General features: G+C 47.6%; 57 pseudogenes; 22 read left to right on the top strand and 35 right to left on the bottom strand.

Annotated features, from left to right (window-relative positions):
- Nucleotides 1-13,298: 13,298 nt before the first annotated feature.
- LOC143946358 (5S ribosomal RNA) lies at nucleotides 13,299-13,417 on the bottom strand (annotated as a pseudogene).
- Nucleotides 13,418-13,740: 323 nt separating this feature from the next.
- LOC143949069 (5S ribosomal RNA) lies at nucleotides 13,741-13,859 on the bottom strand (annotated as a pseudogene).
- A 3,545-nt stretch (nucleotides 13,860-17,404) lies between these two features.
- Nucleotides 17,405-17,523, bottom strand: LOC143948850 (5S ribosomal RNA; annotated as a pseudogene).
- Nucleotides 17,524-18,216: 693 nt separating this feature from the next.
- LOC143949493 (5S ribosomal RNA) lies at nucleotides 18,217-18,335 on the bottom strand (annotated as a pseudogene).
- A 12,753-nt stretch (nucleotides 18,336-31,088) lies between these two features.
- LOC143949137 (5S ribosomal RNA) lies at nucleotides 31,089-31,208 on the bottom strand (annotated as a pseudogene).
- Nucleotides 31,209-31,303: 95 nt separating this feature from the next.
- Nucleotides 31,304-31,422, bottom strand: LOC143948971 (5S ribosomal RNA; annotated as a pseudogene).
- Nucleotides 31,423-35,362: 3,940 nt separating this feature from the next.
- Nucleotides 35,363-35,481, bottom strand: LOC143949789 (5S ribosomal RNA; annotated as a pseudogene).
- Nucleotides 35,482-38,423: 2,942 nt separating this feature from the next.
- Nucleotides 38,424-38,542, bottom strand: LOC143948416 (5S ribosomal RNA; annotated as a pseudogene).
- Nucleotides 38,543-38,863: 321 nt separating this feature from the next.
- LOC143946967 (5S ribosomal RNA) lies at nucleotides 38,864-38,982 on the bottom strand (annotated as a pseudogene).
- A 320-nt stretch (nucleotides 38,983-39,302) lies between these two features.
- LOC143949225 (5S ribosomal RNA) lies at nucleotides 39,303-39,421 on the bottom strand (annotated as a pseudogene).
- A 322-nt stretch (nucleotides 39,422-39,743) lies between these two features.
- Nucleotides 39,744-39,862, bottom strand: LOC143947984 (5S ribosomal RNA; annotated as a pseudogene).
- Nucleotides 39,863-50,014: 10,152 nt separating this feature from the next.
- On the bottom strand, nucleotides 50,015-50,133 carry LOC143947612 (5S ribosomal RNA; annotated as a pseudogene).
- A 3,397-nt stretch (nucleotides 50,134-53,530) lies between these two features.
- On the bottom strand, nucleotides 53,531-53,649 carry LOC143949728 (5S ribosomal RNA; annotated as a pseudogene).
- A 616-nt stretch (nucleotides 53,650-54,265) lies between these two features.
- Nucleotides 54,266-54,384, bottom strand: LOC143949557 (5S ribosomal RNA; annotated as a pseudogene).
- A 14,562-nt stretch (nucleotides 54,385-68,946) lies between these two features.
- Nucleotides 68,947-69,066, bottom strand: LOC143949769 (5S ribosomal RNA; annotated as a pseudogene).
- Nucleotides 69,067-69,161: 95 nt separating this feature from the next.
- LOC143948970 (5S ribosomal RNA) lies at nucleotides 69,162-69,280 on the bottom strand (annotated as a pseudogene).
- Nucleotides 69,281-75,073: 5,793 nt separating this feature from the next.
- Nucleotides 75,074-75,192, bottom strand: LOC143949914 (5S ribosomal RNA; annotated as a pseudogene).
- A 3,719-nt stretch (nucleotides 75,193-78,911) lies between these two features.
- Nucleotides 78,912-79,030, bottom strand: LOC143949212 (5S ribosomal RNA; annotated as a pseudogene).
- A 101-nt stretch (nucleotides 79,031-79,131) lies between these two features.
- On the bottom strand, nucleotides 79,132-79,250 carry LOC143948749 (5S ribosomal RNA; annotated as a pseudogene).
- A 321-nt stretch (nucleotides 79,251-79,571) lies between these two features.
- Nucleotides 79,572-79,690, bottom strand: LOC143946583 (5S ribosomal RNA; annotated as a pseudogene).
- Nucleotides 79,691-81,462: 1,772 nt separating this feature from the next.
- On the top strand, nucleotides 81,463-81,581 carry LOC143949649 (5S ribosomal RNA; annotated as a pseudogene).
- Nucleotides 81,582-85,517: 3,936 nt separating this feature from the next.
- LOC143949469 (5S ribosomal RNA) lies at nucleotides 85,518-85,636 on the top strand (annotated as a pseudogene).
- Nucleotides 85,637-99,497: 13,861 nt separating this feature from the next.
- LOC143948849 (5S ribosomal RNA) lies at nucleotides 99,498-99,616 on the top strand (annotated as a pseudogene).
- A 3,544-nt stretch (nucleotides 99,617-103,160) lies between these two features.
- Nucleotides 103,161-103,279, top strand: LOC143947951 (5S ribosomal RNA; annotated as a pseudogene).
- Nucleotides 103,280-103,600: 321 nt separating this feature from the next.
- On the top strand, nucleotides 103,601-103,719 carry LOC143949232 (5S ribosomal RNA; annotated as a pseudogene).
- A 101-nt stretch (nucleotides 103,720-103,820) lies between these two features.
- Nucleotides 103,821-103,939, top strand: LOC143946482 (5S ribosomal RNA; annotated as a pseudogene).
- Nucleotides 103,940-106,688: 2,749 nt separating this feature from the next.
- LOC143948335 (5S ribosomal RNA) lies at nucleotides 106,689-106,807 on the top strand (annotated as a pseudogene).
- Nucleotides 106,808-110,735: 3,928 nt separating this feature from the next.
- Nucleotides 110,736-110,854, top strand: LOC143949604 (5S ribosomal RNA; annotated as a pseudogene).
- A 95-nt stretch (nucleotides 110,855-110,949) lies between these two features.
- LOC143949823 (5S ribosomal RNA) lies at nucleotides 110,950-111,069 on the top strand (annotated as a pseudogene).
- A 14,812-nt stretch (nucleotides 111,070-125,881) lies between these two features.
- LOC143949265 (5S ribosomal RNA) lies at nucleotides 125,882-126,000 on the top strand (annotated as a pseudogene).
- A 694-nt stretch (nucleotides 126,001-126,694) lies between these two features.
- LOC143948888 (5S ribosomal RNA) lies at nucleotides 126,695-126,813 on the top strand (annotated as a pseudogene).
- A 3,273-nt stretch (nucleotides 126,814-130,086) lies between these two features.
- Nucleotides 130,087-130,205, top strand: LOC143947950 (5S ribosomal RNA; annotated as a pseudogene).
- Nucleotides 130,206-130,527: 322 nt separating this feature from the next.
- LOC143946832 (5S ribosomal RNA) lies at nucleotides 130,528-130,646 on the top strand (annotated as a pseudogene).
- A 12,059-nt stretch (nucleotides 130,647-142,705) lies between these two features.
- On the bottom strand, nucleotides 142,706-142,824 carry LOC143949211 (5S ribosomal RNA; annotated as a pseudogene).
- A 101-nt stretch (nucleotides 142,825-142,925) lies between these two features.
- LOC143948747 (5S ribosomal RNA) lies at nucleotides 142,926-143,044 on the bottom strand (annotated as a pseudogene).
- A 320-nt stretch (nucleotides 143,045-143,364) lies between these two features.
- LOC143946582 (5S ribosomal RNA) lies at nucleotides 143,365-143,483 on the bottom strand (annotated as a pseudogene).
- A 4,339-nt stretch (nucleotides 143,484-147,822) lies between these two features.
- Nucleotides 147,823-147,941, bottom strand: LOC143949209 (5S ribosomal RNA; annotated as a pseudogene).
- Nucleotides 147,942-148,042: 101 nt separating this feature from the next.
- LOC143949715 (5S ribosomal RNA) lies at nucleotides 148,043-148,161 on the bottom strand (annotated as a pseudogene).
- A 320-nt stretch (nucleotides 148,162-148,481) lies between these two features.
- LOC143946580 (5S ribosomal RNA) lies at nucleotides 148,482-148,600 on the bottom strand (annotated as a pseudogene).
- A 1,742-nt stretch (nucleotides 148,601-150,342) lies between these two features.
- Nucleotides 150,343-150,461, top strand: LOC143949648 (5S ribosomal RNA; annotated as a pseudogene).
- Nucleotides 150,462-154,395: 3,934 nt separating this feature from the next.
- LOC143949701 (5S ribosomal RNA) lies at nucleotides 154,396-154,514 on the top strand (annotated as a pseudogene).
- A 95-nt stretch (nucleotides 154,515-154,609) lies between these two features.
- Nucleotides 154,610-154,729, top strand: LOC143949894 (5S ribosomal RNA; annotated as a pseudogene).
- A 13,754-nt stretch (nucleotides 154,730-168,483) lies between these two features.
- On the top strand, nucleotides 168,484-168,602 carry LOC143949556 (5S ribosomal RNA; annotated as a pseudogene).
- Nucleotides 168,603-169,268: 666 nt separating this feature from the next.
- On the top strand, nucleotides 169,269-169,387 carry LOC143949085 (5S ribosomal RNA; annotated as a pseudogene).
- A 3,541-nt stretch (nucleotides 169,388-172,928) lies between these two features.
- Nucleotides 172,929-173,047, top strand: LOC143947949 (5S ribosomal RNA; annotated as a pseudogene).
- Nucleotides 173,048-173,369: 322 nt separating this feature from the next.
- On the top strand, nucleotides 173,370-173,488 carry LOC143946357 (5S ribosomal RNA; annotated as a pseudogene).
- Nucleotides 173,489-185,939: 12,451 nt separating this feature from the next.
- Nucleotides 185,940-186,058, top strand: LOC143947948 (5S ribosomal RNA; annotated as a pseudogene).
- Nucleotides 186,059-186,161: 103 nt separating this feature from the next.
- Nucleotides 186,162-186,280, top strand: LOC143949019 (5S ribosomal RNA; annotated as a pseudogene).
- A 9,833-nt stretch (nucleotides 186,281-196,113) lies between these two features.
- On the bottom strand, nucleotides 196,114-196,233 carry LOC143949135 (5S ribosomal RNA; annotated as a pseudogene).
- An 11,445-nt stretch (nucleotides 196,234-207,678) lies between these two features.
- LOC143947200 (5S ribosomal RNA) lies at nucleotides 207,679-207,797 on the bottom strand (annotated as a pseudogene).
- Nucleotides 207,798-208,120: 323 nt separating this feature from the next.
- LOC143948350 (5S ribosomal RNA) lies at nucleotides 208,121-208,239 on the bottom strand (annotated as a pseudogene).
- Nucleotides 208,240-211,686: 3,447 nt separating this feature from the next.
- Nucleotides 211,687-211,805, bottom strand: LOC143950079 (5S ribosomal RNA; annotated as a pseudogene).
- Nucleotides 211,806-212,499: 694 nt separating this feature from the next.
- On the bottom strand, nucleotides 212,500-212,618 carry LOC143949555 (5S ribosomal RNA; annotated as a pseudogene).
- A 16,368-nt stretch (nucleotides 212,619-228,986) lies between these two features.
- LOC143947249 (5S ribosomal RNA) lies at nucleotides 228,987-229,105 on the bottom strand (annotated as a pseudogene).
- Nucleotides 229,106-231,847: 2,742 nt separating this feature from the next.
- Nucleotides 231,848-231,966, bottom strand: LOC143945616 (5S ribosomal RNA; annotated as a pseudogene).
- Nucleotides 231,967-232,067: 101 nt separating this feature from the next.
- LOC143949495 (5S ribosomal RNA) lies at nucleotides 232,068-232,186 on the bottom strand (annotated as a pseudogene).
- A 322-nt stretch (nucleotides 232,187-232,508) lies between these two features.
- Nucleotides 232,509-232,627, bottom strand: LOC143948639 (5S ribosomal RNA; annotated as a pseudogene).
- Between the last annotated feature and the right edge of the window lie 2,049 nt (nucleotides 232,628-234,676).

Below are 234,676 nucleotides of genomic sequence, written 5' to 3'. Positions count from 1 at the left end.
AGTAGAACCATCTGTTCCCATGCTCCTCCATTTTATCCCTCATTGTGGCAGTCAGGTCTGCCATTCGTTCAATATCATTTACCCTTGCGAACCACTGGGTCACCATTGGAGCAGATTGCTCTTTCCACTGACTTGGGATGCAGGCCCTAGCTGCATTGAGGAGATGTTTAAGTAAGGACTTATGATAACGCTTTCTCGACATAGGAGTTAGATTGAGAAGAACTGCTGCGGGATCATTGGCTAAGGAAATGTCTGTGAACTTGTGGATGAGTCTCAGGACAGGCTGCCCGAATGTTTGTAATTTAGGGCATTCCCTGAAAATGTGGAGAATGGTGCCAATCTGTTGCCCACAGCGACAGCAGCGGTCAGATTGACCGGGGAATATTTTGGCCAACACCACCGGTGTACGATACCAGCGTGTGATCAGCTTATATGAGATCTCCTGATATTTACTGCAGAGTGACGACTTATGGGCGAAAAAGAGTATTCTGTCCTTCTGTGGTTTGGAGAATGTAGTTTGTTAGTCCCTTTTCCATTTAGCTAGGAAGGGTGGATCCGTGGAGGATTGTGCGTCTGTCAGGATTTGGTAGGACCTAGAGAGGGAACCACGAATTGGGCCATCATCCAGGCAAAGTTCCTCGAAGGGGTGGAATTGGCTAGAGAAGAACGAATGGTTAGGTAGTGATCTGAGGAAATGGATTAGCTGTCTAGCTCTCCAGCTATCCAATGCAACAGGTACTTGCTCTAGCAGTATGGTCCCCATGGGAATCAAGCCCGTGGGTCCAAGAAATAGGGCTGCTCTCAGAAGCCCTTTCGGGGCTTGCCTGGTAAAGGCCTGGTCAGACAGGCCCAGAGGGAATCTAGGATGTCCAATAATTGGGGTCATAGGAGAAGGGAAGTTAGTCAGGTGGGAAAGATGAAAAAAACTATCCATCTCGGCGAGCGAGGGGCCAATTAACGGGTGAGTAGTCACACAGGGCTCCAATGGCCTCCCCGCCCAAGGCAGACCAGCCAGTGGAACCCGCGCCTTCTCCTGCTCTAGCTTGACCCATAGCTTCAGTTCCCCATGCCGGTGTCTTATCACATATGGTCCCCCATCGGATAGTGTCCGCTGTGTACTGCGCATGCGCAGTACACAGCAACACAGATTCCGAAAATTGCCGAGCATGAACGGCGCCTGCGCACTGAGTCCAGGTTCTATCCCCACTATCCAAGTGGACATAGAGTAAGAATATAAAAGAGCCGAGCGCAGCGAGGCCGAGCCCGAAGCGTGGCGAGCGAAGCTCGCCTGCGAGGGGCCCTCTAATATTCACAACCCTATGTCCGCTTGGATGGTGGGGCTACCACCTCCACTCACCGCGCAGGCGCCGTTCAGCTTCGGAGATTTTCCGAAGCTTCGTCTGCTCCGTACTGCGCATGCGCAGTACGGTGCGGACACTATATCATGGCCGGACAGTATATGGCAGAACACCGGCACCAGTCAACCACCGGTGTCATGTGCGTTGCTGTGTAATATAGAGCAGGGTCCGGGCAGCCAATACCTCCCCGCAATTTCGGTCGCAATAGCATTGCCCTACCAATACGCATATGTTTCCCGCGCCAGAGGAACTTGATAAAGATTGAGCGAACCGCATGAAAGAAAGTCTGGGGTATTTTGATAGGTAAGGCTTGTAGTAGATAGAGAAGTCGTGGCATCGCGTTCATCTTCAACACATTACAGCGTCAGAACCATGACAGAGCTAGTGGGTCCCATCTTTTAAGGTCCGCTGTAAGCCCATAGGCTTCTTTTTATGTTGTTGGCTTTGACCTGTTTTTTTTGCTTGTTTCTCAAGGCGACCATCTTGGCGTTTGTCAAGAGGGTTGGGCGTGTCTTGAAGAGAACGCTTACGGCCACATCAACCTGAAAGCACCCAATGTCGTCTGATTTCAGAGGCTAAGCAGCGTCAGGCCTGGTTAGTACCTGGATGGGAGACTCCCTGGGAAGACCAGGTGCCATAGAAGGATCTGGTCTGGTTAGTGTCTTTTTTTTTTTTTTATTCTTTATTTACGGATTGCAGGTAATACAGAGACAAACTGTAAAAGACATAGATCCCTCAGTTTTCCAGGTTAACAAAAATACATAGTTAATACTTCGTGGGGGACCGGGGGAAACCTAACAACTTATGTCAGCAGCAGCCCCAGCCGTGGCTAGGCCACCACATTATCCCACTCTAATGATCTGGCACCCTAGTGTCTACTTATAAACCAGGGCAGTCCGCGGGGGGATCCCCCTCAAGGCCCAGACTGAGGGGCCTCTAACATCGGTCACCTTCATTCTATTGGTCAAAGAGCTCAGCCGGGACCACCCCGAGGGCCGCCAACCCCTGGCTGGGAAATCGAGGGAACAAAACGAAAAGATCCTTGCAATCACCATGTATTTTAATTATACTTGGGAGTTAGGGGGTAGGGAAAGAGGGGGGAGCAAATGGGCAGGAGAAGGGGATGGGGTAGAAAGAATGAAAGTTATAGGGGGCTAACAGTGCTACGAGGCAGACGGGGGAGAGAGTGAACCAGGGTGGTATACGAGAAGGGAGAGAAAGAAAGAGGACTCCGATGGGTTCCCACGGCCGGACCCTTCCCTCTATACACGTGCCAGAGCCTACAGATAGGATCTGTATGCGTCGGAAAACCTGAACAGGCTCCAAGACAACCAACAAGCAGTGTGCTCTTCCTCCCTGTCGCCTAACGCTGATGTGAGCTGTTCCATACGGTAGATGTCGCAAACTCTTGCAAACCAGTGAGACACCAGTGGAGCGGCCTGCTGTTTCCACATGCTAGGTATACATGCCCTGGCCCCACTCAGAAGATGTTTTAAGAGAGATTTATGGTACTTCTTGCTCGAGAGTGGGGTCAGATTGAGGAAGATCGTAGCTGGGTTGTTCTGGAGATCAATAGCCGTGAGGTCATAAATGATATTGAGAACCTGACTCCAGAAATGGGCCAGTTGAGGGCATTCCCAGAAGATACGTAGTAACGTGCCGGCTTGTTCACCGCATCGCCAGCACAAAGGGCTGTGACCGGGAAACATAGTCGCCAGGACAGTGGGGGTCCTGTACCATCGGGTCAAAATTTTATAAGCTATTTCCTGGTATTTACTACATAGGGATGACTTGTGCGCAAAAAGAAGCGCGCGGTCCTTCTGGTCTGGCGAGAGCCGGACATGCAGATCTCGCTCCCATTTTTCCACGAACACCAGGTTACCCTGGGAGAGTTGGTCCAGTAGGATGCGATATGACAGGGAAAGAGACCTTCGGGTCGGTCCCTCTCCTGAGAATACCTCCTCAAACGATGTTAGGGGTCTGCGGAATTCGCCACTGTTTGGCAAAGATTTCAAGAAGTGGGAGAGTTGGGAAAGCTTCCACTGTCCCAGGGCCGTGGTTGCTAACGCCTCGTACATAGTGGAGACCGCTGTCCACGTCCTAGGGCCAAGAAAAGAAGAGGCCCGCACAAGGTCCCAGTCAGGTTCGAGGCGGAAAGACTTTTCCGTCATGCCGGGTTCAAAGCGTGGGTGTCCAATAATAGGAGTCATGGGCGAAGGGAAACTGGGCACGCCCGTCAGGGTAAAATATCTGTCTAGCTCTTGTAACGTTGGCTTAATGTGTGGGTGTGCCCGCGTCGCTCCCGACCAGCCCGGTCCACTCCAGGGCAAACCCTCAAGTGGAAATGGTACGGATTCATGCTCCAGACGAACCCACAGCTTATCCTTCAGGTGTCTGCACCAGTCAACTACTCTGTTCATGTGCACCGCCGTATAGTACCATGCCGGATCTGGGAGGCCAATCCCTCCCTTGTCTTTTGGTCTGAGCAGTAATGTTCGGCTGAGTCTTGGAGGCCTGCCCTGCCATACGTATCGAATAAAGATGGAGCGCATGGCTTTAAAAAATGATTGGGGGATTTTTATCGGTAAGGCTTGTAATAGGTACAAGAGTCTGGGCATTACATTCATTTTGAGCACATTGCATCTCCCAAACCAAGAGGTCGCCAACTTTGACCACCTCTCTAGATCTACGGCAAATTTTTTTAGAAGCGGCTGGAAATTCAATTGGAAAATCAGATGTGGGTCCGGGGGAACCTTGGTACCCAGATATTGTATAGCCCCAGTTGCCCAACGAAAGGGAAAATTAGTGCTTAGACTCGTCTGGGCATTGGTAGACAGGGAGACGTTGAGTGCTTCCGATTTCTGTAAGTTAATTTTAAAATTTGACAGGGTGCCATATCGTCTTATTTCCGCTAAGAGATTCGGCAATGTAATGTGAGGCTCTGAGACATAGAACAAGAGGTCATCTGCAAAGGCTGCGACCTTATGGTGGTGTGAGGGGGTGTCCAGTCCCTTGATGTCTATGTTCTGCCTGATGTGGTGCAGCAAGGGTTCAAGCGATAGGACAAACAAAAGGGGGGACAACGGGCATCCCTGCCTCGTTCCATTGCCAATAGTGAAACGCGACGAGGCAAACCCATTGACCCTAACCATCGCCGTCGGTGACGAGTAAAGAGCTGTAACCCATGAAAGCATGGGGGGGTACACCCAGGCTTCGCAGGGTGGCTAGCAAAAAAGGCCAGCTCACCCTGTCAAACGCTTTTTCTGTGTCCACAGAGAGCAACATAATCGGTAGTTTAAGGCGTCTGGCGCGTTCTATAACATTGATTGTCCTGGTAGTGTTGTCTCGGGCTTCCCTGTTACGAATAAACCCCACCTGATCCAGAGGTATCAGGCGTTGGAGAATGGGCACCAACCGCTCCGCCAGTATCTTAGTGAAGAGCTTAAGGTCGCTGTTTAATAAGGAGATGGGCCTGTAGTTCGCACAGAGAAGCGGATCCTTCTCCGGCTTGGGTATGACCGAGATGCTTGCCTGCAACAGCTCCGGTGGAAAGGTCTGGCCCTCCAATAGGGCGTTAAAAGCTGACACAAACGGCGTGGACAACAGGGAGAGGAAGGCCTTATAATAAGGGACCGTAAACCCATCTGGGCCTGGTGCCTTGCCCTTGGGTGAGTCTCTTAACGCTGCCGACAATTCCTCCGGGGAGATAGGTTGCGAGAGAAGCTCTATCTCTTCCTGTGTAAGCGACGGGAGGTTTGCCGAAGCTAGGTACTCATCAATGGCTGCTGTGCCGGCCTGGAGGGCATCTCCTGAGTCCCGGGGGTGCAAGTTATAAAGGGCTTCATAGAAAGATCGGAAACACTCCGCTATCTCCCGTGAATCATGAAGCTTGGCACCCGAAGGGGAGGTTATGGTTGGAATGAAGGACGCGTTGCGTTGGGCACGCAGGGAGTTCGCTAGGGACCTACTACACTTGTCTCCATATTCATAATACGTCCTGCGGACCCACATGAGTCTGGTTCTAGCCTGAAAGAGAGAGAAATCTCTGATTTGTTCTCTAAGATCTCTCACCTTCAGCGCAGCAGTCGGCTGGGATTTGTGTCGTTGTTCACACGCATGCAACTTGGCAATACGTTTGGAGAGAGCCTCAGTTTTGGCCACTTTGAGTCTATGACCATGTTTAATAAGAATGCCCCTAATGTAGCATTTATGAGCCGCCCATAACATGAGGGGGTTGGAAACAGAATCACGGTTATGATCAAAGTAACTTTCTAATTCCCTAAGCAGGTCTGCGTGGGTCTCAGGGTCCTTCAGGAGAGACTCGTTCAGTCTCCACCAGGACTGACCACGCGACTCCTGTTGTAGCTTCAGCATAAAAGAAATCGGGGCATGGTCAGACAGGGCTATGTGGCCTATCTGAGTGTCTGTGACCGCCGGGATAGCATTGTGGGTCGACTAAAAACATATCTATACGTGAGTAAGAACCATGAGCGGTGGAAAAGAACGTATAGTCCCTATCCTGTGGGTGAAGCGTACGCCACACATCGATCAGTCGGTGGGAGTGTAGCAGGTCTCTTATGTGTGAACGCGTTCTCGCAGAAATCGCAGAGGTGCCCGATGATGAGTCTCTGCGGGGGTCCAAGGTGAGGTTAAAGTCCCCCCCAACGATCAAAGTACCCTCCGAGAATGCAGCCAGGGCATCCAAGCATGCTTCTAAGGCCGGCAGCTGGTCCACATTCGGCATGTATAGGTTGGCAAGAGTAAAAGTTTGCGAGTGGAGAGTTCCCTTAATGAAGAGATATCTCCCTTCACTATCGGCTTGGACAGCTAACAGGCGCCACGGCAAGTTTTTAGCAAGAAGAACACACACTCCTCTCGATTTGGAAGTAGGGGACGTGCTGTGGTGGGCCAGGGGGAAGTACTTACTATAAAGCCGTGGTATTTGGTCTGTCCTGAAATGGGTCTCCTGGAGGAAAACTATTTGGGGCTTCATCCGCCACAATTCTGTTAGGCAGCTGGACCTTTTTTCAGGTACATTCAGCCCTTTCACATTCCAGGAAACCAGCTTCAGGGCCATGACGGCAGTGGTACCCGGCCGGCGGTCCCCACCAGAGTCAGTAGTAGATATAGAGTTCAAGCACAGAGGAAGAGGAGGAGAAAAAGGAAAAGCAGTAACGAAGCGGAGAAGGTCCGGAGTTAGTAGGGAGGAGGAGGGTAGGAGGGGTGGGGATAGATCGGGGAATTGCTAAAGCTCCTATCGGAGAGAACCTGCCGGTTAGGGCAGAGGAGCCTAGTGGGGGAAGAGGTAAGGCACTGCAGAGGGAGGAACTCGTCGGTGCAGTACCCCTCCAGCATCCCATGGTCCATGCAGTCGCAATCGGGCGTGCACGGAGCTTCTTTGGCATCTTAACTACGACATCAAACGCATTATAGAACATCACTGCAGCAGGTATCGGGCAGTTAACAACAGTAGAACAGTGCATAATTAGACCAACATATTAAACTTTTCAACACAGAGTATAGATAAATTTATACCACCCAGGCACCCGCCCCTCCCCCCCCCCCCCAAAAAAAATGGAAAAAGGGGGGGGGAGAGGGGGAGGGAGCGGGAACGCCGCCCAGGGGCACCCGGGGGGCACCACCAGGCAGTCCAAAAACACAAAGAGCGCCGAGACTAGGGCACCTGTAGATAAACAGTAACATGAATGGTGAACAGTACCGCCAATGACTCAGGGCTTCGTCCAGGAAGCGCAGTGTCCAACTCTGTTCTTCCAATGTCCTTCCTCTCCCCTAGCGGGGGCACTGGGAACAATGGCCCGTGGCATGGTAAACAACACAAAGCTGGATACTCCAGCCGTCTATGTTGGTAGAGAAAAAGAAAACAAAAAAAAAGGGTATAACACAGGAATAACGGAAAATTACTGTACTCTCTCAGGGTTCACGATCTTGGGGGGCCTGCGATCTCTGATGTTGGGATCGACGGTGGCGTCTCACTCTCTGTGGCCTGGTTGAGGGGTTGTTCGTCGGGGCCACTGCTCCCTGGGGGACAACAGGAGCCAACCAGTCGGGGACCTGAACCGAGGGAAGGCCCAAAGCCTCCAGAAAGGACGGGACCTCCGAAGGGTGTCGTAGCGCAAGGGGCCTCCCATTTTTGCGCACTATAAGGTGAAACGGATGGCCCCACTTGTATGGAATCCTCCGTTCAGTTAGGTGTTCCAGAAGGGGTCGCAGACAGCGTCTCATCTGGAAGGTCTTGCGGGATACATCTGGCAGAAGGGTGACTTGGGCCCCGTCAAAATCAATGCTGCCTTTGTGCCACGATGCTTGCAGGACATCCTCCCTAACTGAGTAATTGTGGAGACAGCATAAAACGTCACGTGGCCGGTTCTCTGTGGGGCTCCTGGGGCCCAGGGTCCTGTGGACTCTATCAATGGCTATTACTGTGTCAGCAGCGCAGTCCAGACAGGCGTTAAATATAGCTGTAACTGTGGCTTTGAGGTCTGCCTGGCCAGTGGCTTCGGGCAAGTCTCTGATCCTGATGTTGCATCTGCGGTTGCGATTCTCAAGGTCATCCACTAGGAGTTGCAACTGTGCCACTCTGTCAGCAAGGGTATCATGTGCGGCTTGCAGGCCAGAAACATCAGTGGTCAGGGAGGTCACATCCGATGCCAGGGTGGTCACCCGCTCGTTCGTAGCCGACACGTCACGTTTGACCCCTGCGATTTCATGTCGCAAGGTCGTTTCAATCCTGGCTGCCATACAGCTAAAGTCTGCTTTAGTGGGAAGGTTTTGGAGTAAAGCTAGGATGGCCTTGTCCCCCAATAATGCTGGTGCTGGTGGCAGCGGTGGGTCCCCCTGTGTGTCTGAGGCGAGAGCAGCCTGGCCATTCGGTCCTGGGATGAGGCTTCCACTGCGGGAGGGTCTCTGGGACAGTTGGGAGTTGTGAGGGAACCAGGGTGGCAGGCCGCTATGGTCCGGGCTGTCAAGCGAGGCCATGGACAGTGAGCGGGGGAGACACGGGGACAAGTCACTAGGCGGGGAGAACGGGGGCATGTCGTGTCCCTGCATAGCAGTCTGCTCACCTTCCCTCTGTGCCGCGTGTCCTGGAGCGCCGGAGGCCGCGGGCGCCATCTTGGCTGGATCCGGCGTGGAGGCCGGAGGCTGCAGCGGGACCAAGTACCTGTCCATGGCAGCAGCGGCGGACCCCGCTCGGCTGGCTGTGTTCCGCCGAAGCGCGGAGATGTCGGCGATGCCGAAATATGCGACCAAACTGTGGTAAAGGGGTGCGGAGGGGTCACGGACCGGGAGCTCCGGAAAAGAGCGTCCTCACTCCTTCATGCCTAGGCCACGCCCCCCCTGGTTAGTGTCTTGATTGGGAGATCGCCTGGGAATACTGGATGCCGTAGGCTTCTTTTTATGTTGTTGGCTTTGACCTGTTTTTTTTAGCTTGTTTCCCAAGGTGACCATCTTGGCCTTTGTCAAGAGGCTTCAGAGTGCCCAAAGAGAGTGCCTACGGCCAAATCCCCTATATAGTATCTTATATATAATAACTAAAAATATTATTTATTATTATAGATATAGATATATAGTATAGTGATTTGGCCGTAGGCACTCTCTTTGGGCACTCTGAAGCCTCTTGACAAAGGCCAAGATGGTCACCTTGGGAAACAAGCTAAAAAAAACAGGTCAAAGCCAACAACATAAAAAGAAGCCTACGGCATCCAGTATTCCCAGGCGATCTCCCAATCAAGACACTAACCAGACCAGATCCTTCTATGGCACCTGGTCTTCCCAAGGAGTCTCCCATCCAGGTACTAACCAGGCCTGACGCTGCTTAGCCTCTGAAATCAGACGAGATCGGGTTCTTTCAGGTTGATGTGGCCGTAAGCGTTCTCTTCAAGACACGCCCAACCCTCTTGACAAACGCCAAGATGCTCACCTTGAGAAACAAGCAAAAAAAAACAGGTCAAAGCCAACAACATAAAAAGAAGCCTATGGGCTTACAGCGGACCTTAAAAGATGGGACCCACTAGCTCTGTCATGGTTCGGACGCTGTAATGTGTTGAAGATGAACGCGATGCCACGACTTCTGTATCTACTACAAGCCTTACCTATCAAAATACCCCAGACTTTCTTTCATGCGGTTCACTCAATCTTTATCAAGTTCCTCTGGCGCGGAAAACATATGCGTATTGGTAGGGCAATGCTATTGCGACCGAAATTGCGGGGAGGTATTGGCTTCCCGGACCCTGCTCTATATTACACAGCGATGCACATGACACCGGTGGTTGACTGGTGCCGGTGTTCTGCCATATACTGTCCGGCCATGATATAGTGTCCGCGCCGTACTGCGCATGCGCAGTACGGAGCAGACGAAGCTTCGGAAAATCTCCGAAGCTGAACGGCGCCTGCGCGGTGAGTGGAGGTGGTAGCCCCACCATCCAAGCGGACATAGGGTTGTGAATATTAGAGGGCCCCTCGCAGGCGAGCTTCGCTCGCCACGCTTCGGGCTCGGCCTCGCTGCGCTCGGCTCTTTTATATTCTTACTCTGTGTCCACTTGGATAGTGGGGATAGAACCTGGACTCGACATCTACAGTATGGAACAGCTCACATCAGCGTTAGGCGACAGGGAGGAAGAGCACACTGCTCGTTGGTTGTCTTGGAGCCTGTTCAGGTTTTCCGACGCATACAGATCCTATCTGTAGGCTCTGGCACGTGTATAGAGGGAAGGGTCCGGCCATGGGAACCCATCGGAGTCCTCTTTCTTTCTCTCCCTTCTCGTATACCACCCTGGTTCACTCTCTCCCCCGTCTGCCTCGTAGCACTGTTAGCCCCCTATAACTTTCATTCTTTCTACCCCCATCCCCTTCTCCTGCCCATTTGCTCCCCCCTCTTTCCCTACCCCCTAACTCCCAAGTATAATTAAAATACATGGTGATTGCAAGGATCTTTTCGTTTTGTTCCCTCGATTTCCCAGCCAGGGGTTGGCGGCCCTCGGGGTGGTCCCGGCTGAGCTCTTTGACCAATAGAATGAAGGTGACCGATGTTAGAGGCCCCTCAGTCTGGGCCTTGAGGGGGATCGCCCCGGGGACTGCCCTGGTTTATAAGTAGACACTGGGGTGCCAGATCATTAGAGTGGGATAATGTGGTGGCCTAGCCACGGCTGGGGCTGCTGCTGACATAGGTTGTTAGGTTTCCCCCGGTCCCCCACGAAGTATTAACTATGTATTTTTGTTAACCTGGAAAACTGAGGGATCTATGTCTTTTACAGTTTGTCTCTGTATTACCTGCAATCCATAAATAAAGAATAAAAAAAAAAAAAGACACTAACCAGACCAGATCCTTCTATGGCACCTGGTCTTCCCAGGGAGTCTCCCATCCAGGTACTAACCAGGCCTGACGCTGCTTAGCCTCTGAAATCAGACGACATCGGGTGCTTTCAGGTTGATGTGGCCGTAAGCGTTCTCTTTAAGACACGCCCAACCCTCTTGACAAACGCCAAGATGGTCGCCTTGAGAAACAAGCAAAAAAAACAGGTCAAAGCCAACAACATAAAAAGAAGCCTATGGGCTTACAGCGGACCTTAAAAGATGGGACCCACTAGCTCTGTCATGGTTCGGACGCTGTAATGTGTTGAAGATGAACGCGATGCCACGACTTCTGTATCTACTACAAGCCTTACCTATCAAAATACCCCAGACTTTCTTTCATGCGGTTCGCTCAATCTTTATCAAGTTCCTCTGGTGCGGAAAACATATGCGTATTGGTAGGGCAATGCTATTGCGACCGAAATTGCGGGGAGGTATTGGCTTCCCGGACCCTGCTCTATATTACACAGCGACGCACATGACACCGGTGGTTGACTGGTGCCGGTGTTCTGCCATATACTGTCCGGCCATGATATAGTGTCCGCGCCGTACTGCGCATGCGCAGTACGGAGCAGACGAAGCTTCGGAAAATTTCCGAAGCTGAACGGCGCCTGCGCGGTGAGTGGAGGTGGTAGCCCCACCATCCAAGCGGACATAGGGTTGTGAATATTAGAGGGTCCCTCGCAGGCGAGCTTTGCTCGCCACGCTTCGGGCTCGGCCTCGCTGCGCTCGGCTCTTTTATATTCTTACTCTATGTCCACTTGGATAGCGGGGATAGAACCTGGACTCGGTGTGCAGGCGCCGTTCATGCTCGGCAATTTTCGGAATCTGTGTTGCTGTGTACTGCGCATGCGCAGTACACAGCGGACACTATCCGATGGGGAACCATATGTGATAAGACACCGGCATGGGGAACTGAAGCTATGGGTCAAGCTAGAGCAGGAGATGGCGCGGGTTCCACTGGCTGGTCTGCCTTGGGCGGGGAGGCCATTGGAGCCCTGTGTGACTACTCACCCGTTAATTGGCCCCTCGCTCGCCGAGATGGATAGTTTTTTTCACCTTTCCCACCTGACTAACTTCCCTTCTCCTATGACCCCAATTATTGGACATCCTAGATTCCCTCCGGGCCTGTCTGACCAGGCCTTTACCAGGCAAGCCCCGAAAGGGCTTCTGAGAGCAGCCCTATTTCTTGGACCCACAGGCTTGATTCCCACGGGGACCATACTGCTAGAGCAAGTACCTGTTGCATTGGATAGCTGGAGAGCTAGACAGCTAATCCATTTCCTCGGACCACTACCTAACCATTCGTTCTTCTCTAGACAATTCCACCCCTTCGAGGAACTTTGCCTGGATGATGGCCCAATTCGTGGTTCCCTCTCTAGGTCCTACCAAATCCTGACAGACGCACAATCCTCCACGGATCCACCCTTCCTAGCTAAATGGAAAAGGGACTTACAAACTACATTCTCCAAACCACAGAAGGACAGAATACTCTTTTTCGCCCATAAGTCGTCACTCTGCAGTAAATATCAGGAGATCTCATATAAGCTGATCACACGCTTGTATCGTACACCGGTGGTGTTGGCCAAAATATTCCCCGGTCAATCTGACCGCTGCTGTCACTGTGGGCAACAGACTGGCACCATTCTCCACATTTTCTGGGAATGCCCTAAATTACAAACATTCTGGCAGCCTGTCCTGAGACTCATCCACAAGTTCGCAGACATTTCCTTAGCCAATGATCCCGCAGCAGTTCTTCTCAATCTAACTCCTATGTCGAGAAAGCGTTATCATAAGTCCTTACTTAAACATCTCCTCAATGCAGCTAGGGCCTGCATCCCAAGTCAGTGGAAAGAGCAATCTGCTCCAATGGTGACCCAGTGGTTCGCAAGGGTAAATGATATTGAACGAATGGAAGACCTGACTGCCACAATGAGGGATAAAACGGAGGAGCATGGGAACAGATGGTTCTACTGGACCCAGTTTCGCTTTTCGGAAGAATACCTCCGCGAGACATAGTAAGCTCATGGTGATCGTTGGAGATCGCTGTTCCAAACGTTGGACAGCTGATGAGCTGGTGAGCCGAGGGCGTCTCTTGCTCCCTGGGAGGGGACCCCATCCTATCCACTCTACCCACGACACCCCCTTACCCCTTCTTTTCCTTTTCTGCCATTTCCTTCCCCAATCTTCTCTTTCCCCTTCTCCCTCCTTTCAGTTCTACTATTTCCCTTCTTAACTCAAAAAAGGGAAAAGAAAATGGTATGTTCCGACCCCATTTGACTACTACACAATACTCTTCCCCTATCTATGGATATCTAAACTCTTCGAGGGTAGCAGGGCTAGTATCAATAATATTTTAAGTGGTAGAGGATCCCAACGAGATGGAGCTTTAATCTCATCTTGATATGACCGCAAAGCTGTACACATGCTATTCTCCTCAGACTTCTTACCATTGGCTCTGATATCCATGCAATATGATCATTTGATTGTAACTATTTGTATCACACATTCTGTGAAGTTGCCTTTACATTGTATGTCGCATACTACTAAATAAAAAATAAAAAAAACAGAAGCCTATGGCACCTGGTATTCCCAGGCGGTCTCCCATCCAGGTACTAACCAGGCCCGACACTGTTTAGCATCCGAGATCAGACGAGATTGGGCGCTTTCAGGGTGATGGGGCCATAGGTGATCTCTTCGGGCACTCTCAACCCTCTTGACAAATGCCAAGATGGTCACCTTGGGAAACAAGTGAAAAAAAAAAACAGGTCAATGTCAACAACATAAAAAGAAGAATACGGCACCTGGTATTCCAACGCCATCTCCCATCCAGGTACTAACTAGGCCCAACCCTTCTTAGCCTCAGAGAAGAGAAGAGATAGGGCTCTTTCAGGGTGATGCTGCTGTAAGCGATCTCTTTGGGCACTCTCAACCCTCTTGACAAATGCCAAGATGGTCACCTTGGGAAACAAGAAAAAAAAAAAAACGAATCAACGCCAACAACATAAAAAGAAGCCTACAATAACTGGTAATCCCAGGTGGTCTCCCATCCAGGTACTAACCAGGCCAGACTCTTCTTAGCCTCCAAGATCAGACGAGATTGGGTGCTTTCAGAGTGATGTGGCCATAGGCAATCTCTTCAGGCACTCTCAACCCTCTTGACAAACACCAAGATGGTCACTTTGGGAAATAAGCGAAAAAAAAAACAGGTCAACGCCAACAACATAAAAAGAAGTCTACGACACCTGGTATTCCCAGGCGGTCTCCCATCCAGGTACTAACAAGGCCCGACTCTATTAGCCTCCAACATCAAACGAGATCGGGTGCTTTCAGGGTGATGTGCCCGTAGGCAATCTCTTCAGGCACTTTCAACCCTCTTGACAAACGCCAAGATGGTCACCTTGGGAAACAAGCAAAAAAATATAAATAAGTCGGAAGCTAGAGACAATACGGCCCGAGTCCTCAATTTAATCCATGCGGCGCATTAACAGGGAAGGCCCTTGCTTATGTTGTCAACGGACGCGGAGAAGGACTTTGACAGGGTGGCCTGGCACTTTATGCAGGCCACCCTGGAACATATAGGTCTTGGCCCCAACATGATGAGCTGGGTAATGTCGCTTTACTCCACGCCGTCGGCAGCGGTACGGGTGACCGAGGGGTGCTCGGACTCTTTCCCCATCACTAATGGGACGAGGCAGGGGTGCCCTCTGTCTCCCCTAATTTTAATTCTGACACTGGAACCACTTATGTGTCACGTTCGGAATGACCCGAATATTACTGGCATATCCAAACCCTCGGCACACCACAAAATTGCGGCGTACGCTGACGATCTAATTTTTTCCGTCTCCAATCCACACATTTTGCTTCCCAAAATACTTGCGTCTCTACAGCGACACGGCAGCCTATCAAACTATAAAAACAATTGCGCCAAGTCGGCTGTATTGAATATATCGGTCCCGGATGGTGAGGCCAAGAGGCTCCGGTCCGCTTTTCCATTCTACTGGGCTGAAAAATCTATACGTTAACTGGGCGTTGACATCGCAGCGGATTTAGCGCAATTGTACCTGCTTAATTTTGTCCCTCTCCTGGATAGACTGAAATCTGATTTGGGAAACTGGCATGCTTTAACACTGACCTGGTTCGGGCGCTGTAATGCATTCAAAATGATGGCTCTCCCTCGGATCTTATACATGTTCCAGACATTACCGATCTGGTTACCCCCAATTTTTTTCAGACAACTGCAGGTGCTGCTCCGGGACTTTATTTGAGCGCGCAAACCGCCCAGAGCCCGGTTGCAATTGCTTGCCAGACCAAAGGACAAGGGGGGTCTGGGTCTCCCAGATCTCAGACAATACTACAGAGTGACTCTGCTAGCGAGAGTCATTGATTGGCATTGTAATGGCCCACACAAGCAGTGGGTGGAGATGGAGATTGAGGATGGATCCATTCCCCTATTGACCTCCCCGTGGCTCCTGTCCTCCCTACCAAAAGACCTCAGAGGTCACCCCGTAGTGGGAGCTACATTGGCTGTTGTGCGGAGGTTGTTCCGCTGCACACACATTGCTCCCCTGCCATCACCAATGACTCCGGTTATAGGTAATCCAGACTTCCCACCGGGATTTACCAACAAGAAACTGCGACAGTTGACAGTGGTGGGGAAACAGCGTCTGGGAGAGGTGTGGCCCACGGGAGGGCTCCCGACCACGCAAACTGACGTCGAGCTTTCTGACCCTCCGCTTGACTTGTTTAGTGCTTATCAACTTCGTCCCTTTCTTCTGGCCATACAAAGGGCCCCCTAAACTCCTAGAGACCTGACACCCTATAAATCCATCTGTCACAAAAGGGAACCTGTGCGACACACCCTCTCCCTCCTGTACAACCTATTGAGTAGTCAGGAGGAGGAGTCGACCCCCACCATTTATCCACAAATGGGAGAGGGACTTAGGCATCACATTTACCCCACAACAGATAGGGAAGATCCTGACCTTAGTACATAAAGCTTCCATCGCAAACCAATATCAAGATACAAGATAGTCTCACGCTGGTATAGAGTCCCATACCTTCTGAATAAAATGGATAGATCGATCCCGGATGTTTGTTGGAGGTGAAATTCAGATATGGGGACCATGGGACACCTTTTCTGGGCATGCCCGACCTTGAGGAACTTTTGGGTTCCCAGTAGCGTGCCTTCTACACTTGACCGAACAGCCTGTTCGAAAATACAAAAAAACCCTCACAATGCAACTCCTGAATGCCGCCCGGGCCTGCATTCCCGCACTGTGGAGGCAGCCTCAGCCCCCATCCAAGGTGCTGTGGTATTCCAAAGTCAATCATATTCTCCGGATGGAAGAATTGACCGCCACCCTTCACAACACTGAAGAGGCATTTAGTGTTACATGGAGGCCCTGGAGGTATTTTACTGGTACTCGAGACTACATTCGGGAGGTGAGCAGTGCCCCCATCCCAGAAAACGACTGAACATCTAACGTTTACCTACGTAGGCCATGTCTGCCCTGGGTGGCATTCCCCCCCTCCCTTTTTGTCTTTATTTTTCTTTTTTTCCCCGCCGATATCCCCCCACCTCCTCTCTCTCCGTCTTTGCACTCTCTTCTTCCCCCGTCCTCCCTTTTGATTATGCCTTGTCTCCTTACTAGCCTTTGGGACCCAGAAGAGCCCCAGGGTTCTGGACACGACCGGCTCATATTTTACTCTGGTTCACATAGGTCATGATAAGCTGGCTCGCTGTGGTCCCAGTTGCTCTCCATGATTACATTTGTCCGAACAGGGCTGCATTAGTTATACTGTACTACATGTCCGAGGTGGGGTTTCTCTATTTTCTGCATGAAACTGTAGGACTCCCCTCTGAGAACCCAGAGTTATTTGGCTGCCTATTTTTTGTTAGCATGTAATTGTGACCCTGGGTCATGCTGTATGGTTGACTGTTATATTTATGTTGTTCTACTTAATAAAAGAATAAAAAAAAAAAAAAAAAATAAGTCAATGCCAACAGCTTAAACCTAAAGCCTATGGCATCGAGAAATCCCAGGCGGTCTCCCATCTAGGTACTAACCATGTCCCAACCCTGCTTAGCCTCTGAGATCAAATGCACGCTCAACCCTCTTGACAAACGCCAAGATGGTCACCTTGGGAAACAAACAAAAAAAACAAGTCAACGCCAACAACATAAAAAGAAGCCTGCGGCATCTGGAAAACCCAGGCGGTCTCCCATCCAGGTACAAACCAGGCCCAACCCTGCTTAGCCTCTGAGACCAAACGAGATTGGGCGCTTTCAGGGTGTTGTGCCCGTAAGCAATTTCTTTGTGCACTCTCAACCCTCTTGACAAATGCCAAGATGGTCACCTTGGGAAACAAGGGAAAAAAAACAGGTCAAAGCCAACAACATAAAAAGAATCCTACGGTATCCGGTATTCCCAGGCGATCTCCCAATCAAGACACTAACCAGACCAGATCCTTCTATGTCACCTGGTCTTCCCAGGCAGTCTCCCATCCAGGTACTAACCAGGCCTGATGCTGCTAAGCCTCTGAAATCAGATGAGATCGGGTGCTTTCAGGGTGATGTGGCCGTAAGTGTTCTCTTCAAGACACGCCCAACCCTCTTGACAAACGCCAAGATGGTCGCCTTGAGAAACAAGTTCAAAGCCAACAACAAAAAAAGAAACCTATGGCACCTGGTATTTCCAGGCGGTCTCCCATCCAGGTACTAACCAGGCCCGACACTGTTTAGCCTCTGAGATCAGATGAGATTGGGCACTTTCAGGGTGATGGGGCCGTAGGTGATCTCTTTGGGCACTCTCAACCCTCTTGTTAAGCGCCAAGATGGTCAGCTTGGGAAACAAGCGAAAATAAACAGGTAAACGCCAACAACATAAAAAGAAGCCTACGGCACCTGGTATTCACAGATAGTCTCCCATACAGGTATTAACCAGACCGTACACTGCTAGGTCTCCGAGATCAATGAGATTGTGCGCTTTCAGGGTGATGTGGCCATATGTGTTCTATTTAGACACTCTCAACCCTCTTGACAAATACCAAGATGGTTATCTTGGGAAACAAGTGAAAAAAAAAGGTCAACGCCAACAACATAGACCCTGGCGGTCTCCCATCTGACCCAGACCCTGCTTAGCCTCTGAGATTTGGCGCTTTCAGGGTGATGTGACCTCAGACGAACGCTTTGGGACATACTCAAAACTCTTGACTGATGCTAAAATGGTCACCTTGGGAAACAAGCGAAAGAAAAACAGGTCAAAGCCAACAATATAAAAAGATTCCTACGGCACCTTTAATTAGGTACTATCCAGGCCGGACCCTGCTTAGCCTCTGAGATCAGATGAGATTGGGCGCTTTCAGGGGGATGTGGCCGTAGGAGATTTCTTTGGGCTCTCTCAGCCCTCTTGACAAATGCCAAGATGATCACCTTGGGAAACAAGCGGAAAAAAAAAACCATGTCAACGCCAACAACATAAAAAGAATCCTACGGCACCTGGTATTCCCAGTTGGTCTCCCATCCAGTTACTAATCAGGCCCGACAATGCTTAGCCTCCGAGATCAGACAAGATCAGGCACTTTCAAGGTGATGGGGCCATAGGTGATCTCTTCGGGCACTCTCAACCATCTTGACAAACGCCAACATGGTCATCTTGGGAAACAAGCGAAAAAAACCAAGTCATTGCCAACATTGGAGGCTAAGCAGGGTTGAGCAATCAGTTTCCTTGCCTGAAATAGGCATCTCAGAACTGCCATCTGGCTACTTCCCGGGTTTCCAACTCCTTCAACTAATCCCAGGAGACAATACTTCGCCTCCATCCTGGTGGAGGTTCCAACCACCCGATCAATGGTTCCTGTCACCTCTGTCCAGTAGCGGATCAACTTCGGGCATCTCCAAAACATGTGCATCATGTCTCCCCCCATGTTCCCGCACCGGGGGCAACTTGCGTCCGGCCGTTCGGCCAAACTGAAAAAGTTTACGAGGAGCATAATAGGTTCTATATAATAAGAACAGATGTGACATCCTCTGTGAGGAGAGCCACAATTCACCACAGGCAGGATTCCTGTGGCCAATTATAGCTCAGGGGGGTTTAGTACACACCCCACACTATATAAGGCCGCCAGCACGGCGGCCTTGTATAGTGTGTTGCGGTGGTCAGGGAAAGAGGACGATAGGCAGGGACAGTGTCTTTACTGCTTGGGAACCTAGCACTGTTACAGTGGGTGTTATGTGCCTCCTGCACAGTACACACCTGAAGCTACCCTTTATTACTGGTGTTCAATTTCTGCAATACATGCATCTGCAGTGCAGAAGTTAGAGTCGGTGTTGTGTGCCTCCTGCACAGTATACACCTTATTGCTGGTGTTCTGTTTCTGTAATACAGGAACCTAGCACTGTTACAGTGCTAGGGTGTACAGAGAAGCTGGTATATATAGAAGACTACAGCATACAGAAGAAAGGCTAGTGAATACAGAATACAGGTTTCGTGTATGTAGATAGGCTTGAGTATACAGAGATGCTAGAGTAAACAGTGAGGCTGGGGTACACAGAGAGGCTAGTTTAAAGACAAATACAAAGATGTTAGTGTATATAGAGAGGTTAGTGTATAGAGAGAGTCGAGTGTATACAGAAAGGACAGTGCATATAGAGAAGCTAGTGTATACAGAAAGGGTATACATGAAAGCTGACATTCTATACAGAAGACTGGGTAGTGTATACAGAGAGCCTAGTGGGTACAGAAGACAGGCTGGTGTTATTCTAGCTAGTTTTTACAGTCTAGTGTATACAGAAGACAGGCTGTGGTATACAGAGAGTTTAGTGTATTCAGAGAGTCTAGTGTATACAGTCGGCGAGTGTATACATAAGACTGGCTAGTTTACACAGTGTTTACAGAGATGCAAGGGTGTACAGAGAAGCTGGTATATATAGAAGACTACAGCATACAGAAGAAAGGCTAGTTAATACACAATACAGATGACTCGTGTATGTAGATAGGCTTGAGTATACAGAGATGCTAGAGTAAACAGTGAGGCTGGGGTACACAGAGAGGCTAATTTAAAGAGAGGCTAGTATATACAAAGATGTTAGTGTATATAGAGAGGTTAATGTATAGAGAGGGTCGAGAGTATACAGAAAGGACAGTGCATATAGAGAAACTAGTGTATACAGAAGACAGGCTTGGGTATACATCAAAGCTGACAGTGTATACAGAAGACTGGGTAGTGCATACAGAGAGTCTATTGGGTAAAGAAGACAGGCTGGTGTATTCTAGCTAGTTTTTACAGTCTAATGTATACAGAAGACAGGCTGTGGTATACTTGAGGGTTTAGTGTATTCAGAGAGTCTAGTGTACAGAGATGCAAGGGTGTACAGAGAAGCGAGAAGCTAGTATATATAAGGCTAGTGAATACAGGCTAGTGAATACAGAATACAGACTCGTGTATGCAGATAGGCTTGAGTATACAGAGATGCTAGAGTAAACAATGAGGCTGGGGTACACAGAGAGGCTAATTTAAAGAGAGGCTAGTATATACAAAGATGTACGGCACCTGGTATTCACAGATAGTCTCCCATACACGTTTAGTGTATTACAGAGATGCAAGGGTGTACAGAGAAGCTAGTATATATAGAAGACTACAGCATACAGAAGAAAGGCTAGCGAATACAGAATAAAGGCTGGCTTCTACGGAGAGGCTACCACTACGGAGATGCAGAACACTATCTAGGGTGTATAGAGAGGCTAGATTATACAGAGAGGCTAGTGCATAGAGTGAAGCTATTGTATATATAGAAGCCTGGTTAGTGTATACAGAGAAGCTAGTGTGTACAGAAGAAAGGCTAGACAGGCTATAAAGAGAGACAAGTTTTTACAGAAGACAGTTTGGGGTATACAGAGATGCTAGTTTATACAGAGGATACAGAAGACAGAAGACGGGCTAGTGTATTCAGAACATAGGCTAGTGTATATCGAAGACAGGCTATTGTATGCAGAAGACCGGCTAGTGTAAACATACTGGTGTATATAGAGAGGCTAGTGAATTTAGAGGGTAGGCTAAGTGATAACAGAAGACAATCTGGGCTATACAGAGACATCTCATCATTTCATCTAGCTCACATCTCTAATGGAGTTTGTCTCATTGCCATGTTATGCCTTTTCATTCTTATGCTAAATATAGATCACTACACGATTTTAATCATCCACATCAAGCATGCAATAAAACTATCATACATCAAAATAAACCATGTACGCTCTTGCTCTATTTTGCATATTTGTACCGGGACTGTGAGTATGTGACAGTCCTGACACACCATCCTGACTTATTTTTCTTTATTTCTTATTAGAAATGGAGAGTACTATCTCAAAATCCGCTTAAATCTATTCACTTCCATGAGTTCTACCGCTAATTGTACCTTAATGCAAAATGTTCACAAAACCATCCATTTGCTACCAGACATGCTGCACATACTAAGAGTAATGTAACCATCGCTCTCTAACGATGTAAACAGTTTTATTGCTTTTCTGATATTGACCGAGTATCTCTGACATTAACTGAGTATCTCTCTGCACTATGATCTTATTAATAATAATAATAATAATAATAATAGGATTGTGTAATGCAAAGATCAACTAGTCTAATATAAGCTTTCTCATTGGTACCGGCATATCCTTTAAATTTAGACTAACGCAACTATTTCTCGGCCATTTTCAAGCTAAGCTTTCAATCTCTTACCATTGAACAGCGATACTTCCTCCCTACAATATAAAGCCATTTAAATGTCCTATTGGTCGTCTATATTATACAACTCTCTGAAAAGCCTATATGTAGAGAATAAAACTAGTCTTACATCTTAATAAAACAGTTTTATTACTCAACCAGTATCAGCTGTCATGTACTGTATTACTTCTTTTTCTCCACCTTATCTGTCACAGTTAAAACACAGTGACAAAACATTTCTTTTTACCGCAGCAAAATGTGAGAAAAGCAGTGTAAGCCGTCTTTCTGCCATATGCAACCATCTCTCGCTACCTCTATGCAATGGGATTCTCTTTCCAGTGGAAACGGAAAACAGTCAGTGTAAGCCGTCTTCGTGCGTAACAAAATTAATGGAACGATTTACACGTTAGAATTTGCAAGCTACGTCAATTTACTGTTAAATAGAGTACCTTTGCATTTATCCCTTGACTTTGCTACTATCCCTTGATCCCTTTTGTGTATTCACTTTATCTCGACCTATATATACTGCCTCAATATTTTCCTAATTTGTTTTGCTATACTTATTATTATTATATTATAGAGATTACTAACTCTAAATCTTTGTAAACCTAACCATAGTTATAATGTCTACAGCTAATTTTACGTTAAAGCAAAATTCACACAAAACCATCTTTTTAAAACCTTTTACACACTGCACATTAAGATTAATCCAACCATCTCTCGCTACCTCTATGCAATAGGTTTCTCTTTCCAGTGGAAACGGAAAACAGTCAGTGTAAGCCGTCTTCGTGCGCCGCAAAATTAATGGAACGATTTACACGTTGGAATTTGCAAGCTACGTCAATTTACTGTTAAATAGAGTACCTTTGCATTTATCCCTTGACTTTGCTACTATCCCTTGATCTTTTGTGTATTCACTATATCTCGACCTATACATACTGCCTCAAAATTTTCCTAATTTGTTTTGCTATACTTATTATTATTATTTTATAGAGATTACTATCTCTAAATCATTGTAACAAGTTATAATGTCTACAGCTAAATTTACGTTAAATCAAAAGTCACACAAAACCATCTTTTTAAAACCTTTTACACAGTGCACATTAAGATTAATCTCTCGCTACCTCTATGCAATAGGATTCTCTTTCTGACTCTATTTTGTTTATTACTTCTTCTCCACATTAACTGTCACACTGATAACCATTTGTAACACATAACACTTGCAACACATTTTTTAACAGCGGCAAAATGTGAGAAAAGCAGTGGGACGGTTTACTTGATTGAGAAGTGGTTGCAGTAGCAAAGCATAGCAATACAGTTTGATTACATTAATAACACATAATGCAACTATTTTACATTCATTTTACATTCACATCATGCATACATCCTAATGTAAGCTGTCTATCACTATTAATGTTCATGGTTACTGATACATTATGCCGATGACCAGTGGAAACGGAAAACAGTCAGTGTAAGCCGTCTTCGTGCGTAACATAATTAATGGAACGATTTACACGTTGGAATTTTCAAGCTACGTCAATTTACTCTTAAATACCCTTTAGCTGCTTAGCTCACAACTTTGCTGTATGTAGCCGCGTTTACATGTAAATAACCAATGGGGATTGACATTTCATGTCCATCTCACATCTCTAATGCAATTTGTCTCTTTGCCATGTCATACTTTGCCAGTTATTATACTTTCTCATCCGATAGAAACCTAGTCGTTGCTGATATTTCATGATTACAGCAATCATCTCATCGAATTGCTATTCCGACATTTTGCCTTGGTATTACTTTGCAACGCTCTATTGAACAATGTAAAGGTAAGCTAGATATTTTGTGTATTTCCACTTAAACTCTACCTGTATATACTGTCTCAATATTATCCTTTCTAATTTTGCTAAATTAGATTATAGAGTTTGCTATGTCTAAATCCAGGTTACCTACTCACCTTTATTACGTATACTGCTAATTTTAGGATAATACAAAACCATCTTATTGCTTCTTTACACGCTGCACATATTAAGAGTAATGCAATGCTACCGTGAACAGTTTAATTGCTCGTCTCACATTTAGCTGGTATCTCTCTGCTATAGGAAACTGATTTTGTACTAGAACGATCACTCATCTAATATCAGTCCACTCAGTGCTACCGGAATAACTTTTACATTTAGAGTAATGAAATGATTTCTCAGTCATTTTGGAGCTACTGCAACTAACGCTTCCGATCTCATTTCGACTGCAATACTTAATCTCTGCTATTGCAGAATATTTAGCTGCTGACACGTAATGAACTTGATTGATAAAAACCTACACACGTTGTTGCTGTTATTTCGTGTATTTCCACTTAAACCCGTTATAGTTATTTTGCTATATTTATTACTAGTATAAACAGATTACTATCTCTAAATCCTGGTAAACCAGCTCACACTAAACCATCTAATTTCTACCTTACACGCAGCACATATTAACATATTAACATTTAGCCGGTATAGTGAAATAGTAAACGAAATGTGTAGATCACTCATCTAATATCGTCTTTTCAGTGCTACCGGAACAACTTTTAAATTTAGAGTAATGCAACGATTTCTCAGTTTTATGAAGCTACTGCAACTAACGCTTTGGATCTCTTTCCTGATAAATTACGCTCTGCAATATTAAGCCATGTAAATTGTCCTATTGGTCTGCTAACAATGCTATGTATAATAATACAAATCTTTTAAAAGCAATATCGTCTCACTGTAATACTTACACTCTGCATAATATATATGAATAATGCGAATAATGCTAATAATAAAGTCGTCTAAAACTCGGCTATAAGTAGAGAATAAAACTATCTTAGATCAAAATAAACCATGTACTGCCAAACCAATAACGGACAATTACTTAACGTCTATCAGTCAATGACTTAACAAAATAAACTTTAGCACTCTTTTGCTCTATTTTGAATAGTTGTAGTTCTCCACATTAACTGTCACATTGATATCACCACTGACAACACACCACTTTTTAACAGCACCAAAATATGAAAAAAACACTTTATATGTTTCAAAAGTAGTTGCATTAGCAAAAAATAAAGTCCTGTCTTCTTTACACGCTAGCTTTTCTGTATACATTAATCTCTCTGTGTACACCAGCCATTCAATATAGACTAGCCTCTCTGTCTTCTGTATACAGGTGCCCGTAATCTATATACACTAGCCTGCCTTCTTTTTACAATAGTCTCGGTGTCCCAGCCTCTCTGCATACACTAGCCTCACTGAATTCCCCAGACTGTCTTCTGTATACACAAGCCTATCTGTAAAAAAAAAATAGCCGGTCTTCTGCATACTCTAGCCTCTCTGTGTAACACAGTCTCTCTCTGGATTACCTAGCCTACATCTCTGCATACCCAGGACCTTCCTCTGTATAATCTAGCCTATCTGTATACACTAGCCTGTCTTTTGTACAAATTAGCTTCTCTGTAGCCTGTCTTCTGTATACACGAGCCTCACTGTCTACTCTTGGTTGTCTTTTGTATACACTAGCATCTCTTTATACATTAGCTCTCTGTATACCCAAGCCTCTCTGTATACACTAGTCCACCGGTATACACTAGCAAGTCTGCATACACTAGCCTCTCTTTGTAACTCAACTTCTCTCTCTGTATACCTTAGCCTCCATCTCTGCATACCCAGGACGTTCTTCTCTATAATCTAGCCTATGTGTATACACTAGCCGGTCTTCTGTATACACTAGTCCGCCTGTATACACTAGCAAGTATGCATACTCTAGCCTCTCTCTCTGTATACCCTAGCCTCCATCTCTGCATACCCAGGACGTTCTTCTGTATAATCTAGCCTATCTGTATACACTAGCCTCTCTTTTGTACACATTAGCCTCTCTGTATAAACTAGCCGGTCCTCTGTATACACTAGTCCGTCTGTATACACTAGCAAGTCTGTGTAACCAAGCCTCTCCCTCTGCATACCCTAGCCTCCATCTCTTGCATAAACCAGGACCTTCTTCTGTATAATCTAGCCTATCTGTATAAACTAGCCTGTCTTTTGTACACATTAACCTCTCTGTATAAACTAGCCGGTCCTCTGTATACACTAGTCCGTCGATATACACTAGCATCTCTTTATACATTAGCTCTCTGTATACCCAAGCCTCTCTGTATACACTAGTCCACCGGTATACACTAGCAAGTCTGCATACACTAGCCTCTCTTTGTAACCCAACTTCTCTCTCTGCATACCCAGGACGTTCTTCTCTATAATCTAGCCTATTTGTATACACTAGCCTGTCTTTTGTACACATTAGCCTCTCTGTATAAACTAGCCGATCCTCTGTATACACTAGTCCATCTGTATACACTAGCAAGTATGCGTACTCTAGCGTCTCTCTCTGTATACCTTAGCCTCCATCTCTGCATACCCAGGACGTTCTTCTGTATAATCTAGCCTATCTGTATACACTAGCCATCCATCTCTGCATACCCAGGACGTTCTTCTCTATAATCTAGCCTATTTGTATACACTAGCCTGTCTTTTGTACACATTTGCCTCTCTGTATAAACTAACCGGTCTTCTGTATACACTAGTCCGCCTGTATACACTAGCAAGTATGCATACTCTAGCCTCTCTCTCTGTATACCCTAGCAAGTCTGCATACTCCTGCCTCTCTGTGTAACCCAGCCTCACTCTCTCTCTGTATACCCTAGCCTTCATCTCTGCATACCCAGGACGTTCTTTTGTATAATCTAGCCTATCTGTATAAACTAGCCTGTCTTTTGTACACATTAGCCTCTCTGTATAAACTAGCCGGTCTACTGTATACACTAGTCCATCTGTATACACTAGCAAGTCTGCATACTCCTGCCTCTCTGTGTAACACAGTCTCTCTCTCTGTATACCCTAGCCTCCATCTCTGCATACCCAGGACGTTCTTCTGTATAATCTAGCCTGTGTTTTGTACACTTTGCCTCTCTGTATAAACTAGCCGGTCTTCTGCATACACGAGTCTCTCTGTATAACCTTGGATGTCTTTTGTATACACTAGCTGCTCTTTATACATTAGCTCTCTGTATACCCAAGCCTCTCTCCTCTCTGTATACAGAGGACCGACTAATGTGTACAGATAGGCTAGATTATACAGAAGAACGTCCTGGGTATGCAGAGCGCTCAGCTTCAAGGTATGGCCAACGCGAGTAATATGAGGGACACTCCTCACCCCCGCCCCCACCTACCAGATCTGACTTTCATCCCCTTGCCCTCTCTGCCCCGGTCATCTGGTGGCAGTTTTATGCACTCCCTGGCCCCCACCCATTCATAATCCTTACCGACCTTTCTTTCCGCTGCTCACAGAAACACACTGGATGACTTGTCTAATTAACCAACTTGTACAAGACACCGCTATCCTCCTGTCTGACACCGGTCCCCCTTGGAGGCTTTACCCCTCACTGTTTGGGTAGTCCCTGCCTCTCCCTGGATGCTCCACATATACCACAACGACATTGTCAGAGGGGCACCACTTGACAGGACACGGGGCTGTCATGCCGGTGGCATCTCCCATTGGAGGAAGGGATGATGGCCCCAACCCCTTGGCAGCAGGTTCTTTCATATACAGACCAGGGCGGCTCATCTTCCCTTCTGGAGTCTTGACCTTAGATGGGGGATTTGCACTTTGGGGGGTCTGAGTGATACCTAATGCGCTGTACTGGAAGGGCTTGACATTCCCGCATATGTGTCCCCTCCCCCTGGATGCGCCCCTTGTCCCCCCCTCTGGCTCCCACCTACTCTTTGCCGACATTGCCTTCTGCAGCTTTCGGGGACCCTGGATGACTTATCTATTGAGCCTATTGGTACGAGACACTGCTTCCCTCCAGGGTGACTCTGGACCCCCCTGGAGGATTTACCCCTTACTGTTTGGGCAGTCCCAGCCTCCCTCTGGATGCTCTACACAGCCCCCGATGGCGATGCAGGAGAGACACTAATTGGCGGGCCCCAGGACTGCTGCTCGGGTGAAGTCTCCCATTGGATGGAGGGATGGTGGCCCCAGCCCCTTGCCTGCCGGATTTTCCATGCACCGACCAGGGCTGCTTCTCTTTCATCTTGATGTGGTGACCATGGAGGGGAGGAGTTGAAATTTATGGGGTCCGGGTGTTTGCTGGTGGGAGTGCGCTAAAGGACTTGACATTTCTGCATGTTTGTCCCCTCTCCCCTGTTTCCCTCCTCCCTTCCCCCCCTTCCCATCCTTCCCTTCCCTCCTTTCCCTCCCCCTTTCCCCCTTCCACTCCCCATTTCCCCCCTTCCACTCCCCCTTCCCTGCCCCTTTTCCCCCGGGGCGTGGACGGGGGAGAGGGGGTAAGGAGAGGACAATCTGCCAAAGGGAGAAATGCATTTGTTCGGGGACTGCATGTACTTTAGGGGTATGGGACGGGGTGTGGTGGATCCCATTCTGTGATGCCTTTTCTGTTGTGACGGACTCCCTCGTGCATGCCTACGTTTAGGGCGAGCCGAGGAGACCCCTCAGTGCTAACAGTTATATGCTCTACCTCTGTTTTGGTTATACTATTGTTTTTTGTTTCTTTGATGTTACTGATTGTCTTTTATTTGCATACCGGTATCAGACGTGACATTTACAACTGCCGGGACTGGGGGGACTAGGATTCGGGGGCTCCCTCTCCAACCTGTCTACCCAATTACCCAAGTAGGACAGCGCGTTAAACCCAGTGTACATCTGGTAAGCGCTATAGCATAATTGTGCTGTTTTAGTATACCCTTCCTGTACTGTACTGTACAAATGCAGAAAAATCTTAGCCAGGTCGGTAAAGGAGTTGAAATCTGGCTCTTACATACCACAGTTGATAGATGAGAATGGCCAGAGGGCCTCTACCCCAACCCAAATAGTCGAAGTCTTTGAAAAATGTTACTCTGATCTCTACAACCTGCCCGATTCAGGGTCTGGACAGGACAATATAGACAGATATGTAACCGGTTCTGGTCTACCAACCCTCTCATCGGAATCACGGGAGTACTTGGAGGACCCGATCACACTGGAAGAAGTCCAGACGGCCGTGGGACCTCCGAAGGTGGGTAAGGCTCCGGGCCCTGACGGATATACCGCACAATACTTTAAGACCTTCCTCCCTATTCTCGGCCCGCGCTTGGTGAATTTATTTAATACTCTGAGCTCGAATGGGGATTTTCCTGAGGATACCCTTAGAGCCCACATCTCGTTGATACCTAAGGAGGGCAAAGACCCGGGCCTATGTGGGAGCTACAGACCCATTTCCCTCCAAAATTCGGTCCTAAAACTATTCTCTAACTCCTCGCCACGTGATTGGCACATCACTTGTAGTCCCTTATACATATTGACCAGTTAGGTTTTATTCCCACCAGGGAAGATAGGGACAACACCACTAAGGTGCTTACCCTGATCCATAAAGCAAAGTCATCTGGGACCCCTTGTCTTTTCATGAGTACTGATGCCGAGAAGGCTTTTGATCGGGTCAAATGGACATTAATGTTCTCGGTCCTTCGCCATATAGGTCTGAGTGAACGGATGCTGGCATGGATAAGTAAGATATACTCACGTACTTACATTCCACCGGACATCGCACGTACGTTTATGTTGAACTTCCCCCCACCCCTTGTCACTAAGATCCGCAGTTTGCTTCACGGGTGGCATTCTGGCCTCCATTCCTGGTTCAGCAGATGCAATCTCATTAAAATGAACATACTCCCTAAATTTACTTATCTTTTCCAAGCTCTCCCGATCCAGATTCCAGTCCTGTTTTTTAAGCAAGCTCAATCCTTGCTCACTCAATTTAACTGGGCCCACAAAAATCCCAGACTTAAGCGGTCACAGCTGACATTGTCTAAACAACAGGGAGGGTTGGTTCTCCCTAACTTGCGACACTACTACCTGGCCTCCCATCTGGGGCGTGTATTGGACTGGAATCGAAACAAACTTTCTAAGCTCACTCCCGAATTCCGCTAAGAAGCGCCATGTGGTGCTATAAGTATTTACCCACAGAATTTATGTCACATCTCACTATAGGGGCTTAGTTGAAAGTCAGTCACCTGATCGCTACCCAAAACACACTCACGTCTTTGACTTCCCCCCTATTCCCTATACGTGGCCATCCAACCTTTGAACTGTGGACCCACTTAGAAATTCCAACCTAGTCAATGCGTCTAAATTCATCATTGATGGAAAATGGCCTTCTTTCTCAACCCTAACAGATCCGACAGGGCTTTTCCAACTGCCTTTTTGGAGAGCAGCGCAACGACATCATTTTCTCCATTCCATCCCCAATCCTCAAACGTTCGCCCGCCCTCAGACGGAGTTTGAGACTCTATGCAGGAGCGAAGGCCCTTTGGCCCACATTCTCTCTCAAACAGATTACCCACACTTAACCTGTCTGGCCAACTGGGAAAAGGACCTTAATTGCTAATTTTCCCCAGCACAGAGACAACGCATTATCACTTTGGCTCTCAAAATGTCGCTGTGCACGAAGATACAGGAGACGAATTTTAAACTTCTCACCAGGTGGTATTTGACCCCATCAAAGCTGCAGAAATGTTTCCCCTCTTCCTCGAACATATGCTGGAGGTGTGGAGAAGAAGAGGGCACGTTGCTGCACATTTTTTGGTCCTGCCTCAGTTTGGTTGACTTCTGCACAGAGATCCGATGCATGACACAAAAATTCACAGACTTCTCCATCCAGGAAGAGGCTGCATTCTTTCTCTTGCACCATTCACAGATTCCCATTAAGAAGTACAAAAAAATCTATTTTACGGCATTTGATAAATGCGGCGAAATCCTGCATCCCTCTCTATTGGAAAAAATGTTCCCCCCCTTTCATTACTCACTGGCTTAGGAAAATAGAGGACATTAAAAAAAATGGAGGACTTGATCCTCACATCACAAGGTAAACAAGAATTTTTTAAACAAACCTGAGACATCTGGAATACCTTTATATTCTCGCTGGAAGGATGTCGCCTGCTATCGCCTTAGTGCTCTGAGCTTTCCTTGACTGGCCCCTTGGACAGTGGCTGCCATCGTGTCTCGTCCCCTCTTCTCCTTTTCTGATGTTTCAATCCTTCTCTTTTCGGCCTTCCTCCCCTATCTCTCACCCCCTCCACCCCCTCTCTCTTTTGGAAAGAGTGGAAAATTGGGAATGACGGCCCCACACCCCCCTCTGGATGGATTATGCCGGAGGGACCTGGGGTTTGTGTGACCCTGGATCTTGGTACAGTACTTTATCCGTGCCTCGAATCATTGTGATTGATGGAAGGCAGACTCACAGTTGCGAATATACCTGTATCAAGTATTGTTCAGCTGCTTTTTGCTCTGTATTTCTCTGTTGCATTATGTACTCGGGGGACCGTCTTCCCCTATTTGGAGAAAAAATTATATTTGAAAAAAAAAGAAGCCTACGACACCTGGTATTCCCAGGCGGTCTCCCATCCAGGCATTAACCAGGCTGGACCCTGCTTAGCCTCCAAGATCACATGAGATGGAACAGATTCAGGGTAATGTGGCCGTAGCCAATATCTTCAGGCACTCTCAACTCTCTTGACAAACACCAAGATGGTCACCTTGGAAACAAGCAGAAAAAAATAGGTCAATGGCCACAACATAAAAAGAAGCCTACGGCATCTGGAAATCCCAGGCGGTCTCCCATCCAGGTACTAAACTGGTCCCAACCCTGCTTAGCCTCTGAGATCAGATGAGATTGGGCTCTTTCAGGGTGGTGTGGCCGTAGGAGATTTCTTCAGGCACTCTCAACCTTGACTAACGCCAATATGGTCACCTTGGGAAACAAACAAAAAAATCAAGTCAACGCCAACAACATGAGAAGAAGTCTACAGCACCTAGTATTCCCAGGTGGTCTCCCATCCAGGTATTAACAAGGCCCGACCCTGTTTAGTCTCTGAGATCAGACGAGATCTGGTGCTTTCAGGGTTATGTGGCCATAGGCGAGCTCTTCAAGCACTCTCAACCCTCTTGACAAACACCAAGATGGTCACCTTGGTAAACAAAAAAAAAAAAACAAGTCAACGCCAACAACATAAAAATAAGCCTCCAGCACCTAGTATTCCCAGTTGGTCTCCAATCCAGGTACTAGCAAGGCCCAACCCTGTTTAGCCTCTGAGATCAGAGGAGATCGGGCGCTTTCAGGCTTATGTGCCCATAGGCAATCTCTTTGGGCACTCTCAACCCTCTTGACAAATGCCAAGATAGTCACCTTGGGAAACAAGCGAAAAAAAAAACAGGTCAATGTCAACAACATAAAAAGAAGACTACGGCACCTGGTATTCCAAAGCCATCTCCCATCCAGGGACTAACTAGGCCCAACCCTTCTTAGCCTCAGAGATGAGAAGAGATAGGGCTCTTTCAGGGTGATGCTGCTGTAAGCGAACTCTTTGGGCACTCTCAACCCTCTTGACAAATGCCCAGATGGTCACCTTGGGAAACAAGCGAAAAAAAACAAAAACGAATCAAGGCCAACAACATAAAAAGAAGCCTACAATAACTGGTATTCCCAGGTGGTCTCCCATCCAGGTACTAACCAGGCCTGACTCTTCTTAGCCTCCAAGATCAGACGAGATTGGGTGCTTTCAGAGTGCTCGGACTCTTTCCCCATCACTAATGGGACGAGGCAGGGGTGCCCTCTGTCTCCCCTAATTTTTATTCTGACACTGGAACCACTTATGTGTCACGTTCGGAATGACCCGAATATTACTGGCATATCCAAACCCTCGGCACACCACAAAATTGCGGCGTACGCTGACAATCTAATTTCTTTCGTCTTCAATCCACACATATCGCTTCCCAATATACTCGCGACTCTCCAGCGATACGGCAGCCTATCAAACTATAAAATCAATTGCACCTTTGTCTGTATTGAATATATCGGTCCCGGATGGTGAGGCCAAGAGGCTACGCTCCGCTTTTCCATTCTACTGAGCTGAAAAATCTATACGTTACCTGGGCGTTGACATCGCAGCGGATTTGGCGCAATTGTACCCGCTTAATTTTGTCCCTCTCCTGAATAGACTGAAATCTGATTTGGGAAACTGGCATGCTTTAACACTGACCTGGTTCAGGCGCTGTAATGCATTCAAAATGACGGCCCTCCCGCGGATTTTATACTTGTTCCAGACATTACCGATCCGGTTACCCCCAATTTTTTTCAGACAACTGCAGGTGCTGCTCCGGGACTTTATTTGGCCGCGCAAACCGCCCAGAGCCCGTTTGCAATTGCTTGCCAGACCAAAGGACAAGGGGGGTCTGGGTCTCCCAGATCTGAGACAATACTACAGAGTGACTCTGCTAGCGAGAGTCGTTGATTGGCATTGTAATGGCCAACACAAGCAGTGGGTGGAGATGGAGATTGAGGATGGATCCATTCCCCTATTGACCTCCCCGTGGCTCCTGTCCTCCCTACCAAAAGACCTCAGAGGTCACTCCGTAGTGGGAGCTACGTTGGCTGTTGTGCGGAGGTTGTTACGCTGCACACACATTGCTCCCCTGCCGTCACCAATGACTCCGGTTATAGGTAATCCAGACTTCCCACCGGGATTTACCAACAAGAAACTGCAACAGTTGACAGTGGTGGGGAAACAGCGTCTGGGAGAGGTGTGGCCCTCGGGAGGGCTCCCGACCACGCAATCTGTCGCCAAGCTTTCTGACCCTCTGCTTGACTTGTTTAGTGCTTATCAACTTCATCACTTTCTTCTGGCCATACAAAGGGCCCCCTACACTCCTAGAGACCTGACGCCCTATGAATCCATCTGTCACAAAAAGGAACCTGTGCGACACACCCTCTCCCTCCTGTACAACCTATTAAGTAGTCAGGAGGAGGAGTCGACCCCCACCATTTATCCACAAATGGGAGAGGGACTTTGGCATCACATTTACCCCACAATAGATAGGAAAGATCCTGACATTAGTACATAAAGCTTCCATCGCAAACCAATATCAAGAATCAGGATACAAGATAGTCTCACGCTGGTATAGAGTCCCATACCTTCTGAATAAAATGAATAGATCGATCCCGGATGTTTGTTGGAGGTGCAATTCAGATACGGGGACCATGGGACACATTTTCTGGGCATGCCCAGCCTTGAGGAACTTTTGGGTGGAGGTGACCGAGACGATAAAAACTCTCAGAAATGTAGATATCGCAGACAACCCAGCAGCCTGCCTTCTACACTTGACCGAACAGCCTGTTCGAAAATACAAAAAAACACTCCCGATGCAACTACTGAATGCCGCCCGGGCCTGCATTCCCACACTGTGGAGGCAGCCTCAGCCCCCCATCCAAGGTGCTGTGGTATTCCAAAGTCAATCATATTCTCCGGATGGAAGAATTGACCGCCACCCTTCACAACACTGAAGAGGCATTTAGTGTTACATGGAGGCCCTGGAGGTATTTTTCTGGTACTTGAGACTACATTCGGGAGGTGAGCAGCGCCCCTGTCCCAGAAAAAGACTGAACATCTAACGTTTACCTACGTAGGCCATGTCTGCCCTGGGTGGCACCCCCCCCCTCCCTTTTTGTCTTTATTTTTCTATTTTTCCCCGCCGCCACCCCCCCCCTCCTCTCTCTCCGTCTTTGCACTCTCTTCTTCCCCCGTCCTCCCTTTTGACTATGCCTTGTCTCCTTACTAGCCTTTGGGACCCAGAAGAGCCCCAGGGTTCTGGACACGACCGGCTCATATTTTACTCTGGTTCACATAGGTCATGATAAGCTGGCTCGCTGTGGTCCCAGTTGCTCTCCATGATTACATTTGTCCGAACAGGGCTGCATTAGTTATACTGTACTACATGTCCGAGGTGGGGTTTCTCTCTTTTCTGCATGAAACTCTAGGACTCCCCTCTGAGAACCTGAGTTATCTGGCTGCCTATTTTTTGTTACCATGTAATTGTGACCCTGGGTCATGCTGTATGGTTGACTCTTATATTTATGTTGTTCTACTTATACTTAATAAAAGAATAAAACAAAACAAAAAAAAATAAGTCAATGCCAACAACTTAAAAAAAGCCTATGGCATCGAAAAATCCCAGGCGTTCTCCCATCCAGGTACTAACCAAGTCCCAACCCTGCTTAGCCTCTGAGATCAAATGAGATTTGGCTCTTTCAGGGTGATGCAGCCATAGTAGATTTTTTCAGGCACGCTCAACCCTCTTGACAAACGCCAAGATGGTCACCTTGGGAAACAAACAAAAAAAAACAAGTCAACGCCAACAACATAAAAAGAAGCCTACCGCACCTAGTATTTCCAGACGGTCTCCCATCCAGGTATTAACAAGGCGCGACCCTTTCTAGCCTCTGAGATCAGCGGAGATTGGGCGCTTTCAGGGTGATGTGCCCATAGGCAATCTCTTTGGGCACTCTCATCCCTCTTGAAAAATGCCAAGATAGTCACCCTGGGAAACAAGCGAAAAAAAACAGGTCAACGCCAACAACATAGAAAGAAGACTACGGCACCTAGTATTCCAAGGCCGTCTCCCATTCAAGTACTAACTAGGCCCAACCCTTCTTAGCCTCTGAGATCAGAAGAGATAGGGTGCTTTCAGGGTGATGCGGCTGTAAGCGATCTCTTTAGGCACTCTCAACCCTCTTGACAAATGCCAAGATGATCACTTTGGGAAACAAGCGAAAAAAACAGGTCAACACCAACAACATAAAAATAAGCCTGCGGCATCTGGAAAACCCAGGCAGTCTCCCATCCAGGTACAAACCAGGCCCAACCCTGCTTAGCCTCTGAGACCAAACGAGATTGGGCGCTTTCAGGGTGTTGTGCTCGTAGGCAATTTCTTTGTGCACTCTCAACCCTCTGGACACATGCCAAGATGGTCACCTTGGGAAACAAGGGAAAATAAAACAGGTCAACGCCGAAAACATAATGAGAAGCCTACGGCACCTGGTATTCCCAAGCTGTCTCCCATCCAGGTACTAACCAGGCCCATTGCTGCTTAGCCTCAGAGATCAGATGAGATTGGACTCTTTCAGGGTGATTTGGCCGTAGGCACTCTCTTTGGGCACTCTGAAGCCTCTTGACAAAGGCCAAGATGGTCACCTTGGGAAACAAGTTAAAAAAAACAGGTCAAAGCCAACAACATAAAAAGAAGCCTACGGCATCCAGTATTCCCAGGCGATCTCCCAATCAAGACACTAACCAGACCAGATCCTTCTATGGCACCTGGTCTTCCCAGGCAGTCTCCCATCCAGGTACAAACCAGGCCTGACGCTGCTTAGCCTCTGAAATCAGACAAGATCGGGTGCTTTCAGGTTGATGTGGCCGTAAGCATTCTCTTCAAGACACGCCCAACCCTCTTGACAAACGCCAAGATGGTCGCCTTGAGAAACAAGCAAAAAAAACAGGTCAAAGCCAACAACATAAAAAGAAGCCTATGGGCTTACAGCGGACCCTAAGAGATGGGACCCACTAGCTCTGTCATGGTTCGGACGCTGTAATATGAACGCAATGCCACGACATCTGTATCTACTACAAGCCTTACCTATCAAAATACCCCAGACTTTCTTTCATGCGGTTCGCTCAATCTTTATCAAGTTCCTCTGGCGCGGAAAACATATGCGTATTGGTAGGGCAATGCTGTTGCGACCGAAATTGCGGGGAGGTATTGGCTTCCCGGACCCTGCTCTATATTACACAGCGACGCACATGACACCGGTGGTTGACTGGTGCTGGTGTTCTGCCATATACTGTCCGGCCATGATATAGTGTCTGCGCCATACTGCGCATGCCCAGTACGGAGCAGACGAAGCTTCGGAAAATCTCCGAAGCCGAACGGTAGCCCCACCATCCAAGCGGACATAGGGTTGTGAATATTAGAGGGCCCCTCGCAGGCGAGCTTCGCTCGCCACGCTTCGGGCTCGGCCTCACTGCGCTCGGCTCTTTTATATTCTTACTCTATGTCCACTTGGATAGTGGGGATAGAACCTGGACTCAGTGCGCAGGCGCCGTTCATGCTCGGCAATTTTCGGAATCTGTGTTGCTGTGTACTGCGCATGCGCAGCACACAGCGGACACTATCCGATGGGGGACCATATGTGATAAGACACCGGCATGGGGAACTGAAGCTAAGGGTCAAGCTAGAGCAGGAGATGGTGCGGGTTCCACTGACTGGTCTGCCTTGGGCGGGGAGGCCATTGGAGCCCTGTGTGACTACTCACCCGTTAATTGGCCCCTCGCTCGCCGAGATGGATAGTTTTTTTCACCTTTCCCACCTGACTAACTTTCCTTCTCCTATGACCCCAATTATTGGACATCCTAGATTCCCTCCGGGCCTGTCTGACCAGGCCTTTACCAGGCAAGCCCCCCGAAAGGGCTTCTGAGAGCAGCCCTATTTCTTGGACCCACGGGCTTGATTCCCATGGGGACCATACTGCTAGAGCAAGTACCTGTTGCATTGGATAGCTGGAGAGCTAGACAGCTAATCCATTTCCTCGGATCACTACCTAACCATTCGTTCTTCTCTAGACAATTCCACCCCTTCGAGGAACTTTGCCTGGATGATGGCCCAGTTCGTGGTTTCCTCTCTAGGTCCTACCAAATCCTGACAGACGCACAATCCTCCACGGATCCACCCTTCCTAGCTAAATGGAAAAGGGACTTACAAACTACATTCTCCAAACCACAGAAGGACAGAATACTCTTTTTCGCCTATAAGTCGTCACTCTGCAGTAAATATCAGGAGATCTCATATAAGCTGATCACACGCTGGTATCGTACACCGGTGGTGTTGGCCAAAATATTCCCCGGTCAATCTGACCGCTGCTGTCGCTGTGGGCAACAGGCTGGCACCATTCTCCACATTTTCTGGGAATGCCCTAAATTACAAACATTCTGGCAGCCTGTGCTGAGACTCATCCACAAGTTCACAGACATTTCCTTAGCCAATGATCCCACAGCAGTTCTTCTCAATCTAACTCCTATGTCGAGAAAGCGTTATCATTAGTCCTTACTTAAACATCTCCTCAATGCAGCTAGGGCCTGTATCCCAAGTCAGTGGAAAGAGCAATCTGCTCCAATGGTGACCCAGTGGTTCGCAAGGGTAAATGATATTGAACGAATGGAAGACCTGACTGCCACAATGAGGGATAAAACGGAGGAGCATGGGAACAGATGGTTCTACTGGACCCAGTTTTCGCTTTTCGGAAGAATACCTCCGCGAGACATAGTAAGCTCATGGTGATCGTTGGAGATCGCTGTTCCAAACGTTGGACAGCTGATGAGCTGGTGAGCCGAGGGTGTCTCTTGCTCCCTGGGAGGGGACCCCATCCTATCCACTCTACCCACGACACCCCCTTACCCCTTCTTTTCCTTTTCTGCCATTTCCTTCCCCAATCTTCTCTTTCCCCTTCTCCCTCCTTTCAGTTCTACTATTTCCCTTCTTAACTCAAAAAAGGGAAAAGAAAATGGTATGTTCCGACCCCATTTGACTACTACACAATACTCTTCCCCTATCTATGGATATTTAAACTCTTCGAGGATAGCAGGGCTAGTATCAATAATATTTTAAGTGGTAGAGGATCCCAACGAGATGGAGCTTTAATCTCATCTTGATATGACCGCAAAGCTGTACACATGCTATTCTCCTCTGACTTCTTACCATTGGCTCTGATATCCATGCAATATGATCGTTTGTTTGTAACTATTTGTATCACACATTCTGTGAAGTTGCCTTTGCATTGTATGTTGCATACTACTAAATAAAAAAAAAAAAAAAAGAAGCCTATGGCACCTGGTATTCCCAGGCAGTCTCCCATCCAGGTACTGTTTAGCGTACTGTTTAGCATCCGAGATCAGACGAGATTGGGTGCTTTCAGGGTGATGGGGCCATAGGTAATCTCTTCGGGCACTCTCAACCCTCTTGACATACGCCAAGATGGTCACCTTGGGAAACAAGTGAAAAAAAAAACAGGTCAAGGCCAACAACATAAAAAGAAGCCTACAGCACCTAGTATTCCCAGGTGGTCTCCAATCCAGGTACTAGCAAGGCCCAACCCTGTTTAGCTTCTGAGATCAGAGGAGATCGGGTGCTTTCAGGGTTATGTGCCCATAGGCAATCTCTTTGGGCATTCTCAACCCTCTTGACAAATGCCAAGATAGTCACCTTGAGATACAAGCGATAAAAAACAGGTCAATGTCAACAACATAAAAAGAAGAATACGGCACCTGGTATTCCAACGCCATCTCCCATCCAGGTACTAACTAGGCCCAACCCTTCTTAGCCTCAGAGAAGAGAAGAGATAGGGCTCTTTCAGGGTGATGCTGCTGTAAGCGATCTCTTTGGGCACTCTCAACCCTCTTGACAAATGCCAAGATGGTCACCTTGGGAAACAAGCAAAAAAAAAAAAACGAATCAACGCCAACAACATAAAAAGAAGCCTACAATAACTGGTATTCCCTGGTGGTCTCCCATCCAGGTACTAACCAGGCCCGACTCTTCTTAGCCTCCAAGATCAGACGAGATTGGGTGCTTTCAGAGTGATGTGGCCATAGGCAAACTCTTCAGGCACTCTCAACCCTCTTGACAAACACCAAGATGGTCACTTTGGGAAACAAGCGAAAAAAAAACAGGTCAACGCCAACAACATAAAAAGAAGTCTACGACACCTGGTATTCCCAGGCGGTTTCCCATCCAGGTACTAACAAGGCCCGACTCTTCTTAGGCTCCAACATCAAACGAGATCGGGTGCTTTCAGGGTGATGTGCCCGTAGGCAATCTCTTCAGGCACTTTCAACCCTCTTGACAAAAGCCAAGATGGTCACCTTGGGAAACAAGTGGAAAAAAAAACAGGTCAAGGCCAACAACATAAAAGGAAGCCTACAGCACCTAGTATTCCCAGGTGGTCTCCAATCCAGGTACTAGCAAGGCCCAACCCTGTTTACCTTCTGAGATCAGAGGAGATCGGGCGCTTTCAGGGTTATGTGCCCATAGGCAATCTCTTTGGGCATTCTCAACCCTCTTGACAAATGCCAAGATAGTCACCTTGAGACACAAGCGAAAAAAAACAGGTCAATTTCAACAACATAAAAAGAAGAATACGGTACCTGGTATTCCAACGCCATCTCCCATCCAGGTACCCACTAGGCCCAACCCTTCTTAGCCTCAGAGAAGAGAAGAGATAGGGCTCTTTCAGGGTGATGCTGCTGTAAGTGATCTCTTTGGGCACTCTCAACCCTCTTGTCAAATGCCAAGATGGTCACCTTGGGAAACAAGAAAAAAAAAAAAAAACGAATCAACGCCAACAACATAAAAAGAAGCCTACAATAACTGGTATTCCCAGGTGGTCTCCCATCCAGGTACTAACCAGGCCCGACTCTTCTTAGCCTCCAAGATCAGACGCGATTGGGTGCTTTCAGAGTGATGTGGCCATGGGCAATCTCTTCAGGCACTCTCAACCCATCTTGGCCTTTGTCAAGAGGCTTCAGAGTGCCCAAAGAGAGTGCCTACGGCCAAATCACTATACTATATATCTATATCTATAATAATAAAAAATATTTTTAGTTATTATATATAAGATACTATATAGGTGATTTGGCCGTAGGCACTCTCTTTGGGCACTCTGAAGCCTCTTGACAAAGGCCAAGATGGTCACCTTGGGAAACAAGCTAAAAAAAACAGGTCAAAGCCAACAACATAAAAAGAAGCCTACGGCATCCAGTATTCCCAGGCGATCTCCCAATCAAGACACTAACCAGGGTGGGCGTGACCTAGGCATGAAGGAGTGAGGACGCTCTTTTCCGGAGCTCCCGGTCCGTGACCCCTCCACACCCCTTTACCACAGTCTGGTCGCATATTTCGGCATCGCCGACATCCCCGCGCTTCGGCGGAACACAGCCAGCCGAGCGGGGTCCGCCGCTGCTGCCATGGACAGGTACTTGGTCCCGCTGCAGCCTCCGGCCTCCACGCCGGATCCAGCCAAGATGGCGCCCGCGGCCTCCGGCGCTCCAGGACACGCGGTACAGAGGGAAGGTGAGCAGACTGCTATGCAGGGACACGACATGCCCCCGTTCTCCCCGCCTAGTGACTTGTCCCCGTGTCTCCCCCGCTCACTGTCCATGGCCTCGCTTGACAGCCCGGACCATAGCGGCCTGCCACCCTGGTTCCCTCACAACTCCCAACTGTCCCAGAGACCCTCCCGCAGTGGAAGCCTCATCCCAGGACCGAATGGCCGGGCTGCTCTTACCTCAGACACACAGGGGGACCCACCGCTGCCACCAGCACCGGCATTATTGGGGGACAAGGCCATCCTAGCTTTACTCCAAAACCTTCCCACTAAAGCAGACTTTAGCTGTATGGCAGCCAGGATTGAAACGACCTTGCGACATGAAATCGCAGGGGTCAAACGTGACGTGTCGGCTACGAACGAGCGGGTGACCACCCTGGCATCGGATGTGACCTCCCTGACCACTGATGTTTCTGGCCTGCAAACCGCACATGATACCCTTGCTGAAAGAGTCACACAGTTGCAACTCCTAGTGGATGACCTTGAGAATCGCAACCGCAGACGCAACATCAGGATCAGAGACTTGCCCGAAGCCGCTGGCCAGGCAGACCTCAAAGCCACAGTTACAGCTATATTTAACGCCTGTCTGGACCGCGCTGCTGACACAGTAATAGCCATTGATAGAGTCCACAGGACCCTGGGCCCCAGGAGCCCCACAGAGAACCGGCCACGTGACGTTTTATGCTGTCTCCACAATTACTCAGTTAGGGAGGATGTCCTGCAAGCGGCGTGGCGCAAAGGCAGCATTGATTTTGACGGGGCCCAAGTCACCCTTCTGCCAGATGTATCCCGCAAGACCCTCCAGATGAGACGCTGTCTGCGACCCCTTCTGGAACACCTAACTGAACGGAGGATTCCATACAAGTGGGGCCATCCGTTTCACCTTATAGTGCGCAAAAATGGGAGGCCCCTTGCGCTACGACACCCTTCGGAGGTCCCGTCCTTTCTGGAGGCTTTGGGCCTGCCCTCGGTTCAGGTCCCCGACTGGTTGGCTCCTGTTGTCCCCCAGGGAGCAGTGGCCCCGACGAACAACCCCTCAACCAGGCAACAGAGAGTGAGACGCCACCGTCGATCCCAACATCAGAGATCGCAGGCCCCTCAAGATCGTGAACCCTGAGAGAGTACAGTAATTTTCCGTTATTCCTGTGTTATACCCTTTTTTTTTTGTTTTCTTTTTCTCTACCAACATAGACGGCTGGAGTATCCAGCTTTGTGTTGTTTACCATGCCACGGGCCATTGTTCCCAGCGCCCCAGCTAGGGGAGAGGAAGGACATTGGAAGAACAGAGTTGGACACTGCGCTTCCTGGACGAAGCCCTGAGTTATTGGCGGTACTGTTCACCATTCTCGTTACTGTTTATCTACAGGTGCCCTAGTCTCGGCGCTCTTTGTGTTTTTGGACTGCCTGGTGGTGCCCCCGGGTGCCCCTGGGCGGCGTTCCTGCTCCCTCCCCCTCTCCTCCTCCCCCCCCCCCTTTTTTTCCTTTTTTTTTTTTTCTGGGGGGGGGGGAGGGGTGGGTGCCTGGGTGGTATAAAGTTATCTATACTCTGTGTTGAAAAGTTTAATATGTTGGTCTAATTATGCACTGTTCTACTGTTGTTAACTGCCCGATACCTGCTGCAGTGATGTTCTATAATGCGTTTGATGTCGTAGTTAAGATGCCAAAGAAGCTCCGTGCACGCCCGATTGCGACTGCATGGACCATGGGATGCTGGAGGGGTACTGCACCGACGAGTTCCTCCCTCTGCAGTGCCTTACCTCTTCCCCCACTAGGCCCCTCTGCCCTAACCGGCAGGTTCTCTCCGATAGGAGCTTTAGCAATTCCCCGATCTATCCCCACCCCTCCTACCCTCCTCCTCCCTACTAACTCCGGACCTTCTCCGCTTCGTTACTGCTTTTCCTTTTTCTCCTCCTCTTCCTCTGTGCTTGAACTCTATATCTACTACTGACTCTGGTGGGGACCGCCGGCCGGGTACCACTGCCGTCATGGCCCTGAAGCTGGTTTCCTGTAATGTGAAAGGGCTGAATGTACCTGAAAAAAGGTCCAGCTGCCTAACAGAATTGTGGCGGATGAAGCCCCAAATAGTTTTCCTCCAGGAGACCCATTTCAGGACAGACCAAATACCACGGCTTTATAGTAAGCACTTCCCCCTGGCCCACCACAGCACGTCCCCTACTTCCAAATCGAGAGGAGTGTGTGTTCTTCTTGCTAAAAACTTGCCGTGGCGCCTGTTAGCTGTCCAAGCCGATAGTGAAGGGAGATATCTCTTCATTAAGGGAACTCTCCACTCGCAAACTTTTACTCTTGCCAACCTATACATGCCAAATGTGGACCAGCTGCCGGCCTTAGAAGCATCCTTGGATGCCCTGGCTGCATTCTCAGAGGGTACTTTGATCATTGGGGGGGACTTTAACCTCACCTTGGACCCCCGCAGAGACTCATCATCGGGCACCTTTGCGATTTCTGCGAGAACGCGTTCACACATAAGAGACCTGCTACACTCCCACCGACTGATCGATGTGTGGCGTACGCTTCACCCACAGGATAGGGACTATACGTTCTTTTCCACCGCTCGTGGTTCTTACTCACGTATAGATATGTTTTTAGTCGCCCACAATGCTATCCCGGCGGTCACAGACGCTCAGATAGGCCACATAGCCCTGTCTGACCATGCCCCGATTTCTTTGATGCTGAAGCTACAACAGGAGTCGCGTGGTCAGTCCTGGTGGAGACTGAACGAGTCTCTCCTGAAGGACCCTGAGACCCACGCAGACCTGCTTAGGGAATTAGAAAGTTACTTTGATCATAACCGTGATTCTGTTTCCAACCCCCTCATGTTATGGGCGGCTCATAAATGCTACATTAGGGGCATTCTTATTAAACATGGTCATAGACTCAAAGTGGCCAAAACTGAGGCTCTCTCCAAACTTATTGCCAAGTTGCATGCGTGTGAACAACGACACAAATCCCAGCTGACTGCTGCGCTGGAGGTGGAGGTGAGAGATCTTAGAGAACAAATCAGAGATTTCTCTCTCTTTCAGGCTAGAACCAGACTCATGTGGGTCCGCAGGACGTATTATGAATATGGAGTCAAGTGTAGTAGGTCCCTAGCGAACTCCCTGCGTGCCCAACGCAACGCGTCCTTCATTCCAACCATAACCTCCCCTTCGGGTGCCAAGCTTCATGATTCACGGGAGATAGCGGAGTGTTTCCGATCTTTCTATGAAGCCCTTTATAACTTGCACCCCCGGGACTCAGGAGACGCCCTCCAGGCCGGCACAGCGGCCATTGACGAGTACCTAGCTTCGGCAAACCTCCCGTCGCTGGTTCCCCCGGACCCACATCTGATTTTCCAATTGAATTTCCAGCCGCTTCTAAAAAATGTTGCCGTAGATCTAGAGAGGTGGTCAAAGTTGGCGACCTCTTGGTTTGGGAGATGCAATGTGCTCAAAATGAATGTAATGCCCAGACTCTTGTATCTATTACAAGCCTTACCGATAAAAATCCCCCAATCATTTTTTAAAGCCATGCGCTCCATCTTTATTCGATACGTATGGCAGGGCAGGCCTCCAAGACTCAGCCGAACATTACTGCTCAGACCAAAAGACAAGGGAGGGATTGGCCTCCCAGATCCGGCATGGTAATATACGGCGGTGCACATGAACAGAGTAGTTGACTGGTGCAGACACCTGAAGGATAAGCTGTGGGTTCGTCTGGAGCGTGAATCCGTACCATTTCCACTTGAGGGTTTGCCCTGGAGTGGACCGGGCTGGTCGGGAGCGACGTGGGCACACCCACTCATTGAGCCAACGTTACAAGAGCTAGACAGATATTTTACCCTGACGGGCGTGCCCAGTTTCCCTTCGCCCATGACTCCTATTATTGGACACCCACGCTTTGAACCCGGCATGACGGAAAAGTCTTTCCGCCTCGACCCTGACCGGGACCTTGTGCGGGCCTCTTCTTTTCTTGGCCCTAGGACGTGGACAGCGGTCTCCACTATGTACGAGGCGTTAGCAACCACGGCCCTGGGACAGTGGAAGCTTGCCCAACTCTCCCACTTCTTGAAATCTTTGCCAAACAGTGGCGAATTCCGCAGACCCCTAACATCGTTTGAGGAGGTATGCTCAGGAGAGGAACCGACCCGAGGGTCTCTTTCCCTGTCATATCGCATCCTACTGGACCAACTCTCCCAGGGTAACCTGGTGTTCGTGGAAAAATGGGAGCGAGACCTGCATGTCCGGCTCTCGCCAGACCAGAAGAACCGCGTGCTTCTTTTTGCGCACAAGTCATCCCTATGTAGTAAATACCAGGAAATAGCTTATAAAATTTTGACCCGATGGTACAGGACCCCCACTGTCCTGGCGGCTATGTTTCCCGGTCACAGCCCTTTGTGCTGGAGATGCGGTGAACAAGCCGGCACGTTACTACATATCTTCTGGGAATGCCCTCAACTGGCCCATTTCTGGAGACAGGTTCTCAATATCATTTTTGACCTCACGGCTATTGATCTCCAGAACAACGCAGCTGCGATCTTCCTCAATCTGACCCCACTCTCGAGCAAGAAGTACCATAAATCTCTCTTAAAACATCTTCTGAGTGGGGCCAAGGCATGTATACCTAGCATGTGGAAACAGCAGGCCGCTCCACTGGTGTCTCACTGGTTTGCAAGAGTTTGCGACATCTACCGTATGGAACAGCTCACATCAGCGTTAGGCGACAGGGAGGAAGAGCACACTGCTCGTTGGTTGTCTTGGAGCCTGTTCAGGTTTTCCGATGCATACAGATCCTATCTGTAGGCTCTGGCACGTGTATAGAGGGAAGGGTCCGGTCGCGGGAACCCATCGGAGTCCTCTTTCTTTCTCTCCCTTCTCGTATACCACCCTGGTTCACTCTCTCCCCCGTCTGCCTCGTAGCACTGTTAGCCCCCTATAACTTTCATTCTTTCTACCCCCATACCCTTCTCCTGCCCATTTGCTCCCCCCTCTTTCCCTACCCCCTAACTCCCAAGTATAATTAAAATACATGGTGATTGCAAGGATCTTTTCGTTTTGTTCCCTCGATTTCCCAGCCAGGGGTTGGCGGCCCTCGGGGTGGTCCCGGCTGAGCTCTTTGACCAGTAGAATGAAGGTGACCGATGTTAGAGGCCCCTCAGTTTGGGCCTTGAGGGGGATCGCCCCGGGGACTGCCCTGGTTTATAAGTAGACACTGGGGTGCCAGATCATTAGAGTGGGATAATGTGGTGGCCTAGCCACGGCTGGGGCTGCTGCTGACATAAGTTGTTAGGTTTCCCCCGGTCCCCCACAAAGTATTAACTATGTATTTTTGTTAACCTGGAAAACTGAGGGATCCAGTTTGTCTCTGTATTACCTGCAATCCGTAAATAAAGAATTAAAAAAAAAAAAGAGTCACTAACCAGACCAGATCCTTCTATGGCACCTGGTCTTCCCAGGGAGTCTCCCATCCAGGTACTAACCAGGCCTGATGCTGCTTAGCCTCTGAAATCAGACAACATCGGGTGCTTTCAGGTTGATGTGGCCGTAAGCGTTCTCTTCAAGACACGCCCAACCCTCTTGACAAACGCCAAGATGGTCGCCTTGAGAAACAAGCAAAAAAAACAGGTCAAAGCCAACAACATAAAAAGAAGCCTATGGGCTTACAGCGGACCTTAAAAGATGGGACCCACTAGCTCTGTCATGGTTCGGACGCTGTAATGTGTTGAAGATGAACACGATGCCACGACTTCTGTATCTACTACAAGCCTTACCTATCAAAATACCCCAGACTTTCTTTCATGCGGTTCGCTCAATCTTTATCAAGTTCCTCTGGCGCGGAAAACATATGCGTATTGGTAGGGCAATGCTATTGCGACCGAAATTGCGGGGAGGTATTGGCTTCCCGGACCCTGCTCTATATTACACAGCGACGCACATGACACCGGTGGTTGACTGGTGCCGGTGTTCTGCCATATACTGTCCGGTCATGATATAGTGTCCGCGCCGTACTGCGCATGCACAGTACGGAGCAGACGAAGCTTCGGAAAATCTCCAAAGCTGAACGCCGCCTGCGCGGTGAGTGGAGGTGGTAGCCCCACCATCCAAGCGGACATAGGGTTGTGAATATTAGAGGGTTCCTTGCAGGCGAGCTTCGCTCGCCACGCTTCGGGCTTTGCCTCGCTGCGCTCGGCTCTTTTATATTCTTACTCTATGTCCACTTGGATAGTGGGGATAGAACCTGGACTCAGTGCGCAGGCGCCGTTCATGCTCGGCAATTTTCGGAATGCGCAGTACACAGCGGACACTATCCGATGGGGGACCATATGTGATAAGACACCGGCATGGGGAACTGAAGCTATGGGTCAAGCTAGAGCAGGAGATGGCGCGGGTTCCACTGGCTGGTCTGCCTTGGGCGGGGAGGCCATTGGAGCCCTGTGTGACTACTCACCCGTTAATTGGCCCCTCGCTCGCCGAGATGGATAGTTTTTTTCACCTTTCCCACCTGACTAACTTCCCTTCTCCTATGACCCCAATTATTGGACATCCTAGATTCCCTCCGGGCCTGTCTGACCAGGCCTTTACCAGGCAAGCCCCGAAAGGGCTTCTGAGAGCAGCCCTATTTCTTGGACCCACGGGCTTGATTCCCATGGGGACCATACTGCTAGAGCAAGTACCTGTTGCATTGGATAGCTGGAGAGCTAGACAGCTAATCCATTTCCTCGGATCACTACCTAACCATTCGTTCTTCTCTAGACAATTCCACCCCTTCGAGGAACTTTGCCTGGATGATGGCCCAGTTCGTGGTTCCCTCTCTAGGTCCTACCAAATCCTGACAGACGCACAATCCTCCACGGATCCACCCTTCCTAGCTAAATGGAAAAGGGACTTACAAACTACATTCTCCAAACCACAGAAGGACAGAATACTCTTTTTCGCCCAAAAGTCGTCACTCTGCAGTAAATGTCAGGAGATCTCATATAAGCTGATCACACGCTGGTATCGTACACCGGTGGTGTTGGCCAAAATATTCCCCGGTCATCCCGAACCCCTTGGCTCACTCTAGATCGCTGACGGTATTTGAGGAGTACTTCTCTGGCACAGACCCTATCCCCCGACTTCTTTCTCAAATGTATGGGCTCTTAAACACGCCGCCGCCAACGCACCAGATCTCCAGTCTTGCGAAATGGGAGAGGGACTTGGGCTACACCTTCACGCCCGCACAGATTACGCGGGTTTTACGGTTTACCCTAAAGTCCTCAATATGCACCAAAACACAGGAGTTGAATTATAAAATCCTCACAAGATGGTACCTGACCCCTAGCCGCCTCCACCTTGTTTTCCCGGACACGCCCGCACATTGCTGGCGCTGCGGGGAAGACCGGGGTACGCTCCTACATGTTTTTTGGTCCTGTCCCAGGCTCTTGGACTTTTGGACTGCAGTCCGCAATATTGTCCAGAAGTTCACGGAATGGCAAGTCCCAAATGATCCAGCCTTCTTCCTCTTACATTTATCGGACTTGCCCCCTAAGAGATATGCGCGGTCAGTCTTGCGCCATCTTACCAACGCGGCCAAATCTTGTATTCCTCTGCTCTGGAAACAGCAAACTCCCCCTTCCGTAGCCATGTGGTTGAGGAGGGTGGAAGAAATTAACAAAATGGAAGATTTGATACTGACTGCTCAAGATAGGCAGGAAGTTTACCGGAAAACGTGGTCACTCTGGAATGTGTTTGTGTACTCGACAGAAGGTAGAGCCCTTTTGGGGCACTAAGGGGAGTCGGGGGGACTGACAAACATTCGGGCGGGGGACTCCGAGTTTCCTCCGTTTCCCTTTCCTAATCTTTTCCTTCCCCCTCCTTCCCCCATCCTCCCTTTCCTTAAATTCTTCACCCCCTCTTTTCATTAGCTCTTTCTTCTACACCATTCCCCCCCATCCTCTTCTGCTTTTCTCATCTTCCCCCCCTCTTTTCTTTTTCTTATGTTTATACACCGTTGCAAACTGTTCCCTTATGCATGCGACCTACTGATTACCTACAGTGGCTGCGAGTTCGGCCTCTAGATCTAGACCTTGAGTTATTCACTGTACTTGGTATATTTGTGGACCCCCTTGCCAGTTTTGGCAGAGGGGGGACTCCTACTGAGGTCGATCCCATATGACGGTGTATTAAGTAGTTGATAGTCGCATTTCCTGTTACTATGCTGCACACTATGGAGGCTGCGACCTTCACTGTCTTTATTGTCACTTTTTGTTCCTCTTTTTTTTTCCCCTGGGGGATCTACCCCATGTATGTGAAAACCTTGAATAAACTTATATTTGCAAAAAAAAATATTCCCCGGTCAATCTGACCGCTGCTGTCGCTGTGGACCAAATGTGGCCCCATTCTCCACATTTTCTGGGAAAGCCCTAAATTACAAACATTCTGGCAGCCTGTCCTGAGACTCATCCACAAGTTCACAGACATTTCCTTAGCCAATGATCCCGCAGCAGTTCTTCTCAATCTAACTCCTATGTCGAGAAAGCGTTATCATAAGTCCTTACTTAAACATCTCCTCAATGCAGCTAGGGCCTGCATCCCAAGTCAGTGGAAAGAGCAATCTGCTCCAATGGTGACCCAGTGGTTCGCAAGGGTAAATGATATTGAACGAATGGAAGACCTGACTGCCACAATGAGGGATAAAACGGAGGAGCATGGGAACAGATGGTTCTACTGGACCCAGTTTCGCTTTTCGGAAGAATACCTCCGCGAGACATAGTAAGCTCATGGTGATCGTTGGAGATCGCTGTTCCAAACGTTGGACAGCTGATGAGCTGGTGAGCCGAGGGCGTCTCTTGCTCCCTGGGAGGGGACCCCATCCTATCCACTCTACCCACGACACCCCCTTACCCCTTCTTTTCCTTTTCTGCCATTTCCTTCCCCAATCTTCTCTTTCCCCTTCTCCCTCCTTTCAGTTCTACTATTTCCCTTCTTAACTCAAAAAAGGGAAAAGAAAATGGTATGTTCCGACCCCATTTGACTACTACACAATACATTTCCCCTATCTATGGATATCTAAACTCTTCGAGGGTAGCAGGGCTAGTATCAATAATATTTTAAGTGGTAGAGGATCCCAACGAGATGGAGCTTTAATCTCATCTTGATATGACCGCAAAGCTGTACACGTGCTATTTTCCTCAGACGTCTTACCATTGGCTCTGATATCCATGCAATATGATCATTTGTTTGTAACTATTTGTATCACACATTCTGTGAAGTTGCCTTTGCATTGTATGTCGCATACTACTAAATAAAAAAACAAAAAAAACAGAAGCCTATGGCACCTGGTATTCCCAGGCTGTCTCCCATCCAGGTACTAACCAGGCCCGACACTGTTTAGCATCCGAGATCAGACGAGATTGGGCTCTTTCAGGGTGATGCTGCTGTAAGCGATCTCTTTGGGCACTCTCAACCCTCTTGACAAATGCCAAGATGGTCACCTTGGGAAACAAGCAGAAAAAAGAAAACGAATCAACGCCAACAACATAAAAAGAAGCCTACAATAACTGGTAATCCCAGGTGGTCTCCCATCCAGGTACTAACCAGGCCCGACTCTTCTTAGCCTCCAAGATCAGATGAGATTGGGTGCTTTCAGAGTGATGTGGCCATAGGCAATCTCTTCAGGCACTCTCAACCCTCTTGACAAACACCAAGATGGTCACTTTGGGAAATAAGCGAAAAAAAAACAGGTCAACGCCAACAACATAAAAAGAAGTCTACGACACCTGGTATTCCCAGGCGGTCTCCCATCCAGGTACTAACAAGGCCCGACTCTATTAGCCTCCAACATCAAACGAGATCGGGTGCTTTCAGGGTGATGTGCCCGTAGGCAATCTCTTCAGGCACTTTCAACCCTCTTGACAAACGCCAAGATGGTCACCTTGGCACTTTATGCAGGCCACCCTGGAACATATAGGTCTTGGCCCCAACATGATGAGCTGGGTAATGTCGCTTTACTCCACGCCATCGGCAGCGGTACGGGTGACCGAGTGGTGCTCGGACTCTTTCCCCATCACTAATGGGACGAGGCAGGGGTGGTCTCTGTCTCCCCTAATTTTAATTCTGACACTGGAACCACTTATGTGTCACGTTTGGAATGACCCGAATATTACTGGCATATCCAAACCCTCGGCACACCACAAAATTGCGGCGTACGCTGACGATCTAATTTTTTCCGTCTCCAATCCACACATTTTGCTTCCCAAAATACTTGCGTCTCTACAGCGACACGGCAGCCTATCAAACTATAAAAACAATTGCGCCAAGTCGGCTGTATTGAATATATCGGTCCCGGATGGTGAGGCCAAGAGGCTCCGCACCTCTTTTCCATTCTACTGGGCTGAAAAATCTATACGTTAACATCGCAGCGGATTTAGCGCAATTGTACCTGCTTAATTTTGTTCCTCTCCTGGATAGACTGAAATCTGATTTGGGAAACTGGCATGGTTTAACACTGACCTGGTTCGGGCGCTGTAATGCATTCAAAATGATGGCCCTCCCTCGGATCTTATACATGTTCCAGACATTACCGATCCGGTTACCCCCAATTTTTTTCAGACGACTGCAGGTGCTGCTCCGGGACTTTATTTGGGCGCGCAAACTGCCCAAAGCCCGTTTGCAATTGCTTGCCAGACCAAAGGACAAGGGGGGTCTGGGTGTCCCAGATCTCAGACAATACTACAGAGTGACTCTGCTAGAGAGAGTCGTTGATTGGCATTGTAATGGCCCACACAAGCAGTGGGTGGAGATGGAGATTGAGGATGGATCCATTCCCCTATTGACCTCCCCGTGGCTCCTGTCCTCCCTACCAAAAGACCTCAGAGGTCACCCCGTAGTGGGAGCTAGGTTGGCTGTTGTGCGGAGGTTGTTCCGCTGCACACACATTGCTCCCCTGCCATCACCAATGACTCCGGTTATAGGTAATCCAGACTTCCCACCGGGATTTACCAACAAGAAACTGCGACAGTTGACAGTGGTGGGGAAACAGCATCTGGGAGAGGTGTGGCCCACGGGAGGGCTCCCGACCACGCAAACTGTCGCCGAGCTTTCTGACCCTCCGCTTGACTTGTTTAGTGCTTATAAACTTTGTCACTTTCTTCTGGCCATACAAAGGGCCCCCTACACTCCTAGAGACCTGACACCCTATGAATCCATCTGTCACAAAAGGGAACCTGTGCGACACACCCTCTCCCTCCTGTACAAACTATTGAGTAGTCAGGAGGAGGAGTCGACCCCCACCATTTATCCACAAATGGGAGAGGGACTTAGGCATCACATTTACCCCACAACAGATAGGGAAGATCCTGACCTTAGTACATAAAGCTTCCATCGCAAACCAATATCAAGATACAAGATAGTCTCACGCTGGTATAGAGTCCCATACCTTCTGAATAAAATGGATAGATCGATCCCGGATGTTTGTTGGAGGTGAAATTCAGATATGGGGACCATGGGACACCTTTTCTGGGCATGCCCGACCTTGAGGAACTTTTGGGTTCCCAGTAGCGTGCCTTCTACACTTGACCGAACAGCCTGTTCGAAAATACAAAAAAACCCTCACAATGCAACTCCTGAATGCCGCCCGGGCCTGCATTCCCGCACTGTGGAGGCAGCCTCAGCCCCCATCCAAGGTGCTGTGGTATTCCAAAGTCAATCATATTCTCCGGATGGAAGAATTGACCGCCACCCTTCACAACACTGAAGAGGCATTTAGTGTTACATGGAGGCCCTGGAGGTATTTCACTGGTACTCGAGACTACATTCGGGAGGTGAGCAGTGCCTCCGTCCCAGAAAATGACTGAACATCTAACGTTTACCTACGTAGGCCATGTCTGCCCTGGGTGGCATTCCCCCCCTCCCTTTTTGTCTTTATTTTTCTTTTTTTCCCCGTCGCCATCCCCCCACCTCCTCTCTCTCCGTCTTTGCACTCTCTTCTTCCCCCGTCCTCCCTTTTGACTATGCCTTGTCTCCTTACTAGCCTTCGGGACCCAGAAGAACCCCAGGGTTCTGGACATGACCGGCTCATATTTTACTCTAGTTCACGTAGGTCATGATAAGCTGGCTCGCTGTGGTCCCAGTTGTTCTCCATGATTACATTTGTCCGAACGGAGCTGCACTAGTTATACTGTACTACATGTCGGAGGTGGGGTTTCTCTATTTTCTGCATGAAACTGTAGGACTCCCCTCTGAGAACCCAGAAATATTTGGCTGCCTATTTTTTGTTAGCATGTAATTGTGACCCTGGGTCATGCTGTATGGTTGACTGTTATATTTATGTTGTTCTACTTAATAAAAGAATAATAAAAAAAAAAAAATAAGTCAATGCCAACAACTTAAAACTAAAGCCTATGGCATCGAGAAATCCCAGGCGGTCTCCCATCCAGGTACTAACCATGTCCCAACCCTGCTTAGCCTCTGAGATCAAATGCACGCTCAACCCTCTTGACAAACGCCAAGATGGCCACTTTGGGAAACAAACAAAAAAAACAAGTCAACGCCAACAACATAAAAAGAAGCCTGCGGCATCTGGAAAACCCAGGAGGTCTCTCATCCAGGTACAAACCAGGCCCAACCCTGCTTAGCCTCTGAGACCAAACGAGATTGGGCGCTTTCAGGGTGTTGTGCCCGTAGGCAATTTCTTTGTGCACTCTCAACCCTCTTGACAAATGCCAAGATGGTCACCTTGGGAAACAAGGGAAAAAAAACAGGTCAAAGCCAACAACATAAAAAGAATCCTACGGCATCCGGAATTCCCAGGCGATCTCCCAATCAAGACACTAACCAGGCCAGATCCTTCTATGTCACCTGGTCTTCCCAGGCAGTCTCCCGTCCAGGTACTAACCAGGCCTGATGCTGCTAAGCCTCTGAAATCAGACAAGATCGGGTGCTTTTAGGGTGATGTGGCCGTAAGCGTTCTCTTCAAGACACGCCCAACCCTCTTGACAAACGCCAAGATGGTCGCCTTGAGAAACAAGCGAAAAAAACAGTTCAAAGCCAACAACAAAAAAAGAAGCCTATGGCACCTGGTATTTCCAGGCAGTCTCCCATCCAGGTACTAACCAGGCCCGACACTGTTTAGCCTCTGAGATCAGATGAGATTGGGCGCTTTCAGGGTGATGGGGCCGTAGATGATCTCTTTGGGCACTCTCAACCCTCTTGTTGGGCACCTGGTATTCACAGATGGTCTCCCATACAGGTATTAACCAGGCCGTACACTGCTAGGCCTCCGAGATCAGATGAGATTGTGCGCTTTCAGGGTGATGTGGCCATAGGTGTTCTATTTAGACACTCTCAACCCTCTTGACAAATACCAAGATGGTTATCTTGGGAAACAAGTGAAAAAAAAAAGGTCAACGCCAACAACATAGACCCTGCCGGTCTCCCATCTGACCCAGACCCTGCTTAGCCTCTGAGATCGGGCGCTTTCAGGGTGATGTGACCTCAGGCGAACGCTTTGGGACATACTCAAAACTCTTGACTGATGCTAAAATGGTCACCTTGGGAAACAAGCGAAAGAAAAACAGGTCAAAGCCAACAATATAAAAAGATTCCTACGGCACCTTTAATACTATCTAGGCCGGACCCTGCTTAGCCTCTGAGATCAGATGAGATCGGGCGCTTTCAGGGGGATGTGGCCGTAGGAGATTTCTTTGGGCTCTCTCAGCCCTCTTGACAAATGCCAAGATGATCACCTTGGGAAACAAGCAGAAAAAAAACCCCATGTCAACGCCAACAACATAAAAAGAATCCTACGGCACCTGGTATTCCCAGTTGGTCTCCCATCCAGTTACTAATCAGGCCCGACAATGCTTAGCCTCCGAGATCAGACAAGATCAGGCACTTTCAAGGTGATGGGGCCATAGGCGATCTCTTCGGGCACTCTCAACCATCTTGACAAACGCCAACATGGTCATCTTGGGAAACAAGCGAAAAAAACCAAGTCATTGCCAACATTGGAGGCTAAGCAGGGTTGAGCAATCAGTTTCCTTGCCTGAAATAGGCATCTCAGAACTGCCATCTGGCTACTTCCCGGGTTTCCAACTCCTTCAACTAATCCCAGGAGACAATACTTCGCCTCCATCCTGGTGGAGGTTCCAACCACCCGATCAATGGTTCCTGTCACCTCTGTCCAGTAGCGGATCAACTTCGGGCATCTCCAAAACATGTGCATCATGTCTCCCCCCATGTTCCCGCACCGGGGGCAACTTGCGTCCAGCCGTTCGGCCAAACTGAAAAAGTTTACGAGGAGCATAATAGGTTCTATATAATAAGAACAGATGTGACATCCTGTGTGAGGAGAGCCACAATTCACCACAGGCAGGATTCCTGTGGCCAATTATAGCTCAGGGGGGTTTAGTACACACCCCACACTATATAAGGCCGCCAGCACGGCGGCCTTGTATAGTGTGTTGCGGTGGTCAGGGAAAGAGGATGATAGGCAGGGACAGTGTCTTTACTGCTTGGGAACCTAGCACTGTTACAGTGGGTGTTATGTGCCTCCTGCACAGTACACACCTGAAGCTACCCTTTATTACTGGTGTTCAATTTCTGCAATACATGCATCTGCAGTGCAGAAGTTAGAGTCGGTGTTGTGTGCCTCCTGCACAGTATACACCTTATTGCTGGTGTTCTGTTTCTGTAATACAGGAACCTAGCACTGTTACAGTGCTAGGGTGTACAGAGAAGCTGGTATACATAGAAGACTACAGCATACAGAAGAAAGGCTAGTGAATACAGAATACAGGTTTCGTGTATGTAGATAGGCTTGAGTATACAGAGATGCTAGAGTAAACAGTGAGGCTGGGGTACACAGAGAGGCTAGTTTAAAGACAAATACAAAGATGTTAGTGTATATAGAGAGGTTAGTGTATAGAGAGAGTCGAGTGTATACAGAAAGGACAGTGCATATAGAGAAGCTAGTGTATACAGAAAGGGTATACATGAAAGCTGACATTCTATACAGAAGACTGGGTAGTGTATACAGAGAGTCTAGTGGGTACAGAAGACAGGCTGGTGTATTCTAGCTAGATTTTACAGTCTAGTGTATACAGAAGACAGGCTGTGGTATACAGAGAGTTTAGTGTATTCAGAGAGTCTAGTGTATACATAAGACTGGCTAGTTTACACAGTGTTTTACAGAGATGCAAGGGTGTACAGAGAAGCTGGTATATATAGAAGACTACAGCATACAGAAGAAAGGCTAGTTAATACACAATACAGAAGACTCGTGATAGGCTTGAGTATACAGAGATGCTAGAGTAAACAGTGAGGCTGGGGTACACAGAGAGGCTAATTTAAAGAGAGATATACAAAGATGTTAGTGTATATAGAGAGGTTAATGTATAGAGAGGGTCGAGAGTATACAGTAAGGACAGTGCATATAGAGAAAATAGTGTATACAGAAGACAGGCTTGGGTATACATCAAATCTGACAGTGTATACAGAAGACTGGGTAGTGCATACAGAGAGTCTATTGGGTAAAGAAGACAGGCTGGTGTATTCTAGCTAGTTTTTACAGTCTAATGTATACAGAAGACAGGCTGTGGTATACTGAGGGTTTAGTGTATTCAGAGAGTCTAGTGTACAGAGATGCAAGGGTGTACAGAGAAGCGAGAAGCTAGTATATATAAGGCTAGTGAATACAGGCTAGTGAATACAGAATACAGACTCGTGTACGCAGATAGGCTTGAGTATACAGAGATGCTAGAGTAAACAATGAGGCTGGGGTACACAGAGAGGCTAATTTAAAGAGAGGCTAGTATATACAAAGATGTTAGTGTATATAGAGAGGTTAGTGTATAGAGAGAGTCGAGTGTATACAGATAGGACAGTGCATATAGAGAGACTAGTGTATACAGAAGACAGGCTTGGGTATACATCCAAGCTGACAGTGTATACAGAAGACTGGGTAGTGTATACAGAGATTCTAGTGGGTACAGAAGACAGGCTGGTGTATTCTAGCTAGTGTTTACAGTCTAGTGTATACAGAAGACAGGCTGTGGTATACAGAGGGTTTAGTGTATTACAGAGATGCAAGGGTGTACAGAGAAGCTAGTATATATAGAAGACTACAGCATACAGAAGAAAGGCTAGTGAATACAGAATAAAGGCTGGCTTCTACGGAGAGGCTACCACTACGGAGATGCAGAACACTATCTAGGGTATATAGAGAGGCTAGATTATACAGAGAGGCTAGTGCATAGAGTGAAGCTATTGTATATAGAAGCCTGGTTAGTGTATACAGAGAAGCTAGTGTGTACAGAAGAAAGGCTAGACAGGTTATAAAGAGAGACAAGTTTTTACAGAAGACAGTTTGGGGTATACAGAGATGCTAGTTTATACAGAGAGACTAATGTATACAGAAGACGGGCTAGTGTATTCAGAACATAGGCTAGTGTATATCGAAGACAGGCTATTGTATGCAGAAGACCGGCTAGTGTAAACATGCTGGTGTATATAGAGAAGGCTAGTGAATTTAGAGGGTATGCTAAGTGATAACAGAAGACAATCTGGGCTATACAGAGACATTTCATCATTTCATCTAGCTCACATCTCTAATGGAGTTTGTCTCATTGCCATGTTATGCCTTTTCATTCTTATGCTAAATATAGATCACTACACGATTTTAATCATCCACATCAAGCATGCAATAAAACTATCATACATCAAAATAAACCATGTACTCTTTTGCTCTATTTTGCATATTTGTAACGGGACTGTGAGTATGTGACAGTCCTGACACACCATCCTGACTTATTTTTCTATATTTCTTATTAGAAATGGAGAGTACTATCTCAAAATCCGCTTAAATCTATTCACTTCGATGAGTTCTACCGCTAATTGTACCTTAATGCAAAATGTTCACAAAACCATCCATTTGCTACCAGACATGCTGCACATACTAAGAGTAATGTAAATATCGCTCTCTAACGATGTAAACAGTTTTATTGCTTTTCTGACATTGACCGAGTATCTCTGACATTAACTGAGTATCTCTCTGCACTTGGATCTTAATAATAATAATAATAATAATAATAATAATAGGATTGTGTAATGCAAACATCAACTAGTCTAATATAAGCTTTCTCATTGGTACCGGCATATCCTTTAAATTTAGACTAACGCAACTATTTCTCGGCCATTTTCAAGCTAAGCTTTCAATCTCTTACCTTTGAACAGCGATACTTCCTCCCTACAATATTAAGCCATTTAAATGTCCTATTGGTCGCCTATATTATACAACTCTCTGAAAACCCTATATGTAGAGAATAAAACTAGTCTTACATCTAAATAAAACAGTTTTATTGCTCAACCAAGTATCATCTGTCATGACAAATAAAGTTTCCACTGTTTGACTCTATTTTCTGTATTACTTCTTTTTCTCCACCTTATCTGTCACAGTTGAAACACAGTGACAAAACATTTCTTTTTACCGCAGCAAAATGTGAGAAAAGCAGTGTAAGCCGTCCTTCTGCCATATGCAACCATCTCTCGCTACCTCTATGCAATAGGATTCTCTTTCCAGTGGAAACGGAAAACAGTCAGTGTAAGCCGTCTTCTTGAGCATCAAAATTAATGGAACGATTTACACGTTGGAATTTGCAAGCTACGTCAATTTACTGTTAAATAGAGTACCTTTGCATTTATCCCTTGACTTTGCTACTATCCCTTGATCCCTTTTGTGTATTCACTATATCTCGACTATACATACTGCCTCAAAATTTTCCTAATTTGTTTTGCTATACTTATAATTATTATTTTATAGAGATTACTATCTCTAAATCATTGTAACAAATTATAATGTCTACAGCTAATTTTACGTTAAAGCAAAAGTCACACAAAACCATCTTTTTAAAACCTTTTACACACTGCACATTAAGATTAATGCAACCATCTCTCGCTACCTCTATGCAATAGGATTCTCTTTCTGACTCTATTTTGTGTATTACTTTTTCTCCACATTAACTGTCACACTGATAACCATTTGTAACACATAACACTTGCAACACATTTTTTAACAGCGGCAAAAAGTGAGAAAAGCAGTGGGACTTGATTGAGAAGTGGTTGCAGTAGCAAAGCATAGCAATACAGTTTGATTACATTAATAACACATAATGCAACTATTTTACATTCATTTTACATTCACATCATGCATACATCCTAATGTAAGCTGTCTATCACTATTAATGTTCATGGTTACTGATACATTATGCCGATGACCAATGGAAACGGAAAACAGTCAGTGTAAGCCGTCTTCGTGTGTAACATATTTAATGGAACGATTTACACGTTGGAATTTTCAAGCTACGTCAATTTACTCTTAAATACCCTTTAGCTGCTTAGCTCACACTTTGCTGTATGTAGCCGCGTTTACATGTAAGTAACCAATGGGGATTGACATTTCATGTCCATCTCACATCTCTAATGCAATTTGTCTCTTTGCCATGTCATACTTTGCCAGTTATTATACTTTCTCATCCGATAGAAACCTAGTCGTTGCTGATATTTCATGATTACAGCAATCATCTCATCTAATTGCTATTCCGACAATTCTGCCTTGGTATTACTTTGCAACGCTCTATTGAACAATGTAAAGGTAAGCTAGATATTTTGTGTATTTCCAGTTAAACTCGACCTGTATATACTGTCTCAATATTATCTTTTCTAATTTTGCTAAATTAGATTATAGAGTTTGCTATGTCTAAATCCAGGTTACCTACTCACCTTTATTACGTATACTGCTAATTTTAGGATAATACAAAACCATCTTATTGCTTCTTTACACGCTGCACATATTAAGAGTAATGCAAAGCTACCGTGAACAGTTTAATTGCTCGTCTCACATTTAGCTGGTATCTCTCTGCTATAGGAAACTGAATTTGTACTAGAACGATCACTCATCTAATATCAGTCCACTCAGTGCTACCGGGATAACTTTTACATTTAGAGTAATGAAATGATTTCTCAGTCATTTTGGAGCTACTGCAACTAACGCTTCCGATCTCATTTCGACTGCAATACTTAATCTCTGCTATTGCAGAATATTTAGCTGCTTAGCTCACACCTTGCTGTACGTAGCCCTTGAGATTGGCATTTCAACTCTAATTCATATTCACATTTCTAATGCAGTTTGTCTTTTTGCCATGCCATCCTCTGTTAGTTATTATGCTTTCTCATCCTTGTGCTCCAATATTGGGGTATATTCACTACATGATTAAAGACACGTAATGAACTTGATTGATAAAAACCTACACACGTTGTTGCTGTTATTTCGTGTATTTCCACTTAAACCCGTTATAGTTATTTTGCTATATTTATTACTAGTAAAAACAGATTACTATCTCTAAATCCTGGTAAACCAGCTCACACTAAACCATCAAATTTCTACCTTACACACAGCACATATTAACATATTAACATTTAGCCGGTATAGTGAAATAGTAAACGAAATGTGTAGATCACTCATCTAATATCGTCTTTTCAGTGCTGCCGGAACATATTTTAAATTTAGAGTAATGCAACGATTTCTCAGTTTTATGAAGCTACTGCAACTAACGCTTTGAATCTCTTTCCTGATAAATTACGCTCTGCAATATTAAGCCATGTAAATTGTCCTATTGGTCTGCTAACAATGCTATGTATAATAATACAAATCTTTTAAAAGCAATATCGTCTCACTGCAATACTTACACTCTGCATAATATATATGAATAATGCGAATAATGCTAATAATAAAGTCGTCTAAAACTCGGCTATAAGTAGAGAATAAAACTATCTTACATCAAAATAAACCATGTACTGTCTATCAGTCAATGACTTAACAAAATAAACTTAGCACTCTTTTGCTCTATTTTGAATAGTTGTAGTTCTCCACATTAACTGTCACATTGATATCACCACTGACAATACACCACTTTTTAACAGCACCAAAATATGAAAAAAGCACTTTATATGTTTCAAAAGTAGTTGCATTAGCAAAAAATAAAGTCCTGTCTTCTTTACACGCTAGCTTTTCTGTATACATTAATCTCTCTGTGTACACCAGCCACTCAATATAGACTAGCCTCTCTGTCTTCTGTATACAGGTGCCCGTAATCTATATACACTAGCCTGCCTTCTTTTTACAATAGTCTCGGTGTCCCAGCCTCTCTGCATACACTAGCCTCACTGAATTCCCCAGACTGTGTTCTGTATACACAAGCCTATCTGTAAAAAAAAATAGCCGTTCTTCTGCATACTCTAGCCTCTCTGTGTAACACAGTCTCTCTCTGGATTCCCTAGCCTACATCTCTGCATACCCAGGACCTTCCTCTGTATAATCTAGCCTATCTGTATACACTAGCCTGTCTTTTGTACAAATTAGCTTCTCTGTAGCCGGTCTTCTGTATACACGATCCTCACTGTCTACTCTTGGTTGTCTTTTGTAAACACTAGCATCTCTTTATACATATACATATACAGCTCTCTGTATACCCAAGCCTCTCTGTATACACTAGTCCACCGGTATACACTAGCAAGTCTGCCTACACTATCCTCTCTTTGTAACTCAACTTCTCTCTCTGTGTACCTTAGCTTCCATCTCTGCATACCCAGGACGTTCTTCTCTATAATCTAGCCTATGTGTATACACTAGCCGGTCTTCTGTAGACATAAGCCTCCCTGTATAAACTAGCTGGTCTACTGTATACACTAGTCCGTCTGTATACACTAGCAAGCTTGCATACACTAGCCTCTCTGTGTAACCCAGCCTCCATCTCTGCATACCCAGGACGTTCTTCTCTATAATCTAGCCTATTTGTATACACTAGCCTGTCTTTTGTACACATTAGCCTCTCTGTATAAACTAGCCGGTCCTCTGTATACACTAGTCCATCTGTATACACTAGCAAGTATGCGTACTCTAGCCTCTCTCTCTGTATAACTTAGCCTCCATCTCTGCATACCCAGGACGTTCTTCTGTATAATCTAGCCTATCTGTATAATCTAGCCTATCTGTATACACTAGCCATCCATCTCTGCATACCCAGGACGTTCTTCTGTATAATCTAGCCTATCTGTATAAACTAGCCTGTCTTTTGTACACATTAACCTCTCTGTATAAACTAGCCGGTCCTCTGTATATACTAGTCCGTCTGTATACACTAGCAAGTCTGTGTAACCAAGCCTCTCTCTCTGCATACCCTAGCCTCCATCTTTTGCATAAACCAGGACCTTCTTCTGCATAATCTAGCCTATCTGTATACACTAGCCTGTCTTTTGTACACATTAGCCTCTCTGTGTAAACTAGCCGGTCTACTGTATACACTAGTCCATCTGTATACACTAGCAAGTCTGCATACTCCTGCCTCTCTGTGTAACCCAGCCTCGCTCTCTCTCTCTGTATACCCTAGCCTCCATCTCTGCATACCAAGGACGTTCTTCTGTATAATCTAGCCTATCTGTATAAACTAGCCTGTCTTTTGTACACATTAACCTCTCTGTATAAACTAGCCGGTCCTCTGTATACACTAGTCCGTCGGTATACACTAGCATCTCTTTATACATTAGCTCTCTGTATACCCAAGCCTCTCTGTATACACTAGTGCACCGGTATACACTAGCAAGTCTGCCTACACTAGCCTCTCTTTGTAACCCAACTGCTCTCTCTGCATACCCAGGACGTTCTTCTCTATAATCTAGCCTATCTGTATAATCTAGCCTATCTGTATACACTAGCCATCCATCTCTGCATACCCAGGACGTTCTTCTCTATAATCTAGCCTATTTGTATACACTAGCCTGTCTTTTGTACACATTTGCCTCTCTGTATAAACTAACCGGTCTTCTGTATTACACTAGTCTCCCTGTATACACTAGCAAGTATGCATACTCTAGCCTCTCTCTCTGTATACCCTAGCAAGTCTGCATACTCCTGCCTCTCTGTGTAACCCAGCCTCACTCTCTCTCTGTATACCCTAGCCTCCATCTCTGCATACCCAGGACGTTCTTTTGTATAATCTAGCCTATCTGTATAAACTAGCCTGTCTTTTGTACACATTAGCCTCTCTATATAAACTAGCCGGTCCTCTGTATACACTAGTCCGTCTGTATACATTAGCAAGTCTGTGTAACCAAGCCTCTCTCTCTGCATACCCTAGCCTTCATCTCTTGCATAACCAGGACCTTCTTATGTATAATCTAGCCTACATGTATACACTAGCCTGTCTTTTGTACACATTAGCCTCTCTGTATAAACTAGCCGGTCTACTGTATACACTAGTCCATCTGTATACACTAGCAAGTCTGCATACTCCTGCCTCTCTGTGTAACACAGTCTCTCTCTCTGTATACCCTAGCCTCCATCTCTGCATAACCATGACGTTCTTCTGTATAATCTAGCCTGTGTTTTGTACACTTTAGCCTCTCTGTATAAACTAGCCGGTCTTCTGCATACACGAGTCTCTCTTTATACCCTTGGATGTCTTTTGTATACACTAGCTGCTCTTTATACATTAGCTCTCTGTATACCCAAGCCTCTCTATACACTAGTCCGTCTGTATACACTAGCAAGTCTGCATACACCAGCCTCTCTGTGTAACCCAGCCTCTCTCTCTGCATACCCAAGATGTTCTTCTCTATAATCTAGCCTATTTGTATACACTAGCCTGTCTTTTGCACACATTAGCCTCCCTATATAAACTAGCCGGTCTTCTGTATACACTAGTCCGTCTGTATACACTAGCAAGTATGCATACTCTAGCCTCTCTCTCTGTATACCCTAGCCTCCATCTCTGCATACCCAGGACGTTCTTCTGTATAATCTAGTTTATCTGTATACACTAGTGTATACAGACAGACTAGTGTATACAGAGGACCGACTAATGTGTACAAAAGACAGGCTAATGTATACAGATAGGCTAGATTATACAGAAGAACGTCCTGGGTATGCAGAGCGCTCAGCTTCAAGGTATGGCCAACGTGAGTAATATGAGGGACACTCCTCACCCCCGCCCCCACCTACCAGATCTGAGTTTCATCCCCTTGCCCTCTCTGCCCCGGTCATCTGGTGGCAGTTTTATGCACTCCCTGGCCCCCACCCATTCATAATCCTTACCGACCTTTCTTTCCGCTGCTCACAGGAACAAACTGGATGACTTGTCTAATTAACCAACTTGTACAAGACACAGCTATCCTCCTGTCTGACACCGGTCCCCCTTGGAGGCTTTACCCCTCACTGTTTGGGTGGTCCCTGCCTCTCCCTGGATGCTCCACATATACCACAACGACATTGTCAGAGGGGCACCACTTGACAGGACACAGGGCTTTCATTCCGGTGGCATCTCCCATTGGAGGAAGGGATGATGGCCCCAACCCCTTGGCAGCAGGTTCTTTCATGTACAGACCAGGGCGGCTCATCTTCCCTTCTGGAGTCTTGACCTTAGATGGGGGAGTTGCACTTTGGGGGGTCTGAGTGATACCTAATGCGCTGTACTGGAAGGGCTTGACATTCCCGCATATGTGTCCCCTCCCCCTGGATGTGCCCCTTGTCCCCCCCTCTGGCTCCCACCTACTCTTTGCCGACATTGCCTTCTGCAGCTTTCGGGGACCCTGGATGACTTATTTATTGAGCCTATTGGTACGAGACACTGCTTCCCTCCAGGGTGACTCTGGACCCCCCTGGAGGATTTACCCCTTACTGTTTGGGCGGTCCCAGCCTCCCTCTGGATGCTCTACACAGCCCCCAATGGCGATGCAGGAGAGACACTAATTGGCGGGCCCTAGGACTGCTGCTCGGGTGAAGTCTCCCATTGGATGGAGGGATGGTGGCCCCAGCCCCTTGCCTGCCGGATTTTCCATGCACCGACCAGGGCTGCTCCTCTTTCATCTTGATGTGGTGACCATGGAGGGGAGGAGTTGAAATTTATGGGGTCCGGGTGTTTGCTGGTGGGAGTGCGCTAAAGGACTTGACATTTCTGCATGTTTGTCCCCTCTCCCCTGTTTCCCCCCTCCCTTCCCCCCCTTCCCACCCTTCCCTTCCCTCCTTTCCCTCCCCCTTTCCCCCTTCCACTCCCCCTTTCCCCCCTTCCACTCCCCCTTTCCCCCCTTCCCTGCCCCTTTTCCCCCCGGGGCGTGGACAGGGGAGAGGGGGTAAGGAGAGGACAATCTGCCAAAGGGAGAAATGCATTTGTTCGGGGACTGCATGTACTTTAGGGGTATGGGATGGGGGGTGGTGGATCCCATTCTGTGATGCCTTTTCTGTTGTGACGGGCTCCCTCGTGCATGCCTATGTTTAGGGCGAGCCGAGGAGACCCCTCAGTGCTGACAGTTATATGCTCTACCTCTGTTTTGGTTATACTATTGTTTTTTGTTTCTTTGATGTTACTGATTGTCTTTTATTTGCATAGCGGTATCAGACGTGACATTTACCACTGCCGGGACTGGGGGGACTAGGATTCGGGGGCTCCCTCTCCGACCTGTCTACCCAATAACCCAAGTAGGACAGCGCTTTAAACCCAGTGTACATCTGGTAAGCGCTATAGCATAATTGTGCTGTTTTAGTATACCCTTCCTGTACTGTTGAGTGCGGACAACCCTTAATTTCCCTCTCCCCCTGGGGTTGGGGTGCCCGGCCTCTTTTTCCCTTTACCTTTCCTTCCATTTGCCCTTCCTTTCTCCCCCTTAGTTCCCGCCATGCATTACCTACCCAAAACCTACCTTGGTTCAACTTTCTTTGCTTTTCTCTGACGTCCCCCTCCCCCTCCCCGAGGAGCGATGGGAGACTCAGTCAAGGTCACCTCTCTAAACGTTAAGGGACTGAACTCCCCTGAAAAACGGTGGATCCTCCTGGGAAAACTGAACACATCCTGTACTGATGTGGCCTTTATACAAGAAACACATTTTAAAAATACTAGCCTCCCCTTTCTATGGTCGAGATCCTTCCCTAAGGTCTACCACTCTACTAACCCCTCCTCTCCATTCTGATCTCTAGCAGGCTCCCCTGGGTTCTCCAGGATTCTCTGGTGGACCCTGGGGGCCAATATCTTTTTCTTAGGGGCCACATTGGAGAGCGCCTTTTTACATTTGCCACTGTGTACGCTCCCAATGATCACCAAGACACGTTCCTCAGAACTACCCTGCACAGATTATGTGACTTTCGGGAGGGCCAATTGATATTAGGTGGGGACTTTAATGTCCCCTTTCGCCATCGGTTGACACTTCTGCCTCTTGCTCCTCGCTCCCTACCCCTCACCTAGGTCTCTATTCTGGCACCTTAATGAGAGCCTCATCCAGATACCGGAAGTTTTAGCAGATGTGACCAGGGAATTGAACCTTTATTTCCAAGAAAACTAAAGCAGGACTGTGACCCGGGGATAATTTGGGAGGCTCACAAGTCAGTACTCCGCAGGGTACTTATCAGGAACAGCTTGCTAATCTGTTTCGTGAACTTGCCTCTGTGGAAGCGAAACATAAACATACCCCCTTACGGACCTTAGAGATTGAATTGGGGACACTCCATACCCATATTGCTGTCCTTCTCCATTATAAAGCGAAAGCGGCACTCCAGTTCTGTCGTAAACTGACGTAGGAGTCAGAGGACAAATGCAGAAAAATCTTAGCCAGGTCGGTAAAGGAGTTGAAATCTTGCTCTTACATACCACAGTTGATAGATGAGAATGGCCAGAGGGCCTCTACCCCAACCCAAATAGTTGAAGTCTTTGAAAAATGTTACTCTGATCTCTACAACCTGCCCGATTCAGGGTCTGGACAGGACAATATAGACAGATATGTAACCGGTTCTGGTCTACCAACCCTCTCATCGGAATCACGGGAGTACTTGGAGGACCCGATCACACTGGAAGAAGTCCAGACGGCCGTGGGACCTCCGAAGGTGGGTAAGGCTCCGGGCCCTGACGGATATACCGCACAATACTTTAAGACCTTCCTCCCTATTCTCGGCCCGCGCTTGGTGAATTTATTTAATACTCTGAGCTCAAATGGGGATTTTCCTGAGGATACCCTTAGAGCCCACATCTCGTTGATACCTAAGGAGGGCAAAGACCCGGGCCTATGTGGGAGCTACAGACCCATTTCCCTCCAAAATTCGGTCCTAAAACTATTCTCTAACTCCTCGCCACGTGATTGGCACATCACTTGTAGTCCCTTATACATATTGACCAGTTAGGTTTTATTCCCACCAGGGAAGATAAGGACAACACCACTAAGGTGCTTACCCTGATCCGTAAAGCAAAGTCATCTGGGACCCCTTGTCTTTTCATGAGTACTGATGTCGAGAAGGCTTTTGATCGGGTCAAATGGACATTAATGTTCTCGGTCCTTTGCCATATAGGTCTGAGTGAACGGATGCTGGCATGGATAAGTAAGATATACTCACGTACTTACATTCCACCGGACATCGCGCGTACGTTTATGTTGAACTTCCCCCCACCCCTTGTCACTAAGATCCGCAGTTTGCTTCACGGGTGGCATTCTGGCCTCCATTCCTGGTTCAGCAGATGCAATCTCATTAAAATGAACATACTCCCTAAATTTACTTATCTTTTCCAAGCTCTCCCGATCCAGATTCCAGTCCTGTTTTTTAAGCAAGCTCAATCCTTGCTCACTCAATTTAACTGGGCCCACAAAAATCCCAGACTTAAGCGGTCACAGCTGACATTGTCTAAACAACAGGGAGGGTTGGTTCTCCCTAACTTGCGACGCTACTACCTGGCCTCCCATCTGGGCCGTGTATTGGACTGGAATCGAAACAAACTTTCTAAGCTCACTCCCGAATTCCGCTAAGAAGCGCCATGTAGTGCTATAAGTATTTACCCACAGAATTTATGTCACATCCCACTATAGGGGCTTAGTTGAAAGTCAGTCACCTGATCGCTACCCAAAACACACTCACGTCTTTGACTTCCCCCCTATTCCCTATACGTGGCCATCCAACCTTTGAACTGGGGACCCACTTAGAAATTCCAACCTAGACAATGCGTCTAAATTCGTCATTGATGGAAAATGGCCTTCTTTCTCAATCCTAACAGATCCGACAGGGCTTTTCCAACTGCCTTTTTGGAGAGCGGCGCAACGACATCATTTTCTCCATTCCATCCCCAATCCTCAAACGTTCGCCCGCCCTCAGACGGAGTTTGAGACTCTATGCAGGAGCGAAGGCCCTTTGGCCCACATTCTCTCTCAAACAGATTACCCACACTTAACCTGTCTGTCCAACTGGGAAAAGGACCTTAATTGCTAATTTTCCCCAGCACAGAGACAACGCATTATCACTTTGGCTCTCAAAATGTCGCTGTGCACGAAGATACAGGAGACGAATTTTAAACTTCTCACCAGGTGGTATTTGACACCATCAAAGCTGCAGAAATGTTTCTCCTCTTCCTCGAACATATGCTGGAGGTGTGGAGAAGAAGAGGGCACGTTGCTGCACATTTTTTGGTCCTGCCTCAGCTTGGTGGACTTCTGGACAGAGATCCGATGCATAACACAAAAATTCACAGACTTCTCCATCCAGGAGGAGGCTGCATTCTTTCTCTTGCACCATTCACAGATTCCCATTAAGAAGTACAAAAAAATCTATTTTACGTCATGTGATAAATGCGGCGAAATCCTGCATCCCTCTCTATTGGAAAAAATGTTCCCCCCCTTTCATTACTCACTGGCTTAAGAAAATAGAGGACATTAAAAAAAATGGAGGACTTGATCCTCACATCACAAGGTATACAAGAATTTTTTAAACAAACCTGAGACATCTGGAATACCTTTATATTCTCACTGGAAGGATGTCGCCTGCTATCGCCTTAGTGCTCTGAGCTTTCCTTGACTGGCCCCTTGGACAGTGGCTGCCATCGTGTCTCGTCCCCTCTTCTCCTTTTCTGATCTTTCAACCCTTCTCTTTTCTGCCTTCCTCCCCTATCTCTCACCCCCTCCACCCCCTCTCTCTTTTGGAAAGAGTGGAAAATTGGGAATGACGGCCCCACACCCCCCTCTGGATGGATTATGCCGGAGGGACCTGGGGGTTTGTGTGACCCTGGATCTTGGTACAGTACTTGCCTCGAATCATTGTGATTGATGGAAGGCAGACTCACAGTTGCGAATATACCTGTATCAAGTATTGTTCAGCTGCTTTTTGCTCTGTATTTCTCTGTTGCATTATGTACTCGGGGGACCGTCTTCCCCTATTTGGAGAAAAAATTATATTTGAAAAAAAAAAGAAGCCTACGACACCTGGTATTCCCAGGCGGTTTCCCATCCAGGCATTAACCAGGCCTGACCCTGCTTAGCCTCCAAGATCAGACGAGATGGAACAGATTCAGGGCGATGTGGCCGTAGCCGATATCTTCAGGCACTCTCAACTCTCTTGACAAACACCAAGATGGTCACCTTGGAAACAAGCGGAAAAAAATAGGTCAACGGCCACAACATAAAAAGAAGCCTACGGCATCTGGAAATCCCAGGCGGTCTCCCATCCAGGTACTAAACTGGTCCCAACCCTGCTTAGCCTCTGAGATCAGATGAGATTGGGCTCTTTTAGGGTGGTGTGGCCGTAGGAGATTTCTTCAGGCACTCTCAACCTTGACTAACGCCAATATGGTCACCTTGGGAAACAAACAAAAAAATCAAGTCAACGCCAACAACATGAGAAGAAGTCTACAGCACCTAGTATTCCCAGGTGGTCTCCCATCCAGGTATTAACAAGGCCCGACCCTGTTTAGTCTCTGAGATCAGACGAGATCTGGTGCTTTCAGGGTTATGTGGCCATAGGCGAGCTCTTCAAGCACTCTCAACCCTCTTGACAAACACCAAGATGGTCACCTTGGTAAACAAACAAAAAAAAAAAAACAAGTCAACGCCAACAACATAAAAATAAGCCTTCAGCACCTAGTATTCCCAGGTGGTCTCCAATCCAGGTACTAGCAAGGCCCGACCCTGTTTAGCCTCTGAGATCAGAGGAGATCGGGCGCTTTCAGGCTTATGTGCCCATAGGCAATCTCTTTGGGCACTCTCAACCCTCTTGACAAATGCCAAGATGGTCACCTTGGGAAACAAGCGAAAAAAAAACAAAACGAATCAAGGCCAACAACATAAAAAGAAGCCTACAATAACTGGTATTCCCAGGTGGTCTCCCATCCAGGTACTAACCAGGCCTGACTCTTCTTAGCCTCCAAGATCAGACGAGATTGGGTGCTTTCAGAGTGCTCGGACTCTTTCCCCATCACTAATGGGACGAGGCAGGGGTGCCCTCTGTCTCCCCTAATTTTTATTCTGACACTGGAACCACTTATGTGTCACGTTCGGAATGACCCGAATATTACTGGCATATCCAAACCCTCGGCACACCACAAAATTGCGGCGTACGCTGACGATCTAATTTTTTTCGTCTCCAATCCACACATTTCGCTTCCCAATATACTCGTGGCTCTCCGGCGATACGGCAGCCTATCAAACTATAAAATCAATTGCACCATCGGCTGTATTGAATATATCGGTCCCGGATGGTGAGGCCAAGAGGCTATGCTCCGCTTTTCCATTCTACTGAGCTGAAAAATCTATACGTTACCTGGGCGTTGACATCGCAGCGGATTTGGTGCAATTGTACCCGCTTAATTTTCTTCCTCTCCTGAATAGACTGAAATCTGATTTGGGAAACTGGCATGATTTAACACTGACCTGGTTCGGGCGCTGTAATGCATTCAAAATGACGGCCCTCCCGCGGATCTTATACTTGTTCCAGACATTATCGATCCGGTTACCCCCAATCTTTTTCAGACATCTGCAGGTGCTGCTCCGGGACTTTATTTGGGCGCGCAAACCGCCCAGAGCCCGTTTGCAATTGCTTGCCAGACCAAAGGACAAGGGGGGTCTGGGTCTCCCAGATCTGAGACAATACAACAGAGCGACTCTGCTAGCGAGAGTCGTTGATTGGCATTGTAATGGCCCACACAAGCAGTGGGTGGAGATGGAGATTGAGGATGGATCCATTCCCCTATTGACCTCCCCGTGGCTCCTGTCCTCCCTACCAAAAGACCTCAGAGATCACCCCGTAGTGGGAGCTACGTTGGCTGTTGTGCGGAGGTTGTTCCGCTGCACACACATTGCTCCCCTGCCGTCACCAATGACTCCGGTTATAGGTAATCCAGACTTCCCACCGGGATTTACCAACAAGAAACTGCGACAGTTGACAGTGGTGGGGAAACAGCGTCTGGGAGAGGTGTGGTCCTCGGGAGGGCTCCCGACCACGCAAACTGTCGCCGAGCTTTCTGACCCTCCGCTTGACTTGTTTAATGCTTATCAACTTCGTCACTTTCTTCTGGCCATACAAAGGGCCCCCTACACTCCTAGAGACCTGACGCCCTATGAATCCATCTGTCACAAAAAGGAACCTGTGCAACACACCCTCTCCCTCCTGTACAACCTATTAAGTAGTCAGGAGGAGGAGTCGACCCCACCATTTATCCACAAATGGGAGATTGCATTTGGCATCACATTTACCCCACAACAGATAGGGAAGATCCTGACATTAGTACATAAAGCTTCCATCGCAAACCAATATCAAGAATCAGGATACAAGATAGTCTCACGCTGGTATAGAGTCCCATACCTTCTGAATAAAATGAATAGATCGATTCCGGATGTTTGTTGGAGGTGCAATTCAGATACGGGGACCATGGGACACATTTTCTGGGCATGCCCGGCCTTGAGGAACTTTTGGGTGGAGGTGACCGGGACAATAAAAACAGCCTGTTCGAAAATACAAAAAAACCCTCACGATGCAACTCCTGAACGCCGCCCGGGCCTGCATTCCCACACTGTGGAGGCAGCCTCAGCCCCCATCCAAGGTGCTGTGGTATTCCAAAGTCAATCATATTCTCCGGATGGAAGAATTGACCGCCACCCTTCACAACACTGAAGAGGCATTTAGTGTTACATGGAGGCCCTGGAGGTATTTTACTGGTACTTGAGACTACATTTGGGAGGTGAGCAGCGCCCCTGTCCCAGAAAACGACTGAACATCTAACGTTTACCTACGTAGGCCAAGTCTGCCCTGGGTGGCATTCCCCCCCTTCCCTTTTTGTCTTTATTTTTCTTTTTTTCCCTGCCGCCATCCCCCCCCCTCTTCTCTCTCCGTCTTTGCACTCTCTTCTTCCCCCGTCCTCCCTTTTGACTATGCCTTGTCTCCTTACTAGCCTTTGGGACCCAGAAGAACCCCAGGGTTATGGACACGACCGGCTCATATTTTACTCTGGTTCACGTAGGTCATGATAAGCTGGCTCGCTGTGGTCCCAGTTGTTCTCCATGATTACATTTGTCCGAACGGAGCTGCATTAGTTATACTGTACTACATGTCGGAGGTGGGGTTTCTCTCTTTTCTGCATGAAACTCTAGGACTCCCCTCTGAGAACCCAGAGTTATTTGGCTGCCTATTTTTTGTTACCATGTAATTGTGACTCTGGGTCATGCTGTATGGTTGACTGTTATATTTATGTTGTTCTACTTATACTTAATAAAAGAATAAAACAAAAAAAAAAAAAATAAGTCAATGCCAACAACTTAAAAAAAAAGCCTATGGCATCGAGAAATCCCAGGCGGTCTCCCATCCCGGTACTAACCAGGTCCCAACCCTGCTTAGCCTCTGAGACAGGGCTGGTGCAAGGATCGTTGACACCCTAGGCGAAAACCTAATTTTGCCACCCCCCCCCGGCTGCGCCCATGACTCCACCTTACCCTGCCCTTGCTACACATGACCTATCTGACCCCTACACTGACCCCCTGACACATAAACTAATCCACCTGACTCCTACTTCCTGCACTACTCACATCACATTGACCCCTACACTGACCCACCTGATAATTACACCGACCCACCTGGCACCTACACCAACCCACCTGGCACCTACACTGCCAATTACACTGACCATCATGCTGACACCTACACTGACCATCACGCTGACACCTACACTGACCATCACGCTGACACCTACAGTGACCATCACGCTGACACCTACCCTGAAAACACATACCCTGAAAACACATACCCTGAAAACACATACCCTGAAAACACATACCCTGACACATAAAATGGCACTGACGCATACACTGACGCATACACTGACATGACACATACACTGACACGACACATACACTGACACATTACACTGACACGACACATACACTGACACGACACATCACACTGGCATGACACATACAGTGGCATGACACATACACTGACACATCACACTGGCATGACACATACACAGACACATCACACTGGCATGACACAGTCACATCACACTGACATGACACATACACTGACATGACACATACACAGACACATCACACTGACATGACACATACACTGACACATCACACTGACATGACACATACACTGACACGACACATACACTGACACATTACACTGACACGACACATACACTGACACGACACATCACACTGGCATGACACATACAGTGGCATGACACATACACTGACACATCACACTGGCATGACACATACACAGACACATCACACTGGCATGACACATACACAGTCACATCACACTGACATGACACATACACTGACATGACACATACACAGACACATCACACTGACATGACACATACACTGACACATCACACTGACATGACACATACACTGACACATTACACTGACATGACACATACACTGACATGACACATACACTGACACATCACACTGGCATGACACATACACAGACACATCACAATGACATGACACATACACAGACACATCACACTGACATGACACATACACAGACACATTACACTGACATGACACATACACTGACACATTACACTGACATGACACATACACTGACACGACACATACACTGACACATCACACTGGCATGACACATACACTGACACATTACACTGACATGACACATACACTGACACATTACACTGACATGACACATACACAGACACATCACACTGACATGACACATACACAGACACATCACACTGACATGACACATACACAGACACATCACACTGACATGACACATACACAGACACATCACACTGGCATGACACATACACAGACACATCACACTGACATGACACATACACAGACACATCACACTGACATGACACATACACAGACACACCACACTGGCATGACACTGACACACATCACACTGACCTACCTGACTCCTACTTCCTGCATTACTCACACACAAACCCCCTCCATACAGCTCAATGGATCCATCCTCCTCCTTACCTCTGCTCTTTGATGCTGCCTTCAGCGACCATCATCCCACCGGGCCTCTCCGACTCCTCCGCACTGCCAGCGCCATCCATCCGCTCCGCCGGGGCCACACCAGCGCCATCCATCCGCTCCGCCTCCATCATATCCCCGCCGGGACCAGGCCAGCGCCGTCAACCCCGCTCCATGATGTCCCCGCCGGGCAGGAGGTCAGCTGACCGACCTCTCGAAGCTCCCATCTCCGCCGAGCCCCGCCCCTCCGCTGCACTCACACAGACACACAGCGCAGCTCCAGAGGGACAGGCTGGAGCAAAGGAGTCCCGGAGCGGCGCTGTGAGATGAGTACGGTGGGGCGCTCAGCGGGAAACATGGGGGATTGGTGGCGCCGGTGGAACACCACAGGGGGGGCGAGAGAGCAGAAGAGGAGCTCACACTGGGCAGAGGCCGTAGTTGCGCCCTAGGTGGTAGTGCGCCCTAGGCGGCTGCCTACTTCGCCTAGTGGTAGCGCCGGCCCTGCTCTGAGATCAAATGAGATTTGGCTCTTTCAGGGTGATGCAGCCATAGTAGATTTTTTCAGGCACGCTCAACCGTCTTGACAAATGCCAAGATGGTCACCTTAGGAAACAAACAAAAAAAACAAGTCAACACCAACAACATAAAAAGAAGCCTACCGCACCTAGTATTTCCAGGCGGTCTCCCATCCAGGTATTAACAAGGCGCGACCCTTTCTAGCCTCTGAGATCAGCAGAGATTGGGCGCTTTCAGGGGGATGTGCCCATAGGCAATCTCTTTGGGCACTCTCATCCCTCTTGAAAAATGCCAAGATAGTCACCCTGGGAAACAAGCGAAAAAAAACAGGTCAACGCCAACAACATAAAAAGAAGAATACGGCACCTGGTATTCCAAGGCCGTCTCCCATTCAAGTACTAACTAGGCCCAACCCTTCTTAGCCTCTGAGATCAGAAGAGATAGGGTGCTTTCAGGGTGATGTGGCTGTAAGCGATCTCTTTAGGCACTCTCAACCCTCTTGACAAATGCCAAGATGATCCCTTTGGGAAACAAGCGAAAAAAACAGGTCAACACCAACAACATAAAAAGAAGCCTGCGGCATCTGGAAAACCCAGGCGGTCTCCCATCCAGGTACAAACCAGGCCCAACCCTGCTTAGCCTCTGAGACCAAACGAGATTGGGCGCTTTCAGGGTGTTGTGCCCATAGGCAATTTCTTTGTGCACTCTCAACCCTCTTGACACATGCCAAGATGGTCACCTTGGGAAACAAGGGAAAAAAAACAGGTCAACGCGACAACATAATGAGAAGCCTACGGCACCTGGTATTCCCAAGCTTTCTCCCATCCAGGTACTAACCAGGCCCATCGCTGCTTAGCCTCCGAGATCAGATGAGATTAGGCTCTTTCAGGGTGATTTGGCTGTAGGCACTCTCTTTGGGCACTCTGAAGCCTCTTGACAAAGGCCAAGATGGTCACCTTGGGAAACAAGCTAAAAAAAACAGGTCAAAGCCAACAACATAAAAAGAAGCCTACGGCATCCAGTATTCCCAGGCGATCTCCCAATCAAGACACTAACCAGACCAGATCCTTCTATGGCACCTGGTCTTCCCAGGCAGTCTCCCATCCAGGTACTAACCAGGCCTGACGCTGCTTAGCCTCTGAAATCAGACGAGATCGGGTGCTTTCAGGTTGATGTGGCCGTAAGCGTTCTCTTCAAGACACGCCTAACCCTCTTGACAAACGCCAAGATGGTCGCCTTGAGAACAACAGACAAAGCCAACAACATAAAAGGAAGCCTATGGGCTTACAGCGGACCTTAAAAGATGGGACCCACTAGCTCTGTCATGTTTCGGACGCTGTAATGTGTTGAAGATGAACGCGTTGCCACGACTTCTGTATCTACTACAAGCCTTACCTATCAAAATACCCCAGACTTTCTTTCATTCGGTTCGCTCAATCTTTATCAAGTTCCTCTGGCGCGGAAAACATATGCGTATTGGTAGGGCAATGCTATTGCGACCGAAATTGCGGGGAGGTATTGGCTTCCCGGACCCTGCTCTATATTACACAGCGAGGCACATGACACCGGTGGTTGACTGGTGCCGGTGTTCTGCCATATACTGTCCGGCCATGATATAGTGTCCGCTGTGTACTCCGAAGCTGAACGGCTCCTGCGCGGTGAGTGGAGGTGGTAGCCCCACCATCCAAGCGGACATAGGGTTGTGAATATTAGCCACTTCCCGACCAGCGCACGACGATGTACGTCGACAGCATGGCACGGGCAGGCATATTGGCGTACATGTACGTCCAATATTCGTTGCCGCCGTGCCATCGGGAGCGCGCCGCCGGCGGCGCGCTCCCGCGCTGGTCGGGACCCCCGTGAGTCCGGTCGCGGGACCCGCGGACTCGATCGCCGCGGGCATCCCCGCGATCGTCTCACGGAGCCGCGGAAGTGAGGAAATGCTGTATAAACAACATTTTCTCATTCTGCCTAGCAACTAGTGACGCTGATCTCTGCTCCATGTGATTGGAGCAGAGATCAGTGTACACTAAATGAAAGCCCAACCCCCCCACAGTTAGTAACACTCCCCTAGGAACACTTAACCCCTACACTGCCACCCACTGGTTAACCCTTTCACTGCCAGTGTCATTTACACAGGAATCACTGCATTTATATAGCAGTGATTACTGTATAAATGACAATGGTCCCAAAAATGTGTCAAAAATGTCCGATGGGTCCCCGACAATGTCGCAGTCACAATAAAAATCGCAGATCGCCGCCATTACTAGTAAAAATAAAATAATTAAAAATTATTAATAAAAATGCTATAAAACTATCCCTATTTTGTAAACGCTATAACTTTTGCGCAAACCAATCAATAATCGCTTATTGCGATTTTTTTTACCAAAAATATGTAGACGAATACGTATTGGCCTAAATTGAGGGAAAAAAATGTTTTTTTATATATTTTTGGGGGATATTTATTATAACAAAAGGTAAAAAAATAATGTGTTTTTTTCAAAATTGTCGCTCTATTTTTGTTTATAGCGCAAAAAATAAAAACCGCAGGGGTGATCAAATACCACCAAAAGAAAGCTCTATTTGTGGGAAAAAAAGGACGTTAATTTTGTTTGAGAGCCATGTCGCACGACCGCGCAATTGTCAGTTAAAGCGACGCAGTGCCGAATCGCAAAAAGTGGTCTGGTCTTTGACCAGCAAATTGGTCCGGTCTGAAAGTGGTTAGAGGGCCCCTCGCAGGCGAGCTTCGCTCGCCACGCTTCGGGCTTGGCTTCGCTGCGCTCGGCTCTTTTATATTCTTACTCTATGTCCACTTGGATAGTGGGGATAGAACCTGTACTCAGTGCGCAGGTGCCGTTCATGCTCGCAATTTTTGGAATCTGTGTTGCTGTGTACTGCGCATGCGCAGTACACAGCGGACACTATCCGATGGGGGACCATATGTGATAAGACACCGGCATGGGGAACTGAAGCTATGGGTCAAGCTAGAGCAGGAGATGGCGCGGGTTCCACTGGCTGGTCTGCCTTGGGCGGGGAGGCCATTGGAGCCCTGTGTGACTACTCACCCATTAATTGGCCCCTCGCTCGCCGAGATGGATAGTTTTTTTTACCTTTCCCACCTGACTAACTTCCCTTCTCCTATGACCCCAATTATTGGACATCCTAGATTCCCTCCGGGCCTGTCTGACCAGGCCTTTACCAGGCAAGCCCCGAAAGGGCTTCTGAGAGCAGCCCTATTTCTTGGACCCACGGGCTTGATTCCCATGGGAACCATACTGCTAACGCAAGTACCTGTTGCATTGGATAGCTGGAGAGCTAGACAGCTAATCCATTTCCTCGGATCACTACCTAACCATTCGTTCTTCTCTAGACAATTCCACCCCTTCAAGGAACTTTGCCTGGATGATGGCCCAATTCATGGTTCCCTCTCTAGGTCCTACCTAGTCCTGACAGATGCACAATCCTCCACGGATCCACCCTTCCTAGCTAAATGGAAAAGGGACTTACAAACTACATTCTCCAAACCACAGAAGGACAGAATACTCTTTTTCGCCCATAAGTCGTCACTCTGCAGTAAATATCAGGAGATCTCATATAAGCTGATCACATGCTGGTATCGTACACCGGTGGTGTTGGCCAAAATATTCCCCGGTCAATCTGACCGCTGCTGTCGCTGTGGGCAACAGGCTGGCACCATTCTCCACATTTTCTGGGAATGCCCTAAATTACAAACATTCGGGCAGCCTGTCCTGAGACTCATCCACAAGTTCACAGACATTTCCTTAGCCAATGATCCCGCAGCAGTTCTTCTCAATCTAACTCCTATGTCGATAAAGCGTTATCATAAGTCCTTACTTAAACATCTCCTCAAGGCAGCTAGGGCCTGCATCCCAAGTCAGTGGAAAGAGCAATCTGCTCCAATGGTGACCCAGTGGTTCGCAAGGGTTAATGATATTGAATGAATGGAAGACCTGACTGCCACAATGAGGGATAAAACGGAGGAGCATGGGAACAGATGGTTCTACTGGACCCAGTTTCGCTTTTCGGAAGAATACCTCCGCGAGACATAGTAAGCTCATGGTGATCGTTGGAGATCGCTGTTACAAACGTTGGACAGCTGATGAGCTGGTGAGCCGAGGGCGTCTCTTGCTCCCTGGGAGGGGACCCCATCCTATCCACTCTACCCACGACACCCCCTTACCCCTTCTTTTCCTTTTCTGCCATTTCCTTCCCCAATCTTCTCTTTCCCCTTCTCCCTCCTTTCAGTTCTACTATTTCCCTTCTTAACTCAAAAAAGGGAAAAGAAAATGGTATGTTCCGACCCCATTTGACTACTACACAATACTCTTCCTCTATCTATGGATATCTAAACTCTTCGAAGGTAGCAGGGCTAGTATCAATAATATTTTAAGTGGTAGAGGATCCCAACGAGATGGAGCTTTAATCTCATCTTGATATGACCGCAAAGCTGTACACGTGCTATTCTCCTCGGACTTCTTACCATTGGCTCTGATATCCATGCAATATGATCGTTTGTTTGTAACTATTTGTATCACACATTCTGTGAAGTTGCCTTTGCATTGTATGTCGCATACTACTAAATAAAAAAAAAAAAAAAAAAAAAAAAGCCTATGGCATCTGGTATTTCCAGGCGGTCTCCCATCCAGGTACTAACCAGGCCCGACACTGTTTAGCATCCGAGATCAGACGAGATTGGGCGCTTTCAGGGTGATGGGGCCGTAGGTGATCTCTTTGGGTACTCTCAACCCTCTTGACAAACGCCAAGATGGTCACCTTGGGAAACAAGTGAAAAAAAAACCAGGTCAAGGCCAACAACATAAAAAGAAGCCTACAGCACCTAGTATTCCCAGGTGGTCTCCAATCCAGGTACTAGCAAGGCCCAACCCTGTTTAGCTTCTGAGATCAGAGGAGATCGGGCGCTTTCAGGGTTATGTGCCCATAGGCAATCTCTTTGGGCATTCTCAACCCTCTTGACAAATGCCAAGATAGTCACCTTGAGATACAAGCGAAAAAAAACAGGTCAATGTCAACAACATAAAAAGAAGAATACGGCACCTGGTATTCCAACGCCATCTCCCATCCAGGTACTAACTAGGCCCAACCCTTCTTAGCCTCAGAGAAGAGAAGAGATAGGGCTCTTTCAGGGTGATGCTGCTGTAAGCGATCTCTTTGGGCACTCTCATCCCTCTTGACAAATGCCAAGATGGTCACCTTGGAAAACAAGCAAAAAAAAAAAAACGAATCAACGCCAACAACATAAAAAGAAGCCTACAATAACTGGTATTCCCAGGTGGTCTCCCATCCAGGTACTAACCAGGCCCGACTCTTCTTAGCCTCCAAGGTCAGACGAGATTGGGTGCTTTCAGAGTGATGTGGCCATAGGCAATCTCTTCAGGCACTCTCAACCCTCTTGACAAACACCAAGATGGTCACTTTGGGAAACAAGCGGAAAAAAAACAGGTCAACGCCAACAACATAAAAAGAAGTCTACGACACCTGGAATTCCCAGGCGGTCTCCCCTCCAGGTACTAACAAGGCCTGACTCTTCTTAGCTTCCAACATCAAACGTGATCGGGTGCTTTCAGGGTGATGTGCCTGTAGGCAATCTCTTCAGGCACTTTCAACCCTCTTGACAAACGCCAAGATGGTCACCTTGGGAAACAAGCAAAAAAATAAAAATAAGTCGGAAGCTAGAGACAATACGGCCCGAGTCCTCAATTTAATCCATGCGGCGCATGTACAGGAAAGGCCCTTGCTTATGTTGTCAACGGACGTGGAGAAGGCCTTTGACAGGGTGGCCTGGCACTTTATGCAGGCCACCCTGAAACATATAGGTCCAATATATATATATATATCCAATGCAACAGGTACTTGCTCTAGCAGTATGGTCCCCATGGGAATCAAGCCCGTGGGTCCAAGAAATAGGGCTTCTCTCAGAAGCCCTTTCGGGGCTTGCCTGGTAAAGGCCTGGTCAGACAGGCCCGGAGGGAATCTAGGATGTCCAATAATTGGGGTCATAGGAGAAGGGAAGTTAGTCAGGTGGGAAAGGTGAAAAAAACTATCCATCTCGGCGAGCGAGGGGCCAATTAACGGGTGAGTAGTCACACAGGGCTCCAATGGCCTCCCCGCCCAAGGCAGACCAGCCAGTGGAACCCGCACCATCTCCTGCTCTAGCTTGACCCATAGCTTCAGTTCCCCATGCCGGTGTCTTATCACATATGGTCCCCCATCGGATAGTGTCCGCTGTGTACTGCGCATGCGCAGCGAGGCCAAGCCCGAAGCGTGGCGAGCGAAGCTCGCCTGCGAGGGGCCCTCTAATATTCACAACCCTATGTCCACTTGGATGGTGGGGCTACCACCTCCACTCACCGCGCATGAAAATCTCCGAAGCTTCGTCTGCTCCGTACTGCGCATGCGCAGTACGGCGCAGACACTATATCATGGCCGGACAGTATATGGCAGAACACCGGCACCAGTCAACACCGGTGTCATGTGCGTCGCTGTGTAATAAAGAGCAGGGTCCGGGAAGCCAATACCTCCCCGCAATTTCGGTCGCAATAGCATTGCCCTACCAATACGCATATGTTTTCCACGCCAGAGGAACTTGATAAAGATTGAGCGAACCGCATGAAAGAAAGTCTGGGGTATTTTGATAGGTAAGGCTTGTAGTAGATACAGAAGTCGTGGCAACGCGTTCATCTTCAACACATTACAGCGTCCGAACTATGACAGAGCTAGTGGGTCCCATCTTTTAGGGTCCACTGTAAGCCCATAGGCTTCTTTTTATGTTGTTGGCTTTGACCTGTTTTTTTTGCTTGTTTCTCAAGGCGACCATCTTGCCGTTTGTCAAGAGGGTTGGGCGTGTCTTGAAGAGAACGCTTACGGCCACATCAACCTGAAAGCACCCGATCTCGTCTGATTTCAGAGGCTAAGCAGCGTCAGGCCTGGTTAGTACCTGGATGGGAGACTGCCTGGGAAGACCAGGTGCCATAGAAGGATCTGGTCTGGTTAGTGTCTTGATTGGGAGATCGCCTGGGAATACTGGATGCCGTAGGCTTCTTTTTATGTTGTTGGCTTTGACCTGTTTTTTTTAGCTTGTTTCCCAAGGTGACCATCTTGGCCTTTGTCAAGAGGCTTCAGAGTGCCCAAAGAGAGTGCCTACGGCCAAATCACCCTGAAAGAGCCCAATCTCATCTGATCTCGAAGGCTAAGCAGCGATGGGCCTGGTTAGTTCCTGGATGGGAGACAGCTTGGGAATACCAGGTGCCATAGGCTTCTCATTATGTTGTCGGCGTTGACCTGTTTTATTTTCCCTTGTTTCCCAAGGTGACCATCTTGGCATGTGTCAAGAGGGTTGAGAGTGCACAAAGAAATTGCCTACGAGCACAACAACCTGAAAGCGCCCAATCTCGCTTGGTCTCAGAGGCTAAGCAGGGTTGGGCCTGGTTTGTACCTGGATGGGAGACCGCCTGGGTTTTCCAGATGCCGCAGGCTTCTTTTTATGTTGTTGGTGACCTGTTTTTTTCGCTTGTTTCCCAAAGTGATCATCTTGCCATTTGTCAAGAGGGTTGAGAGTGCCCAAAGAGATCGCTTACAGCCACATCACCCTGAAAGCACCCTATCTCTTCTGATCTCAGAGGCTAAGAAGGGTTGGGCCTAGTTAGTACTTGAATGGGAGACGGCCTTGGAATACCAGGTGCCGTATTCTTCTTTTTATGTTGTTGGCGTTGACCTGTTTTTTTTCGCTTGTTTCCCAGGGTTTTGGCATTTTTCAAGAGGGATGAGAGTGCCCAAAGAGATTGCCTATGGACACATCACCCTGAAAGCGCCCAATCTCCGCTGATCTCAGAGGCTAGAAAGGGACGCGCCTTGTTAATACCTGGATGGGAGACCGCGTGGAAATACTAGGTGCGGTAGGCTTCTTTTTATGTTGTTGGCATTGACTTGTTTTTTTTGTTTGTTTCCCAAGGTGACCATCTTGGCGTTTGTCAAGAGGGTTGAGCGTGCCTGAAAAAATCTACTATGGCTGCATCACCCTGAAAGAGCCAAATCTCATTTGATCTCAGAGGCTAAGCAGGTTTGGGACCTGGTTAGTACGTGGATGGGAGACCGCCTGAGATTTCTCGATGCCATAGGCTTTTTTTTTAAGTTGTTGGCATTGACTTATTTTTTATTTTTTGTTTTATTCTTTTACTAAGTATAAGTAGAACAACACAAATGTAACAGTCAACCATACAGCATGACCCAGGGTCACAATTACATGGTAACAAAAAATAGGCAGCCAAATAACTCTGGGTTCTCAGAGGGGAGTCCTAGAGTTTCATGCAGAAAAGAGAGAAACCCCACCTCCGACATGTAGTACAGTATAACTAATGCAGCTCCGTTCGGACAAATGTAATCATGGAGAACAACTGGGACCACAGCGAGCCAGCTTATCATGACCTACGTGAACCAGAGTAAAATATGAGCCGGTCGTGTCCAGAACCCTGGGGTTCTTCTGGGTCCCAAAGGCTAGTAAGGAGACAAGGCATAGTCAAAAGGGAGGACGGGGGAAGAAGAGAGTGCAAAGACGGAGAGAGAGGAGGGGGGGGATGGCGGCTGGGAAAAATAGAAAAATAAAGACAAAAAATGAGGGGGGGGGGAATGCCACCCAGGGCAGACATGGCCTACGTAGGTAAACGTTAAATGTTCAGTCGTTTTCTGGGACAGGGGCGCTGCTCACCTCCCGAATGTAGTCTCAAGTACCAGTAAAATACCTCCAGGGCCTCCATGTAACACTAAATGCCTCTTCAGTGTTGTGAAGGGTGGCGGTCAATTCTTCCATCCGGAGAATATGATTGACTTTGGAATACCACAGCACCTTGGATGGGGGCTGAGGCTGCCTCCACAGTGTGGGAAAGCAGACCCGGGCGGCGTTCAGGAGTTGCATCGTGAGGGTTTTTTTGTATTTTCGAACAGGCTGTTCGGTCAAGTGTAGAAGGCACGCTGCTGGGTTGTCTGCGATATCTACATTTCTGAGAGTTTTTATCGTCCCGGTCACCTCCACCCAAAAGTTCCTCAAGGCCGGGCATGCCCAGAAAATGTGTCCCATGGTCCCCGTATCTGAATTGCACCTCCAACAAACATCCGGGATCGATCTATTCATTTTATTCAGAAGGTATGGGACTCTATACCAGCGTGAGACTATCTTGTATCCTGATTCTTGATATTGGTTTGCGATGGAAGCTTTATGTACTAATGTCAGGATCTTCCCTATCTGTTGTGGGGTAAATGTGTTGCCAAATGCAATCTCCCATTTGTGGATAAATGGTGGGGTCGACTCTTCCTCCTGACTACTTAATATGTTGTACAGGAGGGAGAGGGTGTGTCGCACAGGTTCCTTTTTGTGACAGATGACTCATAGGGCGTCAGGTCTCTAGGAGTGTAGGGGGCCCTTTGTATGGCCAGAAGAAAGTGACGAAGTTGATAAGCATTAAACAATTCAAGCGGAGGGTCAGAAAGCTCGGCGACAGTTTGCGTGGTCGGGAGCCCTCCCCGAGGGCCACACCTCTCCCAGACGCTGTTTCCCCACCACTGTCAACTGTCTCAGTTTATTGTTGGTAAATCCCGGTGGGAAGTCTGGATTACCTATAACCGGAGTCATTGGTGACGGCAGGGGAGCAATGTGTGTGCAGCGGAACAACCTCCGCACAACAGCCAACGTAGCTCCCACTACGGGGTGATCTCTGAGGTCTTTTGGTAGGGAGGACAGGAGCCACGGGGAGGTCAATAGGGGAATGGATCCATCCTCAATCTCCATCTCCACCCACTGCTTGTGTGGGCCATTACAATGCCAATCAACGACTCTCGCTAGCAGAGTCGCTCTGTTGTATTGTCTCAGATCTGGGAGACCCAGACCCCCCTTGTCCTTTGGTCTGGCAAGCAATTGCAAACGGGCTCTGGGCGGTTTGCGTGCCCAAATAAAGTCCCGGAGCAGCAGCTGCAGTTGTCTGAAAAAAATTGGGGGTAACCGGATCGGTAATGTCTGAAACAAGTATAAGATCCGCGGGAGGGCCGTCATTTTGAATGCATTACAGCGCCCGAACCGGGTCAGTGTTAAAGCATGCCAGTTTCCCAAATCAGATTTCAGTCTATTCAGGAGAGGGACAAAATTAAGCGGGTACAATTGCGCCAAATCCGCTGCGATGTCAACGCCCAGGTAACGTATAGATTTTTCAGCTCAGTAGAATGGAAAAGCGGAGCGTAGCCTCCTGGCCTCACCATCCGGGACCGATATATTCAATACAGCCGACGGTGCAATTGATTTTATAGTTTGATAGGCTGCCGTATCGCCGGAGAGCCGCGAGTATATTGGGAAGCGAAATGTGTGGATTGGAGACGAAAAAAATTAGATCGTCAGCGCATGCCGCAATTTTGTGGTGTGCCGAGGGTTTGGATATGCCAGTAATATTCGGGTCATTCCGAACGTGACACATAAGTGGTTCCAGTGTCAGAATAAAAATTAGGGGAGACAGAGTACACCCCTGCCTCGTCCCATTAGTGATGGGGAAAGAGTCCGAGCACTCTGAAAGCACCCAATCTCATCTGATCTTGGAGGCTAAGAAGAGTCAGGCCTGGTTAGTACCTGGATGGGAGACCACCTGGGAATACCAGTTATTGTAGGCTTCTTTTTATGTTGTTGGCCTTGATTCGTTTTGTTTTTTTTTCGCTTGTTTCCCAAGGTGACCATCTTGGCATTTGTCAAGAGGGTTGAGAGTGCCCAAAGAGTTCGCTTACAGCAGCATCACCCTGAAAGAGCCCTATCTCTTCGCATCTCTGAGGCTAAGAAGGGTTGGGCCTAGTTAGTCCCTGGATGGGAGATGGCTTTGGAATACCAGGTGCCGTAGTCTTCTTTTTATGTTGTTGACATTGACCTTTTTTTTTTCCGCTTGTTTCCCAAGGTGACTATCTTGGCATTTGTCAAGAGGGTTGAGAGTGCCCAAAGAGATTGCCTATGGGCACATAAGCCTGAAAGCGCCCGATCTCCTCTGATCTCAGAGGCTAAACAGGGTCGGGCCTTGCTAGTACCTGGATTGGAGACCACCTGGGAATACTAGGTGCTGAAGGCTTATTTTTATGTTGTTGGCGTTGACTTGTTTTTTTTTTTTTGTTTGTTTACCAAGGTGACCATCTTGGTGTTTGTCAAGAGGGTTGAGAGTGCTTGAAGAGCTCGCCTATGGCCACATAACCCTGAAAGCAACAGATCTCATCTGATCTCAGAGACTAAACAGGGTCGGGCCTTGTTAATACCTGGATGGGAGACCACCTGGGAATACTAGGTGCTGTAGACTTCTTCTCATGTTGTTGGCGTTGACTTGATTTTTTTGTTTGTTTCCCAAGGTGACCATATTGGCGTTAGTCAAGGTTGAGAGTGCCTGAAGAAATCTCCTACGGCCACACCACCCTAAAAGAGCCCAATCTCTATCTGATCTCAGAGGCTAAGCAGGGTTGGGACCAGTTTAGTACCTGGATGGGAGACCGCCTGGGATTTCCAGATGCCGTAGGCATCTTTTTATGTTGTGGCCATTGACCTATTTTTTTCCGCTTGTTTCCAAGGTGACCATCTTGGTGTTTGTCAAGAGAGTTGAGAGTGCCTGAAGATATCGGCTACGGCCACATCACCCTGAATCTGTTCCATCTCGTCTGATCTTGGAGGCTAAGCAGACCAGCAGGCCTGGTTAATGCCTGTATGGGAAACCGCCTGGGAATACCAGGTGTCGTAGGCTTCTTTTTTTTTTCAAATATAATTTTTTCTCCAAATAGGGGAAGACGGTCCCCCGAGTACATAATGCAACAGAGAAATACAGAGCAAAAAGCAGCTGAACAATACTTGATACAGGTATATTCGCAACTGTGAGTCTGCCTTCCATCAATCACAATGATTCGAGGCACGGATAAAGTACTGTACCAAGATCCAGGGTCACACAAACCCCCAGGTCCCTCCGGCATAATCCATCCAGAGGGGGGTGTGGGGCCGTCATTCCCAATTTTCCACTATTTCCAAAAGAGAGAGGGGGTGGAGGGGGTGAGAGATAGGGGAGGTAGGCAGAAAAGAGAAGGGTTGAAAGATCAGAAAAGGAGAAGAGGGGACGAGACACGATGGCAGCCACTGTCCAAGGGGCCAGTCAAGGAAAGCTCAGAGCACTAAGGCGATAGCAGGCGACATCCTTCCAGCAAGAATATAAAGGTATTCCAGATGTCTCAGGTTTTTTTTAAAAATTCTTGTATACCTTGTGATGTGAGGATCAAGTCCTCCATTTTTTTTAATGTCCTCTATTTTCCTAAGCCAGTGGGTAATGAAAGGGGGGGAACATTTTTTCCAATAGAGAGGGATGCAGGATTTCGCCGCATTTATCACATGCCGTAAAATAGATTTTTTTGTACTTCTTAAAGGGGAGGGCCACCCTGAAAAACAAAAAAATGTTAAAAATTACAAAAAATCTAAAAAAAAAAAAATGAAAAAAAATTTTTTTTTTTACTTACCAGAAATGCCTGTTGCTAGGCACTTTCTCCTAATCTTCCTCTTCCTCCTCCGCGGAGATCTTCTGTCTTCTGTCTTCGTCGCGGCGTCTTCTGGGTAATGAGTCGCGCTGTGTTCTGGGAACTGTGTGTTCCAGAACACAGCGCGTCCCATTCAGAAAGCGCTGTGGGACTCGCGCATGCGCAGTAGCTGCGGGACTCGCGCATGCGCAGTAGGAAACGGGCAGTGAAGCCATAAGGCTCCGCTGCCTGTTTCCCTTACAAGGGATGGCGGCGCCGGGACCCGAGAGCCGAGGGACGGGTCGGCCTCGGGCGGCCGACATCGCGGGCGCCCTGGACAGGTGAGTGTGTTTATTAAGTCAGCAGCTGCAGTGTTTGCAGCTGCTGACTTTTTTTTTTTTTTTTTTTATAACCGGCCCTCCACTTTAATGGGAATCTGTGAATGGTGCAAGAGAAAGAATGCAGCCTCTTCCTGGATGGAGAAGTCTGTGAATTTTTGTGTTATGCATCGGATCTCTGTCCAGAAGTCCACCAAGCTGAGGCAGGACCAAAAAATGTGCAGCAACGTGCCCTCTTCTTCTCCACACCTCCAGCATATGTTCGAGGAAGAGGAGAAACATTTCTGCAGCTTTGATGGTGTCAAATACCACCTGGTGAGAAGTTTAAAATTCGTCTCCTGTATCTTCGTGCACAGCGACATTTTGAGAGCCAAAGTGATAATGCGTTGTCTCTGTGCTGGGGAAAATTAGCAATTAAGGTCCTTTTCCCAGTTGGACAGACAGGTTAAGTGTGGGTAATCTGTTTGAGAGAGAATGTGGGCCAAAGGGCCTTCGCTCCTGCATAGAGTCTCAAACTCCGACTGAGGGCGGGCGAACGTTTGAGGATTGGGGATGGAATGGAGAAAATGATGTAGTTGCGCCGCTCTCCAAAAAGGCAGTTGGAAAAGCCCTGTCGGATCTGTTAGGGTTGAGAAAGAAGGCCATTTTCCATCAATGACGAATTTAGACGCATTGTCTAGGTTGGAATTTCTAAGTGGGTCCCCAGTTCAAAGGTTGGATGGCCACGTATAGGGAATAGGGGGGAAGTCAAAGACGTGAGTGTGTTTTGGGTAGCGATCAGGTGACTGACTTTCAACTAAGCCCCTATAGTGGGATGTGACATAAATTCTGTGGGGGAATACTTATAGCACCACATGGCGCTTCTTAGCGAAATTCGGGAGTGAGCTTAGAAAGTTTGTTTCGATTCCAGTCCAATACATGCCCCAGATGGGAGGCCAGGTAGTAGCGTCGCAAGTTAGGGAGAACAAACCCTCCCTGTTGTTTAGACAATGTCAGCTGTGACCGCTTAAGTCTGGGATTTTTGTGGGCCCAGTTAAATTGAGTGAGCAAGGATTGAGCTTGCTTAAAAAACAGGACTGGAATCTGGATCGGGAGAGCTTGGAAAAGATAAGTAAATTTAGGGAGTATGTTCATTTTAATGAGATTGCATCTGCTGAACCAGGAATGGAGGCCAGAATGCCACCCGTGAAGCAAACTGCGGATCTTAGTGACAAGGGGTGGGGGGAAGTTCAACATAAACGTACGCGCGATGTCCGGTGGAATGTAAGTACGTGAGTATATCTTACTTATCCATGCCAGCATCCGTTCACTCAGACCTATATGGCGAAGGACCGAGAACATTAATGTCCATTTGACCCGATCAAAAGCCTTCTCGGCATCAGTACTCATGAAAAGACAAGGGGTCCCAGATGACTTTGCTTTACGGATCAGGGTAAGCACCTTAGTGGTGTTGTCCCTATCTTCCCTGGTGGGAATAAAACCTAACTGGTCAATATGTATAAGGGACTACAAGTGATGTGCCAATCACGTGGCGAGGAGTTAGAGAATAGTTTTAGGACCGAATTTTGGAGGGAAATGGGTCTGTAGCTCCCACATAGGCCTGGGTCCTTGCCCTCCTTAGTTATCAACGAGATGTGGGCTCTAAGGGTATCCTCAGGAAAATAAATTCACCAAGCGCAGGCCGAGAATAGGGAGGAAGGTCTTAAAGTATTGTGCGGTATATCCGTCAGGGCCCGGAGCCTTACCCACCTTCGGAGGTCCCACGGCCGTCTGGACTTCTTCCAGTGTGATCGGGTCCTCCAAGTACTCCCGTGATTCCGATGAGAGGGTTGGTAGACCAGAACCGGTTACATATCTGTCTATATTGTCCTGTCCAGACCCTGAATCGGGCAGGTTGTAGAGATCAGAGTAACATTTTTCAAAGACTTCGACTATTTGGGTTGGGGTAGAGGCCCTCTGGCCATTCTCATCTATCAACTGTGGTATGTAAGAGCCAGATTTCAACTCCTTTACCGACCTGGCTAAGATTTTTCTGCATTTGTACAGTACAGTACAGGAAGGGTATACTAAAACAGCACAAATATGCTATAGCGCTTACCAGATGTACACTGGGATTAACGCGCTGTCCTACTTGGGTAATTGGGTAGACAGGTTGGAGAGGGAGCCCCCGAATCCTAGTCCCCCCAGTCCCGGCAGTGGTAAATGTCACGTCTGATACCGGTATGCAAATAAAAGACAATCAGTAACATCAAAGAAACAAAAAACAATAGTATAACCAAAACAGAGGCAGAGCATATAACTGTTAGCACTGAGGGGTCTCCTCGGCTCGCCCTAAACGTAGGCATGCACGAGGGAGTCCGTCACAACAGAAAAGGCATCACAGAATGGGATCCACCACCCCCCGTCCCATACCCCTAAAGTACATGCAGTCCCCGAACAAATGCATTTCTCCCTTTGGCAGATTGTCCTCTCCTAACCCCCTCTCCCCCGTCCACGCCCCGGGGGGAAAAGGGGCAGGGAAGGGGGGAAAGGGGGAGTGGAAGGGGGGACATGGGGAGTGGAAGGGGGAAAGGGGGAGGGAAAGGAGGGAAGGGAAGGATGGGAAGGGGGGGAAGGGAGGGGGGAAACAGGGGAGAGGGGACAAACATGCAGAAATGTCAAGTCCTTTAGCGCACTCCCACCAGCAAACACCCAGACCCCATAAATTTCAACTCCTCCCCTCCATGGTCACCACATCAAGATGAAAGAGAAGCAGCCCTGGTCGGTGCATGGAAAATCCGGCAGGCAAGGGGCTGGGGCCACCATCCCTCCATCCAATGGGAGACTTCACCCGAGCAGCAGTCCTGGGGCCCGCCAATTAGTGTCTCTCCTGCATCGCCATCGGGGGCTGTGTAGAGCATCCGGAGGGAGGCTGGGACTGCCCAAACAGTAAGGGGTAAATCCTCCAGGGGGGTCCAGAGTCACCCTGGAGGGAAGCAGTGTCTCATACCAATAGGCTCAATAAATAAGTCATCCAGGGTCCCCGAAAGCTGCAGAAGGCAATGTCGGCAAAGAGTAGGTGGGAGCCAGAGGGGGGGACAAGGGGCGCATCCAGGGGGAGGGGACACATATGCGGGAATGTCAAGCCCTTCCAGTACAGCGCATTAGGTATCACTCAGACCCCCCAAAGTGCAAATCCCCCATCTAAGGTCAAGACTCCAGAAGGGAAGATGAGCCGCCCTGGTCTGTATATGAAAGAACCTGCTGCCAAGGGGTTGGGGTCATCATCCCTTCCTCCAATGGGAGATGCCACCGGCATGACAGCCCCGTGTCCTGTCAAGTGGTGCCCCTCTGACAATGTCGTTGTGGTATATGTGGAGCATCCAGGGAGAGGCAGGGACTACCCAAACAGTGAGGGGTAAAGCCTCCAAGGGGGACCGGTGTCAGACAGGAGGATAGCGGTGTCTTGTACAAGTTGGTTAATTAGACAAGTCATCCAGTGTGTTTCTGTGAGCAGCGGAAAGAAAGGTCGGTAAGGATTATGAATGGGTGGGGGCCAGGGAGTGCATAAAACTGCCACCAGATGACCGGGGCAGAGAGGGCAAGGGGATGAAAGTCAGATCTGGTAGGTGGGGGCGGGGGTGAGGAGTGTCCCTCATATTACTCGCGTTGGCCATACCTTGAAGCTGAGCGCTCTGCATACCCAGGACGTTCTTCTGTATAATCTAGCCTATCTGTACACATTAGTCGGTCCTCTGTATACAGAGAGGAGAGAGGCTTCGGTATACAGAGAGCTAATGTATAAAGAGCAGCTAGTGTATACAAAAGACATCCAAGGTTATACAGAGAGACTCGTGTATGCAGAAGACCGGCTAGTTTATACAGAGAGGCAAAGTGTACAAAACACAGGCTAGATTATACAGAAGAACGTCCTGGGTATGCATAGATGGAGGCTAGGGTATACAGAGAGAGAGACTGTGTTACACAGAGAGGCAGGAGTATGCAGACTTGCTAGTGTATACAGATGGACTAGTGTATACAGTAGACCGGCTAGTTTATACAGAGAGGCTAATGTGTACAAAAGACAGGCTAGTTTATACAGATAGGCTAGATTATACAAAAGAACGTCCTGGGTATGCAGAGATGAAGGCTAGGGTATACAGAGAGAGAGTGAGGCTGGGTTACACAGAGAGGCAGGAGTATGCAGACTTGCTAGGGTATACAGAGAGAGAGGCTAGAGTATGCATACTTGCTAGTGTATACAGGCGGACTAGTGTATACAGAAGACCGGTTAGTTTATACAGAGAGGTAAATGTGTACAAAAGACAGGCTAGTGTATACAAATAGGCTAGATTATAGAGAAGAACGTCCTGGGTATGCAGAGATGGATGGCTAGTGTATACGGATAGGCTAGATTATACAGAAGAACGTCCTGGGTATGCAGAGAGAGAAGTTGGGTTACAAAGAGAGGCTAGTGTATGCAGACTTGCTAGTGTATACCAGTGGACTAGTGTATACAGAGAGGCTTGGGTATACAGAGAGCTAATGTATAAAGAGATGCTAGTGTATATCGACGGACTAGTGTATACAGAGGACCGGCTAGTTTATACAGAGAGGTTAATGTGTACAAAAGACAGGCTAGTTTATACAGATAGGCTAGATTATACAGAAGAAGGTCCTGGTTTATGCAAGAGATGGAGGCTAGGGTATGCAGAGAGAGAGGCTTGGTTACACAGACTTGCTAGTGTATACAGACGGACTAGTGTATACAGAGGACCGGCTAGTTTATACAGAGAGGCTAATGTGTACAAAAGAGAGGCTAGTGTATACAGATAGGCTAGATTATACAGAAGAACGTCCTGGGTATGCAGAGATGGAGGCTAGGGTATACAGAGAGAGAGGCTAGAGTATGCATACTTGCTAGTGTATACAGGCGGACTAGTGTATACAGAAGACCGGTTAGTTTATACAGAGAGGCTAATGTCTACAGAAGACCGGCTAGTGTATACACATAGGCTAGATTATAGAGAAGAACGTCCTGGGTATGCAGAGATGGAGGCTAAGGTATACAGAGAGAGAAGTTGAGTTACAAAGAGAGGCTAGTGTATGCAAACTTGCTAGTGTATACCGGTGGACTAGTGTATACAGAGAGGCTTGGGTATACAGAGAGCTAATGTATAAAGAGATGCTAGTGTATACAAAAGACAACCAAGAGTAGACAGTGAGGCTCGTGTATACAGAAGACAGGCTACAGAGAAGCTAATTTGTACAAAAGACAGGCTAGTGTATACAGATAGCCTAGATTATACAGAGGAAGGTCCTGGGTATGCAGAGATGTAGGCTAGGGAATCCAGAGAGAGACTGTGTTACACAGAGAGGCTAGAGTATGCAGAGAAGACCGGCTATTTTTTTTTTACAGATAGGCTTGTGTATACAGAAGACAGTCTGGGGAATTCAGTGAGGCTAGTGTATGCAGAGAGGCTGGGACACCGAGACTATTGTAAAAAGAAGGCAGGCTAGTGTATATAGATTACGGGCACCTGTATACAGAAGACAGAGAGGCTAGTCTATATAGAGTGGCTGGTGTACACAGAGAGATTAATGTATACAGAAAAGCTAGCGTGTAAAGAAGACAGGACTTTATTTTTTGCTAATGCAACTACTTTTGAAACATATAAAGTGCTTTTTTCATATTTTGGTGCTGTTAAAAAGTGGTGTGTTGTCAGTGGTGATATCAATGTGACAGTTAATGTGGAGAACTACAACTATTCAAAATAGAGCAAAAGAGTGCTAAAGTTTATTTTGTTAAGTCATTGACTGATAGACGTTAAGTAATTGTCCGTTATTGGTTTGGCAGTACATGGTTTATTTTGATCTAAGATAGTTTTATTCTCTACTTATAGCCGAGTTTTAGACGACTTTATTATTAGCATTATTCGCATTATTCATATATATTATGCAGAGTGTAAGTATTACAGTGAGACGATATTGCTTTTAAAAGATTTGTATTATTATACATAGATTGTTAGCAGACCAATAGGACAATTTACATGGCTTAATATTGCAGAGCGTAATTTATCAGGAAAGAGATCCAAAGCGTTAGTTGCAGTAGCTTCATAAAACTGAGAAATCGTTGCATTACTCTAAATTTAAAAGTTGTTCCGGTAGCACTGAAAAGACGATATTAGATGAGTGATCTACACATTTCGTTTACTATTTCACTATACCGGCTAAATGTTAATATGTTAATATGTGCTGCGTGTAAGGTAGAAATTGGATGGTTTAGTGTGAGCTGGTTTACCAGGATTTAGAGATAGTAATAACTGGCAAAGTATGACAATGGCAAAGAGACAAATTGCATTAGAGATGTGAGATAGACATGAAATGTCATTCCCCATTGGTTATTTACATGTGACCATTAATACAGTTAAGGCGGCTACATACAGCAAAGTGTAAGCTAAGCAGCTAAATATTACTTAATATTGCAGAGATTAAGTATTGCAGTTTAAAAGAGATCGGAAGCGTTTGTTGCAGTAGCTCCAAAATGACTGAGAAATCATTTCATTACTCTAAATGTAAACGTTATCCCGGTAGCACTGAGTGGACTGATATTAGATGAGTGATCGTTGTGGTACAAATTCAGTTTCCTATAGCAGAGAGATACCAGCTAAATGTGAGAAGAGCAATTAAACTGTTCACATTGTATTACTCTTAATATGTGCAGCGTGTAAAGAAGCAATAAGATGGTTTTGTATTATCCTAAAATTAGCAGTATACGTAATAAAGGTAACCTGGATTTAGTGTTGAAAATATTTTTATTAAGACATGTCAAATAAAAAAAAACAATAAACAGTAACCATCATGAGGCATATGCAGACAGAAACAGTAACTGAGGTACAATTACAGGAGACCGGCTAACGACAAACGGCCACGGCCGGGGTAACCTGGATTTAGACATAGCAAACTCTATAATCTAATTTAGCAAAATTAGAAAGGATAATATTGAGACAGTATATAGTGGTCGAGTTTAAGTGGAAATACACAAAATATCTAGCTTACCTTTGCATTGTTCAATAGAGCGTTGCAAAGTAATACCAAGGCAGAATGTCGGAATAGCAATTAGATGAGATAATTGCTGTAATCATGAAATATCAGCAACGACTAGGTTTCTATCGGGTGAGAAAGTATGATAACTGGCAAAGTATGACATGGCAAAGAGACAAATTGCATTAGAGATGTGAGATGGACATGAAATGTCAATCCCCATTGGTTACTTACATGTAAATGCGGCTACATACAGCAAAGTGTGAGCTAAGCAGCTAAAGGGTATTTAAGAGTAAACTGACATAGCTTGAAAATTCCAACGTGTAAATCGTTCCATTAATTATGTTACGCACGAAGACGGCTTACACTGACTGTTTTCCGTTTCCACTGGTCATCGGCATAATGTATCAGTAACCATGAACATTAATAGTGATAGACAGCTTACATTAGGATGTATGCATGATGTGAATGTAAAATGAATGTAAAATAGTTGCATTATGTGTTATTAATGTAATCAAACTGTATTGCTATGCTTTGCTACTGCAACCACTTCTCAATCAAGTAAACCGTCCCACTGCTTTTCTCACATTTTGCCGCTGTTAAAAAATGTGTTGCAAGTGTTATGTGTTACAAATGGTTATCAGTGTGACAGTTAATGTGGAGAAGAAGTAATAAACAAAATAGAGTCAGAAAGAGAATCCTATTGCATAGAGGTAGCGAGAGATTAATCTTAATGTGCAGTGTGTAAAAGGTTTTAAAAAGATGGTTTTGTGTGACTTTTGATTTAACGTAAATTTAGCTGTAGACATTATAACTTGTTACAATGATTTAGAGATAGTAATCTCTATAAAATAATAATAATAAGTATAGCAAAACAAATTAGGAAAATTTTGAGGCAGTCGAGATATAGTGAATACACAAAAGATCAAGGGATAGTAGCAAAGTCAAGGGATAAATGCAAAGGTACTCTATTTAACAGTAAATTGACGTAGCTTGCAAATTCTAACGTGTAAATCGTTCCATTAATTTTGTTACGCACGAAGACGGCTTACACTGACTGTTTTCCGTTTCCACTGGAAAGAGAATCCCATTGCATAGAGGTAGCGAGAGATGGTTGCATATGGCAGAAAGACGGCTTACACTGCTTTTCTCACATTTTGCTGCGGTAAAAAGAAATGTTTTGTCACTGTGTTTTAACTGTGACAGATAAGGTGGAGAAAAAGAAGTAATACAGTACATGACAGCTGATACTGGTTGAGTAATAAAACTGTTTTATTAAGATGTAAGACTAGTTTTATTCTCTACATATAGGCTTTTCAGAGAGTTGTATAATATAGACGACCAATAGGACATTTAAATGGCTTAATATTGTAGGGAGGAAGTATCGCTGTTCAATGGTAAGAGATTGAAAGCTTAGCTTGAAAATGGCCGAGAAATAGTTGCGTTAGTCTAAATTTAAAGGATATGCCGGTACCAATGAGAAAGCTTATATTAGACTAGTTGATCTTTGCATTACACAATCCTATTATTATTATTATTATTATTAATAATAAGATCATAGTGCAGAGAGATACTCAGTTAATGTCAGAGATACTCGGTCAATATCAGAAAAGCAATAAAACTGTTTACATCGTTAGAGAGCGATGGTTACATTACTCTTAGTATGTGCAGCATGTCTGGTAGCAAATGGATGGTTTTGTGAACATTTTGCATTAAGGTACAATTAGCGGTAGAACTCATGGAAGTGAATAGATTTAAGCGGATTTTGAGATAGTACTCTCCATTTCTAATAAGAAATAAAGAAAAATAAGTCAGGATGGTGTGTCAGGACTGTCACATACTCACAGTCCCGGTACAAATATGCAAAATAGAGAAAAAGCGTACATGGTTTATTTTGATGTATGATAGTTTTATTGCATGCTTGATGTGGATGATTAAAATCGTGTAGTGATCTATATTTAGCATAAGAATGAAAAGGCATAACATGGCAATGAGACAAACTCCATTAGAGATGTGAGCTAGATGAAATGATGAGATGTCTCTGTATAGCCCAGATTGTCTTCTGTTATCACTTAGCCTACCCTCTAAATTCACTAGCCTCTCTATATACACCAGTATGTTTACACTAGCCGGTCTTCTGCATACAATAGCCTGTCTTCGATATACACTAGCCTATGTTCTGAATACACTAGCCCGTCTTCTGTCTTCTGTATCCTCTGTATAAACTAGCATCTCTGTATACCCCAAACTGTCTTCTGTAAAAACTTGTCTCTCTTTATAGCCTGTCTAGCCTTTCTTCTGTACACACTAGCTTCTCTGTATACACTAACCAGGCTTCTATATATACAATAGCTTCACTCTATGCACTAGTATCTCTGTATAATCTAGCCTCTCTATACACCCTAGATAGTGTTCTGCATCTCCGTAGTGGTAGCCTCTCCGTAGAAGCCAGCCTTTATTCTGTATTCGCTAGCCTTTCTTCTGTATGCTGTAGTCTTCTATATATACTAGCTTCTCTGTACACCCTTGCATCTCTGTAATACACTAAACGTGTATGGGAGACTATCTGTGAATACCAGGTGCCGTACATCTTTGTATATACTAGCCTCTCTTTAAATTAGCCTCTCTGTGTACCCCAGCCTCATTGTTTACTCTAGCATCTCTGTATACTCAAGCCTATCTGCATACACGAGTCTGTATTCTGTATTCACTAGCCTGTATTCACTAGCCTTATATATACTAGCTTCTCGCTTCTCTGTACACCCTTGCATCTCTGTACACTAGACTCTCTGAATACACTAAACCCTCAAGTATACCACAGCCTGTCTTCTGTATACATTAGACTGTAAAAACTAGCTAGAATACACCAGCCTGTCTTCTTTACCCAATAGACTCTCTGTATGCACTGCCCAGTCTTCTGTATACACTGTCAGCTTTGATGTATACCCAAGCCTTTCTTCTGTATACACTAGTTTCTCTATATGCACTGTCCTTTCTGTATACTCTCGACCCTCTCTATACATTAACCTCTCTATATACACTAACATCTTTGTATATACTAGCCTCTCTTTAAATTAGCCTCTCTGTGTACCCCAGCCTCACTGTTTACTCTAGCATCTCTGTATACTCAAGCCTATCTACATACACGAGTCATCTGTATTGTGTTTTAACTAGCCTTTCTTCTGTATGCTGTAGTCTTCTATATATACCAGCTTCTCTGTACACCCTTGCATCTCTGTAAACACTGTGTAAACTAGCCAGTCTTATGTATACACTCGCCGACTGTATACACTAGACTCTCTGAATACACTAAACTCTCTGTATACCACAGCCTGTCTTCTGTATACACTAGACTGTAAAAACTAGCTAGAATACACCAGCCTGTCTTCTGTACCCACTAGGCTCTCTGTATACACTACCCAGTCTTCTGTATAGAATGTCAGCTTTCATGTATACCCTTTCTGTATACACTAGCTTCTCTATATGCACTGTCCTTTCTGTATACACTCGACTCTCTCTATACACTAACCTCTCTATATACACTAACATCTTTGTATTTGTCTTTAAACTAGCCTTTCTGTGTACCCCAGCCTCACTGTTTACTCTAGCATCTCTGTATACTCAAGCCTATCTACATACACGAAACCTGTATTCTGTATTCACTAGCCTTTCTTCTGTATGCTGTAGTCTTCTATATATACCAGCTTCTCTGTACACCCTAGCACTGTAACAGTGCTAGGTTCCTGTATTACAGAAACAGAACACCAGCAATAAGGTGTATACTGTGCAGGAGGCACACAACACCGACTCTAACTTCTGCACTGCAGATGCATGTATTGCAGAAATTGAACACCAGTAATAAAGGGTAGCTTCACGTGTGTACTGTGCAGGAGGCACATAACACCCACTGTAACAGTGCTAGGTTCCCAAGCAGTAAAGACACTGTCCCTGCCTATCGTCCTCTTTCCCTGACCACCGCAACACACTATACAAGGCCGCCGTGCTGGCGGCCTTATATAGTGTGGGGTGTGTACTAAACCCCCCTGAGCTATAATTGGCCACAGGAATCCTGCCTGTGGTGAATTGTGGCTCTCCTCACAGAGGATGTCACATCTGTTCTTATTATATAGAACCTATTATGCTCCTCGTAAACTTTTTCAGTTTGGCCGAACGGCCGGACGCAAGTTGCCCCCGGTGCGGGAACATGGGGGGAGACATGATGCACATGTTTTGGAGATGCCCGAAGTTGATCCGCTACTGGACAGAGGTGACAGGAACCATTGATCGGGTGGTTGGAACCTCCACCAGGATGGAGGCGAAGTATTGTCTCCTGGGATTAGTTGAAGGAGTTGGAAACCCGGGAAGTAGCCAGATGGCAGTTCTGAGATGCCTATTTCAGGCAAGGAAACTGATTGCTCAACCCTGCTTAGCCTCCAATGTTGGCAATGACTTGTTTTTTTTCGCTTGTTTCCCAAGATGACCATGTTGGCGTTTGTCAAGATGGTTGAGAGTGCCCGAAGAAAGTGCCTGATCTTGTCTGATCTCGGAGGCTAAGCATTGTCGGGCCTGATTAGTAACTGGATGGGAGACCAACTGGGAATACCAGATGCCGTAGGATTCTTTTTATGTTGTTGGCGTAGACATGTTTTTTTTTTTCCGCTTGTTTCTCAAGGTGATCATCTTGGCATTTGTCAAGAGGGCTGAGAGAGCCCAAAGAAATCTCCTACGGCCACATCCCCCTGAAAGCGCCCAATCTCATCTGATCTCAGAGGCTAAGCAGGGTCCGGCCTGGATAGTACCTAATTAAAGGTGCCGTAGGAATCTTTTTATATTGTTGGCTTTGACCTGTTTTTCTTTCGCTTGTTTCCCAAGGTGACCATTTTAGCATCAGTCAAGAGTTTTGAGTATGTCCCAAAGCGTTCGTCTGAGGTCACATCACCCTGAAAGCGCCAAATCTCAGAGGCTAAGCAGGGTCTGGGTCAGATGGGAGACCGCCAGGGTCTATGTTGTTGGCGTTGACCTTTTTTTTTCACTTGTTTCCCAAGATAACCATCTTGGTATTTGTCAAGAGGGTTGAGAGTGTCTAAATAGAACACATATGGCCACATCACCCTGAAAGCGCACAATCTCATTGATCTCGGAGACCTAGCAGTGTACGGCCTGGTTAATACCTGTATGGGAGACTATCTGTGAATACCAGGTGCCGTAGGCTTCTTTTTATGTTGTTGGCGTTTACCTGTTTATTTTCGCTTGTTTCCCAAGGTGACCATCTTGGCGCTTAACAAGAGGGTTGAGAGTGCCCAAAGAGATCACCTACGGCCCCATCACCCTGAAAGTGCCCAATCTCATCTGATCTCAGAGGCTAAACAGTGTCGGGCCTGGTTAGTACCTGGATGGGAGACCGCCTGGAAATACCAGGTGCCATAGGTTTCTTTTTTTGTTGTTGGCTTTGAACTTGTTTCTCAAGGCGACCATCTTGGCGTTTGTCAAGAGGGTTGGGCGTGTCTTGAAGAGAACACTTACGGCCACATCACCCTGAAAGCACCCGATCTCATCTGATTTCAGAGGCTTAGCAGCATCAGGCCTGGTTAGTACCTGGATGGGAGACTGCCTGGGAAGACCAGGTGACATAGAAGGATCTGGTCTGGTTAGTGTCTTGATTGGGAGATCGCCTGGGAATACCGGATACCGTAGGATTCTTTTTATGTTGTTGGCTTTGACCTGTTTTTTTTCCCTTGTTTCCCAAGGTGACCATCTTGGCATTTGTCAAGAAGGTTGAGAGTGCACAAAGAAATTGCTTACGGGCACAACACCCTGAAAGCGCCCAATCTCGTTTGGTCTCAGAGGCTAAGCAGGGTTGGGCCTGGTTTGTACCTGGATGGGAGACCGCCTGGGTTTTCCAGATGCCGCAGGCTTCTTTTTATGTTGTTGGCGTTGACTTGTTTTTTTTGTTTGTTTCCCAAGGTGACCATCTTGGCGTTTGTCAAGAGGGTTGAGCGTGCATTTGATCTCAGAGGCTAAGCAGGGTTGGGACATGGTTAGTACCTGGATGGGAGACCGCCTGGGATTTCTCGATGCCATAGGCTTTAGGTTTAAGCTGTTGGCATTGACTTATTTTTTTAATTTTTTTTATTCTTTTATTAAGTAGAACAGCATAAATATAACAGTCAACCATACAGCATGACCCAGGGTCACAATTACATGCTAACAAAAAATAGGCAGCCAAATAACTCTGGGTTCTCAGAGGGGAGTCCTACAGTTTCATGCAGAAAATAGAGAAACCCCACCTCGGACATGTAGTACAGTATAACTAATGCAGCCCTGTTCGGACAAATGTAATCATGGAGAGCAACTGGGACCACAGCGAGCCAGCTTATCATGACCTATGTGAACCAGAGTAAAATATGAGCCGGTCGTGTCCAGAACCCTGGGGCTCTTCTGGGTCCCAAAGGCTAGTAAGGAGACAAGGCATAGTCAAAAGGGAGGACGGGGGAAGAAGAGAGTGCAAAGACGGAGAGAGAGGAGGTGGGGGGATATCGGCGGGGAAAAAAAGAAAAATAAAGACAAAAAGGGAGGGGGGGGAATGCCACCCAGGGCAGACATGGCCTACGTAGGTAAACGTTAGATGTTCAGTCGTTTTCTGGGACGGGGGCACTGCTCACCTCCCGAATGTAGTCTCGAGTACCAGTAAAATACCTCCAGGGCCTCCATGTAACACTAAATGCCTCTTCAGTGTTGTGAAGGGTGGCGGTCAATTCTTCCATCCGGAGAATATGATTGACTTTGGAATACCACAGCACCTTGGATGGGGGCTGAGGCTGCCTCCACAGTGCGGGAATGCAGGCCCGGGCGGCATTCAGGAGTTGCATTGTGAGGGTTTTTTTGTATTTTCGAACAGGCTGTTCGGTCAAGTGTAGAAGGCACGCTCCTGGGAACCCAAAAGTTCCTCAAGGTCGGACATGCCCAGAAAAGGTGTCCCATGGTCCCCATATCTGAATTTCACCTCCAACAAACATCCGGGATTGATCTATCCATTTTATTCAGAAGGTATGGGACTCTATACCAGCGTGAGACTATCTTGTATCTTGATATTGGTTTGCGATGGAAGCTTTATGTACTAAGGTCAGGATCTTCCCTATCTGTTGTGGGGTAAATGTGATGCCTAAGTCCCTCTCCCATTTGTGGATAAATGGTGGGGTCGACTCCTCCTCCTGACTACTCAATAGGTTGTACAGGAGGGAGAGGGTGTGTCGCACAGGTTCCCTTTTGTGACAGATGGATTTATAGGGTGTCAGGTCTCTAGGAGTTTAGGGGGCCCTTTGTATGGCCAGAAGAAAGGGACGAAGTTGATAAGCACTAAACAAGTCAAGCGGAGGGTCAGAAAGCTCAGCGTCAGTTTGCATGGTCGGGAGCCCTCCCGTGGGCCACACCTCTCCCAGACGCTGTTTCCCCACCACTGTCAACTGTCGCAGTTTCTTGTTGGTAAATCCCGGTGGGAAGTCTGGATTACCTATAACCGGAGTCATTGGTGATGGCAGGGGAGCAATGTGTGTGCAGCGGAACAACCTCCGCACAACAGCCAACGTAGCTCCCACTACGGGGTGACCTCTGAGGTCTTTTGGTAGGGAGGACAGGAGCCACGGGGAGGTCAATAGGGGAATGGATCCATCCTCAATCTCCATCTCCACCCACTGCTTGTGTGGGCCATTACAATGCCAATCAACGACTCTCGCTAGCAGAGTCACTCTGTAGTATTGTCTGAGATCTGGGAGACCCAGACCCCCCTTGTCCTTTGGTCTGGCAAGCAATTGCAAACGGGCTCTGGGCGGTTTGCGCGCTCAAATAAAGTCCCGGAGCAGCACCTGCAGTTGTCTGAAAAAAATTGGGGGTAACCAGATCGGTAATGTCTGGAACATGTATAAGATCCGAGGGAGGGCCATCATTTTGAATGCATTAAAGCGCCCGAACCAGGTCAGTGTTAAAGCATGCCAGTTTCCCAAATCAGATTTCAGTCTATCCAGGAGAGGGACAAAATTAAGCAGGTACAATTGCGCTAAATCCGCTGCGATGTCAACGCCCAGTTAACGTATAGATTTTTCAGCCCAGTAGAATGGAAAAGCGGACCGGAGCCTCTTGGCCTCACCATCCGGGACCGATATATTCAATACAGCCGACTTGGCGCAATTGTTTTTATAGTTTGATAGGCTGCCGTGTCGCTGTAGAGACGCAAGTATTTTGGGAAGCAAAATGTGTGGATTGGAGACGGAAAAAATTAGATCGTCAGCGTACGCCGCAATTTTGTGGTGTGCCGAGGGTTTGGATATGCCAGTAATATTCGGGTCATTCCGAACGTGACACATAAGTGGTTCCAGTGTCAGAATTAAAATTAGGGGAGACAGAGGGCACCCCTGCCTCGTCCCATTAGTGATGGGGAAAGAGTCCGAGCACCCCTCGGTCACCCGTACCGCTGCCGACGGCGTGGAGTAAAGCGACATTACCCAGCTCATCATGTTGGGGCCAAGACCTATATGTTCCAGGGTGGCCTGCATAAAGTGCCAGGCCACCCTGTCAAAGTCCTTCTCCGCGTCCGTTGACAACATAAGCAAGGGCCTTCCCTGTTAATGCGCCGCATGGATTAAATTGAGGACTCGGGCCGTATTGTCTCTAGCTTCCGACTTATTTATATTTTTTTGCTTGTTTCCCAAGGTGACCATCTTGGCGTTTGTCAAGAGGGTTGAAAGTGCCTGAAGAGATTGCCTACGGGCACATCACCCTGAAAGCACCCGATCTCGTTTGATGTTGGAGGCTAATAGAGTCGGGCCTTGTTAGTACCTGGATGGGAGACCGCCTGGGAATACCAGGTGTCGTAGACTTTTTTTTATGTTGTTGGCGTTGACCTGTTTTTTTTTTCGCTTATTTCCCAAAGTGACCATCTTGGTGTTTGTCAAGAGGGTTGAGAGTGCCTGAAGAGATTGCCTATGGCCACATCACTCTGAAAGCACCCAATCTCGTCTGATCTTGGAGGCTAAGAAGAGTCGGGCCTGGTTAGTACCTGGATGGGAGACCACCTGGGATTACCAGTTATTGTAGGCTTCTTTTTATGTTGTTGGCGTTGATTCGTTTTCTTTTTTTTGCTTGTTTCCCAAGGTGACCATCTTGGCATTTGTCAAGAGGGTTGAGAGTGCCCAAAGAAATCGCTTACAGCAGCATCACCCTGAAAGAGCCCTATCTCTTCTCTTTTCTGAGGCTAAGAAGGGTTGGGCCTAGTTAGTACCTGGATGGGAGATGGCGTTGGAATACCAGGTGCCGTATTCTTCTTTTTATGTTGTTGACATTGACCTGTTTTTTATCGCTTGTATCTCAAGGTGACTATCTTGGCATTTGTCAAGAGGGTTGAGAATGCCCAAAGAGATTGCCTATGGGCACATAACCCTGAAAGCACCCGATCTCCTGTGATCTCAGAAGCTAATCAGGGTTGGGCCTTGCTAGTACCTGGATTGGAGACCACCTGGGAATACTAGGTGCTGTAGGCTTCTTTTTATGTTGTTGGCCTTGACCTGTTTTTTTTTTCACTTGTTTCCCAAGGTGACCATCTTGGCGTATGTCAAGAGGGTTGAGAGTGCCCGAAGAGATTACCTACGGCCCCATCACCCTGAAAGCACCCAATCTCGTCTGATCTCGGATGCTAAACAGTGTCGGGCCTGGTTAGTACCTGGATGGGAGACCGCCTGGGAATACCAGGTGCCATAGGCTTCTTTTTTTTATTTTTTTTTATTTAGTAGTATGCAACATACAATGCAAAGGCAACTTCACAGAATGTGTGATACAAATAGTTACAAACAAACGATCATATTGCATGGATATCAGAGCCAATGGTAAGAAGTCCGAGGAGAATAGCATGTGTACAGCTTTGCGGTCATATCAAGATGAGATTAAAGCTCCATCTCGTTGGGATCCTCTACCACGTAAAATATTATTGATACTAGCCCTGCTATCCTCGAAGAGTTTAGATATCCATAGATAGGGGAAGAGTATTGTGTAGTAGTCAAATGGGGTCGGAACATACCATTTTCTTTTCCCTTTTTTGAGTTAAGAAGGGAAATAGTAGAACTGAAAGGAGGGAGAAGGGGAAAGAGAAGATTGGGGAAGGAAATGGCAGAAAAGGAAAAGAAGGGGTAAGGGGGTGTCGTGGGTAGAGTGGATAGGATGGGGTCCCCTCCCAGGGAGCAAGAGACGCCCTCGGCTCACCAGCTCATCAGCTGTCCAACATTTGGAACAGCGATCTCCAACGATCACCATGAGCTTACTATGTCTCGCGGAGGTATTCTTCCGAAAAGCGAAACTGGGTCCAGTAGAACCATCTGTTCCCATGCTCCTCCGTTTTATCCCTCATTGTGGCAGTCAGGTCTTCCATTCGTTCAATATCATTTACCCTTGCGAACCACTGGGTCACCATTGGAGCAGATTGCTCTTTCCACTGACTTGGGATACAGGCCCTAGCTGCATTGAGGAGATGTTTAAGTAAGGACTTATGATAACGCTTTCTCGACATAGGAGTTAGATTGAGAAGAACTGCTGTGGGATCATTGGCTAAGGAAATGTCTGTGAACTTGTGGATGAGTCTCAGGACAGGCTGCCAGAATGTTTGTAATTTAGGGCATTCCCAGAAAATGTGGAGAATGGTGCCAGCCTGTTGCCCGCAGCGACAGCAGCGGTCAGATTGACCAGGGAATATTTTGGCCAACACCACCGGTGTACGATACCAGCGTGTGATCAGCTTATATGAGATCTCCTGATATTTACTGCAGAGTGACGACTTATGGGCGAAAAAGAGTATTCTGTCCTTCTGTGGTTTGGAGAATGTAGTTTGTAAGTCCCTTTTCCATTTAGCTAGGAAGGGTGGATCCGTGGAGGATTGTGCGTCTGTCAGGATTTGGTAGGACCTAGAGAGGAAACCACGAACTGGGCCATCATCCAGGCAAAGTTCCTCGAAGGGGTGGAATTGTCTAGAGAAGAACGAATGGTTAGGTAGTGATCAGAGGAAATGGATTAGCTGTCTAGCTCTCCAGCTATCCAATGCAACAGGTACTTGCTCTAGCAGTATGGTCCCCATGGGAATCAAGCCCGTGGGTCCAAGAAATAGGGCTGCTCTCAGAAGCCCTTTCGGGGCTTGCCTGGTAAAGGCCTGGTCAGACAGGCCCGGAGGGAATCTAGGATGTCCAATAATTGGGGTCATAGGAGAAGGGAAGTTAGTCAGGTGGGAAAGGTGAAAAAAACTATCCATCTCGGCGAGCGAGGGGCCAATTAACGGGTGAGTAGTCACACAGGGCTCCAATGGCCTCCCCGCCCAAGGCAGACCAGTCAGTGGAACCCGCACCATCTCCTGCTCTAGCTTGACCCATAGCTTCAGTTCCCCATGCCGGTGTCCTATCACATATGGTCCCCCATCGGATAGTGTCCGCTGTGTGCTGCGCATGCGCAGTACACAGCAACACAGATTCCGAAAATTGCCGAGCATGAACGGCGCCTGCGCACTGAGTCCAGTTTCTATCCCCACTATCCAAGTGGACATAGAGTAAGAATATAAAAGAGCCGAGCGCAGCGAGGCCGAGCCCGAAGCGTGGCGAGCTAAGCTCGCCTGCGAGGGGCCCTCTAATATTCACAACCCTATGTCCGCTTGGATGGTGGGGCTACCACCTCCACTCACCGCGCAGGCGCCGTTCGGCTTCGGAGATTTTCCGAAGCTTCGTCTGCTCCGTACTGCGCATGCGCAGTACGGCGCAGACACTTTATCATGGCCGGACAGTATATGGCAGAACACCAGCACCAGTCAACCACCGGTGTCATGTGCGTCGCTGTGTAATATAGAGCAGGGTCCGGGAAGCCAATACCTCCCCGCAATTTCGGTCGCAACAGCATTGCCCTACCAATACGCATATGTTTTCCGCGCCAGAGGAACTTGATAAAGGTTGAGCGAACCGCATGAAAGAAAGTCTTTGGTATTTTGATAGGTAAGGCTTGTAGTAGATACAGAAGTCGTGGCATTGCGTTCATATTACAGCGTCCGAACCATGACAGAGCTAGTGGGTCCCATCTCTTAGGGTCCGCTGTAAGCCCATAGGCTTCTTTTTATGTTGTTGGCTTTGACCTGTTTTTTTTGCTTGTTTCTCAAGGCGACCATCTTGGCGTTTGTCAAGAGGGTTGGGTGTGTCTTGAAGAGAATGCTTACGGCCACATCAACCTGAAAGCACCCGATCTCGTCTGATTTCAGAGGCTAAGCAGCGTCAGGCCTGGTTTGTACCTGGATGGGAGACTGCCTGGGAAGACCAGGTGCCATAGAAGGTTCTGGTCTGGTTAGTGTCTTGATTGGGAGATCGCCTGGGAATACTGGATGCCGTAGGCTTCTTTTTATGTTGTTGGCTTTGACCTGTTTTTTTTAGCTTGTTTCCCAAGGTGACCATCTTGGCCTTTGTCAAGAGGCTTCAGAGTGCCCAAAGAGAGTGCCTACGGCCAAATCACCCTGAAAGAGCCCAATCTCATCTGATCTCGGAGGCTAAGCAGCAATGGGCCTGGTTAGTACCTGGATGGGAGACAGCTTGGGAATTCCAGGTGCCGTAGGCTTCTCATTATGTTGTCGGCGTTGACCTGTTTTATTTTCCCTTGTTTCCCAAGGTGACCATCTTGGCATGTGTCAAGAGGGTTGAGAGTGCACAAAGAAATTGCCTACGAGCACAACACCCTGAAAGCGCCTAATCTCGTTTGGTCTCAGAAGCTAAGCAGGGTTGGGCCTGGTTTGTACCTGGATGGGAGACCGCCTGGGTTTTCTAGATGCCGCAGGCTTATTTTTATGTTGTTGGTGTTGACCTGTTTTTTTCGCTTGTTTCCCAAAGTGATCATCTTGGCATTTGTCAAGAGGGTTGAGAGTGCCTAAAGAGATCGCTTACAGCCGCATCACCCTGAAAGCACCCTATCTCTTCTGATCTCAGAGGCTAAGAAGGGTTGGGCCTAGTTAGTACTTGAATGGGAGACGGCACTAGGTGCCGTAGTCTTCTTTTTATGTTGTTGGCGTTGACCTGTTTTTTTTCGCTTGTTTCCCAGGGTGACTATCTTGGCATTTTTCAAGAGGGATGAGAGTGCTCAAAGAGATTGCCTATGGGCACATCACCTTGAAAGCGCCCAATCTCCGCTGATCTCAGAGGCTAGAAAGGGTCGCGCCTTGTTAATACCTGGATGGGAGACCGTCTGGAAATACTAGGTGCGGTAGGCTTCTTTTTATGTTGTTGGCGTTGACTTGTTTTTTTTTGTTTGTTTCCCAAGGTGACCATCTTGGCGTTTGTCAAGAGGGTTGAGCGTGCCTGAAAAAATCTACTATGGCTGCATCATCCTGAAAGAGCCAAATCTCATTTGATCTCAGAGGCTAAGCAGGGTTGGGACCTGGTTAGTACCTGGATGGGAGAACGCCTGGGATTTCTCGATGCCATAGTCTTTTTTTAAGTTGTTGGCATTGACTTATTTTTATTTTTTTTGTTTTATTCTTTTATTAAGTATAAGTAGAACAACATAAATATAACAGTCAACCATACAGCATGACCCAGGGTCACAATTACATGGTAACAAAAAATAGGCAGCCAAATAACTCTGGGTTCTCAGAGGGGAGTCCTAGAGTTTCATGCAGAAATGAGAGAAACCCCACCTCGGACATGTAGTACAGTATAACTAATGCAGCCCTGTTCGGACAAATGTAATCATGGAGAGCAACTGGGACCACAGCGAGCCAGCTTATCATGACCTATGTGAACCAGAGTAAAATATGAGCCGGTCGTGTCCAGAACCCTGGGGCTCTTCTGGGTCCCAAAGGCTAGTAAGGAGACAAGGCATAGTCAAAAGGGAGGACGGGGGAAGAAGAGAGTGCAAAGACGGAGAGAGAGGAGGGGGGGGGATGGCGGCGGGGAAAAATAGAAAAATAAAGACGAAAAGGGAGGGGGGGGGGATGCCACCGAGGGCAGACATGGCCTACGTAGGTAAACGTTAGATGTTCAGTCTTTTTCTGGGACAGGGGCGCTGCTCACCTCCCGAATGTAGTCTCAAGTACCAGAAAAATACCTCCAGGGCCTCCATGTAACACTAAATGCCTCTTCAGTGTTGTGAAGGGTGGCGGTCAATTCTTCCATCCGAAGAATATGATTGACTTTGGAATACCACAGCACTTTGGATGGGGGGCTGAGGCTGCCTCCACAGTGTGGGAATGCAGGCCCGGGCGGCGTTCAGGAGTTGCATCGGGAGGGTTTTTTTGTATTTTCGAACAGGCTGTTCGGTCAAGTGTAGAAGGCACGCTGCTGGGTTGTCTGCGATATCTACATTTCTGAGAGTTTTTATCGTCTCGGTCACCTCCACCCAAAAGTTCCTCAAGGCCAGGCATGCCCAGAAAATGTGTCCCATGGTCCCCGTATCTGAATTGCACCTCCAACAAACATCCGGGATCGATCTATTCATTTTATTCAGAAGGTATGGGACTCTATACCAGCGTGAGACTATCTTGTATCCTGATTCTTGATATTGGTTTGCGATGGAAGCTTTATGTACTAATGTCAGGATCTTGCCTATCTGTTGTGGGGTAAATGTGATGCCAATGTCCCTCTCCCATTTGTGGATAAATGGTGGGGTCGACTCCTCCTCCTGACTACTTAATAGGTTGTACAGGAGGTAGAGGGTGTGTCGCACAGGTTCCTTTTTGTGACAGATGGATTCATAGGGTGTCAGGTCTCTAGGAGTGTAGGGGGCCCTTTGTATGGCCAGAAGAAAGTGATGAAGTTGATAAGCACTAAACAAGTCAAGCGGAGGGTCAGAAAGCTTGGCGACAGTTTGCGTGGTCGGGAGCCCTCCCGAGGGCCACACCTCTCCCAGACGCTGTTTCCCCACCACTGTCAACTGTCGCAGTTTCTTGTTGGTAAATCCCGGTGGGAAGTCTGGATTACCTATAACCGGAGTCATTGGTGACGGCAGGGGAGCAATGTGTGTGCAGCGGAACAACCTCCGCACAACAGCCAACGTAGCTCCCACTACGGGGTGATCTCTGAGGTCTTTTGGTAGGGAGGACAGGAGCCACGGGGAGGTCAATAGGGGAATGGATCCATCCTCAATCTCCATCTCCACCCACTGCTTGTGTGGGCCATTACAATGCCAATCAACGACTCTCGCTAGCAGAGTCACTCTGTAGTATTGTCTCAGATCTGGGAGACCCAGACCCCCCTTGTCCTTTGGTCTGGCAAGCAATTGCAAACAGGCTCTGGGCGGTTTGCGCGGCCAAATAAAGTCCCGGAGCAGCACCTGCAGTTGTCTGAAAAAAATTGGGGGTAACCGGATCGGTAATGTCTGGAACAAGTATAAAATCCGCGGGAGGGCCGTCATTTTGAATGCATTACAGCGCCTGAACCAGGTCAGTGTTAAAGCATGCCAGTTTCCCAAATCAGATTTCAGTCTATTCAGGAGAGGGACAAAATTAAGCGGGTACAATTGCGCCAAATCCGCTGCGATGTCAACGCCCAGGTAACGTATAGATTTTTCAGCTCAGTAGAATGGAAAAGCGGAGCGTAGCCTCTTGGCCTCACCATCCGGGACCGATATATTCAATACAGCCAAAGGTGCAATTGATTTTATAGTTTGATAGGCTGCCGTATCGCCGGAGAGCCGCGAGTATATTGGGAAGCGAAATGTGTGGATTGGAGACAAAAGAAATTAGATCGTTAGCGTACGCCGCAATTTTGTGGTGTGCCGAGGGTTTGGATATGCCAGTAATATTCGGGTCATTCCGAACGTGACACATAAGTGGTTCCAGTGTCAGAATAAAAATTAGGGGAGACAGAGGGCACCCCTGCCTCATCCCATTAGTGATGGGGAAAGAGTCCGAGCACTCTGAAAGCACCCAATCTCGTCTGATCTTGGAGGCTAAGAAGAGTCAGGCCTGGTTAGTACCTGGATGGGAGACCACCTGGGAATACCAGTTATTGTAGGCTTCTTTTTATGTTGTTGGCCTTGATTCGTTTTTTTTTTTTTTCGCTTGTTTCCCAAGGTGACCATCTTGGCATTTGTCAAGAGGGTTGAGAGTGCCCAAAGAGTTCGCTTACAGCAGCATCACCCTGAAAGAGCCCTATCTCTTCTCATCTCTGAGGCTAAGAAGGGTTGGGCCTAGTTAGTCCCTGGATGGGAGATGGCTTTGGAATACCAGGTGCCGTAGTCTTCTTTTTATGTTGTTGACATTGACCTGTTTTTTTTTCGCTTGTTTCCCAAGGTGACTATCTTGGCATTTGTCAAGAGGGTTGAGAGTGCCCAAAGAGATTGCCTATGGGCACATAAGCCTGAAAGCGCCCGATCTCCTCTGATCTCAGAGGCTAAACAGGGTCGGGCCTTGCTAGTACCTGGATTGGAGACCACCTGGGAATACTAGGTGCTGGAGGCTTATTTTTATGTTGTTGGCGTTGACTTGTTTTTTTGTTTACCAAGGTGACCATCTTGGTGTTTGTCAAGAGGGTTGAGAGTGCTTGAAGAGCTCGCCTATGGCCACATAACCCTGAAAGCACCAGATCTCGTCTGTTCTCAGAGACTAAACAGGGTCGGGCCTTGTTAATACCTGGATGGGAGACCACCTGGGAATACTAGGTGCTGTAGACTTCTTCTCATGTTGTTGGCGTTGACTTGATTTTTTTGTTTGTTTCCCAAGGTGACCATATTGGCGTTAGTCAAGGTTGAGAGTGCCTGAAGAAATCTCCTACGGCCACACCACCCTGAAAGAGCCCAATCTTATCTGATCTCAGAGGCTAAGCAGGGTTGGGACCAGTTTAGTACCTGGATGGGAGACCGCCTGGGATTTCCAGATGCCGTAGGCTTCTTTTTATGTTGTGGCCATTGACCTATTTTTTTCCGCTTGTTTCCAAGGTGACCATCTTGGTGTTTGTCAAGAGAGTTGAGAGTGCCTGAAGATATTGGCTACGGCCACATCACACTGAATCTGTTCCATCTCATCTGATCTTGGAGGCTAAGCAGGGTCCGGCCTGGTTAATGCCTGGATGGGAGACCGCCTGGGAATACCAGGTGTCGTAGGCTTCTTTTTTTTTCAAATATAATTTTTTCTCCAAATAGGGGAAGACGGTCCCCCAAGTACATAATGCAACAGAGAAATACAGAGCAAAAAGCAGCTGAACAATACTTGATACAGGTATATTCGCAACTGTGAGTCTGCCTTCCATCAATCACAATGATTCGAGGCACGGATAAAGTACTGTACCAAGATCCAGGGTCACACAAACCCCAGGTCCCTCCGGCATAATCCATCCAGAGGGGGGTGTGGGGCCGTCATTCCCAATTTTCCACTCTTTCCAAAAGAGAGAGGGGGTGGAGGGGGTGAGAGATAGGCGAGGAAGGCCGAAAAGAGAAGGGTTGAAAGATCAGAAAAGGAGAAGAGGGGACGAGACACGATGGCAGCCACTGTCCAAGGGGCCAGTCAAGGAAAGCTCAGAGCACTAAGGCGATAGCAGGCGACATCCTTCTAGCGAGAATATAAAGGTATTCCAGATGTCTCAGGTTTGTTTAAAAAATTCTTGTTTACCTTGTGATGTGAGGATCAAGTCCTCCATTTTTTTTAATGTCCTCTATTTTCCTAAGCCAGTGAGTAATGAAAGGGGGGAACATTTTTTCCAATAGAGAGGGATGCAGGATTTCGCCGCATTAATCACATGCCGTAAAATAGATTTTTTTGTACTTCTTAATGGGAATCTGTGAATGGTACAAGAGAAAGAATGCAGCCTCTTCCTGGATGGAGAAGTCTGTGAATTTTTGTGTCATGCATCGGATCTCTGTCCAGAAGTCCACCAAGCTGAGGCAGGACCAAAAAATGTGCAGCAACGTGCCCTCTTCTTCTCCACACCTCCAGCATATGTTCGAGGAAGAGGGGAAACATTTCTGCAGCTTTGATGGTGTCAAATACCACCTGGTGAGAAGTTTAAAATTCGTCTCCTGTATCTTCGTGCACAGCGACATTTTGAGAGCCAAAGTGATAATGCGTTGTCTCTGTGCTGGGGAAAATTAGCAATTAAGGTCCTTTTCCCAGTTGGCCAGACAGGTTAAGTGTGGGTAATCTGTTTGAGAGAGAATGTGGGCCAAAGGGCCTTCGCTCCTGCATAGAGTCTCAAACTCCGTCTGAGGGCGGGCGAACGTTTGAGGATTGGGGATGGAATGGAGAAAATGATGTCGTTGCGCCGCTCTCCAAAAAGGCAGTTGGAAAAGCCCTGTCGGATCTGTTAGGGTTGAGAAAGAAGGCCATTTTCCATCAATGACGAATTTAGACGCATTGTCTAGGTTGGAATTTCTAAGTGGGTCCCCAGTTCAAAGATTGGATGGCCACGTATAGGGAATAGGGGGGAAGTCAAAGACGTGAGTGTGTTTTGGGTAGCGATCAGGTGACTGACTTTCAACTAAGCCCCTATAGTGGGATGTGACATAAATTCTGTGGGTAAATACTTATAGCACTACATGGCGCTTCTTAGCGGGATTCGGGAGTGAGCTTAGAAAGTTTGTTTCGATTCCAGTCCAATACACGCCCCAGATGGGAGGCCAGGTAGTAGCGTCGCAAGTTAGGGAGAACCAACCCTCCCTGTTGTTTAGACAATGTCAGCTGTGACCGCTTAAGTCTGGGATTTTTGTGGGCCCAGTTAAATTGAGTGAGCAAGGATTGAGCTTGCTTAAAAAACAGGACTGGAATCTGGATCGGGAGAGCTTGGAAAAGATAAGTAAATTTAGGGAGTATGTTCATTTTAATGAGATTGCATCTGCTGAACCAGGAATGGAGGCCAGAATGCCACCCGTGAAGCAAACTGCGGATCTTAGTGACAAGGGGTGGGGGGAAGTTCAACATAAACGTACGCGCGATGTCCGGTGGAATGTAAGTACGTGAGTATATCTTACTTATCCATGCCAGCATCCGTTCACTCAGACCTATATGGCGAAGGACCGAGAACATTAATGTCCATTTGACCCGATCAAAAGCCTTCTCGGCATCAGTACTCATGAAAAGACAAGGGGTCCCAGATGACTTTGCTTTACGGATCAGGGTAAGCACCTTAGTGGTGTTGTCCCTATCTTCCCTGGTGGGAATAAAACCTAACTGGTCAATATCAGTACTCATGAAAAGACAAGGGGTCCCAGATGACTTTGCTTTACGGATCAGGGTAAGCACCTTAGTGGTGTTGTCCCTATCTTCCCTGGTGGGAATAAAACCTAACTGGTCAATATGTATAAGGGACTACAAGTGATGTGCCAATCACGTGGCGAGGAGTTAGAGAATAGTTTTAGGACCGAATTTTGGAGGGAAATGGGTCTGTAGCTCCCACATAGGCCTGGGTCTTTGCCCTCCTTAGGTATCAACGAGATGTGGGCTCTAAGGGTATCCTCAGGAAAATCCCCATTCGAGCTCAGAGTATTAAATAAATTCACCAAGCGCGGGCCGAGAATAGGGAGGAAGGTCTTAAAGTATTGTGCGGTATATCCGTCAGGGCCCGGAGCCTTACCCACCTTTGGAGGTCCCACGGCCGTCTGGACTTCTTCCAGTGTGATCGGGTCCTCCAAGTACTCCCGTGATTCCGATGAGAGGGTTGGTAGACCAGAACCGGTTACATATCTGTCTATATTGTCCTGTCCAGACCCTGAATCGGGCAGGTTGTAGAGATCAGAGTAACATTTTTCAAAGACTTCGACTATTTGGGTTGGGGTAGAGGCCCTCTGGCCATTCTCATCTATCAACTGTGGTATGTAAGAGCCAGATTTCAACTCCTTTACCGACCTGGCTAAGATTTTTCTGCATTTGTCCTCTGACTCCTACGTCAGTTTACGACAAAACTGGAGTGCCGCTTTCGCTTTATAATGGAGTAGGACAGCAATATGGGTATGGAGTGTCCCCAATTCAATCTCTAAGGTCCGTAAGGGGGTATGTTTATGTTTCGCTTCCACAGAGGCAAGTTCACGAAACAGATTAGCAAGCTGTTCCTTCCATGTTCGTTTGATGCGCGCCCCGTGCCTGATAAGTACCCTGCGGAGTACTGACTTGTGAGCCTCCCAAATTATCCCCGGGTCACAGTCCTGCTTTCGTTTTTTTGGAAATAAAGGTCCAATTCCCTGGTCACATCTGCTAAAACTTCCGGTATCTGGAGCAGGCTCTCATTAAGGTGCCAGAATAGAGACCTAGGTGAGGGGTAGGGAGCGAGGAGCAAGAGGCAGAAGTGTCAACCGATGGCGAAAGGGGACATTAAAGTCCCCACCTAATATCAATTGGCCCTCCCGAAAGTCACATCATCTGTGCAGGGTAGTTCTGAGGAACGTGTCTTGGTGATCATTGGGAGCGTACACAGTGGCAAATGTAAAAAGGCGCTCTCCAATGTGGCCCCTAAGAAAAAGATATTGGCCCCCAGGGTCCACCAGAGAATCCTGGAGAACCCAGGGGAGCCTGCTAGAGATCAGAATGGAGAGGAGGGGTTAGTAGAGTGGTAGACCTTAGGGAAGGATCTCGACCATAGAAAGGGGAGGCTAGTATTTTTAAAATGTGTTTCTTGTATAAAGGCCACATCAGTACAGGATGTGTTCAGTTCTCACAGGAGGATCCACCGTTTTTCAGGGGAGTTCAGTCCCTTAACGTTTAGAGAGGTGACCTTGACTGAGTCTGCCATTGCTCCTCGGGGAGGGGGGGGGGGACATCAGAGAAAAGCAAAGAAAGTTGAACCAAGGTAGGTTTTGGGTAGGTAATGCATGGTGGGAACTAAGGGGGAGAAAGGAAGGGCAAATGCAAGGAAAGGTAAAGGGAAAAAGAGGCCGGGCACCTCAACCCCAGGGGGAGAGGGAAATTAAGGGTTGTCCGCACTCAACAGTACAGGAAGGGTATACTAAAACAGCACAATTATGCTATAGCGCTTACCAGATGTACACTGGGTTTAACGCGCTGTCCTACTTGGGTAATTGGGTAGACAGGTTGGAGAGGGAGCCCCCGAATCCTAGTCCCCCCAGCCCCGGCAGTGGTAAATGTCACGTCTGATACCGGTATGCAAATAAAAGACAATCAGTAACATCAAAGAAACAAAAAACAATAGTATAACCAAAACAGAGGTAGAGCATATAACTGTTAGCACTGAGGGGTCTCCTCGGCTCGCCCTAAACGTAGGCATGCACGAGGGAGCCCGTCACAACAGAAAAGGCATCACAGAATGGGATCCACCACCCCCCGTCCCATACCCCTAAAGTACATGCAGTCCCCAAACAAATGCCTTTCTCCCTTTGGCAGATTGTCCTCTCCTTACCCCCGCTCCCCCGTCCACGCCCCGGGGGGAAAAGGGGCAGGGAAGGGGGGAAAGGGGGAGTGGAAGGGGGGAAAGGGGGAGTGGAAGGGGGAAAGGGGGAGGGAAAGGAGGGAAGGGAAGGGTGGGAAGGGGGGGAAGGGAGGGGGGAAACAGGGGAGAGGGGACAAACATGCAGAAATGTCAAGTCCTTTAGCGCACTCCCACCAGCAAACACCCGGACCCCATAAATTTCAACTCCTCCCCTCCATGGTCACCACATCAAGATGAAAGAGAAGCAGCCCTGGTCGGTGCATGGAAAACCCGGCAGGCAAGGGGCTGGGGCCACCATCCCTCCATCCAATGGGAGACTTCACCCGAGCAGCAGTCCTGGGGCCCGCCAATTAGTGTCTCTCCTGCATCTCCAGAGGGAGGCTGGGACTGCCCAAACAGTAAGGGGTAAATCCTCCAGGGGGGTCCAGAGTCACCCTGGAGGGAAGCAGTGTCTCGTACCAATAGGCTCAATAAATAAGTCATCCAGGGTCCCCGAAAGCTGCAGAAGGCAATGTCGGCAAAGAGTAGGTGGGAGCCAGAGGGGGGGACAAGGGGCACATCCAGGGGGAGGGGACACATATGCGGGAATGTCAAGCACTTCCAGTACAGCGCATTAGGTATCACTCAGACCCCCCAAAGTGCAAATCCCCCATCTAAGGTCAAGACTCCAGAAGGGAAGATGAGCCGCCCTGGTCTGTACATGAAAGAACCTGCTGCCAAGGGGTTGGGGCCATCATCCCTTCCTCCAATGGGAGATGCCACCGGCATGACAGCCCCGTGTCCTGTCAAGTGGTGCCCCTCTGACAATGTCGTTGTGGTATATGTGGAGCATCCAGGGAGAGGCAGGGACCACCCAAACAGTGAGGGGTAAAGCCTCCAAGGGGGACCATTGTCAGACAGGAGGATAGCGGTGTCTTGTACAAGTTGGTTAATTAGACAAGTCATCCAGTGTGTTTCTGTGAGCAGCGGAAAGAAAGGTCGGTAAGGATTATGAATGGGTGGGGGCCAGGGAGTGCATAAAACTGCCACCAGATGACCGGGGCAGAGAGGGCAAGGGGATGAAAGTCAGATCTGGTAGGTGGGGGCGGGGGTGAGGAGTGTCCCTCATATTACTCACATTGGCCATACCTTGAAGCTGAGCGCTCTGCATACCCAGGACGTTCTTCTGTATAATCTAGCCTATCTGTACACATTAGTCGGTCCTCTGTATATACTAGTCTGTCTGTATACACTAGTGTATACAGATAGGCTAGATTATACAGAAGAACGTCCTGGGTATGCAGAGATGGAGGCTAGGGTATACAGAGAGAGAGGCTAGAGTATGCATACTTGCTAGTGTATACAGACGGACTAGTGTATACAGAAGACCGGCTAGTTTATATAGGGAGGCTAATGTGTGCAAAAGACAGGCTAGTGTATACAAATAGGCTAGATTATAGAGAAGAACATCTTGGGTATGCAGAGAGAGCGGCTGGGTTACACAGAGAGGCTGCTGTATGCAGACTTGCTAGTGTATACAGACGGACTAGTGTATACAGAGAGGCTTGGGTTTACAGAGAGCTAATGTATAAAGAGCAGCTAGTGTATACAAAAGACATCCAAGGGTATACAGAGAGACTCGTGTATGCAGAAGACCGGCTAGTTTATACAGAGAGGCTAAAGTGTACAAAACACAGGCTAGATTATACAGAAGAACGTCCTGGGTATGCAGAGATGGAGGCTAGGGTATACAGAGAGAGAGTGAGGCTGGGTTACACAGAGAGGCAGGAGTATGCAGACTTGCTAGGGTATACAGAGAGCGAGGCTAGAGTATGCATACTTGCTAGTGTATACAGGTGGACTAGTGTATACAGAAGACCGGTTAGTTCATGGTCACCACATCAAGATGAAAGAGGAGCAGCCCTGGTCGGTGCATGGAAAATCCGGCAGGCAAGGGGCTGGTGCCACCATCCCTCCATCCAATGGGAGGCTTCACCCGAGCAGCAGTCCTGGGGCCCGCCAATTAGTGTCTCTCCTGCATCGCCATCGGGGGCTGTGTAGAGAATCCAGAGGGAGGCTGGGACCGCCCAAACAGTAAGGGGTAAATCCTCCAGGGGGGTCCAGAGTCACCCTGGAGGGAAGCAGTGTCTCATACCAATAGGCTCAATAAATAAGTCATCCAGGGTCCCCGAAAGCTGCAGAAGGCAATGTCGGCAAAGAGTAGGTGGGAGCCAGAGGGGGGGACAAGGGGCGCATCCAGGGGGAGGGGACACATATGCGGGAATGTCAAGCCCTTCCAGTACAGCGCATTAGGTATCACTCAGACCCCCCAAAGTGCAACTCCCCCATCTAAGGTGAAGACTCCAGAAGGGAAGATGAGCCGCCCTGGTCTGTACATGAAAGAACCTGCTGCCAAGGGGTTGGGGCCATCATCCCTTCCTCCAATGGGAGATGCCACCGGAATGAAAGCCCCGTGTCCTGTCAAGTGGTGCCCCTCTGACAATGTCGTTGTGGTATACAGTGACTACAAGTAGTATTCAACCCCCTGCAGATTTAGCAGGTTTGATAAGATGCAAATAAGTTAGAGCCTTCAAACTTTAAACAAGAGCAGGATTTATTAACAGATGCATAAATCTTACAAACCAAAAAGTTATGTTGCTCAGTTAAATTTTAATAAATTTTAAACATAAAAGTGTGGGTCAATTATTATTCAACCCCTATGTTTAATATTTTGTGGAATAACCCTTGTTTGCAATTACAGCTAATAATCGTCTTTTATAAGACCTGATCAGGCCGGCACAGGTCTCTGGAGTTATCTTGGCCCACTCCTCCATGCAGATCTTCTCCAAGTTATCTAGGTTCTTTGGGTGTCTCATGTGGACTTTAATCTTGAGCTCCTTCCACAAGTTTTCAATTGGGTTAAGGTCAGGAGACTGACTAGGCCACTGCAACACCTTGATTTTTTCCCTCTTGAACCAGGCCTTGGTTTTCTTGGCTGTGTGCTTTGAGTCGTTGTCTTGTTGGAAGATAAAATGACGACCCATCTTAAGGTCCTTGATGGAGGAGCGGAGGTTCTTGGCCAAAATCTCCAGGTAGGCCGTGCTATCCATCTTCCCATGGATGCGGACCAGATGGCCAGGCCCCTTGGCTGAGAAGCAGCCCCACAGCATTATGCTGCCACCACCATGCTTGACTGTAGGGATGGTATTCTATGGGTCGTATGCAGTGCCATCCAGTCTCCAAACGTCACGTGTGTGGTTGGCACCAAAGATCTCGATCTTGGTCTCATCAGACCAGAGAACCTTGAACCAGTCTGTCTCAGAGTCCTCCAAGTGATCATGAGCAAACTGTAGACGAGCCTTGACATGGCGCTTTGAAAGTAAAGGTACCTTACGGGCTCGTCTGGAACGGAGACCATTGCGGTGGAGTACGTTACTTATGGTATTGACTGAAACCAATGTCCCCACTGCCATGAGATCTTCCCGGAGCTCCTTCCTTGTTGTCCTTGGGTTAGCCTTGACTCTTTGGACAGCCTGGCCTCGGCACGGGAGGAAACTTTCAAAGGCTGTCCAGCCCGTGGAAGGCTAACAGTAGTTCCATAAGCCTTCCACTTCCGGATGATGCTCCCAACAGTGGAGACAGGTAGGCCCAACTCCTTGGAAAGGGTTTTGTACCCCTTGCCAGCCTTGTGACCCTCCACGATCTTGTCTCTGATGGCCTTGGAATGCTCCTTTGTCTTTCCCATGTTGACCATGTATGAGTGCTGTTCACAAGTTTGGGGAGGGTCTTAAATAGTCAGAAAAGGCTGGAAAAACAGATAATTAATCCAAACATGTGAAGCTCATTGTTCTTTGTGCCTGAACTACTTCTTAATACTTTAGGGGAACCAAACAGAATTCTGTTGAATTGAGGGGTTGAATAATAATTGACCCTCTGAATAAACTTTTCACTATTTAAAAAAAAATTAAACAAAGAAATAACATTCTTTTTTGCTGCAGTGCATTTCACACTTCCAGGCTGATCTACAGTCCAAATGTCACAATGCCAAGTTAATTCCGAATGTGTAAACCTGCTAAATCTGCAGGGGGTTGAATACTACTTGTAGGCACTGTATGTGGAGCATCCAGGGAGAGGCAGGGACCACCCAAACAGTGAGGGGTAAAGCCTCCAAGGGGGACCGGTGTCAGACAGGAGGATAGCTGTGTCTTGTACAAGTTGGTTAATTAGACAAGTCATCCAGTGTGTTTCTGTGAGCAGCGGAAAGAAAGGTCGGTAAGGATTATGAATGGGTGGGGGCCAGGGAGTGCATAAAACTGCCACCAGATGACCGGGGCAGAGAGGGCAAGGGGATGAAAGTCAGATCTGGTAGGTGGGGGCGGGGGTGAGGAGTGTCCCTCATATTACTCACATTGGCCATACCTTGAAGCTGAGCGCTCTGCATACCCAGGACGTTCTTCTGTATAATCTAGCCTATCTGTACACATTAGTCGGTCCTCTGTATACACTAGTCTGTCTGTATACACTAGTGTATACAGATAGGCTAGATTATACAGAAGAACGTCCTGGGTATGCAGAGATGGAGGCTAGGGTATACAGAGAGAGAGGCTAGAGTATGCATACTTGCTAGTGTATACAGACGGACTAGTGTATACAGAAGACCGGCTAGTTTATATAGGGAGGCTAATGTGTGCAAAAGACAGGCTAGTGTATACAAATAGGCTAGATTATAGAGAAGAACATCTTGGGTATGCAGAGAGAGCGGCTGGGTTACACAGAGAGGCTGCTGTATGCAGACTTGCTAGTGTATACAGACGGACTAGTGTATACAGAGAGGCTTGGGTATACAGAGAGCTAATGTATAAAGAGCAGCTAGTGTATACAAAAGACATCCAAGGGTATACAGAGAGACTCGTGTATGCAGAAGACCGGCTAGTTTATACAGAGAGGCTAAAGTGTACAAAACACAGGCTAGATTATACAGAAGAACGTCCTGGGTATGCAGAGATGGAGGCTAGGGTATACAGAGAGAGAGTGAGGCTGGGTTACACAGAGAGGCAGGAGTATGCAGACTTGCTAGGGTATACAGAGAGCGAGGCTAGAGTATGCATACTTGCTAGTGTATACAGGTGGACTAGTGTATACAGAAGACCGGTTAGTTTATACAGAGAGGCAAATGTGTACAAAAGACAGGCTAGTGTATACAAATAGGCTAGATTATAGAGAAGAACGTCCTGGGTATGCAGAGATGGATGGCTAGTGTATACAGATAGGCTAGATTATACAGATAGGCTAGATTATACAGAAGAACGTCCTGGGTATGCAGAGATGGAGGCTAAGGTATACAGAGAGAGAGGCTAGAGTACGCATACTTGCTAGTGTATACAGATGGACTAGTGTATACAGAGGACCGGCTAGTTTATACAGAGAGGCTAATGTGTACAAAAGACAGGCTAGTGTATACAAATAGGCTAGATTATAGAGAAGAACGTCCTGGGTATGCAGAGAGAGAAGTTGGGTTACAAAGAGAGGCTAGTGTATGCAGACTTGCTAGTGTATACCGGTGGACTAGTGTATACAGAGAGGCTTGGGTATACAGAGAGCTAATGTATAAAGAGATGCTAGTGTATACCGACGGACTAGTGTATACAGAGGACCGGCTAGTTTATACAGAGAGGTTGATGTGTAAAAAAGACAGGATAGTTTATACAGATAGGCTAGATTATACAGAAGAACGTCCTGGGTATGCAGAGATGGAGGCTAGGGTATACAGAGAGAGAGAGCGAGGCTGGGTTACACAGAGAGGCAGGAGTATGCAGACTTGCTAGTGTATACAGATGGACTAGTGTATACAGTAGACCGGCTAGTTTACACAGAGAGGCTAATGTGTACAAAAGACAGGCTAGTGTATACAGATAGGCTAGATTATACAGAAGAACGTCCTGGGTATGCAGAGATGGAGGCTAGGGTATACAGAGAGAGAGGCTAGAGTATGCATACTTGCTAGTGTATACAGGCGGACTAGTGTATACAGAAGACCGGTTAGTTTATACAGAGAGGCTAATGTCTACAGAAGACCGGCTAGTGTATACACATAGGCTAGATTATAGAGAAGAACGTCCTGGGTATGCAGAGATGGAGGCTAAGGTATACAGAGAGAGAAGTTGAGTTACAAAGAGAGGCTAGTGTATGCAGACTTGCTAATGTATACCGGTGGACTAGTGTATACAGAGAGGCTTGGGTATACAGAGAGCTCATGTATAAAGAGATGCTAGTGTATACAAAAGACAACCAAGAGTAGACAGTGAGGCTCATGTATACAGAAGACCGGCTACAGAGAAGCTAATTTGTACAAAAGACAGGCTAGTGTATACAGATAGGCTAGATTATACAGAGGAAGGTCCTGGGTATGCAGAGATGTAGGCTAGGGAATCCAGAGAGAGACTGTGTTACACAGAGAGGCTAGAGTATGCAGAAGACCGGCTATTTTTTTTTTTACAGATAGGCTGTACACAAAATAGAGTCAGAAAGAGAATCCTATTGCATAGAGGTAGCGAGAGATGGTTGCATTAATCTTAATGTGCAGTGTGTAAAAGGTTTTAAAAAGATGGTTTTGTGTGACTTTTGCTTTAACGTAAAATTAGCTGTAGACATTATAACTTGTTACAATGATTTAGAGATAGTAATCTCTATAAAATAATAATAATAAGTATAGCAAAACAAACACTGGCAGAAAGACGGCTTACACTGCTTTTCTCACATTTTGCTGCGGTAAAAAGAAATGTTTTGTCACTGTGTTTTAACTGTGACAGATAAGGTGGAGAAAAAGAAGTAATACAGTACATGACAGCTGATACTGGTTGAGTAATAAAACTGTTTTATTAAGATGTAAGACTAGTTTTATTCTCTACATATAGGCTTTTCAGAGAGTTGTATAATATAGGCGACCAATAGGACATTTAAATGGCTTAATATTGTAGGGAGGAAGTATCGCAGTTCAAAGGTAAGAGATTGAAAGCTTAGCTTGAAAATGGCCGAGAAATAGTTGCGTTAGTCTAAATTTAAAGGATATGCCGGTACCAATGAGAAAGCTTATATTAGACTAGTTGATCTTTGCATTACACAATCCTATTATTATTATTATTATTATTATTATTATTATTAAGATCATAGTGCAGAGAGATACTCAGTTAATGTCAGAGATACTCGGTCAATGTCAGAAAAGCAATAAAACTGTTTACATCGTTAGAGAGCGATAGTTACATTACTCTTAGTATGTGCAGCATGTCTGGTAGCAAATGGATGGTTTTGTGAACATTTTGCATTAAGGTACAATTAGCGGTAGAACTCATGGAAGTGAATAGATTTAAGCGGATTTTGAGATAGTACTCTCCATTTCTAATAAGAAATAAAGAAAAATAAGTCAGGATGGTGTGTCAGGACTGTCACATACTCACAGTTCCGGTACAAATATGCAAAATAGAGCAAAAGAGTACATGGTTTATTTTGATGTATGATAGTTTTATTGCATGCTTGATGTGGATGATTAAAATCGTGTAGTGATCTATATTTAGCATAAGAATGAAAAGGCATAACCTGGCAATGAGACAAACTCCATTAGAGATGTGAGCTAGATGAAATAATGAGATGTCTCTGTATAGCCCAGATTGTCTTCTGTTATCACTTAGCCTACCCTCTAAATTCACTAGCCTCTCTATATACACCAGTATGTTTACACTAGCCGGTCTTCTGCATACAATAGCCTGTCTTCGATATACACTAGCCTATGTTCTGAATACACTAGCCCGTCTTCTGTCTTCTGTATGCCCTAGCCTGTCTTCTGTATACATTAGTCTCTCTGTATAAACTAGCATCTCTGTATACCCCAAACTGTCTTCTGTAAAAACGTGTCTCTCTTTATAGCCTGTCTAGCCTTTCTTCTGTACACACTAGCTTCTCTGTATACACTAACCAGGCTTCTATATACAATAGCTTCACTCTATGCACTAGCCTCTCTGTATAATCTAGCCTCTCTATATACCCTAGATAGTGTTCTGCATCTCCGTAGTGGTAGCCTCTCCGTAGAAGCCAGCCTTTATTCTGTATTCACTAGCCTTTCTTCTGTATGCTGTAGTCTTCTATATATACTAGCTTCTCTGTACACCCTTGCATCTCTGTAATACACTAAACCCTCTGTATACCACAGCCTGTCTTCTGTATACACTAGACTGTAAACACTAGCTAGAATACACCAGCCTGTCTTCTGTACCCACTAGAATCTCTGTATACACTACCCAGTCTTCTGTATACACTGTCAGCTTGGATGTATACCCAAGCCTGTCTTCTGTATACACTAGTCTCTCTAGATGCACGGTCCTATCTGTATACACTCGACTCTCTCTATACACTAACCTCTCTATATACACTAACATCTTTGTATATACTAGCCTCTCTTTAAATTAGCCTCTCTGTGTACCCCAGCCTCATTGTTTACTCTAGCATCTCTGTATACTCAAGCCTATCTGCTTACACGAGTCTGTATTCTGTATTCACTAGCCTGTATTCACTAGCCTTATATATACTAGCTTCTCGCTTCTCTGTACACCCTTGCATCTCTGTACACTAGACTCTCTGAATACACTAAACCCTCAGTATACCACAGCCTGTCTTCTGTATACATTAGACTGTAAAAACTAGCTAGAATACACCAGCCTGTGTTCTTTACCCAATAGACTCTCTGTATGCACTACTCAGTCTTCTGTATACACTGTCAGCTTTGATGTATACCCAAGCCTGTCTTCTGTATACACTAGTTTCTCTATATGCACTGTCCTTTCTGTATACTCTCGACCCTCTCTATACATTAACCTCTCTATATACACTAACATCTTTGTATATACTAGCCTCTCTTTAAATTAGCCTCTCTGTGTACCTCAGCCTCACTGTTTACTCTAGCATCTCTGTATACTCAAGCCTATCTACATACACGAGTCTTCTGTATTGTGTATTAACTAGCCTTTCTTCTGTATGCTGTAGTCTTCTATATATACCAGCTTCTCTGTACACTCTTGCATCTCTGTAAACACTGTGTAAACTAGCCAGTCTTATGTATACACTCGCCGACTGTATACACTAGACTCTCTGAATACACTAAACTCTCTGTATACCACAGCCTGTCTTCTGTATACACTAGACTGTAAAAACTAGCTAGAATACACCAGCCTGTCTTCTGTACCCACTAGACTCTCTGTATACACTACCCAGTCTTCTGTATAGAATGTCAGCTTTCATGTATACCCTTTCTGTATACACTAGCTTCTCTATATGCACTGTCCTTTCTGTATACACTCGACTCTCTCTATACACTAACCTCTCTATATACACTAACATCTTTGTATTTGTCTTTAAACTAGCCTCTCTGTGTACCCCAGCCTCACTGTTTACTCTAGCATCTCTGTATACTCAAGCCTATCTACATACACGAAACCTGTATTCTGTATTCACTAGCCTTTCTTCTGTATGCTGTAGTCTTCTATATATACCAGCTTCTCTGTACACCCTAGCACTGTAACAGTACTAGGTTCCTGTATTACAGAAACAGAACACCAGCAATAAGGTGTATACTGTGCAGGAGGCACACAACACCGACTCTAACTTCTGCACTGCAGATGCATGTATTGCAGAAATTGAACACCAGTAATAATATGTGTACTGTGCAGGAGGCACATAACACCCACTGTAACAGTGCTAGGTTCCCAAGCAGTAAAGGCACTGTCCCTGCCTATAGTCCTCTTTCCCTGACCACCGCAACACACTATACAAGGCCGCCGCGCTGGCGGCCTTATATAGTGTGGGGTGTGTACTAAACCCCCCTGAGCTATAATTGGCCACAGGAATCCTGCCTGTGGTGAATTGTGGCTCTCTTCACAGAGGATGTCACATCTGTTCTTATTATATAGAACCTATTATGCTCCTCGTAAACTTTTTCAGTTTGGCCGAACGGCCGGACGCAAGTTGCCCCCGGTGCGGGAACATGGGGGGAGACATGATGCACATGTTTTGGAGATGCCCGAAGTTGATCCGCTACTGGACAGAGGTGACAGGAACCATTGATCGGGTGGTTGGAACCTCCACCAGGATGGAGGCGAAGTATTGTCTCCTGGGATTAGTTGAAGGAGTTGGAAACCCGGGAAGTAGCCAGATGGCAGTTCTGAGATGCCTATTTCAGGCAAGGAAACTGATTGCTCAACCCTGCTTAGCCTCCAATGTTGGCAATGACTTGGTTTTTTTCGCTTGTTTCCCAAGATGACCATGTTGGCGTTTGTCAAGATGGTTGAGAGTGCCCGAAGAGATCGCCTATGGCCCCATCACGTTGAAAGTGCCTGATCTTGTCTGATCTCGGAGGCTAAGCATTGTCGGGCCTGATTAGTAACTGGATGGGAGACCAACTGGGAATACCAGGTGCCGTAGGATTCTTTTTATGTTGTTGGCGTTGACATGGTTTATTTTTTCCGCTTGTTTCCCAAGGTGATCATCTTGGCATTTGTCAAGAGGGCTGAGAGAGCCCAAAGAAATCTCCTACGGCCACATCCCCCTGAAAGCGCCCGATCTCATCTGATCTCAGAGGCTAAGCAGGGTCCGGCCTGGATAGTACCTAATTAAAGGTGCCGTAGGAATCTTTTTATATTAATGGCTTTGACCTGTTTTTCTTTCGCTTGTTTCCCAAGGTGACCATTTTAGCATCAGTCAAGAGTTTTGAGTATGTCCCAAAGCGTTCGCCTGAGGTCACATCACCCTGAAAGCGCCCAATCTCAGAGGCTAAGCAGGGTCTGGGTCAGATGGGAGACCGGCAGGGTCTATGTTGTTGGCGTTGACCTTTTTTTTTTCACTTGTTTCCCAAGATAACCATCTTGGTATTTGTCAAGAGGGTTGAGAGTGTCTAAATATTACACATATGGCCACAACACCCTGAAAGCGCACAATCTCATTGATCTCGGAGGCCTAGCAGTGTACGGCCTGGTTAATACCTGTATGGGAGACCATCTGTGAATACCAGGTGCCGTAGGCTTCTTTTTATGTTGTTGGCGTTTACCTGTTTATTTTCGCTTGTTTCCCAAGGTGACCATCTTGGCGCTTAACAAGAGGGTTGAGAGTGCCCAAAGAGATCACCTACGGCCCCATCACCCTGAAAGCGCCCAATCTCATCTGATCTCAGAGGCTAAACAGTGTCGGGCCTGGTTAGTACCTGGATGGGAGACCGCCTGGAAATACCAGGTGCCATAGGCTTCTTTTTTTGTTGTTGGCTTTGACCTGTTTTTTTTCCCTTGTTTCCCAAGGTGACCATCTTGGCATTTGTCAAGAGGGTTGAGAGTGCACAAAGAAATTGCCTATGGGCACAACACCCTGAAAGCGCCCAATCTCGTTTGGTCTCAGAGGCTAAGCAGGGTTGGGCCTGGTTTGTACCTGGATGGGAGACCGCCTGGGTTTTCCAGATGCCGCAGGCTTCTTTTTATGTTGTTGGCGTTGACTTGTTTTTTTTGTTTGTTTCCCAAGGTGACCATCTTGGCGTTTGTCAAGAGGGTTGAGCGTGCATTTGATCTCAGAGGCTAAGCAGGGTTGGGACATGCTTAGTACCTGTATGGGAGACCGCCTGGGATTTCTCAATGCCATAGGCTTTAGTTTTAAGCTGTTGGCATTGACTTATTTTTTTTATTTTTATTATTCTTTTATTAAGTAGAACAACATAAATATAACAGTCAACCATACAGCATGACCCAGGGTCACAATTACATGCTAACAAAAAATAGGCAGCCAAATAACTCTGGGTTCTCAGAGTGGAGTCCTACAGTTTCATGCAGAAAATAGAGAAACCCCACCTCCGACATGTAGTACAGTATAACTAGTGCAGCTCCGTTCGGACAAATGTAATCATGGAGAACAACTGGGACCACAGCGAGCCAGCTTATCATGACCTACGTGAACCAGAGTAAAATATGAGCCGGTCATGTCCAGAACCCTGGGGTTCTTCTGGGTCCTGAAGGCTAGTAAGGAGACAAGGCATAGTTAAAGGGAGGACGGGGGAAGAAGAGAGTGCAAAGACGGAGAGAGAGGAGGTGGGGGGATGGCGGCGGGGAAAAAAAGAAAAATAAAGACAAAAAGGGAGGGGGGAATGCCACCCAGGGCAGACATGGCCTACGTAGGTAAACGTTAGATGTTCAGTCGTTTTCTGGGACGGGGGCACTGCTCACCTCCCGAATGTAGTCTCGAGTACCAGTAAAATACCTCCAGGGCCTCCATGTAACACTAAATGCCTCTTCAGTGTTGTGAAGGGTGGCGGTCAATTCTTCCATCCGGAGAATATGATTGACTTTGGAATACCACAGCACCTTGGATGGGGGCTGAGGCTGCCTCCACAGTGCGGGAATGCAGGCCCGGGCGGCATTCAGGAGTTGCATCGTGAGGTTTTTTTTGTATTTTCGAACAGGCTGTTCGGTCAAGTGTAGAAGGCACGCTACTGGGAACCCAAAAGTTCCTCAAGGTCGGGCATGCCCAGAAAAGGTGTCCCATGGTCCCCATATCTGAATTTCACCTCCAACAAACATCCGGGATCGATCTATCCATTTTATTCAGAAGGTATGGGACTCTATACCAGCGTGAGACTATCTTGTATCTTGATATTGGTTTGCGATGGAAGCTTTATGTACTAAGGTCAGGATCTTCCCTATCTGTTGTGGGGTAAATGTGATGCCTAAGTCCCTCTCCCATTCGTGGATAAATGGTGGGGTCGACTCCTCCTCCTGACTACTCAATAGGTTGTACAGGAGGGAGAGGGTGTGTTGCACAGGTTCCCTTTTGTGACAGATGGATTTATAGGGTGTCAGGTCTCTAGGAGTGTAGGGGGCCCTTTGTATGGCCAGAAGAAAGTGACGAAGTTGATAAGGACTAAACAAGTCAAGCGGAGGGTCAGAAAGCTCGGCGACAGTTTGCGTGGTCGGGAGCCCTCCCGTGGGCCACACCTCTCCCAGACGCTGTTTCCCCACCACTGTCAACTGTCGCAGTTTCTTGTTGGTAAATCCCGGTGGGAAGTCTGGATTACCTATAACCGGAGTCATTGGTGATGGCAGGGGAGCAATGTGTGTGCAGCGGAACAACCTCCGCACAACAGCCAACGTAGCTCCCACTACGGGGTGACCTCTGAGGTCTTTTGGTAGGGAGGACAGGAGCCACGGGGAGGTCAATAGGAGAATGGAACCATCCTCAATCTCCATCTCCACCCACTGCTTGTGTGGGCCATTACAATGCCAATCAACGACTCTCGCTAGCAGAGTCACTCTGTAGTATTGTCTGAGATCTGGGAGACCCAGACCCCCCTTGTCCTTTGGTCTGGCAAGCAATTGCAAACGGGCTCTGGGCGGTTTGCGCGCCCAAATAAAGTCCCGGAGCAGCACCTGCAGTTGTCTGAAAAAAATTGGGGGTAACCGGATCGGTAATGTCTGGAACATGTATAAGATCCGAGGGAGGGCCATCATTTTGAATGCATTACAGCGCCCGAACCAGGTCAGTGTTAAAGCATGCCAGTTTCCCAAATCAGATTTCAGTCTATCCAGGAGAGGGACAAAATTAAGCAGGTACAATTGCGCTAAATCCGCTGCGATGTCAACGCCCAGTTAACGTATAGATTTTTCAGCCCAGTAGAATGGAAAAGCGGACCGGAGCCTCTTGGCCTCACCATCCGGGACCGATATATTCAATACAGCCGACTTGGCGCAATTGTTTTTATAGTTTGATAGGCTGCCGTGTCGCTGTAGAGACGCAAGTATTTTGGGAAGCAAAATGTGTGGATTGGAGACGGAAAAAATTAGATCGTCAGCGTACGCCGCAATTTTGTGGTGTGCCGAGGGTTTGGATATGCCAGTAATATTCGGGTCATTCCGAACGTGACACATAAGTGGTTCCAGTGTCAGAATTAAAATTAGGGGAGACAGAGGGCACCCCTGCCTTGTCCCATTAGTGATGGGGAAAGAGTCCGAGCACCCCTCGCTCACCCGTACCGCTGCCGACGGCGTGGAGTAAAGCGACATTACCCAGCTCATCATGTTGGGGCTAAGACCTATATGTTCCAGGGTGGCCTGCATAAAGTGCCAGGCCACCCTGTCAAAGGCCTTCTCCGCGTCCGTTGACAACATAAGCAAGGGCCTTCCCTGTACATGCGCCGCATGGATTAAATTGAGGACTCGGGCCGTATTGTCTCTAGCTTCCGACTTATTTATATTTTTTTGCTTGTTTCCCAAGGTGACCATCTTGGCGTTTGTCAAGAGGGTTGAAAGTGCCTGAAGAGATTGCCTGCGGGCACATCACCCTGAAAGCACCCGATCTCGTTTGATGTTGGAGGCTAATAGAGTCGGGCCTTGTTAGTACCTGGATGGGAGACCGCCTGAGAATACCAGGTGTCGTAGACTTCTTTTTATGTTGTTGGCGTTGACCTGTTTTTTTTTCGCTTATTTCCCAAAGTGACCATCTTGGTGTTTGTCAAGAGGGTTGAGAGTGCCTGAAGAGATTGCCTATGGCCACATCACTCTGAAAGCACCCAATCTCGTCTGATCTTGGAGGCTAAGAAGAGTCGGGCCTGGTTAGTACCTGGATGGGAGACCACCTGGGATTACCAGTTATTGTAGGCTTCTTTTTATGTTGTTGGCGTTGATTCGTTTTCTTTTTTTTGCTTGTTTCCCAAGGTGACCATCTTGGCATTTGTCAAGAGGGTTGAGAGTGCCCAAAGTGATCGCTTACAGCAGCATCACCCTGAAAGAGCCCTATCTCTTCTCTTCTCTGAGGCTAAGAAGGGTTGGGCCTAGTTAGTACCTGGATGGGAGATGGTGTTGGAATACCAGGTGCCGTATTCTTCTTTTTATGTTGTTGACATTGACCTGTTTTTTTTTCACTTGTTTCCCAAGGTGAGCATCTTGGCATTTGTCAAGAGGGTTGAGAGTGCCCGAAGAGATCACCTATGGCCCCATCACCCTGAAAACGCCCAATCTCGTCTGATCTCGGATGCTAAACAGTGTCGGGCCTGGTTAGTACCTGGATGGGCGACCGCCTGGGAATACCAGGTGCCATAGGCTTCTGTTTTTTTTATTTTTTATTTAGTAGTATGCGACATACAATGCAAAGGCAACTTCACAGAATGTGTGATACAAATAGTTACAAACAAATGATCATATTGCATGGATATCAGAGCCAATGGTAAGAAGTCTGAGGAGAATAGCACGTGTACAGCTTTGCGGTCATATCAAGATGAGATTAAAGCTCCATCTCGTTGGGATCCTCTACCACTTAAATTATTATTGATACTAGCCCTGCTACCCTCGAAGAGTTTAGATATCCATAGATAGGGGAAGAGTATTGTGTAGTAGTCAAATGGGGTCGGAACATACCATTTTCTTTTCCCTTTTTTGAGTTAAGAAGGGAAATAGTAGAACTGAAAGGAGGGAGAAGGGGAAAGAGAAGATTGGGGAAGGAAATGGCAGAAAAGGAAAAGAAGGGGTAAGGGGGTGTCGTGGGTAGAGTGGATAGGGTGGGGTCCCCTCCCAGGGAGCAAGAGACGCCCTCGGCTGGGTAGGGTCCCCTCCCAGGGAGCAAGAGACGCCCTCGGCTCACCAGCTCATCAGCTGTCCAACGTTTGGAACAGCGATCTCCAACGATCACCATGAGCTTACTATGTCTCGCGGAGGTATTCCTCCGAAAAGCGAAACTGGGTCCAGTAGAACCATCTGTTCCCATGCTCCTCCGTTTTATCCCTCATTGTGGCAGTCAGGTCTTCCATTCGTTCAATATCATTTACCCTTGCGAACCACTGGGTCACCATTGGAGCAGATTGCTCTTTCCACGACTTGGGATGCAGGCCCTAGCTGCATTGAGGAGATGTTTATGATAACGCTTATGATAACGCTTTCTCGACATAGGAGTTAGATTGAGAAGAACTGCTGCGGGATCATTGGCTAAGGAAATGTCTGTGAACTTGTGGATGAGTCTCAGGACAGGCTGCCAGAATGTTTGTAATTTAGGGCATTCCCAGAAAATGTGGAGAATGGTGCCAGTCTGTTGCCCACAGTGACAGCAGAGGTCAGATTGACCGGGGAATATTTTGGCCAACACCACCGGTGTACGATACCAGCGTGTGATCAGCTTATATGAGATCTCCTGATATTTACTGCAGAGTGACGACTTATGGGCGAAAAAGAGTATTCTGTCCTTCTGTGGTTTGGAGAATGTAGTTTGTAAGTCCCTTTTCCATTTAGCTAGGAAGGGTGGATCCGTGGAGGATTGTGCGTCTGTCAGGATTTGGTAGGACCTAGAGAGGGAACCACGAATTGGGCCATCATCCAGGCAAAGTTCCTCGAAGGGGTGGAATTGTCTAGAGAAGAACGAATGGTTAGGTAGTGATCCGAGGAAATGGATTAGCTGTCTAGCTCTCCAGCTATCCAATGCAACAGGTACTTGCTCTAGCAGTATGGTCCCCGTGGGAATCAAGCCCGTGGGTCCAAGAAATAGGGCTGCTCTCAGAAGCCCTTTCGGGGCTTGCCTGGTAAAGGCCTGGTCAGACAGGCCCGGAGGGAATCTAGGATGTCCAATAATTGGGGTCATAGGAGAAGGGAAGTTAGTCAGGTGGGAAAGGTGAAAAAAACTATCCATCTCGGCGAGCGAGGGGCCAATTAACGGGTGAGTAGTCACACAGGGCTCCAATGGCCTCCCCACCCAAGGCAGACCAGCCAGTGGAACCCGTGCCATCTCCTGCTCTAGCTTGACCCATAGCTTCAGTTCCCCATGCCGGTGTCTTATCACATATGGTCCCCCATCGGATAGTGTCCGCTGTGTACTGCGCATGCGCAGTACACAGCAACACAGATTCCGAAAATTGCCGAGCATGAACGGCGCCTGCGCACTGAGTCCAGGTTCTATCCCCACTATCCAAGTGGACATAGAGTAAGAATATAAAAGAGCCGAGCGCAGCGAGGCCGAGCCCGAAGCGTGGCGAGCGAAGCTCACCTGCGAGGGGCCCTCTAATATTCACAACCCTATGTCCGCTTGGATGGTGGGGCTACCACCTCCACTCACCGCGCAGGCACCGTTCAGCTTCGGAGATTTTCCGAAGCTTCGTCTGCTCCGTACTGCGCATGCGCAGTACGGCGCGGACACTATATCATGGCCGGACAGTATATGGCAGAACACCGGCACCAGTCAACCACCGGTGTCATGTGCGTCGCTGTGTAATATAGAGCAGGGTCCGGGAAGCCAATACCTCCCCGCAATTTCGGTCGCAATAGCATTGCCCTACCAATACGCATATGTTTTCCGCGCTAGAGGAACTTGATAAAGATTGAGCGAACCGCATGAAAGAAAGTCTGGGGTATTTTGATAGGTAAGGCTTGTAGTAGATACAGAAGTCGTGGAATCGCGTTCATCTTCAACACATTACAGCGTCCGAACCATGACAGAGCTAGTGGGTCCCATCTTTTAAGGTCCGCTGTAAGCCCATAGGCTTCTTTTTATGTTGTTGGCTTTGACCTGTTTTTTTTTTTGATTGTTTCTCAAGGTGAGCATCTTGGCGTTTGTCAAGAGGGTTGGGCGTGTCTTGAGGAGAACGCTTACGGCCACATCAACCTGAAAGCACCCGATCTCGTCTGTTTTCAGAGGCTAAGCAGCGTCAGGCCTGGTTAGTACCTGGATGGGAGACTCCCTGGGAAGACCAGGTGCCATAGAAGGATCTGGTCTGGTTAGTGTCTTGATTGGGAGATTGCCCAAAGAGAGTGCCTACGACCAAATCACTATACTATATATCTATATCTATAATAATAAATAATATTTTTAGTTATTATATATAAGATACTATATAGGTGATTTGGCCGTAGGCACTCTCTTCGGGCACTCTGAAGCCTCTTGACAAAGGCCAAGATGGTCACCTTGGGAAACAAGCTAAAAAAAACAGGTCAAAGCCAACAACATAAAAAGAAGCCTACGGCATCCAGTATTCCCAGGCGATCTCCCAATCAAGACACTAACCAGGGGGGGCGTGGCCTAGGCATGAAGGAGTGAGGACGCTCTTTTCTGGAGCTCCCGGTCCGTGACCCCTCCGCACCCCTTTACCACAGTCTGGTTGCATATTTCGGCATCGCCGACATCCCCGCGCTTCGGCGGAACACAGCCAGCCGAGCGGGGTCCGCCGCTGCTGCCATGGACAGGTACTTGGTCCCGCTGCAGCCTCCGGCCTCCACGCCGGATCCAGCCAAGATGGCGCCCGCGGCCTCCGGCGCTCCAGGCACAGAGGGAAGGTGAGCAGACTGCTATGCAGGGACACGACATGCCCCCGTTCTCCCCGCCTAGTGACTTGTCCCCGTGTCTCCCACGCTCACTGTCCATGGCCTCGCTTGACAGCCCGGACCATAGCGGCCTGCCACCCTGGTTCCCTCACAACTCCCAACTGTCCCAGAGACCCTCCCGCAGTGGAAGCCTCATCCCAGGACCGAATGGCCAGGCTGCTCTCGCCTCAGACACACAGGGGGACCCACCGCTGCCACCAGCACCGGCATTATTGGGGGACAAGGCCATCCTAGCTTTACTCCAAAACCTTCCCACTAAAGCAGACTTTAGCTGTATGGCAGCCAGGATTGAAACGACCTTGCGACATGAAATCGCAGGGGTCAAACGTGACGTGTCGGCTACGAACGAGCGGGTGACCACCCTGGCATCGGATGTGACCTCCCTGACCACTGATGTTTCTGGCCTGCAAGCCGCACATGATACCCTTGCTGACAGAGTGGCACAGTTGCAACTCCTAGTGGATGACCTTGAGAATCGCAACCGCAGACGCAACATCAGGATCAGAGACTTGCCCGAAGCCACTGGCCAGGCAGACCTCAAAGCCACAGTTACAGCTATATTTAATGCCTGTCTGGACCGCGCTGCTGACACAGTAATAGCCATTGATAGAGTCCACAGGACCCTGGGCCCCAGGAGCCCCACAGAGAACCGGCCACGTGACGTTTTATGCTGTCTCCACAATTACTCAGTTAGGGAGGATGTCCTGCAAGCGTCGTGGCGCAAAGGCAGCATTGATTTTGACGGGGCCCAAGTCACCCTTCTGCCAGATGTATCCCGCAAGACCTTCCAGATGAGACGCTGTCTGCGACCCCTTCTGGAACACCTAACTGAACGGAGGATTCCATACAAGTGGGGCCATCCGTTTCACCTTATAGTGCGCAAAAATGGGAGGCCCCTTGCGCTACGACACCCTTCGGAGGTCCCGTCCTTTCTGGAGGCTTTGGGCCTGCCCTCGGTTCAGGTCCCCGACTGGTTGGCTCCTGTTGTCCCCCAGGGAGCAGTGGCCCCGACGAACAACCCCTCAACCAGGCCACAGAGAGTGAGACGCCACCATCGATCCCAACGTCAGAGATCGCAGGCCCCTCAAGATCGTGAACCCTGAGAGAGTACAGTAATTTTCCGTTATTCCTGTGTTATACCCTTTTTTTTTTGTTTTCTTTTTCTCTACCAACATAGACGGCTGGAGTATCCAGCTTTGTGTTGTTTACCATGCCACGGGCCATTGTTCCCAGCGCCCCCGCTAGGGGAGAGGAAGGACATTGGAAGAACAGAGTTGGACACTGCACTTCCTGGACGAAGCCCTGAGTTATTGGCGGTACTGTTCACCATTCTCGTTACTGTTTATCTACACTTGCCCTAGTCTCGGCGCTCTTTGTGTTTTTGGACTGCCTGGTGGTGCCCCCCGGGTGCCCCTGGGCGGCGTTCCCGCTCCCTCCCCCTCTCCTCCCCCCCTTTTTTTCCATTTTTTTTTGGGGGGGGGGGAGGGGCGGGTGCCTGGGTGGTATAAAGTTATCTATACTCTGTGTTGAAAAGTTTATTATGTTGGTCTAATTATGCACTGTTCTACTGTTGTTAACTGCCCGATACCTGCTGCAGTGATGTTCTATAATGCGTTTGATGTCGTAGTTAAGATGCCAAAGAAGCTCCGTGCATGCCCGATTGCGACTGCATGGACCATGGGATGCTGGAGGGGTACTGCACCGATGAGTTCCTCCCTCTGCAGTGCCTTACCTCTTCCCCCACTAGGCCCCTCTGCCCTAACCGGCAGGTTCTCTCTGATAGGAGCTTTAGCAATTCCCCGATCTATCCCCACCCCTCCTACCCTCCTCCTCCCTACTAACTCCGGACCTTCTCCGCTTCGTTACTGCTTTTCCTTTTTCTCCTCCTCTTCCTCTGTGCTTGAACTCTATATCTACTACTGACTCTGGTGGAGACCGCCGGCCGGGTACCACTGCCGTCATGGCCCTGAAGCTGGTTTCCTGGAATGTGAAAGGGCTGAATGTACCTGAAAAAAGGTCCAGCTGCCTAACAGAATTGTGGCGGATGAAGCCCCAAATAGTTTTCCTCCAGGAGACCCATTTCAGGACAGACCAAATACCACGGCTTTATAGTAAGCACTTCCCCCTGGCCCACCACAGCACGTCCCCTACTTCCAAATCGAGAGGAGTGTGTGTTCTTCTTGCTAAAAACTTGCCGTGGCGCCTGTTAGCTGTCCAAGCCGATAGTGAAGGGAGATATCTCTTCATTAAGGGAACTCTCCACTCGCAAACTTTTACTCTTGCCAACCTATACATGCCAAATGTGGACTAGCTGCCGGCCTTAGAAGCATGCTTGGATGCCCTGGCTGCATTCTCGGAGGGTACTTTGATCGTTGGGGGGGACTTTAACCTCACCTTGGACCCCCACAGAGACTCATCATCGGGCACCTCTGCGATTTCTGCGAGAACGCGTTCACACATAAGAGACCTGCTACACTCCCACCGACTGATCGATGTGTGGCGTACGCTTCACCCACAGGATAGGGACTATACATTCTTTTTCACCGCTCATGGTTCTTACTCACGTATAGATATGTTTTTAGTCACCCACAATGCTATCCCGGCGGTCACAGACGCTCAGATAGGCCACATAGCCCTGTCTGACCATGCCCCGATTTCTTTGATGCTGAAGCTACAACAGGAGTCGCGTGGGCAGTCCTGGTGGAGACTGAACGAGTCTCTCCTGAAGGACCCTGAGACCCACGCAGACCTGCTTAGGGAATTAGAAAGTTACTTTGATCATAACCGTGATTCTGTTTCCAACCCCCTCATGTTATGGGCGGCTCATAAATGCTACATTAGGGGCATTCTTATTAAACATGGTCATAGACTCAAAGTGGCCAAAACTGAGGCTCTCTCCAAACTTATTGCCAAGTTGCATGCGTGTGAACAACGACACAAATCCCAGCCGACTGCTGCGCTGGAGGTGGAGGTGAGAGATCTTAGAGAACAAATCAGAGATTTCTCTCTCTTTCAGGCTAGAACCAGACTCATGTGGGTTCGCAGGACGTATTATGAATATGGAGACAGGTGTAGTAGGTCCCTAGCGAACTCCCTGCGTGCCCAACGCAACGCGTCCTTCATTCCAACCATAACCTCCCCTTCGGGTGCCAAGCTTCATGATTCACGGGAGATAGCGGAGTGTTTCCGATCTTTCTATGAAGCCCTTTATAACTTGCACCCCCGGGACTCAGGAGACGCCCTCCAGGCCGGCACAGCGGCCATTGACGAGTACCTAGCTTCGGCAAACCTCCCGTCGCTGACACAGGAAGAGATAGAGCTTCTCTCGCAACCTATCTCCCCGGAGGAATTGTCGGCAGCTTTAAGAGACTCACCCAAGGGCAAGGCACCAGGCCCAGATGGGTTTACGGTCCCTTATTATAAGGCCTTCCTCTCCCTGTTGTCCACGCCGTTTGTGTCAGCTTTTAACGCCCTATTGGAGGGCCAGACCTTTCCACCGGAGCTGTTGCAGGCAAGCATCTCGGTCATACTCAAGCCGGAGAAGGATCCGCTTCTCTGTGCGAACTACAGGCCCATCTCCTTATTAAACAGCGACCTTAAGCTCTTCACTAAGATACTGGCGGAGCGGTTGGCGCCCATTCTCCAACGCCTGATACCTCTGGATCAGGTGGGGTTTATTCGTAACAGGGAAGCCCGAGACAACACTACCAGGACAATCAATGTTATAGAACGCGTCAGACGCCTTAAACTACCGATTATGTTGCTCTCTGTGGACGCAGAAAAAACGTTTGACAGGGTGAGCTGGCCTTTTTTGCTAGCCACCCTGCGAAGCTTGGGTGTACCCCCCCATGCTTTCATGGGTTACAGCTCTTTACTCGTCACCGACGGCGATGGTTAGGGTCAATGGGTTTGCCTCGTCGCGTTTCACTATTGGCAATGGAACGAGGCAGGGATGCCCGTTGTCCCCCCTTTTGTTTGTCCTATCGCTTGAACCCTTGCTGCACCACATCAGGCAGAACATAGACATCAAGGGACTGGACACCCCCTCACACCACCATAAGGTCGCAGCCTTTGCAGATGACCTCTTGTTCTATGTCTCGGAGCCTCACATTACATTGCCGAATCTCTTAGCGGAAATAAGACGATATGGCACCCTGTCAAATTTTAAAATTAACTTACAGAAATCGGAAGCACTCAACGTCTCCCTGTCTACCAACGCCCAGACGAGTCTAAGCACTAATTTTCCCTTTCGTTGGGCAACTGGGGCTATACAATATCTGGGTACCAAGGTTCCCCCGGACCCACATCTGATTTTCCAATTGAATTTCCAGCCGCTTCTAAAATTTTTTGCCGTAGATCTAGAGAGGTGGTCAAAGTTGGCGACCTCTTGGTTTGGGAGATGCAATGTGCTCAAAATGAATGTAATGCCCAGACTCTTGTACCTATTACAAGCCTTACCGATAAAAATCCCCCAATCATTTTTTAAAGCCATGCGCTCCATCTTTATTCGATACGTATGGCAGGGCAGGCCTCCAAGACTCAGCCGAACATTACTGCTCAGATCAAAAGACAAGGGAGGGATTGACCTCCCAGATCCGGCATGGTACTATACGGCGGTGCACATGAACAGAGTAGTTGACTGGTGCAGACACCTGAAGGATAAGCTGTGGGTTCGTCTGGAGCGTGAATCCGTACCATTTCCAGGTTTGCCCTGGAGTGGACCGGGCTGGTCGGGAGCGACGCAGGCACACCCACTCATTGAGCCAATGTTACAAGAGCTAGACAGATATTTTACCCTGATGGGCGTGCCCAGTTTCCCTTCGCCCATGACTCCTATTATTGGACACCCACGCTTTGAACCCGGCATGACGGAAAAGTCTTTCCGCCTCGACCCTGACCGGGACCTTGTGCGGGCCTCTTCTTTTCTTGGCCCTAGGACGTGGACAGCGGTCTCCACTATGTACGAGGCGTTAGCAACCACTGCCCTGGGACAGTGGAAGCTTGCCCAACTCTCCCACTTCTTGAAATCTTTGCCAAACAGTGGCGAATTCCGCAGACCCCTAACATCGTTTGAGGAGGTATGCTCAGGAGAGGGACCGACCCGAGGGTCTCTTTCCCTGTCATATCGCATCCTACTTGACCAACTCTCCCAGGGAAACCTGGTGTTCGTGGAAAAATGGGAGCAAGACCTGCATATCCGGCTCTCGCCAGACCAGAAGAACCGCGCGCTTCTTTTTGCGCACAAGTCATCCCTATGCAGTAAATACCAGGAAATAGCTTATAAAATTTTGACCCGATGGTACAGGACCCCCACTGTCCTGGCGGCTATGTTTCCCGGTCACAGCCCTTTGTGCTGGAGATGCGGTGAACAAGCCGGCACGTTACTACATATCTTCTGGGAATGCCCTCAACTGGCCCATTTCTGGAGACAGGTTCTCAATATCATTTATGACCTCACGGCTATTGATCTCCAGAACAACCCAGCTGCGATCTTCCTCAATCTGACCCCACTCTCGAGCAAGAAGTACCATAAATCTCTCTTAAAACATCTTCTGAGTGGGGCCAGGGCATGTATACCTAGCATGTGGAAACAGCAGGCCGCTCCACTGGTGTCTCACTGGTTTGCAAGAGTTTGCGACATCTACCGTATGGAACAGCTCACATCAGCGTTAGGCGACAGGGAGGAAGAGCACACTGCTCGTTGGTTGTCGTTGGTTGTCTTGGAGCCCCCCATCCCCTTCTCCTGCCCATTTGCTCCCCCCTCTTTCCCTACCCCCTAACTCCCAAGTATAATTAAAATACATGGTGATTGCAAGGATCTTTTCGTTTTGTTCCCTCGATTTCCCAGCCAGGGGTTGGCGGCCCTCGGGGTGGTCCCGGCTGAGCTCTTTGACCAATAGAATGAAGGTGACCGATGTTAGAGGCCCCTCAATCTGGGCCTTGAGGGGGATCGCCCCGCGGACTGCCCTGGTTTATAAGTAGACACTGGGGTGCCAGATCATTAGAGTGGGATAATGTGGTGGCCTAGCCACGGCTGGGGCTGCTGCTGACATAAGTTGTTAGGTTTCCCCCGGTCCCCCACGAAGTATTAACTATGTATTTTTGTTAACCTGGAAAACTGAGGGATCTATGTCTTTTAAAGTTTGTCTCTGTATTACCTGCAATCCGTAAATAAAGAATAAAAAAAAAAAAAAGACACTAACCAGACCAGACCAGATCCTTCTATGGCACCTGGTCTTCCCAGGGAGTCTCCCATCCAGGTACTAACCAGGCCTGACGCTGCTTAGCCTCTGAAATCAGACGACATCGGGTGCTTTCAGGTTGATGTGGCCGTAAGCGTTCTCTTCAAGACACGCCCAACCCTCTTGACAAACGCCAAGATGGTCGCCTTGAGAAACAAGCAAAAAACAACATAAAAAGAAGCCTATGGGCTTACAGCGGACCTTAAAAGATGGGACCCACTAGCTCTGTCATGGTTCGGACGCTGTAATGTGTTGAAGATGAACGCGATGCCACGACTTCTGTATCTACTACAAGCCTTACCTATCAAAATACCCCAGACTTTCTTTCATGCGGTTCGCTCAATCTTTATCAAGTTCCTCTGGCGCGGAAAACATAAGCGTATTGGTAGGACAATGCTATTGCGACCGAAATTGCGGGGAGGTAATGGCTTCCCGGACCCTGCTCTATATTACACAGCGACGCACATGACACCGGTGGTTGACTGGTGCCGGTGTTCTGCCATATACTGTCCGGCCATGATATAGTGTCCGCGCCGTACTGCGCATACGCAGTACGGAGCAGACGAACCTTCGGAAAATGTCCGAAGCTGAACGGCGCCTGCGCGGTGAGTGGAGGTGGTAGCCCCACCATCCAAGCGGACATAGGGTTGTGAATATTAGAGGGTCCCTCGCAGGCGAGCTTTGCTCGCCACGCTTCGGGCTCGGCCTCGCTGCGCTCGCCTCTTTTATATTCTTACTCTATGTCCACTTGGATAGTGGGGATAGAACCTGGACTCAGTGCGCAGGCGCCGTTCATGCTCCGCAATTTTCGGAATCTGTGTTGCTGTGTACTGCGCATGCGCAGTACACAGCGGACACTATCCGATGGGGGACCATATGTGATAAGACACCGGCATGGGGAACTGAAGCTATGGGTCAAGCTAGAGCAGGAGATGGCGCGGGTTCCACTGGCTGGTCTGCCTTGGGCGGGGAGGCCATTGGAGCCCTGTGTGACTACTCACCCGTTAATTGGCCCCTCGCTCGCCGAGATGGATAGTTTTTTTCACCTTTCCCACCTGACTAACTTCCCTTCTCCTATGACCCCAATTATTGGACATCCTAGATTCCCTCCGGGCCTGTCTGACCAGGCCTTTACCAGGCAAGCCCCGAAAGGGCTTCTGAGAGCAGCCCTATTTCTTGGACCCACAGGCTTGATTCCCATGGGAACCATACTGCTAGAGCAAGTACCTGTTGCATTGGATAGCTGGAGAGCTAGACAGCTAATCCATTTCCTCGGATCACTACCTAACCATTCGTTCTTCTCTAGACAATTCCACCCCTTCAAGGAACTTTGCCTGGATGATGGCCCAATTCATGGTTCCCTCTCTAGGTCCTACCTAATCCTGACAGATGCACAATCCTCCACGGATCCACCCTTCCTAGCTAAATGGAAAAGGGACTTACAAACTACATTCTCCAAACCACAGAAGGACAGAATACTCTTTTTCGCCCATAAGTCGTCACTCTGCAGTAAATATCAGGAGATCTCATATAAGCTGATCACATGCTGGTATCGTACACCGGTGGTGTTGGCCAAAATATTCCCCGGTCAATCTGACCGCTGCTGTCGCTGTGGGCAACAGGCTGGCACCATTCTCCACATTTTCTGGGAATGCCCTAAATTACAAACATTCGGGCAGCCTGTCCTGAGACTCATCCACAAGTTCACAGACATTTCCTTAGCCAATGATCCCGCAGCAGTTCTTCTCAATCTAACTCCTATGTCGATAAAGCGTTATCATAAGTCCTTACTTAAACATCTCCTCAAGGCAGCTAGGGCCTGCATCCCAAGTCAGTGGAAAGAGCAATCTGCTCCAATGGTGACCCAGTGGTTCGCAAAGGTTAATGATATTGAACGAATGGAAGACCTGACTGCCACAATGAGGGATAAAACGGAGGAGCATGGGAACAGATGGTTCTACTGGACCCAGTTTCGCTTTTCGGAAGAATACCTCCGCGAGACATAGTAAGCTCATGGTGATCGTTGGAGATCGCTGTTCCAAACGTTGGACAGCTGATGAGCTGGTGAGCCGAGGGCGTCTCTTGCTCCCTGGGAGGGGACCCCATCCTATCCACTCTACCCACGACACCCCCTTACCCCTTCTTTTCCTTTTCTGCCATTTCCTTCCCCAATCTTCTCTTTCCCCTTCTCCCTCCTTTCAGTTCTACTATTTCCCTTCTTAACTCAAAAAAGGGAAAAGAAAATGGTATGTTCCGACCCCATTTGACTACTACACAATACTCTTCCTCTATCTATGGATATCTAAACTCTTCGAAGGTAGCAGGGCTAGTATCAATAATATTTTAAGTGGTAGAGGATCCCAACGAGATGGAGCTTTAATCTCATCTTGATATGACCGCAAAGCTGTACACGTGCTATTCTCCTTGGACTTCTTACCATTGGCTCTGATATCCATGCAATATGATCGTTTGTTTGTAACTATTTGTATCACACATTCTGTGAAGTTGCCTTTGCATTGTATGTCGCATACTACTAAATAAAAAAATAAAAATAAAAAAAAAAGCCTATGGCATCTGGTATTTCCAGGCGGTCTCCCATCCAGGTACTAACCAGGCCCGACACTGTTTAGCATCCGAGATCAGACGAGATTGGGCGCTTTCAGGGTGATGGGGCCGTAGGTGATCTCTTTGGGCACTCTCAACCCTCTTGACAAACGCCAAGATGGTCACCTTGGGAAACAAGTGAAAAAAAAACCAGGTCAAGGCCAACAACATAAAAAGAAGCCTACAGCACCTAGTATTCCCAGGTGGTCTCCAATCCAGGTACTAGCAAGGCCCAACCCTGTTTAGCTTCTGAGATCAGAGGAGATCGGGCGCTTTCAGGGTTATGTGCCCATAGGCAATCTCTTTGGGCATTCTCAACCCTCTTGACAAATGCCAAGATAGTCACCTTGAGATACAAGCGAAAAAAAACAGGTCAATGTCAACAACATAAAAAGAAGAATACGGCACCTGGTATTCCAACGCCATCTCCCATCCAGGTACTAACTAGGCCCAACCCTTCTTAGCCTCAGAGAAGAGAAGAGATAGGGCTCTTTCAGGGTGATGCTGCTGTAAGCGATCTCTTTGGGCACTCTCATCCCTCTTGACAAATGCCAAGATGGTCACCTTGGGAAACAAGCGAAAAAAGAAAACGAATCAACGCCAACAACATAAAAAGAAGCCTACAATAACTGGTATTCCCAGGTGGTCTCCCATCCAGGTACTAACCAGGCCCGACTCTTCTTAGCCTCCAAGGTCAGACGAGATTGGGTGCTTTCAGAGTGATGTGGCCATAGGCAATCTCTTCAGGCACTCTCAACCCTCTTGACAAACACCAAGATGGTCACTTTGGGAAACAAGCGGAAAAAAAACAGGTCAACGCCAACAACATAAAAAGAAGTCTACGACACCTGGTATTCCCAGGCGGTCTCCCCTCCAGGTACTAACAAGGCCTGACTCTTCTTAGCTTCCAACATCAAACGTGATCGGGTGCTTTCAGGGTGATGTGCCTGTAGGCAATCTCTTCAGGCACTTTCAACCCTCTTGACAAACGCCAAGATGGTCACCTTGGGAAACAAGCAAAAAAATAAAAATAAGTCGGAAGCTAGAGACAATACGGCCCGAGTCCTCAATTTAATCCATGCAGCGCATGTATAGGGAAGGCCCTTGCTTATGTTGTCAACGGACGCGGAGAAGGCCTTTGACAGGGTGGCCTGGCACTTTATGCAGGCCACCCTGGAACATATAGGTCTTGGCCCCAACATGATGAGCTGGGAAATGTCGCTTTACTCCACGCCATCGGCAGCGGTACGGGTGACCGAGTGGTGCTCGGACTCTTTCCCCATCACTAATGGGACGAGGCAGGGGTGCCCTCTGTCTCCCCTAATTTTAATTCTGACACTGGAACCACTTATGTGTCACGTTTGGAATGACCCGAATATTACTGGCATATCCAAACCCTCGGCACACCACAAAATTGCGGCGTACGCTGACGATCTAATTTTTTCCGTCTCCAATCCACACATTTTGCTTCCCAAAATACTTGCGTCTCTACAGCGACACGGCAGCCTATATGTATTGAATATATCGGTTCCGGATGGTGAGGCCAAGAGGCTCCGCTCCTCTTTTCCATTCTACTGGGCTGAAAAATCTATACGTTAACTGGGCGTTGACATCGCAGCGGATTTAGCGCAATTGTACCTGCTTAATTTTGTCCCTCTCCTGGATAGACTGAAATCTGATTTGGGAAACTGGCATGCTTTAACACTGACCTGGTTCGGGCGCTGTAATGCATTCAAAATGATGGCCCTCCCTCGGATCTTATACATGTTCCAGACATTACCGATCCGGTTACCCCCAATTTTTTTCAGACAACTGCAGCTGCTGCTCCGGGACTTTATTTGGGCGCGCAAACTGCCCAAAGCCCATTTGCAATTGCTTGCCAGACCAAAGGACAAGGGGGGTCTGGGTCTCCCAGATCTCAGACAATACTACAGAGTGACTCTGCTAGCGAGAGTCGTTGATTGGCATTGTAATGGCCCACACAAGCAGGGGGTGGAGATGGAGATTGAGGATGGATCCATTCCCCTATTGACCTCCCCGTGGCTCCTGTCCTCCCTACCAAAAGACCTCAGAGGTCACCCCGTAGTGGGAGCTACGTTGGCTGTTGTGCGGAGGTTGTTCCGCTGCACACACATTGCTCCCCTGCCATCACCAATGACTCCGGTTATAGGTAATCCAGACTTCCCACCGGGATTTACCAACAAGAAACTGCGACAGTTGACAGTGGTGGGGAAACAGCGTCTGGGAGAGATGTGGCCCACGGGAGGGCTCCCGACCACGCAAACTGTCGCCGAGCTTTCTGACCCTCCGCTTGACTTGTTTAGTGCTTATCAACTTCGTCACTTTCTTCTGGCCATACAAAGGGCCCCCTACACTCCTAGAGACCTGACACCCTATGAATCCATCTGTCACAAAAGGGAACCTGTGCGACACACCCTCTCCCTCCTGTACAACCTATTGAGTAGTCAGGAGGAGGAGTCAACCCCCACCATTTATCCACAAATGGGAGAGGGACTTTGGCATCACATTTACCCCACAACAGATAGGGAAGATCCTGACCTTAGTACATAAAGCTTCCATCGCAAACCAATATCACGATACAAGATAGTCTCACGCTGGTATAGAGTCCCATACCTTCTGAATAAAATGGATAGATCGATCCCGGATGTTTGTTGGAGGTGAAATTCAGATATGGGGACCATGGGACACCTTGGTCCCCAAGGTGTCCCATGGGCATGCCCGACCTTGAGGAACTTTTGGGTTCCCAGTAGTGTGCCTTCTACACTTGACCGAACAGCCTGTTCGAAAATACAAAAAAACCCTCACGATGCACCTCCTGAATGCCGCCCGGGCCTGCATTCCCGCACTGTGGAGGCAGCCTCAGCCCCCATCCAAGGTGCTGTGGTATTCCAAAGTCAATCATATTCTCCGGATGGAAGAATTGACCGCCACCCTTCACAACACTGAAGAGGCATTTAGTGTTACATGGAGGCCCTGGAGGTATTTTACTGTTACGCGAGACTACATTCGGGAGGTGAGCAGTGCCTCCGTCCCAGAAAACGACTGAACATCTAACGTTTACCTACGTAGGCCATGTCTGCCCTGGGTGGCATTCCCCCCCTCCCTTTTTGTCTTTATTTTTCTTTTTTTTCCCCGCCGCCATCCCCCCACCTCCTCTCTCTCCGTCTTTGCACTCTCTTCTTCCCCCGTCCTCCCTTTTGACTATGCCTTGTCTCCTTACTAGCCTTCGGGACCCAGAAGAACCCCAGGGTTCTGGACATGACCGGCTCATATTTTACTCTGGTTCACGTAGGTCATGATAAGCTGGCTCGCTGTGGTCCCAGTTGTTCTCCATGATTACATTTGTCCGAACGGAGTTGCACTAGTTATACTGTACTACATGTCGGAGGTGGGGTTTCTCTATTTTTTGCATGAAACTGTAGGACTCCCCTCTGAGAACCCAGAGTTATTTGGCTGCCTATTTTTTGTTAGCATGTAATTGTGACCCTGGCTCATGCTGTATGGTTGACTGTTATATTTATGTTGTTCTACTTAATAAAAGAATAATAAAAATTAAAAAAATAAGTCAATGTCAACAACTTAAAACTAAAGCCTATGGCATCGAGAAATCCCAGGCGGTCTCCCATCCATGTACTAACCATGTCCCAACCCTGCTTAGCCTCTGAGATCAAATGCACGCTCAACCCTCTTGACAAACGCCAAGATGGTCACCTTGGGAAACAAACAAAAAAAACAAGTCAACGCCAACAACATAAAAAGAAGCCTGCGGCATCTGGAAAACCCAGGCGGTCTCCCATCCAGGTACAAACCAGGCCCAACCCTGCTTAGCCTCTGAGACCAAACGAGATTGGGCGCTTTCAGGGTGTTGTGCCCGTAGGCAATTTCTTTGTGCACTCTCAACCCTCTTGACAAATGCCAAGATGGTCACCTTGGGAAACAAGGGAAAAAAAACAGGTCAAAGCCAACAACATAAAAAGAAGCCTACGGCATCCGGAATTCCCAGGCGATCTCCCAATCAAGACACTAACCAGGCCAGATCCTTCTATGTCACACCGGTGGTGTTGGCCAAAATATTCCCCGGTCAATCTGACCGCTGCTGTCGCTGTGGACCAAATGTGGCACCATTCTCCACATTTTCTGGGAAAGCCCTAAATTACAAACATTCTGGCAGCCTGTCCTGAGACTCATCCACAAGTTCACAGACATTTCCTTAGCCAATGATCCCGCAGCAGTTCTTCTCAATCTAACTCCTATGTCGAGAAAGCGTTATCATAAGTCCTTACTTAAACATCTCCTCAATGCAGCTAGGGCCTGCATCCCAAGTCAGTGGAAAGAGCAATCTGCTCCAATGGTGACCCAGTGGTTCACAAGGGTAAATGATATTGAACGAATGGAAGACCTGACTGCCACAATGAGGGATAAAACGGAGGAGCATGGGAACAGATGGTTCTACTGGACCCAGTTTCGCTTTTCGGAAGAATACCTCCGCGAGACATAGTAAGCTCATGGTGATCGTTGGAGATCGCTGTTCCAAACGTTGGACAGCTGATGAGCTGGTGAGCCGAGGGCGTCTCTTGCTCCCTGGGAGGGGACCCCATCCTATCCACTCTACCCACGACACCCCCTTACCCCTTCTTTTCCTTTTCTGCCATTTCCTTCCCCAATCTTCTCTTTCCCCTTCTCCCTCCTTTCAGTTCTACTATTTCCCTTCTTAACTCAAAAAAGGGAAAAGAAAATGGTATGTTCCGACCCCATTTGACTACTACACAATACTCTTCCTCTATCTATGGATATCTAAACTCTTCGAAGGTAGCAGGGCTAGTATCAATAATATTTTAAGTGGTAGAGGATCCCAACGAGATGGAGCTTTAATCTCATCTTGATATGACCGCAAAGCTGTACACGTGCTATTCTCCTTGGACTTCTTACCATTGGCTCTGATATCCATGCAATATGATCGTTTGTTTGTAACTATTTGTATCACACATTCTGTGAAGTTGCCTTTGCATTGTATGTCGCATACTACTAAATAAAAAAATAAAAATAAAAAAAAAAGCCTATGGCATCTGGTATTTCCAGGCGGTCTCCCATCCAGGTACTAACCAGGCCCGACACTGTTTAGCATCCGAGATCAGACGAGATTGGGCGCTTTCAGGGTGATGGGGCCGTAGGTGATCTCTTTGGGCACTCTCAACCCTCTTGACAAACGCCAAGATGGTCACCTTGGGAAACAAGTGAAAAAAAAAACAGGTCAAGGCCAACAACATAAAAAGAAGCCTACAGCACCTAGTATTCCCAGGTGGTCTCCAATCCAGGTACTAGCAAGGCCCAACCCTGTTTAGCTTCTGAGATCAGAGGAGATCGGGCCCTTTCAGGGTTATGTGCCCATAGGCAATCTCTTTGGGCATTCTCAACCCTCTTGACAAATGCCAAGATAGTCACCTTGAGATACAAGCGAAAAAAAACAGGTCAATGTCAACAACATAAAAAGAAGAATACGGCACCTGGTATTCCAACGCCATCTCCCATCCAGGTACTAACTAGGCCCAACCCTTCTTAGCCTCAGAGAAGAGAAGAGATAGGGCTCTTTCAGGGTGATGCTGCTGTAAGCGATCTCTTTGGGCACTCTCATCCCTCTTGACAAATGCCAAGATGGTCACCTTGGGAAACAAGCGAAAAAAGAAAACGAATCAACGCCAACAACATAAAAAGAAGCCTACAATAACTGGTATTCCCAGGTGGTCTCCCATCCAGGTACTAACCAGGCCCGACTCTTCTTAGCCTCCAAGGTCAGACGAGATTGGGTGCTTTCAGAGTGATGTGGCCATAGGCAATCTCTTCAGGCACTCTCAACCCTCTTGACAAACACCAAGATGGTCACTTTGGGAAACAAGCGGAAAAAAAACAGGTCAACGCCAACAACATAAAAAGAAGTCTATGACACCTGGTATTCCCAGGCGGTCTCCCCTCCAGGTACTAACAAGGCCTGACTCTTCTTAGCTTCCAACATCAAACGTGATCGGGTGCTTTCAGGGTGATGTGCCTGTAGGCAATCTCTTCAGGCACTTTCAACCCTCTTGACAAACGCCAAGAAGGTCACCTTGGGAAACAAGCAAAAAAATAAAAATAAGTCGGAAGCTAGAGACAATACGGCCCGAGTCCTCAATTTAATCCATGCGGCGCATGTACAGGGAAGGCCCTTGCTTATGTTGTCAACGGACGTGGAGAAGGCCTTTGACAGGGTGGCCTGGCACTTTATGCAGGCCACCCTGAAACATATAGGTCCAATATATATATATATATCCAATGCAACAGGTACTTGCTCTAGCAGTATGGTCCCCATGGGAATCAAGCCCGTGGGTCCAAGAAATAGGGCTTCTCTCAGAAGCCCTTTCGGGGCTTGCCTGGTAAAGGCCTGGTCAGACAGGCCCGGAGGGAATCTAGGATGTCCAATAATTGGGGTCATAGGAGAAGGGAAGTTAGTCAGGTGGGAAAGGTGAAAAAAACTATCCATCTCGGCGAGCGAGGGGCCAATTAACGGGTGAGTAGTCACACAGGGCTCCAATGGCCTCCCCGCCCAAGGCAGACCAGCCAGTGGAACCCGCACCATCTCCTGCTCTAGCTTGACCCATAGCTTCAGTTCCCCATGCCGGTGTCTTATCACATATGGTCCCCCATCGGATAGTGTCCGCTGTGTACTGCGCATGCGCAGCGAGGCCTGCGAGGGGCCCTCTAATATTCACAACCCTATGTCCACTTGGATGGTGGGGCTACCACCTCCACTCACCGCGCATGAAAATCTCCGAAGCTTCGTCTGCTCCGTACTGCGCATGCGCAGTACGGCGCAGACACTATATCATGGCCGGACAGTATATGGCAGAACACCGGCACCAGTCAACACCGGTGTCATGTGCGTCGCTGTGTAATATAGAGCAGGGTCCGGGAAGCCAATACCTCCCCGCAATTTCGGTCGCAATAGCATTGCCCTACCAATACGCATATGTTTTCCACGCCAGAGGAACTTGATAAAGATTGAGCGAACCGCATGAAAGAAAGTCTGGGGTATTTTGATAGGTAAGGCTTGTAGTAGATACAGAAGTCGTGGCAACGCGTTCATCTTCAACACATTACAGCGTCCGAACCATGACAGAGCTAGTGGGTCCCATCTTTTAGGGTCCACTGTAAGCCCATAGGCTTCTTTTTATGTTGTTGGCTTTGACCTGTTTTTTTTGCTTGTTTCTCAAGGCGACCATCTTGCCGTTTGTCAAGAGGGTTGGGCGTGTCTTGAAGAGAACGCTTACGGCCACATCAACCTGAAAGCACCCGATCTCGTCTGATTTCAGAGGCTAAGCAGCGTCAGGCCTGGTTAGTACCTGGATGGGAGACTGCCTGGGAAGACCAGGTGCCATAGAAGGATCTGGTCTGGTTAGTGTCTTGATTGGGAGATCGCCTGGGAATACTGGATGCCGTAGGCTTCTTTTTATGTTGTTGGCTTTGACCTGTTTTTTTTAGCTTGTTTCCCAAGGTGACCATCTTGGCCTTTGTCAAGAGGCTTCAGAGTGCCCAAAGAGAGTGCCTACGGCCAAATCACCCTGAAAGAGCCCAATCTCATCTGATCTCGAAGGCTAAGCAGCGATGGGCCTGGTTAGTTCCTGGATGGGAGACAGCTTGGGAATACCAGGTGCCATAGGCTTCTCATTATGTTGTCGGCGTTGACCTGTTTTATTTTCCCTTGTTTCCCAAGGTGACCATCTTGGCATGTGTCAAGAGGGTTGAGAGTGCACAAAGAAATTGCTTACGAGCACAACAACCTGAAAGCGCCCAATCTCGCTTGGTCTCAGAGGCTAAGCAGGGTTGGGCCTGGTTTGTACCTGGATGGGAGACCGCCTGGGTTTTCCAGATGCCGCAGGCTTCTTTTTATGTTGTTGGTGTTGACCTGTTTTTTTCGCTTGTTTCCCAAAGTGATCATCTTGCCATTTGTCAAGAGGGTTGAGAGTGCCTAAAGAGATCGCTTACAGCCACATCACCCTGAAAGCACCCTATCTCTTCTGATCTCAGAGGCTAAGAAGGGTTGGGCCTAGTTAGTACTTGAATGGGAGACGGCCTTGGAATACCAGGTGCCGTATTCTTCTTTTTATGTTGTTGGCGTTGACCTGTTTTTTTTCGCTTGTTTCCCAGGGTTTTGGCATTTTTCAAGAGGGATGAGAGTGCCCAAAGAGATTGCCTATGGACACATCACTCTGAAAGCGCCCAATCTCCGCTGATCTCAGAGGCTAGAAAGGGACGCGCCTTGTTAATACCTGGATGGGAGACCGCGTGGAAATACTAGGTGCGGTAGGCTTCTTTTTATGTTGTTGGCATTGACTTGTTTTTTTTGTTTGTTTCCCAAGGTGACCATCTTGGCGTTTGTCAAGAGGGTTGAGCGTGCCTGAAAAAATCTACTATGGCTGCATCACCCTGAAAGAGCCAAATCTCATTTGATCTCAGAGGCTAAGCAGGTTTGGGACCTGGTTAGTACGTGGATGGGAGACCGCCTGGGATTTCTCGATGCCATAGGCTTTTTTTTTAAGTTGTTGGCATTGACTTATTTTTTATTTTTTGTTTTATTCTTTTACTAAGTATAAGTAGAACAACACAAATGTAACAGTCAACCATACAGCATGACCCAGGGTCACAATTACATGGTAACAAAAAATAGGCAGCCAAATAACTCTGGGTTCTCAGAGGGGAGTCCTAGAGTTTCATGCAGAAAAGAGAGAAACCCCACCTCCGACATGTAGTACAGTATAACTAATGCAGCTCCGTTCGGACAAATTTAATCATGGAGAACAACTGGGACCACAGCGAGCCAGCTTATCATGACCTACGTGAACCAGAGTAAAATATGAGCCGGTCGTGTCCAGAACCCTGGGGTTCTTCTGGGTCCCAAAGGCTAGTAAGGAGACAAGGCATAGTCAAAAGGGAGGACGGGGGAAGAAGAGAGTGCAAAGACGGAGAGAGAGGAGGGGGGGGATGGCGGCAGGGAAAAATAGAAAAATAAAGACAAAAAGGGAGGGGGGGGAATGCCACCCAGGGCAGACATGGCCTACGTAGGTAAACGTTAAATGTTCAGTCGTTTTCTGGGACAGGGGCGCTGCTCACCTCCCGAATGTAGTCTCAAGTACCAGTAAAATACCTCCAGAGCCTCCATGTAACACTAAATGCCTCTTCAGTGTTGTGAAGGGTGGCGGTCAATTCTTTCATCCGGAGAATATGATTGACTTTGGAATACCACAGCACCTTGGATGGGGGCTGAGGCTGCCTCCACAGTGTGGGAATGCAGACCCGGGCGGCGTTCAGGAGTTGCATCGTGAGGGTTTTTTTGTATTTTCGAACAGGCTGTTCGGTCAAGTGTAGAAGGCACGCTGCTGGGTTGTCTGCGATATCTACATTTCTGAGAGTTTTTATCGTCCCCGTCACCTCCACCCAAAAGTTCCTCAAGGCCGGGCATGCCCAGAAAATGTGTCCCATGGTCCCCGTATCTGAATTGCACCTCCAACAAACATCTGGGATCGATCTATTCATTTTATTCAGAAGGTATGGGACTCTATACCAGCGTGAGACTATCTTGTATCCTGATTCTTGATATTGGTTTGCGATGGAAGCTTTATGTACTAATGTCAGGATCTTCCCTATCTGTTGTGGGGTAAATGTGTTGCCAAATGCAATCTCCCATTTGTGGATAAATGGTGGGGTCGACTCTTCCTCCTGACTACTTAATATGTTGTACAGGAGGGAGAGGGTGTGTCGCACAGGTTCCTTTTTGTGACAGATGACTCATAGGGCGTCAGGTCTCTAGGAGTGTAGGGGGCCCTTTGTATGGCCAGAAGAAAGTGACGAAGTTGATAAGCATTAAACAATTCAAGCGGAGGGTCAGAAAGCTCGGCGACAGTTTGCGTGGTCGGGAGCCCTCCCGAGGGCCACACCTCTCCCAGACGCTGTTTCCCCACCACTGTCAACTGTCGCAGTTTATTGTTGGTAAATCCCGGTGGGAAGTCTGGATTACCTATAACCGGAGTCATTGGTGACGGCAGGGGAGCAATGTGTGTGCAGCGGAACAACCTCCGCACAACAGCCAACGTAGCTCCCACTACGGGGTGATCTCTGAGGTCTTTTGGTAGGGAGGACAGGAGCCACGGGGAGCTCAATAGGGGAATGGATCCATCCTCAATCTCCATCTCCACCCACTGCTTGTGTGGGCCATTACAATGCCAATCAACGACTCTCGCTAGCAGAGTCTCTCTGTTGTATTGTCTCAGATCTGGGAGACCCAGACCCCCCCTGTCCTTTGGTCTGGCAAGCAATTGCAAACGGGCTCTGGGCGGTTTGCGTGCCCAAATAAAGTCCCGGAGCAGCAGCTGCAGTTGTCTGAAAAAAATTGGGGGTAACCGGATCGGTAATGTCTGGAACAAGTATAAGATCCGCGGGAGGGCCGTCATTTTGAATGCATTACAGCGCCCGAACCGGGTCAGTGTTAAAGCATGCCAGTTTCCCAAATCAGATTTCAGTCTATTCAGGAGAGGGACAAAATTAAGCGGGTACAATTGCGCCAAATCCGCTGCGATGTCAACGCCCAGGTAACGTATAGATTTTTCAGCTCAGTAGAATGGAAAAGCGGAGCGTAGCCTCCTGGCCTCACCATCCGGGACCGATATATTCAATACAGCCGACGGTGCAATTGATTTTATAGTTTGATAGGCTGCCGTATCGCCGGAGAGCCGCGAGTATATTGGGAAGTGAAATGTGTGGATTGGAGACGAAAAAAATTAGATCGTCAGCGCATGCCGCAATTTTGTGGTGTGCCGAGGGTTTGGATATGCCAGTAATATTCGGGTCATTCCGAACGTGACACATAAGTGGTTCCAGTGTCAGAATAAAAATTAGGGGAGACAGAGTACACCCCTGCCTCGTCCCATTAGTGATGGGGAAAGAGTCCGAGCACTCTGAAAGCACCCAATCTCATCTGATCTTGGAGGCTAAGAAGAGTCAGGCCTGGTTAGTACCTGGATGGGAGACCACCTGGGAATACCAGTTATTGTAGGCTTCTTTTTATGTTGTTGGCCTTGATTCGTTTTGTTTTGTTTTCGCTTGTTTCCCAAGGTGACCATCTTGGCATTTGTCAAGAGGGTTGAGAGTGCCCAAAGAGTTCGCTTACAGCAGCATCACCCTGAAAGAGCCCTATCTCTTCGCATCTCTGAGGCTAAGAAGGGTTGGGCCTAGTTAGTCCCTGGATGGGAGATGGCTTTGGAATACCAGGTGCCGTAGTCTTCTTTTTATGTTGTTGACATTGACCTGTTTTTTTTTCGCTTGTTTCCCAAGGTGACTATCTTGGCATTTGTCAAGAGGGTTGAGAGTGCCCAAAGAGATTGCCTATGGGCACATAAGCCTGAAAGCGCCCGATCTCCTCTGATCTCAGAGGCTAAACAGGGTCGGGCCTTGCTAGTACCTGGATTGGAGACCACCTGGGAATACTAGGTGCTGAAGGCTTATTTTTATGTTGTTGGCGTTGACTTGTTTTTTTTTTTTTTTGTTTACCAAGGTGACCATCTTGGTGTTTGTCAAGAGGGTTGAGAGTGCTTGAAGAGCTCGCCTATGGCCACATAACCCTGAAAGCAACAGATCTCGTCTGATCTCAGAGACTAAACAGGGTCGGGCCTTGTTAATACCTGGATGGGAGACCACCTGGGAATACTAGGTGCTGTAGACTTCTTCTCATGTTGTTGGCGTTGACTTGATTTTTTTGTTTGTTTCCCAAGGTGACCATATTGGCGTTAGTCAAGGTTGAGAGTGCCTGAAGAAATCTCCTACGGCCACACCACCCTAAAAGAGCCCAATCTCATCTGATCTCAGAGGCTAAGCAGGGTTGGGACCAGTTTAGTACCTGGATGGGAGACCGCCTGGGATTTCCAGATGCCGTAGGCATCTTTTTATGTTGTGGCCATTGACCTATTTTTTTCCGCTTGTTTCCAAGGTGACCATCTTGGTGTTTGTCAAGAGAGTTGAGAGTGCCTGAAGATATCGGCTACGGCCACATCACCCTGAATCTGTTCCATCTCGTCTGATCTTGGAGGCTAAGCAGACCAGCAGGCCTGGTTAATGCCTGTATGGGAAACCGCCTGGGAATACCAGGTGTCGTAGGCTTCTTTTTTTTTTTCAAATATAATTTTTTCTCCAAATAGGGGAAGACGGTCCCCCGAGTACATAATGCAACAGAGAAATACAGAGCAAAAAGCAGCTGAACAATACTTGATACAGGTATATTCGCAACTGTGAGTCTGCCTTCCATCAATCACAATGATTCGAGGCACGGATAAAGTACTGTACCAAGATCCAGGGTCACACAAACCCCCAGGTCCCTCCGGCATAATCCATCCAGAGGGGGGTGTGGGGCCGTCATTCCCAATTTTCCACTCTTTCCAAAAGAGAGAGGGGGTGGAGGGGGTGAGAGATAGGGGAGGTAGGCAGAAAAGAGAAGGGTTGAAAGATCAGAAAAGGAGAAGAGGGGACGAGACACGATGGCAGCCACTGTCCAAGGGGCCAGTCAAGGAAAGCTCAGAGCACTAAGGCGATAGCAGGCGACATCCTTCCAGCGAGAATATAAAGGTATTCCAGATGTCTCAGGCTTGTTTAAAAAATTCTTGTATACCTTGTGATGTGAGGATCAAGTCCTCCATTTTTTTTAATGTCCTCTATTTTCCTAAGCCAGTGGGTAATGAAAGGGGGGGAACATTTTTTCCAATAGAGAGGGATGCAGGATTTCGCCGCATTTATCACATGCCGTAAAATAGATTTTTTTGTACTTCTTAAAGGGGAGGGCCACCCTGAAAAACAAAAAAATGTTAAAAATTACAAAAAATCTAAAAAAAAAAAAATGAAAAAATTTTTTTTTTTTTACTTACCAGAAATGCCTGTTGCTAGGCACTTTCTCCTAATCTTCCTCTTCCTCCTCCGCGGAGATCTTCTGTCTTCTGTCTTAGTCGCGGCGTCTTCTGGGTAATGAGTCGCGCTGTGTTCTGGGAACTGTGTGTTCCAGAACACAGCGCGTCCCATTCAGAAAGCGCTGCGGGACTCGCGCATGCGCAGTAGCTGCGGGACTCGCGCATGCGCAGTAGGAAACGGGCAGTGAAGCCATAAGGCTCCGCTGCCTGTTTCCCTTACAAGGGATGGCGGCGCCGGGACCCGAGAGCCGAGGGACGGGTCGGCCTCGGGCGGCCGACATCGCGGGCGCCCTGGACAGGTGAGTGTGTTTATTAAGTCAGCAGCTGCAGTGTTTGCAGCTGCTGACTTTTTTTTTTTTTTTTTTTTTTTTTTTTATAACCGGCCCTCCACTTTAATGGGAATCTGTGAATGGTGCAAGAGAAAGAATGCAGCCTCTTCCTGGATGGAGAAGTCTGTGAATTTTTGTGTTATGCATCGGATCTCTGTCCAGAAGTCCACCAAGCTGAGGCAGGACCAAAAAATGTGCAGCAACGTGCCCTCTTCTTCTCCACACCTCCAGCATATGTTCGAAACATTTCTGCAGCTTTGATGGTGTCAAATACCACCTGGTGAGAAGTTTAAAATTCGTCTCCTGTATCTTCGTGCACAGCGACATTTTGAGAGCCAAAGTGATAATGCGTTGTCTCTGTGCTGGGGAAAATTAGCAATTAAGGTCCTTTTCCCAGTTGGACAGACAGGTTAAGTGTGGGTAATCTGTTTGAGAGAGAATGTGGGCCAAAGGGCCTTCGCTCCTGCATAGAGTCTCAAACTCCGACTGAGGGCGGGCGAACGTTTGAGGATTGGGGATGGAATGGAGAAAATGATGTAGTTGCGCCGCTCTCCAAAAAGGCAGTTGGAAAAGCCCTGTCGGATCTGTTAGGGTTGAGAAAGAAGGCCATTTTCCATCAATGACGAATTTAGACGCATTGTCTAGGTTGGAATTTCTAAGTGGGTCCCCAGTTCAAAGGTTGGATGGCCACGTATAGGGAATAGGGGGGAAGTCAAAGACGTGAGTGTGTTTTGGGTAGCGATCAGGTGACTGACTTTCAACTAAGCCCCTATAGTGGGATGTGACATAAATTCTGTGGGGGAATACTTATAGCACCACATGGCGCTTCTTAGCGGAATTCGGGAGTGAGCTTAGAAAGTTTGTTTCGATTCCAGTCCAATACATGCCCCAGATGGGAGGCCAGGTAGTAGCGTCGCAAGTTAGGGAGAACAAACCCTCCCTGTTGTTTAGACAATGTCAGCTGTGACCGCTTAAGTCTGGGATTTTTGTGGGCCCAGTTAAAATGAGTGAGCAAGGATTGAGCTTGCTTAAAAAACAGGACTGGAATCTGGATCGGGAGAGCTTGGAAAAGATAAGTAAATTTAGGGAGTATGTTCATTTTAATGAGATTGCATCTGCTGAACCAGGAATGGAGGCCAGAATGCCACCCGTGAAGCAAACTGCGGATCTTAGTGACAAGGGGTGGGGGGAAGTTCAACATAAACGTACGCGCGATGTCCGGTGGAATGTAAGTACGTGAGTATATCTTACTTATCCATGCCAGCATCCGTTCACTCAGACCTATATGGCGAAGGACCGAGAACATTAATGTCCATTTGACCCGATCAAAAGCCTTCTCGGCATCAGTACTCATGAAAAGACAAGGGGTCCCAGATGACTTTGCTTTACGGATCAGGGTAAGCACCTTAGTGGTGTTGTCCCTATCTTCCCTGGTGGGAATAAAACCTAACTGGTCAATATGTATAAGGGACTACAAGTAATGTGCCAATCACGTGGCGAGGAGTTAGAGAATAGTTTTAGGACCGAATTTTGGAGGGAAATGGGTCTGTAGCTCCCACATAGGCCTGGGTCCTTGCCCTCCTTAGTTATCAACGAGATGTGGGCTCTAAGGGTATCCTCAGGAAAATAAATTCACCAAGCGCAGGCCGACAATAGGGAGGAAGGTCTTAAAGTATTGTGCGGTATATCCGTCAGGGCCCGGAGCCTTACCCACCTTCGGAGGTCCCACGGCCGTCTGGACTTCTTCCAGTGTGATCGGGTCCTCCAAGTACTCCCGTGATTCCGATGAGAGGGTTGGTAGACCAGAACCGGTTACATATCTGTCTATATTGTCCTGTCCAGACCCTGAATCGGGCAGGTTGTAGAGATCAGAGTAACATTTTTCAAAGACTTCGACTATTTGGGTTGGGGTAGAGGCCCTCTGGCCATTCTCATCTATCAACTGTGGTATGTAAGAGCCAAATTTCAACTCCTTTACCGACCTGGCTAAGATTTTTCTGCATGTGTCCTCTGATTCCTACGTCAGTTTACGACAAACCTGGAGTGCCGCTTTCGCTTTATAATGGAGTAGGACAGCAATATGGGTATGGAGTGTCCCCAATTCAATCTCTAAGGTCCGTAAGGGGGTATGTTTATGTTTCGCTTACACAGAGGCAAGTTCACGAAACAGATTAGCAAGCTGTTCCTTCCGTGTTCGTTTGATGCGCGCCCCGTGCCTGATAAGTACCCTGCGGAGTACTGACTTGTGAGCCTCCCAAATTATCCCCGGGTCACAGTCCTGCTTTAGTTTTCTTGGAAATAAAGGTCCAATTCCCTGGTCACATCTGCTAAAACTTACGGTATCTGGAGGAGGCTCTCATTAAGGTGCCAGAATAGAGACCTAGGTGAGGGGTAGGGAGCGAGGAGCAAGAGGCAGAAGTGTCAACCGATGGCGAAAGGGGACATTAAAGTCCCCACCTAATATCAATTGGCCCTCCCGAAAGTCACATAATCTGTGCAGGGTAGTTCTGAGGAACGTGTCTTGGTGATCATTGGGAGCGTACACAGTGGCAAATGTAAAAAGGCGCTCTCCAATGTGGCCCCTAGGAAAAAGATATTGGCCCCCAGGGTCCACCAGAGAATCCTGGAGAACCCAGGGGAGCCTGCTAGAGATCAGAATGGAGAGGAGGGGTTAGTAGAGTGGTAGACCTTAGGGAAGGATCTCGACCATAGAAAGGGGAGGCTAGTATTTTTTAAATGTGTTTCTTGTATAAAGGCCACATCAGTACAGGATGTGTTCAGTTCTCACAGGAGGATCCACCATTTTTCAGGGGAGTTCAGTCCCTTAACGTTTAGAGAGGTGACCTTGACTGAGTCTGCCATCGCTCCTCGGGGAGGGGGAGGGGGACATCAGAGAAAAGCAAAGAAAGTTGAACCAAGGTAGGTTTTGGGTAGGTAATGCATGGCGGGAACTAAGGGGGAGAAAGGAAGGGCAAATGGAAGGAAAGGTAAAGGGAAAAAGAGGCCGGGCACCTCAACCCCAGGGGGAGAGGGAAATTAAGGGTTGTCCGCACTCAACAGTACAGGAAGGGTATACTAAAACAGCACAATTATGCTATAGCGCTTACCAGATGTACACTGGGTTTAAAGCGCTGTCCTACTTGGGTTATTGGGTAGACAGGTCGGAGAGGGAGCCCCCGAATCCTAGTCCCCCCAGTCCCGGCAGTGGTAAATGTCACGTCTGATACCGGTATGCAAATAAAAGACAATCAGTAACATCAAAGAAACAAAAAACAATAGTATAACCAAAACAGAGGTAGAGCATATAACTGTCAGCACTGAGGGGTCTCCTCGGCTCGCCCTAAACATAGGCATGCACGAGGGAGCCCGTCACAGCAGAAAAGGCATCACAGAATGGGATCCACCACCCCCCGTCCCATACCCCTAAAGTACATGCAGTCCCCGGACAAATGCATTTCTCCCTTTGGCAGATTGTCCTCTCCTTACCCCCCTCTCCCCCGTCCACGCCCCGGGGGGAAAAGGGGCAGGGAAGGGGGGAAAGGGGGAGTGGAAGGGGGGAAAGGGGGAGTGGAAGGGGGAAAGGGGGAGGGAAGGGAGGGAAGGGAAGGGTGGGAAGGGGGGGGGAGGGAGGGGGGAAACAGGGGAGAGGGGACAAACATGCAGAAATGTCAAGTCCTTTAGCGCACTCCCACCAGCAAACACCCGGACCCCATAAATTTCAACTCCTCCCCTCCATGGTCACCACATCAAGATGAAAGAGGAGCAGCCCTGGTCGGTGCATGGAAAATCCGGCAGGCAAGGGGCTGGGGCCACCATCCCTCCATCCAACGGGAGACTTCACCTGAGCAGCAGTCCTGGGGCCCGCCAATTAGTGTCTCTCCTGCATCGCCATCGGGGGCTGTGTAGAGCATCCAGAGGGAGGCTGGGACCGCCCAAACAGTAAGGGGTAAATCCTCCAGGGGGGTCCAGAGTCACCCTGGAGGGAAGCAGTGTCTCGTACCAATAGGCTCAATAAATAAGTCATCCAGGGTCCCCGAAAGCTGCAGAAGGCAATGTCAGCAAAGAGTAGGTGGGAGTCAGAGGGGGGGACAAGGGGCGCATCCAGGGGGAGGGGACACATATGCGGGAATGTCAAGCCCTTCCAGTACAGCGCATTAGGTATCACTCAGACCCCCCAAAGTGCAACTCCCCCATCTAAGGTCAAGACTCCAGAAGGGAAGATGAGCCGCCCTGGTCTGTACATGAAAGAACCTGCTGCCAAGGGGTTGGGGCCATCATCCCTTCCTCCAATGGGAGATGGCACCGGAATGAAAGCCCCGTGTCCTGTCAAGTGGTGCCCCTCTGACAATGTCGTTGTGGTATATGTGGAGCATCCAGGGAGAGGCAGGGACCACCCAAAAAGTGAGGGGTAAAGCCTCCAAGGGGGATCGGTGTCAGACAGGAGGATAGCGGTGTCTTGTACAAGTTGGTTAATTAGACAAGTCATTCAGTGTGTTCCTGTGAGCAGCGGAAAGAAAGGTCGGTAAGGATTATGAATGGGTGGGGGCCAGGGAGTGCATAAAACTGCCACCAGATGACCGGGGCAGAGAGGGCAAGGGGATGAAACTCAGATCTGGTAGGTGGGGGCGGGGGTGAGGAGTGTCCCTCATATTACTCACGTTGGCCATACCTTGAAGCTGAGCGCTCTGCATACCCAGGACGTTCTTCTGTATAATCTAGCCTATCTGTATACATTAGCCTGTCTTTTGTACACATTAGTCGGTCCTCTGTATACACTAGTCTGTCTGTATACACTAGTGTATACAGATAAGCTAGATTATACAGAAGAACGTCCTGGGTATGCAGAGATGGAGGCTAGAGTGTATACAGACGGACTAGTGTATACAGAAGACCGGCTAGTTTATATAGGGAGGCTAATGTGTGCAAAAGACAGGCTAGTTTATACAAATAGGCTAGATTATAGAGAAGAACATCTTGGGTATGCAGAGAGAGAGGCTGGGTTACAAAGAGAGGCTGGTGTATGCAGACTTGCTAGTGTATACAGACGGACTAGTGTATAGAGAGGCTTGGGTATACAGAGAGCTAATGTATAAAGAGCAGCTAGTGTATACAAAAGACATCCAATGGTATACAGAGAGACTCGTGTATGCCGAAGACCGGCTAGTTTATACAGAGAGGCTAAAGTGTACAAAACACAGGCTAGATTATACAGAAGAACGTCCTGGGTATGCAGAGATGGAGGCTAGGGTATACAGAGAGAGAGACTGGGTTACACAGAGAGGCAGGAGTATGCAGACTTGCTAGTGTATACAGATGGACTAGTGTATACAGTAGACCGGCTAGTTTACACAGAGAGGCTAATCTGTACAAAAGACAGGCTAGTGTATACAGATAGGCTAGATTATACAGAAGAAGGTCCTGGTTTATGCAAGAGATGGAGGCTAGGGTATGCAGAGAGAGAGGCTTGGTTACACAGACTTGCTAGTGTATACAGAGGACCGGCTAGTTTATACAGAGAGTCTAATGTGTACAAAAGACAGGCAATTGTATACAGATAGGCTAGATTATACAGAAGAACGTCCTGGGTATGCAGAGATGTGGAGGCTAAGGTATACAGAGAGAGAGAGGCTAGAGTACGCATACTTGCTAGTGTATACAGATGGATTAGTGTATACAGAGGACCGGCTAGTTTATACAGAGAGGCTAATGTGTACAAAAGACAGGCTAGTGTATACAAATAGGCTAGATTATAGAGAAGAACGTCTTGGGTATGCAGAGATGGAGGCTGGGTTACACAGAGAGGCTAGTGTATGCAAGCTTGCTAGTGTATACAGACGGACTAGTGTATACAGTAGACCAGCTAGTTTATACAGGGAGGCTAATGTCTACAGAAGACCGGCTAGTGTATACACATAGGCTAGATTATAGAGAAGAACGTCCTGGGTATGCAGAGATGGAGGCTAAGGTATACAGAGAGAGAAGTTGAGTTACAAAGAGAGGCTAGTGTATGCAGACTTGCTAGTGTATACCGGTGGACTAGTGTATACAGAGAGGCTTGGGTATACAGAGAGCTAATGTATAAAGAGATGCTAGTGTATACAAAAGACAACCAATAGTAGACAGTGAGGCTCGTGTATACAGAAGACCGGCTACAGAGAAGCTAATTTGTACAAAAGACAGGCTAGTGTATACAGATAGGCTAGATTATACAGAGGAAGGTCCTGGGTATGCAGAGATGTAGGCTAGGGAATCCAGAGAGAGACTGTGTTACACAGAGAGGCTAGAGTATGCAGAAGACCGGCTATTTTTTTTACAGATAGACTTGTGTATACAGAAGACAGTCTGGGGAATTCAGTGAGGCTAGTGTATGCAGAGAGGCTGGGACACCGAGACTATTGTAAAAAGAAGGCAGGCTAGTGTATATAGATTACGGGCACCTGTATACAGAAGACAGAGAGGCTAGTCTATATTGAGTGGCTAGTGTACACAGAGAGATTCATGTATACAGAAAAGCTAGCGTGTAAAGAAAACAGGACTTTATTTTTTGCTAATGCAACTACTTCTGAAACATGTAAAATGCTTTTTTCATATTTTGGTGCTGTTACAAAGTGGTGTGTTGTCAGTGGTGATATCAATGTGACAGTTAATGTGGAGAACTACAACTATTCAAAATAGAGCAAAAGAGTGCTAAAGTTTATTTTGTTAAGTCATTGACTGATAGACGTTGAGTAATTGGCCATTATTGGTTTGGCAGTACATGGTTTATTTTGATGTAAGATAGTTTTATTCTCTACTTATAGCCGAGTTTTACACGACTTTATTATTAGCATTATTCGCATTATTCATATATATTATGCAGAGTGTAAGTATTGCAGTGAGACGATATTGCTTTTAAAAGATTTGTATTATTATACATAGCATTGTTAGCAGACCAATAGGACAATTTACATGGCTTAATATTGCAGAGCGTAATTTATCAGGAAAGAGATCCAAAGCGTTAGTTGCAGTAGTTTCATAAAACTGAGAAATCGTTGCATTACTCTAAATTTAAAAGTTGTTCCGGTAGCACTGAAAAGACGATATTAGATGAGTGATCTACACATTTCGTTTACTATTTCACTATACCGGCTAAATGTTAATATGTTAATATGTGCTGCGTGTAAGGTAGAAATTAGATGGTTTAGTGTGAGCTGGTTTACCAGGATTTAGAGATAGTAATCTGTTTATACTAGTAATAAATATAGCAAAATAACTATAACGAGTTTAAGTGGAAATACGTGAAATAACAGCAACAACGTGTGTAGGTTTTTATCAATCAAGTTAATTACGTGTCAGCAGCTAAATATTCTGCAATAGCAGAGATTAAGTATTGCAGTCGAAATGAGATCGGAAGCGATAGTTGCAGTAGCTCCAAAAAAACTGAGAAATCATTTCATTACTCTAAATGTAAAAGTTACCCCGAGCAATTAAACTGTTCACGGTAGCATTGCATTACTCTTAATATGTGCAGCGTGTAAAGAAGCAATAAGATGGTTTTGTATTATCCTAAAATTAGCAGTATACGTAATAAAGGTGAGTAGGTAACCTGGATTTAGACATAGCAAACTCTATAATCTAATTTAGCAAAATTAGAAAGGATAATATTGAGACAGTATATACAGGTCGAGTTTAACTGGAAATACACAAAATATCTAGCTTACCTTTACATTGTTCAATAGAGCATTGCAAAGTAATACCAAGGCAGAATGTCGGAATAGCAATTAGATGAGATGATTGCTGTAATCATGAAATATCAGCAACGCCTAGGTTTCTATCGGATGAGAAAGTATAATAACTGGCAAAGTATGACATGGGATACAGTATGACAAAGAGACAAATTGCATTAGAGATGTGAGATGGACATGAAATGTCAATCCCCATTGGTTACTTACATGTAAACGCGGCTACATACAGCAAAGTGTGAGCTAAGCAGCTAAAGGGTATTTAAGAGTAAATTGACGTAGCTTGAAAATTCCAACGTGTAAATCGTTCCATTAATTATGTTACGCACGAAGACGGCTTACACTGACTGTTTTCCGTTTCCACTGGTCATCGGCATAATGTTTCAGTAACCATGAACATTAATAGTGATAGACAGCTTACATTAGGATGTATGCATGATGTGAATGTAAAATGAATGTAAAATAGTTGCATTATGTGTTATTAATGTAATCAAACTGTATTCCTATGCTTTGCTACTGCAACCACTTCTCAATCAAGTAAACCGTCCCACTGCTTTTCTCACATTTTGCCGCTGTTAAAAAATGTGTTGCAAGTGTTATGTGTTACAAATGGTTATCAGTGTGACAGTTAATGTGGAGAAGAAGTAATACACAAAATAGAGTCAGAAAGAGAATCCTATTGCATAGAGGTAGCGAGAGATGGTTGCATTAATTTTAATGTGCAGTGTGTAAAAGGTTTTAAAAAGATGGTTTTGTGTGACTTTTGCTTTAACGTAAAATTAGCTGTAGACATTATAACTTGTTACAATGATTTAGAGATAGTAATCTCTATAAAATAATAATAATAAGTATAGCAAAACAAATTACGAAAATTTTGAGGCAGTATGTATAGGTCGAGATATAGTGAATACACAAAAGGGATCAAGGGATAGTAGCAAAGTCAAGGGATAAATGCAAAGGTACTCTATTTAACAGTAAATTGACGTAGCTTGCAAATTCAAACGTGTAAATCGTTCCATTAATTTTGCTGCGCACGAAGACGGCTTTCACTGACTGTTTTCCGTTTCCACTGGAAAGAGAATCCTATTGCATAGAGGTAGCGAGAGATGGTTGCATTACTCTTAATGTGTAAAGGTTTTAAAAAGATGGTTTTGTGTGAATTTTGCTTTAACGTAAAATTAGCTGTAGACATTATAACTATGGTTAGGTTTACAATGATTTAGAGTTAGTAATCTCTATAATATAATAATAAGTATAGCAAAACAAATTAGGAAAATATTGAGGCATTATATATAGGTCGAGATAAAGTGAATACACAAAAGGGATCAAGGGATAGTTGCAAAGTCAAGGGATAAATGCAAAGGCACTCTATTTAACAGTAAATTGACGTAGCTTGCAAATTCCAACGTGTAAATCGTTCCACTAATTTTGTTACGCACGAAGACGGCTTACACTGACTGTTTTCCGTTTCCACTGGAAAGAGAATCCTATTGCATAGAGGTAGCGAGAGATGGTTGCATATGGCAGAAAGACGGCTTATACTGCTTTTCTCACATTTTGCTGCGGTAAAAAGAAATGTTTTGTCACTGTGTTTTAACTGTGACAGATAAGGTGGAGAAAAAGAAGTAATACAGAAAATAGAGTCAAACAGTGGAAACGTTTATTTGTCATGACAGCTGATACTGGTTGAGCAATAAAACTGTTTTATTAAGATGTAAGACTAGTTTTATTCTCTACATATAGGCTTTTCAAAGAGTTGTATAATATAGGCGACCAATAGGACATTTAAATGGCTTAATATTGTAGGGAGGAAGTATCGCTGTTCAAAGGTAAGAGATTGAAAGCTTAGCTTGAAAATGGCCGAGAAATAGTTGCGTTAGTCTAAATTTAAAGGATATGCCGGTACCAATGAGAAAGCTTATATTAGACTAGTTGATCTTTGCATTACACAATCCTATTATTATTATTATTATTATTAAGATCATAGTGCAGAGAGATACTCAGTTAATGTCAGAGATACTCGGTCAATGTTAGAAAAGCAATAAAACTGTTTACATCGTTAGAGAGCGATAGTTACATTACTCTTAGTATGTGCAGCATGTCTGGTAGCAAATGGATGGTTTTGTGAACATTTTGCATTAAGGTACAATTAGAGGTAGAACTCATGGAAGTGAATAGATTTAAGCGGATTTTGAGATAGTACTCTCCATTTCTAATAAGAAATAAAGAAAAATAAGTCAGGATGGTGTGTCAGGACTGTCACATAATCACAGTCCCGGTACAAATATGCAAAATAGAGCAAAAGAGTACATGGTTTATTTTGATGTATGATAGTTTTATTGCATGCTTGATGTGGATGATTAAAATCGTGTAGTGATCTATATTTAGCATAAGAATGAAAAGGCATAACATGGCAATGAGACAAACTCCATTAGAGATGTGAGCTAGATGAAATGATGAAATGTCTCTGTATAGCCCAGATTGTCTTCTGTTATCACTTAGCCTACCCTCTAAATTCTCTAGCCTCTCTATATACACCAGCATGTTTACACTAGCCGGTCTTCTGCATACAATAGCCGGTCTTCGATATACACTAGCCTATGTTCTGAATACACTAGCCCGTCTTCTGTCTTCTGTATGCCCTAGCCTGTCTTCTGTATACATTAGTCTCTCTGTATAAACTAGCATCTCTGTATACCCCAAACTGTCTTCTATAAAAACTTGTCTCTCTTTATAGCCTGTCTAGCCTTTCTTCTGTACACACTAGCTTCTCTGTATACACTAACCAGGCTTCTATATACAATAGCTTCACTCTATGCACTAGCCTCTCTGTATAATCTAGCCTCTCTATATACCCTAGGTAGTGTTCTGCATCTCCGTAGTGGTAGCCTCTCCGTAGAAGCCAGCCTTTATTCTGTATTCACTAGCCTTTCTTCTGTATGCTGTAGTCTTCTATATATACTAGCTTCTCTGTACACCCTTGCATCTCTGTAATACACTAAACCCTCTGTATACCACAGCTTGTCTTCTGTATACACTAGACTGTAAACACTAGATAGAATACACCAGCCTGTCTTCTGTACCCACTAGAATCTCTGTATACACTACCCAGTCTTCTGTATACACTGTCAGCTTGGATGTATACCCAAGCCTGTCTTCTGTATACACTCGTTTCTCTATATGCACTGTCCTTTCTGTATACTCTCGACCCTCTCTATACATTAACCTCTCTATATACACTAACATCTTTGTATATACTAGCCTCTCTTTAAATTAGCCTCTCTGTGTACCCCAGCCTCACTGTTTACTCTAGCATCTCTGTATACTCAAGCCTACACGAGTCTTCTGTATTCTGTATTAACTAGCCTTTCTTCTGTATGCTGTAGTCTTCTATATATACCAGCTTCTCTGTACACCCTTGCATCTCTGTAAACACTGTGTAAACTAGCCAGTCTTATGTATACACTCGCCGACTGTATACACTAGACTCTCTGAATACACTAAGCTCTATGTCTTCTGTATACACTAGACTGTAAAAACTAGCTAGAATACACCAGCCTGTCTTCTGTACCCACTAGACTCTCTGTATACACTACCCAGTCTTCTGTATAGAATGTCAGCTTTCATGTATACCCTTTCTGTATACACTAGCTTCTCTATATGCACTGTCCTTTCTGTATACACTCGACTCTCTCTATACACTAACCTCTCTATATACACTAACATCTTTGTATTTGTCTTTAAACTAGCCTCTCTGTGTACCCCAGCCTCACTGTTTACTCTAGCATCTCTGTATACTCAAGCCTATCTACATACACGAAACCTGTATTCTGTATTCACTAGCCTTTCTTCTGTATGCTGTAGTCTTCTATATATACCAGCTTCTCTGTACACCCTAGCACTGTAACAGTATTACAGAAACAGAACACCAGCAATAAGGTGTATACTGTGCAGGAGGCACACAACACCGACTCTAACTTCTGCACTGCAGATGCATGTATTGCAGAAATTGAACACCAGTAATAAAGGGTAGCTTCAGGTGTGTACTGTGCAGGAGGCACATAACACCCACTGTAACAGTGCTAGGTTCCCAAGCAGTAAAGACACTGTCCCTGCCTATCGTCCTCTTTCCCTGACCACCGCAACACACTATACAAGGCCGCCGTGCTGGCGGCCTTATATAGTGTGGGGTGTGTACTAAACCCCCCGAGCTATAATTGGCCACAGGAATCCTGCCTGTGGTGAATTGTGGCTCTCCTCACACAGGATGTCACATCTGTTCTTATTATATAGAACCTATTATGCTCCTCGTAAACTTTTTCAGTTTGGCCGAACGGCCGGACGCAAGTTGCCCCCGGTGCGGGAACATGAGGGGAGACATGATGCACATGTTTTGGAGAGGCCCAAAATTGATCCGCTACTGGACAGAGGTGACAGGAACCATTGATCGGGTGGTTGGAACCTCCACCAGGATGGAGGCGAAGTATTGTCTCCTGGGATTAGTTGAAGGAGTTGGAAACCCGGGAAGTAGCCAGATGGCAGTTCTGAGATGCCTATTTCAGGCAAGGAAACTGATTGCCCAACCCTGCTTAGCCTCCAATGTTGGCAATGACTTGGTTTTTTTCGCTTGTTTCCCAAGATGACCATGTTGGCGTTTGTCAAGATGGTTGAGAGTGCCCGAAGAGATCGCCTATGGCCCCATCACCTTGAAAGTGCCTGATCTTGTCTGATCTCGGAGGCTAAGCATTGTCGGGCCTGATTAGTAACTGGATGGGAGACCAACTGGGAATACCAGGTGCCGTAGGATTCTTTTTATGTTGTTGGCGTTGACATGTTTTTTTTTTTCCGCTTGTTTCCCAAGGTGATCATCTTGGCATTTGTCAAGAGGGCTGAGAGTGCCCAAAGAAATCTCCTACGGCCACATTCCCCTGAAAGCGCCCGATCTCATCTGATCTCAGAGGCTAAGCAGGGTCCGTAGGAATCTTTTTATATTGTTGGCTTTGACCTGTTTTTCTTTCGCTTGTTTCCCAAGGTGACCATTTTAGCATCAGTCAAGAGTTTTGAGTATGTCCCAAAGCGTTCGCCTGAGGTCACATCACCCTGAAAGCGCCCGATCTCAGAGGCTAAGCAGGGTCTGGGTCAGATGGGAGACCGCCAGGGTCTATGTTGTTGGCGTTGACCTTTTTTTTTTCACTTGTTTCCCAAGATAACCATCTTGGTATTTGTCAAGAGGGTTGAGAGTGTCTAAATAGAACACCTATGGCCACATCACCCTGAAAGCGCACAATCTCATCTGATCTCGGAGGCCTAGCAGTGTACGGCCTGGTTAATACCTGTATGGGAGACCATCTGTGAATACCAGCTGCCGTAGGCTTCTTTTTATGTTGTTGGCGTTTACCTGTTTATTTTCGCTTGTTTCCCAAGGTGACCATCTTGGCGTTTAACAAGAGGGTTGAAAGTGCCCAAAGAGATCATCTACGGCCCCATCACCCTGAAAGCGCCCAATCTCATCTGATCTCAGAGGCTAAACAGTGTCGGGCCTGGTTAGTACCAGGATGGGAGACCGCCTGGAAATACCAGGTGCCATAGGCTACTTTTTTTGTTGTTGGCTTTGAACTGTTTTTTTCGCTTGTTTCTCAAGGCGACCATCTTGGCGTTTGTCAAGAGGGTTGGGCGTGTCTTGAAGAGAACGCTTACGGCCACATCACCCTGAAAGCACCCGATCTCGTCTGATTTCAGAGGCTTAGCAGCATCAGGCCTGGTTAGTACCTGAATGGGAGACTGCCTGGGAAGACCAGGTGACATAGAAGGATCTGGCCTGGTTAGTGTCTTGATTGGGAGATCGCCTGGGAATTCCGGATGCCGTAGGCTTCTTTTTATGTTGTTGGCTTTGACCTGTTTTTTTTCCCTTGTTTCCCAAGGTGACCATCTTGGCATTTGTCAAGAGGGTTGAGAGTGCACAAAGAAATTGCCTACGGGCACAACACCCTGAAAGCGCCCAATCTCGTTTGGTCTCAGAGGCTAAGCAGGGTTGGGCCTGGTTTGTACCTGGATGGGAGACCGCCTGGGTTTTCCAGATGCCGCAGGCTTCTTTTTATGTTGTTGGCGTTGACTTGTTTTTTTTGTTTGTTTCCCAAGGTGACCATCTTGGCGTTTGTCAAGAGGGTTGAGCGTGCATTTGATCTCAGAGGCTAAGCAGGGTTGGGACATGGTTAGTACATGGATGGGAGACCGCCTGGGATTTCTCGATGCCATAGGCTTTAGTTTTAAGTTGTTGACATTGACTTATTTTTTTAATTTTTATTATTCTTTTATTAAGTAGAACAACATAAATATAACAGTCAACCATACAGCATGAGCCAGGGTCACAATTACATGCTAACAAAAAATAGGCAGCCAAATAACTCTGGGTTCTCAGAGGGGAGTCCTACAGTTTCATGCAAAAAATAGAGAAACCCCACCTCCGACATGTAGTACAGTATAACTAGTGCAACTCCGTTCGGACAAATGTAATCATGGAGAACAACTGGGACCACAGCGAGCCAGCTTATCATGACCTACGTGAACCAGAGTAAAATATGAGCCGGTCATGTCCAGAACCCTGGGGTTCTTCTGGGTCCCGAAGGCTAGTAAGGAGACAAGGCATAGTCAAAAGGGAGGACGGGGGAAGAAGAGAGTGCAAAGACGGAGAGAGAGGAGGTGGGGGGATGGCGGCGGGGAAAAAAAAGAAAAATAAAGACAAAAAGGGAGGGGGGGAATGCCACCCAGGGAAGACATCGCCTACGTAGGTAAACGTTAGATGTTCAGTCGTTTTCTGGGACGGAGGCACTGCTCACCTCCCGAATGTAGTCTCGCGTAACAGTAAAATACCTCCAGGGCCTCCATGTAACACTAAATGCCTCTTCAGTGTTGTGAAGGGTGGCGGTCAATTCTTCCATCCGGAGAATATGATTGACTTTGGAATACCACAGCACCTTGGATGGGGGCTGAGGCTGCCTCCACAGTGCGGGAATGCAGGCCCGGGCGGCATTCAGGAGGTGCATCGTGAGGGTTTTTTTGTATTTTCGAACAGGCTGTTCGGTCAAGTGTAGAAGGCACACTACTGGGAACCCAAAAGTTCCTCAAGGTCGGGCATGCCCATGGGACACCTTGGGGACCAAGGTGTCCCATGGTCCCCATATCTGAATTTCACCTCCAACAAACATCCGGGATCGATCTATCCATTTTATTCAGAAGGTATGGGACTCTATACCAGCGTGAGACTATCTTGTATCGTGATATTGGTTTGCGATGGAAGCTTTATGTACTAAGGTCAGGATCTTCCCTATCTGTTGTGGGGTAAATGTGATGCCAAAGTCCCTCTCCCATTTGTGGATAAATGGTGGGGGTTGACTCCTCCTCCTGACTACTCAATAGGTTGTACAGGAGGGAGAGGGTGTGTCGCACAGGTTCCCTTTTGTGACAGATGGATTCATAGGGTGTCAGGTCTCTAGGAGTGTAGGGGGCCCTTTGTATGGCCAGAAGAAAGTGACGAAGTTGATAAGCACTAAACAAGTCAAGCAGAGGGTCAGAAAGCTCGGCGACAGTTTGCGTGGTCGGGAGCCCTCCCGTGGGCCACATCTCTCCCAGACGCTGTTTCCCCACCACTGTCAACTGTCGCAGTTTCTTGTTGGTAAATCCCGGTGGGAAGTCTGGATTACCTATAACCGGAGTCATTGGTGATGGCAGGAGAGCAATGTGTGTGCAGCGGAACAACCTCCGCACAACAGCCAACGTAGCTCCCACTACGGGGTGACCTCTGAGGTCTTTTGGTAGGGAGGACAGGAGCCACGGGGAGGTCAATAGGGGAATGGATCCATCCTCAATCTCCATCTCCACCCCCTGCTTGTGTGGGCCATTACAATGCCAATCAACGACTCTCGCTAGCAGAGTCACTCTGTAGTATTGTCTGAGATCTGGGAGACCCAGACCCCCCTTGTCCTTTGGTCTGGCAAGCAATTGCAAATGGGCTTTGGGCAGTTTGCGCGCCCAAATAAAGTCCCGGAGCAGCAGCTGCAGTTGTCTGAAAAAAATTGGGGGTAACCGGATCGGTAATGTCTGGAACATGTATAAGATCCGAGGGAGGGCCATCATTTTGAATGCATTACAGCGCCCGAACCAGGTCAGTGTTAAAGCATGCCAGTTTCCCAAATCAGATTTCAGTCTATCCAGGAGAGGGACAAAATTAAGCAGGTACAATTGCGCTAAATCCGCTGCGATGTCAACGCCCAGTTAACGTATAGATTTTTCAGCCCAGTAGAATGGAAAAGAGGAGCGGAGCCTCTTGGCCTCACCATCCGGAACCGATATATTCAATACATATAGGCTGCCGTGTCGCTGTAGAGACGCAAGTATTTTGGGAAGCAAAATGTGTGGATTGGAGACGGAAAAAATTAGATCGTCAGCGTACGCCGCAATTTTGTGGTGTGCCGAGGGTTTGGATATGCCAGTAATATTCGGGTCATTCCAAACGTGACACATAAGTGGTTCCAGTGTCAGAATTAAAATTAGGGGAGACAGAGGGCACCCCTGCCTCGTCCCATTAGTGATGGGGAAAGAGTCCGAGCACCACTCGGTCACCCGTACCGCTGCCGATGGCGTGGAGTAAAGCGACATTTCCCAGCTCATCATGTTGGGGCCAAGACCTATATGTTCCAGGGTGGCCTGCATAAAGTGCCAGGCCACCCTGTCAAAGGCCTTCTCCGCGTCCGTTGACAACATAAGCAAGGGCCTTCCCTGTACATGCGCTGCATGGATTAAATTGAGGACTCGGGCCGTATTGTCTCTAGCTTCCGACTTATTTTTATTTTTTTGCTTGTTTCCCAAGGTGACCATCTTGGCGTTTGTCAAGAGGGTTGAAAGTGCCTGAAGAGATTGCCTACGGGCACATCACCCTGAAAGCACCCGATCTCGTTTGATGTTGGAGGCTAATAGAGTCGGGCCTTGTTAGTACCTGGATTGGAGAACGCCTGGGAATACCAGGTGTCGTAGACTTCTTTTTATGTTGTTGGCGTTGACCTGTTTTTTTTTCGCTTATTTCCCAAAGTGACCATCTTGGTGTTTGTCAAGAGGGTTGAGAGTGCCTGAAGAGATTGCCTATGGCCACATCACTCTGAAAGCACCCAATCTCGTCTGATCTTGGAGGCTAAGAAGAGTCGGGCCTGGTTAGTACCTGGATGGGAGACCACCTGGGATTACCAGTTATTGTAGGCTTCTTTTTATGTTGTTGGCGTTGATTCGTTTTCTTTTTTTTGCTTGTTTCCCAAGGTGACCATCTTGGCATTTGTCAAGAGGGTTGAGAGTGCCCAAAGAGATCGCTTACAGCAGCATCACCCTGAAAGAGCCCTATCTCTTCTCTTTTCTGAGGCTAAGAAGGGTTGGGCCTAGTTAGTACCTGGATGGGAGATGGCGTTGGAATACCAGGTGCCGTATTCTTCTTTTTATGTTGTTGACATTGACCTGTTTTTTTTTCACTTGTTTCCCAAGGTGACCATCTTGGCATTTGTCAAGAGGGTTGAGAGTGCCCGAAGAGATCACCTATGGCCCCATCACCCTGAAAGCGCCCAATCTCGTCTGATCTCGGATGCTAAACAGTGTCGGGCCTGGTTAGTACCTGGATGGGAGACCGCCTGGGAATACCAGGTGCCATAGGCTTCTGTTTTTTTTGTTTTTTTATTTAGTAGTATGCGACATACAATGCAAAGGCAACTTCACAGAATGTGTGATACAAATAGTTACAAACAAACGATCATATTGCATGGATATCAGAGCCAATGGTAAGAAGTCCAAGGAGAATAGCACGTGTACAGCTTTGCGGTCATATCAAGATGAGATTAAAGCTCCATCTCGTTGGGATCCTCTATCACTTAAAATAGTATTGATACTAGCCCTGCTACCCTCGAAGAGTTTAGATATCCATAGATAGGGGAAGAGTATTGTGTAGTAGTCAAATGGGGTCGGAACATACCATTTTCTTTTCCCTTTTTTGAGTTAAGAAGGGAAATAGTAGAACTGAAAGGAGGGAGAAGGGGAAAGAGAAGATTGGGGAAGGAAATGGCAGAAAAGGTAAAGAAGGGGTAAGGGGGTGTCGTGGGTAGAGTGGATAGGGTGGGGTGGGTGGGGTCCCCTCCCAGGGAGCAAGAGACGCCCTCGGCTCACCAGCTCATCAGCTGTCCAACGTTTGGAACAGCGATCTCCAACGATCACCATGAGCTTACTATGTCTCACGGAGGTATTCTTCCGAAAAGCGAAACTGGGTCCAGTAGAACCATCTGTTCCCATGTTTTATCCCTCATTGTGGCAGTCAGGTCTTCCATTCGTTCAATATCATTTACCCTTGCGAACCACTGGGTCACCATTGGAGCAGATTGCTCTTTCCACTGACTTGGGATGCAGGCCCTAGCTGCATTGAGGAGATGTTTAAGTAAGGACTTATGATAACGCTTTCTCGACATAGGAGTTAGATTGAGAAGAACTGCTGCGGGATCATTGGCTAAGGAAATGTCTGTGAACTTGTGGATGAGTCTCAGGACAGGCTGCCAGAATGTTTGTAATTTAGGGCATTCCCAGAAAATGTGGAGAATGGTGCCAGTCTGTTGCCCACAGCGACAGCAGCGGTCAGATTGACCGGGGAATATTTTGGCCAACACCACCGGTGTACGATACCAGCGTGTGATCAGCTTAAATGAGATCTCCTGATATTTACTGCAGAGTGACGACTTATGGGCGAAAAAGAGTATTCTGTCCTTCTGTGGTTTGGAGAATGTAGTTTGTAAGTCCCTTTTCCATTTAGCTAGGAAGGGTGGATCCGTGGAGGATTGTGCGTCTGTCAGGATTTGGTAGGACCTAGAGAGGGAACCACGAATTGGGCCATCATCCAGGCAAAGTTCCTCGAAGGGGTGGAACTGTCTAGAGAAGAACGAATGGTTAGGTAGTGATCCGAGGAAATGGATTAGCTGTCTAGCTCTCCAGCTATTCAATGCAACAGGTACTTGCTCTAGCAGTATGGTCCCCATGGGAATCAAGCCCGTGGGTCCAAGAAATAGGGCTGCTCTCAGAAGCCCTTTCGGGGCTTGCCTGGTAAAAGCCTGGTCAGACAGGCCCGGAGGGAATCTAGGATGTCCAATAATTGGGGTCATAGGAGAAGGGAAGTTAGTCAGGTGGGAAAGGTGAAAAAAACTATCCATCTCGGCGAGCGAGGGGCCAATTAACGGGTGAGTAGTCACACAGGGCTCCAATGGCCTCCCCGCCCAAGGCATACCAGCCAGTGGAACCCGCGCCATCTCCTGCTCTAGCTTGACCCATAGCTTCAGTTCCCCATGCCGGTGTCTTATCACATATGGTCCCCCATTGGATAGTGTCCGCTGTGTACTGCGCATGCGCAGTACACAGCAACACAGATTCAGAAAATTGCCGAGCATGAACGGCGCCTGCGCACTGAGTCCAGGTTCTATCCCCACTATCCAAGTGGACATAGAGTAAGAATATAAAAGAGCCGAGCGCAGCGAGGCCGAGCCCGAAGCGTGGCGAGCAAAGCTCGCCTGCGAGGGACCCTCTAATATTCACAACCCTATGTCCGCTTGGATGGTGGGGCTACCACCTCCACTCACCGCGCAGGCGCCGTTCAGCTTCGGAGATTTTCCGAAGCTTCGTCTGCTCCATACTGCGCATGCGCAGTACGGCGCGGACACTATATCATGGCCGGACAGTATATGGCAGAACACCGGCACCAGTCAACCACCGGTGTCATGTGCGTCGCTGTGTAATATAGAGCAGGGTCCGGGAAGCCAATACCTCCCCGCAATTTCGGTCACTATAGCATTGCCCTACCAATACGCATATGTTTTCCGCGCCAGAGGAACTTGATAAAGATTGAGCGAACCGCATGAAAGAAAGTCTGGGGTATTTTGATAGGTAAGGCTTGTAGTAGATACAGAAGTCGTGGCCTCGCGTTCATCTTCAACACATTACAGCGTCCGAACCATGACAGAGCTAGTGGGTCCCATCTTTTAAGGTCCGCTGTAAGCCCATAGGCTTCTTTTTATGTTGTTTTTTGCTTGTTTCTCAAGGCGACCATCTTGGCATTTGTCAAGAGGGTTGGGCGTGTCTTGAAGAGAACGCTTACGGCCACATCAACCTGAAAGCACCCGATGCCGTCTGATTTCAGAGGCTAAGCAGCGTCAGGCCTGGTTAGTACCTGGATGGGAGACTCCCTGGGAAGACCAGGTGCCATAGAAGAATCTGGTCTGGTTAGTGTCTTTTTTTTTTTTAATTCTTTATTTACGGATTGCAGGTAATACAGAGACAAACTGTAAAAGACATAGATCCCTCAGTTTTCCAGGTTAACAAAAATACATAGTTAATACTTCGTGGGGGACCGGGGGAAACCTAACAACTTATGTCAGCAGCAGCCCCAGCCGTGGCTAGGCCACCACATTATCCCACTCTAATGATCTGGCACCCCAGTGTCTACTTATAAACCAGGGCAGTCCGCGGGGCGATCCCCCTCAAGGCCCAGACTGAGGGGCCTCTAACATCGGTCACCTTCATTCTATTGGTCAAAGAGCTCAGCCGGGACCACCCCGAGGGCCGCCAACCCCTGGCTGGGAAATCGAGGGAACAAAACGAAAAGATCCTTGCAATCACCATGTATTTTAATTATACTTGGGAGTTAGGGGGTAGGGAAAGAGGGGGGAGCAAATGGGCAGGAGAAGGGGATGGGGGGCTCCAAGACAACCAACGACAACCAACGAGCAGTGTGCTCTTCCTCCCTGTCGCCTAACGCTGATGTGAGCTGTTCCATACGGTAGATGTCGCAAACTCTTGCAAACCAGTGAGACACCAGTGGAGCGGCCTGCTGTTTCCACATGCTAGGTATACATGCCCTGGCCCCACTCAGAAGATGTTTTAAGAGAGATTTATGGTACTTCTTGCTCGAGAGTGGAGTCAGATTGAGGAAGATCGCAGCTGGGTTGTTCTGGAGATCAATAGCCGTGAGGTCATAAATGATATTGAGAACCTGTCTCCAGAAATGGGCCAGTTGAGGGCATTCCCAAAAGATATGTAGTAACGTGCCGGCTTGTTCACCGCATCTCCAGCACAAAGGGCTGTGACCGGGAAACATAGCCGCCAGGACAGTGGGGGTCCTGTACCATCGGGTCAAAATTTTATAAGCTATTTCCTGGTATTTACTACATAGGGATGACTTGTGCGCAAAAAGAAGCGCGCGGTTCTTCTGGTCTGGCGAGAGCCGGACATGCAGGTCTCGCTCCCATTTTTCCACGAACACCAGGTTACCCTGGGAGAGTTGGTCCAGTAGGATGCGATATGACAGGGAAAGAGACCCTCGGGTCGGTCCCTCTCCTGAGCATACCTCCTCAAACGATGTTAGGGGTCTGCGGAATTCGCCACTGTTTGACAAAGATTTCAAGAAGTGGGAGAGTTGGGCAAGCTTCCACTGTCCCAGGGCCGTGGTTGCTAACGCCTCGTACATAGTGGAGACCGCTGTCCACATCCTAGGGCCAAGAAAAGAAGAGGCCCGCACAAGGTCCCGGTCAGGGTCGAGGCGGAAAGACTTTTCCGTCATGCCGGGTTCAAAGCGTGGGTGTCCAATAATAGGAGTCATGGGCGAAGGGAAACTGGGCACGCCCATCAGGGTAAAATATCTGTCTAGCTCTTGTAACATTGGCTCAATGAGTGGGTGTGCCTGCGTCGCTCCCGACCAGCCCGGTCCACTCCAGGGCAAACCTGGAAATGGTACGGATTCACGCTCCAGACGAACCCACAGCTTATCCTTCAGGTGTCTGCACCAGTCAACTACTCTGTTCATGTGCACCGCCGTATAGTACCATGCCGGATCTGGGAGGCCAATCCCTCCCTTGTCTTTTGATCTGAGCAGTAATGTTCGGCTGAGTCTTGGAGGCCTGCCCTGCCATACGTATCGAATAAAGATGGAGCGCATGGCTTTAAAAAATGATTGGGGGATTTTTATCGGTAAGGCTTGTAATAGGTACAAGAGTCTGGGCATTACATTCATTTTGAGCACATTGCATCTCCCAAACCAAGAGGTCGCCAACTTTGACCACCTCTCTAGATCTATGGCAAAATTTTTTAGAAGCGGCTGGAAATTCAATTGGAAAATCAGATGTGGGTCCGGGGGAACCTTGGTACCCAGATATTGTATAGCCCCAGTTGCCCAACGAAAGGGAAAATTAGTGCTTAGACTCGTCTGGGCGTTGGTAGACAGGGAGACGTTGAGTGCTTCCGATTTCTGTAAGTTAATTTTAAAATTTGACAGGGTGCCATATCGTCTTATTTCCGCTAAGAGATTCGGCAATGTAATGTGAGGCTCCGAGACATAGAACAAGAGGTCATCTGCAAAGGCTGCGACCTTATGGTGGTGTGAGGGGGTGTCCAGGCCCTTGATGTCTATGTTCTGCCTGATGTGGTGCAGCAAGGGTTCAAGCGATAGGACAAACAAAAGGGGGGACAACGGGCATCCCTGCCTCGTTCCATTGCCAATAGTGAAACGCGACGAGGCAAACCCATTGACCCTAACCATCGCCGTCGGTGACGAGTAAAGAGCTGTAACCCATGAAAGCATGGGGGGGTACACCCAAGCTTCGCAGGGTGGCTAGCAAAAAAGGCCAGCTCACCCTGTCAAACGCTTTTTCTGGGTCCACAGAGAGCAACATAATCGGTAGTTTAAGGCGTCTGGCGCGTTCTATAACATTGATTGTCCTGGTAGTGTTGTCTCGGGCTTCCCTGTTACGAATAAACCCCACCTGATCCAGAGGTATCAGGCGTTGGAGAATGGGTGCCAACCGCTCCGCCAGTATCTTAGTGAAGAGCTTAAGGTCGCTGTTTAATAAGGAGATGGGCCTGTAGTTCGCACAGAGAAGCGGATCCTTCTCCGGCTTGAGTATGACCGAGATGCTTGCCTGCAACAGCTCCGGTGGAAAGGTCTGGCCCTCCAATAGGGCGTTAAAAGCTGACACAAACGGCGTGGACAACAGGGAGAGGAAGGCCTTATAATAAGGGACCGTAAACCCATCTGGGCCTGGTGCCTTGCCCTTGGGTGAGTCTCTTAACGCTGCCGACAATTCCTCCGGGGAGATAGGTTGCGAGAGAAGCTCTATCTCTTCCTGTGTCAGCGACGGGAGGTTTGCCGAAGCTAGGTACTCGTCAATGGCCGCTGTGCCGGCCTGGAGGGCGTCTCCTGAGTCCCGGGGGTGCAAGTTATAAAGGGCTTCATAGAAAGATCGGAAACACTCCGCTATCTCCCGTGAATCATGAAGCTTGGCACCCGAAGGGGAGGTTATGGTTGGAATGAAGGACGCGTTGCGTTGGGCACGCAGGGAGTTCGCTAGGGACCTACTACACTTGTCTCCATATTCATAATACGTCCTGCGGACCCACATGAGTCTGGTTCTAGCCTGAAAGAGAGAGAAATCTCTGATTTGTTCTCTAAGATCTCTCACCTCTACCTCCAGCGCAGCAGTCGGCTGGGATTTGTGTCGTTGTTCACACGCATGCAACTTGGCAATAAGTTTGGAGAGAGCCTCAGTTTTGGCCACTTTGAGTCTATGACCATGTTTAATAAGAATGCCCCTAATGTAGCATTTATGAGCCGCCCATAACATGAGGGGGTTGGAAACAGAATCACGGTTATGATCAAAGTAACTTTCTAATTCCCTAAGCAGGTCTGCGTGGGTCTCAGGGTCCTTCAGGAGAGACTCGTTCAGTCTCCACCAGGACTGACCACGCGACTCCTGTTGTAGCTTCAGCATCAAAGAAATCGGGGCATGGTCAGACAGGGCTATGTGGCCTATCTGAGCGTCTGTGACCGCCGGGATAGCATTGTGGGTGACTAAAAACATATCTATACGTGAGTAAGAACCATGAGCGGTGAAAAAGAACGTATAGTCCCTATCCTGTGGGTGAAGCGTACGCCACACATCGATCAGTCGGTGGGAGTGTAGCAGGTCTCTTATGTGTGAACGCGTTCTCGCAGAAATCGCAGAGGTGCCCGATGATGAGTCTCTGCGGGGGTCCAAGGTGAGGTTAAAGTCCCCCCCAACGATCAAAGTACCCTCTGAGAATGCAGCCAGGGCATCCAAGCATGCTTCTAAGGCCGGCAGCTGGTCCACATTCGGCATGTATAGGTTGGCAAGAGTAAAAGTTTGCGAGTGGAGAGTTCCCTTAATGAAGAGATATCTCCCTTCACTATCGGCTTGGACAGCTAACAGGCGCCACGGCAAGTTTTTAGCAAGAACACACACTCCTCTCGATTTGGAAGTAGGGGACGTGCTGTGGTGGGCCAGGGGGAAGTGCTTACTATAAAGCCGTGGTATTTGGTCTGTCCTGAAATGGGTCTCCTGGAGGAAAACTATTTGGGGCTTCATCCGCCACAATTCTGTCAGGCAGCTGGACCTTTTTTCAGGTACATTCAGCCCTTTCACATTCCAGGAAACCAGCTTCAGGGCCATGACGGCAGTGGTACCCGGCCGGCGGTCCCCACCAGAGTCAGTAGTAGATATAGAGTTCAAGCACAGAGGAAGAGGAGGAGAAAAAGGAAAAGCAGTAACGAAGCGGAGAAGGTCCGGAGTTAGTAGGGAGGAGGAGGGTAGGAGGGGTGGGGATAGATCGGGGAATTGCTAAAGCTCCTATCGGAGAGAACCTGCCGGTTAGGGCAGAGGGGCCTAGTGGGGGAAGAGGTAAGGCACTGCAGAGGGAGGAACTCGTCGGTGCAGTACCCCTCCAGCATCCCATGGTCCATGCAGTCGCAATCGGGCGTGCACGGAGCTTCTTTGGCATCTTAACTACGACATCAAACGCATTATAGAACATCACTGCAGCAGGTATCGGGCAGTTAACAACAGTAGAACAGTGCATAATTAGACCAACATATTAAACTTTTCAACACAGAGTATAGATAACTTTATACCACCCAGGCACCCGCCCCTCCCCCCCCCCCAAAAAAAAAAATGGAAAAAAGGGGGGGGGGGAGGAGAGGGGGAGGGAGCGGGAACGCCGCCCAGGGGCACCCGGGGGGCACCACCAGGCAGTCCAAAAACACAAAGAGCGCCGAGACTAGGGCACCTGTAGATAAACAGTAACGAGAATGGTGAACAGTACCGCCAATAACTCAGGGCTTCGTCCAGGAAGCGCAGTGTCCAACTCTGTTCTTCCAATGTCCTTCCTCTCCCCTAGCGGGGGCGCTGGGAACAATGGCCCGTGGCATGGTAAACAACACAAAGCTGGATACTCCAGCTGTCTATGTTGGTAGAGAAAAAGAAAACAAAAAAAAAAGGGTATAACACAGGAATAACGGAAAATTACTGTACTCTCTCAGGGTTCACGATCTTGAGGGGCCTGCGATCTCTGACGTTGGGATCGACGGTGGCGTCTCACTCTCTGTGGCCTGGTTGAGGGGTTGTTCGTCGGGGCCACTGCTCCCTGGGGGACAACAGGAGCCAACCAGTCGGGGACCTGAACCGAGGGCAGGCCCAAAGCCTCCAGAAAGGACGGGACCTCCGAAGGGTGTCGTAGCGCAAGGGGCCTCCCATTTTTGCGCACTATAAGGTGAAATGGATGGCCCCACTTGTATGGAATCCTCCGTTCAGTTAGGTGTTCCAGAAGGGGTCGCAGACAGCGTCTCATCTGGAAGGTCTTGCGGGATACATCTGGCAGAAGGGTGACTTGGGCCCCGTCAAAATCAATGCTGCCTTTGCGCCACGACGCTTGCAGGACATCCTCCCTAACTGAGTAATTGTGGAGACAGCATAAAACGTCACGTGGCCGGTTCTCTGTGGGGCTCCTGGGGCCCAGGGTCCTGTGGACTCTATCAATGGCTATTACTGTGTCAGCAGCGCGGTCCAGACAGGCGTTAAATATAGCTGTAACTGTGGCTTTGAGGTCTGCCTGGCCAGTGGCTTCGGGCAAGTCTCTGATCCTGATGTTGCGTCTGCGGTTGCGATTCTCAAGGTCATCCACTAGGAGTTGCAACTGTGCCACTCTGTCAGCAAGGGTATCATGTGCGGCTTGCAGGCCAGAAACATCAGTGGTCAGGGAGGTCACATCCGATGCCAGGGTGGTCACCCGCTCGTTCGTAGCCGACACGTCACGTTTGACCCCTGCGATTTCATGTCGCAAGGTCGTTTCAATCCTGGCTGCCATACAGCTAAAGTCTGCTTTAGTGGGAAGGTTTTGGAGTAAAGCTAGGATGGCCTTGTCCCCCAATAATGCCGGTGCTGGTGGCAGCGGTGGGTCCCCCTGTGTGTCTGAGGCGAGAGCAGCCTGGCCATTCGGTCCTGGGATGAGGCTTCCACTGCGGGAGGGTCTCTGGGACAGTTGGGAGTTGTGAGGGAACCAGGGTGGCAGGCCGCTATGGTCCGGGCTGTCAAGCGAGGCCATGGACAGTGAGCGGGGGAGACACGGGGACAAGTCACTAGGCGGGGAGAACGGGGGCATGTCGTGTCCCTGCATAGCAGTCTTCTCACCTTCCCTCTGTGCCGCGTGTCCTGGAGCGCCGGAGGCCGCGGGCGCCATCTTGGCTGGATCCGGCGTGGAGGCCGGAGGCTGCAGCGGGACCAAGTACCTGTCCATGGCAGCAGCGGCGGACCCCGCTCGGCTGGCTGTGTTCCGCCGAAGCGCGGGGATGTCGGCGATGCCAAAATATGCGACCAGACTGTGGTAAAGGGGTGCGGAGGGGTCAGTCACGGATCGGGAGCTCCGGAAAAGAGTGTCCTCACTCCTTCATGCCTAGGCCACGCCCCCCTGGTTAGTGTCTTGATTGGGAGATCGCCTGGGAATACTGGATGCCGTAGGCTTCTTTTTATGTTGTTGGCTTTGACCTGTTTTTTTTAGCTTGTTTCCCAAGGTGACCATCTTGGCCTTTGTCAAGAGGCTTCAGAGTGCCCGAAGAGAGTGCCTACGGCCAAATCACCTATATAGTATCTTATATATAATAACTAAAAATATTATTTATTATTATAGATATAGATATATAGTATAGTGATTTGGTCGTAGGCACTCTCTTTGGGCACTCTGAAGCCTCTTGACAAAGGCCAAGATGGTCACCTTGGGAAGCAAGCTAAAAAAAACAGGTCAAAGCCAACAACATAAAAAGAAGCCTACGGCATCCAGTATTCCCAGGCGATCTCCCAATCAAGACACTAACCAGACCAGATCCTTCTATGGCACCTGGTCTTCCCAGGGAGTCTCCCATCCAGGTACTAACCAGGCCTGACGCTGCTTAGCCTCTGAAATCAGACGAGATCGGGTGCTTTCAGGTTGATGTGGCCGTAAGCGTTCTCCTCAAGACACGCCCAACCCTCTTGACAAACGCCAAGATGCTCACCTTGAGAAACAAGCAAAAAAAAACAGGTCAAAGCCAACAACATAAAAAGAAGCCTATGGGCTTACAGCGGACCTTAAAAGATGGGACCCACTAGCTCTGTCATGGTTCGGACGCTGTAATGTGTTGAAGATGAACGCGATGCCACGACTTCTGTATCTACTACAAGCCTTACCTATCAAAATACCCCAGACTTTCTTTCATGCGGTTCGCTCAATCTTTATCAAGTTCCTCTGGCGCGGAAAACATATGCGTATTGGTAGGGCAATGCTATTGCGACCGAAATTGCGGGGAGGTATTGGCCCCCGGACCCTGCTCTATATTACACAGCGACGCACATGACACCGGTGGTTGACTGGTGCCGGTGTTCTGCCATATACTGTCCGGCCATGATATAGTGTCCGCGCCGTACTGTGCATGCACAGTATGGAGCAGACGAAGCTTCGGAAAATCTCCGAAGCTGAACGGCGCCTGCGCGGTGAGTGGAGGTGGTAGCCCCACCATCCAAGCGGACATAGGGTTGTGAATATTAGAGGGCCCCTCGCAGGCGAGCTTCGCTCGCCACGCTTCGGGCTTGGCCTCGCTGCGCTCGGCTCTTTTATATTCTTACTCTATGTCCACTTGGATAGTGGGGATAGAACCTGGACTCAGTGCGCAGGCGCCGTTCATGCTCGGCAATTTTCGGAATCTGTGTTGAAACGCTACTGGGAGCCCAAAAGTTCCTCAAGGTCGGGCATGCCCAGAAAAGGTGTCCCATGGTCCCCATATCTGAATTTCACCTCCAACAAACATCCGGGATCGATCTATCCATTTTATTCAGAAGGTATGGGACTCTATACCAGCGTGAGACTATCTTGTATCTTGATATTGGTTTGCGATGGAAGCTTTATGTACTAAGGTCAGGATCTTCCCTATCTGTTGTGGGGTAAATGTGATGCCTAAGTCCCTCTCCCATTTGTGGATAAATGGTGGGGTCGACTCCTCCTCCTGACTACTCAATAGGTTGTACAGGAGGGAGAGGGTGTGTCGCACAGGTTCCCTTTTGTGACAGATGGATTTATAGGGTGTCAGGTCTCTAGGAGTGTAGGGGGCCCTTTGTATGGCCAGAAGAAAGTGACGAAGTTGATAAGCACTAAACAAGTCAAGCGAAGGGTCAGAAAGCTCGGCGACAGTTTGCGTGGTCGGGAGCCCTCCCGTGGGCCACACCTCTCCCAGACGCTGTTTCCCCATCACTGTCAACTGTCGCAGTTTCTTGTTGGTAAATCCCGGTGGGAAGTCTGGATTACCTATAACCGGAGTCATTGGTGATGGCAGGGGAGCAATGTGTGTGCAGCGGAACAACCTCCGCACAACAGCCAACGTAGCTCCCACTACGGGGTGACCTCTGAGGTCTTTTGGTAGGGAGGACAGGAGCCACGGGGAGGTCAATAGGAGAATGGAACCATCCTCAATCTCCATCTCCACCCACTGCTTGTGTGGGCCATTACAATGCCAATCAACGACTCTCGCTAGCAGAGTCACTCTGTAGTATTGTCTGAGATCTGGGAGACCCAGACCCCCCTTTCCTTTGGTCTGGCAAGCAATTGCAAACGGGCTCTGGGCGGTTTGCGCTCCCAAATAAAGTCCCGGAGCAGCACCTGCAGTTGTCTGAAAAAAATTGGGGGTAACCGGATCGGTAATGTCTGGAACATGTATAAGATCCGAGGGAGGGCCATCATTTTGAATGCATTACAGCGCCCGAACCAGGTCAGTGTTAAAGCATGCCAGTTTCCCAAATCAGATTTCAGTCTATCCAGGAGAGGGACAAAATTAAGCAGGTACAATTGCGCTAAATCCGCTGCGATGTCAACGCCCAGTTAACGTATAGATTTTTCAGCCCAGTAGAATGGAAAAGCGGACCGGAGCCTCTTGGCCTCACCATCCGGGACCAATATATTCAATACAGCCGACTTGGCGCAATTGTTTTTATAGTTTGATAGGCTGCCGTGTCGCTGTAGAGACGCAAGTATTTTGGGAAGCAAAATGTGTGGATTGGAGACGGAAAAAATTAGATCGTCAGCGTACGCTGCAATTTTGTGGTGTGCCGAGGGTTTGGATATGCCAGTAATATTCGGGTCATTCCGAACGTGACACATAAGTGGTTCCAGTGTCAGAATTAAAATTAGGGGAGACAGAGGGCACCCCTGCCTCGTCCCATTAGTGATGGGGAAAGAGTCCGAGCACCCCTCGGTCACCCGTACCGCTGCCGACGGCGTGGAGTAAAGCGACATTACCCAGCTCATCATGTTGGGGCCAAGACCTATATGTTCCAGGGTGTCCTGCATAAAGTGCCAGGCCACCCTGTCAAAGGCCTTCTCCGCGTCCGTTGACAACATAAGCAAGGGCCTTCCCTGTACATGCGCCGCATGGATTAAATTGAGGACTCGGGCCGTATTGTCTCTAGCTTCCGACTTATTTATATTTTTTTGCTTGTTTCCCAAGGTGACCATCTTGGCGTTTGTCAAGAGGGTTGAAAGTGCCTGAAGAGATTGCCTGCGGGCACATCACCCTGAAAGCACCCGATCTCGTTTGATGTTGGAGGCTAATAGAGTCGGGCCTTGTTAGTACCTGGATGGGAGACCGCCTGGGAATACCAGGTGTCGTAGACTTCTTTTTATGATGTTGGCGTTGACCTGTTTTTTTTTCGCTTATTTCCCAAAGTGACCATCTTGGTGTTTGTCAAGAGGGTTGAGAGTGCCTGAAGAGATTGCCTATGGCCACATCACTCTGAAAGCACCCAATCTCGTCTGATCTTGGAGGCTAAGAAGAGTCGGGCCTGGTTAGTACCTGGATGGGAGACCACCTGGGATTACCAGTTATTGTAGGCTTTTTTTTATGTTGTTGGCGTTGATTCGTTTTCTTTTTTTTGCTTGTTTCCCAAGGTGACCATCTTGGCATTTGTCAAGAGGGTTGAGAGTGCCCGAAGAGATCACCTATGGCCCCATCACCCTGAAAATGCCCAATCTTGTCTGATCTCGGATGCTAAACAGTGTCGGGCCTGGTTAGTACCTGGACGGGAGACCGCCTGGGAATACCAGGTGCCATAGGCTTCTGTTTTTTTTATTTTTTATTTAGTAGTATGCGACATACAATGCAAAGGCAACTTCACAGAATGTGTGATACAAATAGTTACAAACAAATGATCATATTGCATGGATATCAGAGCCAATGGTAAGAAGTCTGAGGAGAATAGCACGTGTACAGCTTTGCGGTCATATCAAGATGAGATTAAAGCTCCATCTCGTTGGGATCCTCTACCACTTAAAATATTATTGATACTAGCCCTGCTACCCTCGAAGAGTTTAGATATCCATAGATAGGGGAAGAGTATTTTGTAGTAGTCAAATGTCTAACAAATATTTTGAATAGTTGTAGTTCTCCACATTAACTGTCACATTGATATCACCACTGACAACACACCACTTTTTAACAGCACCAAAATATGAAAAAAGCACTTTATATGTTTCAAAAGTAGTTGCATTAGCAAAAAATAAAGTCCTGTCTTCTTTACACGCTAGCTTTTCTGTATACATTAATCTCTCTGTGTACACCAGCCACTCAATATAGACTAGCCTCTCTGTCTTCTGTATACAGGTGCCCGTAATCTATATACACTAGCCTGCCTTCTTTTTACAATAGTCTCGGTGTCCCAGCCTCTCTGCATACACTAGCCTCACTGAATTCCCCAGACTGTCTTCTGTATACACAAGCCTATCTGTAAAAAAAAATAGCCGGTCTTCTGCATACTCTAGCCTCTCTGTGTAACACAGTCTCTGGATTCCCTAGCCTACATCTCTGCATACCCAGGACCTTCCTCTGTATAATCTAGCCTATCTGTATACACTAGCCTGTCTTTTGTACAAATTAGCTTCTCTGTAGCCGGTCTTCTGTATACACGAGCCTCACTGTCTACTCTTGGTTGTCTTTTGTATACACTAGCATCTCTTTATACATTAGCTCTCTGTATACCCAAGCCTCTCTGTATACACTAGTCCACCGGTATACACTAGCAAGTCTGCATACACTAGCCTCTCTTTGCAACTCAACTTCTCTCTCTGTATACCTTAGCCTCCATCTCTGCATACCCAGGACGGTCTTCTCTATAATCTAGCCTATTTGTATACACTAGCCTGTCTTTTGTACACATTAGCCTCTCTGTATAAACTAGCCGGTCCTCTGTATACACTAGTCCATCTGTATACACTAGCAAGTATGCGTACTCTAGCCTCTCTCTCTGTATACCTTAGCCTCCATCTCTGCATACCCAGGACGTTCTTCTGTATAATCTAGCCTATCTGTATAATCTAGCCTATCTGTATACACTAGCCTGTCTTTTGTACACATTTGCCTCTCTGTATAAACTAACCGGTCTTCTGTATACACTAGTCCGCCTGTATACACTAGCAAGTATGCATACTCTAGCCTCTCTCTCTGTATACCCTAGCCTCCATCTCTGCATACCCAGGACGTTCTTCTGTATAATCTAGCCTATCTGTATACACTAGCCTGTCTTTTGTACACATTAGCCTCTCTGTATAAACTAGCCGGTCCTCTGTATACACTAGTCCATCTGTATACACTAGCAAGTCTGTGTAACCAAGCCTCTCTCTCTGCATACCCTAGCCTCCATCTCTTGCATAAACCAGGACCTTCTTCTGTATAATCTAGCCTATCTGTATACACTAGCCTGTCTTTTGTACACATTAGCCTCTCTGTGTAAACTAGCCGGTCTACTGTATACACTAGTCCATCTGTATACACTAGCAAGTCTGCATACTCCTGCCTCTCTCTGTAACCCAGCCTCGCTCTCTCTCTCTGTATACCCTAGCCTCCATCTCTGCATACCCAGGACGTTTTTCTGTATAATCTAGCCTATCTGTATAAAGTAGCCTGTCTTTTGTACACATTAACCTCTCTGTATAAACTAGCCGGTCCTCTGTATACACTAGTCCATCGGTATACACTAGCATCGCTTTATACATTAGCTCTCTGTATACCCAAGCCTCTCTGTATACACTAGTCCACCGGTATACACTAGCAAGTCTGCATACACTAGCCTCTCTTTGTAACCCAACTTCTCTCTCTGCATACCCAGGACGTTCTTCTCTATAATCTAGCCTATTTGTATACACTAGCCTGTCTTTTGTACACATTAGCCTCTCTGTATAAACGAACCGGTCTTCTGTATACACTAGTCCGCCTGTATACACTAGCAAGTATGCATACTCTAGCCTCTCTCTCTGTATACCCTAGCCTCCATCTCTGCATACCCAGGACGTTCTTCTGTATAATCTAGCCTATCTGTATACACTAGCCTGTCTTTTGTACACATTAGCCTCTCTGTATAAACTAGCCGGTCCTCTGTATACACTAGTCCGTCTGTATACACTAGCAAGTCTGTGTAACCAAGCCTCTCTCTCTGCATACCCTAGCCTCCATCTCTTGCATAAACCAGGACCTTCTTCTGTATAATCTAGCCTATCTGTATACACTAGCCTGTCTTTTGTACACATTAGCCTCTCTGTGTAAACTAGCCGGTCTACTGTATACACTAGTCCATCTGTATACACTAGCAAGTCTGCATACTCCTGCGTCTCTGTGTAACCCAGCCTCGCTCTCTCTCTGTATACCCTAGCCTCCATCTCTGCATACCCAGGACGTTCTTCTGTATAATCTAGCCTATCTGTATAAAGTAGCCTGTCTTTTGTACACATTAACCTCTCTGTATAAATTAGCCGGTCCTCTGTATACACTAGTCCGTCGGTATACACTAGCATCTCTTTATACATTAGCTCTCTGTATACCCAAGCCTCTCTGTATACACTAGTCCACCGGTATACACTAGCAAGTCTGCATACACTAGCCTCTCTTTGTAACCCAACTTCTCTCTCTGCATACCCAGGACGTTCTTCTCTATAATCTAGCCTATTTTTATACACTAGCCTGTCTTTTGTACACATTAGCCTCTCTGTATAAACTAGCCGGTCCTCTGTATACACTAGTCCATCTGTATACACTAGCAAGTATGCGTACTCTAGCCTCTCTCTCTGTATACCTTAGCCTCCATCTCTGCATACCCAGGACGTTCTTCTGTATAATCTAGCCTATCTGTATAATCTAGCCTATCTGTATACACTAGCCATCCATCTCTGCATACCCAGGACGTTCTTCTCTATAATCTAGCCTATTTGTATACACTAGCCTGTCTTTTGTACACATTTGCCTCTCTGTATAAACTAACCGGTCTTCTGTATACACTAGTCCGCCTGTATACACTAGCAAGTATGCATACTCTAGCCTCTCTCTCTGTATACCCTAGCAAGTCTGCATACTACTGCCGCTCTGTGTAACCCAGCCTCACTCTCTCTCTGTATACCCTAGCCTCCATCTCTGCATACCCAGGACGTTCTTTTGTATAATCTAGCCTATCTGTATAAACTAGCCTGTCTTTTGTACACATTAGCCTCTCTATATAAACTAGCCGGTCCTCTGTATACACTAGTCCGTCTGTATACATTAGCAAGTCTGTGTAACCAAGCCTCTCTCTCTGCATACCCTAGCCTCCATCTCTTGCATAACCAGGACCTTCTTATGTATAATCTAGCCTATCTGTATACACTAGCCTGTCTTTTGTACACATTAGCCTCTCTGTATAAACTAGCCGGTCTACTGTATACACTAGTCCATCTGTATACACTAGCAAGTCTGCATACTCCTGCCTCTCTGTGTAACGCAGTCTCTCTCTCTGTATACCCTAGCCTCCATCTCTGCATACCCAGGACGTTCTTCTGTATAATCTAGCCTGTGTTTTGTACACTTTAGCCTCTCTGTATAAACTAGCCGGTCTTCTGCATACACGAGTCTCTCTGTATACCCTTGGATGTCTTTTGTATACACTAGCTGCTCTTTATACATTAGCTCTCTGTATACCCAAGCCTCTCTATACACTAGTCCGTCTGTATACACTAGCAAGTCTGCATACACCAGCCTCTCTGTGTAACCCAGATTCTCTCTCTGCATACCCAAGATGTTCTTCTCTATAATCTAGCCTATTTGTATACACTAGCCTGTCTTTTGCACACATTAGCCTCCCTATATAAACTAGCCGGTCTACTGTATACACTAGTCCGTCTGTATACACTAGCAAGTATGCATACTCTAGCCTCTCTCTCTGTATACCCTAGCCTCCATCTCTGCATACCCAGGACGTTCTTCTGTATAATCTAGCTTATCTGTATACACTAGTGTATACAGACAGACTAGTGTATACAGAGGACCGACTAATGTGTACAAAAGACAGGCTAATGTATACAGATAGGCTAGATTATACAGAAGAACGTCCTGGGTATGCAGAGCGCTCAGCTTCAAGGTATGGCCAACGTGAGTAATATGAGGGACACTCCTCACCCCCGCCCCCACCTACCAGATCTGAGTTTCATCCCCTTGCCCTCTTTGCCCCGGTCATCTGGTGGCAGTTTTATGCACTCCCTGGCCCCCACCCTTTCATAATCCTTACTGACCTTTCTTTCCGCTGCTCACAGGAACACACTGGATGACTTGTCTAATTAACCAACTTGTACAAGACACCGCTATCCTCCTGTCTGACACCGGTCCTCCTTGGAGGCTTTACCCCTCACTGTGTGGGTGGTCCCTGCCTCTCCCTGGATGCTCCACATATACCACAACGACATTGTCAGAGGGGCACCACTTGACAGGACACGGGGCTGTCATTCCGGTGGCATCTCCCATTGGAGGAAGGGATGATGGCCCCAACCCCTTGGCAGCAGGTTCTTTCATGTACAGACCAGGGCGGCTCATCTTCCCTTCTGGAGTCTTCACCTTAGATGGGGGAGTTGCACTTTGGGGGGTCTGAGTGATACCTAATGCGCTGTACTGGAAGGGCTTGACATTCCCGCATATGTGTCCCCTCCCCCTGGATGCGCCCCTTGTCCCCCCCTCTGGCTCCCACCTACTCTTTGCCGACATTGCCTTCTGCAGCTTTCGGGGACCCTGGATGACTTATTTATTGAGCCTATTGGTACGAGACACTGCTTCCCTCCAGGGTGACTCTGGACCCCCCTGGAGGATTTACCCCTTACTGTTTGGGCGGTCCCAGCCTCCCTCTGGATGCTCTACACAGCCCCCGATGGCGATGCAGGAGAGACACTAATTGGCGGGCCCCAGGACTGCTGCTCGGGTGAAGTCTCCCATTGGATGGAGGGATGGTGGCCCTAGCCCCTTGCCTGCCGGATTTTCCATGCACCGACCAGGGCTGCTCCTCTTTCATCTTGATGTGGTGACCATGGAGGGGAGGAGTTGAAATTTATGGGGTCCGGGTGTTTGCTGGTGGGAGTGCGCTAAAGGACTTGACATTTCTGCATGTTTGTCCCCTCTCCTCTGTTTCCCCCTCCCTTCCCTCCCTTACCACCCTTCCCTTCCCTCCTTTCCCTCCCCCTTTCCCCCTTACACTCCCCCTTTCCCCCTTCCACTCCCCCTTTCCCCCCTTCCCTGCCCCTTTTCCCCCCGGGGCGTGGACGGAGGAGAGGGGGTAAGGAGAGGACAATCTGCCAAAGGGAGAAATGCATTTGTTCGGGGACTGCATGTACTTTAGGGGTATGGGACGGGGGTGGTGGATCCCATTCTGTGATGCCTTTTCTGTTGTGACGGGCTCCCTCGTGCATGCCTATGTTTAGGGTGAGCCGAGGAGACCCCTCAGTGCTGACAGTTATATGCTCTACCTCTGTTTTGGTTATACTACTGTTTTTTGTTTCTTTGATGTTACTGATTGTCTTTTATTTGCATACCGGTATCAGACGTGACATTTACCACTGCCGGGACTGGGGGGACTAGGATTCGGGGGCTCCCTCTCCGACCTGTCTACCCAATAACCCAAGTAGGACAGCGCTTTAAACCCAGTGTACATCTGGTAAGCGCTATAGCATAATTGTGCTGTTTTAGTATACCCTTCCTGTACTGTTGAGTGCGGACAACCCTTAATTTCCCTCTCCCCCTGGGGTTGAGGTGCCCGGCCTCTTTTTCCCTTTACCTTTCCTTCCATTTGCCCTTCCTTTCTCCCCCTTAGTTCCCGCCATGCATTACCTACCCAAAACCTACCTTGGTTCAACTTTCTTTGCTTTTCTCTGACGTCCCCCTCCCCTTCCCCGAGGAGCGATGGGAGACTCAGTCAAGGTCACCTCTCTAAACGTTAAGGGACTGAACTCCCCTGAAAAATGGTGGATCCTCCTGTGAGAACTGAACACATCCTGTACTGATGTGGCCTTTATACAAGAAACACATTTTAAAAATACTAGCCTCCCCTTTCTATGGTCGAGATCCTTCCCTAAGGTCTACCACTCTACTAACCCCTCCTCTCCATTCTGATCTCTAGCAGGCTCCCCTGGGTTCTCCAGGATTCTCTGGTGGACCCTGGGGGCCAATATCTTTTTCTTAGGGGCCACATTGGAGAGCGCCTTTTTATATTTGCCACTGTGTACGCTCCCAATGATCACCAAGACACGTTCCTCAGAACTACCCTGCACAGATTATGTGACTTTCGGGAGGGCCAATTGATATTAGGTGGGGACTTTAATGTCCCCTTTCGCCATCGGTTGATACTTCTGCCTCTTGCTCCTCGCTCCCTACCCCTCACCTAGGTCTCTATTCTGGCACCTTAATGAGAGCCTCCTCCAGATACCGGAAGTTTTAGCAGATGTGACCAGGGAATTGGACCTTTATTTCCAAGAAAACTAAAGCAGGACTGTGACCCGGGGATAATTTGGGAGGCTCACAAGTCAGTACTCCGCAGGGTACTTATCAGGCACGGGGCACGCATCAAACGAACACGGAAGGAACAGCTTGCTAATCTGTTTCGTGAACTTGCCTCTGTGGAAGCGAAACATAAACATACCCCCTTACGGACCTTAGAGATTGAATTGGGGACACTCCATACCCATATTGCTGTCCTACTCCATTATAAAGCGAAAGCGGCACTCCAGTTTTGTCGTAAACTGGCGTAGGAGTCAGAGGACAAATGCAGAAAAATCTTAGCCAGGTCGGTAAAGGAGTTGAAATCTGGCTCTTACATACCACAGTTGATAGATGAGAATGGCCAGAGGGCTCTACCCCAACCCAAATAGTCGAAGTCTTTGAAAAATGTTACTCTGTTTTCTACAACCTGCCCGATTCAGGGTCTGGACAGGACAATATAGACAGATATGTAACCGGTTCTGGTCTACCAACCCTCTCATCGGAATCACGGGAGTACTTGGAGGACCCGATCACACTGGAAGAAGTCCAGACGGCTGTGGGACCTCCGAAGGTGGGTAAGGCTCCGGGCCCTGACGGATATACCGCACAATACTTTAAGACCTTCCTCCCTATTCTCGGCCCGCGCTTGGTGAATTTATTTAATACTCTGAGCTCGAATGGGGATTTTCCTGAGGATACTCTTAGAGCCCACATCTCGTTGATACCTAAGGAGGGCAAAGACCCGGGCCTATGTGGGAGCTACAGACCCATTTCCCTCCAAAATTCGGTCCTAAAACTATTCTCTAACTCCTCGCCATGTGATTGGCACATCACTTGTAGTCCCTTATACATATTGACCAGTTAGGTTTTATTCCCACCAGGGAAAATAGGGACAACACCACTAAGGTGCTTACCCTGATCCGTAAAGCAAAGTCATCTGGGACCCCTTGTCTTTTCATGAGTACTGATGCCGAGAAGGCTTTTGATCGGGTCAAATGGACATTAATGTTCTCGGTCCTTCGCCATATAGGTCTGAGTGAACGGATGCTGGCATGGATAAGTAAAATATACTCACGTACTTACATTCCACCGGACATCGCGCGTACGTTTATGTTGAACTTCCCCCCACCCCTTGTCACTAAGATCCGCAGTTTGCTTCACGGGTGGCATTCTGGCCTCCATTCCTGGTTCAGCAGATGCAATCTCATTAAAATGAACATACTCCCTAAATTTACTTATCTTTTCCAAGCTCTCCTGATCCAGATTCCAGTCCTGTTTTTTAAGCAAGTTCAATCCTTGCTCACTCAATTTAACTGGGCTCACAAAAATCCCAGACTTAAGCGGTCACAGCTGACATTGTCTAAACAACAGGGAGTGTTGGTTCTCCCTAACTTGCAACGCTACTACCTGGCCTCCCATCTGGGGCGTGTATTGGACTGGAATCGAAACAAACTTTCTAAGCTCACTCCCAAATTCCGATAAGAAGCACCATGTGGTGCTATAAGTATTTACCCACAGAATTTATGTCACATCCCACTATAGGGGCTTAGTTGAAAGTCAGTCACCTGATCGCTACCCAAAACACACTCACGTCTTTGACTTCCCCCCTATTCCCTATACGTGGCCATCCAACCTTTGAACTGGGGACCCACTTAGAAATTCCAACCTAGACAATGCGTCTAAATTCGTCATTGATGGAAAATGGCCTTCTTTCTCAACCCTAACAGATCCGACAGGGCTTTTCCAACTGCCTTTTTGGAGAGCTGCGCAACGACATCATTTTCTCCATTCCATCCCCAATCCTCAAACGTTCGCCCGCCCTCAGACGGAGTTTGAGACTCTATGCAGGAGTGAAGGCCCTTTGGCCCACATTCTCTCTCAAACAGATTACCCACACTTAACCTGTCTGTCCAACTGGGAAAAGGACCTTAATTGCTAATTTTCCCCAGCACAGAGACAACACATTATCACTTTGGCTCTCAAAATGTCGCTGTGCACGAAGATACAGGAGACGAATTTTAAACTTCTCACCAGGTGGTATTTGACACCATCAAAGCTGCAGAAATGTTTCCCCTCTTCCTCAAACATATGCTGGAGGTGTGGAGAAGAAGAGGGCACGTTGCTGCACAAATTTTGGTCCTGCCTCAGCTTGGTGGACTTCTGGACAGAGCTCCGATGCATAACACAAAAATTCACAGACTTCTCCATCCAGGAAGAGGCTGCATTCTTTCTCTTGCACCATTCACAGATTCCCATTAAGAAGTACAAAAAAATCAATTTTACGGCATGTGATAAATGCGGCGAAATCCTGCATCCCTCTCTATTGGAAAAAATGTTCCCCCCCTTTCATTACCCACTGGCTTAAGAAAATAGAGGACATTAAAAAAAATGGAGGACTTGATCCTCACATTACAAGGTAAACAAGAATTTTTTAAACAAACCTGAGACATCTGGAATACCTTTATATTCTCGCTGGAAGGATGTCGCCTGCTATCGCCTTAGTGCTCTGAGCTTTCCTTGACTGGCCCCTTGGACAGTGGCTGCCATCGTGTCTCGTCCCCCCTTCTCCTTTTCTGATCTTTCAACCCTTCTCTTTTCTGCCTTCCTCCCCTATCTCTCACCCCCTCCACCCCCTCTCTCTTTTGGAAAGAGTGGAAAATTGGGAATGACGGCCCCACACCCCCCTCTGGATGGATTATGCCGGAGGGACCTGGGGTTTGTGTGACCCTGGATCTTGGTACAGTACTTTATCCGTGCCTCGAATCATTGTGATTGATGGAAGGCAGACTCACAGTTGCGAATATACCTGTATCAAGTATTGTTCAGCTGCTTTTTGCTCTGTATTTCTCTGTTGCATTATGTACTCGGGGGACCGTCTTCCCCTATTTGGAGAAAAAATTATATTTGAAAAAAAAAAGAAGCCTACGACACCTGGTATTCCCAGGCGGTCTCCCATCCAGGCATTAACCAGGCCCGACCCTGCTTAGCCTCCAATATCAGACAAGATGGAACAGATTCAGGGTGATGTGGCCGTAGCCAATATCTTCAGGCACTCTCAACTCTCTTGACAAACACCAAGATGGTCACCTTGGAAACAAGCGGAAAAAAATAGGTCAACGGCAACAACATAAAAAGAAGCCTACGGCATCTGGAAATCCCAGGCGGTCTCCCATCCAGGTACTAAACTGGTCCCAACCCTGCTTAGCCTCTGAGATCAGATGAGATTGGGCTCTTTCAGGGTGGTGTGGCCGTAGGAGATTTCTTCAGGCACTCTCAACCTTGACTAACGCCAATATGGTCACCTTGGGAAACAAACAAAAAAATCAAGTCAACGCCAACAACATGAGAAGAAGTCTGCAGCACCTAGTATTCCCAGGTGGTCTCCCATCCAGGTATTAACAAGGCCCGACACTGTTTAGTCTCTGAGATCAGACGAGATCTGGTGCTTTCAGGGTTATGTGGCCATAGGCGAGCTCTTCAAGCACTCTCAACCCTCTTGACAAACACCAAGATGGTCACCTTGGTAAACAAACAAAAAAAAAAAACAAGTCAACGCCAAGAACATAAAAATAAGCCTTCAGCACCTAGTATTCCCAGGTGGTCTCCAATCCAGGTACTAGCAAGGCCCGACCCTGTTTAGCCTCTGAGATCAGAGGAGATCGGGCGCTTTCAGGCTTATGTGCCCATAGGCAGGGCCGGATTAACATAGGGGCTATTGGAGCTGCAGCTCCAGGCCCCTTTCTCAAGATAGGCCCATTTGCCCAAAAAAAAAAAAAATCAAAAAAAAAAAAAAAAAGATCGACCTAGAGGATTTTAGCTCGGCGACCAGGAGTCACAGAGACCCCATATTTGGTGGGTATGTAGCTAAAGACCCACCCCAGCACTGGTTAAAATATGGGGCTGCTATCATCTATGGTTCCGGAGATACAGGGTTCCTTGCGCAGCCTGTCAGAAGCTACATACAGAGCGGCAGTATAAATACAAGCTGGAACACTCTGCAGCAGACTGAGAGGATGAACTCACAGAGCTCATAATAATTATTTGTATATTACTTATGATAATTAACCCCTTGGCAACCAGGCCCATTCTGAGACTTCTCTCCTACATGTAAAAATCATCATTTTTTTATGCTAGAAAATTACTCAGAACCCTCAAACATTATATATTGTTTTAGCAGAGACCCTATGGAATAAAATGGTGGTATTTGCAACTTTTTATGTTGGAAAGAAACTGTTTCATTCATAAAAAAAAACACTAAAGTTAGGACGATTTTTTGTTGTGTACTAAGCGATGCTTTACATTTTTTTACAGTTTACATGTTTAGAGTTACAGAGGAGGTCTAGTGCTAGAATTATTGCTCTCGCTCTAATGATCTTGGCGTATGTAACCTGTGTGTATCTGGCTCTGATACTAACCGGTGCCTACCCAGGGACTGACTAGTATCTCTCCCAGCCTGTCCCCACACACCCTCTCACCTGCTGCCCTGTGAATGGGGCAATCACTCCCGCAGTGTTATTCAATCACTCCCGCAGTGTTATTGTGTTCTGCCAGTGAATACAATGATTAGTGTTGCTAACTATAGGTGGCAGCACTGATTATTTTGGGGAAAACCTGACAGGCTGGTTGCACTCAAGTCGGTTAATAGGTTGACTTGTGTAAAACCAGCTAGCCCATACATAGATCGACTATGGCTGGTCTCTGCCTAATTGGTGTAATTTCAATCCATGTCTGGCCCGCTTAACCACTACACAGCCCCTAAACATCCTTCCACAAACCTTTACATTTTTCCTTCCCAGATTACTTCATCCTCCTCTCCTATACATAGTGCCCACTGTCATACTCTCCACACTTCTCTCCTATACATAGTGCCCACTGTCATACCCTCCACACTTCTCTCCTATACATAGTGCCCACTGTCATACTCTCCACACTTCTCTCCTATACATAGTGCCCACTGTCATACTCTCCACACTTCTCTCCTATACATAGTGCCCACTGTCATACTCTCCACACTTCTCTCCTATACATAGTGCCCACTGTCATACTCTCCACACTTCTCTCCTATACATAGTGCCCACTGTCATACTCTCCACACTTCTCTCCTATACATAGTGTCCACTGTCATACTCTCCACACTTCTCTCCTGTACATACTGCTCACTGTCATACCCTCCACACTTCTCTCTTATACATAACGCCCGCTGTCATATCCTACACTCTCCTCACCTGTACATAGTGCCCACTGTCATACACTTCTCTCCTGTACATAGTGTCCACTGTCGTACCCTTCACACTCCTCTCCTATACAGTGCCCACCGACATACCCTCCATACTCCTCTCCTATACATAGTGCCCACTGCCATACCCTCCATACTCCTCTCTTATACATAGTACCCACCGCTATACCCTCCATACTCCTCTCCTGTACATACTACTCACTGTCATACCCTTCACACTCCTCTCCTATACATAGTGCCCACTGTCATACCTCCAACACCTCTCTCCTATACATAGTGCCCACTGCCATACCTCCAACACTTCTCTCCTATACATAGTGCCCACTGTCATACCCTCCACACTCCTCTCCTGTACATACTACTCACTATCATACCCTCCATACTCCTCTCATATACATAGTGCCCGCTGTCATACACTTCTCTCCTGTACATAGTGTCCACTGTCGTACCCTTCACACTCCTCTCCTATACAGTGCCCACCGACATACCCTCCATACTCCTCTCCTATACATAGTGCCCACCGCCATACCCTCCATACTCCTCTCCTATACATAGTGCCCACCGCTATACCCTCCATACTCCTCTCCTGTACATACTACTCACTGTCATACCCTCCACACTCCTCTCCTATACATAGTGCCCACTGTCATACCTCCAACACTTCTCTCCTATACATAGTGCCCACTGCCATACCTCCAACACTTCTCTCCTATACATAGTGCCCACTATCATACCCTCCACTCCTGTACATACTACTAACTTTCATACCCTCCATACTCCTCTCCTATACATAGTGCCCACCGTCATATCCTCCCTCCACACTCCTCTCCTGTAATTACTGCTTACTGTCCTACTCTCCTGTACATAGTGCCCACTGTCATACCCTCCACACTCTTCTCTTATACATAGTGCCCAATTTCATACCCTCTACACTCCTCTGCTGTGCATACTGCCCACTGTCTTACCCTTCACACTCCTCTCCTGTACATAGTGCCTTCTGCCATACCCTCTGCACTCCTCTCATGTACATAGTGCCCACTGTTAGAACTTCCACATTCCTCTCCCTCACCTGCACATACTTCCCACTTTTATACCATCCACACTCCTCCCTTATGCCTCTTACCCACAAAAAACTGTTCTTTAAAATTATATGTTAAAATTATATGTTCCTCAATGTTACCAGCTCTAGAATGGGCACTTTTGTCAGTTCAACTAAAGGAAATCTCACAGTCCTCATATTTGTTCTGCCCCATTATTAGTACTTATTTTATTTTGTAATGACTATTGTGATGTATAGAGGAACACGGGGGATGTCAGCTACTCTAAATATAGCACTTGTAAAAAAAGCAACCCTAAAATATATTTGAAATGTTGACAACCATGTACTTAGGCACTGCCCAAGGGCCACAGGGTCAGTAGGGCCCCATGAGAGGCTCCGGTGATAGTAAAGCGGTAGTAAACTTTTCTAACATTACTACTTTTTAGAGGCCCTTGGGGAGGTTATGCCATAATGTACAAGTGTGCCCAGCATATTAGCACATTAGGGTACACTTACCTGTCAGACCTCCAGTGCTGTGCTGTGATCAGTCCGGCGGGGCCCGGGCACTTCCATCTTCACCCGGTCTTCGTTCTGGGTTCTGTGCCTTCCGTCATTTGCCTTGGCCAGGCTGCGTTGATGTCATTCCCTCTTTCTCCCATCCCCCCCTTTCTCTCTCATCCTCCCTCCCTTACCCCTCACACCTCTTTCATCCCCTCTCTCTCTTTCATTTAATTTGTTATAACAAAAAATAGTTTGCATTTTTATTTATTTATTGTTTATAAAAGGCCCCATCAAAATCCTCAGCACCAGGCCCACAATGTTCTTAATCTGGCCCTGGTCTGCGACCCCTTCTGGAACACCTAACTGAACGGAGGATTCCATACAAGTGGGGCCATCCGTTTCACCTTATAGTGCGCAAAAATGGGAGGCCCCTTGCGCTACGACACCCTTCGGAGGTCCCGTCCTTTCTGGAGGCTTTGGGCCTGCCCTCGGTTCAGGTCCCCGACTGGTTGGCTCCTGTTGTCCCCCAGGGAGCAGTGGCCCCGACGAACAACCCCTCAACCAGGCCACAGAGAGTGAGACGCCACCGTCGATCCCAACGTCAGAGATCGCAGGCCCCTCAAGATCGTGAACCCTGAGAGAGTACAGTAATATTCCGTTATTCCTGTGTTATACCCTTTTTTTTTTGTTTTCTTTTTCTCTACCAACATAGATGGCTGGAGTATCCAGCTTTGTGTTGTTTACCATGCCACGGGCCATTGTTCCCAGCGCCCCCGCTAGGGGAGAGGAAGGACATTGGAAGAACAGAGTTGGACACTGCGCTTCCTGGACGAAGCCCTGAGTTATTGGCGGTACTGTTCACCATTCTCGTTACTGTTTATCTACAGGTGCCCTAGTCTCTGCGCTGTTTGTGTTTTTGGACTGCCTGGTGGTGCCCCCCGGGTGCCCCTGGGCGGCGTTCCCGCTCCCTCCCCCTCTCCCCCCCCCCTTTTTTCCATTTTTTTTGGGGGGGGGGGCGGGTGCCTGGGTGGTATAAAGTTATCTATACTCTGTGTTGAAAAGTTTAATATGTTGGTTTAATTATGCACTGTTCTACTATTGTTAACTGCCCGATACCTGCTGCAGTGATGTTCTATAATGCGTTTGATGTCGTAGTTAAGATGCCAAAGAAGCTCCGTGCACGCCCGATTGCGACTGCATGGACCATGGGATGCTGGAGGGGTACTGCACCGACGAGATCCTCCCTCTGCAGTGCCTTACCTCTTCCCCCACTAGGCCCCTCTGCCCTAACCAGCAGGTTCTCTCCGATAGGAGCTTTAGCAATTCCCCGATCTATCCCCACCCCTCCTACCCTCCTCCTCCCTACTAACTCCGGACCTTCTCCGCTTCATTACTGCTTTTCCTTTTTCTCCTCCTCTTCCTCTATGCTTGAACTCTATATCTACTACTGACTCTGGTGGGGACCGCCGGCCGGGTACCACTGCCGACATGGCCCTGAAGCTGGTTTCCTGGAATGTGAAAGGGCTGAATGTACCTGAAAAAAGGTCCAGCTGCCTAACAGAATTGTGGCGGATGAAGCCCCAAATAGTTTTCCTCCAGGAGACCCATTTCAGGACAGACCAAATACCACGGCTTTATAGTAAGCACTTCCCCCTGGCCCACCACAGCACGTCCCCTACTTCCAAATCGAGAGGAGTGTGTGTTCTTCTTGCTAAAAATGCCTGTTAGCTGTCCAAGCTGATAGTGAAGGGAGAGTACTCTTCATTAAGGGAACTCTCCACTCGCAAACTTTTACTCTTGCCAACCTATACATGCCGAATGTGGACCAGCTGCCGGCCTTAGAAGCATGCTTGGATGCCCTGGCTGCATTCTCGGAGGGTACTTTGATCGTTGGGGGGGACTTTAACCTCACCTTGGACCCCCGCAGAGACTCATCATCGGGCACCTCTGCGATTTCTGCGAGAACGCGTTCACATATAAGAGACCTGCTACACTCCCACCGACTGATCGATGTGTGGCGTACGTAGGGACTATACGTTCTTTTCCACCGCTCATGGTTCTTACTCACGTATAGATATGTTTTTAGTCGCCCACAATGCTATCCCGGCGGTCACAGACGCTCAGATAGGCCACATAGCCCTGTCTGACCATGCCCCGATTTCTTTGATGCTGAAGCTACAACAGGAGTCGTGTGGTCAGTCCTGGTGGAGACTGAACGAGTCTCTCCTGAAGGACCCTGAGACCCACGCAGACCTGCTTAGGGAATTAGAAAGTTACTTTGATCATAACCGTGATTCTGTTTCCAACCCCCTCATGTTATGGGCGGCTCATAAATGCTACATTAGGGGCATTCTTATTTAACATGGTCATAGACTCAAAGTGGCCAAAATTGAGGCTCTCGCCAAACTTATTGCCAAGTTGCATGCGTGTGAACAACGACACAAATCCCAGCCGACTGCTGCGCTGGAGGTGGAGGTGAGAGATCTTAGAGAACAAATCAGAGATTTCTCTCTCTTTCAGGCTAGAACCAGACTCATGTGGGTCCACAGGACGTATTATGAATATGGAGACAAGTGTAGTAGGTCCCTAGCGAACTCCCTGCGTGCCCAACGCAAAGCGTCCTTCATTCCAACCATGACCTCCCCTTCGGGTGCCAAACTTCATGATTCACGGGAGATAGCGGAGTGTTTCCGATCTTTCTATGAAGCCCTTTATAACTTGCACCCCCGGGACTCAGGAGACGCCCTCCAGGCCGGCACAGCGGCCATTGACGAGTACCTAGCTTCGGGAAACCTCCCGTCGCTGACACAGGAAGAGATAGAGCTTCTCTCGCAACCTATCTCCCCGGAGGAATTGTCGGCAGCGTTAAGAGACTCACCCAAGGGCAAGGCACCAGGCCCAGATGGGTTTACGGTCCCTTATTATAAGGCCTTCCTCTCCCTGTTGTCCACGCCGTTTGTGTCAGCTTTTAACGCCCTATTGGAGGGCCAGACCTTTCCACCGGAGCTGTTGCAGGCAAGCATCTCGGTCATACCCAAGCCGGAGAAGGATCCGCTTCTCTGTGTGAACTACAGGCCCATCTCCTTAATACGCGACCTTAAGCTCTTCACTAAGATACTGGCGGAGCGGTTGGCGCCCATTCTCCAACGCCTGATACCTCTGGATCAGGTGGGGTTTATTCGTAACAGGGAAGCCCGAGACAACACTACCAGGACAATCAATGTTATAGAACGCCCCAGACGCCTTAAACTACCGATTATGTTGCTCTCTGTGGACGCAGAAAAAGCGTTTGACAGGGTGAGCTGGCCTTTTTTGCTAGCCACCCTGCGAAGCCTGGGGGTACCCCCCCCCCCATGCTTTCATGGGTTACAGCTCTTTACTCGTCACCGACGGCGATGGTTAGGGTCAATGGGTTTGCCTCGTCGCGTTTCACTATTGGCAATGGAACGAGGCAGGGATGCCCGTTGTCCCCCCTTTTGTTTGTCCTATCGCTTGAACCCTTGCTGCACCACATCAGGCAGAACATAGACATCAAGGGACTGGACACCCTCTCACACCACCATAAGGTCGCAGCCTTTGCAGATGACCTCTTGTTCTATGTCTCAGAGCCTCACATTACATTGCCGAATCTCTTAGCAGAAATAAGACGATATGGCACCCTGTCAAATTTTAAAATTAACTTACAGAAATCGGAAGCACTCAACGTCTCCCTGTCTACCAACGCCCAGACGAGTCTAAGCACTAATTTTCCCTTTCGTTGGGCAACTGGGGCTATACAATATCTGGGTACCAAGGTTCACCCGGACCCACATCTGATTTTCCAATTGAATTTCCAGCCGCTTCTAAAAAATGTTGCCGTAGATCTAGAGAGGTGGTCAAAGTTGGCGACCTCTTGGTTTGGGAGATGCAATGTGCTCAAAATGAATGTAATGCCCAGACTCTTGTACCTATTACAAGCCTTACCGATAAAAATCCCCCAATCATTTTTTAAAGCCATGCGCTCCATCTTTATTCGATACGTATGGCAGGGCAGGCCTCCAAGACTCAGCCGAACATTACTGCTCAGACCAAAAGACAAGGGAGGGATTGGCCTCCCAGATCCGGCATGGTACTATACGGCGGTGCACATGAACAGAGTAGTTGACTGGTGCAGACACCTGAAGGATAAGCTGTGGGTTCGTCTGGAGCATGAATCCGTACCATTTCCACTTGAGGGTTTGCCCTGGAGTGGACCGGGCTGGTCGGGAGCGACGCGGGCACACCCACACATTGAGCCAACGTTACAAGAGCTAGACAGATATTTTACCCTGACGGGCGTGCCCAGTTTCCCTTCGCCCATGACTCCTATTATTGGACACCCACGCTTTGAACCCGGCATGACGGAAAAGTCTTTCCGCCTCGACCCTGACTGGGACCTTGTGCGGGCCTCTTCTTTTCTTGGCCCTAGGACGTGGACAGCGGTCTCCACTATGTACGAGGCGTTAGCAACCACGGCCCTGGGACAGTGGAAGCTTTCCCAACTCTCCCACTTCTTGAAATCTTTGCCAAACAGTGGCGAATTCCGCAGACCCCTAACATCGTTTGAGGAGGTATTCTCAGGAGAGGGACCGACCCGAAGGTCTCTTTCCCTGTCATATTGCATCCTACTGGACCAACTCTCCCAGGGTAACCTGGTGTTCGTGGAAAAATGGGAGCGAGACCTGCATGTCCGGCTCTCGCCAGACCAGAAGAACCGCGCGCTTCTTTTTGCGCACAAGTCATCCCTATGTAGTAAATACCAGGAAATAGCTTATAAAATTTTGACCCGATGGTACAGGACCCCCACTGTCCTGGCGGCTATGTTTCCCGGTCACAGCCCTTTGTGCTGGAGATGCGGTGAACAAGCCGGCACGTTACTACATATCTTCTGGGAATGCCCTCAACTGGCCCATTTCTGGAGACAGGTTCTCAATATCATTTATGACCTCACGGCTATTGATCTCCAGAACAACCCAGCTGCGATCTTCCTCAATCTGACCCCACTCTCGAGCAAGAAGTACCATAAATCTCTCTTAAAACATCTTCTGAGTGGGGCCAGGGCATGTATACCTAGCATGTGGAAACAGCAGGCCGCTCCACTGGTGTCTCACTGGTTTGCAAGAGTTTGCGACATCTACAGTATGGAACAGCTCACATCAGCGTTAGGCGACAGGGAGGAAGAGCACACTGCTTGTTGGTTGTCTTGGAGCCTGTTCAGGTTTTCCGACGCATACAGATCCTATCTGTAGGCTCTGGCACGTGTATAGAGGGAAGGGTCCGGCCGTGGGAACCCATCGGAGTCCTCTTTCTTTCTCTCCCTTCTCGTATACCACCCTGGTTCACTCTCTCCCCCGTCTGCCTCGTAGCACTGTTAGCCCCCTATAACTTTCATTCTTTCTACCCCATCCCCTTCTCCTGCCCATTTGCTCCCCCCTCTTTCCCTACCCCCTAACTCCCAAGTATAATTAAAATACATGGTGATTGCAAGGATCTTTTCGTTTTGTTCCCTCGATTTCCCAGCCAGGGGTTGGCGGCCCTCGGGGTGGTCCCGGCTGAGCTCTTTGACCAATAGAATGAAGGTGACCGATGTTAGAGGCCCCTCAGTCTGGGCCTTGAGGGGGATCGCCCCGCGGACTGCCCTGGTTTATAAGTAGACACTAGGGTGCCAGATCATTAGAGTGGGATAATGTGGTGGCCTAGCCACGGCTGGGGCTGCTGCTGACATAAGTTGTTAGGTTTCCCCCGGTCCCCCACGAAGTATTAACTATGTATTTTTGTTAACCTGGAAAACTGAGGGATCTATGTCTTTTACAGTTTGTCTCTGTATTACCTGCAATCCGTAAATAAAGAATAAAAAATAAAAAAAGACACTAACCAGACCAGATCCTTCTATGGCACCTGGTCTTCCCAGGGAGTCTCCCATCCAGGTACTAACCAGGCCTGACGCTGCTTAGCCTCTGAAATCAGATGACATCGGGTGCTTTCAGGTTGATGTGGCCGTAAGCGTTCTCTTCAAGACACGCCCAACCCTCTTGACAAACGCCAAGATGGTCGCCTTGAGAAACAAGCAAAAAAAACAGGTCAAAGCCAACAACATAAAAAGAAGCCTATGGGCTTACAGCGGACCTTAAAAGATGGGACCCACTAGCTCTGTCATGGTTCGGACGCTGTAATGTGTTGAAGATGAACGCGATGCCACGACTTCTGTATCTACTACAAGCCTTACCTATCAAAATACCCCAGACTTTCTTTCATGCGGTTCGCTCAATCTTTATCAAGTTCCTCTGGTGCGGAAAACATATGCGTATTGGTAGGGCAATGCTATTGCGACCGAAATTGCGGGGAGGTATTGGCTTCCCGGACCCTGCTCTATATTACACAGCGACGCACATGAAACAGGTGGTTGACTGGTGCCGGTGTTCTGCCATATACTGTCCGGCCATGATATAGTGTCCGCGCCGTACTGCGCATGAGCAGTACGGAGCAGACGAAGCTTCGGAAAATCTCCGAAGCTGAACGGCGCCTGCGCGGTGAGTGGAGGTGGTAGCCCCACCATCCAAGCGGACATAGGGTTGTGAATATTAGAGGGTCCCTCGCAGGCGAGCTTCGCTCGCCACGCTTCGGGCTCGGCCTCGCTGCGCTCGGCTCTTTTATATTCTTACTCTATGTCCACTTGGATAGTGGGGATAGAACCTGGACTCAGTGCGCAGGCGCCGTTCATGCTCGGCAATTTTCGGAATCTGTGTTGCTGTGTACTGCGCATGCGCAGTACACAGCGGACACTATCCGATGGGGGACCATATGTGATAAGACACCGGCATGGGGAACTGAAGCTATGGGTCAAGCTAGAGCAGGAGAATGCGCGGGTTCCACTGGCTGGTCTGCCTTGGGCGGGGAGGCCATTGGAGCCCTGTGTGACTACTCACCCGTTAATTGGCCCCTCGCTCGCCGAGATGGATAGTTTTTTTCATCTTTCCCACCTGACTAACTTCCCTTCTCCTATGACCCCAATTATTGGACATCCTAGATTCCCTCCGGGCCTGTCTGACCAGGCCTTTACCAGGCAAGCCCCGAAAGGGCTTCTGAGAGCAGCCCTATTTCTTGGACCCACGGGCTTGATTCCCATGGGGACCATACTGCTAGAGCAAGTACCTGTTGCATTGGATAGCTGGAGAGTTAGACAGCTAATCCATTTCCTCGGATCACTACCTAACCATTCGTTCTTCTCTAGACAATTCCACCCCTTCGAGGAACTTTGCCTGGATGATGGCCCAATTCGTGGTTCCCTCTCTAGGTCCTACCAAATCCTGACAGACGCACAATCCTCCACGGATCCACCCTTCCTAGCTAAATGGAAAAGGGACTTACAAACTACATTCTCCAAACCACAGAAGGACAGAATACTCTTTTTCGCCCATAAGTCGTCACTCTGCAGTAAATATCAGGAGATCTCATATAAGCTGATCACACGCTGGTATCGTACACCGGTGGTGTTGGCCAAAATATTCCCCGGTCAATCTGACCGCTGCTGTCGCTGCGGGCAACAGGCTGGCACCATTCTCCACATTTTCTGGGAATGCCCTAAATTACAAACATATGTTCCGACCCCATTTGACTACTACACAATACTCTTCCCCTATCTATGGATATCTAAACTCTTCGAGGGTAGCAGGGCTAGTATCAATAATATTTTAAGTGGTAGAGGATCCCAACGAGATGGAGCTTTAATCTCATCTTAATATGACCGCAAAGCTGTACACGTGCTATTCTCCTCAGACTTCTTACCATTGGCTCTGATATCCATGCAATATGATCGTTTGTTTATAACTATTTGTATCACACATTCTGTGAAGTTGCCTTTGCATTGTATGTCGCATACTACTAAATAAAAAAACAAAAAAAACAGAAGCCTATGGCACCTGGTATTCCCAGGCGGTCTCCCATCCAGGTACTAACCAGGCCCGACACTGTTTAGCATCCGAGATCAGACGAGATTGGGCGCTTTCAGGGTGATGGGGCCGTAGGTGATCTATTCGGGCACTCTTAACCCTCTTGACAAATGCCAAGATGGTCACCTTGGGAAACAAGTGAAAAAAAAAACAGGTCAATGTCAACAACATAAAAAGAAGAATACGGCACCTGGTATTCCAACGCCATCTCCCATCCAGGTACTAACTAGGCCCAACCCTTCTTAGCCTCAGAAAAGAGAAGAGATAGGGCTCTTTCAGGGTGATGCTGCTGTAAGCGATCTCTTTGGGCACTCTCAACCCTCTTGACAAATGCCAAGATGGTCACCTTGGGAAACAAGCAAAAAAAAGAAAACGAATCAACGCCAACAACATAAAAAGAAGTCTACAATAACTGGTAATCCCAGGTGGTCTCCCATCCAGGTACTAACCAGGCCCGACTCTTCTTAGCCTCCAAGATCAGATGAGATTGGGTGCTTTCAGAGTGATGTGGCCATAGGCAATCTCTTCAGGCACTCTCAACCCTCTTGACAAACACCAAGATGGTCACTTTGGGAAATAAGCGAAAAAAAAACAGGTCAACGCCAACAACATAAAAAGAAGTCTACGACACCTGGTATTCCCAGGCGGTCTCCCATCCAGGTACTAACAAGGCCCGACTCTATTCGCCTCCAACATCAAACGAGATGAGTCGGAAGCTAGAGACAATACGGCCCGAGTCCTCAATTTAATCCATGCGGCGCATGTACAGGGAGGGCCCTTGCTTATGCTGTCAACGGACGCGGAGGAGGCCTTTGACAGGGTGGCCTGGAACTTTATGCAGGCCACCCTGGAACATATAGGTCTTGGCCCCAACATGATGAGCTGGGTAATGTCGCTTTACTCCACGCCATCGGCAGCGGTACGGGTGACCGAGTGGTGCTCGGACTCTTTCCCCATCACTAATGGGACGAGGCAGGGGTGCCCTCTGTCTCCCCTAATTTTTATTCTGACACTGGAACCACTTATGTGTCACGTTCGGAATGACCCGAATATTACTGGCATATCCAAACCCTCGGCACAGCACAAAATTGCGGCGTACGCTGATGATCTAATTTTTTCCATCTCCAATCCACACATTTTGCTTCCCAAAATACTTGCGTCTCTACAGCGACACGGCAGCCTATCAAACTATAAAAACAATTGCGCCAAGTCGGCTGTATTGAATATATCGGTCCCGGATGGTGAGGCCAAGAGGCTCCGCTCCTCTTTTCCATTCTACTGGGCTGAAAAATCTATACGTTAACTGGGCGTTGACATCGCAGCCGATTTAGCGCAATTGTACCTGCTTGATTTTGTCCTTCTCCTGGATAGACTGAAATCTGATTTGGGAAACTGGCATGCTTTAACACTGACCTGGTTCGGGCGCTGTAATGCATTAAAAATTATGGCCCTCCCTCGGATCTTATACATGTTCCAGACATTACCGATCCGGTTACCCCCAATTTTTTTCAGACAACTGCAGGTGCTGCTCCGGGACTTTATTTTGGCGCGCAAACCGCCCAGAGCCCGTTTGCAATTGCTTGCCAGACCAAAGGACAAGGGGGGTCTGGGTCTCCCAGATCTCAGACAATACTACAGAGTGACTCTGCTAGCGAGAGTCGTTGATTGGCATTGTAATGGCCCACACAAGCAGTGGGTGGAGATGGAGATTGAGGATGGATCCATTCCCCTATTGACCTCCCCGTGGCTCCTGTCCTCCCTACCAAAAGACCTCAGAGGTCACCCCGTAGTGGGAGCTACGTTGGCTGTTGTGCGGAGGTTGTTCCGCTGCACACACATTGCTCCCCTGTCATCACCAATGACTCCGGTTATAGGTAATCCAGACTTCCCATCGGGATTTACCAACAAGAAACTGCGACAGTTGACACTGGTGGGGAAACAGCGTCTGGGAGAGGTGTGGCCCATGGGAAGGCTCCCGACCACGCAAACTGTCGCCGAGCTTTCTGTCCCTCCGCTTGACTTGTTTAGTGCTTATCAACTTCGTCACTTTCTTCTGGCCATACAAAGGGCCCCCTACACTCCTAGAGACCTGACACCCTATAAATCCATCTGTCACAAAAGGGAACCTGTGCGACACACCCTCTCCCTTCTGTACAACCTATTGAGTAGTCAGGAGGAGGAGTCGACCCCCACCATTTATCCACAAATGGGAGAGGGACTTAGGCATCACATTTACCCCACAACAGATAGGGAAGATCCTGACCTTAGTACATAAAGCTTCCATCGCAAACCAATATCAAGATACAAGATAGTCTCACGCTGGTATAGAGTCCCATACCTTCTGAATAAAATGGATAGATCGATCCCGGATGTTTGTTGGAGGTGAAATTCAGATATGGGGACCATGGGACACCTTTTCTGGGCATGCCCGACCTTGAGGAACTTTTGGGTTCCCAGTAGCGTGCCTTCTATACTTGACCGAACAGCCTGTTCGAAAATACAAAAAAAACCCTCACGATGCAACTCCTGAATGCCGCCCGGGCCTGCATTCCCGCACTGTGGAGGCAGCCTCAGCCCCCATCCAAGGTGCTGTGGTATTCCAAAGTCAATCATATTCTCCGGATGGAAGAATTGACCGCCACCCTTCACAACACTGAAGAGGCATTTAGTGTTACATGAAGGCCCTGGAGGTATTTTACTGGTACTCGAGACTACATTCGGGAGGTGAGCAGTGCCTCCGTCCCAGAAAACGACTGAACATCTAACGTTTACCTACGTAGGCCATGTCTGCCCTGGGTGGCATTCCCCCCCTCCTTTTTGTCTTTATTTTTCTTTTTTTCCCCGTCGCCATCCCCCCACCTCCTCTCTCTCCGTCTTTGCACTCTCTTCTTCCCCCGTCCTCCCTTTTGACTATGCCTTGTCTCCTTACTAGCCTTCGGGACCCAGAAGAACCCCAGGGTTCTGGACATGACCGGCTCATATTTTACTCTGGTTCACGTAGGTCATGATAAGCTGGCTCGCTGTGGTCCCAGTTGTTCTCCATGATTACATTTGTCCGAACGGAGCTGCACTAGTTATACTGTACTACATGTCGGAGGTGGGGTTTCTCTATTTTCTGCATGAAACTGTAGGACTCCCCTCTGAGAACCCAGAGTTATTTGGCTGCCTATTTTTTGTTAGCATGTAATTGTGACCCTGGGTCATGCTGTATGGTTGACTGTTATATTTATGTTGTTCTACTTAATAAAAGAATAATAAAAATAAAGAAAATAAGTCAATGCCAACAACTTAAAACTAAAGCCTATGGCATCGAGAAATCCCAGGCGGTCTCCCATCCAGGTACTAACCATGTCCCAACCCTGCTTAGCCTCTGAGATCAAATGCACGCTCAACCCTCTTGACAAACGCCAAGATGGTCACCTTGGGAAACAAACAAAAAAAACAAGTCAACGCCAACAACATAAAAAGAAGCCTGCGGCATCTGGAAAACCCAGGCGGTCTCCCATCCAGGTACAAACCAGGCCCAACCCTGCTTAGCCTCTGAGACCAAACGAGATTGGGCGCTTTCAGGGTGTTGTGCCCGTAGGCAATTTCTTTGTGCACTCTCAACCCTCTTGACAAATGCCAAGATGGTCACCTTGGGAAACAAGGGAAAAAAAACAGGTCAAAGCCAACAACATAAAAAGAATCCTACGGCATCCGGTATTCCCAGGCGATCTCCCAATCAAGACACTAACCAGACCAGATCCTTCTATGTCACCTGGTCTTTCCAGGCAGTCTCCCACCCAGGTACTAACCAGTCCTGATGCTCCTAAGCCTCTGAAATCAGACGAGATCGGGTGCTTTCAGTGTGATGTGGCCGTAAGCGTTCTCTTCAAGACACGCCCAACCCTCTTGACAAACGCCAAGATGGTCGCCTTGAGAAACAAGCGAAAAAAACAGTTCAAAGCCAACAACAAAAAAAGAAGTCTATGGCACCTGGTATTTCCAGGCGGTCTCCCATCCAGGTACTAACCAGGACCGACACTGTTTAGCCTCTGAGATCAGATGAGATTGGGCGCTTTCAGGGTGATGGGGCCGTAGGTGATCTCTTTGGGCACTCTCAACCCTCTTGTTAAGCGCCAAGATGGTCACCTTGGGAAACAAGCGAAAATAAACAGGTAAACGCCAACAACATAAAAAGAAGCCTACGGCACCTGGTATTCACAGATGGTCTCCCATACAGGTATTAACCAGGCCGTACACTGCTAGGCCTCCGAGATCAATGAGATTGTGCGCTTTCAGGGTGTTGTGGCCATATGTGTTCTATTTAGACACTCTCAACCCTCTTGACAAATACCAAGATGGTTATCTTGGGAAACAAGTGAAAAAAAAAAGTTCAACGCCAACAACATAGACCCTGCCGGTCTCCCATCTGACCCAGACCCTGCTTAGCCTCTGAGATTGGGCGCTTTCAGGGTGATGTGACCTCAGGCGAACGCTTTGGGACATACTCAAAACTCTTGACTGATGCTAAAATGGTCACCTTGGGAAACAAGCGAAAGAAAAACAGGTCAAAGCCATTAATATAAAAAGATTCCTACGGCACCTTTAATTAGGTACTATCCAGGCCGGACCCTGCTTAGCCTCTGAGATCAGATGAGATCGGGCGTTTTCAGGGGGATGTGGAAATAGGAGATTTCTTTGGACTCTCTCAGCCCTCTTGACAAATGCCAAGATGATCACCTTGGGAAACAAGCGGAAAAAATAAACCATGTCAACGCCAACAACATAAAAAGAATCCTACGGCACCTGGTATTCCCAGTTGGTCTCCCATCCAGTTACTAATCAGGCCCGACAATGCTTAGCCTCCGAGATCAGACAAGATCAGGCACTTTCAAGGTGATGGGGCCATAGGCGATCTCTTCGGGCACCCTCAACCATCTTGACAAACGCCAACATGGTCATCTTGGGAAACAAGCGAAAAAAACCAAGTCATTGCCAACATTGGAGGCTAAGCAGGGTTGAGCAATCAGTTTCCTTGCCTGAAATAGGCATCTCAGAACTGCCATCTGGCTACTTCCCGGGTTTCCAACTCCTTCAACTAATCCCAGGAGACAATACTTCGCCTCCATCCTGGTGGAGGTTCCAACCACCCGATCAATGGTTCCTGTCACCTCTGTCCAGTAGCGGATCAACTTCGGGCATCTCCAAAACATGTGCATCATGTCTCCCCCCATGTTCCCGCACCGGGGGCAACTTGCGTCCGGCCGTTCGGCCAAACTGAAAAAGTTTACGAGGAGCATAATAGGTTCTATATAATAAGAACAGATGTGACATCCTCTGTGAGGAGAGCCACAATTCACCACAGGCAGGATTCCTGTGGCCAATTATAGCTCAGGGGGGTTTAGTACACACCCCCCACTATATAAGGCCGCCAGCGCGGCGGCCTTGTATAGTGTGTTGCGGTGGTCAGGGAAAGAGGACTATAGGCAGGGACAGTGTCTTTACTGCTTGGGAACCTAGCACTGTTACAGTGGGTGTTATGTGCCTCCTGCACAGTACACACCTGAAGCTACCCTTTATTACTGGTGTTAAATTTCTGCAATATATGCATCTGCAGTGCAGAAGTTAGAGTCGGTGTTGTGTGCCTCCTGCACAGTATACACCTTATTGCTGGTGTTCTGTTTCTGTAATACAGGAACCTAGTACTGTTACAGTGCTAGGGTGTACAGAGAAGCTGGTATATATAGAAGACTACAGCATACAGAAGAAAGGCTAGTGAATACAGAATACAGGTTTCGTGTATGTAGATAGGCTTGAGTATACAGAGATGCTAGAGTAAACAGTGAGGCTGGGGTACACAGAGAGGCTAGTTTAAAGACAAATACAAAGATGTTAGTGTATATAGAGAGGTTAGTGTATAGAGAGAGTCGAGTGTATACAGAAAGGACAGTGCATATAGAGAAGCTAGTGTATACAGAAAGGGTATACATGAAAGCTGACATTCTATACAGAAGACTGGGTAGTGTATACAGAGAGTCTAGTGGGTACAGAAGACAGGCTGGTGTATTCTAGCTAGTTTTTACAGTCTAGTGTATACAGAAGACAGGCTGTGGTATACAGAGAGTTTAGTGTATTCAGAGAGTCTAGTGTATACAGTCGGCGAGTGTATACATAAGACTGGCTAGTTTACACAGTGTTTACAGAGATGCAAGAGTGTACAGAGAAGCTGGTATATATAGAAGACTACAGCATACAGAAGAAAGGCTAGTTAATACACAATACAGAAGACTAGTGTATGTAGATAGGCTTGAGTATGCTAGAGTAAACAGTGAGGCTGGGGTACACAGAGAGGCTAATTTAAAGAGAGGCTAGTATATACAAAGATGTTAGTGTATATAGAGAGGTTAATGTATAGAGAGGGTCGAGAGTATACAGAAAGGACAGTGCATATAGAGAAACTAGTGTATACAGAAGACAGGCTTGGGTATACATCAAAGCTGACAGTGTATACAGAAGACTGAGTAGTGCATACAGAGAGTCTATTGGGTAAAGAAGACAGGCTGGTGTATTCTAGCTAGTTTTTACAGTCTAATGTATAAAGAAGACAGGCTGTGGTATACTGAGGGTTTAGTGTATTCAGAGAGTCTAGTGTACAGAGAAGCGAGAAGCTAGTATATATAAGGCTAGTGAATACAGGCTAGTGAATACAGAATACAGACTCGTGTAAGCAGATAGGCTTGAGTATACAGAGATGCTAGAGTAAACAATGAGGCTGGGGTACACAGAGAGGCTAATTTAAAGAGAGGCTAGTATATACAAAGATATTAGTGTATATAGAGAGGTTAGTGTATAGAGAGAGTCGAGTGTATACAGATAGGACAGTGGATATAGAGAGACTAGTGTATACAGAAGACAGGTTTGGGTATACATGCAAGCTGACAGTGTATACAGAAGACTGGGTAGTGTATACAGAGATTCTAGTGGGTACAGAAGACAGGCTGGTGTATTCTAGCTAGTGTTTACAGTCTAGTGTATACAGAAGACAGGCTGTGGTATACAGAGGGTTTAGTGTATTACAGAGATGCAAGGGTGTACAGAGAAGCTAGTATATATAAAAGACTACAGCATACAGAAGAAAGGCTAGTGAATACAGAATAAAGGCTGGCTTCTACGGAGAGGCTACCACTACGGAGATGCAGAACACTATATATAGAGAGAGGGTATATAGAGAGGCTAGATTATACAGAGAGGCTAGATTATACAGAGAGGCTAGTGCATAGAGTGAAGCTATTGTATATAGAAGCCTGGTTAGTGTATACAGAGAAGCTAGTGTGTACAGAAGAAAGGCTAGACAGGCTATAAAGAGAGACAAGTTTTTACAGAAGACAGTTTGGGGTATACAGAGATGCTAGTTTATACAGAGAGACTAATGTATACAGAAGACAGGCTAGGGCATACAGAAGACAGAAGACGGGCTAGTGTATTCAGAACATAGGCTAGTGTATATCGAAGACAGGCTATTGTATGCAGAAGACCGGCTAGTGTAAACATGCTGGTGTATATAGAGAGGCTAGTGAATTTAGAGGGTAGGCTAAGTGATAACAGAAGACAATCTGGGCTATACAGAGACATCTCATCATTTCATCTAGCTCACATCTCTAATGGAGTTTGTCTCATTGCCAGGTTATGCCTTTTCATTCTTATGCTAAATATAGATCACTACACGATTTTAATCATCCACATCAAGCATGCAATAAAACTATCATACATCAAAATAAACCATGTACTCTTTTGCTCTATTTTGCATATTTGTACCGGGACTGTGAGTATGTGACAGTCCTGACACACCATCCTGACTTATTTTTCTTTATTTCTTATTAGAAATGGAGAGTACTATCTCAAAATCCGCTTAAATCTATTCACTTCCATGAGTTCTACCGCTAATTGTACCTTAATGCAAAATGTTCACAAAACCATCCATTTGCTACCAGACATGCTGCACATACTAAGAGTAATGTAACTATCGCTCTCTAACGATGTAAACAGTTTTATTGCTTTTCTGACATTGACCGAGTATCTCTGACATTAACTGAGTATCTCTCTGCACTATGATCTTATTAATAATAATAATAATAATAATAATAATAATAATAATAGGATTGTGTAATGCAAAGATCAACTAGTCTAATATAAGCTTTCTCATTGGTACCGGCATATCCTTTAAATTTAGACTAACGCAACTATTTCTCGGCCATTTTCAAGCTAAGCTTTCAATCTCTTACCTTTGAACTGCGATACTTCCTCTCTACAATATTAAGCCATTTAAATGTCCTATTGGTCGCCTATATTATACAACTCTCTGAAAAGCCTATATGTAGAGAATAAAACTAGTCTTACATCTTAATAAAACAGTTTTATTACTCAACCAGTATCAGCTGTCATGTACTGTATTACTTCTTTTTCTCCACCTTATCTGTCACAGTTAGAACACAGTGACAAAACATTTCTTTTTACCGCAGCAAAATGTGAGAAAAGCAGTGTAAGCCGTCTTTCTGCCATATGCAACCATCTCTCGCTACCTCTACGCAATAGGATTCTCTTTCCAGAAAACAGTCAGTGTAAGCCGTCTTTGTGCGTAACAAAATTAATGGAACGATTTACACGTTAGAATTTGCAAGCTACGTCAATTTACTATTAAATAGAGTACCTTTGCATTTATCCCTTGACTTTGCTACTATCCCTTGATCCCTTTTGTGTATTCACTATATCTCGACCTATACATGCTGCCTCAAAATTTTCCTAATTTGTTTTGCTATACTTATTATTATTATTTTATAGAGATTACTATCTCTAAATCATTGTAACAAGTTATAAAGTCTACAGCTAATTTTACGTTAAAGCAAAAGTCACACAAAACCATCTTTTTAAAACCTTTTACACACTGCACATTAAGATTAATGCAACCATCTCTCGCTACCTCTATGCAATAGGATTCTCTTTCTGACTCTATTTTGTGTATTACTTCTTCTCCACATTAACTGTCACACTGATAACCATTTGTAACACATATAACACTTGCAACACATAATTTAACAGCGGCAAAATGTGAGAAAAGCAGTGGGACGGTTAACTTGATTGAGAAGTGGTTGCTGTAGCAAAGCAAAGCAATACAGTTTTATTACATTAATAACACATAATGCAACTATTTTACATTCATTTTACATTCACATCATGCATACATCCTAATGTAAGCTGTCTATCACTATTAATGTTCATGGTTACTGATACATTATGCCGATGACCAGTGGAAACGGAAAACAGTCAGTGTAAGCCGTCTTCGTGCGTAGCATAATTAATGGAACGATTTACACGTTGGAATTTTCAAGCTACGTCAATTTACTCTTAAATACCCTTTAGCTGCTTAGCTCACACTTTGCTGTATGTAGCCGCGTTTACATGTAAGTAACCAATGGGGATTGACATTTCATGTCCATCTCACATCTCTAATGCAATTTGTCTCTTTGCCATGTCATACTTTGCCAGTTATTATACTTTCTCACCCGATAGAAACCTAGTCGTTGCTGATATTTCATGATTACAGCAATCATCTCATCTAATTGCTATTCCGACATTTTGCCTTGGTATTACTTTGCAACGCTCTATTGAACAATGTAAAGGTAAGCTAGATATTTTGTGTATTTCCACTTAAACTCTACCTGTATATACTGTCTCAATATTATCCTTTCTAATTTTGCTAAATTAGATTATAGAGTTTGCTATGTCTAAATCCAGGTTACCTACTCACCTTTATTACGTATACTGCTAATTTTAGGATAATACAAAACCATCCTATTGCTTCTTTACACGCTGCACATGTTAAGAGTAATGCAATGCTACCGTGAACAGTTTAATAATTAATTACTCGTCTCACAGTAACTGGTATCTCTCTGCTATAGGAAACTGAATTTGTACTAGAACGATCACTCATCTAATATCAGTCCACTCAGTGCTACCGGGATAACTTTTAAATTTAGAGTAATGAAATGATTTCTCAGTCATTTTGGAGCTACTGCAACTAACGCTTCCGATCGCATTTCGATTGCAATACTTAATCTCTGCTATTGCAGACTATTTAGCTGCTGACACGTAATTAACTTGATTGATAAAAACCTACACACGTTGTTGCTGTTATTTCGTGTATTTCCACTTAAACCCGTTATAGTTATTTTGCTATATTTATTACTAGTATAAACAGATTACTATCTCTAAATCCTGATAAACCAGCTCACACTAAACCATCTAATTTCTACCTTACACGCAGCACATATTAACATATTAACATTTAGCCGGTATAGTGAAATAGTAAACGAAATGTGTAGATCACTCATCTAATATCGTCTTTTCAGTGCTACCGGAACAACTTTTAAATTTAGAGTAATGCAACGATATCTCAGTTTTATGAAGCTACTGCAACTAACGCTTTGGATCTCTTTCCTGATAAATTACGCTCTGCAATATTAAGCCATGTAAATTGTCCTATTGGTCTGCTAACAATGCTATGTATAATAATACAAATCTTTTAAAAGCAATATCGTCTCACTGCAATACTTACACTCTGCATAATATATATGAATAATGCGAATAATGCTAATAATAAAGTCGTCTAAAACTCGGCTATAAGTAGAGAATAAAACTATCTTACATCAAAATAAACCATGTACTGCCAAACCAATAACGGCCAATGACTTAACAAAATAAACTTTAGCACTCTTTTGCTCTATTTTGAATAGTTGTAGTTCTCCACATTAACTGTCACATTGATATCACCACTGACAACACACCACTTTTTAACAGCACCAAAATATGAAAAAAGCACTTTATATGTTTCAAAAGTAGTTGCATCCATCTCTACATACCCAGGACGTTCTTCTGTATAATCTAGCCTATCTGTATACACTCGCCTGTCTTTTGTACACATTAGCCTCTCTGTATAAACTAGCCGGTCCTCTGTATACACTAGTCCGTCTGTATACACTAGCAAGTCTGTGGAACCAAGCCTCTCTCTCTGCATACCCTAGCCTCCATCTCTTACATAAACCAGGACCTTCTTCTGTATAATCTAGCCTATCTGTATACACTAGCCTGTCTTTTGTACACATTAGCCTCTCTGTGTAAACTAGCCGGTCTACTGTATACACTAGTCCATCTGTATACACTAGCAAATCTGCATACTCCTGCCTCTCTGTGTAACCCAGCCTCGCTCTCTCTCTCTGTATACCCTAGCCTCCATCTCTGCATACCCAGGACGTTCTTCTGTATAATCTAGCCTATCTGTATAAACTATCCTGTCTTTTGTACACATTAACCTCTCTGTATAAACTAGCCGGTCCTCTGTATACACTAGTCCGTCGGTATACACTAGCATCTCTTTATACATTAGCTCTCTGTATACCCAAGCCTCTCTGTATACACTAGTCCACCGGTATACACTAGCAAGTCTGCATACACTAGCCTCTCTTTGTAACCCAACTTCTCTCTCTGCATACCCAGGACGTTCTTCTCTATAATCTAGCCTATTTGTATACACTAGCCTGTCTTTTGTACACATTAGCCTCTCTGTATAAACTAGCCGGTCCTCTGTATACACTAGTCCATCTGTATACACTAGCAAGTATGCGTACTCTAGCCTCTCTCTCTGTATACCTTAGCTTCCATCTCTGCATACCCAGGACGTTCTTCTGTATAATCTAGCCTATCTGTATAATCTAGCCTATCTGTATACACTAGCCATCCATCTCTGCATACCCAGGACGTTCTTCTCTATAATCTAGCCTATTTGTATACACTAGCCTGTCTTTTGTACACATTTGCCTCTCTGTTTAAACTAACCGGTCTTCTGTATACACTAGTCCGCCTGTATACACTAGCAAGTATGCATACTCTAGCCTCTCTCTCTGTATACCCTAGCAAGTCTGCATACTCCTGCCTCTCTGTGTAACCCAGCCTCACTCTCTCTCTGTATACCCTAGCCTCCATCTCTGCATACCCAGGACGTTCTTTTGTATAATCTAGCCTATCTGTATAAACTAGCCTGTCTTTTGTACACATTAGCCTCTCTGTATAAACTAGCCGGTCTACTGTATACACTAGTCCATCTGTATACACTAGCAAGTCTGCATACTCCTGCCTCTCTGTGTAACACAGTCTCTCTCTCTGTATACCCTAGCCTCCATCTCTGCATACCCAGGACATTCTTCTGTATAATCTAGCCTGTGTTTTGTACACTTTAGCCTCTCTGTATAAACTAGCCGGTCTTCTGCATACACGAGTCTCTCTGTATACCCTTGGATGTCTTTTGTATACACTAGCTGCTCTTTATACATTAGCTCTCTGTATACCCAAGCCTCTCTGTATACACTAGTCCGTCTGTATACACTAGCAAGTCTGCATACACATGCCTCTCTGTGTAACCCAGCCTCTCTCTCTGCATACCCAAGATGTTCTTCTCTATAATCTAGCCTATTTGTATACACTAGCCTGTCTTTTGCACACATTAGCCTCCCTATATAAACTAGCCGGTCTTCTGTATACACTAGTCCGTCTGTATACACTAGCAAGTATGCATACTCTAGCCTCTCTCTCTGTATACCCTAGCCTCCATCTCTGCATACCCAGGACGTTCTTCTGTATAATCTAGCCTATCTATATACACTAGTGTATATATGACAGACTAGTGTATACAGAGGACCGACTAATGTGTACAGATAGGCTAGATTATACAGAAGAACGTCCTGGGTATGCAGAGCGCTCAGCTTTGAGGTATGGCCAACGTGAGTAATATGAGGGACACTCCTCACCCCCGCCCCCACCTACCAGATATGACTTTCATCCCCTTGCCCTCTCTGCCCCGGTCATCTGGTGGCAGTTTTATGCACTCCCTGGCCCCCACCCATTCATAATCCTTACCGACCTTTCTTTCCGCTGCTCACAGAAACACACTGGATGACTTGTCTAATTAACCAACTTGTACAAGACACCGCTATCCTCCTGTCTGACACCGGTCCCCCTTGGAGGCTTTACCCCTCACTGTTTGGGTGGTCCCTGCCTCTCCCTGGATGCTCCACATATACCACAACGACATTGTCAGAGGGGCACCACTTGACAGGACACGGGGCTGTCATGCCGGTGGCATCTCCCATTGGAGGAAGGGATGATGGCCCCAACCCCTTGGCAGCAGGTTCTTTCATGTACAGACCAGGGCGGCTCATCTTCCCTTCTGGAGTCTTGACCTTAGATGGGGGATTTGCACTTTGGGGGGTCTGAGTGATACCTAATGCGCTGTACTGGAAGGGCTTGACATTCCCGCATATGTGTCCCCTCCCCCTGGCTCCCACCTACTCTTTGCCGACATTGCCTTCTGCAGCTTTCGGGGACCCTGGATGACTTATTTATTGAGCCTATTGGTACGAGACACTGCTTCCCTCCAGCGTGACTCTGGACCCCCCTGGAGGATTTACCCCTTACTGTTTGGGCAGTCCCAGCCTCCCTCTGGAGATGCAGGAGAGACACTAATTGGCGGGCCCCAGGACTGCTGCTCGGGTGAAGTCTCCCATTGGATGGAGGGATGGTGGCCCCAGCCCCTGGCCTGCCGGATTTTCCATGCACCGACCAGGGCTGCTTCTCTTTCATCTTGATGTGGTGACCATGGAGGGGAGGAGTTGAAATTTATGGGGTCCGGGTGTTTGCTGGTGGGAGTGCGCTAAAGGACTTGACATTTCTGCATGTTTGTCCCCTCTCCCCTGTTTCCCCCCTCCCTTCCCCCCCTTCCCATCCTTCCCTTCCCTCCTTTCCCTCCCCCTTTCCCCCTTCCACTCCCCCTTTCCCCCCTTCCACTCCCTCTTTCCCCCCTTCCCTGCCCCTTTTCCCCCCGGGGCGTGGACGGGGGAGAGGGGGTAAGGAGAGGACAATCTGCCAAAGGGAGAAATGCATTTGTTCGGGGACTGCATGTACTTTAGGGGTATGGGACGGGGGGTGGTGGATCCCATTCTGTGATGCCTTTTCTGTTGTGACGGGCTCCCTCGTGCATGCCTACGTTTAGGGCGAGCCGAGGAGACCCCTCAGTGCTAACAGTTATATGCTCTACCTCTGTTTTGGTTATACTATTGTTTTTTGTTTCTTTAATGTTACTGATTGTCTTTTATTTGCATACCGGTATCAGACGTGACATTTACCACTGCCGGGGCTGGGGGGACTAGGATTCGGGGGCTCCCTCTCCAACCTGTCTACCCAATTACCCAAGTAGGACAGCGCGTTAAACCCAGTGTACATCTGGTAAGCGCTATAGCATAATTGTGCTGTTTTAGTATACCCTTCCTGTACTGTTGAGTGCGGACAACCCTTAATTTCCCTCTCCCCCTGGGGTTGAGGTGCCCGGCCTCTTTTTCCCTTTACCTTTCCTTGCATTTGCCCTTCCTTTCTCCCCCTTAGTTCCCGCCATGCATTACCTACCCAAAACCTACCTTGGTTCAACTTTCTTTGCTTTTCTCTGATGTCCCCCTCCCCCTCCCCGAGGAGCGATGGCAGACTCAGTCAAGGTCACCTCTCTAAACGTTAAGGGACTGAACTCCCCTGAAAAACGGTGGATCCTCCTGTGAGAACTGAACACATCCTGTACTGATGTGGCCTTTATACAAGAAACACATTTTAAAAATCTCTCATTTCTATGGTCGAGATCCTTCCCTAAGGTCTACCACTCTACTAACCCCTCCTCTCCATTCTGATCTCTAGCAGGCTCCCCTGGGTTCTCCAGGATTGTCTGGTGGACCCTGTGGGCCAATATATTTTTCTTAGGGGCCACATTGGAGAGCGCCTTTTTACATTTGCCACTGTGTACGCTCCCAATGATCACCAAGACACGTTCCTCAGAACTACCCTGCACAGATTATGTGACTTTCGGGAGGGCCAATTGATATTAGGTGGGGACTTTAATGTCCCCTTTCGCCATCGGTTGACACTTCTGCCTCTTGCTCCTCGCTCCCTACCCCTCACCTAGGTCTCTATTCTGGCACCTTAATGATGTGACCAGGGAATTGGACCTTTATTTCCAAGAAAACTAAAGCAGGACTGTGACCCGGGGATAATTTGGGAGGCTCACAAGTCAATACTCCGCAGGGTACTTATCAGGCACGGGGCGCGCATCAAACGAACACGGAAGGAACAGCTTGCTAATCTGTTTCGTGAACTTGCCTCTGTGGAAGCGAAACATAAACATACCCCCTTACGGACCTTAGAGATTGAATTGGGGACACTCCATACCCATATTGCTGTCCTACTCCATTATAAAGCGAAAGCGGCACTCCAGTTTTGTCGTAAACTGACGTAGGAGTCAGAGGACAAATGCAGAAAAATCTTAGCCAGGTCGGTAAAGGAGTTGAAATCTGGCTCTTACATACCACAGTTGATAGATGAGAATGGCCAGAGGGCCTCTACCCCAACCCAAATAGTCGAAGTCTTTGAAAAATTTTACTCTGATCTCTACAACCTGCCCGATTCAGGGTCTGGACAGGACAATATAGACAGATATGTAACCGGTTCTGGTCTACCAACCCTCTCATCGGAATCACGGGAGTACTTGGAGGACCCGATCACACTGGAAGAAGTCCAGACGGCCGTGGGACCTCCGAAGGTGGGTAAGGCTCCGGGCCCTGACGGATATACCGCACAATACTTTAAGACCTTCCTCCCTATTCTCGGCCCGCGCTTGGTGAATTTATTTAATACTCTGAGCTCGAATGGGGATTTTCCTGAGGATACCCTTAGAGCCCACATCTCGTTGATACCTAAGGAGGGCAAAGACCCGGGCCTATGTGGGAGCTACAGACCCATTTCCCTCCAAAATTCGGTCCTAAAACTATTCTCTAACTCCTCGCCACGTGATTGGCACATCACTTGTAGTCCCTTATACATATTGACCAGTTAGGTTTTATTCCCACCAGGGAAGATAGGGACAACACCACTAAGGTGCTTACCCTGATCCGTAAAGCAAAGTCATCTGGGACCCCTTGTCTTTTCATGAGTACTGATGCCGAGAAGGCTTTTGATCGGGTCAAATGGACATTAATGTTCTCGGTCCTTCGCCATATAGGTCTGAGTGAACGGATGCTGGCATGGATAAGTAAGATATACTCACGTACTTACATTCCACCGGACATCGCGCGTACGTTTATGTTGAACTTCCCCCCACCCCTTGTCACTAAGATCCGCAGTTTGCTTCACGGGTGGCATTCTGGCCTCCATTCCTGGTTCAGCAGATGCAATCTCATTAAAATGAACATACTCCCTAAATTTACTTATCTTTTCCAAGCTCTCCCGATCCAGATTCCAGTCCTGTTTTTTAAGCAAGCTCAATCCTTGCTCACTCAATTTAACTGGGCCCACAAAAATCCCAGACTTAAGCGGTCACAGCTGACATTGTCTAAACAACAGGGAGGGTTGGTTCTCCCTAACTTGCGACGCTACTACCTGGCCTCCCATCTGGGGCGTGTATTGGACTGGAATCGAAACAAACTTTCTAAGCTCACTCCCGAATCCCGCTAAGAAGCGCCATGTGGTGCTATAAGTATTTACCCACAGAATTTATGTCACATCCCACTATAGGGGCTTAGTTGAAAGTCAGTCACCTGATCGCTACCCAAAACACACTCACGTCTTTGACTTCCCCCCTATTCCCTATACGTGGCCATCCAACCTTTGAACTGGGGAACCACTTAGAAATTCCAACCTAGACAATGCGTCTAAATTCGTCATTGATGGAAAATGGCCTTCTTTCTCAACCCTAACAGATCCGACAGGGCTTTCCAACTGCCTTTTTGGAGAGCGGCGCAACGACATCATTTTCTCCATTCCATCCCCAATCCTCAAACGTTCGCCCGCCCTCAGACGGAGTTCGAGACTCTATGCAGGAGCGAAGGCCCTTTGGCCCACATTCTCTCTCAAACAGATTACCCACACTTAACCTGTCTGGCCAACTGGGAAAAGGACCTTAATTGCTAATTTTCCCCAGCACAGAGACAACGCATTATCACTTTGGCTCTCAAAATGTCGCTGTGCACGAAGATACAGGAGACGAATTTTAAACTTCTCACCAGGTGGTATTTGACACCATCAAAGCTGCAGAAATGTTTCCCCTCTTCCTCGAACATATGCTGGAGGTGTGGAGAAGAAGAGGGCACGTTGCTGCACATTTTTTGGTCCTGCCTCAGCTTGGTGGACTTCTGGACAGAGATCCGATGCATGACACAAAAATTCACAGACTTCTCCATCCAGGAAGAGGCTGCATTCTTTCTCTTGTACCATTCACAGATTCCCATTAAGAAGTACAAAAAAATCTATTTTATGGCATGTGATAAATGCGGCGAAATCCTGCATCCCTCTCTATTGGAAAAAATGTTCCCCCCCTTTCGTAAGGGGGGGAACTTTCGTAAGGGGGGGAACTGGCTTAGGAAAATAGAGAACATTAAAAAAAATGGAGGACTTGATCCTCACATCACAAGGTAAACAAGAATTTTTTAAACAAACCTGAGACATCTGGAATACCTTTATATTCTCGCTGGAAGGATGTCGCCTGCTATCGCCTTAGTGCTCTGAGCTTTCCTTGACTGGCCCCTTGGACAGTGGCTGCCATCGTGTCTTGTCCCCTCTTCTCCTTTTCTGATCTTTCAACCCTTCTCTTTTCGGCCTTCCTCCCCTATCTCTCACCCCCTCCACCCCCTCTCTCTTTTGGAAAGAGTGGAAAATTGGGAATGACGGCCCCACACCCCCCTCTGGATGGATTATGCCGGAGGGACCTGGGGTTTGTGTGACCCTGGATCTTGGTACAGTACTTTATCCGTGCCTCGAATCATTGTGATTGATGGAAGGCAGACTCACAGTTGCGAATATACCTGTATCAAGTATTGTTCAGCTGCTTTTTGCTCTGTATTTCTCTGTTGCATTATGTACTCGGGGGACCGTCTTCCCCTATTTGGAGAAAAAATTATATTTGAAAAAAAAGAAGCCTACGACACCTGGTATTCCCAGGCGGTCTCCCATCCAGGCATTAACCAGGTCGGACCCTGCTTAGCCTCCAAGATCAGATGAGATGGAACAGATTCAGGGTGATGTGACCGTAGCCAATATCTTCAGGCACTCTCAACTCTCTTGACAAACACCAAGATGGTCACCTTGGAAACAAGTGGAAAAAAATAGGTCAATGGCCACAACATAAAAAGAAGCCTACGGCATCTGGAAATCCCAGGCGGTCTCCCATCCAGGTACTAAACTGGTCCCAACCCTGCTTAGCCTCTGAGATCAGATGAGATTGGGCTCAGCGGATTTGGCGCAATTGTACCCGCTTAATTTTGTCCCTCTCCTGAATAGACTGAAATCTGATTCGGGAAACTGGCATGCTTTAACACTGACCTGGTTCAGGCGCTGTAATGCATTCAAAATGACGGCCCTCCCGCGGATTTTATACTTGTTCCAGACATTACCGATCCGGTTACCCCCAATTTTTTTCAGACAACTGCAGGTGCTGCTCCGGGACTTTATTTGGGCGCGCAAACCGCCCAGAGCCCGTTTGCAATTGCTTGCCAGACCAAAGGACAAGGGGGGTCTGGGTCTCCCAGATCTGAGACAATACTACAGAGTGACTCTGCTAGTGAGAGTCGTTGATTGGCATTGTAATGGCCCACACAAGCAGTGGGTGGAGATGGAGATTGAGGATGGATCCATTCCCCTATTGACCTCCCCGTGGCTCCTGTCCTCCCTACCAAAAGACCTCAGAGATCACCCCGTAGTGGGAGCTACGTTGGCTGTTGTGCGGAGGTTGTTCCGCTGCACACACATTGCTCCCTTGCCATCACCAATGACTCCGGTTATAGGTAATCCAGACTTCCCACCGGGATTTACCAACAAGAAACTGCGACAGTTGACAGTGGTGGGGAAACAGCGTCTGGGAGAGGTGTGGCCCTTGGGAGGGCTCCCGACCACGCAAACTGTCGCCAAGCTTTCTGACCCTCCGCTTGACTTGTTTAGTGCTTATCAACTTCATCACTTTCTTCTGGCCATACAAAGGGCCCCCTACACTCCTAGAGACCTGACACCCTATGAATCCATCTGTCACAAAAAGGAACCTGTGCGACACACCCTCTCCCTCCTGTACAACCTATTAAGTAGTCAGGAGGAGGAGTCGACCCCACCATTTATCCACAAATGGGAGAGGGACTTTGGCATCACATTTACCCCACAACAGATAGGCAAGATCCTGACATTAGTACATAAAGCTTCCATCGCAAACCAATATCAAGAATCAGGATACAAGATAGTCTCACGCTGGTATAGAGTCCCATACCTTCTGAATAAAATGAATAGATCGATCCCGGATGTTTGTTGGAGGTGCAATTCAGATACGGGGACCATGGGACACATTTTCTGGGCATGCCCGGCCTTGAGGAACTTTTGGGTGGAGGTGACCGAGACGATAAAAACTCTCAGAAATGTAGATATCGCAGACAACCCAGCAGCGTGCCTTCTACACTTGACCGAACAGCCTGTTCGAAAATACAAAAAAACCCTCCCGATGCAACTCCTGAACGCCGCCCGGGCCTGCATTCCCACACTGTGGAGGCAGCCTCAGCCCCCCATCCAAGGTGCTGTGGTATTCCAAAGTCAATCATATTCTCTGGATGGAAGAATTGACCGCCACCCTTCACAACACTGAAGAGGCATTTAGTGTTACATGGAGGCCCTGGAGGTATTTTTCTGGTACTTGAGACTACATTCGGGAGGTGAGCAGCGCCCCTGTCCCAGAAAAAGACTGAACATCTAACGTTTACCTACGTAGGCCATGTCTGCCCTCGGTGGCATCCCCCCCCCTCCCTTTTTGTCTTTATTTTTCTATTTTTCCCCGCCGCCACCCCCCCCCCTCCTCTCTCTCCGTCTTTGCACTCTCTTCTTGCCCCGTCCTCCCTTTTGACTGTGCCTTGTCTCCTTACTAGCCTTTGGGACCCAGAAGAGCCCCAGGGTTCTGGACACGACCGGCTCATATTTTACTCTGGTTCACATAGGTCATGATAAGCTGGCTCGCTGTGGTCCCAGTTGCTCTCCATGATTACATTTGTCCGAACAGGGCTGCATTAGTTATACTGTACTACATGTCCGAGGTGGGGTTTCTCTCATTTCTGCATGAAACTCTAGGACTCCCCTCTGAGAACCCAGAGTTATTTGGCTGCCTATTTTTTGTTACCATGTAATTGTGACCCTGGGTCATGCTGTATGGTTGACTGTTATATTTATGTTGTTCTACTTATACTTAATAAAAGAATAAAACAAAAAAATAAAAAATAAGTCAATGCCAACAACTTAAAAAAAGCCTATGGCATCGAGAAATCCCAGGTGTTCTCCCATCCAGGTACTAACCAGGTCCCAACCCTGCTTAGCCTCTGAGATCAAATGAGATTTGGCTCTTTCAGGGTGATGCAGCCATAGTAGATTTTTTCAGGCACGCTCAACCCTCTTGACAAACGCCAAGATGGTCACCTTGGGAAACAAACAAAAAAAAACAAGTCAACGCCAACAACATAAAAAGAAGCCTACCGCACCTAGTATTTCCAGACGGTCTCCCATCCAGGTATTAACAAGGCGCGACCCTTTCTAGCCTCTGAGATCAGCGGAGATTGGGCGCTTTCAGGGTGATGTGCCCATAGGCAATCTCTTTGGGCACTCTCATCCCTCTTGAAAAATGCCAAGATAGTCACCCTGGGAAACAAGCGAAAAAAAACAGGTCAACGCCAACAACATAAAAAGAAGACTACGGCACCTAGTATTCCAAGGCCGTCTCCCATTCAAGTACTAACTAGGCCCAACCCTTCTTAGCCTCTGAGATCAGAAGAGATAGGGTGCTTTCAGGGTGATGCGGCTGTAAGCGATCTCTTTAGGCACTCTCAACCCTCTTGACAAATGCCAAGATGATCACTTTGGGAAACAAGCGAAAAAAACAGGTCAACACCAACAACATAAAAATAAGCCTGCGGCATCTGGAAAACCCAAGCGGTCTCCCATCCAGGTACAAACCAGGCCCAACCCTGCTCAGCTTCTGAGACCAAACGAGATTGGGCGCTTTCAGGGTGTTGTGCTCGTAGGCAATTTCTTTGTGCACTCTCAACCCTCTTGACACATGCCAAGATGGTCACCTTGGGAAACAAGGGAAAATAAAACAGGTCAACGCCGACAACATAATGAGAAGCCTACGGCACCTGGTATTCCCAAGCTGTCTCCCATCCAGGTACTAACCAGGCCCATCGCTGCTTAGCCTCCGAGATCAGATGAGATTGGGCTCTTTCAGGGTGATTTGGCCGTAGGCACTCTCTTTGGGCACTCTGAAGCCTCTTGACAAAGTTGGTCACCTTGGGAAACAAGCTAAAAAAACAGGTCAAAGCCAACAACATAAAAAGAAGCCTACGGCATCTAGTATTCCCAGGCGATCTCCCAATCAAGACACTAACCAGACCAGATCCTTCTATGGCACCTGGTCTTCCCAGGCAGTCTCCCATCCAGGTACAAACCAGGCCTGACGCTGCTTAGCCTCTGAATTCAGATGAGATCGGGTGCTTTCAGGTTGATGTGGCCGTAAGCATTCTCTTCAAGACACGCCCAACCCTCTTGACAAACGCCAAGATGGTCGCCTTGAGAAACAAGCAAAAAAAACAGGTCAAAGCCAACAACATAAAAAGAAGCCTATGGGCTTACAGCGGACCCTAAGAGATGGGACCCACTAGCTCTGTCATGGTTCGGACGCTGTAATATGAACGCAATGCCACGACTTCTGTATCTACTACAAGCCTTACCTATCAAAATACCCCAGACTTTCTTTCATGCGGTTCGCTCAACCTTTATCAAGTTCCTCTGGCGCGGAAAACATATGCGTATTGGTAGGGCAATGCTGTTGCGACCGAAATTGCGGGGAGGTATTGGCTTCCCGGACCCTGCTCTATATTACACAGCGACGCACATGACACCGGTGGTTGACTGGTGCTGGTGTTCTGCCATATACTGTCCGGCCATGATATAGTGTCTGCGCCGTACTGCGCATGCGCAGTACGGAGCAGACGAAGCTTCGGAAAATCTCCGAAGCCGAACGGCGCCTGCGCGGTGAGTGGAGGTGGTAGCCCCACCATCCAAGCGGACATAGGGTTGTGAATATTAGAGGGCCCCTCGCAGGCGAGCTTCGCTCGCCACGCTTCGGGCTCGGCCTCGCTGTGCTCGGCTCTTTTATATTCTTACTCTATGTCCACTTGGATAGTGGGGATAGAACCTGGACTCAGTGCGCAGGCGCCGTTCATGCTCGGCAATTTTCGGAATCTGTGTTGCTGTGTACTGCGCATGCGCAGCACACAGCGGACACTATCCGATGGGGGACCATATGTGATAGGACACCGGCATGGGGAACTGAAGCTATGGGTCAAGCTAGAGCAGGAGATGGTGCGGGTTCCACTGACTGGTCTGCCTTGGGCGGGGAGGCCATTGGAGCCCTGTGTGACTACTCACCCGTTAATTGGCCCCTCGCTCGCCGAGATGGATAGTTTTTTTCACCTTTCCCACCTCACTAACTTCCCTTCTCCTATGACCCCAATTATTGGACATCCTAGATTCCCTCCGGGCCTGTCTGACCAGGCCTTTACCAGGCAAGCCCCGAAAGGGCTTCTGAGAGCAGCCCTATTTCTTGGACCCACGGGCTTGATTCCCATGGGGACCATACTGCTAGAGCAAGTACCTGTTGCATTGGATAGCTGGAGAGCTAGACAGCTAATCCATTTCCTCGGATCACTACCTAACCATTCGTTCTTCTCTAGACAATTCCACCCCTTTGAGGAACTTTGCCTGGATGATGGCCCAGTTCGTGGTTTCCTCTCTAGGTCCTACCAAATCCTTACAGACGCACAATCCTCCACGGATCCACCCTTCCTAGCTAAATGGAAAAGGGACTTACAAACTACATTCTCCAAACCACAGAAGGACAGAATACTCTTTTTCGCCCATAAGTCGTCACTCTGCAGTAAATATCAGGAGATCTCATATAAGCTGATCACACGCTGGTATCGTACACCGGTGGTGTTGGCCAAAATATTCCCCGGTCAATCTGACCGCTGCTGTCGCTGCGGGCAACAGGCTGGCACCATTCTCCACATTTTCTGGGAATGCCCTAAATTACAAACATTCTGGCAGCCTGTCCTGAGACTCATCCACAAGTTCACAGACATTTCCTTAGCCAATGATCCCACAGCAGTTCTTCTCAATCTAACTCCTATGTCGAGAAAGCGTTATCATAAGTCCTTACTTAAACATCTCCTCAATGCAGCTAGGGCCTGTATCCCAAGTCAGTGGAAAGAGCAATCTGCTCCAATGGTGACCCAGTGGTTCGCAAGGGTAAATGATATTGAACGAATGGAAGACCTGACTGCCACAATGAGGGATAAAACGGAGGAGCATGGGAACAGATGGTTCTACTGGACCCAGTTTCGCTTTTCGGAAGAATACCTCCGCGAGACATAGTAAGCTCATGGTGATCGTTGGAGATCGCTGTTCCAAACGTTGGACAGCTGATGAGCTGGTGAGCCGAGGGCGTCTCTTGCTCCCTGGGAGGGGACCCCATCCTATCCACTCTACCCACGACACCCCCTTACCCCTTCTTTTCCTTTTCTGCCATTTCCTTCCCCAATCTTCTCTTTCCCCTTCTCCCTCCTTTCAGTTCTACTATTTCCCTTCTTAACTCAAAAAAGGGAAAAGAAAATGGTATGTTCCGACCCCATTTGACTACTACACAATACTCTTCCCCTATCTATGGATATCTAAACTCTTCGAGGATAGCAGGGCTAGTATCAATAATATTTTACGTGGTAGAGGATCCCAACGAGATGGAGCTTTAATCTCATCTTGATATGACCGCAAAGCTGTACACATGCTATTCTCCTCGGACTTCTTACCATTGGCTCTGATATCCATGCAATATGATCGTTTGTTTGTAACTATTTGTATCACACATTCTGTGAAGTTGCCTTTGCATTGTATGTTGCATACTACTAAATAAAAATAAATAAAAAAAAGAAGCCTATGGCACCTGGTATTCCCAGGCGGTCTCCCATCCAGGTACTAACCAGGCCCGACACTGTTTAGCATCCGAGATCAGACGAGATTGGGTGCTTTCAGGGTGATGGGGCCATAGGTAATCTCTTCGGGCACTCTCAACCCTCTTGACATACGCCAAGATGGTCACCTTGGGAAACAAGTGAAAAAAAAAACAGGTCAAGGCCAACAACATAAAAAGAAGCCTACAGCACCTAGAATTCCCAGGTGGTCTCCAATCCAGGTACTAGCAAGGCCCAACCCTGTTTAGCTTCTGAGATCAGAGGAGAGCGGGTGCTTTCAGGGTTATGTGCCCATAGGCAATCTCTTTGGGCATTCTCAACCCTCTTGACAAATGCCAAGATAGTCACCTTGAGATACAAGCGATAAAAAACAGGTCAATGTCAACAACATAAAAAGAAGAATACGGCACCTGGTATTCCAACGCCATCTCCCATCCAGGTACTAACTAGGCCCAACCCTTCTTAGCCTCAGAAAAGAGAATAGATAGGGCTCTTTCAGGGTGATGCTGCTGTAAGCGATCTCTTTGGGCACTCTCAACCCTCTTGACAAATGCCAAGATGGTCACCTTGGGAAACAAGCAAAAAAAAAGAAAACGAATCAACGCCAACAACATAAAAAGAAGCCTACAATAACTGGTAATCCCAGGTGGTCTCCCATCCAGGTACTAACCAGGCCCGACTCTTCTTAGCCTCCAAGATCAGACGAGATTGGATGCTTTCAGAGTGATGTGGCCATAGGCAATCTCTTCAGGCACTCTCAACCCTCTTGACAAACACCAAGATGGTCACTTTGGGAAATAAGCGAAAAAAAAACAGGTCAACGCCAACAACATAAAAAAAAGTCTACGACACCTGGTATTCCCAGGCGGTCTCCCATCCAGGTACTAACAAGGCCCGACTCTATTAGCCTCCAACATCAAACGAGATCGGGTGCTTTCAGGGTGATGTGCCCGTAGGCAATCTCTTCAGGCACTTTCAACCCTCTTGACAAACGCCAAGATGGTCACCTTGGGAAACAAGCAAAAAAATAAAAATAAGTCGGAAGCTAGAGACAATACGGCCCGAGTCCTCAATTTAATCCATGCGGCGCATGTACAGGGAAGGCCCTTGCTTATGTTGTCAACGGATGCGGAGAAGGCCTTTGACAAGGTGGCCTGGCACTTTATGCAGGCCACCCTGGAACATATAGGTCTTGGCCCCAACATGATGAGCTGGGTAATGTCGCTTTACTCCACGCCATCGGCAGCGGTACGGGTGACCGAGTGGTGCTCGGACTCTTTCCCCATCACGAATGGGACGAGGCAAGGGTGCTCTCTGTCTCCCCTAATTTTAATTCTGACACTGGAACCACTTATGTGTCACGTTCGGAATGACCCGAATATTACTGGCATATCCAAACCCTCGGCACACCACAAAATTGCGGCGTACGCTGACGATCTAATTTTTTCCGTCTCCAATCCACACATTTTGCTTCCCAAAATACTTGCGTCTCTACAGCGACACGGCAGCCTATCAAACTATAAAAACAATTGCGCCAAGTCGGCTGTATTGAATATATCGGTCCCGGATGGTGAGGCCAAGAGGCTCCGCTCCTCTTTTCCATTCTACTGGGCTGAAAAATCTATACGTTAACTGGGCGTTGACATCGCAGCCGATTTATCGCAATTGTACCTGCTTAATTTTGTCCCTCTCCTGGATAGACTGAAATCTAATTTGGGAAACTGGCATGCTTTAACACTGACCTGGTTTGGGCGCTGTAATGCATTCAAAATGATGGCCCTCCCTCGGATCTTATACATGTTCCAGACATTACCGATCCGGTTACCCCCAATTTTTTTCAGACAACTGCAGGTGCTGCTCCGGGACTTTATTTGGGAGCGCAAACCGCCCAGAGCCCGTTTGCAATTGCTTGCCAGACCAAAGGACAAGGGGGGTCTGGGTCTCCCAGATCTCAGACAATACTACAGAGTGACTCTGCTAGCGAGAGTCGTTGATTGGCATTGTAATGGCCCACACAAGCAGTGGGTGGAGATGGAGATTGAGGATGGTTCCATTCCCCTATTGACCTCCCCGTGGCTCCTGTCCTCCCTACCAAAAGACCTCAGAGGTCACCCCGTAGTGGGAGCTACGTTGGCTGTTGTGCGGAGGTTGTTCCGCTGCACACACATTGCTCCCCTGCCATCACCAATGACTCCGGTTATAGGTAATCCAGACTTCCCACCGGGATTTACCAACAAGAAACTGCGACAGTTGACAGTGGTGGGGAAACAGCGTCTGGGAGAGGTGTGGCCCACGGGAGGGCTCCCGACCACGTAAACTGTCGCCGAGCTTTCTGACCCTCCGCTTGACTTGTTTAGTGCTTATCAACTTCGTCACTTTCTTCTGGCCATACAAAGGGCCCCCTACACTCCTAGAGACCTGACACCCTATAAATCCATCTGTCACAAAAGGGAACCTGTGCGACACACCCTCTCCCTCCTGTACAACCTATTGAGTAGTCAGGAGGAGGAGTCGACCCCCACCATTTATCCACAAATGGGAGAGGGACTTAGGCATCACATTTACCCCACAACAGATAGGGAAGATCCTGACCTTAGTACATAAAGCTTCCATCGCAAACCAATATCAAGATACAAGATAGTCTCACGCTGGTATAGAGTCCCATACCTTCTGAATAAAATGGATAGATCGATCCCAGATGTTTGTTGGAGGTGAAATTCAGATATGGGGACCATGGGACACCTTTTCTGGGCATGCCCGACCTTGAGGAACTTTTGGGTTCCCAGTAG

Source organism: Lithobates pipiens, unplaced genomic scaffold (genome assembly GCF_037356315.1).
Source record: "Lithobates pipiens isolate NorthernLeopardFrog02 unplaced genomic scaffold, aLitPip1_a1.2 Scaffold_30, whole genome shotgun sequence".
NCBI lineage: Eukaryota > Metazoa > Chordata > Amphibia > Anura > Ranidae > Lithobates > Lithobates pipiens.
This window is presented reverse-complemented; position numbering and strand designations above follow the sequence as displayed.